At 39.2% G+C, this 288358-nt stretch overlaps 1 protein-coding gene and 2 pseudogenes across 4 annotated transcripts; 2 read left to right on the top strand and 1 right to left on the bottom strand.

The window, feature by feature from the left end:
* The first annotated feature begins 107942 nt into the window (after window positions 1-107942).
* CTTNBP2 (cortactin binding protein 2) lies at window positions 107943-257816 on the top strand. 4 transcript variants are annotated; one of them, XM_043589329.1, is made up of 23 exons: window positions 107944-108135; window positions 120035-120142; window positions 170104-170328; window positions 185281-186925; window positions 192895-193098; window positions 194458-194557; window positions 197053-197203; window positions 201773-202027; window positions 212120-212237; window positions 216620-216895; window positions 219043-219138; window positions 220389-220468; window positions 229938-230024; window positions 230102-230201; window positions 239878-240030; window positions 240206-240393; window positions 243681-243859; window positions 246596-246801; window positions 247150-247335; window positions 249708-249771; window positions 251328-251460; window positions 252730-252825; window positions 256719-257816. In XM_043589329.1, exons 1-23 carry the CDS (start codon window positions 108055-108057, stop codon window positions 256962-256964), a joined length of 4977 nt encoding a protein of 1658 aa, XP_043445264.1. In that variant the 5' UTR covers window positions 107944-108054; the 3' UTR covers window positions 256965-257816. The 4 variants fall into 4 exon arrangements, with proteins under 4 accessions (XP_043445266.1, XP_043445264.1, XP_043445265.1 ...); XM_043589330.1 differs by lacking the exon at window positions 107944-108135 and adding an exon at window positions 147556-147630 and having other exon boundaries at window positions 120041-120142; XM_043589331.1 differs by lacking the exons at window positions 252730-252825; window positions 256719-257816 and adding an exon at window positions 250575-250617 and having other exon boundaries at window positions 107943-108135; window positions 251328-251439.
* On the bottom strand, window positions 242103-242203 carry LOC122488829 (annotated as a pseudogene).
* Window positions 257817-268038: 10222 nt separating the features above from the next.
* Window positions 268039-268269, top strand: LOC122486466 (annotated as a pseudogene).
* Window positions 268270-288358: the final 20089 nt, after the last annotated feature.

Below are 288358 nucleotides of genomic sequence, written 5' to 3'. Positions count from 1 at the left end.
GACAAGGACCAAAGTAATTTTGACAAGAATTCCGCCACCTGTAGAAAACAACTGAATATTCCTAAGAGTCCTGGGAAGTGACATTTGACCTTTCTGAGGACCAGTTTGATATGTGGCCACGCTCTTTTCTCTGGGTTGATGTTAGCTGCCAGTAGAGTTGGAAGGTAATAGAATACAGGAGAAAGGAAACCAGGGGGCACGTTGCATCTGACACTGTCTTATGCGGAACTTCAGGAGAGCATTTCCCTGAAGCATCTGCCATGAAAGGAAGGATGCCTCACCATAGGCGTAGAATGCGGAGGGAGGGTTGAGCCTCTGCCAGTCACTTCCTCAGCAGCTTGAGCCGTGATAGGGAGGTATGTGGGGGTGGGAAACAGACCATGCCAAGCCTCAAAGCCAGCTAAGAGGAAGCAAAGTCAAACCAGGGTGTGTATTTTCTGTTTCCTAGTAATCCCCTGCTTTGTTGAAAGAAAACTGGACTGGGGACCTGGTTCTGGGGATTTGTGACTTACTTAGTAAGGAAGTATCATTAGCGCTGCTGAGGAATGATGCCTCTTTTCAGCTGCCTGCAACATGAGTCAGCAAACCCCAAGAGCTTCCCAGAGTCTAAGGAGCATGAGATGAACTCAAGGCACCTTTTACCTTAAATAACACTTGGGCTGAGCAGGCAGAAATGTGGCGGGTCTCCAGACCAATGGTGACTGTTGCCGGAGACAGAAGAGTTGATCAAAGAAAGAAGAGAGTATGTTAGACAGTCAGGGTCCTTCAACCTAGGAGGCTCCCTGTGTTACTCACTGACCTTTCCTGTCTGACCAGAGGGCCTGGGAACACAGCACAGTCCCTAAGCCCCCTCAGGACCCTGTCTTTGTAATGAGTTGTTGGGAATATCACCCTTGACCAAACCAGGTAGAGTTGCAAAAAAAACTACATCATACAGGTGAGCAATCCCAAGTTATCAGCTGCAAATAGGTCAGCATATTACAGGTTCTTGCTGGGCATTGTTAGACATGAGCATGGTTTATTTTTACCCCATTGTGCTCCTCTGCCCTTGAGTAAGCATTTTTAGCTTGAAGGGTATGAGGAAAGTAAATTTTGTGCCTAGCACGTTCACTCTGGTGACAGGCTAGAATTGTTCTCCACTCTTGCAAGTCTCCTGGTCCCCATGTCCACAAGTCTCTAGATACAGGTTCCTTTCTAGGAACTTAACCCAATTCAACTTCCTAATCTCCTTCCATCCATTCATTTTAATAAATGCTGTACCCTTCTTTCTGCACTCACCAGTCTCCTTCCATCTTTGCTCTTGTCTCCAATCTGTTTCACCTCTGGCCTTTGAAGACCTTTGGAGCTTCACTGCCTTCCCAAAGCCGTCCTCCGTACCCAATAACAAAAAGCGTACACGCCACACGCATGGCCTTCAAAGGGTGTGATGTTCATCACAAGGATGTCAGGGAGGAACAGAACAAACCAGTTCTTCATGGTCAGGTGTAAAGTATTTGTGAAAGAGATATTGACATAGGATCTAAGAACTGTAAAACTGAAGGGACTTGAGGGTTTTTTTGATCATGGTCTAATATTCGAACATTAATTTTTTACCATCTCCTCCCAAAGGTCATTTAGCCTAATCTTAAACACCCTAAGTGATGGGAACTCATTACCTTTAATTAAGCTTCTGTGACATTTTGGGAGTTCTGGTAGAATAGTCTTTTATAGAGAGAGCGAAAGTCTGTCTCCCTGTGGCTTCTATTTTTTATTCTTTGAATGATGAGTGTGGTATCCTAGAGAAGGGGCAAGTCCCTCTCCCTACTAATTTAAAACTTCTTTAGAAAAGAATGAAGAAAGAAAGAACAACTAGTGAGGAAAGGAATGAGGGGTTCTTTGGTAATCTCTAGCCCAGACTTCTTATATAGGACCTATTACGGTAGGTACGTTATTAAAACTGCTGCTGCCACCAATGTTTGTGTGCCACCCCCACACCCCCACCCCCACTCAAATGTTGAAGCTTTGATCCCCAGTGTGACAGTGTTTGAAAATGGATATTGGAGATGGATTTCTCTCATGCGAGAAGTCTGGAGGTAGCGCAGGTATTTGTTTCTGGCATTGGTCCTGAGGCTCATGGATGTCGGGGCGGGTTCTCTGCCACTCTCTTGGCCTTTCCATGAAGGTCCCAAGATGGATGCTGAAGCTACAGCTGCTTCATCTATTTTTCAGGCAGAAAAGAAGCAGAAAGGGGGTGGTGATTATACCAGGGAAGCAAAGCTTACACAGAAGCCCCAGCTGACATCCTTTTGGCTTGAATTACATCCACAGTCATGTTTAATTGCAAAAGAAGCTAGGAAATGTCATTTTTTTTTGCTGGGGACGTTGCTACCCCTTACAAAACAGGGTTCTGTTAATAAGAAAGAGGGGAAATGGCTGTTGGTTAGGCAACTAGCAGTGTTTGCCAAAGCATATCAATAGATTTATGTTAAAACTGGTTTAAACTCCGTATGGTGTTAATTATAAATGTCAGGACTCTTACAGGCAACCGATTTGTCTCTGGATAGTTTGAACAGGGGAGGGTTTATAAATGGACGTTAGGTAGCTCACAGACTTCTCTGGGAGGGCCAGAAAAATGCCCTTGTTTGTCATCAGCCACAGACACAAATATAAAAAATGCCCAATCTCCTCACAGAAGCTGTATTGCTGCAAAGCCACTGCTGCCCCCATCGTCCACTACTTGCCACCCCACATGCCAGGGTCAGACGCCAGAAGCTCTAGTGAAGCTGCCACCGAAGAACCAGGTACCCTGGTACCTGCCTGCTCTGTGAGCCTCTCTCTCCTGACATTGCTCACTTCCACATCCAAGGTTCCTGTACCCACGACTGCGTGGAGGTCTACTTGGTTGCCGGGCTGTGTCCTAGCTGCTGAGCATTTGGCAAACGCAGACCTAAGCTTTCCAGCCATTCTACGTGAGAAGACAAACTAGCTGGGGGTTGGGGTGGGTACTGTGTGAGCCAACCTCTGGTATCATCACTGTGTTTTTGAAATAGGGGCAGCCAGGAGTTCTGCTTGGTTATGTTTTATCAGGACTGACTAATAGTTTCCCATGGCTTTGAAGGGAGATAGGAGAGGGGGCGGGGGGAGAAAAGAAAGGAAAAGAAAAAGACCAAAAAAAAAAAAAAAAGGCATCATCTGGTTCTAGAAAATAATGGCCTACTGTAAAAGAAAGAATGACACAATCTTTTCAAATCTGTTTTTTCTTCTGCGTTACATGGTACATTTTTGTAAAGATAACAGATGGGAAACCTATATTCATTAAGGAGAAGAAAAAAACTTTTCATCTGCTAGTGTTTTAAATAAGGGAAATACATAGTATTTACTGCTACCCTTTGAAGACCCTTTGAAGATTTTAATTAGCACTGAATGTGTTATTCCATCTGCTAAATGAGCAGGCCACATGGTCACAAGGCCTCTCATTGCAGGATGGCTGGCAAATGAATCCACTGGGTCTCCTTGGTTGGACTTAATAGAAAAACCTCAACTAAAAAGACCCCATAAATTACCCCAAAGTTATTTTCATTAAAAAAAAGATTTAAAAGGAGCACCTGGGTGGCTCAGTATGCTGAGCTTGATTTTGGCTCAGGTCATGATCCCAGGGTCGGCCTCTGTGCTGGGCGTGGAGGCTCCTTGGGATTTTCTCTCTCTCCCTCCGCCTCAGCCCCTCCTTGGCTCGTGCACATGCACTCTTTCTCTCTGTCTCATAAATAAATAAATAAGCAAATAAACATATTTAAAAAATAAAAAAGATTTATAAGAATATATGTGGTATATACAATACATATATAGACTCAAAATATTTAAGTGATTCAAATATTTGTCTAAATTCCTGATATGTCCTTTTTTTAAAAAAACATTTTATGCCATTTTATATTTCACAGAATATTTGCACATATTATTATATGATCCTACATACCCTGTGAGTAAAACAGGATAGATAGTATTTTGTCTAATTAAAGATAAGGAAATGAAGGCTCAGGAAGATCCAATGATTTACCTCAGTTCACCAAGTTCAAAAGAGATTCACCTGACCCTGTATCTTAAATCTTTTCATTTCCATCCTGGTACCGTAGCCAGCAATGAAAGCTTAATCATCAAAGGAACAATATTTCTGTCTTTAGGAAGATTATTTTACATCTACTGGGCTTTACTTGGGTTAGATCTGAAAAGCAATGCATGTTAGAAAAGTGGCTTCAATAATAGGGCAATATGCCATAACGACTGTGATTATCAGGAGGAGACAAATACGGGATTGGATCCCACATCAGCTATCTTCTAGCTGAGGATCCTGAGCAAGTAACTACTTAATCTCTACAAAATTCCACTTTCCCATCCATAAATAGAGGATATAAATAAAGCTTATTCTTATAGAGATGCAGCACACACTCTATGTTCCCTGAAAAATCAGATCACTGTATTGCTGGATCATTTTAATAAATTGAGGTCCATTCATTAAAAAAAAAAAAATTAAACACCTACCCTGGGAGTACTACTGTTCTTAACACTGGAGATATGAAGATTAATAAAGCAAATTCCTACCCTTATGGCACCAACAAAGAGGGTGTGGCCAATTTTACTTGGGGTTGAGTGTATTTGTGTGTGTGCATGTGTGTGTTGGTGGTAGGGGAGTGGGAGAAAATCTCTATAGGGGATGTATTCCTTGAGTTAAGTTTTGAATATGCTTCTTTATTATTTCTAGAAGTTTCTAGCAGCAGGATCAGTTTCCATAGTATATTCTCACTGTAGCAGCTGGCTACCCATTCTTTTCTCCCTATCAGAGAGGGAGTGGTGCATTTCAGAACTTGTACAAATTCCATTTTTATGCAGCACAAGGTATCTGTTTTGCCTGATTCACAGAGTAGGGTGAGCAGAGCCCATGTCTGGATCTTTTTTTTTCCCTCAGTATTTTGCATTGATTTATCTATGTTAAGCTAATCCTCAGTAACCTTAAAAAAAAAGATGGAAACTGGGGCACCTGGGTGGCTCAGTCAGTTGAGCATCTGACTTCAGCTGAGGTCATGATCTCAAGGTTCCTGAGTTTGAGCCCCACATCAGGCTCTCTGCTGTCAGGACAGATGCCTGCTTTGGATCCTCTGTCCCCCTCTCTCTATACGCCCCCAAAATAAATAAAACATTAAAAAACAAAAAATATCTGTCAAAAAAAAATTAGAATTAAAAAAAATGGAAACTAAGAAAGCAGAGAAGGAGATAGGGATAAATTTCCCCAAACAGTACCATACTCTTGCCTTTTAAAGAGTAATAACAGCTAAGAATTTCAGCCACCAAAGACTAGTGGGGCGTGGGGGGTGGGAAGGGACGGCATCTTTGTTGAGCAAGTCCTTGAAGTGTCCTTCAAAGCTGCTGCCACTGCTGCCCCTATAGGAAAGTCACTGAAACATGTACCAATGAGGCCCCTGTGAGTTGGAGGAGAGCTCTCCAGGGCACCCCTGGCAGTGGAGGAGGTTGCCGGCACAGCCCTCTTGGCCAATATAGAGCCCTAGTATTATTTCTCCCTAGGGTCTGGGAGAGTGATGCATTATAGAGAATAATGCCAGAAATAAGCCTGAGCTACAGAATTAGCATCCACCTTCAGTAGCAGCTTTTGGTTTATTTGTTAGAGACACAATCCAAGGGGAGATATAATTCACTTCTGAGCAGCTTGAACTAATATCATTGTTTTTCTCCAGCTTATGTTTCAACTTCATACTTGAATTAGAGTAGATAATCTTTTTTTCCTTCTTTCTCTAGCAAGACAATCATGACAGACCTCCCAGTGCCTGCTCATTCTCAGCATGATAAAATGTCTGAGAATGAAGCGGATGCACCTTGCATTCTGAGAATGGTGAGGTTTCCAGATGGTGCCAGGGAGGAGATACAGGTGACAGCAACACTGGGCTTCTAACGGAAGACTGTTCACATAAAGTACAGGGAAGCCTCGTCCAGGAAAAGGAAGGCATCTCCTAATTTGATCGGGCAGGCCATTAGTGACCCACTCACTGGTGTGTGAGAGGAAAATAAGTGTGTGTGCTAATCTGTTACCAATGAAATCTAATAAATAGCCTCTCCACTTTACCACCTCTGAATTAGAGGTGGAAGTCAGAGAAGTGAAAACAGCACACTTGTCAAAACACTCCGTGCTATGATGTCTGGAACAACATAGATGAGGCTGAGAAAGGAAATTGCTGGGCAGCAGTTCAGAAAATCACACTATTGGCTGCTCTTCTCTCTCTAATATAACATACTTTCTTAGTGAGAGCGAGTAGAATAAATTTATCTGTAGGTCCTAGTAAAGGAAAGTATGTTGGCGTCAAATCACCTGCATTCAACTCTGCAAGAGAAAGCCTTTCAGACCTTATATCATTTATCATGTAATTTATTCATTTACTGATTATTATGATGATTATTCATTTGCTGACTCAAATATGTATTATGCCTCCTGGGCCAAAGACACAGCACCAAGGAATAACACTGTGGACGTTATTCTAGAGTAACAGTTCTTAAACTTTAGCATGCATCAGAATCATCTGGACAGATTCTAATTTGGTAAATTCATGCTAGGGCCTATGGATTTGCATTTCTAACAAGTTCACAGGTGATACTGATGCTGTTGACTAGAGTCCAGAGCAGTGGTTCTCAATCTTGGCTGCCCATTAAAATCACCAAGGGAGTTATTAAAAATCTTGACTACAGATTTCACCTCAGATTACACAAACCAAAATATCTTGAATGATCTAGGCATCCAATTTTTATTTTATTTTATTTTAATGCTTTTTCATTTTTGAGAGAGAGAGATAGAGTGTGAGCAGGGGAGGGGCAGAGAGAGAGGGAGACATGGAATCTGAAACAAGCTCCAGGCTCTGAGCTGTCAGCACAGAGCCCAGTGCGGGGCTCGAACTCACGAACTGCGAGATCATGACCTGAGCTGAAGTCGGACACTTAACTGACTGAGCCAGGTGCTCAGGATGCCAGGTGCTCCTAGGCATCCAATTTTAAAGGCTCTACAAACCAATAGTCTCATGGGAAAGACAAATCAGAAAACCAGCTAGAAGTTGTAGAGAAATTGAACAGGAGGCAGTGGTAGTGAATGGGAACAGGAGCCTAAGATGACTAGGAGACAGCATTCAGATGACCTCAAAGAAATGAAAACAAAAATGCAATGAGCCATGGGATGAATATTTCAAGCGGAAGAACCAGCATGTGCAAAGGCCCTAAGACTGGAGAAAATTAGTGTACTTAAGAAGGTAAGAAAGGGCTAGCATGGGGCTGGATCATACTGAGTGAATGGCAGTTAATAAGTTGTAGTTGTAAAAGTAAGTAGTAATGTAGACTTATAGGCCAAGACCAAGCATTGAGAATAAATAGGGAGCCATTGCCTAATCAAATTTGCATTTAAAGGATCACAGGGGTTACTAAAAATAAATTGAAAAGTGATGAGAAGAAAGAGACTAATTAGGACTTTGTGAGATTTCACCAGGCGCCAAGTGATGCTGGCTTGGATGGAGAGGCAGTAGAGATGGATAATGGGTAGATTTTCATTTGTGTTGGAGGTGGAATTCATAAAATTGTGAGATTTCACCAGGTGCCAGGTGATGCTGGCTTGGATGGAGAGGCAGTAGAGATGGATAATGGGTAGATTTTCATTTGTGTTAGAGGTGGAATTCATAAAACATGCTAAGAGACACTTTCTGGAGAATGAGAGACAGACTAATCGGAAATAAATCACAAGTTTCTGTCTTCAGGTAGCTGAGAAGAAGGTGATACCATTTAATTTGTATGGAGACGGGATCGATTTTAGGGTGAAAATCAAAACTTCTCTTTTTAGACATATTAACCAGGCTTCCTGAAAGATACCCAACTGACAGTATTAAATAAGCATTTTACTATTTGAGCCTGGAGCAGGGTGGGGAATTTGGAGATGGAAGAAAGAATTTGGCAATCCTTAATGTTTATAGCCACAGAATTGGGTGATACTATATGGGAAGAGAGTAGAAAAGGGGGCTTAGACTAAGCCCTGGGGAATCTTTTTTTTTTTTAAGAGAATGGACAGAGGAGAAGGAGTCAGTCAAGGAGATTAAAAAAGAGAAAGTTGAGTGCTAACAAGTAAGTCAGGCAAACATGGAGTCAGACCAAGATAAGACATATGTCCAGAAAGAAGGAGTGGTCAACTTGTGAGATGCTGCAAAGTCAGTCAAAGAAGAGGAGGAGAGAAAAGTGTCCACTGGATTTTACAACATGGAAATCATTGATGTCTTTGACACATTTTTTCAGTGGTAGGATAAAGGGGAAAGGTGGGTTGTAATGAGTGGAAGAGTTACTTGAAAATGGGAAATGGAGACAGCATAAATAAGGCTTTTACAAATTTTTGTCTGTAAAAAGGAATAATGAACTGGGGTGGCAGCTGGAGAAGGACACAAGTTAGCTTACAATTTTGTTTAAAATCGGAGATAGTAGGGGCACCTGGGTGGCTCAATCAGTTAAGCGTCCGACTTTGGCTCAGGTCATGATCTCACGGTTTGTGGGTTCCAGCCCCAAGTTGGGCTCTGTGCTGATGGTCAGAGCCTGGAGCCTGCTTCAGATTCTGTCTCCATGTTTCTCTGCCCCTCCCCCACTCACACTCTGTCTCTCTCAAAAATGAATAAATATTAGAAAAAAATTTTTTTTTAATGGGAGATATCAGGGACACCTGGGTGGCTCAGTTGGTTGCGCATTCAGTTCTTGACTTCAGCTCAGGTCATGATCTCATAATTCATGGACTTGAGCCCCACACTGGGCTTTGTGCTAATGGTGTGGAGTCTGCTTGGGATTCTCTCTCTCTCTCCCTCCCACTCCCTCTCCCTCTCCCTCTCCCTCTCCCCCTCTCCTGCCCATGTGCTCTGTCTCTCTCTCAAAATAAACAAATGAAGTTAAAAAAAATAAAAATAAAATGGGAGCCACAAGAAAATGTATATAAGATCCAGTTGACCAAGAAAAATCAGCAATGCTGGAGAAAAGAATAAACATAAAAAAAATCTTAAGAAAGCAAAGGAGGAGGCATGCAGAAAACATGATAAATTTTTAGCTTTTGTGAGCAAAGAGAAACTTCCTAATCATAACAAGAAGAAAGAAGGCAAAGATCAGTGCCAACACAGCTAAACCTGTGAAACTCGTCATTGAAAGATAAGGGAGCCTTTCTGGTGTTGGCTTCTGTTTTTCCCAATGGAAATAAATATGAGAAAAGTGGGGGGTTGGGAAAGATATGAAATAATAAACCCTGAGTGTGGGAAAGAAAGTCACCTGGAGGGTAAATACAACTCCTATCGTAAGGAGGAAAACGTTATCACCAAATTCCTCTTGGAACACTGCATTCAGTAGAAAATGCTTGTGGAAGAGAGTGAAGTCTTCAAAAATTGAGTGCTAGAGTGCTATACATTAGACAAAGGAACAATTTTCTTTGTGATTCCAAAGAAGGAAGAGAGAGAAGGGAGAGATGGAGAGAGAGAATAAAGCCAAGGGAAGGGCAAATGCCTGTTCTCTGGGCTATCTGAACTGCTCCTGTGATTTTTACCCCCCTACCTCAAATGCTTAATAGAGTCTGTTGACCTCACAAAATCCTTCATGTGTGTGGGCTTCTCCTGGAGACAGATGAGACTGAGGCAGCCAATTCCTTAAAAATATGAGCCCCCAGAGATAAACATAAATTGTGGGGAGAATTTAAACATCTCTAGGCATAAAGGTTTTAAACAACCTTTTCTAGATGTCTCTCTCTTGATATCAAGATGACATTTGCATTTCAAACCAAAGATGCAAGAATAAAACATGAGTCAAAGTCATATCTTGGATTAAGGAAGTAAAGTGCATCTCCCACACATGGCCCTGGGGTGCCTTCAATTTTCTCTCCTACTTCTGAACCTGCAAATCCACTCTTATACCTTCACCTTTAATGCCTGGAAGATTTCTGCCACATTCTGAAAGAAGCATTATTGCCTGAAAAACTGCATTCCATTTTTGTGGGATTCTGAACCTCTCATATTAGATTTGTTGGAAAGTCCCAGAGCATAGAAATAATAGTTGTTAGGATGGGAGACTTAAAAGAAGAAAAACAAGGGAACTCAGACTGTCAGCCACCAAAAAGTCACACCCAAATCAATGGTGTGGATGGGTCCAATCCACCAAGCAAAACCAACACATAAATATCCTAAGCAAAATAGACCAAAGGAATTATTCAACATCTGAGTACTTTGCCTTTTTCAGTTTCTTCAAGACAGTGGATCACTTTGTGGATGCAGGGAGTAGGAAAGGGAAATTATTTCAATAATTGCTTGCCCTGTGCTGACAACACAGGGCCTAGAATTTTCTACTGCAGTGAACTCTCCACAATTTTACCCCCTCTGAGCTTTGTCCTACCTTACTCTACTGGTATGATAAATATTCCCTTAAGATTTGGAGTCAAGACCTACATTTGATGCCAGCTGTTTATTGTATTCAGTTGTTTGATCCCCAAGGAATAAAGCTCCACAAACACCTCTAGTACTCACATAGCTTTATCGACATCCTCACACCAACCCCTTGTTCCATCCATACTCAAACACAGGCTGTTTCCTAAACATTAAAGGGAAAGGGAACTCACAGGGATTTCTTCCTAACTCCACCCTGCCCCCACCACCTTCCACCATCCTTCTAATTTATCCTTTGAACATGGCTCATGGCTCAGATTTTCCTGGAAACCTTTCCTTGTCCTCTTAAGCTGCTTCCAGTTAGACGGTTTCATTTTCAGATCTCCTTAATATTTCTATATCTTGTACATATGTCTATGGTAGCGTTTTTTCACTGTAATATAATTTCACTGCAATTGTATTCCTCATATCTGCTACTATACTATGTGCTCTTTGAAAGCAGGTACTATGGATTGTTCATTCTTCATGTACGTACTGCCTGGCAAGTGTCTTCAATATGTTCTTGGCCTAAAATTAAATGCTCAGATACTATGAGTAGTTGGTATGGTTCTCCAAGGAAAGTTGAGGTGCAATTACTTTCATAGAAAATAGATGCCAGGAATGTAAAAGTAACTAATGTACTCTACAGACCCTCACTGCCTTCCAGGTGAAGATTCTCAGTAGGGCAATCAATGACACCCAAAATCTGGTTCTTCGTTCCCTACCATTTTCTTATCCCTCTTTGTTTCCTCTGCCTGGGTACAGGCTCTTCTTTCATTCTTCAGCTAACTCCTACTTGTTCTCCAAGACACCTCATGAAACCTTCCTGGATTGCCTGAGCTAGGTGACTCCCTCTATGCTCTCTGTGCTCTATGAGCATACCTCTACCACCACACTCGCCACACTTGCTTAGGAGTAATATTAAACTCACTCATAACTCCCATAGCCAGTTACAGTCATTGTGCTGGAGCAAACACATAAGCTAAATTTCTGAAGCACAACAGAATATTAGCTACTTTTGTAAGCTTTATTTATTTCCATGGAAACAACCGTTAACATGGCAGGAAGGACTCATTGTGACTGTATTTGATATAGTTCAATAAACTGGTATTTACCTAAAAAGATTCAGGATTCACTGAGAAATCTCCTCCTCACATAGTAATTGATAGAACTATTACTTGACCTTGATGAAACTGAAAACTATTGCTGTCCATGGATACAATAGCTTTCGTTCTCTCCCATGACTTGTAGACACAATTGCTCTTTACTTTATATTAAGAAAAAATAATTCTAATGTTAATATTGAGGAAGCTGATTAGATATTACTTCAGCCCCCTCTGCTTAGAATAGATGAATATTTTCAGTCAGAAAAGGGATGTTCTAGTTCTTGTTTCTGTTTTCTAATACGAATTGATCTGCTTCATGTCAATAAATCTTCCTGACATTTTATAGTCATGGCACTAAATCACTAAAGCATCCATGTCAAATGAAAAAGCTGTTGAAAATAATGGTATTAAATGATGATTTTTAGGTCCTGTCACCAACTTTAAAATATATTCTCGGTAAGACATTGGGTTTATATGTTAATGGCTCTATTCACCAATTCTGCCTACTACAAATTCTGCTAGATCTACTACCGTCTATAGCAGGAAGTTATTAAACCTCCAAGGACCCTTTGACTGGGAGAAATTTTGAAATCAATGAAAATGAGCACAGCCTATTTTCTGAACATGGCACATCATGGCTGTTTGACAGAATGAGTATGTGTTTGCTTGTTTTTAATCCAATAATATCCCTTAATTTTTGCAAGTTGTGGAAAGCAGTTTGATAGACTCCAGGAAATGTATTCACTTACTTCATGTACAGAATGAGGAAGAAAATGCTTAAAGGATATGAGGAACATTTTTATGAGTCCGTTGTCCTCCTTTTCCCAAAATGAGGTTTTCCTTTTATTTTAACAGCAAATCTAGATTTCTCTAAGGAATTTTATATAATACCAGTGCCAATTAGTCTGACTGCTGTGGTTGTCCTTACACATATTTGTTTTATATTGTTATTATTTCACTTATAAACCTATAAAATTTAAATCTCAAGGATGTGAATCAATAGGGAGCTATATTTCATCATGAGAACTCCAAAGTACTTCTAAAGAATGTAGTTCTTTACAAAGCTACTCAGTGCTGGTACCCAAACATGGCTGAAGATAATTCACCTTGTATTGCATGCAGTGTGCTACCTTCTCTTCCGCCCCCAGCCTGGCCTACTTGCTGTAATCAGCTCCTGTTCACATTCTCCTCCGTGCCTCTGCTTCAGGAGAGAACAGCTTGACCAGGCCGCAAATTCTTCAGCCTCTTGATAATTATTTTGATGTCGAAATACTTACTAAAGTCAAAAAGGAAGGCTTTTATGATGCTTTTCTGTGGATACTTCTATGTAGAAGGAAAAAGGGTTATCATATTTACTGTGCAGTTCCTTGCCCAAGGAAGGAAGGATCTAAGCACACATACAAATTTTTTTTTTTCAATTCCCAACACTTTTAGTGGTACACTCGTGAAAACTCAGTAACATTTCATTTAGCCAGAGAAATCCTGCTAGAGACTCACACTCTCATCATCTTTTATAAGCTGTCTCTAAGAGTAGAGAAACACTCCTTTGATGTCAAGAATGAGCTCTTCCTTGGATGAGGGGATTATTTTAAATTCTAGATCAGCATATTCTCACAGATAGTAATTTGATTAAGCTCATTATTCATATTCCTCATACCATGATAGAAAATATACTTGATTCTTGGTTTAGAGTTTACATGTCTAAGTTCAAAGAATTTCAACACAATATGCAGATTTTTAACTCAAAAGTAGTTTAGTCAAGGGTAAGGTTTCCTGGGGTTACAACATAGACACTATTATACAGTGAAAGAAATCAGTTTGGTGCAAACATCATTTGAAGCATAATTTATGGAAGCAGCTTTGTTGGAGAGCTCTGTCTGGTGTGGAGAGAAGCTGAACACCTGTAAACACGTGGCTAGAAGTACCTAGGGATGAGTCGTGTGAACCAGGAAGGAATCACGGTGGGGACTGCCAGTTTGGAAAGAGGGATGAGCAGCCTAGGGAAGGACCGGACTTTTCGAGGGAGTCCCCAAGTCATGGACTCATAAAGCTGTAAGGGAGGTTATTTTAGGAACAAGCAAGACTTGGTTACTTAGAAACAAAAAGAACTCCTTCAGACTGAAAGGATCAGCCCTGGAACACTCCCTGCTGCCCCCAAAAGCATAGCTGCATTCTACAGCCAGGACCCTTTGCCCCACTGGCAGGAGTCAAGGTTTCCAAGAGCAATGGCGGGTTAGACTTGATTAGATTTCTCCCACCTGGAGTTCCACAGTCCTCAAGGTCTGAATTTAAGTACAGGAACTCTAGTTCAGGCAAAGAGCAGAATGTGAGGTGGCAGATAACGTCTGGGGGTTCTGGAGAGGACTGGAATGTTGGGCACTGGGGTGGGGAAGGGCATAGTGCAAAAAGAGCCTAGAAAGGAAGATGGGGTCAGGTCCCATTTATAGGATCAATATATAAAATACAGGAATCCCAGTTAAATTTAAATTTTGGAGAAAGAACAAATAATTTTGAAGTATAAGTATGTCCCAAATATTGTATAGAACATACTTATATTTTTTAAAAAATTCTGTTGCTTAAAATTCAAATGTAACTGGTAGTCGTGGGGTTTCATTTGCTGAATCTGGCAACCCTACCTGTATGCCATACTACAGGAATGGACCTATCCTGCAGGTAGTGGAGAAACATTCATGAATTTTAAACACAGGTATATCATTATCAAATCTGTGTTATATGAAGATTTTCTATCACCAGGGTAGAGGGTGGATGTATGAGACCAACATTAAAGTGGAGGGTCTTGGGACAGGAGGAAAGAAAATGAAGGACTTTGTCACAAAGACAAACCAAAAAGTATGCCATTTTTTAAAGTTTTTATTTTAATCACCAAGTGCTCATCACAACAAGTGCACTCCTTAATCCCCATCACCTATTTCACCTGTCCCCACCTACCTCCCCTCTGGTAACCCTCTGTTTGAAAATATGACATTTTAGATTGAACCAGTTATCTATAAAGTCCAATATTTTGTCTGCTAGTAGCACCAAGCAATGCTTTGTAAAAAAACAAACCAAAAAAAAAAAAAATGACATGGCAAGAGAAACACAGGTCTCCAGTCTGGAGACCAAGCTTTCAACCTTTATGGAGGCCATTTGAACTTGTACAAATCACTTAACCTCCAAACATCTAAGCAGCCTCAACATAAACAGGCTTCTATACACAGGTTTCTATTCTATTCTCAAATATTAGGGACATTTCCCCAAAGCCCTAAACACATTAATGTTTCCTGGTCTAAATGTACAAATGAGATAAGGCTAGAAGAAAGTTATTTATATTCACCTTCAGAATCCTCTTGTCTTCCAAATCAAATTTCTTCCTTGCTTTTTGTTCAGGACTCTGCACCAATTATCTGTTTCTCCTTGTCTCCCTGCTCTGCTTCATAATTGATTCTCTCCTCCTTGCTTCTCGCTAGTGAGTCCATTTACTTTTTCCTTCATGTAACTTTAAGACTCTGTATGCTTCTTCCGTACCCGGAAATGCCACTTTACCCCTCCATCTCCACTAAAGCTGCCTGGTCCCTTTTGTTCTGCTCGTAGCTTACATTTTGCATAAAGTATTTCTTCATCATTCTTACCTGGTTATAATACTAGTCTGTTTACATACTCATCTCAGGATGGAATGTCCCCATACAGCATATAAGTGTAAATCTTTCCATGTGACTGCATTTTCTTCAATAGTTATTCTCATGTCTTTCTGTATCCTTTTCCCTTGAAGGCCAAATGGCATTTCTCTCCCCAGCCACCGGGTAGGGACTGCATTTGCTCCTTCATGTTTATCTGCCTATAATAGGTATTACAAGGTTGTAGACTGTGGGCCCCAAATAAATATTGTTGAGCACCTAAGAACAATGGCTCATTTATTGAATCAAAAGTGTGCCCTGGCTTGAATGAGTTAAACAAAGCCTAACGTAGTCCAAACAGTTTTGCTTTGAGGCTGACTTAGGAAAAGAGGACACGTTGGCAAAATGAGAAGGGGAAGCTCTAACCAAAGGTGAAATGTCCATGAGTGAAAGCATGACAGTGAGTTGAAACACTGGAAAAATGCAATGTCAGCTTTTGTACCTCCTGAAGAATAATAAAAAAGCTGGTATAAAATATCTGTGTTATGGAGTTGGTGATAAGAGACAGCAGTACAGAAACACTAAACCGTGAATGAAAAAGTGGAAATGTTTGGAGATTAAACAAATGTTGTTTGCATTTTTTTAGGTGGTACACTTAGATTTTTCCCCCCTCTGTCCATAAAAGAAATACATCTGGAAGAAACAGGGAGTCATTGCATTATTTGGGTTTTTCTAAATAACCAGGATATGTCTGTTGTGATCCAACCAGGAAGACAGAAACCAACTTGAGTATTTAAAATTAAACACAGGGAATTGGTTACAAAGAAGATAAGACCAAAATGGAGCATGAGGCAACCCAGGAGTTAATCTCAGGAAGCCACTCTCATCCCAGGGCTGAAGCGACAAAGGGAAGCCACAGTGTTAGCAGAGCCCAGGGGCCGGGCTGTCCAGAGGACTCTGGGACTGTGCGGGCCTGTCCAGTGGGAACTGGAGCCATGAAATGAAAGTGTTATCCGTCCAATCTGTACTCAGCAGAGTGGGGAGGGTGGAGAAAGTATACAACTTCTTCCTTCCTCTTGCCCTCCAGCCTCCTGCCAGTGCCTCCCACTGCCCAATACACCTGTAAGCCAGCAGATACAGGAGCCTTAGCTGTCTCCATTTCTGTGACACAGCACTGAGCAGCACAGGGTTTGATCTGAGCACAAATGAGACCTTGAACAGACATACAGGGCTTCTCATGTAGATCCTCTCTTAATTCATAACTTACTTGGTTATTTACTTTATCTCTTATTTCTCCAAAGATGTGAAGCAGAATCATCAACTAACATTTCCCCCTACTTTCATATGGTATCACATTTCCCCATACTTTTCATATGGTATACCTTAAAATTATAAGTGGAAAAAAAACCCAGAAGTGTAGTCATTTATAGGTAAAGCACAGTGACCTTAAAGGTAATTGCTACTTTGCATAAAGGGAGCTTTGGTAGGTATTAGGTTTAGGATATGCAGTTTTTGTTTTTTCCCATTTGGAAGTATATCTTTAGATCTTTTATCCACTATCTGCTTCTATACAAAATGTTTAGAATGTTTCATTTCTCTGCATCTGTGCGTGTGCATGTGTGTCGAGGGGAGAGTGTTGGTGGTAAAGCAAGAGAAATATGAAATTCTAGGGAGATAGGAGCAGTTCGACATAAGGATGCCTTTGTTGATAAGATTATTTTTTATTCCGTTTTCATTAAACATCAATAATACATGAAGTCCTGAAAAGAAAACCTTCTGGCTAAGTACATTTCCATTTTACACTAGAAAGAAGAAGAGCCTATCATAAGTGAGACTCCAGGCTTCACATATCACAGGGGCCTCTGTAATTAGGACATACAAAGGTCTGTTCATATCTTTATGTGGTTTATAATGGTGCCTTTAACTGCTCTAAACTGATTATTAGAAAAACAACATTTGCAAATGAGTGTGTGATGTCAAGCAGGAAACCCTCCCTAAGTGCCACAGAACTGGATTCCCAATGTACAGAGTAGCATACAGGGAAAAACACAGAGCAGAAACTAAAGCCAAATTTTAATAACTTATTGGACCCATTTTCATGAAGAATCTCACATTAAAAATATTAATTTACTCCTAAGATGGTGAAAGTTGACACCTCAGGAGAAAAATATTCTGCAAATGTTCATTAAACTCAGATGTTGTTTAGCACACAATAGCTACTCAACGACTGTTGGCAGTTACTATTGCAGAGATATTAGGAGTAATGAGGACTGATAATATATCACCAAATTTATTGATTAGGACACCAAACACTTCAGCAATATGGATCTGAAAGAGGACCACAATCAAAGGTTTAAAGAATCAATTGGTAGGGGCACCTGGGTGGGTCGGTCAGTTAAGCATCCAACTTTGGCTTAGGTCATGGTCTTATGGTTGGTGAGTTAGATACCCACATGGAGTCCTGTGCTGACAGCTCAGAGCCTGGAGCCTCCTTCGGATTCGTGTCTCCCTGTCTCTATCTGTCCCTCCCCTGCTCATGATCTCTCTCTCTCAAAAATAAATAAAAACATTAAAAAAAATTTAAAAAAAAAGAATTGATTGGTAGCTACTGTAGACCATTTTTTTCTAAAAGTTTATTTAGGTAAAGAAGGGGAAAACAGGAAATAGTCAAGTGCTAGTGGGAGGATCAAGAGACATTATTTTCTCTCAAGCCTGGGAAACCATACATATTTGAAGGCACAGTTGAGAGATTGTATAGAAAAAGTGTAAGTGAGAGAGTGAATAACTGAGAGATCAAAACCATGAATCAGCTAAAAAAGGCAGAACTGGAGAGGATTAAAAGCACAGGTTTTAGGGATTCTAAGAGTTGTCCTTGGAAAGATGTGAAACTACCTTTTCCTCTGATGCATGATGACAAGGAAAAAGAATAAGCTTATAAAATGTAATGTTTCAGAACAGAGCTTAGCACCTTGGTGATACTTGGCCTAATCAAGATATTGGAGATTGGACATAATGATCAGGATATGGCAGGACTGTGGGGTCAGAATCAAGTACAGGTTGAGGGAGGAAGTCTACAGAGGACAGTAGAGCATAGTACCCAGCTTATGGTGACAAGAAAAAGGTGATGGTCTAGCACATGGCCACTAGCAGGGACATAGCAAGGTAGAGAGTGTTCAGGTATCTAGAGAACACTAGTGGAGAGTCTGAGGAAGGTGCTAAATGGCAACCTTCTTGTAGCACTGGGGCATCTATAGGCGAATGACAAAGTTTTAGCAATGGGACAGTGACTTAGAACTTTAGTAATTGAGGCCAGTAGGGAGGAGAAATATCGCCAAGACAATGTCCATTGTGGATCAAAAGAACAAAGCAGAAGCTCAGTAAAACTGTCCATAAAGTCAGAGTGGGATGAACAGCCCATTTTCCTTGGTGCACTGTTGCTGGAGCTACAGCCTGTGACTTAGAGCAGAGATTATTCCAGAGCCTCACGAAGGGTCCTGCTGGGATCCTGCGACCCTTCAAGAGCAGAGAAGGCAAGACAGATGCAGTCAGAAGAAACAGGATGGGAAGAGTTCAGAGCTGATGGCTTTCATCTGGTCAGAAAAGCCAGAGGGGATGCCAGTTGCCAAAACCTGAAGAGGAAGGTGGGACCCAGATTTGAGATGAGAGAAGATGTGGAAAAGCTCTTACCGCTAGTAAGCACAAACGGTCTCCAAGACAGGCCTGAAAGGATGGCCAGGTACCAGAGACAGCCTAGGTGGCACGAGAAACATGAATTCATGGGGAGCCAAATTCATCATCCTTTTACAGAATAAGAGCAATCATTCATCCTCATAAAGCCTCCATTCACAGTCTTTTAAAGGAACTTATCAGCTTCAGTGTAAACCCTTTAGTTAGCTTTGCATCTACTTTGATTCAATTTTTTAAAATGTTCCAGTCCTTAAATGGGTCTTCTAACATTCTTAGTGCATTGCTTCATATCACTAAACAACAAAACCCAAACAGTTTAGATTTTCTTATTGTTAACAGTACAATGGATCCTTCTTTCCTAATATACAGGTTCTCAAGCCAAATTATGGCTTGTTTGTTTTTTTCACTTTCAAAAACTGAATTCTGTCCGGAAGAGGGCAAGAGCACAATGTCTGGAAATAAAGGATAAAGAATAAAGTGCTGACATGGAAATAGAGTGGAAAGAAATCAGATGTTAGAGAAGAATGCTGAGTGCTCACAGCCTCACAGTTTGAGAAACAGTTGGCTAGATCTGAATGTCAAAGGAATGGAATTAAATTATTTGCAGGCTCAATGGCTCATCACTCAGTTGTAGCAAGAAATAAAATTGGTTGGGTATGAATCCTTCACAAAGTTATGCCAATTATTACAGAAGGACATGACCAGATGATCATTCCCTTTCCAGCAAATGGAATTGTGCCCAGCCAGTGTGGTCCACATGGAAATCAAGCCTTGTAATTTGATCTTATTATTTCAGTTAATCGATGACAAAATCTAGTGACTGCTATGTCACTAATGGGCTAATATTTATTAAAAACAAAATCAAATCAGACAGGAAAATAGCTAACTCAGTCATGTTGAATGTTATATACATCCAACCTACATCTTAATTTCCTTGTCATTAAATAAGTGACACTTTGTCAAAACACCAGTGAAGTCCTTTAAAATCTTTTTGTAAAAAGCCTGTGTAAAAGTACCAAAACTTCTTGTTAGGAGAAGCTCACAATTTTGACTTTCTTTTAAAGTTCTCAATAACAACACTTTGTACTTAGGTCAAAGTTTTCTTCTAGGGAATTGAAGAACTAATGAATAACAATTTGCCTATTCGCAAAGAGGAATGTGCATTTGAAATTACTCCTAATTTCCTGTGTCAACCCAATTAACTAAATTTATTGTTTGAGAAATGACCCATGGGAATATTAAGAATAAAGATGAGTATTAAATTGAATGTAAGCTATCATTTTGTGGTAAATGTGAGGTATTCCCTTTTAAGGGATTTCAGCAGATAGATAATGGAAGCCAAAGTATGTCACCAAAGGCTTTTTTGTCCCACTCAATATGTGCTCTAAAAATACATATTTCCCACATGACACGTTTTGGTGATTTGTATGTTTATATTAAAAACAAGCTTTTTTTTAATTAAAAAAATGTTTTTTAATGTTTATGTTTGAGAGAGACAGAGTGCGAGCAGGAGAAAAGCAGAGAGAGAGAGGGAGATACAGAATCTGAAGCAGGCTCTAGGCTTTGAGCTGTCAGCACAGAGCCTTATGTGGGGCTCAAACTCGTTAACTGTGAGATCATGACCTGAGCTGAAGTTGGACCCTTAACTGACTGAGCGACCTAGGTACCCCCAAAACAAGTCTGTTTTGATGTAGAAATGACACATACATCATAGAAAGCCTAAATATGTGAGTAGTAAACACTAACTGGAATGTAGTTCTCATAGTTTCAAATTGTTTTGGTATTGCTCTTATCTCTGGCTTCCCTGAAAGGTGGTTATATATTTTCACATGATGTGAAGATTCTGTTGTATTACTTAAACCCCTCCATGGTTTCTCCTTACATGTCAGACTAAGGCTAAAGTATTTAAGTTCAGATTCTTCATGGTCTGTCCACAACCTACACATCTAACATGGACTCATGTTATTGCCCTCCACAGAGACTTAGTTGCTCCCAATAGCCATTCTCCCTCCTCCCTTAGTAATAGAACCTCGAGTTCTGGCTGGCACATGGTTCTAGCTGACACTACCCAGCAGTCTTCCAATCATAGCACCTAACCTGTATTCTAACTAATACAGATGCTACATTTTTCAGACTGAGAAAAAAAGTGAACTTAGAGCAAAAGTCGCTGGGCTTTTAACCCAAACTTACCTATAGCATCCTTATTACGTTATCCTGGGGTCAGATCATGGTTTTGTTTCTTTCATGTCAAAACTCATGAAGCCCTTAGATGTTTTCTCACTATAAAATACATGGAAAGTATTCAAATTAAGTGAACCATGGGTGCAAGGCAGCTGCAAATTAGTTCACTTCAAACACATGCACGATGTGTGAAGTAACACAAGGAACAGACTAGCTAGAGCTTTGGCCTGTAATCACTGGGGACTGAAATCAGACCCATTACAGACACAGAAAGACTGCAAGTCCTCAGAATAAACTATCCACTAATGTGGATCGGCATTATTAAAAAGGAGAATTAAGTAGGTGCTACAGCATCATCATGACAACGGCAGACTCTTCCAGCTTCTTATGGGTAAGGATTAGCCACTACCACAGCACTGTGGGATTACTCTCTAGCTTTATCTGCACATTTTAAAAATTATTTGTACATATACCTATGTTTAAGCTAAACATTTAGAAAACTCTTTATAGTTCTTAATCAATCTTATATTTATCAAGTCCAGACTTGAAAGACCTCCTTTAGGTACCATTAAGGAAATGTACCTGAGCTTCTATTTTCAACATTAGGATGGACTAGAGGTCTTGAAAACCTGCCAAACACTAACATGCTGCATAAAATATTGTGTAAACATCCTTCACAAGTCTTAGATGAATTTGCAAGAAAGTAAGAACAATCCTCTGAGGCAGGAATGTGAAGAAAGACCGTAAGATGAGAGAGGTAATAAAACCTTGAGGCCATGCAGCCCCGAGGAGGAGCAGAGGACCGCTGGCTCTTCAGATTAATGGTCACACAGGGAACCAGGGCAAGGCCTTATATGCATGCATGCTGGGGTCAAGTTGGAGGTCCACAGTACAGAGCAGAGACCCAGAAAGACTGTATCCTCCAGGAAAGAGTGAGGTAGGAAGGAAAAACCACAAATAAAACCCGCCCATAAGGACTTGTCAGTCTTGGCTCTGGAGAAAGGCACAACTATCTCCCCTGACAATCCATAGCCAAGGGCCAGCACTTGATGGAGATTGAGGCCTGATACCACACTCTTTGTCCTCTACAACCTGAATTTAATAATCATTACAAAGTGTACCAGTGTATGCAGTGTCTCTGTATGCCTAGTAGAAGCAGAAGTAAATCCTTTCTGGAAAAATGCCTCCTTGATCCAGACCTCAGAGTATTCCATATATAATATTCCAGTAACTATAACAATAGTGTAAAACAAAGTTCTAAAACATACCAGGTCGCAAAACAAGGGGCACCTGGGTGGCTCAGTCAGTTAAGCATCCGACTTCAGCTCAGGACATGATCTCACTCGAGCCCTGCATCGGGTTCTGTGCTGACAGCTCAGAGCCTGGAGTCTGTTTCAATTCTGTGTCTCGCTCCCTTTCTGCCCCTCCCCTATTGACTCTCTCTCTCAAAAATAAATGATAAACATTAAAAAATTAAAAAAAAAGAATCACAAAACAAACAAAAGAACAACAAAACCCCAATAGTACTCGATATTTTTAAGGACTCCTGGATAAATTTCTGTTGTTAAAGCCACCCAGGGGGGTGCCTGGGTGGCTCAGTCAGTTATGTGCCTGACTTTGGCTCAGGTCATGATCTCACAGTTCAAGGGTTCAAGCACGGCGTGGGGCTCTGTGCTGACAGCTCAGACCCTGGAACCTGCTTTGGATTCTGTGTCTCCTTTCTCTCTGCCCCTCCCCCACTCACACTCTGTCTCTCTCTCTCTCAAAAATAAACATTAAAAAAATTAAAAAGAACTAGATATTCTTAGACTTCACATATTTAAATTATTGGGCAAAACACATAAAAGCAGCATATTTAATATGCGTAAGACATATACTAGAGAATGAAAACCATCAGGAGCAAGAGATTATTTTTAAAAATAGTCATATTTAAGAAAATCAAATAAAAGTTTTCAAGATGAAATATAAAATCATTGAAATTATAACACTTGATGGATGATTACAGTAAGTCAGACTTAGCTGAAAAGAAAAATCACAGACTAGATGACAGAGCCTAAAAATATTCCCAAATACAGCATAGAGACAAAGAGACAGAAAGTATGAAGAAATTGAAACATGGTGGATAAATGCCTAAAATATATCCTACTGGAACTCCAAAAGGGGAGAATAAAAAAGGAAGAAGAAGAGAAAGTATTTTAAAAGGTAAGTATTGGAGCATTTTCCAGAATTGAAAACACATCTATCTTCAGATTCAGCAAACCTAATGAATTCAAAATGGGACAAATAAAAAGAAATCCCATATCAAAACCTACCCAGGGAAATCCAAAGAGAAAATTAAAGATCGTAAAAGCAGCCAGCAAGAAAAGATAGGCTGGCTAAAAGGGAGAAATCATTAATCTAATGGCTTTTCTTCTCGAGAGCAAAAATGGAAGGTGGGAGACAGGGGAATTAGTAGCAAAACAAAACATTTAAAACAAATACTCAAAAAGGAGAGTGAAAGAAAGACATTTTTAGAAAAACAAAAACTGAGAGCTTACTACCAATAGATTCTCAGCCAAGAAAAATCTAAAGGATGGATTTTAAAAATCCAGTATTTCCCAGAAATAAGCTCAGATGCAAGGACTGGTGAATCAAGAAAATGCTAAAGATGAGAATATATCTAAGAAAACATTGAACAAAGCAAAAATAACTATGTTCAATTTGGAGAATAAAAATCATTGAAAGTGGCAAAGAACTATAAAGAACAAAATAGCATGAAACCTAAAAGGTAGTGTATGTGGTGGATGGAATTAAACATTTATGGGAGCTGGGGCTATTCAGGAGAAGAGTAAATATATGTTTAAGTTAAGTCTTGTTATGGAAGCATGGTAAAATTTCAAGGTTTTTATTAAGAATAAAAATAGAGTCCGGAACATCCAAACCAGTAGAGGGGAAAACACTCAAATGATAATAAAAGTCTTTTAACTTTAAAAGAAGACAAGAAAGGAGAAAAAGGAAAAAAGAAAAAGTAGGACAAAGAGAAAGCCCAAACTGTTGACAGAGATTAGCCAAGATATGTGTAAATAGACTGATTCCTCTCCTGTTAAAATACATACCTTTTCTAACTGGATTAAAAAAAAAATCTAAGTAGATGCTGTGTATAAGAACCATACCTAAAAGTCACATAAACGCACAGGAAAGTTGGAAAGGATAGAAAAAGATATACCTCAAAAATGCTAATTGAAAGAAAGCTGATAAAGCTAATTTATAATACATAAATGTAATTTAAGACAAAAGGCATTAGTAGAAATAAAGAAGTTCACTACCTAATGATCAAACTTTCAGTTCACCAGAAAGATGTAACAGTGCCCAGCTTATAGGCACTAATAATAACTGGAATTACAGTATGTGGTTAATAAAATAATTATACCACTAAGAAAATAAAATGATAAAAAATAACTTGTTACTTGAAAAAAAATCAGTGGATCCATCTTCATAAGTAAGACTGGCATGTAAATGTCTTTTCTCAGATTATCCTTATCTTCTTTGGTCATCAATGTTAGCCTCATAAAATGAATTGTGGAATGTTCTGTTTCTGTGCCACAGTTGGAGTTATCTCCCTTGAATATTTGATAAAATTCGTCTCTAAAACCATCTTTGCCTGGCATCTTCCTTCTGGGAATTTAAAAATGTATGTATTTGTTTCATGACTAATAGTTAGAAAGCTACTCACATTTTCTATTTTGTCTTGGGTCAATTTTGATGAACTGTATTATTCTAGGAAAATTTCTGTTTCTTCAAAGTTTCCAAACCTTTTGGCATCAGAGCCCCATTTTTTTAAATCTCTCTAGTATCTGTAATTTTTCATTTTGAAGTGTTTCTTTGAAACCCATGTCTTATTTTCTTGATGAAACTTTCAGAGAGTTGTCAATTCTTGGGTCTCTTCAAAACCAGTTTTTAGCTCTGATGATCCTCTCATTTTTGTTTTCTAGTTCACTCTGCCTTTATTTCTTTCCTCTTTGACTCTCTTTGAGTTTATTCTACTGTTCTTTACCAGATTTTTAAGATTGATGCTTAGCTCATTAATTTTTAGATTCTCTTTTTCTTTTCTAAGACAGCCTTTCAACCTAAAAATTCCCCACTACATACCACTCACCAACATTTCCAAAACCTTGAGTTAGTGTTTTCTTTATTGTGCAATTCTGAGTTTTTTTGAATTTCCAATTTTTTCTTTTCTTTAAGCCATGAGTTATTGAAAACATATTTTTAAATTCCAAAATTACTTTTGTTTTGTTCCTCATGTGTATGCATAAATGTAACATTTAATTTTTATTTTTTATTTCATTTTTGTTTAATTGTGGTCAGAGATGGAATTCCATGTGAAATCCATTCTCTGGAATTTACTCTAACTTGCTATATGGCCAAAGCATTGTCATGGCAAATGTTTCATACTTTGGTAAATATTCCTTGTAACTTGAAAATAACTGCGTTCGGGAGTTTCTGTGTATTCATTAGATCAGTATTTATCAAACTTCCTGTAAGATAAGAACCATCTAAGGAAAGGTTTTTTTTTCATTTTATTTTTTTAGGTTTTAGAGAAAGCAGGGGAGAGAGGCAGAGGATGAGAGAGAGAGAGAGAGAGAGAGAGAGAGAGAGAGAGAGAGAGAATCCTAGGCAGGCTCCATGTTCAGCTCAGAGCCTGATGTGGGGCTTAATCTCACAACCCTGGGATCAAGACCTAAGCCAAAAATCAAGAGTCAGATGCTCAACGACTGAGCCACCCAGGTGCCCCTGAGGCAATTTTTTAAAATACAGCTTTCTCAGTCTCTCTTCTGGAGATTTTCATTCACTAGGTCTGGTACTAAGCTATCAGGGAAATTTGAGAAATCCTGTGGCAAAACAGTGCTGTTGTTCCCTTCAAATCTTCCTTATTTGTACTGATTTATCTCCATTTGATCTATCACTTATTGAGAGAGTTGTGTTCAAATATTCCACTATACTGGTGGATTTTTATTTTTTCTTTTAATTTTGTCAATTTTAAATATATATGTTAGACACACACACACACGTAGACACACACACATGCTCCTTTGGTAGGTATATTAAACTCTCTCCAGCTTCCATGTCTTCATTTTATAAAATACAGAAGTGGAAATGATAATTATTGTAAAGAATCTTAGGACAAATAAGTGAAAAATGCACAGAAACAAAGCACCTGGTTTATAGTAACTGCTCAATAGGTCATAACTATTAGTTTCTATAGGGTCACTTTCAACACTAGAATTACCTACAGGTATCTTCATGCAGTCCATCTATTTAACTAGAGGCACAGTATGTTTTATCCTTGGACCAAACCCTATTAAAACTCTTTGTGTATCGACTGTATTACCTTCCCTCCCCATGAACATGTCAGGGAGAACTGTTTTCCCTAAATTGAAATGAGACATTATGCTGTTGTCTTTTCTCAGGACACACTACCATGCATGACTTTTCTGTTTGTTCTTGAGGGTATTGTTTATGACTTCCACAAGTGTGCCCAAAGCAAAGACTTATGACAGAATGCCTTAGGAGTTAACTGTTAAGCAGAAGCTGTGATCCTCCTGAAAACCTTCTGTGCCTTGTTTTTGATCTTTATATATAATGAAAACAATTTCATTGTCTCTGTTTACATTATTATATTGTCATTCCTAAAGCTCAGAACTAAGGTCATAGCTCTGCTGTAGCAACTAAATAGAAATTTGTAGCATGTTTAAGCATAAAAGTTCTCCCTAACACTTTCCTCTAGCCAATTTATATCTCTTATGCCAATTTAGATTTTCCCTGTCTTATAGTCTTAATTTTTTATCTTGCAAATTTGTTGCATGTATTTACTGTTAGCACCTAAAGTTTTCATGGGATAAGCTGGGATATAAACACATATATAGATACATAAGTAATAAACATATACCACATATAGATAGATGCATAACCATGAATATATGTGTGAATTTAATTTATAGACCAAATGGAGAAAATGGCTGAATCTGAGACCTTCATGCCAGTATCAAACTCTCTACTGGAAAAGACTAACCAAAGAGCTATTACATAAAACAATTGTATTATTCAAGGAAATAGTAAAAAAGTACTTTTCTTAATTCAGTGATATACTGACATAGTTTTTAGAGCAAGGTTGAAAATTTGCAGGATTTATGGATTTTCTGCTTCTACAGATATTGCATCCAGAGTCATAGACGATTATGTCACCCTTTGTATTGAAGACTTACTTAGGGCTCTGTGTTTAGTTAAAAGGTCATTTTAAAAAGAAATGGCTTATTTTGAGAATGGTATCTTGTTTGTGTAAATTGACCTGCTGGGTAAAGGAAGGAAAGCTTGTGTGTTTTGCTAGAATCTGCATTATTCTGGTAACTTCTCTACACGCATTCTTGGAGGACCATGCAGCCTGCTGGCTTCTCTTAATCCAAGTCTCAGATACTCTCCTCTGAAACATCGTGGTGTGATTTTGTAGGCCCAGCTGTTTAGAATGGTTTACTGGAAATGTTTGTAAAACAATTAAAAGTTTCTTCATGTCTCCTAACTTCCTATCTTCTTAACATTAAGCCACCCTTTGTAATTTCCTTGTTTTTCTCACATTGACTGGATCTGAAGGGAACATTTATTTATGCCATAGCAAACACAGCTTAACTGGTATTTTGGCTGACAGAACAGCTTTGTTTCTGTGCTTGTATAACCTCCTCTTCTGACAGCAGAACTTGGGGAGTTAGCCTCCTTAGCAAACTGCCTATGCAGTGCCAGTGGAAGGCACAGAGATCCTGTTATTGCAAGAACACAGAATTGGCTGAGGGTTACTTCATTTTTCATTTATTGACTTAAGGAAAAATAACCCAATGTTAAAACCCAAATATTACTTCAGAGATCAATAAAGATCATTCTGTAGTCAGCTTTCAAAATAAAGGGCAATTCTTTTATCTGGTGGTGGTAGCTGTAGGGCACTATAAATTTTCTTGCAGGATCTTCACTGGGTCCACAAAGACTAAGAAGGGTAATGATGCATTTCAGTCTTGAGGGAGGCTAGATAAACATGGCTTAAGATTAAATTGTTTCCTAGAAAAACAGGAATTATTAGATCACTGCTTCAACCATTTTTACAAATACATGTATGCAATAAATGAAAGCATCAGGCATTAGACATTCTTCTCCAATTGGAAACAGTGTAGTTTCCAATTTCTGTTGAAAAGCATCTTGATTTTAAAACAAACAAAAAATGAGAACCATAACAACCAAATGAAAACTGTGAAGACTCCTCTCCAATAACATAATTCTGTTTCAGATACTTTTGAAATTTTGTTTATTTATTTATTTATTTATTTATTTATTTATTTATTTATTTTTACTTTGGGGATATTTATGGGAAACAGTATTCTGTTTTGAAAGTCCATTGTTCAGTTACTATTCATCTTGTGTATAACTCCCCTGTGGCACTGCTCAAACTCCTGTCCCAAGAACAAAAGAAAAGATATAATGCCCTTTTAAAAATGACAGTCTCCCTAATTGCCTATTATGCCCTTAACAAGACACATCATTCTGTCTATATTTTGAGCAGAAGGTTATTGAAACAGTCAGTGGTCTTTGTAGCCCCCAATGAGTTCCAGTCTTCCGTGGCATTTGAAGCCACTTAGAACAACTTGGTAACAGTCCTCTTTGTAAGTGGTACGTCCTGCTGAAATGTAAGGGAAAGAAGGAGAGGTAGCCTCTGGGTCCTTCTAGAGGGTGGAGGAGTCCACCTTACAGCCAGAGAGCAGAGCTGTGTGTTCATTTAGTCCCTCTGTTTTCCCATAACCTCACTGCAAGCTTGTTATCACATTTGTCATGTGATTGATGAGTGCCTGTCTTTATACCAGAGGCACTTAATAGGTTTCTATAGGAAGACAAATGATCTGGGAGATAGATTACATTAATTTAGGAGTCTGCAATGGGCCTTGTCCAGACTATCCCTGTGCAGTCTTGAGCCTCACATTTTCCAAAGATAGGGAAACTAATCCTTACCAGATGCTTACAAGGAAGGGAATGTCAAATTTATAAAGTAATGTGAACTTCTCATTAATAAAAATCATCTATCAATGTATATTACTCATTATAAAAAGAATTACCCTGTCCACAATTTGCTTTCATTTTGCTTTTGATTAATCGTATTATGTATTGTCAACCAGGACTCCACAGGAAATAAAATTAGCATTATCAATGTTAATGATGACTGAGGATTGACAGGAAGCCAAACATCTATGCAGAATTCAGGGGGAAAAAAAAACCCACCTCATCAACTCTAATAGTCTTGTGATTTAATTTAAAGAAAGTAACAATTGCTCAATTTCACTGAAGTTTTTAACTTCATAGAGATAATTTATAAAGAAACAAAAATGAGAAGTAAATAATAAAGGAGTAAAAAATTTCTCATGTATACATGAGGAAAAGTCAAAGAAATAAAATTTTTGGCAGGTAAAGTGGAGAACTGAGACCGATCTGGTAACAATGTTTGCAGGCTTATAATGATTCCATGCTTGATGTAAAGTTAAATTCTAGGCTAGTTTTCTCTTGGTTACTCTCATTTCATGATTACTCCTTTGAATGGGCCCAAAGCACTCCTTCTACTTATCCATTTACATGCTCATTTCATATGTTTTTATTATCTTCTGTACATAAAGAACTCTGCTAAGTGTGTGGGTGATAGAAAAATACGTATGACATAGTTACCTGTTCTCAACGAATATATGTCTCAGTAGGAAAGATGAGACACAGACATAAATCACTTCTATTTGAGGAAGCATGATAAAAACTAATACAAGACAGCAGGGAAAACAGAAAGATCCATTTCCAGCTAGTGTGATTAGGAAAGCCTTTTGAAGAGGGTTGTTTTCATTCATCTCATGCTATTTCCTATCAGTATGTAAAAACTCATTACTTCTTATACGGATGAATTGAGTAATGCCGAAATTAAGATAAATAGGTATAACAACAGCAACTCTCAGATTATCTCTACTTTTTCCAAACAGCAAAAGCATTCTGTCCTCTTGGCTGGTCTCTATTTTGTGAAGTTACCCTTCAGATCCCCTAGAGATAGCCTCGTAAACAAGTGTCACTTCTGGCACACTGGGTTAAGTTTGCTAGCCATTGAGACCTGGTTGTTTTAATGACTCCTTGCTTCCTGCTGAATCTTGTTTGGGAATTAGTATAAAAGGTTAATGTTACTGAACATCTGCATTTATTAGTATTCAGAGTTGTGTTGCTAAATACCAAGTCAGATTTTTCCCTGAGACGGTGTGAGAGGCAAAGGAGATTATTTAGCCACTAAGCACCTGGGTGAGGGTAGGACTTGATAAAACGAAGACTCCCAAAGGATGGTGGCTCAGATTACATAACATGTATCTAGTGATTATAATTTTTTTCTCTTAAAAAAAATCTTTCTTACTCCTTTTTACAGGAAGAAATGGCAAGATAAATAATCCAGTACAGTAATCTTTCCAGAATAAGAATAACATGTTTTCTTTGGACCTTGTTCATGTCCTCACTGAACACTCATGCCAATAAACTGAGAAACAAAGACTCTTCTAATGTATATATACACATGCACACACACACACACAATGTGCCCAGAAAGAAGCCCACACATATATAGTCAAACCACACATATACTAATCTTTGACAAGGGTGCCAACAGGGAATGGAGAAAGGATAGTTTCTTCAATAAATGGTGCTGGAAAAACTGGGTATCCACATCCAAAAGAATGAAATTGAACCCTTATTTTGCACCATTCACAAAAGTTAGCTCAAAATGGATTAAACCTCATGTGTAAGATGTGAAACAGTAAAACCCTTAGAAGAAACCATAAGGAAAAAGCTTCTTGACATTGGTGTTGGCAATGATATTTTGGATATAACACCAAAAGCACAGGCAGCAAAAGCAAAAAGTAAACAAGTAGGGCTACATCAAATGAAAAGGCATCTGCATAGCAACAGAAACAACCAACTAAATGAAAAGGCAACCTGTGGAATGGGAGACAATATTTGCATATTTGCATGTATCTGATAAGAGGCTAACATCTAAAACATATAAGGAGCTCAAACAGCTCAACAGCAAAAAAACAAAAACACAAAGAAAAAATGGGCTAAGTACCTGAAGAGATATTTTTCCAAAGAAGATAAACAAATGGCCAATAGATATACAAAAAGGTACTCAACATCACTAGTCATCAAGGAAATGCAAATCTAAATCACAATGAGATATCACCTCAAATCTGTTAAGATGGCTATTAATAGAGGTAACACATGTTGATGAGGATGTGGAGAAAATGGACACGTTACATTCTGTTGGCAGGAATGTAAATTGGTGTAGCCACTGTGGAAAACAGTATGGAAATGCCTCAAAAAATTAAAAGTAGGGCTACCATATTATCCAGAAATCCCACTTCTGGTTGTATATCGGGAAGAAATGAAATCACTATCTTGTGGGGATATTTATGCTTCCATGTTCATTGTAGGGTTATTTACAATAGCCAAGACATGGATGTCTATCGGATGAATGGATAAAGAAAATGTAGTATGTGTATACAATGGAATATAATCCAGCCATAAGAAAGAAGGAAATCCTGCCATTTGTGACAACATGGATGAACCTGGAGGGCATTATACTATGTGAAATAAGCCAGACAGAAAAAGATGATACTGCATGATCTCACTTATATGTAGAATCTAAAAAAGTCGAAATCATAGAACCAGGATTGGGGGTCATAGAAATGGGGAGAAATGAGTCAAAGAGTTCAAACTTATAAACTTAGTTACAAGATAAATAATGAATGCTCTAAAGTGCAACCTGATAACTGTAGTTAATAATACTATATTGTTAACTTGAAATTTGTTGAGAGTAGCTCTTAGGTGTTCCCCACCCCCCAACCACACACACACAGGGTAACTGTGTGAGGTGATGAATATGTTAATTAACTTTATTGTGGTAATCGTTTCACAATGTATATGCCCATTAAATCATCATATGGTACACTTTTTTAAAAAGCATTGTATAATGTAATACATACAATTCTTATTTTCCAATCATACCTCAATAATGCTGAAAAAAATGTTTACTATATGATCTGAAAAATGCTGTAAAAATTCCAGAAAGAGAAAATCATGAAATAAGACCAATTACTGTAACTATTCAAGCAAGATATTTTTCCCATGAAAGAGTCATTACTCTTCTTTCTAAAGTTGCTCTTCCTTCTCTTTGAAGAAAATGAGAAACTTCTGATATCTTGGAGATAAAGAGCCACTATGTATTGTGTGCCTACTTTAAACTAAACATTTTATATATTTCACTTTATCTTTACATCTACTATGCAATATTATCCTCGTTTTACTGGGAGGAAATAGAGGCTCAGGGAACGAGTTTCTTGATCCAGGGTATCTGACTAGTAAGTGCTAGAGTCAGGATTCACACCCAGGATGGTCTCATGTAACGTTTGTACATGTTCCTGTAGGCCATATGCCACAGAAACCCTTCAGGGTAATGCCTACCTGTAAATACTTGGGAGTAAGATGTGATCATAGAAGAGCACAAATTAAAGAATCAAAAAAAGAAATCATCCAGTCTACAAAAAGTGGAAATAAAACCATGAGAATTGCTTGCTAGCATACAATTATATTTTGATGCTTATTAATATATCATACAGCATTTTTCTAAATGCTGTTGAAAATGTTGAAGTTCAGCATTTAGGGTTATGCATGTATTCTGTGGCCTGATTCTGTGGCATGTATTCTGGAGCCCTTCCAGGACCAGCCAAAAAGCTCAGATGTTTATGAAGGCTCTGAGGAGTCTCATGAAGCTAGCATTCATGAGAAGTCTGCTTCAGCTGTCCTTGCCACGCTGACCTGTTCTCACTGGCTTTCCACTTTCCTGCCTCCTGTTCCATTTTCTCTGTGATACATGCTTGACTTTCAACAAATAACTTAACCTTTTCCATTTGTTTCTAAATTGTAAAAGAGAGTGAAACTCATCTTTAAAATTTCTGTTGACTCTAACATTGGGTAAACGATAACTTAAAGTCCTTTTTTATTTTTTTGTGAGACAGACATGTATGTATTAATTTTGGCTGAATAACCAGTTACTTTGAAAATTATTAGTGAAGTTCCAGTGATCACAGAACAAATATGAGGATTCTCAAATTGGTTATTTGTCTAATATAAAAAGGTGGTTATTCAAGAATTTAAACTGTTTAGGGGTGCCTGGGTGGCTCAGTCAGTTAAGCATCCGACTTCAGCTCAGATCATGATCTCAGGGTTCATGGGTTGAAGTCCCACTTCCGGCTCTGTGCTGCCAGCTTAGAGCCTGGAGTCTGCTTCAGATTCTGTGTCTCCTCTCTCTGCACCCCACCCCCCCACCTGACACTCTGTCTTTCTCAAAAATAAACAAAAAAAATAAAAATAAAAATAAAAAAAGAATTTAACCTGTTTAAAAGCTAACTTGCAATAACTATTAAATATTGTGTTAAATTTAACTCACTTTTGCGCAGCTCTTTGTGCCTGAGTCCTGTCCCCATTCTTTAAGAAAATCCCTATTTTTCACTAAAGACTTGTCAAGAATTTGTTCTTGGCCAGCTCCAGACCCCCACTACTCCAAAACCACATCATGGAGAGAGGGAGAGACAGTGTGAGCAGGCAAGAGGGACAGAGAGAGAGAATCCCAAGTAAGTTCCATACTCAGCACAGAGCCTGACAAGGGGCTCTATCTCACAACCTTGGGATCATGACCAGAGCCAAAATCAAGAGTGAGATGTTCAACTGACCGAGCCACCCAGGTGCCCCAAGTGAGGACAAGTTTTTTGACCAGTCGGATCAAAGTTTGGAAACAGGAGTTTCAAACTCCCATATACCTTTTTATGACACAATTTTTATTTGACACTGCAAAGCTATGCTGAATTAGTCTCTCTGTCCTGTGTTTGGGATTCTTTGTAATTGTTTTTCTCACCTGTGAAAGCTGTAATGTTTTTATCTGCAATAAATTTATATTAAGATTAGTTGATGGATATAAAATTAAAAAAAATTTTAACTCAGTTTTGTTAAGTGCATAGATATTTAACTGAATACAAGTATACTTTTTCAGGATTAAAGACGGCATGTTCTAAATTGCAATATTATTTCATCTAGATATAAAACTGGGGCAGTTAAGAAAAATCCTATGAGAAAACTTTCATGTAAGGTGTATGTTTTTCTTCTCTTTCTTTCTTTCTTTCTTTCTTTCTTTCTTTCTTTCATTCTATTGTTGCTGTTGTCGTTGTTGTTGTTGTTGTTGTTGTTGTGTTTGTGTTGTCCCCCTCGGTGGAAACAAAACATTAATAACATCTTATACCTGCATGGTCTTTATGGATTGCAAAACATTTCCATATGCAGTGGAATTACATCTTATGTGGGGGTTGTGTTCTGAAGTCATTTTTATGAGGTGAAAATCACATATGGATAAAATTACCCATGAGAGTCTCTCAGCCCATAAAGAATGGTATGCTTGGTTTTAAATATTTAAAATATACATATGTAGGTAATTTTTAGTATAAAATATACAATACACAATAGTATACAAAATTCATTTCTCAAAGTATTCATTACATAAAAGAGGGCACATAGTAATATATTTTAATTTTGTGGGAGAATGCACATTATTTGCATAACAAACACAACCATGGTGCTGCTCTACTGTATGGATTTCACAACATCCTTTGTGAGCTACAGATTATTGTATCCCTTTAGAGAGGAAAGTGAGACTTGGACTAATTTTAAAACTTGTCTAGAGGTGCCTGGGTGGCTCATTCAGTTGAGCATCTGACTCTTGACTTAGGCCCTGGTTTGTGGGATCAAGCCCTGCATAAGGCTCTGCACTGACAGCGGGGAGCCTACTTGGGACTCTCTCTCTCCCTCTCTCTGTCTCTCTGTTTCTCCCCACTCACGTGCTCTCTCTCTCTCTCTCTCTCAAAATAAATGACTGAAAAATATATTTTAAAAAATTGTCTAAAGCCTCAAAGCTAGTAAGTGACAAAGCTACAATTCAAATCTTTAAAACTCAGAGTCCAGTTGTCTTTCTATTGCCTCATAATTGGCTCTGTGTTTATTCTACTTTCCTGTTGAAGTATATAAACTTTTTTCAACTTCACAGAATTTTGCGATTTTTTTTCACTACGTTTAATTTTCCCAGACAAAATTCTCTTCTTAAAATCAACCATTTTGCTGATAATTCCAAATTAGAAAAAGTCAGGGGTTGGGAGCAAAATGGTATTATGTTTGATATGAAAAATCAGTTCATTAGATTTACTCGGACTCACTCACACATTAGTATTCCAAATTTGCTATTAGGCTACCTTAAATATGTTAGACTTTGTTATGAAGAAGTTTTATTAGTTCTGTCTCCACTTCTGAAGAGAGAGAAGGTAAATTAGATATTTACCTGCAAATAAGGAGGTCATTATTTCCCCTCATTGGCTCTGGCCCAAAATGAATTTTAAAATTTCCAAGAGAATCTGGATCAGTTTAATATTAGCAATAGTGATTAACATGTTTGCTTTTTTTTTTAATTTTTGAAAGAAAGAGCGAGTCAAAGTGGGGGAGGGAAGGTTGCAGAGAGAGAGAGAGAAAGAAAAAGAGAGAGAGAATCCTAAGCAGGCTCTACCCTCAGCATGGAGCCAATCCCATGACTCTGGGATCATGACCTGAGCTGAAATCAAGAACTGGACGCTCAACCAACTAAGCCACCCAGGCACCCCAACATCTTGATTCCTGTCTGTTGATACATGAAGGCTCATTTCAAGGGAAATTTTGTGTTTAAGCTTTATACTGGATCTTATACAATGCTGCTTGTTTTTCTGGTCACTTGCTTGCTTCTATGGCTATTTCTTTTGGAAATAACAGCCGTTTGTATGCTTTGGGAATGCACATTGTACTTAAAGAAGTGGTTCATGAGGACAACCAATTTTAGTCTGCCCAAAGACCAAGACACAGGGTTACAAACCTTGATTTTAATTCTTATCCAATTAATAGTCTGGATAAACAACTAGATATAGTTATTACACCCTAACCTTCTTAGCTATATCTTCTATGTAGGAAATAACATAATAGCAGATTTGAACATGTAGAATAAATAACTGATGCAGCTGTGAATGTATTAATGTGGAAATTATAAGTATATAAGTATATCCATTAATTAGCTATATGTTGGAAATAGAGAAATTGTGTTTATGATTTTTCCTGTTCTAAAAGCTTGCATATTTTCCAAAGCAGATAGAATACCTGCTAGAAGTAAGCCTTACCATCCTCTCAGTTTCTCTTTTTAAACGTTCTATTTCTACACACTCAACCACCTATACAGTGTTAGACTTTATATTTGTCTCAAACTCATTATTTTTTAGAAGAGAAGCTGAGGCCTCTCAGTGGCTTCCTCTGTAACACTCAGAACTGGAACTAGAATGAAATATTTATTAATTCACTGATTCCTGAAGTGGTATTAACAACCTACTGCATGCAGGAATTTGTGCTCTTTACACCGCACTGTTCCTACAACAATCAGGTAGGAAGATAGTTTTACTGAAAATATGAAATAATAAGAAAATGGCATAATTGAGTGTAGCGTATGAGAGACTTCAGGTCTTGGTCAATGTGAGTGATTTGGGTGATTCCCAGGAAGAGAATTTACAGGACCTTCCAAGCTGCCACACTGAAATGAAACAAAGATAGATGGCAAGCAAGGACATCTGGGCCTAGTAAACCTTTATTTTCTCACCATGTATTTTCTTTGGAAGGAAAGATACATTTTTCCCAAAAAGTGTGCAATTAAGGAAAAGAGAGAAAAGTATGCAATGAGGCACAACAATTATGGATTGTGTCCTCTTAGGGCTGGTGTCATAGACATGTGGCCTGTGCAGTTGCAGAGGACCAGCATATGGTGGGGTCCCTGCATGCAGTTTAATAGCTCTTCAGACACCATCTTGGAAATCTTCAAAATTTCTCATCAGGAGATCCCAGATTTTCACTTTTCACTGGGCCAGGTAAATGATGCAGTCTTCTGTGGTCCCACTTTCCTTTGCAGGGTCTGTTTTGCCTCCATCCTTTACAACTTTGCTTCTTCACCCTCTCCCCATCTCTTTCCACATAGACTCCACCTGTTAAGGATGCATCCTTAGGGGTGCCTGGGTGGCTCAGTTGGTTAAGCGTCTGACTTTGGCTCAGGTCATGATCTCGCAGTTTGTGAGTTCGAGCCCCGTGTAGGGCTCTGTGCTGACAGCTCAGAGCCTGGAGCCTGCTTCCGATTCTGTGTCTCCCTCTCTCTCTGCCCCTCCCCTGCTCATGCTCTGTCTCTGTCTCAAAAATAAATAAAACATTAAAAAAAAATTTTTTTAAATGCATCCTTAATGTAGATTTGGTTTGCATAACAAATTTTCCCTCTGAAAATCAACTTCTGGTTGAATTTGGAGCAACAGAGCACAACTTGCTTTTATATAATTTGCTTTTTCTGTTTAATAATATTTTGAAGACCTTTTTTTTTTTTTAACATTTACTCATTTTTGAGAGACAGAGACACAGTGTGAGTGGAGGAGGGGCAGAGAGACAGAGAGAGACACATACAGAATCTGAAGCAGGCTCCAGGCTCTGAACTGTCAGCACAGACCCCGATGCGGGGCTCGACCCCACGAACCATGAGACCATGAGCTGAGCCGAAGCCGGATGCTCAACCGACTGAGCCACCCAGGCTCCCTGAGGACGTTTTTATATCGGTAAGTATGCATGCCCTGTTCTTTTTTATGCCAGTAAAATCTGTATGTAGCCCAGATGATAGCCCCCTCATTGGGAGTTCCCTGACAACTAGAGATATGGTTCAACTTGGTCCAAATACCAATTCCACAGTCCTGTCAGAGAAATCCCATGTTTTTTGCTAGTTCCTGCACTTAACTCTTTAGGATTCTCATCTGCATATTATATCTTTGTGCTGTATTAGTCCAGGATGGAGGGGCTGGCTTCTTCATCAGTTCCACAAGATGACCAGCAATGTACGTTTTGTGATTTGTGTGTGCATTTTACTGAAGATTTGAGGAGACTGGGATTGAGGGCAGAAGTTCATGACAGGGTATGGCAGTTGTCTGCAACCCAGCTGATGCCATTCTCTTTCTCATCTCTCTTTCTCCAAAGTAACAAGCAAAACTTTACTCTTGTTTTACATAAAACTTTCATCAGTACCAAGACCCTGTTAAGGTCTTACATTTTACCTGAAGCACTTTCTCAGTTAAACATAGTTCCCATCCTGAGTGTTATGCTAAGTGAAATAAGCCATACAGAGAAAGACAGATACCATATGTTTTCACTCTTATGTGGATCCTGAGAAACTTAACAGAAGACCATGGGGAGGGGAAGGAGAAAAAAAAAAAAGGTTAGAGAGGGAGGGAGCCAAAACATAAGAGACTCTTAAATACTGAGAACAAACTGAGGGTTGATGGGGGGGTAGGAGGGGAGGGTGGGTGATGGGTATTGAGGAGGGCACCTTTTGGGATGAGCACTGGGTGTTGTATGGAAACCAATTTGACAATAAACTTCATATATTGAAAAATAAATAAATAAAATAAATAAATAAATAAATAAATAAACATAGTTCCCATCCTAAAACAAACACTGGTTAAAAACTTCTTACAATAGTTTAGCAGTGTTTTTCCCAGAAAGGTACAATTGCAGAGACTTTTTCCTGATGATTTACATTTTATGGTTTTTGGAATTTTTATACAAAAGATAAAGTGGCATCACAATGACCTATATTTTTCAAACTGGTCATGAATATGTATTCCAGATATTACTATCTTATTCTGAGGTCCTTTGTTTTCTTTTGATTTTTCTCTCTTCTAAAAATATTTGTTTATTGTTGAAGAATCTCTTTTTTTTCTGGGTCACAGAGAAACATTAATATTTTTTAAATTTATTTTTGTTTTTATTATTGAAGTGTAGTTGGCATACAATGTTATATTAATTTTAGGTATAAAACGTAGTGATTTGACAATTTTATACATTATTTAATGCTCACCACAATAAGTATAGTTACCATCTGTTATCATACAACATTGTTACAATATTATTGGCTATATTCCTTATGCTGTACTTTTCCTCTCTGTGACTTTTTTATTTTATAAACTTATTTATTTTCTCAAGAAAAGTGTGAATGAATTTCTGCATTTTTCCATATTAGAAACTTGGTGAGAAAATATATTAAAGTTCAAAACAATATTAGAAAACCCTTAACCCATCAGTTCCCATCATAACATGGATATTCATTAAATATATTTCATAAATACTATATTTTGAAGAGATGCTTTCATGAACTGACACTGTATTTTCTATTTACTAATCACCTTTGTGCTGATTTATTTACACCCCCTTGATATATACTACCTAATTAAAAATATGCATTTGATAATGTATGGGTTTGATCCCATTATGCAAATAACTTCCCTAGTGTAGTTGTTTAGGAAGTCTGACCGGCTGATGAGAGTCAGGAAAAATGATTTACATACTGTTCTACATTACCCAGTATTTCATGCATGGCCAGTCATTTCCTTATCTTAATTGGAAACTAGCCAATTAGCCTACGTATAATTAGTTTGCATATCAAGCAGATGAACTATTGAATGAAAAGAGTATATAATGTAGAACTAATTAAAGGTCAATCTGCTGGAGTAAACAAGTTCATAACCAGCCTCCCACAACTCCAAATTAAAAAGGATAAATAAGGTATTTTTTAAAATATAGTTTTAAAATGCAGTAACCTTATACCATATCTAAAAATTAAAATAGATCATAGGCCTAAAATTACAAAACTTAAAAAGAGAGAGAGAGAGAGAGAAAATCAAAGATTTCATAGATACAACACCAAAAGCACAATCCACAAAAGAAAAAGTTGAAAAATTGGACTTGGTCAAAATTTCAAATTCCAGTCTTTAAAAGACATTAAGAGAATTAAAAGATAAGCCATCGAGTGGGAGAAAATATTTGCAAATTATGTAGTTGATAATGGACTATCATCTAGAATATATAAAGAACTCTAAAATCCCAAAATTAAGAAAACAACCTAATTTTTTTTTTATTAAAAAATTTTTTTTAACATTTATTTATTTTTGAGACAGAGAGAGAGCATGAACGGGGGAGGGGCAGAGAGAGAGGGAGACACAGAATCGGAAGCAGGCTCCAGGCTCTGACCCATCAGCCCAGAGCCCGATGCGGGGCTCGAACTCATGGACCGCAAGATCGTGACCTGAGCTGAAGTCGGACGCTTAACCGACTGAGCCACCCAGGCGCCCCAAAACAACCTAATTTTTAAATAATGGGCAAAAGATTCAAACCCTTTACCAAAACCCAAAAAGTGTATAGAATGCAAACAAGCATATGAAAAAATGCTCAATATCACTAGTAACAACAAATTACCTCTACGCACCTATAATGATGCCTAAAATTAAAATGCATCACACATCTGTGGCCCAAGCAAACCCCTTCAAGATTATTATAAATAGTGTACTACAAGAAAGCTAAACATCTAGAATTTTTCTACTCATAGGAGACAAAAGAAAAATCTTGAACCCAGAGTCCTTCACCTGAGATCTAAATCCTCCTACAGGATAATTGACTGGTTTTTGAGGGACCTATAAACTTCTTAAAGTCATCAATAAAATGGTTACATGAGTATCTGTATAAATATTTCTTGGGGAAAGGAAACAAGGATGTTGTTAAGTTTTCAATGAAGTCATTTAACAAAAACAGCACTAAGGACAAAAAAGATTAAGAACCTATCCTAACCAATAGCCTAATTAAGCCAACTATGAAACAAGTAGATCAGGAGAGATGTCAATAAAAATAAGGTCCTTTGCAATTGAGAAACTTTTGATAATTGAATTGATAAGTGAACATTATAAAGCACACAAGGAAATCTCTTCCATGTGAGATAATCAAAACATTCATACATAAGAAGAATTCACAAATCATAAAATATAAATAAGAGAGCATTCTGCATTTAAAATAAGTATGTTCATTGGGGTGCTGGGGTGGCTCAGTCAGTTAAGCATCCAACTTCAGCTCAGGTCATGATCTCACAGCTCATGAGTTTGAACCCTGCATTGGGTCTGTGCTGACAGCTCAGAGACTAGAGCCTGCTTTGGATTCTGTGTCTCCTTCTCTCTGTGCCTCTCCCCTGCTTGTGCTCTGTCTCTCTCACTCTCTCTCTCTCTCAAAAATAAATAAAACATTTTAAAAAAATTAAAATAAGTATTTTCAAATTTCTCAAAAATATAGAAGTGAAGAGCATCCTCGAAACAAGAACATAAAGTTATCAAACAAGAGTAGGAATATATGAAAACAGACCAACAGTAAATAATAGAAATGAAAACATGGTTACTGGAAGTAAAAAGGATCTTAATACATGAAACAAAGAGTAAACTAGATGTAGAAAAATAAAAGTGGTCAGTAGAAAGAGAACAGAAGGAAACACCTGGAATAAGAGGGGAAGGAGATGAAAAATGTGAAAAAGACACCCCTACCCCCACATAAAGCAGTTTAACCACTTTGTAATTTATTACTGAAATTCCAAAGCTTACCTGCTATGTGTAGAGCATTGGACTAAATAATTGAGTAGGAGGAAGAAAGGAAAATAATAAAAAGAAATACAACTGTGGCCCTCTGCAGCATGACTTGATTATCACTAACTTCTAAGAAGGAGCAATCATTCTTTGTCTTGGATTTATTACCCATAAAAGAGAGCTATGACTGACAAGAGTCTAGAACTGTCTATCTTTGAGACCCTCCTAACTTTGATATTACATGCTCTATCCCTAGAATTGGTTGGTTGGAGTGAAAAATGCAAAATAAATACTTCATTGAATAGAAGGGGCACCATTCTAGGTATGAAAGAATATAATTTTTTTAATAAACCCAGGGTGATTTTAGCAGTTAAAAAATGAAAACAAAAAACATTATGATAACTTCCTCTGGTTTATTTTGAAATCCACCAAGAAATTGAACATTTCTTCATGTGCAGGCAATAGGAGATAAAGCATTAAGCTGATTGTTGGTTGCCATTCAAAATGCATTTTAGACTCTGTGGGATGACAAAGGAGACTGGTATCCAGGAAGGATTGTTATGTATTTACAAGTACATGGTCAAATGCCTGAAGCCTTTGAAACTAGAAGTGTTTTAGAATGCAGAGTTTGTCATTATTAAGAAGGTAAAATGGGCATATAGCAGACACCTTCTTCCAGATCTGGTGTAGCACCCTCAGATTAAACACATTCATTTTTCTGCTAAGAAATGTGTAAGTAATTCACACTGAGTGGGATAAATAAAGACTCTAAACAGCTTTGTGTCTATTCAGATCTGATTTTGCTGCCAAGAGAGCTCAGATTGGATATTGCCACCAAACGAGTTCAAAAAACTTTTGGTTTTCAAAATTGTCGATAAAGAATTGTGAACCTATATTACCTTTAGGGAACTGGAGTTGGGGGTGAAGAGAGTTCACACATTTTTCAGTTTGAGCAAAATTAGTCACTGACCTTCCTGACGTAGAATATCAATTCCCTTCTTATCCTAAAATAGTCCCTCAGTGTATTCTAGGTAGGCTTTAGTGATAGAAAGTCAACCAATAGTTTAATGATGCTATTTTTTGTCTACTTTATTATTATTGTTATTGTCTAGCCACGAATCATATTAGTTCTCTTCTTACTGTTTTCTAATGAATAAAATAAAACAAAATGTGTGCTGTTTTGTTTGTTTGTTCGTGGCTCTTAGTTTGTAATGTAGTGCGAGTACCCCAGCCAGACTATCCCCAACCCAGTCCTACCTGCAGTGGGAGGATCTCCCATAGCCCAAGCTTTTCTCTCCAAGAAGAGCATAAAGTCAAGTGAGTCCTTCTCACTGGGTAAGTTTTGAGTAATCTTTGTGGCACTCTCTTAAGACCTAAATAAACTTTAACCACCTTGCATTGTGCAATCCTTAAATTCTAAAACCCTTGTAGCAGAGAATGTGCATCTCTTCCAGCCAGGCAGTGTGCTAAAAGGGAAAGACCACTAGGTACTTGACAGTTTGTGACAAATCACATTGAGTTACACATAATAACACAAGCTTATTTTTATTGTGAACTTTTTTCATTGTATTATCTTTATATATACTTTTGCCTTGCTGGTTGAAGGTCTTAGAGTAAGAGGATTATGAACTCGGCTTGGAACGACTCTTCCCTAAAATGAATTGTTAATGTTTTAAATACCAGATACAGTTAAAAGGGTTTTCCTCACATTTAAATTTTTCTTGATAAAACATGTATAAGTTTACTTAGTGTCTTTTTAGTATTAACTCTTATAGGAAATGACACATAAAAGAACAAAACATTGTTATGTCCCTCAGGGGAAGTTCAATCTAGAGGGCAAAGGGCACATAATAATACATTATAATATTTCTACTTACAGGCTAGAATGGTAGGCTAGGAGGATGGAATTTGTCCCTAAAGTATAGAAAGGAAGGAAGGGCATTAGGGGAAGTAGGAAGAGCATAGGCAAAACACAGAGGCATGACAGTACAGTAGGACATCAGGTGTGGCTGCAACATGGAGGCTGGAAGGCTGCAGATAACACTTGAAGCTGAAGATGAAGAATAAATGAATCAACTAAACAGGTACACTGTGTAACCCTAAGCAGTCCAGAGCAGTGCTGTTAGAAACTAGCAATTTCACTGTGTCTGTCTTTCATATTTGTAAATGAGCTAAAAACTAAGATGCTTTGGGTTGAGGGGTGCCTAGGTGGTTCAATCAGTTAAGCTTCTGACTCTTGATTTCAGCTCAGGTCATGATCTCACTGTTTGTGGGAGTTTGAGAGCCCCACATTGGGCTCTGTGTTGACAGCATGGAGCCTGCTTAGGATTCTCCTTCTCCCTCTCTCTCTCTGTGCCCCTCCCCTGCTAGTTCTCTCTCTCTCTCTCTCTGTCCCTCTCTCTCTCCAAATAAATAAATAAACATTAAAAAAATAAAAAGATGCTTTGGGTGGAGCCAAGCGTCTCTAGTGATCTTCATAAACAAAGAAGCACATGGTTAATCAAGTCTGGGAAGTAAGAAGCATGTGCAGCCTATGACTTCACTGATAACTGAATAGCACTGTGATTATGGGTTATAAACTCCTGAGCCAGGCTGCTTGGGTTCAAGCTCTGGCCCCCTACTGTGGGACCAAAGGTGTTTTCTTAACATTTTGTATATCAGTGGGTTCATCTGAAAAATGAGAATAGCAAACTTACCTTCCTCAGGGTTAAAACATGTACTGAGAACTGTGCCTGGTACATAGTAAGCATGAGAGAAGGAGAAAAGTGGGAGGAGGGAAAGGGGAAGGGGAAAAGGCAATGACTTAAGAAAAAAAATTGGGGTGTGGGGGGCGCCTGGGTGGCTCAGTTGGTTAAGCTTCTGACTCTTGATCTCAGCTCAGGTCTTGATCTCAGGGTCGTGAGTTCAAGTGCTTTGTTGTGCTTCACACTGGATATAAAGCCTACTTTAAAAATAAATAAAATTTTAAAATTTAAAAAGAAAAAAATTAAATATTTCTGTGAGTGATCAGATAGATGGGTCTAAAGGGATCACTTATTCTTTTCCCAAGCAAAACCTAAGATATGACCATGCTATAGCAATAGCACCCAGGCTCCATGAACTATGCAAGCAGCCAGCATAAGCCAGCTAATCTGAACCACCACAGGAAAAGCTCAGAGTGCTCAGGGTAACCCACTCCAGTCTCCTGATGCAACTGCACTTCCTGTGTTGGCACTGGGTCGGCATTTCAGTGAGTCTGCCCCTTCCCCATTGGTGTTCCTATTCTTGGAAGTTTTAAAGGTTTGCCTGAAAAAAAATAAAGGAAAAGAAAGAAAAGAACTATGCAGGTATTGGTTGTGCTTTGTTTTGTTCTGTTCTGTTCTGTTTTGTTTTAGAGCTAGAAAGCCCAGGAGTAGATTGCCTTCATTTTACACAGGGAGATACAGGGGTGGAAAGACTTTGGTGCTTCTGCCCCAGGTGGTGGTGTAGAACTTTGGAAATGTGTCTTTCCTGAATGTTTTTGCTCATATTTATGTCAGTGTTTTATTGAGTCAAATGGAAAGTTAAGCTCTTATTAACTTGGGACAAGCCATTGTTCTATCATCTTTGATGTTTTTAGCTCCCATAGTGAAAAGGAAGTGGAAACAGCATATTAAAATGAAAATATGATTTCATTGTTTTTGGCTTCAATGATCTTTAACTGCTTCACTTCTGGAGTCGCTACGGTGCTATTGTATGGATATAATATTCAGGGTCAGAAATCAGGGTTTGATTCCAGGAGCTACTAATTAATTATTAATCTGGCCTTGTACAGGCTACTAAACTTCTTAATTAATAGGTGTAATGATATCTACCTCTTAGGATTTTGTGAAGATTAATCAGTTAATTAGAGGAAATAATGAATATGAAATCCATAGAACATAACAGAAATTCAGTAAATGCAAGTCTCCACCCATGCCTGTTCTTTCCTAAGACTGGAAGTTTTAATGAGGACACCATTCAATTTTAACAGGAATACAATCACTTCTTTCTTAATCATTTCCTCCTAAATCAAAAGCTGACATAGAGCTCATTTTTCTTTTCTAGATCTGTTTGCTAATTTGTATAGTGAGGTGGTTGGATTATATTTCACCTCCAGTGTCCTTCAATATCTGGGCTTTTATGGCTTCTTCCTCGCTTTCCTTTGCAGGGGAAAATCCGATTTAGCCCAGCCATCAAATTCTCTCCTTTGCTGAAAGAGAGAGGAAGTTGGAATGTTGTGGGAGAGTAGAGGAAAAATGTCTCACAATTTCTCCTCTACAAAAGCATATTTTTCCATTTTTGTTAGCTGTGAAGAACTATACAATCATAATTCTTCTTCTTCTTCTTCTTCTTCTTCTTCTTCTTCTTCTTCTTCTTGCTATAGTTTTGCCACCCTTACTATTCTGCTTGCTTCCTCCCTCTCCCACAATCAGATGAGAGAGTAAATACTTCATAGTAGGATAAACATATAGCTAGGTCCTTCAAAAATTAAACATCTGTATATACATCCCTACTAATTATACTGATCATAGTTTGTTTTCCATCACGCCTCTTCTCAGCCCTGTATCCTCAGTCACTTTCTCTCAATTCTGACCAGAGTGGCACTATTGATGGCTCATGCCAATCCTGTGGGCAGAAATTCTGGCTGCTGTTGCTACTACCATCGTAGGTTTGGGAGCCCCCTGTGAACTTCTGACTGAGAAGGAGAACTTGTACTGAGACACTGGATGGATTGCACAAGAGAAGAATCTGGCTTCCCCAATGGTCACTCGGAGTGGCGGAAGGACCCAACATAGAAGTATGGAGGTATTGTCACTCAATGGAGCAGACTTTGACCCACGGGAGAAAGGGAGGAGCCAGGAGATAAAGTGCTCTGTCGTCTTCCCCTCTCTCCATCCCCACAGACAGTTCTGAGATGCAGTTCCTTCATACAGTCTCTCTATATGCCCTATAAAAATTGAGAAACCAGGGGAGCCTAGGTGGCCCAATTGGTAAAGCATCCAACTCTTGATTTTGGCTCAGGTCATGATCTTGCGGTTCATGTGTTTGAGCCCTGCGTTGGGCTTTGCACTGACAATGGTTGAATTGTTTTGTCTACATGATTGTTTAGTGCTTCTTCTGTGATAGATGTGCTCTAGTGGATGTTGCATGTATGTAATATGAAAATATTCATATGTTGTGCCCACTCCTACATGTTCATTCTTACAATCTTTCTCCTTCAGGACTCTTTATCAGCTGACCAAGATGTTTTCCATTGTGCATGTATTTGGATATATTATAGCCTTAGGCAGGTTCCCTTTGCTCATAAATTCAGTTAACCAGGTGCACCAACCAAAGTGCTGCACACTGAATACACTCAAGTTAGGCTGTGAAACAGTCACCATTCACTTTTGAGTTATACCTACATACCAAGCTAAACCATCTATGAACCACACCTGAGGATTTTCCTCTATCAGCTGGACATGAGATTTCCCTCTGCAGTTATAAGAGTGAAATCAATTTGAGGCCCTGGAACAACAGTGACAGATGACACAAGGGATCTGGGCCACCTGTTATGCAGCTTGCTTGTAGACTCTGGTCTTGCTTGGGCTCAGTTTGGGGAGTACCTTTCCCATCTTGAGATGGACTACTGTTGGACCCTCCTGAACCTATGGCTTAGTGTGTTTGACAAAGCCCCATTCATGATGGAAGTTCTGGCCACAAGGTCATTTAATGTCCCATTAGTCAGGTATTCCATCCCTACCTAGTAGTATAATAGAAACTGCATGGCATTTTCTCTGCACGTGGCATGACCTTAGCCATCTGTATTATCATTCCCACTGGGGCTTACCATAAACTCCATATGGTGACTTTCCCACCATTGATGCTTTTAATATTATAGGGTCAGCTAATTTGGGTGGCCCAAATAGCAGGCCTGTTACCTGTACTAGCTGAAGAGCTCTTTCCTACTCTAGGCCCCACTTAGAGCTGGGAGCCTTTCATGTTACCTGGTATTCAGGTCAGAGAAGAATTCCCAACTATGGAATATGCTACCTCAGAATCTCAGAATCTGTCTATTAGCTATAATGATTCTTTTTTTGTAGTGGGAGGTAAAAGGTGCAATAATTTCATTTTTATTTGGAGATGTCTTAGATCACTGAACACCCATAATGCCACTGATGTGATAGGCCCTTGAGTCTTTGTAAGGGTTATCTCCCACCTGCTAGGGCACTTGTGTCTTACCAAAGCCTCCAAAATATTTACCACTTCTCACTCTTATGGTCCAATTGTCATGATGTCCTAATTATAATGAACAGTATAATATTCTTTAGGATGTTCAGATGATCCAGATCTCTTTGGACAATCTTACGACAGAGGGCAAGTGAATTAACGTTGGCCTACTGCAAAATGTTAATGTGTAATTTTACAAGCTGGGCTCCTGAGGAAGCAGACTAAGGGATTAACATGCAAGAAGTTTACTAGAGAATGATCTTGGGAAGGGATGGAAACAGAAGTAGGCAAAGGGAAAAGCTAGGCTGTGATGAGTCCCAACAAAGGCGTCATCTGATTCCATGGGAGAACTCTGGAACTGAGATGAGCCTTCAAAGTTGTCTCAGATTGAGACAAGAGGGCCAGACCTTTATGCTGCTGCATTGACCAGTCATTGGGAAGAGGGTGTTGCTAGGAAGAGACATCTCTCTTCAACTGAGGCAATTCCTGAAGAGGGCTGACAACTAAGGATTGTCCCCTAGCAGCAGTTCCAGCAGCCAGGGGAATAATCCTATCATGCCTGAAGTGAGATCTGGGTGCTGTATCCCAGCATCCACTGAACTTTTCTTCCTTCCCTCCCTCATTTCCTTCTTTCTGTTACTCTTAATTTCCTGGGATACACCCCTAATAAAGTATTAGCATGCAAGCCTTTGCCTCAGGCTCTGTTTAGAAAACAGAACTTGGGCTAAAAGACCAAAAAGCTATATATATTTGTTTTGGCTTCTATTTCATAGCCCTACATGGACCTGCTCCAAAATGGAACTCTCTACTGTAAAAGGAGTGTGTAGAATTAATACCACACACACACACACACACACAGACACACACACACACACACACACACACACACATGCGCGCACACACGCGCACACACACACTTAGAATAAGATGAATTAAGAGGCAGGCCACTTGGGGCACCTGGGTGGCTCAGTTGATTAAGCGTCCGACTTCAGCTCAGGTCATGATCTCACAATCCATGAGTTTGAGCCCCATGTCAGGCTATGTGCTGACAGCTCAGAGCCTGGAGCCTGCTTCAGATTCTGTGTCTCCCTCTCTCTCTCCCCCTCCCCTGCTCATGCTCTGTCGTTCTCTGTCTCAAAAATAAATAAAAACATTAAAATTTTTTTCTTTAAAAAAAAAGAGGCAAGCCACTTGACTTCTAATGGAGCTCAACTGTTCACTTATGAATATTAGGAATGTAGTTTGGTCTCTCAGATTTAGTTTCTAATTTTATATAGTGAACATAATAATGTCTGATATTCCTGGCCCCATAATGATGTCAAAAGTCTGAAAGAATATAATGTATGTTGGAGCACTGCAGATATCACAAGATCTCTAGTAACAAATTCTTATCCTTCTCTATCATATTCCCTAGAAAATGTACTGAACAATGCAGCAGTGATGCTATCCTTCAAGAATCATTGCTAGAGCCATATGATGCACAGTTCCTTACAAATGTGGTGATACTAGAACACTAAGAAGCTATCAGTCCAACTGTCTCTCTTGTCCCTGCCAAATTTCCCGATGTTCCACTACTAGAGAGTGAGGTTCTTCTGCCTCAAAGACTTTTTAATCTTTCAGTGAAAGCAAAAGAGTCATAGTATTACCCAACACCAGGCACCATCTCTAAATGGTGCCTCCTGGGGTTATGCTGTGTCATGGCCTTGTTGATAAGTACCTGAGGGCAAGAGAGGCACCTTCTCTGTGGGAAAAAGAGAAGAACGGAAGGGGAGACATTGAGAGTTAGGCTAATGAAAAGGGGAACTGAAATGTGAAGTGAGGGGGAAAAGACTTCTCATATTTCTTGATTCCAATAAGGGCTAGCCCTTGTTAAATCTATAGTTTACATCTCAAACAAGGATCACAAGAATAATACTACATATCATAGGATAGCTAATACCAGAGTTGTATCACTCTTGCCTATGATCCCTTGCTATTCTACTTTGCCTCCCATCTCCTTCCCTCTGAAATCATCAATGGCTTCCCCAGTGGGATTTGTACAAGTTTCTCTTTTGACCAGTGTATGAGAGTGTGATGTTCACAATTACTAAAATAAAATTTTTAGTCCCTTAACTTAAGCCTTACAATTAAAAAGGCTTTCATTCTGACTAAAAATGGGAAATTAGAACATGACCCACTCTTACTTAATTAGCCCCCTCTTTTTTTTTGCCAAGATTTAATTCTGCAAGTCTTTTGAAATGCAACATGTTAGAAATGAAATAACACAGAATTCTCAAGCACTCTCAGGGGAGGGATGGGTAAAAGTCTTTTCTAAAAAGCAGAAAATAATGAGAAAATAATTAAAGGAAACATCTCTGACATATTAAAACTAAAACGAACCATATGCTGTAGCAGAATATTATTTCCTGTAGCCCTAGATGAAGACTGAGTGGGGAGGTTCCTTCTCCTCTCCCTTTTTGAAGACATTGCTTTGACTAGCCCCTCTTGGAATCATGGGACCTTATTCCCTCTACCCCCAGGGCTTTGGGTGACTGTCCTATCCCTCAGTATCTGCCACTGAGCCTACCCCAGAACTAGCAGCAATTACTGGAATCTTGGGCAATGACCTACTTTCCAGTTTTGTGAACCAGTAAAACTAATTTAGTGCTCTCTTTTCCAAAGCACAGACTTCATTGATTTTTCAACAGATCAATGCCAGCCACCCTAGACCAAGACAGCACTAAACAATCCCTAAGCAATTCTGCTGTGGTGAACTGAATTGCATAGACAACTAAATATGTGCATCTACGGTGTATTCTTTATTGGATATATGCATTCACTCTGAAATAAAATATTTTAGGTAAATCAAAAAAAGTTACAATGGGCCATTTCTAATACATCATCTGAAAGGAAATGGCAAGACATCAAGAAGCCATACTGGGTCTTGTCAGTGCTAGCCTAAAGTTGTCTGCAGATTTGAGGTACTTTGAAGAACACCCAAATATTAATTCTCTGAAAAATAGAGAATCATAAAGTGTCATAGATGGAAGCGTCCATAGAAATGATCTACTTTGGTGATCTTCAACTGGTGGGTAGGCTGTAGGGCTGCGGGTGGACAGAATTACAGGGGAGATTTTTCAAAATATGTACACAGATTGTGTAGAACATCATGACTCAAGCTGAGAGTATATTAAAGACTGGGAGGATTGTGAGGTGTTTTCACATATATTTTAAAATTCTGATAAATGACTCCCCACTTCCATAGAGAACCCACTGTTTTCCAGAAAAAGAAATTGAGTCTTAGATAGGTATGCTTTAGCAAAAACCACATAGCTAATAAAATGTACATCTGGGACTACCTACCCAGATATTCTGATCCCAAAGTCATAACACTATAAATTTACTTCATTCTTGTTAGAATATGATCAATCTGTTGTTAAATTTAGAAATGGCATGCTATAATCTTTTGTAATCTTTCCCCTCAGGGCCTAGCTGAACACCTTACACGTGGTATGTCTATTAATTTGAAAGCATAGATTATAAAGGTTCTTCATTTCTTAAGATTTTATATTATGCATAAATCACCAATGGCTTCCCTTAGTGAGATTGATACAAGTATCTCTTTTGACCTGTTGTGAGAGGGTTATGTATGTGTGAGCGGGTTTCTTAAAAAGAACATACAGTTTGGCTTCTTTTTAGTGCAATCTGATAGTCTTGACCTTGTAATTGGAGTGGTTAGACTGTTTAAATTACATGTAATAATCAGTATGGTTGAGCTTAGGCATTCTATTTGAACTATTTCTTTTTTTTATCTCTTTTTGCCTTTTTTTGGTGGGAGGACAAGGAGATTAATGAAATAATTTATGTATAATTTTATTTTTCTCCATTGTTTCATTACTTGTGTCTCTTTGCTGTTGTTGTCATTGCTTTTTAGTAATTACACTAGGGTTTATTTTTACTTTAGGCAGTCAGTTATCTTTTAAAGCAAAACATTTAGAAAAAAGTATTTTATATTTAACCATATATTTTTAATTTCTAGTGTTTTTCATTTCCTTATGTAGAAACAAATTTCCATCTGGCATCATTTTCCTTCTACCTGAAGGACTTCCTTTAATATTTCTATAGTGCAGGCTGTCGTATGCTGGAGCCAACTCACATAACACTTGCAAGAACAAATTATGTGTATCTCTTCCCTACTCTGTATTCAGAGATGACTGGTTGATAGCTTAAAATCGGCCATTATAGGATTATTTACAACATGGAAATCAGAATATGCAACAAACATAGGCTTGTTTTACTGGAAAGCTGTTTGTTAAACATATGCCATCACACAACTTAGAGCAGACCTGGTTGGCAGTAAACTCTGTTAGCTCTAATATTCCTGAAAATGTCTTTATTTCATCTTAATTGTCCAAAACTCATGAGCACCAAAAGGAAATAACATCACTCTGCATCATATTCAGGTTACTGAAAACTAATGATAAAAGAAACTCTTAAGAGTTCCCAAAGGGAAAAAAAGACTTCATGTAAAGAGGAGCAAATATGAGAACGACAGCAGACTTCTCACCAGAAGCATTGCAACTCAGAAGAAAATGAAGTGACATCTTTAAATTATTGAGAAAAGTACATTATCAATCCAGAATTCTATACTTAGCAAAAATTTCTTTCAAAAAGTGAAATAAAGACTTTTCAGATATATAAGAGCTGAGAAAGCATTCCTAGTGTCTAAGGAGAATTCATAAATATTCTGGTGAGTTTGGAAATTTTAGGGACAAGTCATCCAGAAGTCTATTTGCATGAGGGACTGAGACATCTTTATTTAGAAGAGGCATCTTAAGAAAAACAGGAAGCAGATTGACCCAGAAATAAGGTTCAGTGATAAGGGTGCAGGAATAGTACTATTGTAAGTGCAGTGTACTGTCACAGATTTTGCACAGGGCCAAGTGCCCATGGAATTCATAATGAAGCCGGTGATGAAAACACAACCCTGGCTGTAATTAAAAACTGAAAGATATGTTTTCTTCAAAGTTCTATGAGACTTTGAGGAGTAATCAAGACCATGTTGACACTCTAGTAGACTATAGCATCAGAAATGTTGAGAGACATTTTGTCCAGAATTACCTCCATGTGATAATGATCTAGATTTGTTTATGAGCATGGATGAGATTTATCTGGAAGTCCTACCATATATTAAAGGCATCTCTGCTAGTGGCTGAAATCCCACATTAGCTAAAGGGGAAAGACAAGTGAAAACAATTGTTTAAATAAATGTTTATTCATTTTTGAGAAAGCGAGCATGATCGGGGAAGGGGCAGAGAGAGAAGAGTACGGAAGATCTGAAGTGGGCTCTGCTCCGACAGCAGCAAGTCTGAGGCGGGGCTCAAACTGATAAACCGTGAGATCATGACTTGAGCTAAAGTCAGATGCTCAACCAACTGAGCCACCCAGGTGCCCAGCAAGTAAAACATTTTATTTGTTATGAACCTTTGTCGTGAATGTGACCAGTATCTTTTTAATTCTCTTTCTATTATTTGAAGTATTTCTCATATTGTGTCCCATATCCCTAAGATAGAGAACTCTTTCCCAGCCTTTGTTGAAGATAGGGTAAAAATAGTCAGATGTATTACCTGAGATTTCTATATAGAAAGAAATCAACATGAGGAAGAAAATACCAAAGGGACTCCAATAGAAAGGATAACTGACTTGCAGAGAAGCAGTGACAGAAGTCCTAGAATCAAGTACCAAGCAGCAGTGCGGCAAGTTGTGTGTCTGCACTAAGTAGCAATAGGATAGGGTCTCTGCCGGATTAACCTCAGTGTATGGTTTGGGCATTGTTCTTGGTTCCATTCTGGCCCATTCTCTGACCTCCCAGAGAGTTTAGGAGTTGCCTAATATCCCTTAATACATTCTTTTTCTGTGTAAACTAACATGATAGGGTTCTGTTGTTTTCACCTAAGAACTCCAGCTGATATGTTCTCTATTGTATCCCGATTTTCATAGTCATAATCCCAAATGTACCTCCCCAAACACTCCAGTATCTCTCACTCCTCTAAGTGCTGAATTTTCAGAATTCTGACTCTCCAGACTTACATATAGTCAAATGGTGGATAAAATGCTTTTTCCTAGTGTATTTCTGACAAAGCTTTAAAGAGCCTTGTAAATCCCACAAGACCTTATCTTAGCAAAGATTGAATATTTTTCAAGGAGCACCAGAGGAGTGTTGAATAAAAGGCACAGTCTTAAAAATTAGATAGTACTGTTTCCTCTCCTTAACAGAAAGAACTCTGGTAGTAATTACATCATTCTGTGTACTCTCAGGATGCATGGTCAAAACCACCATGCTCTGACATGAAGACTGCCAAAATCACCTGGAAGAACATTGAATGTTTTGGTCATCTCAACAGCCACTGTCACTTCTATAATGTACACAGAAAGAAGAGAATAATTTGTAAATAAATAAATTATTAATATAAATAATTTATAAAGAAATAAAAACTTGGAGTTCTCACTGCCTGAACAAGAAGTGTCAGATACCACTTAAATAACTCTTCTATTTTTAAAAATAAACAAAATGTCTTAAATGTACAGGTTTTCCCCAGAATGTTTAAACTAAGGTTGTAACTGATCATGAATTAATATATATAGTTGGCACAATACTTGAAATTAACATAATTTCAGCCTTTAACAGACTTTATCTCCTAGTGCCCCCATGATGGTCTTTCTGTGTTCCTTCTCCTCTCCAGGGGCTCCCTTGCTCCATACACACCCCCTCCCTTTCTGACACTCTGTGCACCTTCTGTCCATTACTACCTTAGTCCCATATTAGGAGAGGAGCAAGTGTGATTGATAATGCCTAACAACTAACACTCTGATGGGTGTTTGCATTTCAACTTTAGGCCTAAGAATGGATTGATATGAGAGTCTGCTTCTGGCTTTGTTGTCACATCTAGATTTATATCCCTTGTGAAGCTGCCAACACCATTCATAGCCAGTATCTAAGGCAGTAATATAGATTGGCCCTGCCTGAATTTACCTCAGGGCTACATGTACATTTGGAGATATTCCTCAATAGAGAAAGGCTGATAGCCAGTCTCTGAGAACTTCTTGCTAAGCAATATATTCAAGAAGTAGCAAAGACTTAAAAAATAAAAATATAAAAGCAAGTCTGAGAAGTCATTAGAATGCCTATGCATTTTATTCACCATTTGACTACATGTAAGTCTGGAAAGTCAGAATTTTGAAAATTCAGCACCTTGAGGAATGAGAAAGTGCTGGAATGTTTGGGGAGGTACATTTGGGATTATGACTATGCCATTCTTACATACAGCAGGGATGTACCATCACTGTGATGCTGTCTGCCTCCTGTAGGAACTGAACCTACTGCAAAGAGCATTTGCCCCCATGAGTGGTCTGAGAGCTATCATTGATGAGGTCAGAGGAACACTTAGTGGTCAAGAAGGCTCACCAAACAGCTTCAGGAGCACAGCCATGTTACCCATCCTGACTGTAAACGGGTCTAACAGCTATTTATATTTGTTATATTTCCTGATAGTTTGCAAACACTTTTATATACAGCAGCTTTGGGAAGACAGCAGGAGAGGAACTATTCCTACTGGCATTTGGGTCTCAGAGTTAAGGGACTTACTCAGGTGATACATCTAGAAATGCTAGAAAAGGGATTCAAAATAAATAAATCTAGCGCTCTTTCTACCACATACCACTCCTCGTCATGCAGCTTCCCCGGAGGACACATGTATGTGCTATAAGAGGTTGATAAACACTGAATTAGCCCTTGTACAAAGAATATGCTCATAAGAGCTACAGAAGCGTCATAATGGGCTGGTAACACAGTAAAACTCTTCTACTAGATAGGAAAGGATTCAACCTTTATCCCACAAATATGTATTGAACACCTGCTGTGCTAGCACTGGATTAGGGACTGGGATGCAACAATACATAGGTTGATAGGCTCTCGGCCTAGGAAAATGAGAACATTGATCATTTTAACAGCTAAGGTTTAGGCCCATGATTGTTTACAGTTGGAGCTAAATGTTCCACCCATTACATTCTGCCTTATGCTGTAATTTTCTTATTAAAAGTCTCTTCTCTAACTGGTTATAAATCCTACAGGGAAAAGAACACACATTTTTATAACCACCATGTCACAAACCAAGGGAGGATAAGGGAGGTCAATGTGTGAAAAATTCCAGGGATAGCTCTCTGTAAAGGGAGTTGATGGCCATTGGCTGTACTGTTAGTTTTGACCTCCCTAAATCACTCTGCCTGGCCTCACTAGAGTCATATGTTTTATTTGTGTAAAAAGGTTTGCCCACAAAAATGTAGGGGGTGAGTAGAGCATTCCAAATGTGTTTGGGTCTATTAAAATTGCCTGAACAAAATATTTGAGTTAGTCATCCTATGTAGGCAAAGATAGAGATATCTGACAACTACTACCTAAAGATAGCTGTGTGCTGCACTGAAACTGTACATGGTATAAAACACCTGCGTTTTCTGTGCAGCTTTTATTTCTCTGTAAGCAGGTGAGAGCAAACAGCCTCCAGATGCATAATCGTGAGGGAGGGCTAGCTTGCCTTCTGCAACTTTTTTTCTACTCTATTTCCAGAATCTACTATACCCATATCCTATAATGAAATAGGAAATAACCTGATACAAGTATCTTACACTTGATATTTAAATTCAGCAAACATTTATGCATATTGACTATATGCCAGCCACCATAATACTTATCATGTTTCACAGAGACATACATAGAAAAGTATAGCTTCTAAGTTACTAACAAAGTGGCAAGAGGCACAGAAGAAGTGGCTAAAAAAGATATTAGAGGCAAGTACTTTGTGCAATTAATAGATAAATGGTTAAGTTGTTTATTCAACCAATATATATTTATCCCATGTTTCAAACACTTTGTAGTTGCTGGAGATATAGAAAACAAAACAAGCTAAGTCCTTGCCTTGATGAAATTGAAATTTTAGTGGGAGAGAGAGACAATAAATGCACAAATAATGGAGTAACGTCATACTATACCTCATTTCTCAACCAACCCTCATATGTTCTCCATGTTGTATCCCTCTTGAACTCCCAGCTATTCTATAGATGAGTCGTTTTCATTCATATCCTTATATGTTGTTTCCTTACTTACAAAAATTTCCTCCATTTCTGGTCTGATTTAGAAAGTGCCCTCCCATCTTTCAAGGCTCAAGTCAAAAGTCAGCTCCCCCTCTAAGCCTCTCCTGCTAATCCCAGGACATGTTAACATTCTCTTCTCTGATTTACCATAATGCTTTATACAGTGGGCCTCAATTTCTGCAGGTGTAACAATGAAGTACAATTAAATGTTTACATGCCTTTTCTCCCTATAGACAAGGAGTTTCTCAAAAGAAGGGACTGTGGCTGATTTATTCCTTTCATGCCATATGCCTAGGAGATCATCTGTGCATGGTACTGAACTATAAATAATATTATCAACCACAGTGATATGGGCACCTAGGTAGCTCAGTCAGTTGAGTGTCTGACTCTTGATTTCGGCTCAGGTCATGATCTCACAGTTCATGAGATCAAGCCCCTTGTTGGGGTGTGTGCTGACAGCACAGAGCCTGTTTGGGATTCTCTCTCTCCCCCTCTCTCTCTGCCCCTGCCCTGCTCGTGTTCTTTCTCTGTCTCAAAATAAATAAATAAATGTTAAAAAACATTATCATCCACAATGATAAAAATGATATAATAACATGCCAACAATGTGCCAGGCACTCTGCTAAGTGAGTTATTTCCAAACAGCCCTTTGAGTTATGTATTTTATTATTATCTCTATTTTAGAAATGAGAAAACTGAAACCTCCAGAGTTTACATGATTTATCCAAAGTCAGAAGGCTAGAAAAGGATAAATATCTGATGAATGAATAAATAAATTGCTTTTTATTTTATTATATCAAAAACTTTGTGATATGGACTCATCCTTAAAATTAGATATTCATAAGGCATAAGCATCTGTTCATAACTTTTTTTAAAAATTGAGAGATAGTGATCATTATCATCACAGCCGCAAAATCCAGTTACAAATCAAGTTTCATGGACTTGAATGATGTATATGGTTTCAAAACTAAAGAATAAATGATCTACATGAAGGAAATTTGATACATACAATCCCCAGAGGAACATTTGAAAGCCTTGGCCTTTATTTAATCTTGGACACATATTTTCTCCAATTTCAAAGACAGCTGTTAGAAGGAAATGAGGCAAGGGATTTAGGGGCAGTCATGAGACTTAAAAATAGAAAATTGCATTTTTTTTTCATCATGCAGTGTCTCCTTTCCTTCCATAGCACTTTATACCATGTCTGTGACCACATAACTGACACTCATTGGATCTTGGAAAATCATCATGGACACAGTAGCTCATTTTCGCAGTTAACACAGAAAAATTGGATCAAAAACATTCACATGTTGATAACAGATTCAATTGTCTGTATTATAAAATCTCAGGATTCACCAGCTTCTTGTGCACTCTTCTGCTTGTCGAGCTTGAATGAGGAAAGACAAAATGTGAACATGTCATTCCTGTTGGTCTGAAGTGCTATGATACTAAATTTGTCTATAAGTGCTTTGAGTCTCATATAGTGAAGATAACATGAAAAGGTAGAACACTGCCACATTTCTGTTTAGCAAAGTTTTCCTGGTATTCATTTCTTTGCAGTAAAATTATCTTTCTTGATATAGAGATAGGAACTAAAGAAAATTTTGACCATTCTCTCTAGGGTCATTTTAATCAGCCTACTGCCTTAGCATTCACAATACCAACAGGATTCATTTTGAAAAGTTCCTTTCAGTCATCCTAAATAAATGAACCATTAGAAATACAATCAGTGATGATGAGCTGGGGTATTATAAACAGTTATGCTTTGAGTCTTAATATTTTTTAAAAAAATCACATTGGCTAGAAAAAAATGTTACTTAATGGCAGTATTAAACAAGTTAGAATGTAAAACCCATATAATTTTGCAGGTCGGCTAAAGAATGAGAGATAATAGTCAGGGCCTCTGCCATCTCTCAGCAAGGAAGAGGACTGGCTGCCCAAGACAAAGAGGCAGCCATCACTCTACTTCTGGTCACCTCGATTCATACAAAAGGCCCTAGCAAAAGGAAAGATTAATAGAAGGGGTGTTTAGTGAGCCCCTCCCTCAAATAAATAAAAGCTCTGGAGAATCCTATTTTTTAACATGGTTGTTAACATTTTGCAGTCCAGTGGGAATATTTGTAAAATCTCTGTGTTCGTGGGGTGCCTGAGTGACTAAGTCAGTTGAGCATCTGACTCTTGATTTCAGCCCAGGTCATGATTTCATGGTTGGTGAGTTCGAGCCCCACATTGGGCTTTGCGCTGACAATGGGGAGCCTGCTTGGGGTTCTGTCAGTCTCTCTCTGCCCCTCCCCTGCTCCTGTGTGCGTCTCTCTCAAAATAAATAGGTAAATTTTAATAAACAAATCTCTGTGTTGGTTACATTTGTTATCCCCTGTTTGTTTATTCTGAAACTGTTAAAACTAGGGAGGAGGCATAAAAAAAGATGGAGGGCTTTAAGAGAGAGCAAGTGGTGGCAGCTTTGAGAGAGGGGAAGCAGCAGCGGCTACTATGATGGCAGGGAAGGAACATAAGCCAGAGTCCAAAAGGCAGGCAGATTGGAAAGACTTGAGCAGGGACTGCCATGCTTCTACAGGCAGGATTTCGGTTCTGCTCTTAAGGCAACGGACTGAGTCAGGTTCAGTGAGAATTATTGAGGACAATCTCCTTTATTTAAAGTCAACTGATTATATATGTTAATCACACTGACAAAAACCCACAAAGTTTTTGAAGCCATTGTGTAAGCAGGACCGCTGCCAACATGCACCGAAGCAGAGATACAACAGAGTGAAAGAAGGCAGTTGGACTTCCAAAGTTCTACTTAGGGAATGAGCTGACAGAGCTACTCAGCTGCAAACATGTGCTACCCTTCAGGAAAATGGAAAAAATGACTCTAAGGACAGTAAGTGCAAGGGCCTGAAGCAGGAGCTGCAGGCACACAGGCTACAGAGCTGTGGTGGCCCCAGAGGGCAGAACCTTGAGCCTTAGAAACAAAAGGAATTAGCTCTGCCCATTTGGAAGTTGCTTTGGGCTGGTTGCTCCTTTATTCCCCCACTTTGCTCCCTTTTGGAATGAAAATGTCCTATGCTCCTCCCACCCTTGTATTTTGGAAGCAGATGCCTTAGGTTCTAGTTTCATAGATCTTATAAATGGAGAGGAATTTTGCCTCAGGATCAATAATACCAAGAATCTGCCTGATTTGGTTGATGTAGATGATGAGATTTGGAACTTTTTGACCTGGTGATGATTAGGTGAGGTTTTGAACTTAGACTTGATGCCATGATTCATTGAGACATTTGGCAGCATTGGGATGGGGTGAATATATTTTGCACATGGGACAGATGTGAATTTTGGAGGACCAGAGAGTAGATTATAGTGGGTTGAATGGTGACTCCCCCACCCCCCAAGAGATATGCTTACATACCTGGAAACTGAGCATGACATTATTTGGAAAAAGGGTCTTTGCAGACATAACTGAGGATTCTGAGATGAGATCATTCTGGATTATCCATATGGGTCCTAAATTCATTGACAAGCATCCTTATAAAAGACACACAAATGAGGGACACAGAAAAGAGGAAAAGGGCGTGTGAAGATGGGGACAGAGTTGAATGACACAGTCACAACCCCAGAAATGCCAGCAGCCACCCACCAGTACCATGAAGAGGCAAAGAATGGAATCTTCCCTAAAGCCTCTGGAGGGATCACAGCCTTGCTAACACTTTGGTTTTAAAATTCTCACCTCTACAACTATGAGAGAAGACATTTTTGTTGTCTTAAGCCACCAAGTCTGTGGTAATTTGCTATAGCCAGCCTCAGGAAATTCATATAGTCACCAAGCTATAGAAAATGTGTACGGGGTTCCCTGATGCAATTTTTCAAGAATGTGCCAAAGTATGCACAAAAGAATGATGTCCTCTTTTTAAAAGTCACCTCAGGTCTCAAAAACATTATGCTGAATAAAAGAAGCCAGACTCATCCATGATATATTATATAATTTCACTCATATAACATGCATTTACCCTGGAGAAAGCTGGCTAACTGTAATGCCAGAAAACAGATCAGTAGTTGTCAGGGGCTTGGGAGAAGGGGGTTGGAGAGAGTCTTTTCCAGTAGGGCACAAGGGAACTATTGAGGATATAGTCAATGGACATAAGCCATGTCTTGATTACCGTGATAATTACACGATTGTGTAAGTTGGTGAAAACCTAAACTACACATACACCTAAAAAAGCTAGTACTGAATATAAATTATACCTCAATAACACTTCTTTAAAAAAGTTCTATAGGTTTATGTGCCTCTTGGTTTAAAATGTGTGAAGCAACATATGTGGAATTGAAGAAAGAAAACAGATGAACATAGGGGAAGGGAAGGAAAAATAAGATAAAAACACAGAGGGAGGCAAACCATAAGAGACTCTTAAATGCAGAGAACAAATGGAGGGTTTCTGGAGGGTTGTTGGGTGGGGGGGATGGGCTAAATGGGGGATGAGCATCAAGGAGGACACCTGTTGGGATGAGAACTGGGTGTTATATGTGAATGATGGATCACTAAATTCTACTCCTGAAAGCATTATTATACTATCTATTAACTAACTTGTATTTAAATGTCAAAAAATGTGTGGAACAAATATTTTGGAACCATGTGAATATCAGTTTCACAGTGATATTTAGTGACAGCTGCAGCTGACTTGGTTTTACATGCTTTTTTATTGTTTTCTGATATATATTCATTCCCAAAGGATGACGATTTTTCCATCATTGAAGATACACAAAAACAAAGACACTACAAATTCTGCCCTTAGTTCCTAAAGAAGAGTTGAAAAAGTGTTTTGCTTATTGAAATAAGTGTATAACATCACAAAGTGACTGCTTTGTTTAGCTAACTTGACAATTTTTTTTTTTTTTATGTGGAGGACCCTACGCTAAGTGCAGGGCTGGAACTAGGAGTGGTTACAGAGATGACTGAGAAACAATTCTCCTTTAGTTAGAAAAAAGCATAAGATAAGAAGCAAGGAACTCTAATACAAAACTTATCCAAAACAAATGCTTTGGGGTCTTAGAAGAGGAAGCAGTCATACCCAAGTGGGAGGATCTCTTTCAGATAGATGAGATGTGATTGAAAACAGAAATGGATGATTGTGGGTTTCAACAAAAAGGGAATCCCATGTGAAACTGCCCGGACAAAGGTGCACACTCTAGACTAAATGTCTGTTTGCCTCCCCCCTCCCTCCCCCATTCATATGTTGAAGCCTACCCCTCTGTTATGATGGCATTTGGAGATGGGGCCTTTGGAAGATAATTAGGTCATAAGGGTAGAACCCTCATGAATAGAATTATTGCCCTTATAAAAAGAAAAGGAGGACTTCCCAGCCCCAGAACTGTGAGAAATAAATGTTCATTGTTTAAGCCACCCAGTCGATGGTAATTTGCTATAGCAGCCTGGACTGAGTAAGTGCAGAAATAGAAATAAACTCAGGGAACAATCAATAGTCTCTGAGTAAAATTAGGGCACATGCAGAGGAGTAAGAGAAAAACTAGAAAGGGAATTTAGGATAGTTCTCTGCGTGCCTTACATGCCAAGTTGAGGGATTTGTATTTAATTCAGTGGTCAGTGGGGAGCTGGCCATTAATGCAATGCTTGAGAATTTTGAGAATCTGGTAAAAGTTATGGATGCCTTTCCCCAGAAAAGTGCACATGTGTACAAAATGCCACATACCATCTCAGGAGTTTCACAGACATGTAGAGCTCCTCCAGGGCCTTCCTTTCCTGGGAATCCCTGGATTAAAGAAGGTTTGAGGAGGAGCCTTACACGAGGGGGGTTATTTCATTTTATTTTAGTTCATTCCTCCATACGTGATAAGAATGGAGAATTAGATTAATACAACTTATGAACTAAAGTAGGTTTTTCTTAAAGTGTGATCTGTATTAGAATTACCTGCAGGGCCTATAAAACATCCTTATTCCTAAGTCCCACCCAGATATACTCAGTGTTGTGGGGCCATGAGACACAGTTTTAACCAGCACCTAGCTAATTGTGATGTCCACTTAGGGAACTGCTGATTCTGTGATGAAGAGGGTATAGTGGTGGACATTCTTTGCTTTTGACTTCCCAGCAAAGCATAGAAGAGATAAAAAGAACATAAGAAAAACATAAAAGATACTTTTCTCAACTCTGCCAATTCTCAAGACGTTCTCTGCAATCAGGACCAATTTAAACTAAGCATAGGAACATCTTCGGTTACAGTGTGTTAGACAGGATGGCATTTACCCTGGAGAAAGCTGGCTCCTTTACACTAGCTAGAACATTTAAGAGTAATATTAGCATCATACACTCATAGTATTGAAAGCTACTGATGGGTCCCAATGGATTAAGATAAACAGTCATCCTTAACCTTAACCTTAAAAAATGATCACCTGCTGCAGTAGCCAGAGTAGTTTCTGTTCTATGTCTTGATCTGAAAACATCCAAGATTTCACTTATATATTCTAAGAAGGATTTTGCAAAATGACAGTAATCGGTAAGGTTCTGGAATCAGTAGGGTCTGTTGTTTATCAGAGTTTTATGGGATTCTGCTTTTTTTTTTCTTTTTGTAAAACAATCACCGTGTTGTAAAACATTGACTGTGTTCTCAAAAATGCTATTACCGCCTGAAATTTTGTTTTTTGATTCAGACATTCCACACATTCATTCCTAGTTAGGAACACAACATTGTATGGTTTAATATTAAACTATCAAATCAATGTATTATGCTTCCTGATTATTTTTTAACAAAGGAACAAAAATAAGTGTAATAGGTTGATTGAGAAGTTAGTTGTTAAATGAAGCTATCGTTTTCATTTTTCTTACATTCCAAACCTGTTCATGGGATATTTACATAGTAAGCACATATGCTACTATCTACACTCAAGTGTTCATTTCATCCAAGAATAAAAACTCTTAGTACTGTCATTAAGAGCCATTTTTATTCTTTCATAGGTATGGTAGTATCTATTTATTGTTTTTGCTTCCTAACTGCAGCCACTCTCCTTTCTAAGACCCGTCCCTTACCTACTCTAGTCATAAAGTTTTATTGGGAGCCGTCAATCACAGAACTCCATTCCTATCCCAAGCAGACCAATCACATTACCTCACCTCATCAAGAGGCCACCTGATAGGCCTAGAAATAGGTGCAGTCAGAGTTCTTCCCAAAGATTTCTGGAACTGGAGCTGGAGTAGTTAGGAAAATAGTGATAAGAAGATGAAAAAGAGTTCTCTCCTCTCTGATAATGAAGCTATGGGTGTGTGAGTCCAGAGAGACTGGTAGTCATGTGGCTAGCCATACTAAGAAAGCAAATCAAAAGCAAACAAAAATGAAGCCATCATACAAAAGCAGAGGTGGTGGGGCACCTGGCTGGCTCAGTTGGAATAGCATGTGACTCGATATTGGGGTCATGAGCTCAAGCCCCATATTGGGTGTAGAGATTACTTTAAAAAAAATCAAATAATCTCAAAGGTAGAGGTGGTTTTAAGTGACTTCTTGATTCTAAGAGCCACACTAATGTGCTTTAATGCTATGTTATCTAATATGGTAGCCAATGGCCACTTGTGGCTAGTGAGCACTTGAAATATGGCCAGTCCAAACTGAATTGTTCTATATGGTTTAAAATAACACTGGATTTCTAAGACTTGGTGTTAAAATAAAGAATACAAAATACATCATTAATAATTTCTCATAATGAATAATTTGAAATTATAATATGTTGGATGTATTAGTATAAATAAACTAGATTTTAAGATTAATTTCACCTATTTTTTCAATGTTGCTTCTAGAAATGTTTATATTACATAATGGGTCTCAAATTATATTTCTCTTGAAATAGCACTGCTTACTAATGAGTCTATGTTTTTGGTTTGTTTCTTGTTTAGCTACTTTGGGTGGAGTTTGTGCCATTGGCAACCAAGAGAGCCCTAATTAATGCCAAATTTTGTAACTGGAACAGAGGCATTGAGAGGAACAGATCCAAAATGTGGAAGTGGCTATGTTAAGTGCAGAGGGGGCAAGGAGATTTTCTTCATCATGAATTAGGAAACTCAAGAGCAAAGCAGTTAATCATTACAGGTTATTTGTTGTTATTAGATCATGTGTCTATCCTTACTGAGCTTAGAGCTTTGCTGAACTTGGGAGAAAACAAAATGGGATTTTGGAGGTGTTGGCTATTTCTTGCAACCTTTGATCAGGTGCTGCAAGAAAAAAAAATGGTCTAAGCAGAGCCATCTGAAAGTGGAGCAGGAGTAGTGGCCTGGCACAGGTGTATAGAGATGCTATTCTGCCACAGGGCATGCTCTGGATTTCAAAAGACATCCCACTTCGCCAAAATTCAGCCAATGCACAGGCAGAATAAAGAAACCTGTTCCCCTAAATGGTCACAAAACTCTGCTACCTGGCAAAGGTCATTCTCCTTTCCCTAGATTACAAAAGATATTGAAAGCACCTGGTGCAGAGAGACATTTGGCCCTGCCCCAACACAGCAGCCCATCATACAGACACAGAGAACAAAGTGAGTTGTGCTAAAATGTGATCTAGAAGGGTGGGTGGTGCCCCCTGAGAAGTTAACCAAGAGACTGACTGTGGAGGGGAAGGGGATCCAGATTCAGATGCCTTGACATGGCAAGATTACTGGCCTTAGTTACTAGCCAACTGGAGTTCCTAAACAGGCAACCTCCTAGGGTTTCAAGATGGTTCTTTTGTCACCAACTCCCCAAAACAAAAAAACACAAAAAGAAGCCTGGATTAAAGGAATCCTAGACTACCCAACTGCCTAAGGCAATTCTTCCTGCTCTATATCACCAAAAGCAGGAAATGCACAGCTAAAGAAACCCCAGGACAAAGATAATCTCACTGTCCACCAAGAATTGTTTTCCCTTCTTCAAGCACACATCCAGACTCCCTTCCAGTGCATTGTAGTCCTTTGACTAAGTATTCTCAATGACACATGAGAGGGCATGATATCTTCCTTTCTAGTCTTGGCTTGTGAAAACCTACTACACATGCATCTGCATGTTCTTTCCCCTTCTAGCTGATAGAGGTGGAGAAGACCACCAGAACAACTTTGGAAACTGCATATTGAAGATGGCAAAACTGGAGCTTTCCTGGACTATTATATAAGCAAGATACAAACTTCTACCTTGTTGAGCCTTTCCATGTTTTGTCCTATTTGTTATCACAGGTTAATCTATCTCCCAATGGAAAATTCCTCCCAAATATCCCTGATGATCAAAACCATATAAAACACCAAGTACATTAAATCGTTCTGGTAGATAACAGACCAGCCCAGCTGACTAATCCAGTAGATCATCCAGTGTTGTAAAGAAGAGTGCCCCAGCAGAATTAACCTGCTGCCTTACCCAACAAGGCAAGGATAGTGCCATTCTGTGCTACTTCCCTGCCTACTCCTCACCCTTATGCAATAATCTTTTTTAAGTGGAAGTTTTTTGGTTTTTGGTTTTTTTAATCAACATTTCTTCTACTTGTATATTGGATGTGTTTCTCATTTGGAACATAGTAGCAGGGATCACAAGGAGCCATATCCAGACTTGATTGAGAAGAATAGACCGACATTATACAGACATTAGACTCAGAGTTGGGTGCAATAACTGGAAGAAACGTGGGTTGTGTCCCACTGTGGAGAAGGTGAATATATGTGGAATTGTTGATGAAATCATTTTAATAGGTTAGAAGAGAAAATTTACAAAACTATTTTTAACTGTAGAAGAGTGTATTTGTATTTTAGACACTAAACTATACAAAGTACAAATAGTAGAGTTTGGGTTAAGATCTACATGAAAATATTTAAGCATCATCAAGAAACTAGGTTTAGGGAAACCATGAAAATGGTAATTGAGATTGAAGATGGATATTTTAACTAAATGTTCTTTTTTAATGACTGGAGTACAACATACCAATGGCATTCATTGTCATAGCATTTGATATGCTATGTCAAATGTCATAGCATTTGATAACTTATACCCCACTGTCATAGCATTTGATAACTTATACCAAATAAAACAAAAGGTGGATCTACACTGTTCCTCTCAAGATAGTTTCTTCAAGGTATTAAGACATATTTGATACATATAACGAGGAAAATCACACTATCATTAAACTGCCAAGGGATTATAGGAAGCATCAACCTTTGTTTGTTCAATAACACTGCCTTGTGCCTGGATATTACATTGATTTTTTTAAAAAGGAGAGATGTATATTGTTTCAATTTTAAAAGTTTATTATAGTAGAAATGTCATCATAGATATTAAAAGAAAACATCCATACTATGAAAAATTATTTGACCAAAGACTTACACTTCATATTTTTAATTTGAGTTTCAACAAAAGCGAGACTTTCCTATGCTTGAAGTCAAGTCAGCACCATTCCTTGATTGGTATTTCAGGATCAAAGGCAGTCTCTACATAACTCATTCTACTTTTCTAAGGTTTTTAAAGTCTTGAATATAATTATTAGGACTGCTGAACCAAGAAACTTCTGTTTTTAAGAGTAATTAAATGAAAAGGATAATACTTTTGTGATCAAGCATTTCCAAGACCCCTTACTAAATTAACATTCAATTTGCAGTAGAACAAGGAAGCCAGTGCAGAACTGTAAAGTCCGTGTCAGTGCAGTGCCAATTGTTGCCCCATTCTCCAGCCCCCTCAATTTGACTTCCCCAGATTCTGCTACAGGGTGCGGTTTCTTTTTGACTATCCTTGATGCAACATGGTAGAGAAGAAAAAGGACTGAACAATCATCCTGATTCTACCTTTCAATAAATTAAGTACATCTTTGTGAGCTCATTTATTCCTCTCTAATACAGAGACAATCATTTTAACCTGTATTCCTCATAAAGTTAGTAGGATGAACATGAAAGTTACTTATATAAACTGCAGGTTGCTATACAAATATAAAATCTTTTTATTATATAAAGAAACTTCTAGAGATATTTTACTAGTAGAAACAATAAACAGAAGGCACATAAAAATAAGAAGCAGTATAACATGAAATAAAAAACATGAGCTTTGTTTATAGCAGTTTGATAGACTAGATACCCTGCACAGCCATCCCAGTTGGAATCATAAAATTCTGGATAAAGTATAAAAAAGAAACAACACAGGGACACTTGCTGGTACAGACCATAGAGCGTATGACTCTCAATCTTAGGGTTGTGAGTTCAAGCCCTATATTGAGCACAGAGATAACTTTAAAAATTAAATTTAAAAAGGAGAAGAATTTTTAAAAATCACAAAAAGATACCTGGAAAATCCTAAAATATTCAGAAACTAAACTGTATACTTCTAAATAAGCCATGGGTCAAAAAGGAAGCCTCAGGGCAAGTTAAAAAATATTTTGAACAGAATGAAAATAAAAATACAACACATCAAACTCTGTGGGCTACAGATACTTAAAGGAAATTTTGTGGCAAATCATACATTTAAAAAAAAGGAAACGCTCAAATCAATAATCTAATTTTTCATCTTAATAAACTAGTAACAGAAGAGCCAACTAAACACAAAGTAAGCAAAAGGAAGAAAATAATAGAGCTAAAAGCAGAAATCAATGAAATGTAAAAAGGAGAAACAATAAATATCACTTAAACCAAAGGCTGCTTCTTTGATGAGATAAATTTGATAACTTTCTAGCCAAACTGACCAAGAAAAAAGAGAAACAAATTATGAATAACAGGAATAAATGAAAAAATCTCACTATAAACCCTGAAGCCATTATGAAAAACTAATAATGGAATACAAGAATAATTCTGTGCCTATAATTTGATGACTTACATAAAACATCATTTCCTTGAAAGACATAAATTACCAAAGCTTATTTAAGAAGAAATAGATAGCTCAAATAATCCTATGTATATTAAATAAATTTAATTCACAGCTAATAACCTTCCAAGAAGAAAAATCCAGACACAGAGTATTTTGCTTGTGAATTCCACTAAACTTAAAGAAGAAAAATCACTAACTCCATGTAATCTCTTCCAGAAAACAGAAAAGGAAGAAATAATTCCCAATTCATTTCCTTGAGTTCACTACAACCCAGCAATCCCATTCCTGGATATTTCATTTCAAATGAAATGAAAACCAAGGTTCATTTAAAAGAGTGTACATGAATGTTTACAAATGTTACTACATTTGTAATAATCAGAAACTGGAGACAACACAAATCTACCTCAACTAGGGAATGGATAAACAAACTGTTATATTCACACAGTGGAATTCTATTCAGCAATAAGAAGAAAAGAAGTATAGATACATGTAAGAATGTGAAGGAATCTCAAATGCATTCTACGAAGCAAAAAAAAAAAACAGCAGACTCAATGACTAGATACTGTGTGATTTCATTTATATAACATTTTGGCAAAGGTAAAACTATAGGAACATAGTACAGTCAGTGGTTTCCAGTGGATAAGGGTGAGATTGGATATAACCATACAGGGTCATCACAAAAGAAATGGGGAATGAGGGTTGGGTAAGGTATATAATTGCTGTGTCTTGATCATGATGATGGTTACACAATCCTATGCATTTGTCAAAACTCATACAACTCTATGCTGAAAAACATATAAATCTTACTATATGTAAGCTGGATAATTCACACTAAAAAGTGTGAAGTTTACTATGGTAAATTTAAAGTGCGTGTAGGGGCACCTGGGTGGCTTAGTTGGTTGAGCGTCTGACTCTTGATTTTGCTCAGATCATGATCCCAGAATTAGGGGATTGAGCCCACATCAGGCTCTGCACTGAGCATGGAGCCTGCTTTGGATTCTCTCTCGCTCTCTCTCTGCTCCTCTCCCCCACTTGTGCTGTCTCGTTAAAATAGAAAGAAAGAAGAAAAAAAGAAAGAAAGAGAGAGAGAAAGAAAGAAAGGGAAAGAGAAAGAAAAGAAAGTACATGTAAATGAAAAATTTTAAAACATCACTCACTGTATTTCACCATGTTTATAGTTACAGAAGACAAACCATAGGGTCATCTAAATGGATGCAGAAAAAAATTATTAAAATGCTGGAAACTTTGATAATTTTTCTGTTTTTGCAACTGAAAATAAAATAGGATCTCATTAATCTAAGAAAGGACATCTGCAAAAAGTATATCACAAGAATTATACTTAGTGATGAAGTCAAAATAGTTCCTTTTAAGATCAAGAAAAATACGAAGATGCTCACTAGCAACTCACTTGTCAATATTGTAGTTGAGGCCATGGCCAGAATAGGCAAAGTAAAAAATAATTAAAATGTATAAGAGGGGCACCTGGGTCGCTTAGTCGGTTGTGTGTCCGACTCTGTTTTGGCTCAGGTCATGATCTCACATTTCATGAGTTCAAGCTCCATGTTGGGCTCTGTGTTGATGGTGTGGAGCCTGCTTAGGATTCTGTCTCTCCTTCTCTCTGCCCTGTACCTGCTTGTGCTCTCTCTCTTTCTCTCTCTCTCTCTCTCTCTCTCTCTCTCTCTCTCTCTCTCTCAAAATAAATAAATAAACTTTTTTTAAAAGTTTAAAAAAATAAAAATAAATGTATAGGAAATGAAAGGTGACAATAAAGAAAATCCAAAGGGAACCGTAGCTCTAGTATTAAAATTAATTAAGTTAAACAAGATTTGCTACAGAAATAAAAATGAATGTATAAAATTCAAACGCATTTCTTATACATTAGCAGCAACCGGTAAGAAAGTGCAATTTAAAAATGACATCCTGGGGCACCTGGACGGTTCAGTCAGTTAAGTGTCTGACTCTTGGTTTCACTTCAGGTCACAATCTCAGGGTTCTTGAGATGGAGCCCCATATCGGGCTCTGTGCTGACAGCAGGGAGCCTTCTTGGGATTCTCTGTCTTTCCCTCTCTCTCTCTGCCCCTCCCCTGCTTGTGTACTCGCTTAGGTCTCTCTCTCAAAATAAATAAATAAACTTAAAAAAATAAAAATAAAAACCACATCTTTTACAAAAGGAACAAAACGTGAAGTACCTAGGAGAAAAGATGTAATAAGAATTGTAAGAGAAGGAGAACACTTATTTTAGGAAAAATGAGTCAAACTTTATTGAAAAATATAAAATATCTAAATAGATGGAGAAATAGATACTATTTATTTTAAAAGGAAAACTCAACATAATAAAAATGTCAATTGTTTCCAAATTTAGATTCAGTGCAGTTCCAATCCAAATCTCAATAGGATCAAGCTTTTTATGGAAATTGATAAACTTATTTTAACATGGAGTTGAAAGGCCAAAGAATGAAGAATAGCCAAATACTTCTAAAGAAGAAAATTGGAACAAGGTAGAAGATTTACTCTATAAGATACAAAGACTTGGCATAAAGCTTTAGTATCTCTTAATGTGACATTGCAACATGGTTTGCAAAGAGTAGAGAGGCCAGAATCAGACCAGAAACACGTAAACCCTTGATTTGTGAGAGATCAGGCTTTGCATATCGGTAGGAAGAATTGATTGTTTAATATGATAGTGCAAGAATAAGAGATTATCCAAATGGAAAAAAATGAAATTGGATCCTGATCTCATGCTATACCCCCAAATTATTTCGGGGCATATTAAAAACTTAAATACAAATAAAAATGGTAAGACTTTTAGAAGACTATTAAAAAAAAATTATGACCTTAAGGTAGAGAAAGATTTCTTACATAAGACCAAAAAAAGTGCAAATCAACAGGAAAAGAGTGACAAATTAGACCGCCTCATAATTAAGAACTCATGTCACCAAAGAACAGAAAAAAGAATAAATAGACAAATCACAAACTATAAAAGATATTTGCAATACCTATAATCTGAGGATTGTGATCTAGAATACGTTTTTTTTAAATCTTACAGAATAATAAGTAAAAGACAAGCAATCAACTAGAAAAAAATGAGCAAAAGACTTCATCATACCTCAACAGAAGGAATACAAACAGCTTACAATATCTAGAATCTTTATATTATGTAATACCTAAGACATTTTATTATATTTGTATATAATACACAAGACATATACACTTTGTTAGGAAATTGGGAAAATGCAAATTAAAATTTTAATTAGAACCCATTTCAAACCTACTAGATTGAAAAAAATTGTTTAAAGTTTAACAATCTCAAATGTCAGTAAGGTTTGTAGAACCAAGAATATTCTCACTAACTGCTAATAGTAAAATGATACAACTCATTAGTAAATTTGTGTTCCAGTCCTATATACCACAATTCTACTTCCAAATATCTTTACTGTTATAAATGTGTACTTGAAATACGTAAATACAACATTGTTCATATTAAAAGAAACAACACAGAGGTTTATCAGAATTAGGAAGAATACATAATCTGTGGTATATTCACCATGAAAATATTATTCAACAGTGAAAATGGAAACAACTGCATGCATCAATACAGATGAATCTCAGAAACATAATAGTGAGCAAAAGTAGCAATTCCCTAATGACTGATATCATTTATATAAAGTTCAAACACCGGGAGAACTAAATAATATGTTGTTCTGAGTTGTGCTGGCAACATGCTAGTAATCCTATGTACCTACTGAGAACTTGAAGTCTGCCTCGTCCAAATTGAGAGGTACTCTAAGTGTAAAATACACACCAGATTTTGAGATTTTGAAGTACAAAAAAAGAAAATATTTTGATAATTTTTATGTTGATTATATGTTGAAATAATATTTTGGGTATATTGGGTTACCCAAATATCCCAATTATATCTCTTTCTTTTTTTAATTTTTAAAATGTAGCTATTAGAAATTTTAAAATTACATATATGTGGCTCTCATTATATTTCTAGTGGACCATATGGGTTTTAGAGATATCCACATAGATTTTTAAATTGAAAGCAGAACAAGAGGAAAGATTAAAACAGATTTCAGAATAGTGGTTCAATCTGCAGGGAAGGAGGGGAATGTAATCAGGTAGGGACACATGGGGGCTTCTGAGTTCTGGTCATCTAGTTTCTGTGCAGAGTGTCAGCACTTGTTATATTATTAGTCATTACATTTTTTATAAAGAATACACTTTTATGAAGAATGTATTTTATAGTAAAAATTCAAATAATCAAATTTGAAAATTAAATTAACATGAGCTTTGGGGCCAGATCCACATGGGTTTAAATTCTTTCCCTGCTCTAGCTATTGTTTGATCATAGACAATAAATGAACCCTCTTAGCCTCACTTCCTTGTGGGGTTAATAATAAACTCCTTTACGTACAGACTCACACACATACACACATACTCACAAACACAAACAGGATTGTTGGAAGATTGGTGAGCTAATACAAAATGCCTGGGACATAATAGATGCTCAATAAATACTAACATTACTAAATAGTTAATTTGTACATAGTTACTAGTATATAATATATTGACAATAGTTAATAATTCATAGAGAATTAAAATACTGTGGTGACTATACATTTTCCAAAATGTTTCTGTAATACTAAGAAAACAAAGAAACTGAGTGGATGTGGATGACTTATTATTCAATGACTAAGATATAAAAAGATGGTGTAATGCAGTTCTATGAAAGCCCCAAAGTTAATGAGGCTAGTAACCTAGCATGAGCTTGGAATATTGCATAAAGAAAAATTATGTCTAGGTAGACTGATAGATTAACATTAAATGGTATGGATCTTTGTTTTATTTCTATATTTATTTTAATTTAGACTGTTTCAAAGACTGAACTCTCAAAAACTTTCTTCTCATTTCCAACTTCAATAGAACACACTCTGCCTCAAACTTGTACTCAATTGATCAAGTACCAGAAAATTTAGGCTCTCCTATGCTATGCCTAAAATGCACTTTAAATTTTTACCAGTTTCCTTAAAAATCACTGATAGAAAGTACATATAAAATAAAATACTTCCTATAACATTACCCTACTTTTCATTACCTGTAATTGCTCTTTTAATCTAGTTGTCTATTTAGGTATTATTTGTGTCTCCCTCAATCACATGGAATTTAGAGTTGGGGTATAAGGGTCTAGAAACTTCTGCCCCCAGTTGTGGGGTGGAGATGAAGTGAATGATATGTGCACTGGTTTCTGCTGTACATGGATATTTCCCTTTCCTGAAATATCAGTAAAGTAGGCAAATAGAAGCAAATTCAGCTTCATTCTCCTCTGTGCATCTGCGTTGTGTATGTTACCCAGAGGAAACACATTAGCCCTCTCCCTCTTCCTCTGTCTCTGCCTCTCTGTCTCTCTGTTTCTCTCTCTCTCTCTCTTTCACAGAAACACACACACACACACACACACACACACACACACACAAATACACTAAAGGGCAAACTGTTTCCTTTTAAACAAAGTATCAAATGCATACAATGGGTTTACATACAAATTTATTACTATTATTATTAATTATTATTATTTTAGAGAAAGAGTGTTAGCGAGGGAGAGGGGCAGGAGAGAGAGAATCTTAAGCAGGCTCCATGCTCAGTGTGGATGCCAATGTGGGGCTCAATCCAGTGACCCTGGGATCATGACCTGAACTAAAATCAAAAGTCAGATGCTCAACCAACTAAGCCATCCAGGCACCCTTACAAATTATTTTTTTATTGGTACCAAAAAGCCATAAGAAGAGAATTTCATTTTCTTTTCTATCACTGAAAGGCTGGGGAAATGATTAACTGGTAATAATTATCCTAGAGGTGAGGAAGCTGTTTGGAGACTATGGGATCAAGTACTTGGAATAGCTATAAGCCTTTCACCTTAGTATTTGAGTTATTGTTAGAATCCAACATTCAGATTTAGTTTTCCTTTTCATTTCCACTAAAACAGACCCATACCTTGAGACTGAAGAAATCAAGAAGAGGCACATCATCATTTTTGTGAACACTTGTTGAGAAGTTAGTGTGTGCCAGGCCTATGCTGTGTACTTTATGTGCAGGCTTGAGAGGCTTGAGAACTTGTGCACACAGCTAGGAAGGGCCAGAGTAGAGCTCCCAGCTTAAATACCCTGTCTCCATAGACTTCTCTACCATTCTACATCCATCTGAAAATAACAATAACAGTGACCTTAAATGAGGCCTGCCATTTTTTAAATAAAGCAGAACTTTAAAGAGAGCCATGGAATTGAAATTTGTGTGTAAGGCTCTGGTTTTTCTTCTTTGTAATGTTTTTGGAGGAAAAAAAATTGCCATTTATCACTTTGCACGATAAATCTGCTGTGCCCAGCTTCGCTTGTTGGTTTCACTGCAAAGATTTATAGCACCCTTGTTTGCATTATCTGTATTTGAGTCTGAATCTAAATCCTCCCAGCTAAGATTGCAATTCTAAATTGTATGAACACAGTTCCATCACTGTCAAAGCTTTTCTAAGCCCTCACAGTTTGATGCCACAAATTGCCAGACAGCCTGCTTCTAGAGTTTAAATAGATTACCTCCCTTTGAATTCTTATAACATCCAGTTAAACAGTGTGGCAATAGCTATGGAGCACAAGAACAATCTTGATAGGACTAAAATACTACCAGTCTCCTATTAGTCACCTACATTCTACTGATCATCTAGGTATTTCCAAACATCTGGGTTGCTAACATAGTGTAAGGAATATACCTGGACACTTTAAAGCAAGGGTCCACAAACTATGGCCCATGGGCTAAATCTGGCCCACTGCCTGTTTTTGCAAATAAAGTTTTATTTGAACACAGCCACACGCATTAATTTATGTGTTACCTACGGTTGCTTTGACATTACCACAGCAGAGCTGAATGGTTTGCAACAGAAAGAGCAACATCCGAAATATTTACCATCTCTTCCTTTAAAAACGGGTTTGGCAGTGCCGATTAGCCCATAATATATTTGGGGGGGGTGTTTTATTTTGTTATTTCTCAATAACATGATTAGGAAGTAGGAAACTTTCCCTCCCTACTCCCTTCTCTTGTTTTTGGAGCACTCAGCCCACCTGAACAAGCTATTATAGCTCACAAGCTATAATCAGCACCTCTAGCTGTAAACCTGCCTACTTTATAAAGTACCATGTAAAGAGTAACGTAATAATAATGGGCTATGTGCAATTCTTGCTAGGGAGAGCGTAAGGGGGTTCAAACAGAGCTGGAACAATTTTTAATCTCACAATATTTAATCTCATGCTTTGGATGAGATGGGCCACAAAGAGTTACAAGCAAGCTTTTGGAGTCAGACCTGGGCTCAAGCTCTGGATTTACCAATTAAGAGCTGTATGACTTGTCCTCTGCCTGCATGCAGGCTCCTCCTCTTACGTGGAGGTGATAACAATAGTATCCACTTCATGGGGTTGTTATACGAGGATTACATTTCATTAAAATGATGGCTTCATCCAGTGTTGGCACATACTAAGTCATCACATCCTGCCATCAGCAACCTAAGGGAATGGAAGAGATTTAAGAAGGGAATGAACAAAGAAGGGCAGAAAGACTGAATTAAAAACACCCAAAGAATAGGGACACTTACCTGCTTTATCGCCTTGCACTTCAATTTCTAGAGTTAAGAAATATTTTCCTATTTAGAGACAAGAGCAAATGCTTCAAATATGAGGTGCCTTCGTAACTCAAATTATTGCAAAACTTAAGGGTTTGCTTGTTAATTTGTGCAAATGAAATTTGTGGAACCTACAGATGTCTTACACTCAGGGCTCATTTCAAACCTTACAGATCTGAATGAGATGCGAATTCATCCTCAGTGCATGTGTACACATAAGCAATATCTGATTTCAGGAGCTCAGGAAGCATATTTACTTTCAGCAAGAAATGAGCTCTTGCTTGGAAAATTGGCCTGAAAACCCATTACTGCAGTGGATTCATTTTCATTTATTTCCCAACAGGTAATAGAGTTTATTTGGAGTATTGAGAGATAGTGCTTCTCTGAGGCTGAGTATTGTCTCATTTACATGCAAATATTTTTATCTTCATTTTAGATAGAAATATAATCATGCTCCATAAGGCTTGCCATGCACCCAGAATTTAATTAATGATGTGTCTGCACAGAATCAAGATAAAAAGATGAAATGGAAAAAATTTGGCATCACATAGTTTCAAACCCTTGATTGTTTTAGTAATTTTATTCATGTATTCATTCACTTATTCATTGCTTTAATTAATATTTATTCGGTTCCTACTATGTGTTAGACACCTGTATGTGATACAGATACATAGATGGAAAAACAAAACATTGCCTCCAAGAAGGTTACAATCTAAAGGACAGAGGCAAAGAGAAAGGAGTCTTCCAGCAATGATGAAATAAGGCCTACATACATTGGAAGCATGTGATTCCAGGCAGAAAAAGTTTCTTCACATGACTGTAGTACCTAACTGAGTCTTTAAAAATGGGCAGACAAATGTGGAGGGTAAGCCATGCAAGAAACAGCATCCAAGTCAAGCAATGTGCAGACCATGAGTGTTTGAGGAAACTGAAAATGGCTTAACCTTCCCAGTATGTCAAGTGTTCAGTTGGGAGAGGGGATGAAGGTGTAAGACAGGTGAGAGTGGAGGTGCGACAGGGTCCTGATCATAGAAGACTTTGTCAACCAAAACACTCCCAATTTTATCTGGAGGCAATCAAGCCACTGCAGAATTTTAAGCTGTGGAGTAAGGGATCAGATTTTCACACTAGAAATGTCATGTTAGCAGCTTTGTGAGGGATAGTGAGATAAGCCTAAAAGTGACACAATCAGAAAGTGGCCTCTTATGACAAATGATCAAGTGATGCAAAGTAATGAACTACAAAGATGACCATGGGGGCCTAAAATGAGAATGATTTAGGAGACAGGATCAATGGAATATAGGGATTGACAAAATGTGAGCTTTGAAGGAGAAACAGTAATCTGGGGTGATAACCCTCATCTCTGACTTGGGCAGCTGAGTTAGGAAAGTATCATTTATAAGATAAGAAATTCAGAAAAGGTGCATGGAGGCAGAGTGTAGGATCACTTAGGAGATGATGAATTCTGTCTGGGAGACCATCACTATGAAATATCTAAACAGAGGTGCCTGGTAGGCAAATAGAAATGAAAATGTGGAGCTCAGGAAAGAGGTGTGAACCAGAACTATTCATCTGGGACTCAGGGACTTTTAGGTGATATTTGAAGTTGTGATGATTAATCTTGTGTCACCCTGACTAGGCTAAGGGACATCAAGTAGCTGGCTAAACATTACTTCTGGGTGTGTCTGCAAGGGTGTCCCTGTAAGAGATTAGCATTTGAATTGGTAGACTGCATGAAGAACATCTTCACCAATGTGGGTGGGTATCGTCCAACTGGTTGAGGGCCTATAGAAAGGAAAGATGCAGAAGAGGGGTGAATTCACTCTCTATTGTGCTGACACAGCCTTCTTTTTCTCCCTTTGGACATCAGGCACTCCTGGTTCAGGCTGGGACTTACGCCATTGGGTCCCCTGTTCTCAGGCCTTCAGACGCAGACTGAATGACACTGCTGTCGTTCCTGGTTCTCTACCTTATACGTGATGTTAAGTGATCATACTGAGTACATTCTCACTTTTAACTGGAAGTTTTGCCTCTTCTAAGTACTTTTTAAAAGTTAATTTTGGGGGCGCCTGGGTGGCGCAGTCGGTTAAGCCTCCGACTTCAGCCAGGTCACGATCTCGCGGTCCGTGAGTTCGAGCCCCGCGTAGGGCTCTGGGCTGATGGCTCAGAGCCTGGAGCCTGTTTCCAATTCTGTGTCTCCCTCTCTCTCTGCCCCTACCCCGTTCATGCTCTGTCTCTCTCTGTCCCAAAAATAAAATAAACGTTGAAAAAAAAATTAAAAAAAAAAAAGTTAATTTTGGTGTGATGAAAATGAGAGAGTTGATTTGCCAAACACAAGGAACATTTGAAGGTAGAGTCTGAGCTAAGAAGGAAGCAGATGTGTTCTTTCTGGATCTCATAAACACTTTTTATGTAACACAAGGTTCATCATAACCTTGTCAGTGTATGAAGAATTTGCTTTTGAGTAATGGGTTGCTCTTTAATGAAATGTGTTGCTCTCTGTATGTGGGGTTGCTCAGCTGACGCCGGAGGCGAGGTCTTCGATGAGCAGCTCTACAGGCCACAGTACTTCTACAAGAAAAGACTCTGGGGAACCTGGTTTCTCAGGTATGCTGCTGCTGCTGCTCCTCCCGCCAGCTCAGTGCTTGACCTCACTGCCAAAGCAGAGGTGCTGATGACTCAGAGCCAGACAGAGGACCATGGCTAGGGCCTTCCCTCACGTTCTTGAGGGAAGTTTGAGCCAGCCCTGAATGAGTTGTGGTAGGTGCTAGAAGACAAGGAGGACAATACAGAGGAGTGAGTGTATGATTTCTAGAGATGAGGAAGAGGACAGAGCTGTTGCAAAAGATCAGGGAAGGTGAAACATCAAGCAGAGCCCGTTTCGCCATTCAGCACTTACCAGAAACCAGTTAAGCTAGCTATTTTGCCTCCTACCAAATAAATACAAACACCTAAGACACAGGTCCTAGCCTAGAGGACATAAACAATTTACATTAGGAAAGTGTATTTAAAATGTTAAGTATCAGGGGCATCTGGGTGGCTCAGTCAGTTGAGCATCCGACTTCAGCTCAGGTCATGATCTCACAGTTCGTGAGTTCTAGCCCTGCATCAGGCTCTGTGCTGGCAGCTCTGAGCCTGGAGCCTGCTTTGGAATCTGTGTCCCCCTCTCTCTCTGCCCCTCCCTTGCTCATGCTCACACTCTCTCTCTGTCAAAAATAAATAAACTTAAAGAAAAAAGTTAAGTATCAATCCATTTATTTGCTCAGTATACGATAAAATTCTATGACCAAGCTAACAAAAACAGATTTTCATATTAAATAAAGGACTATACGTATTTTTAAATATTCTTTATGAACTTATTGTTTCTATTAATTCTTGTCTACAGTATCTGATGACTTTTATTAGTCATTTCAAAAATAATTCATCATAAGTAATGGAATCTGCTTTTATTTTAAATCAGGGTGAATAAATAAATATTTTCTAGTAAAACCCCTTTTATTTGTATGTTATTTATGGGAAATTCAGTTAAGATTAAAAAGAGTCCTCAAGTTGCAACCTATTTGATATTATAATTCATGGCAGTATATATATATATATATATATATATATATCAATTTTTTTTTAATTGAATTCAAGGATATGAGGAGAATATGAAAAATCTTTAGATTTAAGACTGGGTTGCAAGTAATACAACAATCAAATTTATACTTTATTTCCGTATTTGTGGAGGGCAGGTGGCATATATTATTTCAGGGCTAGAAATGCAGAAACAAGGGCCCCTGGGTGGCTCAGTCGGTTAAGCGTCGGACTTCAGCTTAGGTCATGATCTCATGGTCCGTGAGTTCGAGCTCCACATCGGGCTCTGTGCTGACAGCTCAGAGCCTGAAGCCTGCTTCGGATTCTGTGTCTCCCTCTCTCTCTCTACCCCTCCTCCACTTATGCTCTGTCTCTGTCTCAAAAATAAATAAACATTAAAAAAAATTTTTTTTTAATCTTTAATAAAAAAAATAAAAAAAGGAAATGCAGAAACAACTAAAATGGCAACTGAGGTTTCCTACTCCTAGGAAAAATAATTTGAATTGTTCACATCTATTTTTTTGAAGCCTAGCCATGAAAACAGAAAAAAGTAAATAAATAAAAATCTTTGCTCTCTACTTTCTGAACATTCTGTGCTGCTGCAATAAATCATATCACTAAGACATTTCCCTTATTCATAGTCTGACAATTTGAGCATGTGGAGAAAATCACTCTAATTAATGGGACAACTCAGAAAATCACAATAATATTAAGGGTAAAGATGTAGGTTACATATGCCTCTGTGTTCTCACAGATTTATCAGACTCAGAAGACAAAATGAAAAATATTCAATTAGAGATATGTGTGGCATTTTCATTCTCATCAAAGGTCACTCAAGCAATTTACAATGCCAGCACGTCCTGCTTGCTAGATTACCTGGGCATGTTTCTAGTGTGTCAAATGCCCTTCCTGTCCTTTCTTGTTTGACTCCAAGTGTGTTGAGTGGATAACCGCACTTGCCTCATGTTTTCCTAATGTAGATATTTGCTCTTCTCCCAAACATGCCGGTATGTACCTCTCCCTCTACAGCACGTGGCTAAATAGTATATTCCAGGTTCCTTGTCGGAGATGGTCCTTAGTGGAGATCAAAGGGTTTCAACAGCAAGGGGTTCAACTGAAGTGTATTAGTTTTATCTGATGCACCAACCAAGACAGTCTCTCTGACTGAGTGTGACCAATGGCAAGTTTTTCTTGGTCTTATAGAGGCAAAGAGCCGAATAAAAGTAAAGGGGGGGGGGGGAGAGGGAGGAATAGCAATCAGAAGAAAGAAAATAAAAGAATGAGAGAAAAAATGAATCAAGACAGAGGAAGACCATTTTCACAGAGCAGCAGTCTAAAACTATTGCAATGGAATAGGTATCATTACGCGGCATAAAACATTTTGAGTTACCATTTTACTTATGCCATGTGCCATATTCTGTGCCACACTTAAATTGTCACTTGTGGAGAATTAGGCAGTTGACTTGGTCTCAGAGAAATTAGCTTCTACATAAAGAAATCAGCCCTTTTACAGACAAAACTGCCTAATGCTGATTGCGATTGGAACACCCCAGCTCAACGTCAGCCAACCCTCTCCTTGGTCAGCTGTCAAAAATAACCATGTAGTTTTGAAATCCTGCAACTACTTCACAAATAGTTTTTTTTTTTTCATTATAACTAATGCAATTCTGCAGTATTACACTATTACTGGCCAGCTGAAAACAATATTAAGAATGAGTTGGTTTCTGATGATACCAATTACTGACAAGATATCAAAACCTCCTTTGAAAAGAGGTTATCACCTTTAAACAGAACAAAATAATCAGCTGAGTATAAGGCCAATGCATTAATTGCGGTTTCTGATTGATAAATAACATTTATTTGGTTATTGATTTGATAACATTTTTGAAGCATTTTATAACTTATCAAGGAATTCCCCATCTATGATCTCATTTGCATCTCACAGCAGCCCAGTAAGAGAAACATTATTAAGCCCATTTTCCTTATGTGGACATTGAGGTTCAGCAGGATAGGCAAGACGTCCAAAGTTCAGACCTATGGCTTCCCAATTTTATTCCCAGTCCTCCCTCCCTCCCAGCAGAGCTAGCTGCACCAAATGCTGAAGCCAGATAACTAGATGAGGCTTGGACATGGGTCACATGAGTCCTTGAAGTCACAGGAGCATGTTCTGTTCACTTCAGGACCCTAAAAATTGAGACATTAGGGCACGTGGGTGACTCAGTCGGTTGAGCGTCCGACTTCAGCCCAGGTCATGATCTTGCGGTTCGTGAGTTGGAGCCCCGCGTCACACTCTGTGCTGACAGCTCAGAGCCTGGAGCCTGCTTCGGATTCTGTGTCTCCCCCCCTCTCTCTGCCCTTTCCCCACTCGAGCACTCACTTTCTCTCTCGCCCCCTCCCTCTCAAAAATAAATAAACATTAAAAAAAATAAAAATTTAAAAAAATAAAAATTGAGACCTTGTACTTATAATAACTGCATCACTGAACATCTTTAAACGTGGAAAGTCTACACCGGGGTATCGTTCCACTGTCACAAAAGGTCATTTGCTTCTGGGTCTCTCACTGTGGTGTTTTCCTACTCCGTTGTGCAAGTTTACCATGGAGGCAGCAAGGCACAGCTTCCCCTAGGGGACGCTTCTCAGACCTCACCTGGATTTGTTCTGCTTGTTCACGTCTATTGGTCTTTATTGGCAGCTCTGTGGTTCAGAAAACATTCACCCGGGACAGTGTGGGGCCGGGTTAGAGAGACACGAGAGGTTGAACGTCACAACGTGGTGATGTGGGCCTCCTTCTACAGAGAACTACACCTGTGTAAAGGAATCTGGGGAGGCAGGGGTGGCAGGAGTGTGTGGGAAGTGCTGCACGGCCAGGCAGGCGGCTGTGGGATGGATAGCGCTACGGGGGATGCTTTATGATTTCTAACCCTGTGTACCATGTATTGTTTCTGCAAGCTCAGGGCTACAGGAACAATGCAGGTCCCCTAGGACTCCTGACTCCGACATGATGACAAAAGCACAAACAGCCATGGGTGGCTTTCTCTCCGAACACATATTATTTAACTTTTGTAGTTTGACTAGTGTAAGTAGATGCCATAAAGCAATTTTAAAAGACATGAGTGGGAGCTGTGAATACTGGAGACTACAGAATCAACTCACATGCTTAACAATTCTATTCTAAACAACCAAGAAGGTGTTTGGAAAGGGACGCACAGCTCTGCTTTTAAATTGCCCAATTTTCTATAAACATATAATTGTATTAATAGTCCACGTGGCTGGACTGTTCTAGCAACAATGCCAACCGCACGGGGCCCGATGCTTCCCTCTAAATGCACTGCACTCGCTGAGCAGGCGACTTAGGGAAGAAGGGAAAAAGACTTCTCTGCGACTAAGAAATCTCCAGAAATCGTTAATCCTTTCCAGGAGCCCCCTGGGGACACAACCTGCAAAATCATTCCAAGACACCTATCTTTTGCCAGGAAGTACGACAAGATCTCTGAGCTAGAGGGAAGGAACTAATGTGTGCTACGCAAAATAAACGCACTTCTGGTAATCAGTGCTTTTCTGAAAAAAGTCGTCAATTGTGTGTGTACCAGAAGACTTGTTATTATGGAGAAAGCTCTGGATGATCTTTTGTTAGTACAGAGGGTCTTTTATGGCACAAAGCCCCATTTTTTTGGTTTGTTTTGAAAATTGACATTAGTCTGAATTTCTCTTTTGTTTTTCAGCAGCAAGATACATTCACAACTCCGTATCCCCACTTACAGATGGTAAAGCTGAAGGACAACGAGGTTAACTGGCTTTATTTTCGTTACATACTTGCTGCCACAGTCCCTAATTGTGTCCTCACTTGGGGAATGTGTAGGAGGGCAGCCATTTGGGCCTTGCCCCTCCACATGGCTTCTGAGTTGTAATTGAAACAGTAAAGCCAAGGACAAGGTATTTTCTCCACATTGGTGGATCTTCTCACTCCCCTAACCAGCTCCAGTTCAACGCTGGCTCTGCTCTTCAGAGTGCAGAACGTTGATAGGGCACTGCGGTAGAGGGGTCACACATGAGAGCTCTGGAATCGGGTGGTCCAGCATGAAACTGTAGAACCTCCAGCTGGTTGTACTTAACTTTTCTAAGCTTTGATTTCTTAACCTTGAAAATGAGGCAGATAATAGCAGCTACTTTATGAGATTGTTATGAGGATTGAATGAGGTTGTTCATGTGGTCTTGATGTGGTCCACTAGGCTCTAGTCACCTGATCTGAACTGCTGCTACCCCTCTGATCTTTTCTCCTACCATACTTTCCCTCTGTCACTCTGCTCCAGGCACACTAGGCTCCTTCCCATTCCTTAAGTAAGCTAAGTCCACTCCCTTCTCAGGGCATATGCATTTGCTGTTCCCAGTGCCAAGAAGCCTCATCCCCGATACTTGCATGGTTCTCCTGAACCTCCTTTGGGGTCTGTTCCTCAAAGGCCATCTTACCAGAGAATCCTACTATGGTAGGTAGAATAACGCCCCTCAAGATGATGATGCCCCAATCCTTGGAACCTGCAAATATGTTACCTTTTGTGGCAAAATAGACTTTGCAGCTGTGATTAAGTTAAGAATGTTGGGATATGGCAATTATCCTGGACTGCCTAAGTGGGCCCACTGTAATCACAGGGCCCTTATAAGAAGGAGGAGTGAGAGGGAGAGGAGGGGGATTTGAAGATGCTGTGTTGCTGGCTTTGAAGATGGAAGAAGGGACTAAGGGCCAAGGAATGATATAGTCTCTAGAAGCTGAAAACAGCAAGGAACTAGATTCTCACCTAAAGCATCTAGAAGGAATGCAGCACTGCCAATCTATTTTTGACTCCAACCTCCAGAACTGTAAGATAATAAATGTGTGTGTTGTATGGAGTGACAGACCCTAAAGGACGTTCAGACCCTAAAGGAGAACCACACAGGTATCAGGGATGAGGGTTCTTGGCATTGGGAACACGAAGTTTGTGGTAACTTGCTACAGCAGCAGTAGGAAACAGACATTCTCTCACTCTCTGCATTAAATTGCTCATGGCTCTGCTCCCACTCCCGTCCCTTGTTCTGCTTACCCTGCTGGATTTATTTTCACAACCTGTGCACCACCTGATACAGGTTTAGTTGTCTTCTTTCTATCTCACCTTACTAGAGTGGGACCTTCTTGAGAGAGGGGTCTGTGTTTTATTCACTTTTTCTCCCTAGATTTGAAAAGTGCCTGGCACATAGTGGGTGCTCAATAAATAGTTCTTGGATGAAAAAAAAATTGCATGAAATAACGCCTCCACAACTTTTGGAAATTGATAACATCTGCCAGTGCAGAACTTCTAAAGAGTGAGTTGCAGCCTCATTGCTACCTCTCAAAACAGTTCCAGTGTGTCTGACATACTGCTTTCCTGGGCCCTTGAGCTGGCAGTTGGAGTAGCCATGTCTATTTATTCAAGTATGCCATGCAAATATTACCATGTTCTTTGTGTGGCATTATGAAAGGGATGTTGTAGGGCATATTTGAGGGCACTGACAATGACTACCCGGCAAAATTCAGGGCTCTTTTTCTGAGAGCCAAGAATTCCAGAACACAGTTGTATACGGAGCATGAAGCAGGTTTTAAAGTCAATGTCAACAGATAGCCCTCTTTTAATGTGAAATCCATTTTTAGGTTGGGAGTGACTTCTTAGAGTAGAATGCCTACTGCTAACAGTAAATATGAACTCAAGGGATAAAACTTCATCTATGGCTTCCATCGGGTTTTTTGGGCTAATGCTATACCTTTAGACTAGGCTCTCCTACCTCTGATGTTTCCTCATTGGAGATGCCCATATTTCTTGGCTTGCAAGGCTCTCTGTTTCATGTATATTGACCAGCTCTTTCAAACAGATTCCCTGTCACCAATGTATGGATTTTTCCTCTTTGACTTTTTTCTTATTACCTCAAGTGTTGCAGGATTATTGCTCATTAGCCATTTCATTTGTTCCAGTCTTGCTACTGTCACAGGAAGAGCTGACTGCTCTAATAATCAGAGCTCTTCATTCCTGGAATTTGCTGAGCCAGATGTCTATGCTGAGGGTGAGTGTGCTATTGGAGAAATGGGGCTCATGGGATGAAAGCCATTTGGTGCCATTTAGTGCCTTCTATTTTGATTTGCTTATTCATTCATTGATCCATTCAATCAATAGTTATTGAGAATCTCCTACGTGTTGGACCAGGAGATAAATAGAAAACAGAATAGACACTATCCCTGCCATAATTAATGTAATAGCCCAGAGAAAGTGTTAGACATTGACAAGGAATGACAAACATGTTACGTCTACATAGGAGAAAACCAAGATTCCAGATGAACTTAGAACCTACTCAGTATTCCACAGTTGTTTAATGAGTGGCTACTATGTATAAAGAACGTTTTTTAGGTACTGAGGATTCAACAGTGAATAAGATTACCAGAGTGCCTGATCTGGTGGGACGTACAATCTCGGAGAAGAAAGAGAAACAACAAATAAAAAAATAATATAATGTCAGTGAATGATAAATACTATGGAATGATAAATACTATGGATAAATACTACGATGAAGGAAATGGTGAGTGGGTAGTACTTGAAAGCCAGTCTGAGATTACATTGAAGTTTGTTTCCTACTTATGTAATGAGCTAACCTTATCAGCCTTCCTGGAAAGTAGCCTTTGGAGCAGGAGGGACATTTAGAGATGTCCCCAGATCTTCAGGTAGGCTTGCAATGCCGGTTTAGGATAGGTCTTCTGTGCAACCTGGAAAGACTATTGTTTCCCTTAATACTTTCTAGGAGCTTGTTGAGTCCTTTTCTGCCCACACAGTAATATATAATAAACAGTAATTCACCTTCTACAAAGAGCTATAGGAGAAATTTTCAAAAATCAACAGTTACCATATCGCTGACAGGAAAGCTAATTCTGAGGGTAAAAAGAATTAAATCTGTATATATCACGGGCTTAAATGAAATGCAAAGTGTTGATTTATTGGCAACCTTCTAGTCTAGGCAAATTTTTCTCGTGCCCATTTGAGGATAAGACTCAGTGTGTGGAGTCATTGGCAAGAGAGCACTATGATGAATGAGCAGTGGGTTTAAGGTTGGCCAAAGAATATATATTCAGTGAGCATCTACTATGTGAATGGCTGTAGGTTATAAAACTAGAAACTGGAGCCAGGAGGCCTTTGTTCTTATTGCTCTTCTCCACCTGGAACATACTTTTATGCCTAGTTCTATTTATGCTTCAAAATCCAAGACAGATATCATCTTACATATGCCCTTGTCAGAGCAATGCCTCCCCCACCAAAATAAGATTCATTACTCCCCCCTTGTTCCATTCTAGGCTTCTAAATACTGTATTTTTGCTCTTGTGATCATAATTATTTGATTTATATCTCCTTGAGAGGAAGACTGTGTCTTCTCTGTATCTACCATGCCCTACCCAGTTTTTCCCAAAGTTCTCTAATGATAAGAGGCACTTGGTAAATTATCTGGATCATCTGGTCTCTCTCTGGAAATTCTGATCCAGTAATTCTGGGTTAGGGCCTAGGAATCTGTTGTTCTAGCAAGCATTCCAGGTGATTCTTATCATCAGGCAAGATTGAGAAATACTGGCCTAGCATGTAGTTAACACTAGGAAAATATAATTGAGTGAATTTAAATAACTACCAATGAACAGAACTTTCTCTCTCCTTTAGATCAGATAATCGTTACATAAATACAGTATTCCAAAATGATTTGTCATTTGGTTCCTAATTTTGATGAAATTGGGAAAGGCAAATACCATGGATCGTTCCAACTCCTTAGACATGAGTGTAGTAAATGATGAACAAATAAATTGAAAGTTGCTGCTGGTAAGGAAGCTATTGATCAGTCATTTATTCACAACTTCATAATTAAGCAGTGCTTCTCAAATGATCTTGCCCCCCTGGGAATATTTGCCCATGCCTGGAGGTATTTGCTTGCCACAGCTGGATTGTTACTTCTAGCATCTAGAGGAGAGGACAGGGATGCTGCTAACCATCAGACAAAGCATGGCAAAACTCTGCTCAACAAATAATGATCTGTTCTCAAATATCAATTGTGTTGAGGTTGAGGAACCCGGCATTAAACTCACTTAAAAGCTTTGGGAAAAAAAAAAAATCCTGTTGCCCAGGCCACTCCCCTAGACCAGTTACTGAATGTCTCAGGGTGGGAGCCAAGCATTAGCATTTTTTCAGCTCTCCATATGCAACCAAGGCTGAGAACCACTGAGAGCTTATAGGATGCCAGAAAGAGGAGTGGACTCAAAAACCTGGTTTTAAGCCCAAAGTTTATCACCCATGATCTGGGAAATTAGGCATGGCACCTCCCAGTTTCTGTTTCTTCATCTGTAAAATAAGAATAACACCTACATCAGAGGGTTATTATAGGGATTAAAGAGATAATGCATGCGACAGTGCCCTGTAACTAAATCTACAAAAGTAAGGTATCATTATTGTTCCCTGTTTGGGCATCAGTCCAAGTGGCAGAATTGGGTAATTTACTTGCTTAATGCCACAAACATTCTTGCATGCAAATCCATGCTTGCCTTTTTGCCTAAAATGTTCTACATATGCAAAGAGTTGGAAAACTCATATGCTTAGGTGAATTTTTTTAATATAATAAAGTCTCCTTTATTCTTTACTTGTTATATTTGATACGTTTGAATTCATATAAGGTGTTAATAAAGCAATTCCTATGATGTTTGAAAATAATACAGAGACCCCACATGTTTAAGGGGAATGAAGCTTACATTGCTTTGAAGCGTGGTTTAAGACTGATGAGTTAAGGCTAATGAGTTAAGGCTCTCTCGTATCATGTTACTTCCAAGTGCAGTGCATAGACCAGCAGCAGCCACATCAACTGGGTGATTGTTAGACATGCAGAATCTCAGGACCCATATAGATGTCTTATATCAACATCAATATTTTAATAGCTCCTGGGTGATTTGTAGGCACATTAAGATTACAAAAGCATTACTCTAGAAAATCCTACGTGGGAAATTAGACAACTCAGTTCTCCCAAACATCAGGCATACAATAGTCCTCTGTGAACCCATGTCTATCTGGGTTTCTGGCATCTCATATGGATTCAGACTGCTGCCAACTGCATGCATAGGGACACTCTCCATCTGTCACTTCTCTTTTCCTTGCCACCTCTGGGTTTTTGGCAGCCATTCTATGTTAGTAGGTAGTGATCTTAGAGTTTTCAGCGTAAGCGTAGGCAGAAGATAGTCAGTGTTTATTTCTGCCAACCAATCATTTGAAACATTTCTTTGTTTTCATTATCCTGAAAAATAATTTACCTGGCAATAGCAGGGTTAATTCATGAGCTGCAAAACTGGTTTCTTTTGTGCTGAGAAAGCTAGCTGGTTCATCCTTCTTGCTGAGAGAGGCAGTTAATCAGTATATAAAGACCTGTGATTGATGTGGCATAACTTCAAAAGGTACTTGGTTTACTTCTCCATGCAAGAGCCTACTCCCTAAGAAGCAGGCCAAAAGCTTCTCCTGCTTTAGATTCTTAGTATCTTCTCAAGAACTTGTCCATGTTGGCGGGACAGCGTGTTCTCAGCTGACATGGGTACCCAACACTTAAGACTCACTTCAAATCATCTAGGAATTTCTTTCAGTAATTCCTATCTCACCTTTCTTTCAAAAGTGTCCCTACATTTGCGATGCCATGAGTTATTATAAATTATATGCATTCAAATCTCCACCTAGGACATTAAAACAATTTTCATGTTATTTGGTAGCCTATGTGGAGAAGAATTTATTCTGATGTGAGAGAAAGGCCTGTATTTCACCTGAGAAAGCATATCTGAAAGTATTTAGTTCAGAAAGGAAAACACAAAGCCCTATAGGAGAGTGGGGAGAAAAATAAGATTTACTTTGTGAAGAATTAAGGACTAAAAATGCAGACTAGAGCTTTTTAAAGGTCGGTTAGGGGGCCTGGAGAAGAGTTAAAAAAAAAAAAAAAGTTCCAACCTCATGAATTACTTAAGAACCCAAACCCCTGCTTAAATTCTTGGCTAATGCACATTTGTAGAAACAATCATAAGGTGACTACCTGTGCAATATACATGAATTAGAGTCTTACAGTCCAGTAAGCAAAGTAATCAACCTTGAAATAGTAAAAAAAAAAAATAATTTTTATGTTGTAAAAACACATTGCATTTAAAAGTCACTCTCTTTCATTTTATTAATAATGTGAAATGTACCAATATGTATAAGATATAAGCATAAAGTTATACTTGTGTTTGATTGAAGGGCCCAGTTGCATTATTGTAAACTCACAACTCATGTAATAGTATTTAAAAATAAGTATTAATAAATCCTATTAGGTCCTTTGATACATAAGGAGTTAAATAGAAAGTGTTATCTTTTGAAGACACTTTTACCTAAAAGAGACTGTCTTTGGGAGAAGATACTGAAGAGAAGATACTGCAGACAAGCTTGCCATCAAGAACTAAGTGTTCCATCGGGAGGACAACAATGAATGCATTTGACCTAAGTAGAACATAATTTGGTCTTTGAAAAACTGAGAGATTTTTATATATTTATGTGTGCAAAAAAATGTTTTCAGAGAAAGGAGGGATCATGGTGGCTGGAAGCTACCGGGTATGCTTAGTGAAAGAGATGGAATATAACGTTGGGCACTGGAAAAATAAGAAGTAGGGTTTGGCATAAGCAGAGACGGCGGGAGCATTTTACACAGGGGAAGAACATGTGTGAGAACATAGAGACAGGCAGGAGCTTAATGTGTATATGGTAGACCCCAACATGCTTTTCTTGGCACTTTTTCCCTGTCTGCCTCTACTTAGGTTTCAAAAAAACAAAATACTAGCCTCTTTTGTGGCTAAGGGAAGTCATGTGGCCATGAGACAGTTCTGGATAGTAAGTCATATGAATAGAACTCTGCTTGGGGTTCCAGGCAAAATTTTTGTTTTCTTGATAAAAGGGACAACTATGGTTTACACTAACCTCTCCCCTTTCTGTTTTCTTTCTGCCTTGAATATTAAATATGATGGCTGGTGCTGCAGTAGCATCTTGTGACTATGAGGGAAAAGTCTAGAGAGTTCAAGAAATATAGGCCCCAAATTGTTGGATTGCTAAGTCGACACCAGTAGCCAATTTCTTATTGTTTGGGAGGAGAAAATTAATCTTTATTTGCTTAAGCCATTGTGGTCAAGTTTTCGGTCACTTATAGACAAAAGCAATTCTCTCTGATACCATATATGATGAAAAAGTGAAAATTTTTATGTGATTGACACAAAGAATGTTATGGAATGATAGAAAATATTTTCTTGGAGGGTCTGGTTAGATTATGGAGAGCAGAGAGACTGTTTGATACTGTGGGCATTGAGAAGCTATTAAATATTATCAAGGCAGAGAAAATGTAGAAGAGCTACTAATTGGAGATTTCACAAATATTGAAAGATTATTCTGATAATAATGTGCAAGATAATTTAAAAAGAAACATTAGAAGCAACAGAGCCATGTGTTGAAGATGAATCCCAGATATGGTGAAAATTTAAAGTACTTTTCACTCCTCTCATTCAGAATTTGGGATAATTAGACAAGGTGTTGTGATTTCACAGGCTATGCATGTGTGTTAGTTCAGGTGCAAAGTACCATAGACTGGGTGACTTAGCAATAACATAAGTTTATTTCTCACAGGTCAAGAGCCTGGAAATCTGAGCTCAGGGAGCCAGCATGATCAGGTTCTTGGTGAGTGGCCTTTTCCTCATTTACAGATGGCTGTCTTTGCTCTGTGTCTTCATGGGACAGAAAGAGAGGAAAGTGAGTTAGCTAACTCTTTGGTCTTTTAAGAGCACTAATACCATTTGTGAGGGCTCCACCCTCATGACCTAGTTACTTCCCTAAAGCCCCACCTCCTAATAGCTTCACAGTGGGATAAGGGTTTTAACACATGGATGGGAGTGGGGAAGGACAAAGCAGAATAAATATTCAGTCCATCACAGCATGGTGTAGGTGAAGTCAGTGTACTAAGGTAAAAGTTGCATATAATTAAAAACACCATGGAGAAACCTAGGATTCAAAGGATAAAACTTTTTGTGTTTATTTTTACATTTTTACTGTGGTCTTCCATTCTTTAGTGTAGCGCTCAGAAATCTTTTCCTATGAAGGGCCAGAGAGCAAAGGTTTTAACGTTTACAGACTGTACTGTCTCCACTGCAGCTACTCAGTTCAGCTGTTGAGAGCAAAAGCAGCTGTAGACAGTACACAAATTAGAGATCATGACTATCTATGCTCCAGGAAAAGTCTATTTACAAAAACAGGTAGTAGGTTGGATTTAGGCTGCAACCTGGAGAAGGGCCAGAATGTAAATTAAGGGTGGAGTCCATATAGTTTAATTTGTATAATATAGATATACATGAAAATAAACTGTACTGTTTATAATGTAAATAGTTTTATGGATTTGCTATAATGGTTAGGGTCTTACTGATGAATAAAATAGTTCTATCTAGGATAAGTAACAAAAGGTCTTTCTTTTTTTTTTTTATTGAGAGAGAGAGAGATAGTGCAAGTGAGCGAGGGTGGAGAGAGGGAGAATCCCATGAGGGGCAGAGAGAGAGAGAGAGAGAGAGAGGAGGAGGAGGGCTCACCTGAAGTGGGGCTTGTGCTCACCTGATGGAACTCAGGAACCATGAGATCATGATCTGCACTGAAGTCAGATGCTTAACTGACTGAGCCACTCAGGCACCCAGTACCAAAAGGTCTTAAATCTTAAAGAATCACTGAATTCACCTTTCACTTCTCAAAATCATTGTGTAATTTTTTTATGCAATCCAAGATTGTGATTTTCCTCATTAACATAGTTCCTTATCCCCAGGTAATGAATATCACACAACGTCACAAAACTGCATTCCTTTTAAAATATTTTCTAATTCTGGGTGCCTGGATGGCTCCGTTGGCTAAGCGTCCAACTCTTGATCTCGGCTCAGGTCATGATGTCAAGGTTTGTGAAATCAAGCCTGGGGCGAAGGGCTCTGCACTGACAATGGGGAGCCTGCTTGGGATTCTCCCCCCCCCCCCCCAATAAATAAATAAACTTTTAAAAAATAGCAAAAGATTATTTTCTAATTCAAATTTTTAATTGTATTTTGTTTTTGTGATTTTCCCTGGTAATTTAAATATCAAATTTGTTCTTTCTCTTTCTTTTCTTTCCCTCTTCATTTTTTTTTTTTTTTTTTTTTTTTTTTTTTTTTTTTTTTTGTCAGCATAGGTTAAGGGATGCTGTGGTAATAAATTACTGGCCACATTTCACTGCTCCCAGCAGCTCTCTGAGGCACCTCACTTTTAGGTGGAGACTCAAGGATATACCTTGTGGCTATGCCATGTGGAGTTGTTGACTTCTAGATCCTTGGACAAGGGAAAAGAGATCACAGCTGTTCTCTATACTATGGCCTGGATGTTGTGTGTGTCAATTCTATTTATAGCCAAGTTATCAGAACTAGTAGTCACTTGACCCCAAACTACCTGGCAGGTTGAAAAATACCATCTTTCTGTGTGATCAAATGGGACTTAGCACATAGCATTGTCTCTGACACACATTTATTCTATTGTGTAAAAGGTCATAACAGAACCAGTTTGTAGTAACTTGGTTGAGGTTTAAAATTTATCTAGGCTAAATATCCAACATAACATATAGTGACACATAGAGACATAATATAAGCCCTATAAAAGGTCAAGGTTATTGCCCAGTTTTGTTCCTCAGTTTAGGTAGCTACTGTATAATATCTTGAAGAATCACCAAAAGGGTTGGTTGAGAATTAGAGAACCTGCAGTGTAGAATGAGAATTCTATTCAGATGTTATGTTACTGGACCACCACAAAATGATATATATTCTAGTTCATTCCCTATAAGGATTTAAATATTATCCTTAGCCAGGCATAGTTAAGAGAATACCCTTTGTTCTGGGTCATCTTTTGTTTTATCCCTCAATTCCATTAATCTGGTCGAGAGTCTCCCACCATTACTACACAGTTAGCATTGTGGTGCTTTTTCTTTAAATGAGAGGCTTTATATTGCTATTTTCTATTTACATATGAACTGTGTAAAATTGGCTGCCTGCTTTGTATATGACTCCAGAAGTAACAGAATGTTACCATCATCTGTCTGGTCTCTAAAATCTGAGCTTTGGCACTCTGTAAATTTACCCTGGGTTTGCTCCCAAGGTTGAAGGTATATTTTGTTCCTTTAGGCACATGATTCTCACCAGGGAAGCCTGGATTTCTGGGTTTGTAGGTGGGAATTAGAATCTCTGAAGGTATGGGCAGTGTGTGTAGTAAGAAAAAACATATTTAGCATAACAATGCAATTTTATATGTTGAAAAATAAAACTGTTTTAATGATTGAAGCTCCTACAAGTAAAATTCAACCACCTTCTTGGCTGCTGGGAATATGCAGGATTGGGAGGATACACTTCTGAATCAGCAGGGAATTGGATTTTTACATTTATTAAAAAGCACATTGGGTTTAAATGTGGAGAATTTTTTTATGATGGGAAAAGCTAAAAATAGATCCTCCACTGTGCAGAAAAAAGAAACCAACGGCATGATTGGGAGATCTGAGGGCAAGCAGGTCAAAAGGTAAGAACTCAGAGCAGTGGGTAAAGGAATGACATTAGGAGACTGAAAATATCTCTAGGAAATCCTTAGGAATATAAAAAAGGGTCCTGGATACACCTGGTAGTATGGGATGAGAGCTCGCATTATTTAATTTGGATATTAAAGGAAGGTGGATAAAGTTGTGATCACTAGAATTGCATTTGTTTGAAGCGTAACATGTGACCTTTGCATGGCTAAAATCACAAGCCCATATGGACTTTGGTTTCTTTTCTTCAAAAATTCTGTCATTTTCTGAGATTTCCCCTGCAAACACTCACGCATAAAATCAGACAATTAGCCAACAGTCAATGACCAAATATTTATCAATCCCATATAACGATCAAAACATTACAAGCCAAAGTCCTATAGGTGTTGCAAAACAGGCTATAAGCTTTCCTGTCTGCAAGGAACTTACAGTCTATTTGGGAAAACAAGATATAATTGTAAATAATGCAAAAAGTACATCATTTTCTATTAGAACAAGGATAAGCAAAATATTGGCTTGTTGTGGGACAAATCTGGCCCAACATCTATAGCAATTCTCACACTGCATAGGACAGAGTTGAGTGATTGCTACAATGCATGCCCACAAACCTAAAATATTTGCCACCCTGCACTTTATAGAAAAAGTTTGCCAACACTTGTATTAGAATAATAAAAAATGTCACGTTGCAAAATGGGATAGATTCCAAGCAGATAACAGAGAGGACAGAGCTACTGGACTTAAGAAGCCCAGCCTGGGAAAGCTTCAAGGGGTCCCAGCAGCCCAATTTATTGAGACAAAGAGGAGGGCAAGGAAACTCCAGTTTCCACAGAAAAAAGGTGAAGAATGAAGGATTCTTATGATTAGTAAGAAAATGCTAAATGTAACTGCATACTGTTTTTATTATATCTTTTCTTAACATTTCTTCTATGCTGACCCACAAAATAATTAATTTGGGGAAAATCGAATCCTTTTAAATGTTCTTCAGTGTTATTATAAAATCAACACTGATTAAAAATTCACTACCCTCTCTTGAGAAGCAGGAAATATTGCTGCATAGATACATTTATTTATTTATTTATTTGTTTATTTATATAACTTATTTATTTATTTTGAGAGTGGGAGAGAGAGAGAGAGAGAGAAGGGGATGGGGCAGAGAGAGAGAATCCCAAGCAGACTCTGCACTGACAGGGTGGAGCCCAACGTGGGGATTGAATCGACAAACTAGGAGATCATGACCAGAGCAGAAATTGAGTCCCACACTGACCGACTGAGCCACCCAGATGCCCCACTGCATAGATGCTTTTAATAAACGAAAATTTGTGATTCACTCTAAAGATAGAGGAGTACATAAATGAATTTCAAGGGAAATTTCCACAAGAAAATGTGGAAATAAAGTATCAATATTTATTGTATTTTGATTGAGAGATTTCTATTACCACCTGTCCTTAATTCATAGATGTATTTTATTAACCGCTGCCATTTTGACAAATGAAAATACCTGAAGATAAATGGCAACTGATACATACTCAGGACCTAATTATTTTCCATTGTGTTGAATTATTTTGACCCCTTCACACCTTTCTCAGTGCCTCTGAGTCCTTTGGATGCCGTGGGGTCATACTCTCACCCGGATCTGCTTTACCCAGAAAATGCCCCATGTTCCACACTCTTCCTTGCTCTTATCTTCTCCCCCAATTTGAAATTATTTTCTTAGTATCTTGTATCTTGGGGGTCTTACTAGCTACTTAAAGACAATTAGATGAAAATGAGTTAATATGGCTTTTAGTAAACATCTGCTGGTGTTATGATACAGCACTAGGATAATGAAGAATTCATTCACTCCTAAAACTTCCTTGGTAATGTGCTAGGCTCACAGGACACAAAGATGGATATTTGCTTTTGAGTAGTTTGCTGTCTTCAGCAATGTGCGCCAAAAGGTGGTCCCTGGGTGATCTCCAGATGAATCTCCTGGGCTGCTGATTAAAATATGCAGCTGTTTAGCCTCAAAAAGGGCTTATTCAGTAGAGACACATGTGGAGGCCACTCAGCATGCACATTTTTAGCTTGCTTCCATTTTTCTGTACTTTAAGGCCAGAAGGAGATGATTCTTGGATTCAGGGCATCAATCAACCAGAACCTTGCAGTCATAGCCAGTTTTGCCTTGCAGATATGTTTTTAAAATTGGAAAATTTCACATAAACATTTGATTTCTTCCATCTCCTGAAAAATGAGAAGCTCTGGCATTGCTGGGTTTGTGTTTCTTGACTCAGTTCAAGGAGAAATTCCCCTTTAGTTGGACAGAGCCTGTGCCTTCCTGTTGGCTCAAGTCCCCATCATTCTCCATTGTCTGAAACCCATGTCCACCCTTATTCAGATATCCTTCATACCTGGCTCTTTGTAATCATTTGACATAATGGCCTGTGATCTGGATTCCAATGGATAATTACATATTCAAAAAAAGTGGTATTTTTGTTAATGTTAGCCCAGTATATATGTGTTCCAGGTAATGTTAGGCTAGAACTTAATTCTATGCATACCTTCTGAAAGGCCTTAGGAAGCGGGAGTTTTAGGTTCTAGAGCAAGAGAGCGGGCAAGATATTTGGGACAGGTGTTCCCTTTGTCATCTGGCCAGCACAGGTTTAGTTTAGGCTGTTGAACATAGGTAGCAGGAAATAGAATTAAAGTCACCTTGTTTCTTTCTAAATCTAGCATTTCTATAGCAATTGTCACCATGGTATCTTGATGTATTCTGACAGGGGAAATTTCACTGATTAAAAAATGTGGTAATAAGGGAAAGAGAAACTCCTTCCATGCTTTAGCCCCAGAGACACTTCCTTAAAGAAGAGCTCAGAAATGTATATATACAGGACAGGAGTTCCACCATGGTCTGACCCAGCCAAGGGTAGGTGGAATTTCTTAATGATAATGCAGCAGACGTCCAGCTGAAAGAGCCTTGAACCTGAAGGCTGGAAGATACCTCTAAGTCATAACACTCCTGGTGTAGCTCTTTTCAGCATCCTGGTACTTGTGCATGTTAATCTCATTCAGTCCTCACAACAACCCTGTGAAGTAACTATTGAGATGCTCATTCCCAGTTTATAGTGATGAGAAACAGTCACTGAAGATCCGTCATTTGCTTCAGCTCTAACAAGTCTTCTAGTACCAATGTCCTTCCTTTTAAATTACAACCAGTGTTTTAAATTCTTATTCAGCCTTCACAGCTTTTGCCATTTACCTAGACCACTGGAGAAGTGGAGCCCCCTGGAGTTTTGTGGTATGGGCAGTTCTGAGCTCTGGCACATTGACAGAAAAGGTTTGCATACGGGGTACACTGCAGGCATAAATAAGACAAGCTTTGTGCAATTCCTGGTGGGCTGGCTATAAATCCTCTTTTTGTCAAACTCATTAAAGCACATTCAGAATCCAGTGAATGAGATGATATAATGACCTTGAATCTGATCTCATTCTCAGTATCCTGCCCCTCCCTTAAAAAAAAAAAGAAAGAAAAAGAAAAAACTTTTTTTTTTTTTTATTGGAACATTTGCACTGAAAAGCACCAAGGCACACTGCACTGGTTCAAGTCTGTCCATGACTTGTTACACTAGAGATGTGAGCTAACTCCAGAGATGACCTGGCTGAAATAAAGTCACTTGTGGGAGAGCACGGGAAGAATGAGTTCATTCAGAATAGATGCTATATTAGTTTTCTAGGGCTACCAGAACAAAGTACCATAGACTGGGTGGCTTTATTTATTTATTTAAAAAAATTTTTAATGTTTATTTATTTTTGAGGTACAGAGAGAGCATGAGCAGGGGAGGGGCAGAGAGAAAGGGAAACACAGAATCTGAAGCAGGCTCCAAGGCTCTGAGCTGGCAGCATAGAGCCCAACGCAGGGATCAAACTCATGAGCTGTGAGATCATGACTTGAGCTGAAGTCCAATGCTGGACACTTAACCGACTGAGCCGCCCGCCCAGGTGCCCATATCTTCTTACTGTTTTGGAGGCTGGAATTTCAAGACCAAGTTGGCAGCAGTGCTGGTTTCTCCTGAGGCCTCTCTCCTTGGTTTGCAGATGTCCATCTTCTCTTACAGATGGTTTTCCCCGTGTGTGTCTGTGTCCTAATCTCTTTTATAAGGAAAGCAGGCACATTGGATTAGACACCCCCCTTCTGCCCCAATAACCTCATTTTACCTTAATTACTTCTGTAAAGATTCTATCTCCAAATACAGTCACATTCTGAGGTACTAGGGGTTAGGACTTCAACATGTGAATTTTGAGGGGGATATAATTTAGCTCATGACAGATGCTTATGTCAACCTTTTTCAAAGGATTTATGAATTGTTAGTATGCATGTTGATGGTGGATGGCAAGATACTTGCACCACTAGGTCTTAGACATATTTTTAAGTCTAAGTTTCCTCCACTGTTATGATTAAAATAAATAAATACATAAAATCTTACTGGAATCACATAAACTACATTGTTTTGCCTTAGGGATCATGAAGTTAAAACTCTATGGAAAACAAGAAAGTAATGTAATTATGGGAAACAAGGAAGTAAAGTAAAATAAAACAGGGCAGTGGAGATTTTAGACAGCTGGAGAGCACAAGCCCTAGTCTCAAAGGGACTCAGTGTGAGCACAAGTGGTTTCAGATACTCTGAATTTTTGAGAAGTTGAAAGGCTGAATTTTTATATGAAATTCCTCAATTTTAAAATGTGGGCAATTATTCCCTTAAAAAAAATAACATTGTATGAGTCAAACAAAATATGTCTGCTCATTGGAATTAGCCCATTGGCTTGGATTAGGCTGAATTTAGATCTAATGGCCTGGACAAGTTCTACCTAATCCCTAGTGATAGTTTTGGACCAACACTATGTAGTATTTAATTAAAACATGTCCTTATTGAGTAAAAAGAGGTATGCTTCAAATGTAGCAATAATCAATTTGGCCAGAACCGTCTTGTAGGATCCATCCCACATTTTTCTCTTATGACTTTTGCAAGCACTTACGGAGAGTTTTTACTATTTAATCTAAAATCTTGGAATGCTTAGTTTAAAATTTTCAACATTATACAAAATAGCCTGGTTAGGACTGTTGCATAGCTGTAGGATCATTTTTTAAATTCATAAAATATTTCTGCAATGTCATGTATATATGGGTGACTGTTTATTCTTTAATAAGTGTATGCGGAGCATGAAAATAGTAATGAGTCAAAATGCTAGGAGTTTAGTGGGGGCCACTGTTCCAAGTGCTTTAAATGAATCAATCAATTTCATACTCCCAACAACCCCGTAGAGGCAGGAGCCATTATGATGGCTCTTAACTGATGAAGTCACCGAGAACAGCACTTGCCCAAAGTCACACAGCTAGAAAGAGGCTCTTAATTATGGAACCCTGCACTTAACAACTGCACTACAGTATGTGTTCTGAGTTGTTTTATTTTATTTGGCAGATAGGAGGGAGTACCATTTGGGATCTTTAACCTCGGTCCTCAGCATACCCTACTTAGCCTAATACATCTATATTTCCATCCTTCTCCACCTCCTATATATATATATATATAGATAGATAGATAGGTAGATAGATATGCACATTTATATATTTATGCATATATAAAAATATGTATAATATATATTATATAATATATAATATATATATGCACATATATATTTTATATGCACATAAATATATATTTTTATATGCACATTTTATATAAATATATCTTATATATTTATATATATTACTTACTAAATGTCTCAATTGGGCAGAAATTTTTATTTTAACAAGTATGAACTCTCCTTAAAATCTATAGAGTGAACTTCTTAAATGATGGGGTTCATGAGTAGAATTCCATGGGAAGTACATGAAAAATTTTTTAAAAATTATATTTTCATGTTTGTTCACTTCTCACTGATAGTTAACATTTACTTCAATTATCAATCTAGGCAATGGACCATAGTAGATCTGGCAGTACCTATGACTTTGTCACAGTAGCCATTACAGATATTTTTAAGTCTCAATACAATTGTTACCGAGATCTCAAAATATCATTTACATTCATGGAAACTTCAAAATTACCTTAATTATGGGTCCACTACTATATCATCTTATTTCGTTATGGAAGAGAGAGGCACATCTATTCCTCCGTTATAAATTTTTCTTTTTTTATATGCAGAATTTTGATCATTGGGTTTGAATATAACTCATTTTCTTTATGATGCCATGTTTTGTTTTATGCATTTACATTTTTTTCTGAGAAGAAATCCGTAAGTTTCACCATAATGCCAAAGGGGCCAATGTAGCTAATCAGTAGTATTTACTCTATCCGTCTATTCACCTATCTACCCACTCATCAGTTACACGGAATTAATTTGACTAAATATTTATTGACTACTTGTCATGTACTGGGTTCAGTGTTAACACTGCAGCCTTGGAGTTAATGTTCTTCTATGCCCACCAATCTTCATTTGACCTTGAAGTCCAGAAAATCTGCCAAAGTTTCCTAGAATGTACCAGAATCACATTTGAGATGTGTTTGTTCTTTGAAAGACATCCATTTAACCACCAGTCCCTTAACTAAGGAAAACCTAGGGCCATCCTCACTCTATTCTTCCTCTTTTCCTCTTTTCAATCTCTCATTTTTCTTTTATTTTCTGAAAGCCATCAGGCACACTACTCCCTAGAATAGAAGGCACATTGCTACATTTTTAAGACTGATAATAGAATTTATACATCATGGTATTATATTCTACTGCTGCAATGTCATCCTTTATTGCCAACATGGTTTTTTCATGTCTGTTTCTGGATGACTTAGCAGATCGGTGCCTGGATTCTGTTTGTCAATGGCAACTGGAGAGTCTCAGCTGGGTTCCCCCCAACCCCAGGATAAGAAAATAAATAACACGGTCCTGGATACAATCCAATTAGGCAAGGGAACATTAGGAAGTTTTGTTAGTTATAAACACTCCTTCTAAAAGTAAGTACATGTGGTTTTCAGTTCCAGTCATGACAGAGTGCTTAGTATTAGGTCAACCCTCCTATTAAAAACAACAAAAAGAAGTGAAACACCATATATATGAAATGACTGGTAGAAGGTGTTGGCAGGTCACACATGCAGGCAGGACTTGAGGGGCTATGACTTTTGAGAGGAGGGCTGGGATGGGGGTAGGGGCCAGTTGGGGAAAAATGAGTTTTACTGGGCTAAGGAGACAAAGGTCAGTATTTGAAGGTTGCCAAAGTATGTGGGACTTGAAGGAAAAAGTCCCAGAGAGGAAGAAACTTAAGAGAAAGAGTCCAAAAAATCTGTACATGATTTCCTCTCAAATTTTAGGCTAAATTCTAAGCTGAGCATGTACAGGATGAGGTTCCAAGAGAGCCAACACAAAACAGCATGTGGGAGGCCAAGGAGCTGAGCAAAGATTTCATAAACAGGACACAAAACACTAACCACACTAGAAAAAGATTGATCAATTGGATTAAATAAAAAAGTCAGAACTTATGTGCTGATATACAAGCTCATGAAAATATTCTCCTGTTAGAGGTTTTATTGCTTTTGCCTTTCACGTTTGAATCTGACTCCATTTTTGTGTGTTTCTCTAGCTCTCAAAATGATTTTTTATAGGAAATAGAGCTATATAATGTGGTATTTGTAAGCAGGGTGCCTTTATCCACTACTCAAGCTCAGAGGGTCAGGAGAAGCTTCCAGTCAACTTCTCCCTTGCTCCTTCCTCAAATCTTAAATTCTGGGAATGGGAGTTCACCACCACCATTCCAGTTGGTATCTGTGGCCACATAGGGTGGGGTTGAGGGCTGATCCAAGCAGAGTATGTCAAGCAAAGTTGTCTCATGACCAACTGGCATCATCCCTTTTGGATGGTCAATAGTCAGGAGGTGGAGACTGAAACTGACAAAGTAAGGTCCTTAGCAGATCTGAAGGAAGCAAAAAGTAGCAGTAAGACACTTTCCAACTGAATTTATTCTTAACAAAGTTGTTAATGCTGAAAGGGCTAAATCATGAACATTAAAAGATGGTATAATGATAAAGGGATGTTGATTATGAGTAATGGTCAGTATGTGGTTATTTCTGTTTCTCCATAAGGAAAAAATACTATATTGCTAGCATAAAAGTACTTCAGTGGTTGAATATTTCTTTTACTGCAAGAATAAAACATTCTAGACTACTTAAATGTTGATTTGCCAGAAGTATTTTTCTTTATTCTGTAAGTGACTTCACCTTCCCTACGAAGAAAATAGTAACACTAATGCTTTTTTCTTTCAGTTCTTGAATCATATATATAATTAAAACTCCAAGTCTAGCCATGACATTGTTCTATAAATATTATGAATTAAATTTTATTTTATATTCATTGGTTAGTTGAAGAACTTCTGGTATTTATATTTATGTTATTATTATTATTTCTTTTCAAACAATGGCATCACATTTTCAGGCAATTTTAAATGAGCTAAATTGATTTTAATCAAAAAAATGTCTTGGTGGACAAAAAAAACTGTTGTCATCAAGTGAGATTTGGGGCAATGTAAGATGGAATTTATGTCTCAAAAATTCCAAAGGTATTTGAAACTCCATTAACTTAGTGTACAGCTAATTAATTATGATTTCCTGGAAAATGTTGATGTATTTTGGGCTATTTCACATTTTTACATGGGAGAACTATATAATAGATTCATGGCTTTTCTATATTTTTTATCATAAGTAAATATCACTGAATCAATCATAAATATTATCTACATATTTATTAAAATTTAAGGGCATTAATCTTTAGTTCTTAGTAATTCTTCAAACACTGCATTTCCTTTTGAATTGAACAATATATACCCCATGAAAAGAAAATGTCTAGCTCTATACTCCTAATCAGATGAGAAAAGGGTCTGATCTCACAACTTATTTATATAGTTTTTAAACTTTCTAAGAAAAATAAAGCTTGTTATAATTGATGCCTAATGGTATAAACACCCCATGCGTTATGGTTGCCTAGTAACTACATACTGCAGGCTTGTGGGATTGCTAATGAGGCTGAATAAACGGAAATATTCAGATCCATTTCCAATTCAGGTGGATGAGGGGCAGCAGTGGTCCAGATTTCTTTGTTAAAATTGTTTTTCCATAATGGTTTTGCACTAAAACACCTTTTGCCCTAGAACTTACTCTAGTTAATGACTTCTGCAGATAAGAGATCAAACCAACAAGTAATGGCTTAAGATTTTAAAAACATTCAATGGAACTGAATCAACATTGATTCATTGTTCTCCGGGAGCCCCAGTTTCTGTTCTGAGTGACAGGACGGGGGAATAATGTTCTTACTTTACCTTTAACCCTTTAATAAAATCTTTTTGGACATCACTTTAGCACTGAATAACCAAATGCAATTTCCAGCTAGAGGTGGTGTTAAAAGGGGCTGGAAATGATTATAATGATATATTTAGGTTGGCTTTGGCTTGTATCCTACCTAGCAGATTTAATTTCCTAATTACGTTTCGCTTTAGCTTAGGTAAAATTAGCTTGCATTCCCTTGGCACACACCAACTGCAGTTGGTGAAGGAGACCTTCCAAAACCATAGGTTGTTGACAAGAGTGGCTAACTAGATTAGGATTAAATTTACTGAGTAAAATCCACAAAGAGCCTAAGCACATGTAGATAATGACAAGTTGACTATGAGGGAATGTAGTCAGGTCATGTGAAAATGCATTTCTGGCAATGTCTTAGTTTCAAAACCATGTGATAGATACAGGACACTCAAGCTCATCTTGCCCTCTTTTGTTAGAGTTCAGAGTGTCAAGGCCTGGGGCTTTGTAGGTGGGTCACCAAGGTGTAGACAGGGATAAACATAAACATGGTCTAGAATATTTAAATTGTATAACGATAGCCTTGCGGATACAGTCAGCAATGGTTTGCTACTCAGTAATTTTGTCATTTGGCAATACTAAGACATGATAACATATGGTTTGCTCTTTGGAGTTCACATAAATGTTGTCATTTAGCTGAAATAAAGAATTCTCTTGCTCTATCAAGGCAACTGTTTTAGGATATGTGTATGTTCCTTTATCTTTTCACATGGAAGGAAGAATCCCTTTGCATCATTATATATAACTCTCTGAGTTTTTGGTTTAGTGGGTTGGAGGATGTGGTTGGTGAGGCCAAGGCCATGGTTTAATCAGAACACCACTTGGCTCCCCCGGCCCCCCCCCCCAGTCTGCACTCCTAGCTGGAGGACCCATTTCATTGGTCTTAAAACAGAATCTTGGAGTATGGCTCAGCACAAGCACCTCCGTTCCAGGGTTCAGAAAATAATTTGTTTTAATTTGACAATAAATTCATTTGTCAGTGGGTCAAATTTTAAGTTCATAAAATTTTAAGTTCAGGCACATCATTATGTTCAAAGGAGAAGACAATGAAACTAATAGTGTTCTGTTTGCAGTGTATTCAGTATCTCTCCTTCCATTTTAAAGCTGAAAGAAATTTACCAATTAAAAAATCATGATTTGTTTTTGTTTAGGGATTTCTTTTCTTCCTGCTTATACTCCTGTATCTTTTCCTTTCCCTTGCCTTTTAGAAATTTTCACTCTAGCCCCGGGATGTCTTTTTTTCTTTTTTTTTTTTTAAGCTATTTAATGAAGCTTGAAAAGATTTAATTTCTGGAGCCATCAGGTCACTACTCTTTCAGATCTATTCGATCTGACTCTAGTAGAGCCTGTCTTTGTGCAAAGAAAGTCTTTCAGAAAGAGTTAATTTGCAGTCTCAATAGAGGTTAATTCTCAGGAGAGAATTTAAACCAGCAAGTGTCCTCCTGGTAGAGAAGCAGCCCTGGGCCAGGCCACTGGTGAGGGAATTAACTCCTAATGTGCTAGTTACCTCTGTGCAGTAGGGTGGGATATTCTGTCAATCCTTGGCAGTAGGCAGTGGCAGCTTTAAGGTAGGGACAAAACACTGTTTATTTTTCTTCCTAGGTCTTGGATTTTGGCCCTTAGAAAACGTGCTGTTGTGTGATTTTTTTTTTTCAACTGTTTCTTATTTTACAATAAATAAATAAATAAATAAATAAATAAAAAATAAAAAAAGAGGGGGTAGGTGAGAGGGAAGAAATTAGGGTTTGAATCTTTTGTGATGATTCTGCTTCAGTTGTATTTAGACTCATAGAAGCTATTTCTTCCCAATAATGATTTTTTTAAATTGAGCTGCATGTATAAAATAAATGAGAGTTGCTTCTCAGAGATATTGTCATGTCATATTCCTAGTTCTTAACACCTAAGTGAAGTTTATTATTTTATTTTTTTCCCCCTATAAGGGAGCCAGTTAATTTCTCTGGTAGTAATTGAACATCAGTACCAAGTGTCAGTGTCAAGAAGATTCATTGTCTTTTGATGTGTGAAAATGCATTTTGAAAAGAAGGGATGTTTTGGGTTCAAACTTCAAGTTTCAACTATCAGTTCAGCATTGAAGTTTTACTGTCAAATGCTTTCCTTTCATCGTATAGGGAGTCTATTTATTCTAATATTGAACAATTTCAGAGAGAATATTTGATAAAAGATAGTGGTATAACAAACAGGGATGGAAATCAGGGGACTCAGAGAGGGAGTAGCTATCAGAGTAAAGTCAAAGACAGTAAATAAATGATCACCTCTGCTTACAGGATAACCTTGAGGTGATTTCTAAGACTGTGACCCTTACCCCAGGGTTCCAGGTGCAAGTTCTTTCTTGATGTAGACCCCTTCTGGGATGGAACTTTTTAAAAAATGTTTATTTATTTTTGAGAGAGAGAGAGAGAGAGAGAGAGAGAGCGAGCATGAGTGAGTGGAGGAGGGGCAGTGAGAGAAGAGGACAGAGGATCTGAAGAGGGCTCTTTGCTGCCAGCAGTGAGCCCGATGTGGGGCTTGAACTCACGAACCATGAGATCATGCATGACCTGAGCTGAAGTCAGATGCTTAGCTGAGCCACCCAGGAGCCCCTGGAACTTTTAACAATTATATTGATCCATCCTTTTCAGGTCCTTTGCAGATGATATTCTCTGCCCTGGTTTGGATCATATTTAGATCTAATGTGGAAAGTGAAGCAATTAAAGTGCCAAAACCTTTCATTAGGAATCAGCCATTTTAAAAAACGGGCTTTGATCTGTTAACCCTTGGACTGAACATTCCAGTCATTCATCTTCCAAAATTTTAAGTCCAGGATTTGGTTGTGGTTTGAATTTACTTTTTTTTCAGACACAGCTTGAATGCCTCCATTTGATTTTGTGCTTTCAACACATTTTTTTGAGATCTGGTGATTTGGGAAGGCCTGTACCATATGGTCTTGATAAGGTGATAGATTTTCACATCCTGGGGATTGGCAGGAAAGGGTAGGAACTGAATCAGATGTGGGAAGAGAAAATTAAGAGTTTGGGCCTAACTCATCTCATGATATATCTTCTGAGATGTATAATTCCCAAAAAAGTCAATTTTTAGGAAAAAGTCATGTGTTGTGTGCCTCTGTGTGGGTGTGTTGTCCTATCTCATGGGGGTCTCTTAGATTCTCTTAAAAGTAGAGAGCTTCCTTTTACAAGAATGGCACTTAATATTTCTTGATTAGTCTTTCAGAAATACCCCGGAGTTGGGGTCAAAAACAACAAAAACAGGCCCTGCTACACCTTTCTTGAAAAAGAGATTGTATTAGAAAGGAATAGGCCAAGGGGCTGGATGCAACCGAATAAAAGGTGGCAGGACACATTTTGATCTGGGAGTTGACGGTTTTTGGAGAACGACGAAAGGCAGTGATAGAATAAAACAAAGCCAGATATGTACGCCAGGAGGGTAAAAACGCCCTGATGGCAGTCTTGCAAAAAACCAAAATCAAAACAACAACAACAACAAACAAATCCAAGAAAGAAGAAAAGGGTGCCTTCTGTGATTCCTAGCGGTGGCATAGAGGGGGTTGAGGTGAAGGCTTTTCTTGACCGTATAGAGAATTCAGAATCGGGAGGCCTGGCATTTATCCGGTCTGTTCACCGCCGGCTCGGTGGGGACCGTGCCGGGAGAATCACCTACCGGGCTTTTGATTTCACCTCGTCGGGGGCTTTGGTTGCCCCTTCTGCGCCTTGGGTCCCCTTTCTGCGCCTCGGGTCCTACCCGGGGCTGGGCGCGCGTGCCCATTCTCCGTACCTCCACGAGCTGATTGCGGGCAGCCGGGCGCGGGGCCGCGGGGCGGGGACCAGACGGCGGCGGGCGGCGCTCCGGCGCGCAGCGGGTTAAGGCGGCGGGGGCGGTGGCGAGGGGAGGAGGGAGCGCGCCGGCGGCGGCGGCCCGGCTGCGAGCGCCCGCGTCCCCGGACCGCAGCGGGTTAAGCGCCGCCCGCGCGGAGAGGGCTGAACCCGCAGCCGCCGCTCCGAGCTCGCATTCGGATCCGCTAGAGCAGGAAGATGGCGACGGACGGCGCGAGCTGCGAGCCCGATTTTTCCCGCGCCCCAGAGGACGCGGCGGGGGCCACGGCGGAGGCGGCGGTAACCGAGGTCCCCGGGTGGGCGCGGGGAGGGTGTAGACGCGGGCCAGGGCTCCGGCTGCACCGGGCTTGCCCCCCTGGGGCGCTCCGCAAGCCCCGGCTCCCCGGGGTGCCCCCTCCCCACGGTGCTTCACGGCCGGAGCCCGGGTCGAGGCGGGTGAGGCGGCTGCCTGGGCTCAGGATCCCTTCTTGTCCTTTCCCTGCCCTGCGGGAAGCAGTCCCAGTCCGCTCGGTTCTCGGGGCTCCCTGCGTGCGTCCTGAGCGACCCCTACGCCCACTCCCTCGGCTGCGGCGGGGTTTGGCCAGGGGCGGGGGCTGGGGTGTGTTTGTAAGCGAACTTGACCCCCATTGTTCGCCTCCCGCTGTGCGCGTGATTGAGGGCTAGTGTCTCGGGGCTGCCTGGCATCTCTCAGCGGACCCCGGAAGGCGGCTAGGGGGAGACGGGTCATCGCCAGGCAGGTGTGGGGATGCCCATTGTGTGTGTGTGTTCCTGTGCCTGAGGCCCCTTGAGAGAGGTCCGGTGCCCGGCTGTGGGCGCTGCTGCCCGCCGCTGCTCGTCGGAGCTTTGGGTTCTAGCTGCCTGCTGCCCCGCCACTTGGTGAGGGGTGGGAAGGTGTCCTCGTTCTTCCCAAGAAGATGTCCGGGCAAGGTGGAGATTTAGCACCTAAGTGGCAACACATTGTTCTTCGCTGGGCTCTGGAAGCCGAATGAGCTTCCATCCATCGCCGGCCCCACTTTCGGCCCCAGAATATCCCCGTGCACAGACCGAATGGTGGTTTCCAGCCCGTACCTTGGGGGAGGGCTGGACCCACGTTTCCTGGGTGGAAACGTTTTGGGCGTTGAGAAGCAGCTGCAGGAGCTGCAGGGAGCTGCAAAGAAAGGCAGCCCTTGGGAGCGCCTCCCACCCTTGGCGCGATCCCGCTGCCCTAGCCGGAGATTTCGGGTGGGATAGAGCGAGAGGAGAGCATGGAGGCCCCTCAGTTTTTTCCTAAGCAGAGTCGGTGCACGAGCAGCAGAGGGCAGGGCCAGGTGTGAAAAATCTGGGTTGCTTTAACTTCTTCCCTGTTTGGACGTGGGGTTTTCTGGAGGGAGAGAGAGGTGGAAGAAGCTACTTGAGCTGAGCCTGGGGAGGAAAAGAGAAACAGAGGGAGAGGAGGAAAAACGGAGGAGGAGGAGGAGGGCTCCTGATTTCCACTTGTGAAACTTGGAAGTTTTAATTTGAAACTTTTAGGAAAATTGGTTTTTCATTATTTGCTTGGAAAACGTGAATTTAAGATTTCAAACGAAACCTGCTCTCTTGTGATGCAGTGTATTAGTTACCCTAAGGAAGCCAGCTCTTAAGACAACACCAGCCTCTCTGGGAAGTTGAAATGATTGGGTACCTTCTACCCCAGGAGATGCTATGGGGAGAGGAGTAGGAGGGAAAAGAAAGAGGTAGGGGTGTGTGTGTTTGTTTCCCAGGAAGGTTGAATTTGTTTAATCGACTTAGAACAGGCTTCTTTCTGTTACTCTCAGTATTTATTCACCTGATGATTAAACCAAACACAAACATCTGATTTATGGTCTGTAGCTGTTCTGTAGTTTTATTGGGTTAGATTGCAAACAGAATCTTGGACACCAGACAGATTTTTGTGTTAAGGTCAGTGTTCCCTTTCTGCTGTTTAAAATTTTCAGGAGTCTGATTTTTCATTGTGGATAGGTGGGGATTTTATAATTTCACCGTGTTTAATGGTAATAGCCATGAAAAATCTGTGAAAGTAAAACTTGTTATTTTTATAGAATCCTTTAGAAAATGCAACAAGGATGCTTAATCTAATAGTGTTTTTTTTTTTTTTAAATAACTTAAGACTTAGTAGTAAAATTCTGATGATGGCTTATTGTATAGTAAACTGGGCATTTTACTTTTAATTTAATGAGGTGTGGTCCTCCCAAAGCAGCCACTTGACTTAGACTGATTTTTAAATTAAAGCTAGGTTGAGGAATGATAATTATCATTTTAACTGCTTCTTATCTAATGGTTAAAAATCAAAGGCATATTTATGCATTTAGGGTTAATGGCAACTGAGAACTTAAATTTTTTTTTTTTCATTTTGGGGAACTTTTTTTTTTTCATTTTAGAGATTTATTTCATTTCAAATTAGTTTACATATTATGCATTTTTATATGTACATTTGGCAGTCATGAGCCAATGGAGACTCCAAAGCAGTAGGCTATTTTTGAAAGTGAGTGTTTTCACTAAGTTTTGACTATTTAGATTGTTGCTTAGAGACAAGTTTAATTTATAGTTTTCAGCTTAATGTGATTTTCAGTGGAGTGTTTTAAATTTAGTTTGTGATCCTTGTTCTTAGCTGTTTAAATCCTGAAAGCATCCCAAGTGTAAAGCTGGGTAACAGCTACATTATTCAATAGGATCATATTAATAGTCTTTGCTGTGAACCATGCGAGAGACCTGGGTTATTTTCAGTGCTTTAGCCAAATGTGATGACTTTTATAGGCTATATTGCTATTTCTACTCTGAAAATAACTCCTAATGGATAAGGCAGTATGGAAAACAGAAATCTTCCTGCTTTTTTATTGTCACCAAAGAATTTAAGAGTGAAAGGAAAATGGAGGTCTTTTTAATGCTATGTTTGGAAAACTGACCAACATTCTTGTCATTCTGGACTTTTCTGGAGCAGCTAATATGCAAAAAGTAGATATAAATTTTTGTTGTCATGGTGATAGTAACAAGAAAAAAACTTGGACAGTGGTTTTATTAAATGCAAAATAGTAATGTTAAACATATTAACCAGCTAGTACCATGGAAATTTTTGTTTTCCAGGTGACAGTATTGAATGTAAACGCAAAGAAAGCACTTTCTTAGCCAATTTTGCCAACCTGCTTTTGAAAAAATCTATAGTTATATGGCAGCTATAGAAATTGAAAGTTTCACACATAATTTTTAAGTAGGGAATAATTCAGATTTAACACATTACTGACCACTCACCAAGATGGTGGCATCATGAGTAACATCTTTGCTGCCTTGAAGTAACACATTCCCATGGTGGAAACTGATAAATACCAAGGAATCAAATCAGACATGATGGTGTCATGAAAGGCACGAATAATTTATATTAAGAGTCTGGGGAAGAATTGTCCTGGAGATGATCCCTAGTGGAAGGACCTGGAAACATTCCACAGAAGGATGGCATTTGAGCTGGGTCTTGAGATGGAAGGAGGACTTGGAAGTGGAGACTGCAGGAAGCTGTATGCCATGTGGCTGGTTCTTAGGATTCTTTGAAAGGTGGCTTGGGGCACATGTGAGGGGCTTTCCAACGCGAGCCTACAGGGCTCAACTTAAGTCTCAACAGTGTGCTTTAGAAAGATAGGTTAGAAGTTGAGGAAATAGATTAAAATATTCCCCCACGATTAGAATATAACTGATGTTTTCAACATGCTGCTTTTCACTTTTTTTTCTTTGTAAATGTGTATTTCTGTTTGTGCCTGTTTTTTGACTTTATTGTTGTTGGTATTGTTGTTACATTTCTCGCAGGAGCAGTTTTGTTTAGAGCAAAGCATTTGTCTTCTCTGTGATTGAATCCATGCCTCAGCCTGATTGCCAGTTGGTTCTATCCTCTTGTGTTTCATGTAACTTTATGAGGTGAGAAAATGTTTCACAGACTGAGTACTTACTCAGCCATTTACAAATATCTGCTGTTGATCTTATGGACAGCAAGGCTGTGGCTAGGACAAGCAGCCTCCTTCAAGAAAAGCAGTATGGATTTTGTTTCTAAAAGAAAGCAAAGGTTAAGCACTGTGCCGGGCACATACTTGGCAGGTGTTCACTAATCTTTACTGAAGAAAGAAAATGAACACTCAACAGGAAGCTGTGTTATAATACTTAATTTTGATTGGCTAATTAGGAAATTTACTTTGTGTGTTACTGGATGTCATGAAACTGGTCTGAGATTTGTAGTAATTAACATTATAGCTGTTACAGAGCTTTTCTTGTTTCTGAAAGATGACCCTGATTCTCTGAGTTTTTTTTGTTGTTGTTGTTCTTTCTGATTTTTATTTGTATATTGTCTCTTTCCAAACTGCTTTTCTCAGTGACATTTCAGATATTTCACAGGTATATATTTTTTAAAATTTAATATCCAACACTGTTAGTTTTCCCTTTAGATTCTGTCTTCAGAATAATGGTTGAGATGGTAACTGCATCCCTCCCATCCTGAATTCTTTCTATAAATAGAGTCAAGGTCAAATCACCCACTGGGGTTTTGGAGGGAGCTGATGATTGAGGGGGGGTCAAGGCAGAAATGGAAGGAAGTTTGGAAACAGGAAAAGGGGAATAAAGGGAAGATTGGGCAGCAAGACAGTTAGGCAAGGCTTTGGAATAGTCTGCAAATGCCTAGAAATCTGGGACTAGAATTCAACTGTAAATGTGCCTGGGAAAGATGGAATAGTTTCTCTTCTTTCTGCCCCCATAAGCACATCTGCATGTTGCTTTAGAAAAGACTTTATTTATTTTTTTAATGTTTATTTTTGAGAGAGAGAGAGAGAGAGAGAGAGAGAGAGGAGTGGGGGAAGGAAAGAGAGAGAAAGGGAGACACAGAATCTGAGCTGTCAACACAGAGCCCGATGTGGGTCTCAAACTCATGCAAGATCATGACATGATACAAAATAGGAAGCTTAACTGACAGAGCCACCCAGGCACCCCTATTTGTTTATTTAAAAAAAACATTTTTTTAAATGTTTGTTTATTTTTGAGAGAGAGAGTGCATGCATGCAAGTGGGGGAGGAGCAGAGAGAGAGGGGACACAGAATGTGAAGCAGCCTCCAGGCTCTGAGCTGTCAGCACAGAGCTTGACGTGGGCTGGGACCGACAGACTTTGAGATCATGATCTGAGCTGAAGTTGGAGGCTTAATGGACTGAGCCACCCAAATGCCCCTATTTATTTTTTAAAGTTTATTTTGAGAGAGAGAGAGAATGAGAGCGAGAGCAGAGGAGAGGGAGAGAGAGGGGGAGTGAGAGAATCCCAAGCAGTCTCCACACTGTCAGCACAGAGCCCAAGGCGAGGTTCAATCTCATGAACTGAACCCTGAGATCATAATCTGAGCTGCAATCAAGAGTGGGATGCTAATTGACTAATAAACCACCCAGGTTCCCCTAGATAGGACTTTATTTGAATGTATTTGAATGTATTCAATCTCTATTGGCACTCCTTTGCCAGATTTGTTATAACATGAAAAAGGAAGCTTGTCTTTTTTCTTAGATGTCAGGTAAAGAAAAAAAAAATGGAGAACAAGTACAAGAAAGGTGATAATGACATTAAGGTCAAAGAATTTTTAAAAAATTGTTAATCTTTTGTAAGTAACTTGTACAAAAATAAATCATATTAATGCTGTGTACAATATGATGCAATATGCAATGTAGAATATACATGATTTGGTTTTGACATTTTTGTATTTCATTGAAGAGGCAGAAAGATGATTCCAAAGGCCTGTGTTCTTCCACAGAAGGGCTCTGTAACTGTAAGAATGTCATTTAGCAGTCTGTGTCTCAGCCTCTTCATTTGAAAATCAGCATGCTGCCATTTGCCACCTACAGATAATCAAGATGATATTCTTCAATGCATTATCAGCTTCTTAAGGGACAGTTATTGGATCCGGATGCTGGTTCGCATGTGGGGAAGTGCTATGTAGGGCTGATGGAACATTGAAAAGCTGAGTTAGAATGGAAATAGACACTTGTTTTATCTGAGATGTGGTTGGTTCCTTCCTTCCTTCCTTCCTTCCCCCCAAAGAGGAAATGGAGACTGAGAGATCTGAAAGGAGGGAAAGGGAGGTGGCTGCGCTTAATTATTAGAGGTTGTCACCCCTGACCCAGCCACTTTTCTGCTTTTCATTCCAGTTTTCTTCTACTTCAAATTGGTTATATCCATTGCCAGGTTTCCTTCCTGTCATTCTATTTACTTGTCAGTTTTACCTCCTTCCAGTATACTCAGATGTTTGTCTTGCAGGAAAGACCTCAGGCAGTGTGGTTGATTTGAGGTGCAAGGCCATGGAGAGCTGGCCCCAAGTTGCTTTAAAGCCACACAGCCAAGTTGCCCTAGTTTAGATTACTCGAATTGATTTTTGAAACAATGAATGAAAACGATTGACCAGTTACTTAGTTGGCCTTAGAGTAGGCCATAACATTGTATCTTATTATTTACATGTGATTTACCTGCTTTGTGTTTGTATACTGAGTGAAATAGGCATTTTCTACCAAAAGTGGGTGGGCATACACGTTAGGTAACGTCATGTGAGGATGCAATATATTCTTGCTGTTTTGACATTTCTAGTAGGGGTGAGAAAATAGAGCATCAAGATAGATGAGTAAGTTTAATATGAGGAAATGCACAAGGCAGGATGTGATTACTTGACTGGTGAAGTTATAGTGCAAACTGTAAGACTGTAGGGAAGGAGAGGTTTCTGGAGTCTGTAGAGTCTGTAAAGACCTATGGAAGTGGGATTTGAGCTAGGTCCTCAAGAAAGATAGGATTCCGATGAATTAGAAGACAAAGGATTGGGAAAAACAAAATTAAAGGTATGCAAATTTTATCAGTAACATTCTTTCCTCCCTATAGAGGGAAACCAGGAGAAATAATCTCAAAGCAAGATGTAATGTCAGAGACTTGAAATAATTTTAGAGCAGGAAAATGTACTTCTCATCATGAAAATCCATATAATTAGCTGAATTCACATTTACTTAATATTGTAAATGTTCTGTGTACCTGGAAAAAGTTGGATTTTTTTTCATGTAACTGATCTAGTCTTCAGATTTTTATTTTCTCCTTGAAATTTCAATATGAATTTCATGGTTTTCCCCTTATTTATGCCTCTTATTCATCCCCAACCCATAAATCTTGCTTACATAAAAAGTTCTAAATGCACCTTATTAATTAATTAGCATTCTGTATTAGACTGGGAAGGAAATTACAATTACATTGTAACTTCAGAGCAAAGTGGAAAAATCAGTTGACCTCAAATTGTTTCTTAAAGTCTTCGTGGAATGACCTAAAAATTTCCTCAGTCTAGTAATCCAGTTACCCTGATGGTCTGTCAAATCAGGACATTTGGAACCTGGGGGAGACTCTAGAGATCACTTAGTACAACATTCTTATTTTACCACTGAGAAAACAGATCCAAACAGATGAAATTAAGTCCTTCTAACCCATTGGCTTTCTGAGGCATCTCACCTCCTTCCCATGTGGTAATTTCATTGATCCACATCCACATGTAGGGTAGGTGGCCCACTAGATTTGAAACTGGAGGAGATGCTCTTGATGTTTGTGGGAAGTGCCAGAGAACATGTCTGGTTTTGTGTTTGGTCACTACATATTCACCGTAACTGGTAAGTTTGGGCAAAGATCTGAAGGGCACATTAAGCCACTGTTGCCTAAAGTCTCTTTTAAATGCTTTTTGGCAACCATCAATGTTCTGGCTCCATTAATTCTGAAAGGATATGGGTAAGGATCTTCTGGCCCTAATTGGCTGTGACTGTTGAAATTCCCTACATAAACCCCAGTATTTTAGAGGTGAGGGTGTGGAGTGGTAGTGAGGGAAACTGGTATTGGCCTATGTTCAGTTCTGGCAATTGAAGAAGACCTTACTCAGCCAGGTTCTATTTTGTCTACTCCCTCCCACTCTCTCTCGGCCTGTATAAGAAAATCTGGAAGAATGCCCTCCCCACGCCCACCCCAGACCTTGTTGAATACTGCTGTGTTGAACAGTAAGAGTTTGGGGTTTTGTCTTCTCTTTTAGCTTATGTATTTATGTCCCAAAGAAGGCCCTCTCTTTGTTCGATGACCAGACTTTGAATTAGTTGAAGCTGCCTATGCCAGATTTTTAAAACTAGGTGTTAAGAAGCACTTTTCCTGGAGTCCTTTTCCTGGCAAACATCAAACATGACAGACAGGGGTGGCCTGTAGAATTGAAATCTAGCTTTTTTTTTTTTTTTTCTTTCTTTCTTTTGAATGCCTTGCTATCACTTAAAAATGAGATCTGGATTTTTCTTTAATTAGGAAAGCAAGTACAGTAATAAAAAAGCTTAGTGTGTGAACATGTCTGCTGTGATTTTTTTTTTTTTTTGGTGGGAGCGTGGGGCTGTCATGTTTTCATGGATTCCCTGATAGAGATTCTAATTTTTTATGTAAGTGGTGGCATTTATGTCTACTCTGTCTTCTATCTTTTTTTGGAAAATTAGGTTATCAAGTTAGTTTGTCTTTTAAATTTTTTTTTTTCAACGTTTATTTATTTTTGGGACAGAGAGAGACCGAGCATGAACGGGGGAGGGGCAGAGAGAGAGGGAGACACAGAATCGGAAACAGGCTCCAGGCTCTGAGCCATCAGCCCAGAGCCCGACGCGGGGCTCGAACTCACGGACCGCGAGATCGTGACCTGGGTGAAGTCGGACGCTTAACCGACTGCGCCACCCAGGCGCCCCAGTTTGTCTTTTAAAATATAAAATCTGTCCAAAAAATGGGAAGCTTGGAGGTGTTCCTGTATCTCCAAACTTATCCAGTTGTACATATTATATATGTACAGCATTTTGTATGTCAATCATGGATCAAAGTGGTTTAAGAAATAAAAGATTCAGAATAATTATTTTGTTCTTAAGCCAAAAAACATTAACAATTTTTCTATATCTAATTACTACGGTACCACACATGCATCAAGTCCGGTAGATGCTACTTCATGTGAAACTTAACAGACTTCTTTCTTGGGATTTTTGCTTTGGGGCTTCTTAAATTTCTAACAGTACTAAGGTGCTTTGAATTTATTTGTAAAATAAAGGACTTCTAATATGATTTCATATACTTTTTTTTTTATTATGCTGTTATACCAGAATAGTGGATGAAAATGTTAAGCCCTGGAGAATGACGATTTGAAAATATTATTAGAATATTCTTGAAGGCCAGGAAGTAATAGCATCTTTAGTGAGGACCCAAGGGTGAGAGGTATGGGGAGAGAGTAGCAGGCAGGCAGACAAACTATGTATTTAAAATAGTGCATCACTTAATACATTGTGATGGGAAACAGATTTTTTTTAACATTCTGTGTAACCTAATCAATGGTTTAGCGAGACCCCTATAGCAGTGATTTTTTACCTTAACGAATTTCTCTTTTAATTGATGGTGACATATTAAAAAAACAGAAGTGTTGGTTGCAGGTCACATGTAATGTTGATGATGATGGAACCAGAGCAAGCTCTCCTGACTCTAATATGAATCAGAATCTTGGCAATGTCTTTCATAATTTATTAGTATTTAAAGTGGAGTGCTTTGCTTGTGAAGCTTCGGGGAAACAAGGACAATAAAATATACAATTAATTAAAATCTTTAGAACAACCAGCAGAAGCATTAATAAAACATTACCCTCTAAAGCACATAAGAATTGCAGCTCACCCTTCCATCTCAGTGGGAAAAGAGTCTTTCATCATAGTCAATAAACTGAGTTTATCGGACTTAGGCTGGTTTAGGATGGTAGATTTTCAAAGCAGTGAGGTTGTTGCCAACAGCCTACTCCTCTCTACATAAAATATCTGGGTGCCCTCAGCCTGGATAGTAACAATTACCACTTTTATTTAGCACTTACTCTGTTTATGTGTTCTTGTTTCATGCTCACAAGAACGTCATAGGGTAGATGTTAGGATTTCTATTCCGTAGATGAGAAGAGATCAGGTAAGATACAGAAATGCCTCACCAAGTGTGGTCCATGGACCGGCAGCCATGGGAACTTGTTACAAAGGCACATTCAAGGCCCTGCTGCAGACCTGTATCAGTCTGTTAACAAGGTCTCCAGGTGATTCTTAGGCACGCTTGCCTTTGAGAACAACTGTGTTTTAAGACCTATGTGACGCCACATGTAGTGGGAGCAGAAATTGAGCCCTAGTATATTAGATTTTACCGTTGACAGGGAATGTCTCTTAAGCTAACTTTCTAAGCAAGGGCGTCCTAGAAATAACACATCCTTTAGGCTTACTGTAGTCTTCTTTTCTCTTCTTCCATCCTGAGCCCCTGCCTTTCCAAATAACTGCTCTAATATATGTGCAAAAAGAAACCATTTTAAGAGAAAGACCCTTTTAAAATCTTTCTTTAGACAACCAGCTAGCTCTGGTCTCTTTGACCTTTATACTATTATTATCTCCTTCTAGAAGGTTTCTTTGAAACTGAGAAGTAGCCAGTTCTGGTTATGCCTGTTCGAAAGCCCGTGGAATCATTTATGGGCTTGCCATGTTTACTTCCGTGTCATCACAAGGATAATGAGGGTGTTAAACTGGTTCCTATTAGTTGATTGATAGAATGGCACTACTTTTCATCTTTAGAGTGTTGTCACCGTGCTGGTAAAGTGTGCAGACAGGCACTTAGTTGTAGTTTTGTCATTTCCTGGTTGAATGATCTAACTTCTCTGACTTGTGGTTTTCTTAACTGAAAAATAGAGATGCTATCTCACAGATTAGATTTGGTTTTTTTGAGAATACTTTGGAAACCTTTGGGTTCTGTGCAAATGTGAAATAATGTTCTGGAATGTTCTGAAGAATGGCTTCTGAGGTTGGGTATTCTGAGGCATTTGGGGATGAACATATGTTCCCCTCCCGCTGATGGTGAGTGGGTTTATCAAATGAGTCCCTGCACAGAAGGGCGCAGTGGACTGTGTGTAGAGGAGCTTGGGCTGTGGATTTGCCCAGACTGGGCTGTGAGCACGCTAGTTGATCCTAAGGCGGCTGCCCTAAGACCTGCCCATGAAACTTGTTGTGAGGAAAGGGGGCAGAGTTGGAGACAAAAGCATTGGGCGTCTGTGGTATAGTAATGGGATTTTAAGAGGTGAGGTTGGATGCAGTTACCAGGGAAGGAACGGAGAAGAGACTGTGGAGCTGAAAGGGTGATGGGTGAGGATGTGTCCCCTGGGCCGTGGTGCTGTTACCTTGTGGTGTAGCTGAATCTGTGGAAGGCTCACGTACTCCAGCCCCACCCTGCCTTTGGAATGGCAAAAAGCTACAAGGTGTTGCTTAACAAAGCGTTTGGTATTCATGCAGCAGGTTCCAGACTCATCTGACCACAGACCCGGTTGACTAAATGTGGGTGGTGGACCAGGCCTCTTCAAAGTACATATGCCTGCCCTGTGAGTGTCTGTAGGTGTTTGGTGGGGAGAGTGGGGTAGCAAAGCCAAGAGCATATTTCTTCTAAAGGGGCTGCTGCAGATTATTGCTCTGTGGGAATGTGGATCCGGGGTTAACTGATCATCTGAATTTTGAAGAGAAGCCAGAGATCTGGATTTTTTGGTGACATCCTCAGGTTTTTGTTTGTTTGTTTGTTTGTTTAGTGCTGGCTGAGTTAAAAACAAAACCCTTTGTGCCCCAAGTTACACACATCTGTAGGCCAGATTTGGCTGTAGGCTGCCAGCTGGTTACCTCTGCTGCAGAGTGTTCTATAAACATGACCTGTTATTATTGGATGTCCCGGAATTTATAATAACCTCCCAGGAGCCTTTACATTGGGGCCCTTCTAGGAATACATTCTCGTGCTTTCTTTGCTACCCCTGCAACTTCTCCTGGACATACACCAGGCCTGTTTTAATAGAAACTCCAGAGACTTTCAGTTGGTGTTACAGTTTGAAGAGGTTTTGAATCCAGGTATGCAGGCAGGCTGGGAAAATAGATTTCCTTCATGAAGAGATTGGGGCCAGTGGCCTTACAGTTTTTACCTTTCCTCCTAAAAGGCCCAAGCATAGATGAGCTGCTACTGAACAGGGCCCCTTGTGCTTCTGGGATTTGCTGAGCCTCTGCGATAAAAACAGTCCATTGCAAACCTTTAAGATGTGTGTATTGTCCTACTAATAGTTTTTTCATTGCTTTTTAAATATTTGTGTTACAGAAAAAAGAGTTTGATGTGGACACCCTCAGTAAATCAGAGCTTCGGATGCTTCTCAGCGTGATGGAGGGGGAGCTGGAGGCCAGAGACCTGGTCATCGAGGCCCTGCGGGTAAGAAGCTCCTAGGGCCGAGTCCCGTTGTTCTATCCTTTTGTTTTTTCAAAGGGCCAGTGGCAAAGCTGCTTCTTCCAGGTTTTGAATCCTGTAGATTTAAAATGTTTCATCTGGTTAAATATGCCCCTCAACCTAAATGCCAACCCCATAATCTTTATAAATCCAAACAATGAAGTCAGATAGTCATTCTAATGGTGGGGACTGAAATTATACTGTTTAGTATGGGGAAGTTGAGACCTAAGCTGTATTGTTTCCTGTGGTTATTTGGTGGTAAGTTTTCAGAAAATTGGAAATTTGATATCTTACGTGTATGTGAGGTGAGGAGGAAAAATTGTGAGAGTCATTTACAAAAGATATTGCTGTTAATTGAGATTTTCCTTTCTTTGTAAATTATAAGTGATTTATTTTCAGAAACTCATGAGTTAAAACTAATATATATCCCTTAAAAACTACATATACCTTCAAATAGTTTTATTACTTGTTCATCTGATCTAGTAATTTCGAAATTTTCAAAACTCATGAAGAGTTATCTTCTGATATGTTACTTAAATACCTCAATAACATTTTGTTGCTTTATAAATAATGTTAAACTTTCTTGATGGACAATTTTATAATTGGTTGTTCTTTATCTTATGCTTGTTTTGGTATGTTAGTCAAACCTAATTTTTATTCTTTTTTCTTTCATATTGAAAAGTAAGTATGTAATCAGGTGTTTCCTGGCTCTTGGTCATTTGGCCAGGATGGCTATATTTATTATACAGGAAGTATGGGTTGGTTTTTTTTTTTTTTTTTCACCAAGGAGTATGTCCTCCAACTTTGTCTTAGGGGTTATTTTAATGTATGGAAGTCTATGGAAAGTTGAATTGTTGCCCCCCTATGGGCATTAATATAGTCGGGTAAAGAAGTAATAATGGTGGATGGTCAGATATAGTGAAGGTGGGAGTGTTAAGGATCCAGTTGTGTGGGGAAGGGGTGACTATAGTTTATTTTCGCAAACTGGAAACCAGTACAGTGAGGATCATCATTATCCCTCAGTCTGATGACAGAGAATGATTACCCCAGAAAAAAATGGGAGTATATTTATACCATCTGCAAGCCAGTAATGAGTTGAAGGTGTTGCTTTTTGAATGACAAGCTTTGCTAAGTAGACTTGTGTGCAGCTTGGCTGTGAGAGGTATTCATCCTGTTCCACGTTGGAAACATTTGCATTGCTTGCCAATGTATATTTTCTTTATAAATGAACTTCGTGGGAGAAATGCTAAGAAATGCTAAGGCAGCACATCGCTAACATGTATTACATTCAGCCCAAGGAGAGAACAAAGGTTACCTGTGAGGGCACTAGTGTAGTCTTTTGAGACCAAATACATAGGAAGGCTCCAGTTCTCCCTTAGGTTATTTTTCTGTCGCTCTCTATTAACCTGTGAAAGACATCAGCTACCGTGGTATTTCTCACTGCTCGCACAAATGTTGAGAGTTTAGCAGAGTCTGTGTTTTTATGTATCACCTTAGCAGCCATATTTACTTCTCTTTTTAACTTAATTGCAATACTTTTAAACATAAGAGTAGAAGTAAAGGCTTGCTAATGATCAGGGCTTGCCAAACAAAGTTTCTCATAGAATCAAGGAATGTTGGAGTTGCAAGGAGCCTTTTGTTACATATTCTAGGTTAGTGGTTTGCATCCCTCCAAACCTAGAGATGTTTTTTTGTTTTGTTTTGTTTTAATTTTTTTAAATGTTTATTTTTGAGAGACAGAGTGTGAGCAGGGGAGGAGCAGAGAGAGAGGGAGACACAGAATAGAAGGAGACTCCAGGCTCCCAACTGTCAGCCCAGAGCCCAACGTGAGGCTCAAACTTAGTGACCGAGAGATCATGACTTTAGCCAAGGTTGGACGCTTAACTGACTGAGCCATCCAGGCACCCCTACCTTTTTAAAATTTTTTTTTTTCAACGTTTATTTATTTTTGGGACAGAGAGAGACAGAGCATGAACGGGGGAGGGGCAGAGAGAGAGGGAGACACAGAATCGGAAACAGGCTCCAGGCTCTGAGCCATCAGCCCAGAGCCCGACGCGGGGCTCGAACTCACAGACCGCGAGACCGTGACCTGGGTGAAGTCGGACGCTTAACCGACTGCGCCACCCAGGCGCCCCCCCCCTACCTTTTTTAAATAAAATGTTTTGTATTACTCTTTCACTATCCTGCAATGAAATACATGGATAAGTGCATATGTAAGTAGGTTATGTTAAAAATAGCCAATACACTCCTCTAATTGTGATATAAAGTAACAGGGACGTAATTTATAACAAATTACAAATTTCAGTCTATAAATACTGAGGCACATGAGTGGCAGGTTAGTACCTACTCACAGCATTGCAATCACTGCAAAAGAATCCTGGCCTAGGTACGCTGCATTGGGATCGGATACAGTAAGTGGATGTGCCATGCATGAGGCGATGTTTTTCTGAAATGGTGAACGACTTGGTAAAGTTCCAAACAAAAGTGCACATTTAAATGGGAGTTGAGTCCCTGGAAAATTCAGTGTTTGTTAAAATGAAATTAAGACAACTTGTTTATACGTAAAAAGGAGTTACTCTTTAGCTCAGGTCGTCCTACTGAACTGAAGGTTCTAATGAAAGGAATGGTTAGAGCGACACGTGAAAGTTCAAGGGGACCCTGGAGACAGTTGTGGGATGTGTGGCGGACCCCTAGCCCTGCCCCCTAAGTGCCTGTCCCTGTGAAAACAAAATGTTCTGCCTATTTCCAAATCATCTCCTAGGGTGCTGCCCCCGTGGAGAAGCCCTAACTGACACAGGTCTCCTTTGTTCATAGATCAAACAAAAAGGAAGCGCAGAGAGATTGCCATTTACCTCAGGTAGAAAACGTGGCATCTGTGAACTTGGTGTGTTTGGAGATTCTGAAAGCTTTTTGTCATTTTTTTAAATTTGAGAATTGTGATTGATTTTAAATAATTATGTTTTTAAGAGTAGATGATCCCATTTTCATATAACTGTCATAGACTCACTGTGGTCATATACTGATTGTTCCGTTAGGCGCATTCACGGGCACTAGTGAAACTGGGGAAATATTTACTTGGGTCCAGATGTGTCATTTAGTTGTCTTTTGCTTTTGGTAGATTATAAATTAGCAACTCACTGAGAAATTGGGAAGGAGAGAGATTGTGAAACTTCTAAATTTCATATTATGAGGTAAACTTATTCCTGAATTAAAACTCAAAAATCTACTCTGTCAGTAATCAGTATGTTCCTATTCAATTGGGAGAGAAGTAAACCTTCTTTTAAAAAATGTCAAAAGTAATAGGGGCACCTGAGTGGCTCAGTCAGTTAAGCATCCAACTTCAGCTCAGGTCATGATCTCGCAGTTCGTGAGTTCAAACCCTGCGTCAGGCTCTGTGCTAACAGCTCAGAGCCTGGAGCCTGCCTCAGATTCTGTGTCTCCCTCTCTCTTTGCCCTTCCCCCACTCACACTCTGTCTGTCTGTCTCTCTCTCAAAGATTAAAAAATTTTTTTTAAATGTCAAAAGTAATAATTCTCTGAAAGTAGGAAATATTTTTAACTTAATATGTAAATTGTGATTTTTTTCAGATATAAAGATTCATACCATGAAATTTGTACCATGAAAAAATTTAGAAATGATTCTGTTTTGAGGCATTCAAATTCTTTAGAATTTTAGAATCTTTCAAAAGATATTTCAGACCCAGCTTTTTTACTTTTTTAATCATGCTCTCCTCATGTTTTTGATTTTCAAGTTATCATAAAAAATTGCATAGATCATCAGATTAATGGCCATAGACTTCTCAGAACAATGCACAAATATGATTTTGGGGAGAAGTTGTTAAAAAATTACAATATATATCTTGGTATTTTTACTGATTTCCTCTTTAAGGTAAAAATATTTCCCAGTAAAAGTCCATGGCTTTATAGCAGATGTGATATTCAAGACATTAATTTTTATTATGGGGGTTATATTTTAAAAAGTGAAATATTGATGGAAAATATGAACTGCTTAACATATATATATGTTGCAGTTGCATAAGAAATATTTTATCAATGATCCCCCCTCATCCACACAAAGTAGGAATAAATCGTTGACTAAATACATATGCCAAATGAAGTCTAGAGGAAAATACCGTGAGGTTTGAGAATGTACTCAAGGAGAAGCAGGTACATATTTCCTGAAACCACGATAGATACAGAGGCTTTTGAATTAAATTTAATTGAATATTAACAATTTGAATCTATAACCTATTAAGAAATCATCTATTTGATGCTAATTGTTTAGTTTGTGGAATCTTCTGGCCTTCACTTATTTTCCCTCTCACTACTAGAATTTTTATCAGTACCTTAATCAAAGGGGAACAAGGGCGAGAAGATGAAAATGCTATAATTTTAATGTTTTTGGAGTCAAAATTGTCTTTTAGCCTACATTTTACAGAGTCCAGCTTGCTGCCATTAGCGTGAGTTTACATGAACAGTACCTCACTGAAACAATGATTTCCTTGGGCAATCAGATCTAGGTTTCTTGTGTGCCTTCTTTTTCCTTTTAGATTGTATAAATGAGAATTAACAGTATTATAGACATGGCATTTCTTCCTGGTAAGCTATAATCACTATAAAGTGACTATATAATACAGATTTTTGAGTATTATTTGCACTGAAACTTTAAAAAATTACCATCTTAACATTTCTTCAGATAAAATGTATTTATAGTGGTTGTATCATAGAGGATATCAAATTGTAGAATTTCCACGTATCAGTGGCTGTAACAAAGTATGGTAGATTGAACACTATTTAATGCCATTCTGGAGGTGAGTAATGTGTGCAGGAGAGGTAGTTCTAAGCCAAGTGATTATTCAACAGCCTGGATCATATCTATCCTACTGCTCCCGTTAGGGAATTAGTCTCATTGGCATGGTTGAAACTGTCAGTGCCATGTGCACATCCCAAAGGGGCAGGAGAGGAAGTTAAGGAAAAACAGCATCATGTGCATTGGTGAGAACTTTTGTGGACACAGCTAGCAGAGTGGGAGACTAGGGAATGGCTCTGGCTGGCTGGCTGGCTCCCTTCTAGTAATATGGAGGAAGGGAGAACTTTGGAAGAAATATTAATAACCTAATGTAGTCCATTGTCTTGGCTTAATGTTATAAAATACCCTGAAGTGTGGTGCAAGAAGATAGATCCTTCCCTTCCTCCTCACTTCAAATATTTGTTGACTACCTATTGTGTACCAGACAGAAAAATGAAAGTTTGAAGTGAATATAAGTGGAGATCTATTATTATGCCAAAGCTGTGTCCATTTAGAAAATTGTATATACTTTTATATACTTAACATTAATTGTTCTGAGTAGTGTCATTTGGGGCCATGTTTTAGTTTCTCCAGACTATGACTATACATGTTCAGATTTTGTCTAGAATGATCCTCCTTTTAAAAACCTGACCTGTTCAGTGCATTCAAAGCTCAATGAAAGAAAAAAAAAAAAAAGAAAAGAAAACGTTTTGAATGGTTTTGCTTTCAAGCAGTTTATCTCACCTGAGCACTAATGACATTTGGAACTGGGTGTTTGTTGTGGTTGTTATAGAGAGAGACTATCTTGTACATTGTGTGCTTTGCTTGCAGCAGCTCTGGTCTGTCTACTCAATAGATGCCAGTAGCACCTCCGCAGGGTGACAGCCAAAAAGGTCCTCCCCTTGGGGTACACAACCACCCCCATTTGGGAAACACTGCTGTAAAGTAATACTGGTCAAGGAAATGCTATTCAAATACATTTCATTATAAGTACAACATCCGTTCATGATAAAAACTCTCAACAAAGTAGGCTTAGAAGGAACATACCTCAAAATACCTTCTATGAAAAACCCATAGCTAAAATTTTATTCAATTATGAAAAAATTGAGAACTTTCCCCCTAAGATTTGCAATAAGACGAGGATGACCACTCCCACCACTTTCATTCAATACAGTACTAGAAGTCCTGGCCACAGCAATCAGATAAGAAAAAGAAAATGTATCCAAATTGGTAAGGAAGAAGTAAAACTTTCACTATTTGCAGATGACATGTTACTACATATAGAAAACCCTAAGATTCCACCAAAAAACTACTAGAACTGATCAATGAATTCAGTAAGGTCACAGGATATAAAATCAGTGTACAGAAATCTGTTGGATTTCTATTCACTAATAATGAAATGGCAGAAAGAGAAATTAAGAAAACAATCCCATTTATAATTGCACTAAAAATAATAAAATGCCCAGGAATACACTTAACTAAGGAGATGAAATACCTGTGCTCTGAAAACTGTAAACCATTGATGAAAACAAATTGAAGACAACACAAAGAAATGGCAAGATGTTTCATGCTCATAGGTTGGAAGAACAAATATTGTTAAAATGTTCGTACTACCCAAGCGATCTACAGATGTAATGCAATACCTAACAATATCAACAGCAGTTTTCACAGAACTAGAAAAAAATAATCCTAAAATTTGTGTGGAACCTCAAAAGATCCTGAATAGCCACAGCAATCTTGAAAAGGAAGAACAAAACTGATGGTATCACAATCCCATATTTCAAGATAGACCACAAAGCTGTAGTAATCAAAACAGTATGGTACTGGGGCACCTCCCTGGCTCAGTCAGAAGAGCATGTGACTCTTGATCTCCAGGTTGTGAGTTTGAGCCCCATGTTGACTATAGAGATTGTTAAAAAAAAAAAAAAAAAAAAAAGGTACTGGCATAAAAATAGAAACATAGATCAATGGAACAGAATAGAAAACCCAGAAATAAACTCACAATTATATGGTCAATTAATCTTCAACAAAAGAGGCAAGAATATACAATGGTAAAAAAGTCTCTTCAAGAAGAGGTATTGGGAAAATTGGACCACTTCCTCACACCATACATAAAAATAAACTCAAAATGGATTAAAGACATGTGAGCCCTGAAACCAAAAAAGAAAAAAAAAATTCCGAGAAGAGAGTATAGGCAGTAATTCCTCTGACATAGGCCATAGCAGCATTTTTCTCTATAGGTCTCCTGAGGCAAGGGAAATAAAAGCAAAAATAAACTATTAGGACTACATAAAAATAAAAAACTTCTGCACAGCAAATTAAACCATTCACAAAACTGAAAGACAACTGGGACGCCTGGATAGTTCTGTCGGTTAAGTGTCTGACTTTGGCTCAGGTCATGATCTCATGGTTTGTGAGTTCAAGCCCTGTGTCAGGCTCGGAGCCTGGAGCCTGCTTCGGATTCTGTGTCTCTGTCTCTCTGTTCCTCCTCCACTTGCTGTCTGTCTGTCCGTTGTCTCTTTCTCCCAAAAATAAACATTAAAAAAAATTTTAAAAACCCTGAAAGACAACCTGTGGAAGATATTTGCAAATAACATATCCAAAAAGAGTATCCAAAATATAGAAAGAACTTCTACAACTCCACACCAAAAAAAACAAAACAAAACAAAAACTATTTAAAAATGGATAGAAGACGTGAATAGACATTTCTCCAATGAAGACACACAGATGGCTAACAGACTCATGAAAAGATGTTCAACATCACTCATCAGGGAAATGCATATCAAAACCACAGTGAGGTATCACCTAATACCTGTGAGAATGACTAAAATCAAAGACACAGGTTTGGTGAGGATATGGAAAAAAAAGCCCTTGTTCACTGTTCAGGGAATACAGACTAGTGCACCCACTATGGAAAACAGTATATAGGTTCCTCGAAAAGTACAGAATAGAACTGTGTTATCCATTAATTTTACTGGGTATTTACCCAAAGAATACAAAAACATTTATTTGAAAATATATATACATATATGTTTATTGCAGTATAATTTACAATAGGCAAATTATAGAAGCAGCCTAAGTGTCTATTGGTAGATGAATGATGTGTGTGTGTGTATACATATATGTATACAATGGAATATTAGTCATAAAAGATGAAATGTTGCCATTTGCAACAACATGAATGAATCTAGAGGATATAATGCTAAGTGAAACCACATGATTTAACTCAGATGTGGAATTAAAAAAAAAAAGAGAGACAAAAAACAAACTTTTAACTATGGAGACCAAACTGACGGTTACCAGAGGAGAGGTGGGTGGGAGGGATGAGTGAAATAGGTTATGGGGATTAAGGAGTGCACTTGTCCTGATGAGGACTGGGCGATGTATGGAAGTATTGAATCACTATATTGTACATCTGCAACTAATGTAACACTATATGTTAGCTATACTGGAATTAAAAAAAAACATACGAATACATGTCATTATGATAACAATGATTTTTCTCTGAACTATTCTCCTTCAAAACTAAAAATTTGAAATGCCCATTTAAAAAATTTCATGAGTCTGAAAACACATCACATTTTATTTAAAATTCCATTATTAGTTTTATATGCAGAAATTAACTGCTTTCCTTCTTAAACGAAAAAACCTAAGTAGTTGTATGGCTCAGTGATGGAATCTTCACATAGAACAAAGGCAATCGCTTTAAATAAAATAAAATCATTAGAATAATGCTACCTGTCTAGTTTTGAAAGCAGCTGCTGGTGTGCTACAGAGTACTGTGAGGCTTTTCCTCATATAACATGTCTGCTAAATTGTGATAAAAGAGTAACATTCTGGTTTCAGCTAAGTAAAACATGCAGCCTTTTGTATTTCAAAATTCTCCTATGATTGCAGGCAATTGATTGACCAAAACATACCCTTTTTGTGCTGTTCATTTTAATTAATGAATGAATTAATTTGCTGAGCAGAGCTGAATTCATGAAAACATAAATTGTTTCCCTTTCTGTCTGCTGAGATAAGGCCTTTGTTCCATATCTAGAGTAAAGGAAGAGGAGTTGACCAGATGTTGTGTTGTTTTTGCATGCAAATCGGTTTTCTTAAAATACAAATAGCTGATGATTGTTGAACAGCATTGTATTTTGTCCAGTAGGACAGACACAGGAGGCATCAATTTTGATTCTTTCAAGAAATTTTATTTTCCCTGATGAATTTACTATTAGTGAAGGAAAAAAAAAGAATGCTAGGCAAAATGGTGCTTTTTTACATATTAAGAAATGAAGGTTGATGGTGCCATGAAAGCAAAGTGTTTATCACTATCGTTTAATAAGTTACTGAAATCACTCAAGCAACATTTTCTTGCTGTTGTTATTAATAAATCATTAGGACATCTATGAGAACAAACTAAAGATAAAGCTTGTCCAGCTCAGCAATGTACCATTTGTTTTATGCTGGGTTTGGGATAGATTCAGAGTTATAAATGGGATGAAAACAGGAATATATATTTATACACTTCAAAGATCATAATTTGGGGGACTGTTCAATTACAATTCCTCTTAAGAATTACTTCCTTGTTATCTGAGAATACAGGGTGTTCCTTTGAGGCATTCTGATAATATTTTAACCCCCTCATCTTAATACTCAGTATAGGCGAAGGTACAGGTCATGTGTTCTTATAATTTCATTTGCCGTGTTTGATTAACTCCATGTCTTGATTAGAAGAGGGAGCGAGGATGTAAAGCAGGACTCAAAATTCTACCTTCTCTATGGTTGTGATTTTTTGGGGAAGAAAGATAAGAGGTTTCAGCCTTCATCTTTCAGTTTTTGGAGTCAAAATGTAAATAGGTATTGAACAAATGGAATAAGAAAGGAAAATCTGTATTGTATAATTGAAATGATAATTTGAGCAGGGTGGGGATCTTTGAGAAGAAGGCAAAGGGGATCCCTGAATCCATTCATTCAAAAGATGTTTATGTCTTTAGACATGTCCTGGGTTTCAAGTGTGGTGAACAAGGAGCATGAATTCTTTCTCTTAGAGTCCAGTGGCAGAGAGTGACATTAAAACAATAAACCAAAACATCTAAGTACAAATTATGATTACTGAAGAAAAGAATGCCATGAGAAGAGAGATTGCACTAGATTGAGTCAGGAAAGTTCTCTCTGAGGAAGTGACACCTCTCTGAGTCTCGGAGGGGTATTACAAATCTGGCTGGAAGAAGACTCTTCTTACAAAGGGAGCAGCACAAAGACCCCAAGAGAGGAAGGAGCTTGGCAATTCATAGGAGCTGCAGGAAGTCAGAGAGCAAGAGAGAGAATTGCACAAGATCAGATACAGAGCTAGGCTGGGGCCAGACCATGCTGAAGGGTGAAGGCCATGATAAGGCCATTGAATCTTAACATGAGGGTAGCCACTGAAGTGTTTAAGCTTGAGAATGCCAGTGATTTGATAGGATTTTCTAAAAGATCATTCTAATAGCACAATTATATTGCATTTTATTTTTTGTATTAAAATTTTAATTTATTAAATGTAAATATTTATTGTAAGTATTTAAAATTTATCACCATTGTCAAGGGAAAGAATTTCAAAGGTCACCCGAGCTGCTAGGCAGGTGAATGTTTGCAGGAGAGCCAGAGTCAAGGCAGACTATCATAGTGGTTGTCTAAGAAATGTATCTCAGATGCTTATAATTATTGCCCTTTAAGAAGGCATGGAAAATGTGCTTGCTCATCACTTTTGTCACTTAGCAGTGAACAGTGTTTTTTTTTTTTCCAAACTGTTAAGATAAGTTGATTATGGTTTTTAATTAAGGTGTTGGGCACCTCAATTGATAGGTAAGTTATGCATGTGAAACTTTTTGAAAGGCAAAATTCTATCTTCAGTTTTACTTTTTCCAATCCAGTTCATCCCAGTTCAGTTTAGATTTGCACGTAAAATGAATTTTATAGTTAAAAGCCCTCTTCTGGCAGACCTTAAGATTTCTATATATTTCTAAAAACATTCTGTTATAAAATCAAATTCTTTTTTAACTTTTTCAAATAGGATTGGGTGGAGAAGCAGAAGATTGCTTCACATAGTGCTAAAAGTGACCTAGCAACAATAGAAAATGTTTTAACAGTGTCTGAATTTGATCTCGAATGCGTCCATTTTGACTTGTCTTTAATTTTTTTTTTTTAAACGTTTATTTTTGAGACAGAGACAGAGTGCAAGCTGGGGAGGGACAGAGAGAGAGAGAGGGAGACACTGAATCCAAAGCAGGCTTCAGGCTCTAAGCTGTCGGCACAGGGCTTGACGTGGGACTTGAACTCACTAACTGCGAGATCATGACCTGAGCAGAAGTTGGCCACTTAACCAGCTGAGCCACCCAAGTGCCCCCATTTTGGCCTGTCTTAAGTGGACCATTGCAGGGCCTATGTTCACATGATTGCCTCCTACAAAAATAAAATACTAGATATGACAGTCTCTTCAACAGCCCTTAATACTTCTCGTGAAACTCTTCTAAGGAAAGCAAACCATGGATCCAGTTCTCTCTTAGTGTCAAGCACTGTACTGTGCACCTCACTCTTAGCAAAGTGGAGTTGCAGCTCCTACGGTCATTTGGTTTTAACGGGTTAAAATATTGCAGAGAGTAAACCCTGGGGAAGCTCCAAACTTATTCATAAAGTTCACAAAACATGATTTTGTATATTGAAGCCTGAGCAGTAATTTTTATGTACAGTAGAGAAGTTCAGATTCCAGGAGTTAGGGGGAAAGGACCAGGCTTGTGCTGACATCTGGGCATTACAGCCATTCTTCCTGTAAGTTGGTTTTTAAATTCCTAGGTAAATGGGTCTGGGTGGATGCTTTAATACCACATCTCTCTGGCCTCAATGCACAGTCATGGATTTGTTTAAATTGTAAGAATTAAATAAGATAGTAGGCTGCAGCACCTAGCCCAGGTCTGGCACAGAGAGTCTTGAAAAACTATTTCTAGTTGAATTTCCATCTTAGTGGAAAGACTTGTCCTTAAACTTTCTCCATCTCTTCACACTTTGAAAGTTATAGGACAGATCTTGGTCACCTGCTTTGTGTCTCATAAAATGGGTGGTGCCTCTTATTCCCCAGGATGGAGCTCTCCTCAAGCGGGAGGGTACCTGATGGAAACTAAGGCAGATCTCTCTGTTACTTTCTCTGGAGAGCAAGCCTAAAGCAGGTAGGAAAGTAAGTGGGTGCTGTGAGTCCTGAGTGCTTGTGAGAGCAACTTGGAGATAGAGAAGTGATTTGTCAGGTTTGGCAAGAGAATGTTTTCTAAAGCAGAACTACTCCCACCCCCCAGGAGGGCTTAGGAATTTGGAAAGCTTCTAAAATGTATTGGGAATTGGATAATAAGTATTATTTTTTAAAGTGACTTTTTAAGTGTGTAGGAATGGCATGATAAACGTATTAGACCTATGAATTATAAATCCTTACTCTTTGGCTTCCTGGTCTATTCCCCCATCTTCTTATTTAGGCGTCATATTCTTGATTATGTTAAATCTTTGATTTTTAGTGGCGTTATTAATTTTGCAGGAATAATTCTGTTTGTAACCACCTCTGTTTGCAGCCACATAAAAGTGAAAAGAGGGAGGTGGTTCCATCTTCATAAACTAAAACAGTTTCTTTTATACGACTGCCTTCCTCCACTTTGTAGAGGGTTAGGCAGTAGACAAACTGAAATCACGAAAAGGGGCAGTTTCATTTGGTGTATGTTGCTCAGGACTGGTGAGGTTTGCTGCTGTTTCCAGTAGGCTGAAGTTGGAGTGGGACACATGGAGATGAAATGAGGCGTAACATTGTGAGGTTTTTATTATGTGCCACTTCACATGTTCTATCTCCTCTCATCTCCGTGAAATCCCGAGATCCGTGATCGTACCCCACTTTACGAATGGACAGACAGACTCAGAATAAGCCATTTTCTGTCTGACTCCTAACCTTGACTCACCATTCCTCTGCTTCAAAGGCAACATTAATGTAACTAGAGCTGGTCGACATTCATGGATTCTTTACTTTAAATGCTGTGAATTCCCAGAACATTCCCCACACACCTGTAATCAATTGCAAATATTAAAAGCTGCACAGAAATTGAAGCTGCAGAGAAATTGTTAGACAGTCTTCAATGTTTAATCATTCATTTGCTGTTCCCTCCCTATTGACTGAAGGTAATTACAAACAGAAGGAAATCCTGCAAGACTTCTCAGATCATATTGAATGGCAATTACGATAATGCAGAAGAGCATCATTGATTTTTTTAATGTTTTCCTCTTGCTAGTTGTCATACCAAGTACAGAAAAATTTGTACTTCTCTGTAATTAGGATATTCTTATCTTCTGGAAGAGGACACACTGGGACATTTGAATGCTGAATGCCCCAAATTTACTCTAAGGAAATGAAGATTTTGGGGTGTCTGGGTGGCTCAGTTCGTTGAGTGTCCAACTCTTGATTTCAGCTCAGGTCATCATCCCAGGGTTGTGGGATCGATCCCCATGTTGGGCTCCGTGCTGGGAGTGGAGCCTGCTTGGGATTCTCTCTCCCTCCCTCCCCCACTTGCTTTCTCTTTCTCTCTCTGTTCCTCTACCCCTCTCCCCTGCTTTCTCTCTCTCTCTCAAAAAAAAAAAAAAAAAAGAAAAAAGGTGAAGATTTATAAAATGGACGAAGATGCAATAGTCAAGGAACTGCCCTTTCTGTCTTTATTTTCCCACATTTTATTCATTATTAAATCTGTCTCTTGTTAAATTTTTTTGACTTTTTTTGATATTTGATCTTTGTTTTCATTTGCATCTGAATATGGCAAGTGGTAAAATGAGTCAGAGAAATTTAGTTTGGTTTTCATGAAAGGCTGTTGTACTGATTTCCTTGAGTTATTTTATTTATTTTATTTTAATTTATTTTATTTTATTTTCAGCAAGAGTTGCATGCTCTACGCACTGAGCCAGCAAGGCACCCCTAAAAAGATTATTTTAAAAATTAAAAAAAAATTTTTTTTAAGCGTTTATTTATTTTTGAGAGAGAGAGGGACAGGGTGTGAGTGGAGGAGGGGCAGAGAGAGATGGGCACAGAATCTGAAGCAGGCTCCAAGCTCTGAGCTGTCAGCACAGAGCCCAACACAGGGCTCAAACTCACAGACTGTGAGATAATGACCTGAACTAAAGTCAGATGCTTAACCAACTGAGCCATTCACGCTGCCCTTTAAAAAGATTATTTTAAGTAGACCTCTAAATAATCCCTAAAAATTAATTTGGAGTTGACAATGATTTTCTATGGATGAGACTCTTTCCATGAATGACTGGAGATAAATCTTTCAAAGACCCTCTGGACGGTGCATTAGACTTCCTCCCGTAGTGTCTTGACAGAATAAGAAGACCACACTGGTGTATTCAGGAGAAACTTTCCATCATCTCTGATTGGCTGTATCAGAGGTTGCACGCATTTTTGTGCCTGTTTGGGGGATGGCAATAAGATGTGTTTGGTGTGGAGAGATGATAGGTAGCACAGTTAACCAGAGAACTTTAGAAACCCTTAATGGGAATTGTTAATCAGTTAAATTCTTAATGAGTTTAAATTTCAAACAGTTGAGGATTGAAATTCACCGTAGGCTCTGAGGTAGGAAAGGATGTGACAAAAACAGTGTTTAAGGGAGATTATGTTAACCACTTTTGAAAGTAGATTGATGGGAAAAGGGAGAGAAGGGATCTGAGGAGGCAATTATAGATGACATTTATTAAAGTACAGGTTCTGTAAAAGTCTGAGTTCTGGGTGATGGCTCTGAATGGAGGTGATCTGCTATTGGGGAGTATTATAAGGACTTGAATAGATGGAGAGGAGATTGTGAACAAAAATAACTCCTCCAGGGTAAGAGCACATTATTTTCTAACTCGTGACAGCAACTGGTAATTTCTAAAGCAATTTCAGTGTCAGGGTATAAACTCTTTTTATTTTGAAAGGATATTGTGTTTAGGCCCCATGTGAATTCATACTTAAATAAGTCAGCATCAGCTGCAGTTCTCCCAATAGCTTTTTAGTGCTAGTCCTTCAACATTCACCCAACAGATATTTATTGAGTACATTCTGTCATGCCGGGTGCTGGTCACCGGGAAGAGACTGTAAGCTAGACAGTCCCTGCACTCATGGGACTTATTCTGTAGGAAAGGGGCTAGCCATGACTAATAAGTCCCATTCGTGATAAGTGTAGCAAAGGACACTAAGAATATGTACCATAACCGATATTTTTCTAAGACCCACCAGGGAGGGCCATGTAAACATAGGACCAAAGTAGGAATACTAATAACTTAGCAAATATTAGCATTTTTAATGTGTTTAATAAAAGGACAATAACTGTGTTTCTCTGGTTTACTCCTTACCTACGGTGTGTCCCTAGATTTTGTGCAGCTACCCCTCCAAAAGTTGTTTCTTTTTGTGTATCTGCTGCTATGCTTTGTCTCCTGCTCTTTCCTTCCATACAGAAGGTGGCCTCATGCATTTCTTGCTTTTCAAAGTGATTGTTAGTCTCCACTATTTACCATTATTGGTTTATTCGAGATTACAAAGCAGTGCTGCTATGTGTACGACTGACTTTATAGAGTTTTTTAAAGCCCCATTTATTACTTATATATATTCTATTTATTAATTACCAACTCTGTAGTGTTCTGCCACAACCTTGATAGGGGTTAGGCAAGTTGAAAACAAAGGTTGTGTTTTTCTTTAACATGAATTCTTTCCCAGGGAGTTCTGTGTTTACTCACAAAAAGAGTGCCCCTGGGAGTATTTTCCCTCTAGGAATATTTGAGTCTTGTGATGAATACTCTAAGGTTCTAACCTGTGGTCCTCTCTTCTAGAGAGGAGAAAAAGGATGCAAAGGTAATGGCGTGCTCCTGCTTTGTCATCTGTTGCTATGCTACTAACCCAGTCCAAGGCTTAATGACTTTAAACAACATCATTCATTTATTTTGCTCACAGATCTGCAATTTAGGCTGGGCTTGGTGGGGACAGCTCACTGCGTGCACTTCATGTGGCAGTGGGGGTTCTACTTCCAAGATGGCTGCTCATGCTGGCTGTCTGCAAGGAGGTCTGCGGGGACTGTGGCCTGGGGCCTTGAGTTCCTCTCCACTTCTTCCACTTGGGCTTCCTTGTCACAAAGTGGCTGGGATCCAGCAGTGAGCATCCTCAGAGACAGGAAATAGAATCTGCCCATTCCTTAAATCTGGATCACAAAGTTACTTGGCATCGTATTCAATCCATCAGCGGTCATAGGGCGAAGATTCAAGGGGAAGAGATAGAGACTTGACCACGTGGAAGGAGTGTCAGAGAATGTGGTGATAATGTTTTTAAAACTCCAGAAAACTGCTACTTGTCATTTACGGAGGCTTATCTGCCAGGAGTGCTGTTTAGCACTGGACATGATCTCATTTAATCCCCACCAGCCTCCCTTGAAGGAGATAGTATTGTTCTCTCACTTTCAGACTCATGGCTAAGTAACGTGTTCTGTGTCACCCAGCTGACAAGCGGGGAGCCAGAACTTGGACCCAGGCCTTGCTGACTCCAAATGCATCTTCTTAACCACTCTGCTATATAATCTCGTGGAAGAGAGCTCTGTAATTGCTACCAAGTCTGATGCAAGACAGGCTTGTGTGTAAGGGTAAATCACAGATGAAAGGGTTGTAGCGAAGATGAATTATGGATGCCTTCTGGGAAGAGGTGGCATTCCAGGAGTCTTTTAAAGGATGAGTGCATTAATAACCGGACGGTGAGAAGTGGATATGCGTCCGAAGGGCAGCATGAGCACAGGATCCGTGTGTGCTCTGGGCACAGTGAGAAAGTAAGAGGGCCTGGAGCACCCTGTGGAGCAGGAGATAGGCCAGGCTTCACCAGGGGGTTTTTGAAAGCCAGGCTGAAACATCTGTGTACCTAGTATGATGGGGCAGAGTCCTTCAAGATTTTTTTTTTTTAACATTTATTTATTTTTGAGACAGAGAGAGACAGAGCATGAACGGGGAGGGTCACAGAGAGAGGGAGACATAGAATCTGAAACGGGCTCCAGGCTCTGAGCTGTCAGCACAGAGCCCGACGCGGGGCTCGAACCCACGGACCGTGAGATCATGACCTGAGCCGAAGTCGGACGCTTAACCAACCGAGCCACCCAGGCACCCCTAGTCCTTCAAGATTTTTAAACAGGAGAATGGACTAACCTGAGGCATTGGTTCTTAAAGTGTTTTCCAGACAAGGTGTATCAGCATCACCTAGGAACTTGCTAGAAATGTAAATTCTTAGACTGCCCCCCCCCCCCCCCGACAGACTGACTCAGAAACTCCGAGGGTAGGGCAGAGTAGTCTGTGGTTTCACACACCCTCCAGGTGATTCTGATACGTGCCTCAGTTTAAGAACCACTGATCTGAGGGATGGTCACTTGTAAAAAAGCAGGTGTGTTTATGTAACAGCATCAGGTTACCCTTAAAATCCCTATTGCTGATGAAAATCCCTGAAAGCTGGAAAGGCTTTCTGCTCAGTAAGCAGAATGGCCAGCAAATGGGTGGCTGATGGTGGTTCTAGTTGTAAAGAGATTTTGATGAGGAAAAGGCAGCCAATGGCTGATCTCAGAACAGCTTCTCCAGAAGCCATCATTAAGTGCCTCAAAGTGACTCAGTCCAGACATGTTCTCAAAGAAGCCTATGGAAATAGTGCCATAAAGGAGCTTGCTTGAATTTTTGGATTAAAATAAAATGTCAATTATTAAGACATTTAAAACCGTGTGCAATATTCTATTACAGTTGATGTAATTTTTATTTACTTCTTACACCCCTGATTGTTCCACAGAGGATTTGAGGTGGCTTACAAGGATAAAAACAGCAAAATGGAAAAATAGGAGTGTGTGAAAATCAAGATGTAGGAACGAGAACAGTGGTTTACAAACCTTGTAGTCGTAAGATCCTTTCTTCTAATGAAATCTTGAGGCCCAGTGCATAAAACTGAGACTGACCCACTGAGTTGAAGCAAAATTTGGGGCTGTAGGCTTCCTGATAGGGAAAATAAAACAGGACCAGATGCGAGATACCGGATTTGTGTTGTTAAGGGAAACAGCATGGCAATTACTTCCTCAGGGAAGGCAAACTCCTGGTACCGAGGTCTAAAATTTTTGTTGTGCTTCTTCAAATTGGAGGTGTTGCAGAATGTGTTGGGTTTTTTTTTTTTTTAAACAATATCCACATACAGTGTGATAGCTGGGTGTGTATTATCCAAGGACATAAGTGGGAGGCAGAACAGAGTAGCTGGGGTGAAGGCGAAGTGTGTAGGGTGGTGGTGAGGGGTGGGCAGGACAGCGTGGTTTTAAATGCACAGCTTTCTGGGGTGCCTGGGTGGCTCAGTCGGTTGAGCGCCCGACTTCGGTTCAGGTCAGGATCTTGCAGTTTGTGAGTTCGAGCCCCGTGTAGGGCTCTGTGCTGACAGCTCAGAGCTTGGAGCCTGCTTCAGGTTCTGTGTCTCCGTCTCTCTGACCTTCCCCCATTCATGCTTTGTCTCTCTCTGTCTCAAAAATAAATAAACGTTAAAACAATTTAAAAAAAAATAAATGCACAGCTTTCTGATGCTCTGCTGTGAACTAGGCAATCATCAGGTCCTCTAAATAAACAGATGGGCTGTGTGACCTTCAAACCATTTGCCAGTGTGATCTATCATTTCCTGTGTTCCTTGTTTAATTAGTTTATGTGCTCGTTTTTTTAGACTGAACAAGTATATCACTTATATCCAGATATGGTTAGGCCAAGCAGTAGCTATAAAAACTTGAACGTGGGACCAAAACACACTTGTGTACAAAATGAGAGTTGATGTTAAATAATTTTGGCTTTTAACACTTTTTCTAAGAATGTACAATGGCTGCCTGTGACAAACATTTTTTATGAATTTGTGAATATACTCTGCAGTTTAAGTACTGTTAGTTGACATTAAACATTTTCCTATAGCCCTCTAATAGTTCTGCGAAACATCTCGTCCAATCAAGATACTTCAGTTTGCAAGTTCATCAGTTTGAAAGTTTAACAGTTTTCCACATGCTTGACTTGGTACTTTCCAGCTCCTTTTATTGCCCTACTCCTCATGCTTTGCAAACCAGTTTGTGCCACATTTTTTTCTGGTGCACCTCAAATGGTTTAAAATGTTACAAGCGTTTTGATAGCCCTGTAATACAAAATGTTGTTATTCATTTGTTTCTTCCTGCCGGTGAATTGTATGTTGATTTTTTATATGGCCTTGTTGCTACTTTCTGTGGTGTCTCTAAGTGGATAGTGTGTTTTTAAAATGTAACTAACCAAGTATAACTTATGATAAACACTCACTGCCATTTTTACTTCATTGCAAGTTACGCTAGCCTTTTACAATGAGAGTATTCTTAATCCTGAGACAATATTAAATTATATAGGTATCTGTTCAAGAAAAAAAATGTCACTATACAAGAAGCTAGCTTTTATATCTTGATACATTTAACCAAGGAGTGAACATTATCAGATAGCAATAATAATGGAGAAGCTTTTTAAGTTTTATTAGTAAAAAAATTGTTTATGGCAATTGAAAATTTAAACTTTGTAAAATGTAACAATTTTCCTCTATGGGCTATTCAAATGTCTCATTAGTCTTTGCCTTAACTTTGCAGATAGCATTGTGTGATGCTTTAAAGTCACAGCTTTTTAGACATTTTTTACATGGTTTATAAGACCCATGGGGATTGCTATTTCTCTGTGGCTCTGTTTTCCTTACTAATAACTAAGTTCTAATCCTTCCTGTACCAGAAAATTATACTACTTTTTCCTAATGGATACATATATTACTGTATTGTAAAATTTTGACTTAAAAGTTGACCCATAATATTACCACCGTAACAGAGTTGTAACTAGGTTATTTCAATATCATTTTCTATTCTCCATTTTTTAATCAAGCATTTTAAGTATTTTTAGTGTTTTGAGTGTTCATAAATTGTAGCCTTGTTGACTGGCTGTATTTCATATGGTTGAATAACTACAACCTAATTACTTTTCTATATTCTGTCATCTGCTGTTTTTCTGTTAGCTATGTAAAGGGATGGTTTTCAAAATATTAAACAGCAGAAACCACAGAGGTACCAGTGAATCAAAAAGGATGCCTAACTAACCGGGATAGATGACATCTGTTACACCACCTTGATGCATACTGTCTGACCAACAGTTTTTCCTATGGGTATCTTTTAGAGATGTTTTAGCTTAGAAAGCCTTCTAGGGAGATGCACAGCACATTCAAATACATTTGCTTGTAAAAATCTATGTCATGTTAATGCATATTGATAACACCTGCTAATGATTTTAGGCTGACCTATTCATATAGCATGAAACCTGTAATTTAAGTGGGAATGGTTTTAAACGACATAATTTATGAAGAATTTTAACAGTTATGTTATTTAACATGTATAATTTCCCCTAATTATTAAAGCAATAAATGTTCTTTGTAGAGTATCTTAAAAAGGCACAAAAAGATATTCCCATCGTTCAGAAGTCACCATTTTTCTCTGCATAAAAGGGAATCTCTCAAAAGAGGTTCATGCTCTACATAGTAATTTGGGCAACCTGTTTTCACAATACATTGTGAACATATTGCCAGATGCTCTTAAGCATTGTGGTTTTTAATCACTGCACATTATGGATTTAACATGAAATGTCAGTGGTCGGAAATGCCACCATCTTAGACCTCATGAGGTACCATTGCAGTTCCTTCTTTGAATCCCCCCCAATTCCCTGGGTCTCTCAGTTTGCCCAGTTCACTTGGCAAAAACCGGATACGTGTTAAATTCAACTCTCTGCCTATTTCATGCCCACACAAGTAGGGCTCTACAGGCTGGAGAGGCTCAACCTGGCTGGCTGGGCTCACTTTAAATTCACAGGTGTATCCTCTTATGGGCCCTTTGTGCTGGGTGGCAGTTATATCACATTTCTTAACACTTGACTCACCTGTTCCCCTGGATTGTTTCACGTTTCTTCTGTTTTCTGAGACCTTCCTTCACCTCCTCCCTTTGCTTCATTCTCAGCTGCTTTCAATTTCACTGAGAGCCAGAAGCAATCCAGACTTCCATATTCTGTCACGGTCATCTCCGTTCACTGATACCTGTACCACATACTCATATCTCCTCTCACTGAGGGCAGACTTCTGGGCTCAGGTTCCCCTGGCCACTGTACACCTGATTCTGTACCTTCTCGAATATTCAGGGACCTCTTCAGCAGTTATCCCCCCTTTTGTGTCACCCCCCCCCCCCCACAGCAAACCTTCTTGAATAGTTGTCTACTAGCTGATGCCATCCCTTGTTCTTCCATTCTCCCTTGGTATTAATCTCATCAGCTTTTTTTCTAACACTATCCCAACTGAAAGTCAATCCATTCTTGTAGTTGCCAGGAGAAGAAAACAAAACAACTTGGAGTAAGACTTAGTTCCTCTTTTTTTCCTATACCTACATCCAACCTCTCTGCAAATCTGGTTGGCTCTGTAAGATGGAGTCTGACTGCTTCTGTCCATCTCCACTGACAGTAATCTGTTTTGGTTCCTGTTGTTTGTCTACGTCCATTTGGGCAGCTATCACAAGAATGCCATAGGTTGGGGGACTTTAACAACAAACATTTCTCACGTTTGTGAAAGCTGGGAAGTCGAAGATCAAGATGTTGGGTGAGAGCCCACTTCTTGGTTTATGACCCTACATGGTAGAAAGGGGCTAAGGAGCCCTCCCATTCATGACGATTCCACCATCTTCACCCAGTCACCTCCTGAAGGCTCTGCCTCCAGATGTCATCACCTTGGGGATTAGGTTTCAACATATGAATTTTAGGGGGACACAGTTAATAGCACTACTGTAACAAAATTATCACAAACTTAGTGGCTTAAAAGCAACACAAATTTATTAGCTTACACTTCTGGAGGTCGGAGTGTTAAATGGGTCGTCAGGGCTCAGTTCCTTCCAGAGGGTTTGTTGGAGAGAATGTTCCTTGTCCTCTCTAGCTTCCAGAGGCTGCCTGTGTTCCTTGGCTTGTGGTCCCTTCCTCTGTCTTCAAAGCCAACTGCATAGTAAGTAGTTTCTCCTCCCTCCTCTCCTTCCATAATCACATCTGCTTCTGACACTTCTGCTTCTCTCTTTCAAGGATCCACATGACTATATTCAGCTCACCCACATGATCTTGGATAAGCTTCCTATCTCAATATCCTTAACTTAACCCTATCTCCAAAGTCCCTTTTGCCAGGTAGGGTAATCACAGTTTCCAGAGATTAGGACCTCCTTGGGCATAATTATTCTATCGGCTGAAACCCTCTTGCCTGGGTTGTTTCAGCAGCTTCCTAGCTCGTCCCTCACTTCTGCAGTGGCCACACCATAGTCTGTATTCTCCAGAGCAGCTAGAGTGCTCCTGTTACGACTGGGTATGTCATCCTTAGGCTCACAGTCTTAGTGGTCATCATCTCTGAGGCAGTGGCCTTTCAGTGGCCTGAGGGCTACATGGTACCCCTGACTCCTATCTCTGCTGTTCTCTCCAAGTCCCCCCCTGCTTGTTCCTCTGTAGCCCTGCTGGCCCCCTTGCCTGTTCCAGTTTTGGGGCTCTTGCATTTGTTTTCCCTGCCTATAAAGCTCTTCTGAATGGACCTGTGGCTCTCTCCCTCCCCTTTGTAGGTCTTTGCTGCAATGTCATCTTCATGAGGCTTTCCCTGACTGTCCTATTTTAAATTCTCACCACTGTCCATATCACATGCAGCCCTGTCCTCCTTTCTTGCTTTCTTTAGTTCCATTGAATTTATTACCATTTCATATGCTATGTATTTTTATATGCTTAACATATTTTCACGTTTGTTTTTATTTTCCCACGAGGATATAAACTCTGTGAGGGCAGGGATTTTGTTTTGTTCACTGTTATTGAATGAATGGATTTAGATTGACTCCAAATTGTCCCCTGTGAAATACAGATGCATTTTTTTTAAGTGCTTAATTATTTTTGAGAGAGAGAGTGAGAGAGACAGACAGAGGATCCGAAGTGGGCTCTGCGCTGATAGAGAGCCCATTGCGGGGTGAATCCATGAACCATGAGATGATGACCTGAGCCCAAGTCAGATGCATGTGATTTCTGGTGGGGAAAAAGTTCTACCAAAATGCCTTAGCTTTGTATTTGAGATTTACTTTATCCTTGGAGAGATGTCTATCCTTTTAGGGTCCTGAGGCTACCACTACTGTGACATTTGATATTTGAGGGTTGCTATTCTCTCATTAACTTTCTGGCACAAGTGGGTGTAGAGGGCTCTTCATTCTCTGTAGCAAAACTGGTACAAGGCGGAAATGTTCTGGAAGACTTAAGGAAAGAGTGAAGATGAAAGGAAACTGAAGACCTTCTAAGTCCAAGAGATCAAAACAGTTTTTGTAATAACAGTAGACATTATTATCTTTTTCCACTCTCATCCTGTCCTGAGTATAGATGGGAGTATTCCAGAGCTGATGTGACATATGATATTGCAACAGATGAAATGAAGAAGCAGATAGGATAATCTGGCCATTTTCTATTAAGAAGGATATTAGAGCAATTTGCAGAAATATAAAATAATGCCATTTTCTCACTTTGGTTTGGAAACTGTAGTGATTTTTTCCATAAGACATGTTTATGTTAACATGCAGTGGATTTACTATTTTGAAATAAGTTAATAGATTTAAATTTTCTCAGTTTTAATTAAAAAAATTTTTTTAGTCTTTATTTTTGAGAGAGAGAGAGAAAGACAGGAGAGCAGAGAGAGAGAGAGAAAGAGAGAGAGAGAGAGAAAATCCGAAGCAGGCTCCAGGCTCCACGCTGTCAGCATAGAACCTGATGCAAGGCTCAAACTCATGAACTGCAAGATCATGACCTGAGCCGAAGTCGGATGCTTAACTGACTGAGCCACCCAGGCACCCCTCTCGGTTTTAATTTCTAATAAGATAAATGGCAACAGCTATAATCCACATAAACAAGTTATTTGGCTCTTTAATAATTTTTAAGAGTAATCCTGAGACCAAAAAGTTGGAGAACTGCTGGTTAGATAATTGGCTTTTGAAAAATAGCTTGCTCATGTTCAGCTGTGTCCTGCCTACACCCATTGTTCCTCTGGACCCCACACTGAGCAGTCTCAATTACTTAGCATTCATCCTCATAATTCACATTTCCTGCTGGAAAACACAGCTTTCCCCAGTGGCAATGGAAATAATTGCCCACAGGAGAATTCCAGACTGCTTTCCAAAGAGCTAGAACCATACTCTGCCACCGAAGCAAGCGATAACCATGTAAGATGACCCTGCACCGTCCCAGGGATGTGCTTATAGATTATGCACCTGTGTGATAATAGTTTACATGTATGAGGAGGTCATTGTTCGGGGGGTGGAAAGGACTTATTTATTCATTTTTGATCTCGTGATGTGCCTGACCCCACTGTGGTGCTGGAGGATGCTGATGGGAATCAGAAATAGCCCTTCTCCCTTGATTCGTTGACACAGGAGTTGGTTGTGACCCAGGGTTCTACTCTTCACAAAAGGTAGTTTTTCCCATCTAGGCTATTTCTGGAACTAGAAATGTTTCAAAAGCCTATGGGTTCAATAAACTTGTGTTGCTTAGTTATGGTATTGTGCTTCTCAGTCTTCAAAACCTTTAAAATATGCCCTGTTTATGAAATGTATGAACAGGTGTTCATGTATGTATGTGTGTATATTTGTGTGTACATATATACACATACACGTGTATAATGTGTGTGTTAATTTTTATACTCTACATAACTTAGAGTGAAACTTTCGGAATCAGGAGAATAGGTTGAGTTGTAACTTTAGAAGTTGAGATTAATTAAATTTGATGATTTGGTCAATGTAATTTGTTATTGGAGTTAATTATCATAAAAATATTTGATGGGTAAAGGCTGTTTTTAAAACCATCTTCGGGTGATTTCGTAGAAGTAAAGATGTGTTACTCGGTGGGACCTGAGGTATTGTGCTGTGGATGACAAACTGAGGTATGGTAGGGTGGGGCTGTGTGGCTGGGGTCCAGTCACTAACAGGACTGGAGTGGAAGGTAGAACCAGGACCAGGCTCTGCTCTGCCATGTGACTCCTGAAGCCAGAGGTTTGACCTTATTTCTTCTCGAGATAGAAGTAGCATTTTTATTACACTAACTGTGTGGCTAGAATGCTCATAAGAGCACTTTAGTAAGAGTAAAGTGGGGGGACCTACGTAGCTCAGTTGGTTAAGCATCTTAGTCCAGCTCAGGTCATGATCTCGTGGTTTGTGGGTTCAAGCCCCACATCAGGCTCAGAGCCTGGAGCCTACTTCAGATTCTGTGTCTCCCTCTCTCTGTCTGCTCCTCCCCTGCTTACGCTCTCTCTCTTTCCTCCTCCCTTCCTCTCCCTCTCCTTCTCTTCCTCTCCCTCCTTCTCTCTCCCTCTCCCTCTCCCTCTTCCTCTCTTTCTCACCCTCTCAAAAGTGAATAAACATTAAAAAAAATAAAAACAAGACTAAAGTGTTTGGATCCCCTTAAAACGAATAACCTACTAGCACATTAAACATAGTGATTTGTCACGTTATAAGTGTGTTGAAGTATTTCATTTATTGTGATCCCTTTAGCTGTTATTAGAGGATTTTACTAACCTACAAGATGCTCTATTAAGGCAGTTCTGTGATATTAATACAGAGCTTTGGAACTAAGTCCAGACTTTGCCTTTATTAGCTGTGAGACTTTAGGAAATGTCTTCCTATTCCTTAAATCTCATTTACCACTTTGACAAGTGGGGTATAAATAACCATCTTAATATGGTTGCCAGGATTTAATGAGGCTGCATATGTAAATTCTAATAGTAATAGCTAATGGTTACCTGGCTCTCATGATGTAGACAGGGTGAGGGGTTGGGGGAACATATTGTGGGAAAAAATTACTAATCGTGATGAGATTTTGTACCAAGAGAATAATAGGTAGGTTCTTAGTTTAGGTAGGTGTTTAGAGAAGGCCTTAAAATGAATTTTAATGTTTCTCTGGGAAATGACCATGAACCTGTGGAAATTGCATTTTGGAGGATTTTTTTTAAAGCTCCCATTTGGAATGTTCATATACATTATTAAGCAAAAACGTAGAAAACTCTTTAAAGAAGTGAAGAAATTCTGAATAATAAAATGATACAATGCTTCCCAGCTGCTACATAAATGCATATTATTAAAAAGGCTTATAAGAACAAGTCTAGAGAAGTAAGTCCTGAAATCTTTATCCTAATTCAGGTTTCTCTCAGAATCTTATATGCCACTGTTTTCATTAATATTTTTGTAAGGACAAAATCAAAGGCGATATATAATAGTTGAACCCCTGAAATGAATGAAATAGTACATTTTTCAAGCTAGATCACTTGTTAAATAGCTGATCATTTTTTGAGGGGGAAAAAAAAGATTGAATTCAGATCTATAAATCCTTTTAATAAGTAGGAGAGTTTTCAAATATTGGGCCTGTGATTAATGCAGAATTAATATATGTGAATGAATTTTTAAAATTCTTCCTGTTCCTTCTGTAATGATTGAATAGTGTATAAGGAAAAGGATTGCCTGTGGTCCAAGGTATGTCCTCAAACAAGACATCAGATATCACATACAGCTATTTTAATAATAACGTTAACTTTACACACCATACTCATGTTTTGTGCTATGTATTCTTTATAACATGCTCCGTTTTACTAAATGGGAAACTGGAGCCACTGTTAACTCTCCAGTTGTCTTAGTGGCTGAACTCTGGTCTTTAGGCTCAGAGTCTAGCCTTTTCCCATTTCACCATGATTGTTGCTAACACCAAGAATGGACTGTGATGCTTGGAGGATTTGTAGAAAGCATTAAACCGTTCAGTGCTACTGAGCAACTTGTTAATGTGGTACTTACCTCTAGGTTGAATCTGTGTATCTCCCCTCAGGAAATTGTATCTCTTAGGCCAATATTCCAGTTATCTATTGCCACATCACAAACTACACCCAAATTTCCTGATTTTAAATAATGATTTGTTCCTGTCATCGTCTTCGTAGGTTGGCTGGCCTCAACTAGGGTATAGAGTGGTAGGGTGGGGCTGAGAAGGCAAAGGTCAGATGAAAGGGGACCTTGTTGGCCACAGCCTTAGGTGGATGGCCACCTTTCTGGTGCCTCTAGACCATCCTTTGTATAGAGGTAGTTGGTAGAGAGATTGGTCAGGGAAAATGACAGGAAGAGTATAAGAGCAAAGAAGGTAGCCAGGGTGTACCACGAGAGGAGAAGCAGAAATCAGAATCTGGAAAGATCTGTCAGTGAGGGTTAGTGGTTGTGACATTAAAGTTTATTAGGCTTACAGATGTTAACAAGTGACCATTTTGTTGTAATTGTTGGTATTGTCATTACAAAAGTCTGGAGTTTAGTGCTTTGTTATTGGCAAATTTGGGGGTTGCAAGGAACAGAAACCAAATAGCTCCCAAGAATATATTGGCTCATGTAATTGAAAAGTTACAGGAGTAAGTCTAGCTTTTAGGAATGGCTAGCTAGACTCAAGGACTCAAATGATGTCGGTCAGCACTTAGTCTCACTCTCTCCATTTCTCAACTCTGATTTCTTCAGGTTAACTCTTCTCAGGCAAAAGAGTGGCCCTGGTTTCTCTGAAAAGTACAGCGCTGGTAGAACTGGAGGATTAAGGTACCTTCTACAAGAATTACATTTATTAACCCTCTCAGTATTCTTAAAGATCACTCAGTTTTATAAAGAGAAATATGTGAAGGAAAAAAAAACCCATGAAATGATAAAAATTTCAGCTCTACACATAGTGATGGGAATGACCAAAGTCCAAACAATGAGAACACTAAATGCTGGTGAAGATGTGCAGCAACAGCGGGAGCTGTCTTTCCTTGCTGGTGGGAATGCAAAATGGTGCAGCCAATTAGGAAGACAGTTTGGAGGTTTCTTATAAAACTAAACATACTCTTACCATACAATCCAGCAATCCATTTCTTGGTAGTTAGCCAGAAGGGTTGAAAACTTATGTCTACGCAAAAACATGCACAGGGATTTATAGGAGCTTTATTCGTAACTGCCAAAATATGGACACAACCAAGACGTCCTTCAGTAGTGAATGGATAGGCTGTGGTACATGCAGACAATGGCATATTATTTAGTGCTAAAAAGAAATGAGCTACCAGGCTATGAGAAGATGTGGAGAAACCTTAAATGCATCTTACTAAGTGAACAAAGCTAATGTGAAAAGGCTACATACTGCACGATTCGAAGTATATGACGTTATGGAAAAGGCAACAGAGTCAAAAGATCAGTGATGTGGCAGGAGTGAGAAGGGGAAGAGGGATGATTAGGTGGAGCCCAGAGGACTTTCAGAGCAGCAAAACTGCTCTGTATGACCCTATAATGACGGATGTATGTTATACAGTTGTCCAAACCCATAGAATGTACAAGACCAAGAGAACTCTGAGGTAAACTATGGACTTTGGGTGATGATGTGTCGGTGTAGGTTCATCAGTTGTAACAGATGTACCACTCTGGTGGGGGGGAGGTGTTGGTAATGGGAGAGGCTATGTATGTGTAGGGGCAGAGGTGGGTGGGAAATCTCTGTACCATCCTCTCAGTTTTGCTGTGAATCTTTAAAGAGTGCTTTAAAAAATAGTCTTTAAAAAGTTTTTAGCAGTAGTTCTTAGCTTGCTAATTCAAGGATGTGACCTGAACTTAAAACTTGAAGTAACAGGAAGAAGTAGGAACATCAGTCTTAGTAATGAAGCCTCCTTTAACCAATGCTGCAGCCTAGACTTAGCCTGGGTAATTTATAAGTGGTATATAATTTATCCTCTCTTACTGAGTGTGTAAGTGTGACACACTGAGTGTGTAAGTGTGACAGTGTTTCAGTGTACTGAACACTGGTCATTGTGTCAGTCAACATGCTGTGCACTGTACATTAAGTATCTCCTTAAGCTTTTCAACAAGGCTATGACCTAGGTATTATAATCTCGGTTTTACACATGAGAGACTGAGGCTTAGGGTGTTTAGCAACTTCGCAGAGGCCACCGAGCTAGGAAATTCTACCGCCAAAATTCAAATCCAGGCAGTTGGAAACCAGAGTGTCCATTCGGGACTGAATTAGGTGGCTTTGCATCTCTAGAATCTCCAGTTTCTTTCCAAAAGCTCGACCAGACCCTTTAGCCTTAAGCAAGGTGAGCCTTGTGAGTTGGTGTACCTGTCTTTCATGTGGACAAGACACACTGATAACTTACTGTGCTGACCTTGGGGCTGAGAGGGAAGGTGGCTCTTGCAGCTACTTTTTGACGCCACTTTAGCTGCCCCTCTGTGGGGAGGCTTGTTGGTTAGAGCGTCCGTCCACGCATGACAGCTGGCCTGCTTAGGTTCGCAGTTCCACCTAAGGAAGTAAGGACGGTAAGCCGTTTTTCCTTTTATTGATGCTGGCAATTATCTGAGGAGAGTAGGAAAATTGGAACGCGGTTACATAACTTGAGGCCTTTCCAAGAGGCACCTCTAAATAAACAAAGCCTCAACCTTTTTTGCTTGTTTAGCTTTTGAAGGGCCAGAATTATTTTATTTTGAGGACATAAGTAAACCCAACCTAGCACCTTCCCTGTGGACCAAGGAATTAGTCTGTGTATTTGTGCTCAAAATAAAATAGAACATGTTATGGCAACTCATCACGTGCTGAAAGCAGTAGAGTCGAATGGTCTGAGTGAGATTTCTCCAGATGCCAAGATATTTATGATCAACACTTGAAAAAGTAATGTTTGTTCATTTTTAAATGTTAATTTTACTATAGTTCTTTTATAAATTGACATAAATACTCTGCCTCAGACTAGGTACTTACCTTGAATTCTAAGCAACCAATTCAACCAATTTTAAATTGTCTTTCATAAGGAAGAGAAGAGAAATCAGTTTGTTTAGATCTGTGCTTTGTATCATTTCCTAACTGGAGTGAATTATAAAAGAATCTTAAGGAGGAAGATAAAAAGGAAATTAGCATAATTTCCTGGTTCAGAATCAGACTGTCTTCTCATTTTTTTTTTTTAAATTTTTTTTCAACGTTTATTTATTTTTGGGACAGAGAGAGACAGAGCATGAACGGGGGAGGGGCAGAGAGAGAGGGAGACACAGAATCAGAAACAGGCTCCAGGCTCTGAGCCATCAGCCCAGAGCCCGACGCGGGGCTCGAACTCACGGACCGCGAGATCGTGACCTGGCTGAAGTCGGACGCTTAACCGACTGCGCCACCCAGGCGCCCCTCATTTTTTTTTTTAAAGGTACCGTATTGTTTATTCTAAGCTTATATCACACACCCCTAGCCAAATATATTTAGGAAAATAAATTCCAAGGTCAGTCCGTTTGGTTGGGCCATCATTAAGATGTTATTTGTATTTTTTTTTTTTTTTGGGGACAGGGTATAGTTTAAATGAGAATAAATTGTGTCTAAAGATATTACTGATTAACTTTTTTCCTTCTAGCTGGAAATTCTTAATTAGAGTGCTTGATTTCAAAGCAGCAAAGCTGGTCTATTCAGTACTGATACTACTGATGTACATTTAAATTCATAAAGAATTGATTGTCTATTGTATACAAGGTCAGTGCTCATGATAAACATAAGTATGGCCCAGTCTCCTTGTAGTTGACTTCCTGGCTTTGGAGGGGAGAGGGAAGGGGGAGAGTTTGAAGCAAATAACTCAGTTGTGGTGATGCAGAAATGTTTGGGTAGGAGCCACACACATTGTACAGTGGGGGCACAAAGGGGGGTTCGGCACTGAGGGGGGGTGGTCAGAAAAGGCTTCACGTAGAAAGACACACTAGAAACTGGCTCTCATAGGAAGAATACAACTTACCGGCTATATGCACAGAGACCTGCAACAGCACAGCAAAGTCAGGGCCTTGTAAATAGTTTTGTAGTTGAAACTTGTTTTAAAAATTAACCCAGGATTTGTTTTAATCACATATGGTAAGACACAAACATGGAAATGACTGTCGTAGGGGGAGAATTTTTTATACTCTGGTCCCTAGAAGTAGGCCCAGCATTGCCAGACAGGGCCACATGGGGAAGCACCGGGATCGGTCTGGAGGCAGGAGTGAGGGAAAGCATGGACAAGAAGTCTTCATTGTGGTTTCCATGGGAAGGAATGGGTAAGGCAAGGTAAGCAGACTTATGAATACTTTCAGGAGGCTCCAGGGTGGAGAGACTGCCCCTCTTTGTTGAGTACCTGGCTGTACCTGGCCGGGGGGGTGATGGTTAGGGCAGGGGAGAGTGGCTGCATGTGTGAGAGTCTGCTAAAGGAGGCAGACAGAGGGGCCATGGGCCCTGCATTGGTTGGTTTGCATCTAGAGGTCACAGTCACAGGAGAGTCATGGGCTGTCTTTAACAACTGGCTAGCTCTGGGAGGAATCTCTCTCCCTAGATGCCAGAATATGAAGAATACAGAAAATAAGGAAGTGCAGTTATTAGAAATCTTAGGAGGTAAAGAGGAGGAGGGTGGGTGCTGGCATGTAAAAAAGGAGAGTAGAGGGTTGCCTGGGTGGCTTAGTCAGTTAAGCATCTGACTCTTGGTTTTGGATCAGGACCTGAACTCACAATTCGTGGGACTGAGTCCTGCATTGGGCTCTGCACTGGTGGTGCGGAGCCTGTTTGGGAGTCTCTCCCTCTCTCTCTGTCCCTCCTCTGCTTGCTTTCTCTCTCTCTCTCTCTCTCTCTCTCTCTCTCTCTTTCTCTCTCTCTCTCTTTTTCCTTCTCAAAATAAATAAACATTGAAAAAATAAGAGAGAGAATAAGAGGTCAGATCATGGAGGACCTTCATGAAAGTTTGGGCCTTATTGTTAAGTAATAAGAACTCTGGACAGATTTTGATCAGTTCCTTACACCTGCATTTTGGAGTAATCCTTCTTAGGAGCAAAGAGTAAGATTGATTGGAGAGACAGAGGTGTGGAGACCAAGCAGGAGATTGTTGCAAGTGTTAGTATGAAGGTGACAAGGGGCCAGAGGAAGGCAGTGATGGCTGGGATAGTTGGGAGGGGACACATATGAGGAATTCTTGCAAGGCAGCAATGATGAGCCTGGACTGACTGGCTGTGGGTACGAGAGGAGTGAAGGTGGTTTCTCTGTTGACACTCAGGTGAGTTTGTAGTGTGGTGGTACCACAGCCCAGACAGGGAATGTGTAAGGTAAAGGTGTCCAGGGGAGAAGATGAAGTGTTCAGTTTGGTACTTGATGAATTTTCTGGCCTTACTGGAACACCCAGGGTAACCTATTTGGCAGGCAGTTGGATGTAAGGTTCTGGAAGAGGTAGTTTTGGTCAGGGAGGATCATTTGTAGTGCTTGGAGATAAAAGGAAGTAGTAAGGGAAGGTGAGGCATAGATGGGATTAACAACCTTAGAGGGTCAAAGAAACAGTTTCCTTTGAGAAAGGTAATAATGGAGAACTTTGAGATTACTGGGAAGAGATCACAATACGAAGAGGAAAGCAAAGATGAATGTCACAAGGAGGAGAACGGTGAGTTAGGATCCTAGAGAAGGTTTGGCATGTCCACCATGAAACCAGGGACATGTTGGAGGATAGGCCTCCTTCTTACCACTGTGACTCACTGAACCCATAGTGATCTTGGCTCCTTGGACCCAGGTGAGCTTGGAGGCTTGAAATGTGTACTGGCTTCAGAGTGAGCTATTCATGTGCTTTAGCATTGCTCAGCATTCCGAGAGAGCACAGATGGCAGATGCTGAATGGACCCAAGCTTATTACTGTGTAGAGAAGTAACTGAAGAAGCATCTGAAGAAACATGAGCTTTCCACTGGATTGAGAGAAACAGTGCTTGGGGAGTGGAAGATGAACTAGGGGAGAATGCGGTCTCTTTGTAGTTGTGATAAAGTCTGAGGACATGAGGATGTTGAGGGAGCGATCTGGTAATGGCTGTTCGAGCCAAGGATATTAAGAAATTGTGAGCTCTTTTCTTTCTTGCTTGCTTTTTTTTTTTTTTTTTTTTGAAGCTTATTTATTTTTGTAGAGAGAGAGACAGGGGGAGGGGCAGAGAGAGAGGGAAAGAGACAATCCCAAACAGGCTCCTTACTCTCAGTGGAGACCCTGATGTGGGGCTCAGACTCACGAACTGTGAGATCATGACCTGAGCTGAAGTTGGACGCTTAACTGACTGAGCCACCCAGACGCCCCAAGAAATGGTGAGTTCTGATCCCATTGCTTATCCACATGATTCAGGTGCTCTGGGATACTGACAATGTTCTGATTGAATATAGAGGACTAAAGTCTTAAATAAGCCACTTTTATGTTTTCTCTTTTTCTAAGTGTTTGAATTAAAAGTGAAAGTGTAATAACCAATAAATATTTCATCCATGGCTAGAATTATATCTTACCAAAAAACCCAAAAAACTTAAATGTGGAAACATCATTAGCCTTTTTCTAACCAGTAGGATTCTTTGACCATTTAGTAATCCAGACTCTTTATCCCCAAAGAGTAGTTCAAATGTAAGTTCTTATTACTACTTCGTGAAACAAAAACATTTTTCAATTAATTCAGACTGAGAAGTGTTTATTTCCTGTGAGGAATAGGCAGCCTTCTAGGCCATAAAGCCAAAGAAGAGTGGTGTTTGTTCTGTGACAAGCTTTTGTGATGAAGGAAGAACAGTCCAATGCTTTGCAAAACTCTTAGCTGTTTAGTGGCTCTAATGCCTTCCTGGGTCTCTTCTCCCTCCAAATAATGCATCAGCTCTGAGGACAGTATTTCTTCCAGTGGCTATATGTTTGATTTCTAATTCTTTGCTCTTATTTCCAAATCTAGTTCTTGACAAAGAGAGGAAAGGAATAGGAATACTTCATGCATAGTGTGTTCCAGTATGTTTTGGGTCTTCCACTCACATAGGGGCTGATGGGCTTATGAATCCTAAGGTAGATTGTTAGTCTGTCATGGTGCTGATGAATTTCTTGACCTTAGAAGATACCCATGGAGCACTTGCTCTTGGCCTCCTAGCATGATTTTGTGACTCAACGTAACCATGGCAAAAATACTATAACCTAGGTCACCTTTACAGGTACATTTATTTGATTATCTTCCTTGAAAGAAAAATAATTTGGTTGCATGTTGTGTACATCATATGTGTTGTGTGTGAAATCTTTTAAAGTCATTTTAACATAGGGAAATAATAAAATTAGGACTGTTCATACTAAATCAGCTTCAAAAAGTATTATTTTGGAAATGGGCTATTAAGATATTTATCTTACAAAGGTTGATTTTGCTTTTGTCATTTTGGTGGACTCTTTGTTGATACTGTTATTTATATGTGATAGAGTAGAAATTGTTTCTGTGGATGACAGGCTTAATCTCAAGTACATGTTATCCTTTACTTTTCAAACACAGCTGCAAGTGCCTTGTACCAATATTTAAAAATAGACTTCGCAGGCAAAACAGTCTGTACATTCACAGGCAAGTACAATATGATTTTAGAGCGATCTGCTAAATGCATGGCTATACTAAGTCCACTCGGACATTATCATGATGCCTCATATGTATCTGACAGCTTCTCTTTTATGAATATTGGTGTGTAGTGAGGTCACTTGGTTTGAGCATGAAGCTCTTGTAACCAGGTCTGTGGTTGCAATTCCTATTTGGAACATTTATTGTAGCATAGAGGAGGTTAAATTATACCCGAGGCCTTTCCTTCTGGCCAGCCAGATGAGGGGAGACAGGCACTCCCAGGAATGGGTAAAAGAGTGTGTGTGGATGCCCCATTCCTAGTCCAGTTGCTTGTAGGGATGTATGTCTTCTGGGAAGTTTAATGGCATCGTCATCTTGTATATAAGGGACAGACATTCGGATGAAAGGTCATGATTGCCTTTAGTGTGAATGGTAATGTTGTCTACTCTGGCTGAGGGACTGTGACCACAGGCTTTAGTTCTGTCTGATCAATGTTTCTGTGTAACTGATCAGTGTTTTAAGAACTGACATGTTTTGGCAGAGAGTGATGACCTCAGTCCCATCCTAACTGTTATTTTTACTATCCTTGTGTTCTCCATGAATATTAATGGGAGACTGAAGATATTAAAGGACAGAAACAGATGCCTTCAGTAGCTGTTCCAGGATAGAGGGGGTGGGAATGGCAGGGTCCCAATCTCCTTCCTGCAGCAAGTTCCAGTGAGCCCTGTAATGTGCCACCTACACAGATGAGTGGTGTCATCTGCTCTGAGGCCACAGAGGCTTTCAGACTCATGCTCCACTTTCAGTGAGAAAGTGGGTGGCATAGCTTAGAGAAGAGAAAATGGATTCTTACAAGAATAGACTTTAAACATATAGTTCATATCTACTCTTTTCAGAAATTGATCATAGCCAGTCATAAATTGTGTTGGAGACTCAGGAAATGATTGTCATTCATCTTGGTCTAAACTCCTTTGGAAGAGATGCCACAGTTCACTGTTTCATAATGTGTCGCATATATTTACATTATTCTATAATTTATTCTCTATTAGAGACTATTTAAGGTATACTACCCCCTTCCCTTTCTGCTCACAAATGCCCTGTGGAATAGGACTAGGGAAGCTGGTTGCTGGAGAAAAATGGCTCTTGCATAGACATAACTTGAGCTCTCATTGAATAAATGGTGTAATGTAAACAGAAAAGGTCTAGCAGAAACAAATAGTTGAGCATTTTCACCAATGTGATTTGAGATGGTTAGGCCTGTGATGGATGATTGTATGTTAATACCAACCAACCTATGCATTACAGTTGATGGTTTATAAAGCATTTCACAGCCGTTTTTGTGTCAAGTGCAATGAAGACAACGTTGTGTGATCTAAAATGGATTCTCACCCCATTCCTACAAATGACACTTGTCCTGCTGAGATCTGTTCCTTGAACAAGATCATGTCTTCCCCTCACCTTTGCATAGGTCCCTTGTACTCTGACTTAAGAGTAGCTAGAGGTGTCTGACCTACAGTTTGTGCATCTGCCACCTGTCTGATGGGCTCACGTTTATTGCAGGCGTATGAGGAAGTCTGCCTCCCGGGACTCTGCTTCCTCCCAGGGCTGCCCCAAGATCTATGTGGTGGTCCTTTTCTGGCAACTGCAGTGGATTTCTGGTTTGCTGTGGGAAGTAGCAGTAGGTATACATTCTTGCAAGGACTGGGGAACGTTTAATGGTGGTAAAATTACTGGCAGGGTTTGAATAGACTGCTTTCAAACCCTTGACATTCCTTTTCCCGTGATTGTTGTTGATATGGAATGAGTCATCTTCAGCTGGTAGATGGTGAGAATATTAAGAGCTTTCTGTTTAAGTTTTCCAGATGCTCAGCAGTTCTTGCGTTTGGTGAGTTACTCTACGGTGACCAAGGCTGGTTCCGTTGGGAGTTGGGGAGGTGGCTCAGCACTAAGAGCTCTCTCTCCCGTCTTCTCTCCCTATGTCCTGGGGAATTGTATTTATAACCAAGCCAACTAATGTTTCTTAGGTTATGAAAAGGACTGTGTTTAAAATTTTTAATCACAACCTCTGCCACAGACATTATGTGTTATATTCTCCCCAGCAGATAAGACACTGCCTTTATTTCGTTGTTTTTCACTTTAAAAATTTTTGGATGGGGTTGGTTATGTTAACAGTGTTCCCACACCCACCCACTGCTGTTTCCACATTTCATTTCTCTAGGCACAAAAAAAATAGGCCTTTCCGGAATTATCATATTGGCAAACTACATTATTCCCGAAATAATTGAAACATTTCAAGGAAGTTACCTTGCATCCCCCTGAGGTTGGCTGGTTTGTTTGGATAATTCTTTATGGGTTCATTTTAGGCAAGATGTTTCATGCTGGGTTTTTTTTTTTTTTCCCCTTGTTATGAGTCAAAAGTCCTAGATGATTAAAGCCTAATAAGAAAATGCTTCTGTGCAGTCATGATGATGTGAATAATACAAAAGTGGGGGGGAATACCTGTTTGGGAATTCTCAGAAACAGGAATGTGATCCAGTATACATGAAGTGAGGTTGGTGGGGGGGGGGGTGGCGGGTAACTGCAGAATTCCTGCTGGTATCCTTGGTACAGCAATATTCAGTCCCCATGAGTGGTTAGTTGCTTCTCTTGACAATATCAGACTACAGAAGCCTTATTTTTTCAAACACTTACTTTCAATGGTCAAATAAAATTATACTCTTTTTTTTTTTAATTTTTTTTTCAACGTTTATTTATTTTTGGGACAGAGAGAGACAGAGCATGAATGAGGGAGGGGCAGAGAGAGAGGGAGACACAGAATCGGAAACAGACTCCAGGCTCTGAGCCATCAGCCCAGAGCCTGACGCGGGGCTCGAACTCACGGACCGCGAGATCGTGACCTGGCTGAAGTCGGACGCTTAACCGACTGCGCCACCCAGGCGCCCCAAAATTATACTCTTTTTAATCATTGGGAGCATATTTTCTTACGGGTGTTCTAAGTCATCTCTTTACCAGGTGACTATTTTGCTAGTTCCCCAGAATATCACAAACTATGATACGTTTTCTGGTGGGATTACTTACTTTGTTGGAAAATTTTGCCAATTTATTCATTATCTAGAAGCTTTAGAAAACGTAAAGAATATGAGTTGGAACCTCAGCAAATGAATGGCTTGTGCAGATTTGTTTATTTTAAGGCTGCATGGTGGTATCTAAATTTACCCTGAAAGTTGAAAAACACATCCATTAATAAGGGCAGAGCTTATAAAGTTAATGGCATAACAGTATCTCCATTCTCTAAATGTGGTGCTTCAGAACACATCATTTGACTTACATTATTAGAACTGATTTTTTTACGTTAAAGGGTGATGCTGAAATAGGATTCCATTGTATTTTGTTCTGTCTTTGCTTTCTGCTCTGTAATCCTTTAAAACACATCTCTTAAAAGAATTCATTATTATTTTCTCTGCCAGCAGAGTGTTGTATTTATGTGTGTTTCTGTGCATGTTGGAGGACGATTTCATTTCCATCCATAGCGTGTTGATTCTGTTTTACTTCATATACTGTATTTCATGAGTGCACCCTCAGTGCTTGACCTTCCACATCCATGAAGGGGGCTCTAGCATAATGCACAATTAGGCGCACAGGGCTTTTTCCTTAAGGGGTGTGATGCAGTAGAAGAGACAGAAGAGTTGTAAATGTGTGCCTGCACGCCTGAAAACAATCCCCCAGCTCTAAAATGGAAACTTCAGCACTTGACATCTGACTCACAACTTCCCATTTCTCCAGTGAGATAGCCTAAATGATGTAAAAACAGACAAAAACAAGAGAGAACTAGTGGTCATCATTAAAATGATAGCTATTAATTATTATATGTTTGCTCTTGTTCGGGTACCCAGCTAAGTGCCTTACGTGCATTATTTCATTAATCCTTCAAAATAACAAAACCAGAACCCCCGATTGGGTCCTCTGTTATCCTCTCGTTACTGGTAAAGACCGAGGGGAGTAAAATAAACAGCCCAAGGTTACATAGAAGTAGCAGAGTCTATCAAACCCATTTTGTGTGATCTCTCAGCTCACCGTCTCCACTGCTGCACTACCCATGTCCTAAAGGAATACCTGCTATATGCAATGATCATATGACCAGACTGAGGCATAAATGAGCGTTGACTCACTTCCTGGACCCTGTGATGCTCTTCGGGAGGCGGACCTGTAACTTGGTAAGAGCCGGCCAACTGGTACCTACCTGGATCTGGAGAGGCGAGGGCAGACTATGCGATAGGTGAGGGAGTTGCCGCCAGAAATCTCTTCGACAAGTGTGAAGGAGAAGCACTAGAAAGCAGCATTGCCAGGAAAGCTGTCTTGGGCATCAGTGCCACCCCCCGATACTCTGCCAGCACAGACATTGGCACAGACATGCTCTCGTCCCTCCTGGGCAGGTGCAGCCAGAGAGACTCCTTGTCCTTGACACGCAAGGCCGCTGGGAGGAGCCCAACAGAGGAACCTGTTTCATGGGGCTGTGGCTCTGACTTCTCCTCTCCTCTCTGAGCTGAGAGGAGCAGTGCCATGTAAGTTAGCACCAGTCTGCCCACTGCCCTCTATTAGAGGAACATTTTAATGGCAACCAGCTGGAGACTAAAGGTGCTCAGAGATTCTACCTGCCCTGCTTACAGATAAACACCAGATCTGGGTTAACTCCTACTGGTCCAAAGATGGAGTAAAAAGAAAAAAACCTAAGGCTTATGAAAGATTTTGTAGCAAAGAAGAGGGAAGATAACCTAACATTTAAAATGCAAAGAAACGACCTACATTTGACAAAATTATTATGAGAAGCAAGTAAATTTTAGAAAGTAATTTTTAGACACCATCTGCTTTGCGTCTTAAAATTCAAGGAAACATAGACTTTGGAGTGAGACTGAATGGTGGATGAGCTAGACTGTGATGGAGGGTGAACTGGCTGCAGAGTTGGGGAACAGAGAGCGTAGCCGTCGGAGGCAGATCGCTGGAGTGGGTACTGCCTCCACAGCTCCTGGCTCTACAACCTGTCTCAGGCCCTTTCAGGTTTCTCCTCTGTAAAGTGAGGATGACAGTTCTGACAGTGGTTAGAATTTAAAATGCACTAGGAGAATTGAAGCATGTTTTAGCACTAATAGTGAAAAATCAACATTATAAAAAATGAAATCCATAACAAATTTAAGAAGTTCTCCCAGAACCCAGAGGAAAGGATTAAAGTGATAAAGTAGAAACAAAGATACGTATGTTTAGAAGGTGGCGAATGGAGATCCACCAGGAGAAAAATGGATGTTCCTGAAAAACACCAGAACAAATCGATTGGTTGCTGCAAGAGAGATGTAGCAGAATCTTTGTTAAAAAATCTGTAGGGCAGGAAAATACCAGCCAACACTGGGAATAATCTTAAATGTTACTTACTAATTTTAAAGTTCGAAAAGGAATTAATTGGGCAGAAAAGCGGAAGGTTTACCTAAAAAGGGAGAAAAATCTATCTGGCCTTGGACTTGCTCCTGCGCACTATTGAATGCAGGAGGCAAAGAAACAATATCTAGTGTTGAGAGTTATCACCTAAGAATGTTTTCACCCAGACCAGGTGGTGGTCGTGGAAGAAGGAAATAGAAATCATACTCAGATTGACAGAGAAACAGAACATTCTCATCCAAAAGCTGCTTTGAAAAATAAATACCCTAAAGATTTACCTAGTTTGAAATAAGCATTAAGATATTAAGCATGGAAATAATGGTATAACAGTGTAAAGAGAAGCAAGAAGTTGGTTCTTCTTCTCCTTGGTGGGGGCACTGAAGTACTTAGGGGAATCTTCATAGAGTCATCATTGAATGTTGGGCGAAAACTGTTTGCAGAGTTACTCGTGGTTCTGATGAGCAGCCTCTATTGAGAACTGCTTTAACAGTTTTAATCAAGATAAAATATGTACAGAGATAATTAGGAAAGTGGGGATATTGCCAAAATTTTCTTGTTCTCAGATTTATGCTAATTGATTTTAAAATAGAAAACTTTTGGAAGATACAACAGCAAGATTATTTTCCAGTGGCAAGTCTTAGTTTTATGAAAAAGGCCTCTTTCTTCAAATGTTTGTCTAATTTGCACATGATACCAATCAAAATTATAATTGCTTTTTTTGAGACTTATTTTATCAACTTCTAAATTTCATCTAGAAGAATAAGCTGGTAGTATAACAGGAATTTTTAGAAACTGATATTGCGAAAGAGGCTTGTCCTACTGGTTGGTAGGATTTAATAGTACAAATTAAACATTTATACTGGCAAATTCTGAATAGGAAGATAAAGGAAACAGTGGAAGGTTCAAAAACAGAGCCAGTATTGTAGAGATAATACAGTTCATAATGATAAAAGGGACAGTTTATCACAAAGACATAAATGTTTATGTGACGAGTAATAGAGCCTCAAAATACATGAAGCAAAAATTGGTAAATTTAAAGGGAAAAATAGACAATTTCATAATTACAGATTTTAATACCTATTTTGGTAGTTGATAGAACAACAAGTAGTTATTAGGGGAAAAACAGTAAAAACATAGAAAATATGAATAACACACTCTATCAACCATCTTGATTAATTGACATTTGTAGAATGTATTCAGTAACCTCAACAGAGTTAAATGAGAAACCAGTAAGGATAAGGCATTAAAAAAAGACATCCAAATATCTGGAAACTTCTGAGAAAAACATCTCTATAATTCATGTGTCAAAGACAAAATCACAGTAAAATTAGAAAATAGTTTGAACTGAATGACAGCAAAAATGCATCAAAATATTTGAGATACACCTCAAACAGTACTTAGGGAAAAACTTATTGCTTTAAATGCTTACATTTATTTTTATTATTTTTTTTGAAAGTTCATTTATTTATTTCGAGAGAGATCGCAAGCAGGGGTGGGGCAGAGAGGGAGGGAGAGAGAATCCTAAGCAGACTCCGCGCTGTCAGCATGGAGCCAGATGTGGGGTTTGAACTCACGAACCAAGGTCATTACCTGAGCCGAAACCAAGAGTCAATGCTTAACTGACTGAGCCACCCCGATGCCCCTAAATGCTTGCATTTAAAAGGAGAAAGATCCGGGGCGCCTGGGTGGCTCAGTTGGTTGAGTGTCCGACTTCAGCTCAGGTCATGATCTCACTGCTCATGGGTTCGAGCCCCACAGTGGCCTCTATGCTGACAGCTTGGAGTCTGGAGCCTGCTTCAGTTTCTGTCTTCCTCTCTCTCTGCCCCTTGCCCACTCATGCTCTGTCTGTCTGTCTCTCTCTCAAAAATAAATAAACATTAAAAAAATAAAATAAAAATAAAAGGAGGAAGATATAAAAATGACCTAAGGTTCTGTTTTAAGAAACTATAAAGAGGGGGGAATAAAGTAAACCCAAAGTAAGTAGAAGGAAAAAAAAAATTGTTAAAGAGCAGCAATCAGTGAAATACAAAATAGATAGTAGAGAATATAAATGAAGCCCAAATCTGGATAATTAAAAAAATCATCAAAATTGACATATTCCTGGGGCGCCTGGCTGGCTCAGTTGGTAGAGCATGGTCTTGATCTCAAGATTGTCAGTACAGGACCCACATTGGGCATAGAACTTACTTAAAAGGAAGGAAGGAAGGAAGGAAGGAAGGAAGGAAGGAAGGAAGGAAGGAAGGAAAGAGAGAGAGAGAGAGAGAGAGAGAGAGAGAGAGAGAGAGAGAGAAAGAAAGAAAGAAAGAAAGAAAGAAAGAAAGAAAGAAAGAAAGAAAGAAAATAAATTGAGATTTTCCTAACATGAGCAAGAACACAAAAGAACCCAAATCACCGATACTGGGCATGAAAACAAGGGATTATCACTACAGAGCCTATAGATTTCACAGAGATAGTAAGTGAATACTATAAACAACTTGGACATCCTAGATGAAATGGGCAAATATCTTGAAAACTATGACTTACAAAATTGCTAAAAGAAATAAAAAATCTAAATAGTATCATATCTATTTTAAAAATTCATTAGGTGGGACGCCTGGGTGGCGCAGTCGGTTAAGCATCCGACTTCAGCCAGGTCACGATCTCGCGGTCCGTGAGTTCGAGCCTCGTGTCGGGCTCTGGGCTGATGGCTCAGAGCCTGGAGCCTGTTTCTGATTCTGTGTCTCCCTCTCTCTCTGCCCCTCCCCCGTTCATGCTCTGTCTCTCTCTGTCCCAAAAATAAATAAACGTTGAAAAAAAAATTAAAAAAAAAAAAAATTCATTAGGAAAAACCTTTTTCAAAGGAAGACTCCAGGCCTGGATGACTTCACTGGTAAAAGCTATCAAACGTTCAAAAAATAAATATTGTTAATATGCACAAACCTTTTCAGAAAATACAAGCAGGGCCATCACGGCCCATTTCATTTTATGGGGTTAGCAGTCCTCTACTCCCCAAACTGGCAAAGGTAGATAAAAGATAAAGAAGAAAATATAGACCATTATCTCTCATAACCACAGATGCAAAAAACAAAAAAAAAAAAAACAAAAAAAAAACCACTGCTGGTGGTGAGAATATAAATTGGCAAACTCTCTGAAGAGGAATTTGGTAATTTCAGAAATCATCAAAATATTTTTATTCTTTAATCCAGTAAAGAATAATGGATATAATACCACAATGGATTTCTCTAATGTTCCCAGGGGGTTACCTCCACATATGTTAGAACAAACAAAAACTAAGTGATAAACAGTGAGATTTTCTTAAATATGTTAGATTTGTGCAATACTATTAAAAATATTGATATAAATTATTGAAATGGGAAATAGCAAATTAAATGGGAAAGGCTACTTAAACGTATTTGCTTAGGTCCTTGATAACTATTTTTAATACATGCTTAAAATAATTTGTAGAATGTAAGGCAAGCTTAATAGTGACTGTCTTCTGACAATTGAATTATGGGTGGTAGTTTTCTCTTCTTAACAGTATTTTCCTACACTGCATAGTGAACATGTATTATTTTATATAAAAATATAAAATAGTTCAAATATTAATAAATTTTTGGATAGTTTTTTTATTGTTGAATAATGTGTCTTTCGTGAAATTTAATAGTGCCTCTTTCATGAAGGCTTTAAAATTATTTTGTTTTGCAGTGCTGGGGTGGCTTAGTTGATTAAGCGTCCAGCTTCAGCTCAGCTCATGATCTCACAGTCCATGAGTTTGAGCACCACATCGGGCTCTGTGCTGACAGCACAGAGCCTGGAGCCTGCTTCGGATTCTGTGTCTACCTCTGTGTCTCTGCTCTGCCCCCACTCACGTCTGTCCTCTCTCTCTCTCTCTCTCTCTCTCTCTCTCTCTCTCTCTCTCAGAAATAAACATTAAAAAATTTTTAAATTAAAACATAAAATGATTCTGGTTTCTTATATGAAAAGCTCATTTATAATTACCAGTCCCCAGTTATAGAAACGATTACTTCTTTTAACCTTAAGTAACTAACTGGTATGTGTGGAGTATTCTGCTCGTGGGTAAGTTAGAGAGGCATAAAAGGCATGGTTTTAACTGTCTAGTATAGTTAAAGATACAGCTAACTGTAGCAATTAAATGCGTATGGCAGAGTTGGCAGGTAGGTTCATCTGTGTCCCCCTTCTGATTGATGGGTGGCGGCTGCCTGGAGGTATGAATTAGGACAAATTGTGAGTCTTTTCCTGGATTCAGCTTCCAGTGTATCGGTAACTTAATAATGTCTACTCCGAGCAGGAGAACAGGACAGTGTGGCACTGTGTGCCTTTCTTGAGCCAGTTAGGGAATAAAGGTAATCTTATTTTTACAGGTGTGCATGGGCCACGTATCTGGCCGAGATGAGCACTGATGGATGTGTGCTAGATGGAAAGTGGCATATGTGGTCAAAGTAAAGAGTTGGAAGGCTACTTCTGAGAGATTTGTGTGAAACCAAGCCATTTCATGGATTTTGTTCAACTGGTCTATGTTTCTTGAGAGAAAGCTGGTAGTTTATTGAAGTATCACTTGTAAATTTTAGCCTTAGGAATCAAATCTAAGTCTGTCTTGATATATGATTCATAATACACATTATGTATATTCCTGGCATGACAGTTTCCACACATTCAGGTTATTCTGTTTATGAGCAGGTACAACACTAGTTGGCAGAAAGGTTGAGGAAAGAGGGCCGGAGGAGAAAGAGCAGGAAAAAAATAGGCCTCTTTGACTTGCTACTCCAGTGTGGTGTGGCAGATCATGTGACACCCTGGCACGCCTTCATTTCTGTGCGCTGTGTGTGTCTTGCCACATATAGTGAAATGAACGTTTCAGACTTTTTGGCATTTAATAAATAATCCATGGGGTTATATTTTGTTCCTGGCTGGTGAATTTCTAAGACTTTGCAATCAGTGAAGGGCAGGGACTGGGTTGCAAAACATTGCTGGTTTACCCTCTGCCATCCATCTGCCTGCTCTGTGTGTGTGCGTGTGCATTGTATATGAAGGCATAAACAAACTCCTACGTTTTCTGCCCCTCTTAGAGTGAGAGTGAGCTCTGAGGACATGGCTTATCTCTGGCTTCCCATTCCCTTTTAGTTACAAGTGGGATTTTTTTTTTTCCCTTTCTTAGAAGAGTGCTTCATTTTTTTTTTTTTTTTTTTTTTTTTTTGGTCTAGGTGTACTTGAAATCTTTTCCAATAAGATAAATTAAGCGTAAGATAGGTAAATTTTTATGTTGGCTGTTTGGAAGAATCTCAATGTATTTTCCATCCCTCTTGAATTGGAATAATAGTATTTCGGGGTTTGAGAGGAGTGTGACAGTGTGGAAGTCATTGATCTTCTCGATCTTTGAGACCCCTGGACCCCATTTCTACCACATGTTTTTTTCAGCCTACATTTAAAACACAGCCAGAGACACAGATTTCACTCCAGTCCAATGCAGCTTATTGTATCTCTAGAACAGCTTTGGCCCTTGAAAATTTTTTTTATTATCGTGGCTATCATTGTATTGTTTGGGAGTAAATACCTCTTTAAACCCAGATGCCTTCAGATACTGAAAGAATGCAGTCATGCCTCTGTAAATCCTTTTAAGCATTCCTGTTTTCCTTCTACTCTTCCAACTCAGTTCTGTTCTCAGGTCCTTTTTGTATTGATGGTTATTTAAATATTTCACCCAGAAGTGAGCCCAGTAGTCCAGGAATTGTCTAGTTCTGATCTCTTTTTTCTATTAATTAACGAAGCTTGGAAATGAGTTGCTGGCTTGACATGTGGGGGAGGAACAGTTTCCATTTTATTGTTCACTCCTTGAGATAGTGTTGGTCGCAACCCCTAAGGTTTTCATACTTCTGTGTTTGACCTCAAGAACTGACTCCTATTTATTCCTGAGAAAGTCCATCTTGTCAGATTGGGCTCATTATTTCAACCATCCTTTGTGGTTTTATGCGATTGGCACCCAAGATAGTGGCAGCTGTGTTGAGTAGGCTCAAGCTGAGGACAGAATTTCTTAGTCTTACAGTTAGATCTGTATTAATGCTTTAAAACATTTTTAAAAATGTGGATTAAAATAGTGGCTGTCTGTTGGACTTAATTTTAAGAGAAAATGAATATAAAACACATAGCAATAAATAATGTCTCAATAAAAGTTATCTTTTATTAGTATTTTTTAAATGTTACAAAATCATTTTGACTTTTCATAAGATAAAATAATTTTAGCTATATATTTTTTTTAGTGTTTATTTATTTTGAGAGAGGGTGGCAGAGTGCAAGCAGGGGAGGGGCAGAGAGAACAGGAGACACAGAATCTGCAGCAGGCTCCAGACTCTGAGCTATCAGCACAGAGCCTGCCTGATGTGGGGCTCAAACTCACGGACCATGAGATCATGCCCTGAGCTGAAGTTGGACACTCAGCCAACTAAGCCACCCAGGTGCCTCCCCAGCCATATGTTTTTAAATGTTTTTTAAAATTAATTGGTGTTCTGTTTTAATTGTGCCCCACAATACATGTTTTAGATTTTTTTCCTAAGGAAGTTACATGCTCTGGGACAAGTTGAATATTTAAGTTTTTTTCCTTGTATTATTACTAATCAGGTGTAATCTAGTTCATTTGGTCTCGTCGAACAATGAAAGCCAAAAGTAAGAACACTTTGTCAAATCTTCTTCTAATAATGGCCATGTTTTTCTTTATTTCTTGACAAGATCTTATAAAACCTCAGATTATGATTGAAATTATATTTTTATCAAGGTAGCTACGTTTAAGGGTTCCTTTAAAAGCCTGTTTTCATAATTATAGTCTGTGTCTTTATAATGACTCATTTTCCTGAAATGCATTTCATTCTCAAGTAATTCTGATGCATAAACCAAGAAGTTATCTGCACATTCAGCTTTTCCTTTTTTTAGGGAAAGGCCTCTTCATACCCAGTATTAGAAACATCAAGCCATTTTTTGTTACATGATCTCCTTAAATATTAAAACTTGTATGTATTGTTGACCTGCCCTTACCAAAAGTAACTTAGTAAAGTAACTTAGTACGTTAAGAATTAAATAGTGTGTTATAAACTAACATGTCCTGAAAAAGGTAAGCATGTTTTCAAGAATGTTAAAGGAATAAGCATTTAATAGTTGAAAAAATGGGTAAAATTAAGCAATTTCAATTGGCTTGGGCATGTGTTCAGTTATAGATGCTTGCCTAAATCCAAATTAAGCTAAACTCTAAAACTTGAGATAGGCAAAAGAGGAGGAGGTGGCAGGGAGGGTTAGTGGTTAGTGGGAAGTTACCTGGGCTAAGGAGGGGAAGGTGTCCCAACCTGCCAGCATCACATGGACAAAGGCATGAGGTGTGTGTGTGTGTGGCGGGGGGGGGGGGGGGGGGGGGGGGGGGGGTTGCTTAACAGTGGATATGGAAGCACTGAGGGCTGTAAGCAGAAAAGTGACTGAGGTTTCCTTAGAAAGGTATCTGACAGTTCTGTGGTAAGCAGAATGCCTCTATTAGATACAATCCAGATTTGGGGTGTAGTTAGTACAAAGAATCATGAACCATAGAAAACCAGCTGCTACCCGCTGTGGTTTTCCTGAAACTGCTCTTGCCTTGTTTTAGATTGGAGAGTTAATTGAGTCCTTCCTGGGATCCCCCAATTCTGCCTCAGGCATTGGGTAAACTACTACTTGGTCATCATTTTCTTAGGAATTAGTTCTGCATAGAGGAGTCTGACATTGGCCTGACTTACTCCCCAGGTTCCTAGTAAGATTATCCCTTTGGGAAGAAACTTGACTCCCTCGAACAGGGAAAATGGCATGAGCTCTTTCCTTAGAGGGCTCTGGGTTGCAAATTACATTTTCCTAAGTCTGTTGGATGCTACATTTATCTGCGCAGCAAGAATACATTACATACCCATTGTCTGTTCTATGGTGGGTTGAAAGCATGTCAGCTGAATAAAAATGCCCCTACTTGAAAGGAGCTCAAAGCAAAAGGTTTAAGAGAAGACAGCCCTACTAGGCTCAGAGTGACTAGACTCTTCCCATAATAGAGATTACCAGCTGGGTGTCCTGTCATCTTGCACTCCCACATTTTGTTTAGATGAAAATGTATGAGTGTTTCCTATAGACTGGGTTGGGCCATGAGCACCAAAGAGTGGGAATGAGATTGATTCAGGTCCTGTTCAGTAGACAAGTCTGGAGAACATGGCACCTCAGTTGGCAAAACTAGATTCTAGATGCTGCATAAGGAGTGTATGCAAGGCTGGCTTCCTGAGTGTACGACTCGTGCAGTTGCAGAGGGCCATGCACTTAGGAAGGCCTCCTGCTTGCTTAAATGGTATGCTGTTACCATCTTGAAATTTGTAATTTTTGAACAAAGAGCTCTATGTTTCATTGTATAGTGGGCCTTGCAGATTATGTAGTCAGTCCTAAATTTATGACCCGCATTGAGGGAAACTATGACTGAAGAGACCCAGCAGTGAGAGAGAAGACGGTGGCCTCTAAAGTCACCGAGTACTTCTTAGGGAAAAGCAGGCTTTAATTATTCACCATACTCGGTAAGGCTAGTCTTCCAACTGAACCAGTCACATAGAATGCTCCTGCTCCCTTCACCTCCATCTTTATCGTCTACCTCCTGTCCCTTCCAACGCAGAGAGAACTACTTATTGGAGAACCACTTATTAGAAAGAGGGGGAGCAGATGTGTGTAAAGGGAGAGAGGTTTTCATAAGCCCTCCTTTCCCACGTGGTACATGTTAACTTGCAGCAGATCCTAGCTGGGGAAGGGAAGAGGTCATACCACTCAGGTTGGATATTCTAATCAAATTGAGACTGGTTTATGTCTTAAAATGACAATAGGACTTGTATTAGAGAAAAGTAAGAGGGAAAAAAAAAGTAGGAGAAAAACCATAGGGGCATCTCAAGTTTTCATCCAGGGGTGGGGGGTGCATTACTATGTTGAATGAAAATTAAGAGACAAGTGAAGGCAGAATGAAATCGCTTTTGAAATTACATCTTGGAAGTGATACTCAGTGTATTGATCACATAATTAAATTTGAAGAATCTAGAAATATCAAATGCTTTTGGACTCCTAAATCGTGTTGACTTTAAGTTTAAAATGATCCTCTGAAGGTAGCTTAATTTTAACCGTGAAATTGGGCTTTTTGTAAACTGTATTTCTTAATCTAATTTGGTAATAGGGAAAGAAACGTTAGATTTTCCCATTTGTCATTTGCACTGGTGTTTATCTAGTTGTTGGCTTGCTGACAGTGGTCTAAAAATGGAAAAGTCTAGTTGTTCAATGCAGTTACTTTTAAAGTGAGTAAATTTATGTAATATTTCTTTAGAAAACACATTTAACATTTTGGATAATTAGCTTGATTTATTGGAAAGTAATTTAGTTTTCTCACTGACCGTGACATAGAATAATTGTTTTCTAGTGGCTATTCCCCATGACCCGAGTTAGGAAAATGTTGCTAGTTTTAATATATTTCCACTGCTATTTTCCATTTTATGCAAAGACTGTTGTAGGCTAATTATAGAAAATTGCATTTAGTGCCATGTGGATGCGAAATTAACTTTGACACTGATGGACTAACATTGAGAGTAAAATGAGGTTATGTTCTTTTCTGGGACTCTGTGAACTATATTTTAATGCCTTTCAACAATGAGAGATATTTGCATTTTCTTGAATCTTCTGGAGGTTTGTGGTAATTTAGTCAAACTTCACGAAATATGAATGTTGTGACTTTTTGACATAAAGATTTCATGAAGTATTTTCTTCTCTAGCAAATATCCTTATAAATTCTTTCTGGCTATACAAAACTTGGAGGAGATTTATATTTTGTGAGTTAACTTGATGAGTATCATGTGAAACAAGTTCTATCAGGATAGAGATGATTTTATTTTTGAACTTCTGCTAAAAGTTATTTTAATTGTTGGTATTTCTCATTTTACTTTAAATTAGGAAAGACTGCACCTAAAATACAGATCCCTGAAGGAGTGAGCATCATGGGAAAAAGCTGTATTTGCATCATTTGTAATTTAAAAGACATTCTTAAAGGAAGAAAGCTTGAAAGTAGGCTGAATGGCATGCCAAGCTAGTCAGGGATTGGGGTCACATTCTCCTCACTTCTCTCTCACTGCCTGACATCTTACGTAAGCCATTACTCAAAAACAGCTCTATTGAATACCATTTGGAAAAGTAATCACAAAACCTTCTTATAAATATCTTTCTGTATATTTTTATTTCTTTCTTCAATATGTCCCTCTGATTTTGTTCTAGGCTCGCAGGAAAGAAGTATTTATCCAGGAACGGTATGGGAGATTTAATTTAAATGACCCATTCTTGGCACTACAGAGAGACTATGAAGCAGGTGCTGGCGATAAAGAGAAGAAGCCAGTTTGCACCAACCCCCTCTCCATCCTTGAAGCAGTCATGGCCCACTGCAGAAAGATGCAAGAAAGGATGTCCACACAGCTGGCTGCTGCTGAGAGCAGACAAAAGAAGGTATTGAGACTTTCAAACAGTCATGTTTCTTACAATACAGCGCAGAATAAAGAAACCATCTCCAAAGTTGTTGTTTGCTCTTAAATGTTATTTTCAAGAAGGGTTGGGATAAATGCTTAGAAATACAAAATGCCGACAGATTCTGGTGGCCCTTTTCAAATATAACTCAAAAATAACACTAAGCTATAAATAAGTATAACAAAGAACGTATGTTTCCCATAATGGTTACTTTGATGCTTTCTTTAAAATATGCTTTTTTTTTTTTTTTTCCTGGACTGTTCTAGTGCCATAAGATACGTTTAACTGCTAGGTGGGATATCCAGGATTGCAACCAGAACCCTGATCAAATGGTGGTGTCCCCAACTTATTCATCCAGCTTCTGTCTCAAATATTTCTTTGCAACTAGAAATTACTTTTTTAAATGATGATTTTGGAAAATGAAATTAGCATGAGGAGAATAGGATGAAATTTGTGTGGTGTATGCAATCTCACAACATATCATCTTGAAGTCCTGGTTAGTCTCAAACTTGCCCCTGGGGTCTGATGGCTGTGTCCGCTGCAGACCTCCAGGCTCCTGCTCACATGTGTTTCATTTAAACCAACCTCCTCCTCCCTTCTCACCTCCCCCACCAACATACACATGTATTTATTGTACTTGAGTGCATGCTTCAAAGAGTTCTAAGTGATAAAAACTTACTGCGATCAGCCATAAGGAAATAAAGGTTGAAATTCTGCCCTTCTAATAGGCTGCCAAGACTACTGATACCATTTATTAGGAGAGAGTAAGGAAGTCAGAGAAGCTAATGAAGTCTAGTATGATTAGAATTTAAAGTAATCTGTTCTTCCAGCCATTATTAAAGCATGCATTTAAGTGTTTCTTCTATTTGTCCTTTTCAGAGAACCTGGTGTAGTTCACATGTAACACCTGGTTGGTGATTAAACTGAATGTGGCATACTGTAAATATTTATGATATACTGTAATTTAATGTGTGTGGTTTTTTCCAGGTGATTATATATTTGCATTGACATATGTGTGCTAATGTTCTGGTAGAAGTGTTGAATGAAAGCAAACCTCTTCCTCAGGATGTCACATAGTAGAAAACTAAAGTACTGAGTAAAATAGCACGGAAGAATAAGAAGGCTTTCCATGGATGTGAGGCAAAATCAGTTTTACTCTGGACTTTGCAAACCCTCTACAAAGCCCTGCAGACAACCACTGAGGTCTCTGGAGATTTTCAGAAATCCCTAGGAACCGCATAAGCAGGAGCCAGTATATTTCAGCTGACGTCACTGAAGCTCATTTGTATTTCTTGGATGAGACACATTTCAATTATGTTCTTAACGTGTCAAATGAACTATTTCATAATAAAGTATTTCTGCTGGGTTTTATGCTGCGTTATCAAAAATCAAGAAAATATTTTGTTTTGCCTATAATATGCATTTAATGTATAAAAATGGATGCTCTCCTAAATTTTACTTCAGTTTTGCATTTTATCTATCATTTCTCTTATAAGAGAAAAAGGAAGAAACTCATTTTGAGTTGAATCAAAGATTTTATTATCTAGCTGATTTTTTTTTTTTTTTAATCAACTTACATCCTGTTTGTTTCTGAATGACTGGGTCATTTCCAACCTGGCTGGGAGTGAAAGGAAATTGTTTCTGTCCTATGGGTCCTACGAGGCTAATACGAAATGAGCCAGTGATCTGTCTCCCACGTATAACGGGGATACAGGCGTCCTTTATGGCCGAATTCATTGGCCTGTGTAGGCTCAGTGAAGGGTTGCTCTGATAGGCAGTGCTACTCTTTATCCATAAAGGATATTCTATTCTGGTAGACTGTAGCATGTGAGAAGAGTTATATTTTGTACTCTTATCCTGAATATTTACTTAGAAAGAAAATAAAATATCACATGAATTGATAAGAGCAGAAACACCAAAGTCATCTTTTTAGCAACAAAATTACCTATCACCTTTACCCCTGGAAGGAAATATTTTAACAAAACATCTTCACTTCTCTTGCAGATAGAATAAATTGCAGCTTTAGAAATCTAAAAGCAGTAAGACAAAAAATCCATTATTTTAAATGAATCCAGTTCTTTAAACTGCTGCCAGAGCAGAGGTTGGGGAAAGCAAAGGTCCCATTATCTACAATTCAAGTATTTATTATCAGACACTGGACATAGCTCTTTGGTAATTCGAAGACATTTGGCCTGAACACTGTTCTGGTTGGCCTTTCGAGGCGGGAGAAGAGGCTCCATGCTCATTCATGCATTGATTCCTGCTGAGACTACTAATAGGAGGGTTAACTGTTTGACAATTTGTGTGCCAGGAAAATTTGGGCAAGAGTCAATTTGGCAAATGGACTGAGCCCGTAAAGCCACTTTGAATAAGCTAATGAGTGATCATCGTGGGGAACTTTGCCTCCAGTAATCTACTTTCTGTTTAGAGCCAGTAACCTAGGGTGCAATGATATTTTGGTTTTTATTACTTATGTGCATCACCTGTTAATGGAATTTCTATCCTAATTTATTTTCAATCATTTGTTCATACTTAAATATTTCTAGGCCTGGAATAGGAAAGACTTTTTAATTTGAGCAGAGCGTTTAAAAGTCAGAAGCCTGGGAATATTCAGAAGGGAGTAATTTTTGTTTTTAACGAGTGAAAAAACTAATAGTAGCTCTGTGTATCAGCTATAGATTGTTTTGGTGGCAGCTTAGTATGATGAGGTAGGTTGCAAGGCACTAAATGTTCCAGGCAGGATTCTTAGTTGTGAGCAAGTGAAGCCAGCATTCACAGAGTTAAGCACGTGTTTAGGTTGGCTTAAGCATGGTAGAGTGCAGCTGGGAAAGCTAGGGGACCAGGTCTTAATCACCCAGCATCACTGACAACTGCTCACTGTCAGTCACGTCCGCAGTGGGTGAAGCTTCTGGTGGTGAGAGGTGAATACTGTAGCCTGCTGATGCCAGCATGACTGCCATCATGCTCTAGGCCTTGAATGTTGCCTCCCCTGGCCCTGCTTCTTCACATCACTCACCTCCAAGTTAGAGCCTAAGAGCAGATGCATCTGATTGGCCAAGCTTAGGCCCCACGCCCTCTCCCTGGTGATGAGGAAGACTGGGAAGGCAGCTATGGGGCATATTTAGCTTCTACAGAGAACCATAAGGTGGAGAATTCTCCTGACATAGGAAGGAGTTGCAGGTGCTAGACGACCAAGGAAATGACAAACGAGCCAGAAAAGAACAATCAATTTATTTGTTTTAATTTATTTCATATGCCTTTTTCTTCCTCTGATTGATAATTGTACTTGGTTCCATCACTTGTATTCAGTACTCTCTACTTCATTATAAAATGGTCACTTTTTTTTCAATATATGAAAATTATTGTCAAATTGGTTTCCATACAACACTCAGTGCTCATCCCAAAAGGTGCCCTCCTCAATACCCATCACCCACCCTCCCCTCCCTCCCACCCCCCATCAACCCTCAGTTTGTTCGGTTTTTAAGAGTCTCTTATGCTTGGGCTCTCTCCCACTCTAACCTCTTTTTTTTTTTTTCTTCCCCTCCCCCATAGGTTTCTGTTAAATTTCTCAGGATCCATATAAGAGTGAAACCATATGGTATCTGTCTTTCTCTGTATGGCTTATTTCACTTAGCATCACACTCTCCAGTTCCAACCATGTTGCTACAAAGGGCCATATTTCATTCTTTCTCATTTCCACGTAGTACTCCATTGTGTATATAAACCACAATTTCTTTATCCATTCATCAGTTGATGGACATTTAGGCTCTTTCCATAATTTGGCTATTGTTGAGAGTGCTGCTATAAACATTGGGGTACAAGTGCCCCTATGCATCAGCACTCCTGTATCCCTTGGGTAAATTCCTAGCAGTGCTATTGCTGGGTCATAGGGTAGATCTATTTTTAATTTTTTGAGGAACCTTCACACTGTTTTCCAGAGGGGCTGCACCAATTTGCATTCCCACCAACAGTGCAAGAGGGTTCCCGTTTGGCCACTCTGACTGGCGTGAGGTGATATCTGAGTGTGGTTTTGATTTGTATTTCCCTGATGAGGAGCGACGTTGAACATCTTTTCATGTGCCTGTTGGCCATCCGAATGTCTTCTTTAGAGAAGTGTCTATTCATGTTTTCTGCCCATTTCTTCACTGGGTTATTTGTTTTTCGGGTGTGGAGTTTGTTGAGCTCTTTATAGATTTTGGATACTAGCCCTTTGTCTGATATGTCATTTGCAAATATTTCTTCCCTAAAATGGTCACTTTTTACAATGGAAATACAATTTAATTTCAAGGTGCTTTCTAGACTTTCAAGAATAACATGATAATCTAAATAATATTTTTTAGGAAGAATATTTAGCATGTTTTATACATGAATTTTTAGTTCATTCATGAGTTTTTAAAACAAAAAATTTTTTTTAATATTTATTTATTTTTGAGAGCAAGAGACAGAGTTTGAGCATGGGAGGGGCCGAAAGAGGGAGACACAGAATCTGAAGCAGGCTCCCGGTTCTGCGCTGTCAGCACAGAGCCTGACATGGAGCTTGAACTCACGAACCATGAGGTCATGACTTGAGCCAAAGTTGGACACTTAACCAATTGAGTCACCCAGGTGCCTCATAAATCTTTTTTTGTATAATTGATTTTGACTCCCCAGGAGCATTGCAGAGTGAGTATTAAGCAGGGGTGGGGGCAGTGGGGGAACTGGAGACTGAGGCCTGTGGTTCTGAGCAGAGATTTAGAAGAGAAGGTAATTAACTTGATCCATGTCTTACCCTCCCTCTCTTGAGACTCTAGATCAAAAGGAGTGGGCAGATGAGAACTGCAGAGCCCAAACTGCTGACTGGTAACTACAGCTCCTATGAAGAAAAACAATCTTGTAATGTATCTTATTGTTACGTATTTGTTGACCAGGATTGGGCAGATGGGTGGAGGTGACCAGGTGGAGAAGGGGACAAGGATGCAGTGAACGTTGAATGGTTTGGGGGCCCAATGAGGAATATAGTTAAATGTCGTAAGAGTATTTTGTGGTTGTAACAAACATGCACTCTACTTTCTTATTTTACAAATGACCATAATTGCTTTCCTCTCTGTTTTCTACTTGGAATTAGAACAAATTGACTTTACATTACTGCTCTGCTCCCACCTACATAGTTTTCCCTTTCATTCTGTAAAAACAGTTGTTTGGTGCTTCTTCATTCATGACTTCCAGTCTGGGTGCTATTCCTGGAGCAACCACCCACTTCCTCACTACCAGTGAAGCTGTCTTAGCTCTTCTAAGCTCTTCCACACAATCCACTGCGTTTTGCAAAAGGGGTTGGTGTGCTCATGCAGACGTTGGCCACTACTTGAAAGTGGTTGTGAATAGATTCAACTCAGACAATAATATGACAAAATCAGCTAGAACTCTATAACCTGTGTATATAGGAGGCTCTGGTTCCTTTACAATTATAGTAGTATGTGGTTGAGTTGGGTAGAGACAGCTACCCAACTCATTAAGTCCACAGCCCCTCAATCACTGCTCAGAACTGTCCCAGATTGAGCCAGTGAGAGCCCTTTTAAGCTGGCTTCTTTTGATATGTTTCCCTCATTCTTTGAGTACTTCCTTACTTTCTTGCAGCAAGATATTACAGGCTCATATTTTTCCTCTCCCAACCCCTGGAATCGGCTTTTAGCCTCAGGAGCACTAGTTTCCTTGGTGTTTACAAAACAAATCTAGAGCTAGGAAATTATATATATTTATCATAATCATATATGTTTTTATAAACACATATTTATATTTTATTTATATGTCTATTGTTATCAAGCCATGAATTCACAGTGATATTGACACCTCTGGTTCTAATCCAAAACCATAAGGATGTTCTTTTCCTTTCTCTATTTAAAATTAACTCTCTGGGGATGCCTAGGGGGCTCAGTCAATTGAGCATCAGATTCTTGATTTCAGCTCAGATCATGATCCTCAGGGTCATGGGATCAAGCCCCTTGTCAGGCTCCATGCTGAGCGTGGAGTCTTCTTGGGATTCTCTCTCTCTTCCTCTGCGCCTCTCCCCTGCTCACATGCCCTCTCTTTCTCTCTCTTAAAAGAACTAAAACTAACTTCTCTTCAGTGGCTCCCATTATGCTTCAATTTATTTACTTGTTTACTTGAACCTAGAACACACAGAGTAGTATCAGAATTGCTAAACCATAATACAATAAAAAGCAAACATACAAACCTGGAATTCACTATTGTTTACAGTTCTTTAAGGAAACATTTACATGAAGTAAAACACTTACATGAACATCGTAAGTGTACAAATTGATGAGTTTTAAAAATGCATACACTTGTGGAATCTGACCCCTTATAGGATAGAAAATATTTCCATCACCAGAGAAAGTTTCCTGGAGTACCTTCCCCTAAGTTCCTTCCCCAATTCAAGCAACCACTGAATATTATTCTGATCTTTTTCATCATCAACTAATCTTATCTGTTTACTAGACCTTCAGGTAAATGATGACTGTAGTTAAATATTAAGCCTCAAATGCAAGAACTCAAAGCATCTCAATTTTTTTTTTAATTTTTAAAAAATGTTTTATTTTTGAGAGAGAGCACACAAGTGTGGGAGGGACAGAGAGGGTGGGACAGAGGATCCAAAGCGTGCTCCACGCTGACAGCAGTGAGCCCGACGTGGGGCTTGAACTCACAAACCGTGAGATCATGACTTGAGCTGAAGTCGGACACTCAACCGACTGAGCCACCCAGGTGCTTCTTTAATTTTTAACATTAAAGTATAGTTGACATACAATGTCATATTAGTTTCAGGCATACAACATAGTGATTGGGCAATTCTATACATCATGCAGTGCTTACCATGAGAAATGTAGCTACCATCTGTCACCATACAATATTATTACAGTCTTATCGACTGTTTCCCTATGCTGTACTTTCATTCCTGTGACTTATTTAACTGGAAGTTTGTACTTCTTAATCCTCTTCACCTCATCCCTTTACCACCCTTCTCTTCCCCTCCCAGGCGACCATAGTTTGTTCTTCATATTTATGTATTTGTTTGTTTTTTGTTTGTTCACTTGTTTTTTTTAGATCCTACATGTAGCGAAACCATATGGCATACATGGAAGGATCTAGAAGGTATTCTGCTAAGTGAAATAAGTCAGGCAAAGAAATACCAACTTTGTTTTTCTTTATCAAAATTGTTTTGGTTATTTTCATACAAACTTAAAATCAGTTTGTTGGTTTTTCCAAAAGTTTGCAGGAATTGAATTTTTTTTAAATTTTTTAAATTTATATTTATTTTTTGAGAGAGAGAGAGAGAGCATGCAAGCAGGGGAGGGAGAGAATCTTAAGCAGGCTCCACACACAGTGCAGAGCCCGACATGGGGCTTGATCTCATAACCATGATACCGTGACCTGAACTGAAATCAAGAATTGGATGCTTAACTGACTGAACCACCCAGGCACCCCAGAATTTTATTGAATCTGTAGACTAATTTATTGAGAGTGGACATGAAGAAGATTGAGTGTTCCAACCCATTATCATAGCATATTTCTGCATTTTTAAAGTTTTTTTATAGTTTCTTTAAGCAATGTTTAGCTTTCAGTGTAGTGGTCTTAAACGTCTTTTGCTGAGATTATTCCTAAGTATTTTATGTTTTTGATGCCATTGTAAATCACCCTTTTTAAAACATTTTTTTTCCAAATATTTATCACTAGGATACAGGTATTGACTGATTTTTGCATGTTGACAGTATATCTTGTCATCTTATTAAACTTGCTTATTAGTTTTCACAGTTGCTATGTATATTATATCTGATTTTATAGGTAAACAACCGCATCATCTGCGAATAGAGCCCATTTTACTACTTCCTTTCTAACTTGCCTATCTTCCGGCCTGCCTTCCTTGTTCTTCCCGCACCCGCATCACTGCACTGACTAGAACCCCCCATGGTACAGTGTTGAATAGAAGTAGTGAGAAGAGACTTCAGTGCTTTCTCTGTTTCTCAGGGAGGATACAGTCTGTGTTTCACCATTAAGTATGATGTTAGATGTGCTTCTTTACAGATGCCCTTTATGTCATTGAGGTTTTATTCTATGTAGAGAGGTTTTTATCATGAATAGGTTTTGCATTTTGTAGAATGGTTTATCTGCACCTGTTGGTGTGGTCATGGTTTTTCTCTTATCTTTTTAAGGTGATGAATTACACTAATTTTCAAATACTGGAACAACTTGCATTCCTGAGGTAAACTTCAGAGAGTCACCTCTTACTAATCTTATTTATATATTGCTAGATTCAATTTGCCTGTATTTTGCTAGGGAGTTTTGCATCTGTATTCATGAATGATCATTTTTCTGTAAATTGGAAAAAAATGCTTGACTGGTTTTGATTTTAAGGTAATTCTGGAATCAATATGAATTAGAATATTTTCCTTTCTCTAAAGGATATGTAGAAGTTTGACACTATTTCTGTCTTTAATATTTAGTAGACATCACTAGTAAAGCCGTATGAGCTAGGACTTTTCTTTAGGGGAAACTTTTATTTGTGGATTAATTTTCTTTTCTTCATTTTTTAATTTTATTATTGTTTTTATTTTTTGAGTGTGAATGCATATATATGTGCATGCCAGTGGAGGAGGGGCAAAGGGAGAGGGAGGAAGCCAATCTTAAGCAGGCTCCATGCTCAGTGCTGAGCCTGACTTGGGGCTCGATCTCACCACCGTGAGATCATGACCTGAACTGAAATCTAGAATCAGACATTTAACTGACAGAGCACCCAGGCACCCCAATTTGTGGATTCAATTTCTTTAAAAGATAAAAAGCCATTACAATTTTCTATGCCATTTTATGTCCTGAAAGTTGTGTGTTTCAGAGGAATTTGATTTGTTGAATTTATTGACACATAGTTATTCATTATTTTTAATATTCTTTCTGTAGTGATATTTCTTCTTTTATTCCTATTATTTATAATTTGTGTTTTCTGTGTAGTCCAATCTGTTTTTTTAAATGTTTCACAATATTATTGATATTTTAGATGAAAAATGTTTGGCTTTGTTAATTTCTCCATCATTTGTGTCCTGTTTAATTGATTTATTACCTTTGTCATTCCTTTCCTTTTACTTTATATTGGCTTAACTTCTTTGAGTTTCTTAAGGTGAAACGTAGGTGAATTATTTGAGATGACCCTTCTAATATGTGCAGTTAAAGATAAAATTTCGATATCCTCTGCTTTAAATGTTTTAAATTCTCTCCTTTCACTGCATTCCATAGATTTTGATATGTTGTGTTTTTATTTTCATTCAGCCCAAAGTCTGATCTGACTTCCTTTGTTTTCTTCTTAAAGCTTTATACTGCTTAGAAGTATGTTTTATTTTTGAATTTTGGGGTGTTCTTAATCTTATTGTGATTTATATACAGTTCTGTTGTCAGAGGACATATTCTATAAGATTTTAGCCTTTTGTAAATTGTTGGTGGTTTTTAGTAGCTCAGCAAGTGAATCTGAAAAGACTGTATCTTCTGTAGTATTGGGGTATTGTGTTCCAATGCAAGTCAGCCAAGGGTGTGTTTGTGGTGTTATTCAGATCTGTAGTGTTGCAGATTTTTCTTAATCTAGATTTTTTTATGAGAGAAGATTGTCATTATTATAGGTTTATCTATTTTTCCTTTTATTTCTGTCAGGTTTTGCCTCAAATATTTTAGAGATAATTTAGCCATCATTTGTATTATAGTTTCTGTGTTTGTAATGTGTCTTTTTTTTCTTTGGCTGCTTTCAAGATTATTTCTTATCCTTGTTTTCAGCAATTTTACTATGATATGCCTAGGTATGATTGCTGAGCTTCCTAGATACTTCCCCTCCACCCCAAACTTGTGATTTTTTTTGTCCATTATTTCTTTTACTATAGTTTTCCTCATTCTCTCTCTCCATTTTCGATTCCAGTTATGTAGAATTTAGACCACATTATATTGTCCTACAGGTCCCTGAGGTGCTGTTCATTTAACGAATTTTTTTCTGTATTTCTTAAATTGGATACTTCCTTTTGTTCTGTTTTCAAATTCACTGTCCTTTTTATTCTACTCAAGTCTGCTATTAAGCCTATTCAGTGAACATTTTTCATTTTAGATTAATATCTTTTCTAAGGTTTCCATTTGGTTCTTTTTTTCTTTTCTTTTCTTTTTTTTTCCCCCTAGTTTCCATTTCTATGCCAGGATCCTCCTTTGTTCAATCATCGTGATGATATTTTCTTTGAAAATGGCTCCTTTAAGTTCCCAGTCTACTAATTCCAATATGGATCATCTTTGGCCCAGTTTTTCGAATATGTTTCTCTTGACAGTGGATCACTTAAAAAAAAATTACTTTGCATGTCTAAGTAATTTTTTTTATATATTAGACATCCTGATTAACATGATGCAGACCTTCAGGATTCTGTTATCTTCTGAAGAGTGTATTTTGTTCTAGTAAGCACTTAACCTGGTTATATTCAGACTCCAAACTGTCCCCTTACAGCTGGCAATAGCTGAAATATTTGTTCAGTTCTCTCAGACATTAAGCAGCCACCTCTGTCGTTCAGTGTGGAGTCTCCCCCATGAATGTATAAATCAAGAGTCAACCTAGGATTCGGCTGGGGCTAATTGTGGCAGCCCTAGTTTCAATTTTGACTCCTTGAGCCACTATAGGGAGTACTTGTGCTTGAGCTCCTGCTGCCAGTGCTGTCAGGACAGGGAACTGCCCTCACTTGCAAAGCTATGCAAGGGCAAACCTCATCCAGTTCTGTTGGCTCCTTTCAGATGGGAGAATGTACTCCTCTTCTGTTTTTACCACTTACTACGCTCCAAAGCTTTCAAATAGTTACTTTTTTAAAATATTTTTTCCAAATATTTTAATTGTTATCTGCCAAAGAGATAGTCTAATAAAAACTATTTCACCATTATTGGTAGTGAAACTTTCTCTGATGTACTTTGTAATTGTTGAATGGTAACTGCTATCTAAGTTACTAAAAAATCCATCCATATGCTGAATATGGTCTATTCTCTAGATCATTGTTTGCCTGAAAATGTGTTTTCAGAGGAAAAACACTGCAAAAATGGCATACTTTTAAATAGCTCAAATAATTATTATATTATTAATTGAAAACATAACATTTTTTAATGCCAGGCACAATGGCATATGTTTTATATGCATTGCCTCATTTAATCCAATAAGGTAATTCGTATTATTGCTCTGTTGTGCAGATAAAGGAACCAAATAGAAATGATCTGGTGAGAGAATTTACCAAAGTGACACAGCTAAGGTGTTTGGGATCAGACCTTAGTACATCATCACTTACTCTTGCAAGCACAAAGACTTTGTCTCTGGGCCAAAATGACCAAGGAACTTTTTTTGTAATATAAAAAAAATTTTTTTGTATATGGAATATACATACATTTTATGTATGGTTTATAAACCAATTGGGGCCAGTAGAGAGGAAGATGTTTAATATTTATAGAGTGTGATAACTGATAGAGCAAGGCTCAGGTGACAGGAGAGAATGAAGTTAATTGTTGAAGAAAGTCTGTCCTTGGACAGATGGAAATCCTCCCTTAGAGTGAAGGGAAGGAAATATATTGGTGTGGTTTTAAAAAACAAACAAAAACATGCTTAAGAGAGGAGACAGAATGTAAAGTGAGTGATTTTTTTTGATAAGAGAGTCTGTTAAGGTAGACTGAGAGTTTGTTGAGTGGCTGTTGGGTGAAGTTTTAGGGAGAGTGGCGGAAGTTTAAATAATTCCCTGAAGTAAATGGTAGAGGAGGCTAAACAGTTAGTAAGAGTGATTGACTGGAGCTCAGAACTCATCTGGAGCCCTATGTTTGCAGGTGCATTGATTATGTGGCTTCCTCTGCTGTCTATGGTGACATTAAAAAAGACTTGTGTTCATCTGAGATAGGATTTACAAGGTCTGAGTGGTGGAAGGACAAAGATACAAAAAATTATGGGTGCTTTTTTCTTTTAAGATTTTATTTTTAAGTAATCTCTACACCCAATGTGGGGATTGAACTCATGACCGCAAGATCAAGAGTTGCACACTCCACTGACTAAGCCAGCCAAGCACCCCATGGGCGCTTTTGTAGTAGTATAGTTTTCTGTATAAATATGTGAGATTTGCTGAGTTGATCTGTTAGAAGTCTTTCTTGAATTTGATTCCCAAGTGTGAGGTGTAAGTTATTTCAAAAATAAAATGTGATGATCCCTAGTGAAGAAATAGTGTGGGCAAGATGTATGATGTGGTGAGAAAAGCTTGGAACAGTGGCTCTGAGTGCCATGATCCTGACACTGATTGATTAGATGACATCAGAGAAATCACTAATTTAGCCCCCAGTTAGTTGTTGTGCAAAATGAAGGTAGCCCTTAAAGTTCTACATCTTTTTTTTTTCCAGCTTCCAAGATAAATGATGGAACTCATTTTTAAAATAAGCTGAAAATTGACCACTAGGTTTTGCTTTTTCAACATTGCCATAAAAATTTAGGGCAGTGGTTAATATAAAATTTAAAACCTTCTTAATAGTTCTAACTTTGTGTATGCCTTCCGCAGAAACTTACTATTTGACGTATTTAGAAGGATTAAATATGCTTTGACTATAAGTCACATTTTCTGTGAGGCACCTAGATGAATAAAACTATGTATATAAATATAGTAAATGACAGCATTATTTTCCCCACGTCTTACCTTACCTATTTAGGAAATCACCCCGTAAATTTCGTGTAGTAGAATAGAGTGTATGCATATAAACAATCTTCATTTATTATTCTGGGGGAATTCTCTGTATTCCTGATCACCTACTTATAGGACCCATGCAATGCTATTCAATTTCTTCAAGGCAGGAATCATCCTAAAGTGAATGAATAATCTTTGACTCTAATGAGCCATTCTCTCCTTTTGGTTCCCTGACTGTGAAAGTAATGGATTTATTTTCTCAGCAGGGTGAGAAACAGGAGCACATTCTCACAACTGCTGGATCATGTGAGCATCTCCTTCTGTTACTGATGACTAAAAACTGACTTAAACAATTACTGGATCTCATGAAAGTATATTTATATTTAACATCTGGGGTTGGTAGTCAGTGGGGGGAGTCCTTTCTGTGTCTTTATCAGTTAGATCTGTAACTTTTATGAATCTGAGGGCCCTTTAATGGACTACCAATGGAATGCTTCTCTGGCTGGGAAGGTGAGGCATGTGGACCTGCCTGACTGCTGCAACCCAGCTCGGGGATTTGTCCTTTATGAGCACCTCATGGCAGATGCTATTCTGGAAAGAAGTGAGAAACTTATGCAGACATGTTACAGTAGTGCTTCTCTGAGGTTGTAAGGCCTGTATACCCAGAAAGGCCATCAGGGTGCAGAACTTTTCTTGTTTCTGTGAACTACGTTAATTTCGTGCATCCAATCAACAATTTATTAAGCACCACTGTGTGCCAGGTCTTGGGAACACAGCAGCAAAGAAGACATAGTCCCGCCCTCATGGATTCACATTCTAGTGGGGGCAGGTAGGTGCTAAACAAAGAGTGATGAGTACAAGGGTGGAAGAGACCATTGTTTTCTGTGGGGCAGTGAGAAGGAGGCCTCACTGTAAAGGTGATAGTTGAGCAGAAGCCTGGAGGAAATAAAGAAGTCAGACTTCTGTGCTCTTGCATGCTTTTGTGCATATTAAAAAACCACACGTGGAGATACAAAAGTATTTAAAAGCTCCTTCTCTTTTTTTTTTTTTTTTTTTCAACGCTTATTTATTTTTGGGACAGAGAGAGACAGAGCATGAACGGGGGAGGGGCAGAGAGAGAGGGAGACACAGAATCAGAAACAGGCTCCAGGCTCCGAGCCATCAGCCCAGAGCCCGACGTGGGGCTCGAACTCACGGACCGCGAGATCGTGACCTGGCTGAAGTCGGACGCTTAACCGACTGCGCCACCCAGGCGCCCCTAAAAGCTCCTTCTCTACAATGAAACTAGAAGAATGTTCTTTTTGGGAAAGCATGAATCCTAGGGGCCTGTGGCTTGGTGGGCAGACGGGGTCTTTTTGTGAAGGAAAAGATGCCCCTTCTTTCCAGGCAGATGCCTGGACAGATATTGGGGGAGTAGACAAGGGCTGGTTTTTGGCTCCGGCTCACCTCTCCATCACCTCTCCAGCTGGTCATCGTTGTGTGGTGCACAAACTCCTTAGCCCAGGAGCCCTGCATGAAGGTGTGTGGTGGCATTCTGGGTAGGAGAACCACAAGGTCAAAGATCCTGAGGCAGGATGGTGTTTAAGAACCAGGGAGGCCAATGTAGTGGAAGCTAAGGGAGCAAGAGGGATTGGAGGAGACGGGGTCAGACTTTGGGTTTATTGATAGTGATTATAATTTTAGTAAGATATTTCTTTAGTTCTTGCAGGTTTTCAAAGAACTTTCATATATGATTTTGTATGATTTCTAGAGCAGCCCATCATAAGCATGCAGTTAAAAAAAGTAATACACTTAGCAAGTACGGAAGCATAGAATTTAACTACAGTTCTGTTTTCAGCACTTTTCTTTATACTGCACCTTAAAGGTTCATTAGTAATCTTAAGGCATTTAAACTTAAAAAAAAAGCGACACCAGTTCCCTTACAGAGTTCTATTTTTTACAAAAACAGAACTTTCTGAGCTCTGTTGTGATTTGAAGTATCAGATTACTGTTCTTTTTCTGTAGTTCAATAGATTTTTAAAACTTCTCTATTGCTGTGACTTAGATGTACTCATTAAGTCATTTGCATCTATTTTCTCATTTAATGAGTATCTAAAATATTATCTTTCATATCACAACACATCTTAGAACTGTGGCATTTTAGCTAACCCAAACCATACAGTTGTTACACAATTAATAAAACTCTCACACGAAGCACTTCTTTGGCTGAAAGAATTCTCTGCATATTAATCGGGGCTGTCCTATGAATGTCTTTCAGCTGGAGATGGAAAAGCTTCAGCTACAAGCCGTTGAGCAAGAGCACCAGAAGCTGGCGGCCCGCCTGGAGGAGGAGCGGGGCAAGAACAAGCACGTGGTCCTGATGCTGGTCAAGGAGTGCAAACAGCTCTCAGGCAAAGTAATAGAGGAGGCCCAGAAGTTAGAAGAGGTGATGGCCAAACTGGAAGAGGAAAAGACAAAGACAAGTGCTTTAGAAGAGGAACTGTCTGCTGAGAAACGAAGAAGCACAGAGATGGAAGCTCAGATGGAAAAACAGCTCTCCGAGTTTGACACGGAACGGGAACAGCTTCGTGCTAAGCTGCACCGAGAAGAAGCACACACCACTGACCTCAAAGAGGAGATAGACAAGATGAAAAAAATGATTGAGCAACTGAAAAGGGGAAATGACAGCAAGCCAAGCCTCTCTCTGCCCCGTAAGACAAAAGATAGGCGCGTGGTCTCCATATCTGTGGGAACAGAAGGACCTGTGACAAGGTCTGTTGCTTGCCAGACAGACCTGGTGATAGAAAGCACTGACCACGTGAAGAAGTTGCCTTTGACTGTGCCCATAAAGCCTTCCGCAGGTAGCCCCCTAGTTCCTGCCAACACGAAAGGAAATGTGTGCACCGGTGCCGCTCTGGGCAGACCAGGTATTGACAGGCAGGCTTCCCATGGTGACTTGATTGGCTCCTCTCCGCCTACTGTCCCACCTCCAAGTGCAAACAGAATTGAGGAAAATGGACCCAGCGCTGGCTCAGCCAGTAGCACACCCCCACTTCCCAATAGCACTGCCCCTCCCACCGTGCAAACGCCAGGCATAGCTCCCCAGAGCTACTCACAAGCACCGCCTGTGCACAGTTTACATTCACCGTGTGCCAATGCGTCTTTGCATCCAGGTCTCAATCCACGAATCCAAGCAGCTAGATTCCGATTTCAGGGCAATGCTAATGACCCAGACCAAAATGGAAACACTACCCAAAGTCCTCCATCAAGAGATGTCTCTCCTACAAGTCGTGACAACCTAGTGGCCAAACAGCTAGCTCGGAATACCGTGACCCAAGCACTGTCGAGATTTACAAGCCCTCAAGCAGGAGCACCCCCAAGGCCTGGAACAGCCCCCACAGGGGACGGTGGCACCTGTCCTCCAGTCGGTCGGACCAGTTTAAAGACTCCTGGTGTAGCACGAGTTGACAGAGGAAACCCTCCTCCTATCCCTCCAAAAAAGCCAGGGCTCTCCCAAACTCCTTCTCCACCACACCCCCAACTCAAGGTTATTATGGATAGCAGCAGGGCCTCCAATGCAGGGGCCAAAGTTGATAACAAAACTATGGCTTCGCCTCCTTCCAGTTTGCCACAAGGGAACAGGGTAATAAATGAGGAGAATCTCCCTAAATCATCTTCCCCTCAGCTGCCACCAAAACCATCCATAGATTTAACTGTGGCACCGGCAGGCTGTGCCGTTTCAGCCTTGGCCACGTCTCAGGTGGGTGCCTGGCCTGCTGAAACCCCTGGACTGAACCAACCTGCATGTTCAGAAAGTTCCCTTGTCATTCCCACCACCATTGCCTTTTGCTCTTCCATAAACACTGTTAGTGCCTCATCCTGTAGAACAGGTGCCTCAGACAGCCTCCTGGTAACAGCATCAGGTAAAGGGATTGCAATATTATACCCTTTTTTAAGAATGTGGCCTGTCTTCTCACTTGCTTTAATTTCCTTCACATTGCCTTGAAACTTTTTTTTTTATTTGATAGTTTTTTCTATTGCTTTCTATTCTCTTTTCTTTTCTTTTTCTTTTTTCTTTTTTTTGGTTGTTGTTGTTGTATTTTTCTTTAAAGGCTCCAGGGTATGGTGATTCATCTTGCTATATGAATTACGGTTCCTTTATGCTAAGTGCTTTCTTTTTTTAAAATAATCTGAAAGTAATGGTTTGGAGCACATGGAGACCATTAATTTAGAGATACTAAAACATTTTCCATGGGAAGAAAGACACGCTGTTGCTTCTTTTCAAATATTTATCTCACAAGACTTTAATATTAGAGGGTCATCACTAGACAATCTGTGTTCCATTCTATCCCTTGTGAGATAACGTTAAAAAATCCTTTCAAGTGGTTATTAACACTACAGTCTATCTTGGGGATTATCCAGTTGATTAGATTCACTCTGTAACTGGTGTGTTCTAAGTTTTAATATCGGTTTGATACTTTTTAACATCAAAAATAGAATATATATGTTTTAAGTCTCTGTTCTAAGTTTAGTTTATTTCAAGCTGTTTACTCTGTTCCAAGCTGTTGTCTTCCAACCCTTGAACACAGATGGATAACTTAGCATGTGGGCCATATTAGAAAAGGTTTTCATTGCAGATGTGGTTTATGAAGTCACTGAATCAGGGACTCTTACACAAAGAAGCTGATAAAAAACTGGATTTTCCCCTTTTGTTATATGGTGCTAGAGGAAGCATTGCTTTTTATTGACGTGACTGGATTAGTTCTTCACTGAGGAAATGCGGCTCTAAAATAACGTTGTAGTGTCAAAGTTCTGTTGAAACTTGAGAGAAGTCTCTTACTGTGGGATCTTAGTGGCTACCAGAGAACACTGGTTCTAATGAGTGGGAACTTTAAGCATTGAAGGAAGGTTTGGGTAGTGTTGCATTTAAAACTCAGGGTAGGAGGAGTGGGAATGAGAAAAATAGGTACCACTGTTCCTGCTAGTTGTTAGGTAATGAGAGCAATATACCAGGACTCACTTATCCAATTATAAGCTGTCTCCTTGAAAGTATGCTGCTTGAGAGGCTGTTTGTATTTTGGTGCATAATTGGGAATTGGAAACCGCATGGCCTTTGATGTCAGTCAGATCTGCATTAGAATCTAGACTCTGCAATTTATGGCTGTGTGTTTAGGTGATTTTCTTGGACTGAGCAAGTTTTCTCATTCCTAATATGGAGCTTATGCTACTCATATGGGGTAGGGTGGCTATTAGGATTAACTATCATAACGTGCAAAGAGCTTGGTATTTTAGCAGCATGAGTGATGAATAAATAGAAGTGATATTGCTTCATTGATACTGTTGCTTAAAATATTTTTGAAAATTTGCTTTAGAATTGATGTCACTATTATTGCTTTGTGATGTCTTTATAGATGTTCAACATTCCATACTTTTTATTCAAAATGGTATACCCGAGCTGGACAGCCCTTCTCATGGCCTAAAATGATGTTAGCTTCTTCCATAGCTAAATCCATGCTCAAAGGAAGAATTTTTGCCACCATTCAGGAGAATCAGAGAATGTACTGTAAGGTCTTAAGGCAGTGACAAAGCACAGGTTCCAAAAATGTTTGCAGCAGTGGTGGTGCTGTTGACATAAACTCACAAACTGTAAAACAGAAAATACTTCCTGGGATACAGATAAATTTTGTCAGTTTGTAAGAACTACAAACCCATCTTCACTTTGTACCTTGATGCTTTGCCATTTATTGCCTCAGTGGTTACTGTGTTCCAAGGTTCAGCTTCAATGTCTTTTGGTTTCAGTAGAAAAGCTTTAAAATCGGGATCCATAACCAAAGAACATTTTGTCAGCAGGATCTTTAGTTAAACTTTAAAGACTCAAGAATTCCAAGTTTTTTATACATTGGCCAGAATGACCTAACTAGGACAGAGTGGAATTGTGGATAAAGGAGCTATAATCCCTCTGAAAAATGCCCTTTGCTTATATCTAGAGAGCAAAGGAGAAGAAACAGTGGCAGCAAAAGAAGTAGCTGCCACTGAGGATACGTGAAACTGATTCCTCATTTTCTATTCCCTGATTTTGCAATTTGGCCAAAATCTCAGAATTTCAGGATTATGCTTGGTGGGATAAGTTTCTGTGTTATTTGATTACAAGGAGTTTCGTAGTCATTCGGCAAGCTTTTGGGAGCATGTAGTCTGGGGAATAGTAAAGTTATTACAGTTACATAAGAAGGGTGATTAAATCAGCCATGGGTGTAGGTCAGCCTAAATTTTCCAAATGAGATCTAGGATTTCAACTGCTTTCCGTTTGGATTGCCCCTATTTTTGCTGCCATGCCATTGCAACTAGGAAGCACCAGAGCTCCCTCCATCCTGCTTCTTAACCTATCTGTGCCTGGGTGAGCTTGTGCCTCTCCAGATCATAAGCTCATTGAAGGTGATTAATCTTCTTAACAGCCACTAATGCCATTGTGGTTGGTAAGAGAAGGGCATGAGGACAGAGCTCCTCTGCCAAATCCTTGGTAGATAGATCTCTGTTCCAAATTCAGTGAGAAAAAATGCTCTGGGCTGAGTCTAAGAAGGAGGGTTAGTCCATTTCTGCCTCTCTCTAGTATCACCCTAAGAGCACATTCGCTCTGAGTCATTAGCTTTCTCCTTTAAAAATGAAAACATTGACCCAAAAGAAAAATAATAGTTCCAGACCAGAAAGACTTACTAAACTTGCCTGTTGAATTTTTCAAACAGCAGTACACTACCTCTCCTTTCTTGGAGAACCACTAGATCCCATAATCTTTAAAACTGTAAAGTTCTGAGTTTCTGTATCAGCTTACATCTGTGACAGACAAACAGGATTAAGCTAAAGTACTGGGGAGAATTGCAATGACAAAAAGATACCATTTTAATTACTCTGTTAGCAATTTTTATGGCCAAATGTTAAATTTTTAAATGGCATTTTGAATTCTATAAGTGACCTAAAATGTCTTGTTCCTCCTGAACTTGTCCAATGAACACGTTTTAACTGTTAGATGAGCAGAGGCCTAAAACCAGAAATCATCCCAGGCAACTGAGTTTTCATACCCTTGGAAATTTGTTTTTGTTTTTGTTTGGTACATTTTGTTTAATTTGGTTCAGACAGTTTTTCTTAGTTAAACATACACTTAAAAAATTATCACCCATGTATGATTGGCTTAAAGTCTAAATCCAAAAATGAGATTGATCTGAGCCATGACATTAACCTTCTCTACACTCTGAAGCTGATGCCAGAAGCTGTTCTCAATTCCTCTTCCCTCTTGCATTGCATGGTCTCCGTTCCCTTCGTCCACCGCATGTTACTAATGTTTGCAGACTGCAAAGCTGAATGACCTTTTTCTAACATCATTAAAGTAGCCGTATGACGCAGGTCTGTTCTCCCATTACTTAACCAGTTAATGAATATTACCGTTTCTTATCTTTGTTGGGAGTTTCGAATGAACAATAAAGTCTCATGGTGAAGTTTTTTTTTTTTCCAGTATTTATAGCAGGATTCATTAAAACAAGCAATTGGAAATGACAGTGGGGATAAAAAAAATTATTTAAACTTTAAGAATACTTGGTATTTATGGAGCATTTTTATTTTGTAGAATATTTTTAAAATATATTGCACACCTCTAAGCTAAGGAAATAAAAATTCATATATATTCCTCTGTTGCTTTGTCTGACAGAAAACTATGATTCTTGGGTGGTCTAAAGATTGAGAAAATTTTTGAATAAGATATTTTCTCTTTCAGATAGCCTGGCATTAAAAATAGGGCTTTCCAGGGTACTGTATCCCAAGTTTCCACATAAGGCAGTTAAAAATATATCTATATTTAATATTCCTCTAAAGCATAGAATTGCATTGGAAAGAAAGAAAGAAAGAAAGAAAGAAAAAGAAAGAAAGAAAGAAAGAAAGAAAGAAAGAAAGAAAACCCAAAAGAATAACAAACCACTTGATATATACCTGTTGATATTCTTTACAGGGTATCAATAACCCAGACGCTTTGAATGAGATAGAGGAGGTGGGGGTAGAGGGGCTCAGAGGGAGAGAGAGGGAAGGAGAGGGGTGGGGAGAGAGGGCCACACAAGCTCCAGGAAACTCACTGTGTGTGAGCCACATTCCCTCCTGTTCCACCGAGGACCTCCGTGCAATGCCTTCATGTTACCTTTGTGTTTGCTATGCAGTCAAGGCATCATACCTTGGTGTTTATAATTTCTCTGTTTATCATCCATTTCTAATAAGTACTGATTTAATTTTTGTGGGCTTGTTTTTTTGTTTGTTTTTAAGAAAATACAAAAGGTAAAATGTACCAGAGAGGAGCCTTCTTGTAAGTATGAAGTAAAAATACTACTTTTGTAAGAAGAGCTAATGAATATCAATGGGAAAATATCATAAAGTTTAGATAAATATTTAATTTTATGAGCATTTGAATTTTGTATGTCATTGCAGCCTAATAGGGTAAAACAATAAATTATTCATGGACCCAAAGAATTAATTATGAAGATGTAATATCCAGCTTTTAATAAGCTGTCTAGTTTTATTTTTATAACTTGCTTTTTTCACAAAGAATTTTTAAAATACTAAGGAATCCTTTGATTTTAATATTTATTACTTTAATGTTAATTCTCAATTATCTGAATCTATTGCTTACTAATGTAACACCCATATACTTAGAATATTATCCTGATAACCAAGGTGGACAGGACATAAAACATCCATCTATTGTGTCCTACTACAGAGAATGTTACTGGATTTATGTAGAAAATGTACCCTGAGGAGTGAATATGTGCCCATAGGCCCCTGCATCTACACTGACGTTACTCTGAGGTATTTGGGGCTTCATAAGGAAGAAAGTAAATAACTTATTTTGAAAGTTAATTGTATCTAAAACACACAAAATACCTATATATCACATTGAATAAACATTTTTACTTTACTGTTTTTACAGCCTTTTGACCAAGGAAGAATTCAGAAAATTTTCCATGCTATATGCAGCCGACTTCACACACTTAACAGATTCTCTTCTAAAGCTGCTAAATACTGATGAGAAATATCTAACTATGATAACTCTTATGATTCTTGTTAAAACTATATGGTAGACTGTCCTGTTTTGTTGGCTGGCTAAAAGTTTCTGGTACACAATTTGTAAAGATGGCCACAATTTGTAAAGATAAAGTCTTCAGAATTGTGTATTGAATATTTGTGCCTGAACACAGTATTCTGGATATAATTATATGTGTTGTGCTTCTATAGCTCTGGATACTAAATAGCACTTGGCCCCCTCCATTATTTTTATTCCCAAATAAGGGAATTCAAGGAATATAGATTTCCTGGCAGTATTTGGTCCATCTTAATGGTCTGTATATGATTTTTAGTTATGTACCTTGCAAACATTGCAAAAGGAAAATCTGTATTTCCTACAGTTATTTCTATCCTATACCTAAAGATGTCCATTCAGTTTTTCAGACTGATATTGAAATTGAGGAAATCCATACATGATTTCAAAATTCAAATTGTTTTGAAACCCTGAAGAGGAATTTGAACTTTCAAATGAGACAGCCATCTAAGTTTCCTAAAACCAGTCACCACTTTAACATTTATCTGTGTAAGATTGACAACTAAAAGTAATTTGTCACCATGGATGTTGATTTAATTAGCAGATGCAAGATTGAAATAACAGTACAGATTTGTGCTAAGTAAATATTAACAGATTGATAATGTTAGAAACCACATAATCCTCTAAGGGTATGTGTTCGTGTCTGTGTGTGTGTGTGTGTGTGTGTGTGTGTGTGTGTGTGTGTGTGTAATTCAGAAACAAGTGGGTAATACCTGTCTCTTGTCCTTGCTCCTACTCTCTAACTAGGGTCACTTTAACCCACAGGCTGGTCACCCTCCCTAACCCCTTTGCTAATGAGTGGTGGTCCTGCCCCCCTGGCTGGCAGGCCCACCCTTCTTCAGCAAGCTGCTACCCAGGGAAATGTCACTTTATTATCAATGCTGCTTAATGAAGAAGGACTGGACATTAATTACTCCTGTGAAGATGGCCATTCTGCCTTGTATTCTGCTGCTAAGAATGGACATACAGGTAAAGATGGCGAGATCTTACCTCATTGTACCACCCTCTTGCAAAAGGATGGAGAGCCAGAAGCACTGGTAACCATTGTTAGGAGCAAAATGTTCTTTTGGTTTTGATTTTTTTCTTACAGGTAGTAGTGGGTAATTTTTTTTTTTAACATGATTCAAAGACCTTGTAGATATTGAAAAAAAAATCCCAATTGTAGTTCTGTAAAAATGTAAGATTTTATTGCAGCTAGCAAAAAGTAATCTTTGATATTATGTACAATGAAATGTATTGTGTATGTGGAAATTTTGGGTCTACTATGATAAAGCACATTTTAGAATAAAGCCTTCCATCTGTGATCACTTTAGTCAGCACAAAATAGCTCCAGTTTGTCTGTTAGAAATACTTGTGTGTGAACGTCAAAGTGACAGGGCTTTCGCACATACTATAGTGAGGGCAAATTTTAGTAGTTAGGGAAGGTCATGGGTCTGAAACTGTTCTGTAGTGGGAACAATTTATAGTTATTTGGATTTTTTAAGAGAACTGAGAAGTTCCACAGCTACAAATGACATATTGACAAAGTCTGGGAATTATTCTTGTTTCTTGTGGTCTAATTTACTAAAACGTATGGTAGTGCAGAAAAAGATGATTTGACTGCAAATCCAAAATCAAATAAGCTGCATGATTGTCGAGTAATTCATAGAAGTTTTCAGAGCTTCGCTGTGTTCAAGTGCACTAAATGGAAGAATCTAAAAGTTTTACAAGTACTTTGAAGTTCTTCTTTACTTCAGAAGCATTGTGGGAATTTTCCTTAATGTAGAGAAATTAAGTCTAGTAAATGCCATGAGGAAAATGAGGCCTAGATGATATTTATGCCGGAGTCAGGTAACTTTGTGTGGGATCTCCTCACCCATGAAATTAAGTGTAGGATGACCACCACACAGAAGCATTTTAAAGGTTAAATATCACAAAGTGAGAATTTAACTATTTAAATACAAAGAATGGTATTTCAGTTTGGTAAGTAGATTTCATTCTATCCAATAACATTCTTTCCTGGGATAGGCTCGTAGAAAAACATGGTGAAACATTTTCTGACACATAACAGTCCTTTAACTCATCAGCAACTCCTCCCAAAGCAACACACGTACACACACGAATATCATGTCTTAGGTGGTGAGTCTGGGCATTAAAATCCTCAGGAAAAGAGTCTACTTTCTCTGTAAAATAGTCTGTGGAGTCTCATATCCACCACGATGGAGTTGTCAGATGGACTGTGCATGGGAGAGGTCCTTTGAGTTTAGCATCTATATAGAGCTCCTTTAGAATTTGGCTCACCATAACTCTAAATGGGGAATGTAAATGGCTTTCTATTAAAATCCATAGACTGTGTGAGATTGCTGCTGAATGCAGGAGCCCAAGTCAATGCTGCTGATACAAATGGCTTCACACCCTTGTGTGCCGCAGCTGCTCAGGGACATTTCAAGTAAGTGATGCTCTTAATTCTCCCCCCCCCCCCCAATGGAAAGAGTCTTTTTATAATTTGCACACATATTTTAGTTCTGGTTGCATGTGTAAACTAGTGCTTCAAATCCATTGGCAAATAAATTCACTAAGTATATTTGAGGATTTAAATGCAATGTAGGATCCTAAATTTACTTTTTCTTTTCTTTTTTTTTTTTTTTAATTTTTTTTTCAACGTTTATTTATTTTTGGGACAGAGAGAGACAGAGCATGAACGGGGGAGGGGCAGAGAGAGAGGGAGACACAGAATCAGAAACAGGCTCCAGGCTCTGAGCCATCAGCCCAGAGCCTGACGCGGGGCTCGAACTCATGGACCGCGAGATCGTGACCTGGCTGAAGTCGGACGCTTATCCGACTGCGCCACCCAGGCGCCCCTACTCTTTTTCTTAAAAGGTAAATAGCTGTATATGAGGGCAGTAAAGAAGAGAAATAAGTTATGTTTCAACCTCACATGAATGAACTTGCTTCTAAAGAAGATAATCTATAGTCTATCAACATATATGTGGTGATAAAATACACTGTTTTAAAGACTGTTACTCACTGTTTTCCATTACCCCAACACCAAAAAAAGCTTTTTTTTTTTTTTAACTTATGATGGCATTAAAAACAAATCCTAGGGGCGCCTGAGTGGCTCAGTTGGTGAAGCAACCGACTTTGGCTCAGGTCATGATCTCAAGGTTCCTGGGTTCAAGCCCTGCTTTGGGCTCTGTGCTGACAGCTCAGAGCCTGGAGCCTGCCTTGGATCCTGTGTCTCCCTCTCTCTGCTCCTCCCCCACTCATGCTCTGTCTGTCTCTCAAAAGTAAATAAACATTTTTAAAAAATCCTAGAATTATATTAATTAAAATAACCTTAACTTCTTATTGGCAGTTGATTCAGTGTTAAATCTCAATATATTCACCTTGTCTTATCGTTTAAAAAAAATTGAAGCAGTAACTTTTCATACTAAAAGTAATTAGAGCAGAAGCCTAAAAGAACCTATCAATGGAAATACATTTAAGTTTAGCAGGTTTCTTCAGTAGCTTACCAAGTCAGTTGAATATAGACAGGCCTTTTTAAAATTAAGAGTCATAGTTTAATCAAGTAGAATGTCACTAAGTTGCTTTCTCTTCCTGTGCTGAACTGTTGTGTAGGGAATGTAAAGCTGTTTTCAACTTTTTATCTAACCATCCTGATAGAAATGTTCTTTAACGTATTTCTTGATTCCTATAATATGGGTTGTAAGGTTCACACTGTTATTATAAATGTAATTCTTAAATATTCAAAATGCATCCTTAAATTATAATATTTTTTCTGTATGTCTAATGCATACCTCATGAGCTTATTGTTGAGGACCATAGATACTGGTTTTGCCATTACGTTTTGCATGTATCCTGAGTCCTCCGGAAGGGATTTTTTCTTCAGGGCTACGCTTTTACGTTTACTGTCACTGGGCAATATGTAGTGCAGCTTACTTGGAAATTATAGAGTCCTAGGAAGGCAGGCATGGTTGGCTTTGCAAAAACGAAGACCTCTAGGGGTTGATTAGTTTAAATGTGTATGAGATACAAACAAACGTCAATATGTAACTTAAGTTTTAAATATATATGAATAAACCAAATATTTTCAAGAAAAGCCCAGGGAGAAAAGCATATATCTGAAGTAAATAAATGAATATGGTGTAAATTGCCTTTTTTTTTTTTTTTTGTAAATTACTTCTTAATTTGATTATGATTTAGCCCTCTTTACTCCGTTTATTCTCATCTGATTTTACAAATACAAGCTCTGGGTGTTTAGCCAGTTACTAAGTGCTACGAAGTCTTGAATTTACCTCATTTCTTTCCTCCTTGATTCTCAAGAGCAGTGAGTTTCTGCTTAGATGTCTTTTTCCTTGTAAACTAGTCCCCCTTCAGAAGACAGGATAGCCTCTGCTGTCTCTTCTCCCCAAGGCAGCCCTTTTCTCTGCCTCCCTGCTGCCTTTTATAGTGGAGGCACATGGTGCCCTGCTGTCTGAGCTATTTATAATTATTTTCTCAAGTGAAAATCTCAGAATGACTAAGCAGTCTTTTTTCAAGGTTTAAGTGATTTTGAACCACAAATAATATATATGTCAACCACAGTTCCACCATTCATCCAAATTAGTTAAACATACTGCAAGCACTTTTTTTTTTTACAAGTTGTTTACAGAGAAGTGTCAAAACCAAGTTTTAGCACTTGACCAATGCTGCTATTTAAAATTTTCATGGGGGTAAATTTGTGGCTAAAATATAGCTTCTAGCCTTGCTATAAAACAGTATCCATCAAATAAGACCCACAGTAATTGATACACATCTATATATCTATAATATATTATATATATAAACAATTGATGTAGAAAGATACAGAATTGCTTTAGCATTATTTTCTATAATTAACATCTTGGTCAGATGCTTCAGAAATCCAGCCAGTTTTAGTGTAATTAATCATGATCTTGTGTTTAGGTGTGTAGAATTATTAATTTCATATGATGCTAACATTAATCATGCTGCTGATGAAGGACAGACACCTCTATATTTGGCCTGTAAAAATGGAAGTAAGGAGTGTATTCAACTCTTATTGGAAGCTGGAACTGATCGAAGTGTAAAAACCAGAGTGAGTACCAGTTCTTTGGGTTTTGTACTATAATTTACCCTGTCGGCCAACTCTATAGCTAGAAAAACAAAATACACCAAAACCTTGGATTGCGAGTAACTTGTTCTGTAAGTGTTCTGCAAGATGAGCAAACATTTCTGATAAATTTTAACTTGACAAACGAGCGGTGTCTTGCAATAAGAGTAGTACACGATACCAAACATCACATGATCACAACTGAGCCAATGGTTCTTGAAATTCGCTTTGATATAAGAGTGCTTTGGATAACAAGCATGTTTCCGGAATAAATTATGCTCGCAAACCAAAGTTTTACTAAAATAGAGGCTGCTTGGTGTTGCTTTTAGGATAACAGATATGGACAGTGTCTGACCTCTGACTTCTGTTTGAGCATCTGCTAATGAAAAGCCTTGTCTGGTAGCTTAACTGGTCCTTTATACTCTGAACCTCAGATTATTCACTGTAAAATAGGAAACTGAATACCTGCATCCTGGCTGTTTTCAGAATCAGGGGATATAATGGAGGTGTACTTTTTACTCACTCAACAAATACTTCCTGAGCACTAGCTATGCTAGGGACAGAAGAGACAGCAGGATGTGAAACAGTCCTGCCATCATGGATCTTATATCCTCATGGGGCAGGAGGGGTGACAGTAAACAAGTAAGTAAATAGTTAGTAGCTGGATGTTTAGAAGATGGAAATGCCTGGGGTCGGCACTACGTCAGAGGAGTTGGTGGGAAAAGTCTTCATTGAAAATGTGACAGTTGAGCCAAGACCTGAAGGAAGCATGGGTGTGCGCCATGAAGAGATGGGAGCAGCGTACCAGGACTGAGGCAGGAGAGCAGTGCAGGCAGATCTTTGTGGCCAGAGGCCCACCCCAAAGGGCCTTGTGGGTCATTGGCAAGGACTTGGAATAAGGGCGTCGGATGGATAGCTTTGAAGAGAGCAAGGACGTGAACTGACTCATTTTTATGAGTCACTCTGGCTGCAGGTTTAAGAATAAACTGTAGGAGTGGCAGAGCAGCTGCGAAGAGAGAGCCGCAGGAATCTTGTTTTACTCCAGGGAAAAAGTAATGGTGGTTTGGATCAAGGTTGAGGGGTAGAAACAGTGGGGATTGGTCCAATTCTAGATATATTTTCAGGATGCATCGTATAAAGAGCCACAGAAGTATCAATTGTTGCAGTAGTGACAATGGTGGCGATATAAAACTGCATATTGCCTGAGAGATCAGGCTGTGAAATCAAACCTTTTTGGGCTTGGACCATGCCTACACACAGCTGTGTGAGCTTAGGCAAGGTATGTTACTTCTCTGTGCCTTGGGTGACCCCTCTACAAAATGAGTCTAAGGGTATTAAAGTGAAATTAGCTTATCTACATAAGGTAGTTGGTATAAGTGCCCTGGGAATTGTGAGCAGTAAACAAATGTCAGCTGTCCCCATGGTCACCATCACCATCAATTACAACGTAGGAGTCAGTTGTAACACGTACAAACAAAAGGGAGTTTTGTCACAAGACAGTGCCCATTGTCAGTACTTAGAGGAGGGTTATTTGTGCTCACTGTTCTTCCTCTGACTGATGTTTGTTATTGCTAAGATCATGCAGCACCTCACAGAGTTCAGGGTCATTGTCTAATTTGCCTGAGAACTAGAAGCACTGTGTGTAGAAATCCACTAGACCCCAAGTCGCTCTTGACTCCATCCCACACAGTTCTGTTATCTCCTATACAAGGTGCACAGATAAAGTCCAAGAGATTTAGAAACTGCAGACTTTTGGAGTCTGATGCATGGAAGAGTCCTTGGATGATACTTTTGGCTCAGAAAATGTACACAGAAATGCATTCGAAACAAACTTTTCAGTCAGCCCTCCCGAATTTGTCTTCATCAACTCATTGTGAACCACTTGAAGACCAAGGAATCTGCCCTGTGCACACTGACATCCATTTCTCTGATGGGACCCTCTGTGAGCTTTAGGAGTTATGGAACTTCCATCATGATCCATTCTTCATTGGGCTCAGGAATTACTTTAGTTTTGTTTTTGCAGCTTCCTAGAATATTTAAGGTATAATAATCACCATCCTACCCTATGTTCCTAATGAAAGACAAGTATAGACATTCAATTTCCAAAGGTTATCTGAACCTTGGATTACTTCTGTTAATAGAGAATTGGTTATGTTGTGTATTCCTCTCATAGGAAACATCCTTAAGATTTCCTAGAATAAAAAGCTGCATTATCTAATTTATAGATCACCCTTAAATCCTGTGGGTTTTGTTTGTTTTTGTTTTAATGGCAAGTGCACTCCTTACTTAATCTCCATCATCTATTTAACCCACCCCCCACCCACCTCCCTCTGGCTTGTTCTCTGTAGTTAAGACTGTTTCTTGATTTGTCTCTGTCTTCTATTTTTCCCTTTGCTTATTTGTTTTGTTTCTTAAATTCCACATTTGAGTGAAATCAAATGGTATTTGTCTTTCTCTGACTTATTTCACTTAACATTATACTCAAGCTCCATCCATGTCATTGCAAATGGCAATATTTCATTTTTTATGGCTAACTAATATTCCATATATATATCTCACTTCTTTATCCATTCATCAGTCAATGGACACTTGGGCTGCTTCCATATCTTGGCTATTGTAAATAATGCTGCTATAAACATAGAGGTGCATGTATCCCTTTGAATTAATGATCATTAGAAGTATAGAGGCTCCAAAATACAGAGATAAACAGTAATGATAGAGGATCTTAAGGGAATAATTATTTCTTTTTTTTTTTTTTTTTTTTTAATTTTTTTTTTCAACGTTTATTTATTTTGGGGACAGAGAGAGACAGAGCATGAACAGGGGAGGGGCAGAGAGAGAGGGAGACACAGAATCAGAAACAGGCTCCAGGCTCCGAGCCATCAGCCCAGAGCCTGACGCGGGGCTCGAACTCACGGAGTGCGAGATCGTGACCTGGTTGAAGTCGGACGCTTAACCGACTGCGCCACCCAGGCGCCCCGGGAATAATTATTTCTTATGACTTTCAATAAGAAATCAAAGGAGAATGGTAAATTGAAAGTTTTTCAGAAATGATTACATAGCCTTTGTAATGTAAAAATTAGGAAAAAGTCAAGAGATTTGAATAGGGAAGGTCAAGAGCACTTACACTCTGGTGCCTAATTAAGGCTGAAAACCAAATAAAGGTGTCTGTAGCCCAACAAAGAACAAGCCATGAAATGCTTTACCTAGCTCTGGTGTATGCTTAAGGACTATAAGGTATTCCATTTACTGCACAGCCGTGATCTTGTCTTAGCCAAGTCAACTTCATGGGTATGAAGTACATAACCAGAGAAAAATCTACTTTATCAAGGGAAGCTTTAGCAAATGATCAGATGACTCACTATAAACATACCTTGTTACCGCTTACTGTTTTTCTCCTGCCTTCTACCCCATTATTTAAAAAAAGTGTGCTTTAGCTCACTGAGAGATTTTTAACATAGCAATATGAAATACCACATGAAAAAAAAATAGGCCAAAAGGAAAATAAAGCCCAAACAACAAATCACCAAAATAATTCTGTTCTTTTATGAAAGTCTTAAAAATGTAATGAAAACAGGTACTTGAGTGAAAGGAAGACCCTATATAAAAATGAGAGATTGAAAGAGAACCAAGATTTTCACTTGAAAAGTGCTTGTCAAGCTTCAGGGAGTCCGAATAACCCAGGGGGCTGGTTAAAGCACAAATTGCTGGGCCTTACCTCCAGAGTTTCTCATTCATTAGGTCTGGGTTGAGGCTTAACAACTTTCATTTTCAACAAATTCCCAGGTGATGCTGATGCTGGCTGGTCTGGTGACTACACTTGAGAACCACTGCCTTAGGAAAGAGCTCTGAGTTAACAACTCTAGCAACCTGCTAAGTCAATGCTAAAGGCTTCACAGTAATGTATTCTAGATAATGGGCCTAATAATTTTACTTGAAACATTTCCTAAGCTTGCGTTTATCAGTTTCTAGCTGCAATCCCAGAACTCTCAATAGGGGCACATAGACACCTCATGAGGTTATTTGGCTTTGTTTTTCCTATATGTCTACCTTTTCCTTATTATCTAGAATTTTTCCTTCAGGAATCATTGACATAAAACTTTAAGATCACCAGTTAGGACTCTGCCCTATAAGTAAAACTGGATTATGGCAGCATTCATTTAGTACATTACTAATAATACCCTACTTGGATATAAATTTTTAAAAATCTTTATGCTAAAGTTCATTCTCTTTTGTATTCTATATAGAGATTTTGTTTTGCCATATGTAGTCCATAGTTACCAGCCTGGACAGTATCTGTTCACTCCAAATAGTTAACTGTTAAGTGGAAAGTCTTACAAAACAGCAAACATGAGTCATAGCATTGAGAAATATGGTAATTGACAGAGGTCAATGAACTTGACTCAGCTCATCAATGATACTCAGGATTGGAATGCCTGCTTTTCCCAGCTCAGTGGTTCATGCCCAAGAACATTTAGAGGTGAACTTTAAATAACACTGTTCTCAACATTAACGTTGTAATCAATCCTTTCCTCCTGGTCATTTTATCTTCAGGATGGCTGGACACCAGTTCACGCAGCTGTAGACACTGGTAATGTGGACAGCCTCAAGCTTCTTATGTACCATAGAGCACCAGCTTGCAGAAACTCTTTGCATGAGGAAGAGTCTGAGTCAGTTGTCTTTGACTTGGATCAAGGAGAAGAGAGTCCTGAAGGCACATCCAAGCCTGTTGTTCCTGCAGAACTTATTAACCACGCTGACAGAGAAGGCTGGACCGCTGCCCATATTGCTGCTTCAAAAGGTTTTAAGGTGTGTCTCATGGCCACTGGCCTCATTGCATAGTTGTAACTTGATAAGTGACAACATTGTCTGCTATTGACTGAATGCATTTCAATGGAATGATTGGAAACTGAGTGAAAACCCTTGCAAGAGATGATCAGCTACCAATATGAACTGAATTTTTTTCTGTCCAGTAGTATTTACAGTCAACCATATGTGAGACTTTTTCAAAAAATCGTACTTGGAGTTTTTTAACAAATGTGGGAGTAATTTCAGAAATTTATTTAATTTTTTTTTATGTCTTGTAAAATTAGGAGAAAGAGTTTGGTGTTGATTTAGTGTACTGGATTGTTTGATTCAAAGGCCAAGGGCTTGGTACTAGTTAGAGTGAGGGCCAAGAATGAAATGCATGCCCTTGACTCTGAACTGCCTCATTTACATCCTTCCAGTGCTGTTTTACTGGTAGGTAAGAGGGAGCTCGAGATTTCACTCATCAGAGTAGAAAGTGATACTGATTATTAAGAAAACAATATAGTATGCCATTCACTCATGTTTCTTTTTTTTCTGTTTTGATCAGTTTAGCGATAATATAGTTTAGCAATAGAAAGCTATTAGGAAACTCCTGAGTGCAAGGCACTGTGTAAGCTAATATTTGCAGGGATATTTATACCATTAGCTAACTGCTAGTTCAGTGGCAAGAGTATAGGATACAAGACAAGTGTAGGATAAGAGAACACAAAAAATTAAAACAATGGTAATGGACATGTGCTTGGAACACTATAAAAATGCAAATTTTATTTTGTTTTTTGAAAAAAGACAATGCACGTATTTCAAGAAGCAGAGTTTCAGGGATGTTAGGCTCAGAAATGGCTGTTTCTGGAGGCAATGGAAGTGATTTGGGCCTTGCAAGGGGGGGTTAACTTTGCCACTCATCACTGAGATTGGAGAGTAGTTGAGATCTGGGAGCAGCGGGAACAGAGACGGGGAGCAGGGAAGTGGGCTGAACACTGGCTGAGCTGATGAGGGGTAGTGAGAAGTAAGATGGGACTGGGAGCTTCCTGGGATGGCATGGGCTTCAGTGACATTTTAAGGAGTTTTGGGGCTTTATTGAAAGGTCTTGTACGAAGGAGCAAAACAATCAGCTCTATAGTTTGAATGATTACTTTAGCAACAACTTAAAGAAGATTATGTTATGAAACAATTGGCGGCAGGGAGAGAGACTAGGTGAAAGATGGAGTGGTAGAAATAATGAAACACGTTACAGACCAGAAATGTCCATGGATTTAAGACAGATGAGATGCAGGAAAAGAGGGAGCTGACACGAAGGGGAACAATGACATTCCTGGAAAGAGAAGAGGCGTCATTGTGATTAACAAGATAGAACGTGGGTTTAGACATGCTGGATTTAAGTGCTGTGAGAGGTTCATCCAGATGGAGATCTCTGGGAATAGCTAGAAATTGCATTTGGAGCTCCTGGTTGGGTAACTTCCTGTTATTATGATCTAGAACAGAAGCTGTTCACTTTGGGCCTCTTTTTTTTTTTTTTTTAAGTGAGAAAAAGGCATGATTTAGTTCATTGTGGAGGTATTGCTTGTTAGTTTTGTTCCATTTCACGCTTTAACAAAAAGTACAAAAATTTTGTGAACTTGATAGACGTGTCTTGATGTGAATGGGATGCAGTACATATGACATCAAAGTTTTTAAGAGACAAAGATGTGAAATGTGAAAAGTTTTCATTTGAAAATGCACCGTTAATCTAAGACCATGAATCTCATTTGATGGTGGAAGGGTGCATTGAAGGAGTTTTCAACCTCTTTCCACCCCCTCAAGGAAATCGAAGATAATGCAAGGTGCTACTGATAGTGGGGTTGTGCACACACACAACCTGGAGGCAGAAAAAAAAAAAAAGCCAACAAAAGAAAACCTGAGCATCACTGATCCAGAATGTTCAGCTGCTGAACCTCTCAAGCTAGGCAGAGAGAGAAAAACCACTCCCTAGGGTGAGTTACCCTGCAGGGTAGGGCACTTGTGTTGCTGCTCAACTCCTTTATTATGAACTCCTTATTAGTCCTGCTGCTTTTTGTGATCAAGGATGGTATCTTCATGGATCCCCAGGCCCCTGGTGCATGTAGATACTTGGTCATTGTTGAGCAAAGGGGAAGAGGACACTTTCTCTCATAGACTCTTCCTGTATTCTCTTTAAGAGGCATAAGATAAATTTTTAAAGAGAGGTTTTTAAAAGTGATCATGATTGACAACATTCACACACTGCTAAGTAAAATCATAGATTAAAATGATTTTTTTTTTTTTTTAGCCCTGGAATGGATATTTCATCTTCCAGTCTAGCCTCTTCATTTTATGATTAGGACATTTAAACCCTGGAGGGAGTAGTAGAGAGAAGTTGGGAATGAAGCCCAGATTGCCTGATTTCATTATCTTCACACTGTACCATGCTGCCTTCCTTCCTAATGAAAGGTATTAGAAAGTACTTTTGCATCGTTGGCCTGATACAGTGTTCATATCCTGACTGAGATAGTTCACCAGAGAGGTAATTCATTTACAACTAGTTGCTAAGACTAATTTTCTGAAAAAATTAATTACAATTCTGAGTTAATCATCATGTAGGTGAAAGATTCTATCATGACCACAGTAGATTAAAAAATGAATATTTTTCCTCTGTAGAGCAGCATATATGTGTCCGAGCTACGTAAGGTAATAGTATGTCATTACCCAAGAAGATGACTTCAGTTTTCTTGTGCCATTCAGTAAAGAACTGTGGGATTTCACAGCTCAAAGGGACATACCTCACCCAGGCCAACCCCTTCATTTTGCAGATGAAAAAATCAAGTCTCAGAAGATAGTATACCTAATTTCCTAAGATCAGTTCACGGAAGATCAGATTCCCCAATCAGTGCTTTTCCCACTTTAGTCCTTGGTCTTTCTCCCAGTGGTTAAGCAATTTACACAGATCACTATCTAGTGTTTGGTAATAGGAGTACCTCTCTCTAAAGCTGGCCTGTGACTAATCACTGAGCACAAACCTTTGTTTTCATCTCAGGGCGAATAGAAAGAAGAGTTCTTAGTGAAACTGTCTGGTGTCATGAGCCCTTTACATGTCAAGTAAAACCTATTAGGAACATTTTATGAATTTGGTATCTCTGTTGTTGAGGTTCCCATACAATGAGATTATTTGGGAGGACTGTATGTGTCCTCCCAATTAGAATTCTAGTTTATGTGTATTACCAAAGCTGGTGGCTTCCTGTCACTCAGGCTCTTAGTCTCTCTGGGTTAACATGTTTACTATTAATGCAGACTCTGCTTCCAGAACACTGCCCCTTCCTCACTTCCACTCCAACTCGATGACCAGGTTTTCTCTTTTGTTTAACCATAAGCAATTCCCACACTCCATTTACAATTGGCTGGTCCTATATATTTTTTTTAATTTTTTAAATAATTATTTTTGAGAGAGACAGAGACAGAGACAGAGCCTGAGTGGGGGGAGGGGCAGAGAGAGAGGAAGACACAGAATCTGAAACAGGCTCCAGGCTCCGACCTGTCAGCAAAGAACCTATCGCACGGCTTGAACTCATGAATCTCCACACCTGTTTTTTTGGGTTTTTTTTTTTTTTTTTTTTTTTTTTTGCCTGTCTTCCAGACATTTATTTCCGGCATCTTGTAGGATGAACAAGCCTGCTGTCCTCTGGTCAGGCAGTGGACCTTGTGTTACCATCTTTAGGCCATTCATATATTGTATTAGGATTCTGTTGTGCCTGATACATTTAGCCAGAGAGCATCAGGCATTTCCTCTCACACAGTAGTGTCCATCCCGTCTGGGTGGTCTGGATGAGGTGTGTGTCTCAAGTATAGAGGCCCACATGGGGCCCCAAGATTTAGATTCCCTCTCCTTGGGTCATGGCTGCAGAGAAAAAGATGATAGGAGTCACTAATTTCTTCTTTGTCACATGTGGTTGAGTAGATGGCTAGGAAAGGAGAAAGATAAGATATCTATGAAGTTGGACCAACTCTTTGGAGCTAGAATGTTGTTCATGATAAGTAGAAATCTATTCTTTGGAATTTGTTTTTGTGTTTTTAATTCTCCATGATTATTTCCTTTTTTCCCCTTAACTTTTATAAAAACATTTTTGGAAAAGCCAGACTGACTCAGCTGTTGGTAAACAAAGGGAACACTGTTATTTTTTGACATTTATTCCAGAATGTTCAGTGCAGAGTATTGCGTCCTTGCTTAATTTGAGCAGGACGGATTAACTGATAGGATCCTAAAGAATTATTTTATTTTCATTTTTTTAAGTTTGTTTATTTTTAGAGACAGATAGGGGGAGCACAAGTAAAGGAGGAGCAGAGAGAGAATCCTAAGCAGGCTCTACCCTATCAGCACAGAGCCTAATGTGGAGCTGGATCTGATGAACCGAGAGATCGTTACCTGAGCCCAGATCAAGAGTTGGACCCTTAACCGACTGAGCCACCCAGGCGCCCCAAAAGGATTCTAATCTAAATTAGCCAACCAGAGTCCTGCTCCACCCCTCACCTGAGACATGGACTCTTCTGTGTTTTCCACTAACATCTTTCATGGATCTGGGTTTTGACCCTTTTGTTCCTCACACTTTGTACCTTTTATATATATGTATATATAAAATATATATATATATACACATACATATACATATAAAAAATACATATATATTTATATATATGTATAACTTTGTCCCAGTTATAATCTATAGAGATTCCAAAATGTTATCTTTAGCCCTACCTACTCATTTTCTGATTTTATCCAATAAGGTCTTATTCAGGAGGGACACAGTTTACAGGGCTGATAAGTAGAGCAGCAAAGTTCCTTCACCCAGTACAGTCACCATTTATGCCTGTCATCCTAGTGTAATTATTAATAGTGCCCCCTTTTTACTCTTGCAGGTGCACCAGTTTGGGCAGTTGTATGGTAACCCTACTGACCATCATATTCATGTTTGCTCCCATCACACAGCTCCACGTGGCTGCATCACCGGGTTCCCATGTTTGTCCTCCTCCAGTCTGCTACATCCCTTCTTTCTTAATGCAGCACCATCACCTGGCATTTGTGTTTACTTGCTCCATCTTTTTACTAACTTAATGAACTTAGATGATTGGTACAACTCCAGATTTTTTTCCTTCACAAGTGAATTTTGAATATGTCGCCTCCTCCGTATCTTGTGGGCACTACCCTGGGGGAGCCCTCCTCGTCCACTGTCCGAGTTTGTGCAGACTCCGCCAGTCTCCTCATCTGCCGTCTCTCTACTCCGTTAGCCTGCCATGAGAGGGGCCTTTCAGACAGGGGAACTTGCTCATGTAATTTCCCTGCTCAGCATCTTTCCAAGGCTCTATCACCTCCAGGATAAGTGCTAGGTTTTTATGATGACAGACAAGTCCCTTCCTGATCTGGACTCAGTTCACTCCACAGAGACACTTCCTGTCTCCTCCCCTAATGTGTTCTGTGCTCTAAGCAGGCACTGCTGGGCTGCTGTGCAAACATCGTGTGCTCTTTCTTCTCTCCCTGTCTTTGTGTCTGCTGTTCCCTTTACCTCAAATGGCCTCTTCTCCTGTCCTGACCCTTCCCTGCCTGGAAAACCTCTCAGCTTAAATCTAGGCTTCCAGAAGCTAGGTGTTCCCAGGGCACCTTTCCACACTTCATTTAGAGTGCTTGTACGTTAATTATTTGCATGCCTGTCTCTCTTTCCACCTCCTCCCAAAAAAATCACTTTTCCATCTTTGTATGCACTGTGTCCAGCAGAGTCTCTGGCCTGCAAGTACTGAGTATTTGCTGAATTGATGAGTGAATGGACTGTTATTACAGTTCTTTCTTACCGATCTTGCTATCACCCTCCTTTCCAGTTTATCTTCCAAATGCACCAGTTGCTTTTCAGAATCAAGCTTGTCATGGCACTTTGCTACCTGAGCATATCCTTATGCCTACAGAAAACATACCTTCATGCCACCTCAGCCCTTCACAGCTAACTCTGATTGTCTTCATCTTTGGGCACTCTCCCCTAAATTTACCTTCTTGCTTATTTCCCATTTTAACAGCCTCCCACTCCCCTGCCTGGTAAGGCAGTGGGCACACCCACAGCCCAAAGGTGTTCCCAGCACCCCCACTGGCCCACCTGTGCATTTGCAGATTGCTTGTGCTCTCCCTCCCTCTGCCCAATGTCAGATTCCCAGCTCCCTTCCTTGACTTTGGTAGTATATCAAGCTCTTTGGACTTGGGGTTTCTACTTAGTCTCCCTGGCACTTCTACCTTGCTTCTCCACTCTCCTTCAAGGATCATGACAGAGATGGGTCATTGACCCTCAACATCACCTTTCCCCTTCCCCTATGATGATCCTGCAGAGTTCTGGACCCATGACCACCCAAAATAAAGACCACATTCTCCAGCCTCCATTGCAGGTAATGAGTCCACCTACCTATGTTCTGGCAAGTGGGATGTGAGTGGAAAGATTAAGCTTAAACCACTGCTTTTTAAAGTCTCTTTTATAACAGATGTATCTCTATCATAATTAGTAGAACTTTAGCTTAAATCCATTCATCCAGATCTCTTGCTCAACATCACTTGGGTAGAACCTCTTGCCTGGTTTAGGCCCCTGGGACTCCCTCTGCGACTTTCCAGTAGCAGTGACTGGCATCATAGCATTTATCCTCTTCAGAAATGGTGTCCATCACGGAGAGAGCTTAGATTCCTTTCTCCACTTTTCCCTCCTTTTCCACATAGTACAACTTGGGACATCACCTCAGTGCCATTCTCCCCATGACTGTATTACACCCTGTGGTCCTCCATGAGAAGCAGAACTGTTACCTTACTCATAGTTCCCACCCTCAATTCTAACAGAGCACCTGGTAGAGTGCTTAGTTCCTCTTCCTTAAAGTTGTGGGGATTAGTGAGCACTAGGTACTTGCAAAGTGTTGGAACTGTGCCTGGAACTTACTATGCACTCAAGTAATTGCTGTGGTGGTGCTTGTAAAGTGTCATTTGGGCGGAGGCTTTCAACCTCTTCGTGTTCCCCATGGAGCCAGCATGGCATAGAATTCACACTTGTAATGGGTTTGGATATGCATCTCCTGCTATCCTCATGGGGACCGACATCTTCCTCATAGAGAAAGTCACTGCTTATATTCTTGCCCACTGACCTACCTGAGTAGAATAAAAACTATACACAACCCACTTTGAAGGTCTGAGGTAAAAGAATCTTCAAGATTTTGGTTGAGGAGAGCCTGGGTGGCTCAGCTGGTTAACATCTGACTCTTGATTTAGGCTCAGGTCATGATCTCATGGTTCGTGAGTTTGAGCCCCACATCAGGTTCTGTGCTGACAGTGTGGAGCCTGATTGAGATTCTCTCTCCCTCTCTCTCTCTGCCCCTCCCCTGCTCCCTCTCTCTCTCAAAAAATAAATTAACTAACAAAGGAATTTTGGTTGAATCCTTTATTATTTCCCTTTATAATTTGAAGTAGCATCACCTAGAATTATATTGATATCAGTGACATTTGTTGATGTGCTGTAATTCCTCACCATTTAATTGAATATTTCTAACTGGTGATTATTACATTGATTATAATAATAACAGCAGCTAATAAATATTGAGAGCTTAGTGCATGCCAAGAATGTGAGCTTTTTATGCATCTTTTCCATTAAGTCACATAACAGCTATATGAAATCTAGATATTTAAATAAAGATAAGGAAACTGAAACAGAAAAATGTTAAATGATTTAGCAAAAGCATAGATAAAATCATTTATATTGGCAGAATTAGGATCCAGGTCTGTTTTGACTCTTACCTGCTTTTGTTGCAAGTACTAACTTGCATAATAAATGTATCATTTTTATCTCTTATCTGGGAATTCACAAAGATTAGTGCTCAGATTGCATCCTACTTAATTTCTCATTAAAATTAATTTCTAAATCAACATTTCTGAATTTCTCATTTACTATCAGATGCATTTGCTGGTATTATACATATTAGTCATAACAGTTTGATAAGAACTGTTGTTTATATATTTGACTTTGTTTTGAGCTCATTTCTTGTCTTAGGGAGTTTTTGAACTTGAACCCCAGACCCACCTATGAAAAACAGACTTCGATTACAATTTTTAGACGAGATCCCTCCAACCTAAGCAGGGGCAGTGAGAAACCAATGTTCTTGTCCACTCCCTTTGCAGGCATACCTCTGGTTCAACTCCTCCATTTTAGAGGTCCAAAGACCTACTCTCCCATCTCCCCAGCATCTGAAAAGATTGCCTACATTAGCTTTGCCCTCAGACCAGCACTGGCTTCCTATTCAAATTTCACTTAATTTGTGGTTTAGTTTCCCCTCTCTCTCTCTCTCTCTCTCTCTCTCTCTCTCTCTCTCTTTGACCTTTAGGGGATTTTCTGTACTTCTTTATGAATTCATATATAAAGTGTGTTTGGGGGGCAATATGAAGCACCTGGAACTCACACATACTCCTGGTGGGAGTGGAGTTTAGTATAGCCACTTATTAAAAGCTCTTTGCAGTATATACTGACCTAGAGCAACATATGCATATCCTGTGACCCAACAGTCTAACTATGTACATAGATCCAACAGAAATGTGTACATATGTCTATAAAGGATGTGTACTAGAATGTCCATAGTGGAGCCCAGATGTCCATTAACAAGTAAATTGTGGTACATTCATATATCCCATAGTAATTTTTTAAAAGAAGGATAAACTATGCTTAGTCCCAGCATATGGATGAATTTTATAGACATTATGTTGAATGAAAAGCCAAATATAAAAGTGAAACTGCAGTATGATTCCAATTATATTAAGTTTATAAACTGGATAAACCAGTCTCTGATATTAGAAATCATCCTAGGAGTTACCCGAGGGGGAGAAGGGTGGGGCTAGTGATTTAGATGAAACATACAGAAGGCTTCCAGAGTGCTCCTTACATAGTTATATTCATTTTGTGATACTTCTTCAAGCTTTTGTACTTTTCTATGAGGATAGTGTATGCCAATAAAAATATTTACATAAAGGAAGGGAAAAGTGTGTTTTGTGTTTTATAAAATAGAAAAGTGATGTTTTACAGCAAAATCCGTAGACTTTCAGACTACCTGGTTTACTGTTGTCAGAAGTGAAATCAGCCCAAAGTGTGTGTGTGTGTGTGTGTGTGTGTGTGCGCGCGCGTGCGAACGCATGTTTGCAGGGGAGAGATGAGAAGGATATTGCTTATTTTGTTGTTTGTTTCCTTTTATGGTTTCTGTTCTATTCAGTTCTGTGCTTATTCTGGTGGGAAATAAGTAAACAAATCATCAAGTAGTAAAAGTTGATATAGCAGAGGTCCTTAATAAATATCTTGATGTTATTTCTTGCCGTGCATTTATTTACTTGAAAATGTTTGTACATATATTGTCTTTACTTTGTTTTGAAAAATTTTGGAGAACTAAGAGTTTTCAGTTCATAGGTTACTGATACTTTTTGATGGGGACTTCCTGAAGCAACATAGAAGAAAGAGCTGAAAAAGAGAGAGCACATAACTTCAATATATTGGGAATGTTTTTCTAAAAACTCAATGAACATGGTGTTCATATTTTTCATATAAAAAAAATAAGAGTGTAAGATCTCAGTTATAAATGTGCTTGTGAGGACCGTGAGACAAGAGTTGTTACAATGGGAACCCTGCACTTACATGACTAGGGAAACAGTTCATTGTCTAGAATACAGCATGGAGCACCCACCTATAGCAAAGTCTTTTGGCTTTATATTGCCAAATTACCATAAAAGGATACTGTCTGCTGAAGCCAATTTCTTTCTTAATTTCATTCTGCAGCATGAATGATTAGTAATCTGTTCTTTTTCTCTTGAAACCTAAGAGGCTGTTCTGTGGAGCAGTGTTTTGGTCCTGTGATTCACATTTGAATGAAGCACACTCTTTGCTTTCCATTTTGAGCCAGTGTGTAGATTAATGTGTGTATTTGGATTGCTGGAATTGAAATACGATGTCTGGCAGAGAATTTCTGATTTGCTCATTACAAACAAATGACTTTTCCCTTGGATTTTTCATTTGAGTGTATTCATTTGGACATGATGTAATAGAGCTCTTGCCTTTCTAGAACTGCCTGGAAATCTTGTGTATGCACGGAGGGCTTGAGCCAGAAAGAAAAGATAAGTGCCATCGGACCGCGCATGATGTCGCCACTGATGACTGCAAGCATCTGCTGGAGAATCTGAGTGAGTGCCATTTGCAGCTTGGTGCCTTCTTCACCCACACTGCTGGCACCTCTGGCATGATGGGAAAAGATTAATCCAGCTACAGTTTTCTTACTCTCTGCTCAGCCTTCTTTGAACCCTAGTAACTACAAAAACATTTTTATCGGTTATAAATGTGGTAATTATTTTTTTCCATGTAGAATGGCTTTTTACAGAATTAGTTGCTATTAAAATAATGCTAGATCTTTGGGGCACCTGTGTGGCTCAGTCAGTTAAGCCTCCAGCTCTTGGTTTCAGCTCAGGTCATGATTTCATGGTTTGTGAGTTTGAGCCCCACATTGGGCTCTGCTCTCACAGTGTGAACCTGCTTGGGATTCATTCTCTCTCTCTCCCTCCCACCCTCCCTCTCTCCCCTCTCTCTCCCTCCATCCCTCTCTCCCCCTCCATCCCTCTCTCCCCCACTCTCTCCCCCCTCATCCCTCCCCTGCTCCTGCTTGCTCACTCTTTCTGTCTCTCAAAGTAAATAAAAAACATTTTAAAAAATCTTAAATAGAGTAATGCTAGATCCTCATTGTATTTTAATGACCTTGGACAGTATTTAAATAATTATTGCTCTTCTGACTTAGATTGTGTCTCTAAGACATGAGACTAATAGGGTATGAAGAGTCATGGCTGGGTACTTTGCCATCAGCTGATCAGATGAATGTAGGCAAGTTGGTTATCTCTCAACCCCTGGTTGCCTACCTGTCTGTGAAGGTAATGGATGATCTTTTGGGTCTCTTCCAGCTCTAAGAATGTATACTCCTCAGGACATGTTCTGAAAGGTTCACATGTGGGTTTATGGAATATGGAGTTTCAGATTGTACAAAATATTATGACTTCTTATATCAAGATTATCAATCCATCCAATCAGCCAACTGTATCAATAATTTGTTTTTACCTTACATTCTGACACTGAGACAGAAAATGAACAATAAACATAAGTAGTAATTCATTATATGGTATGTGAGACAGGGATATGTGCTACAGAAAAGACTAAGGGAGGATTGGGCATATGAGGATGGGTTTCAGCTTGGGTTTTGTGTGTTTTTTTTTTAAGTTTATTTATTTATTTTGAGGGAGTGTGTGAGTTGGGGAGGGGCAGGGAGAGAGAAAATCCGAAGCAGGCTCCACACTACCAGCACAGAGCCTGATGTGGGGCTTGAACCCATGAAACCGTGAGATTATGACCTGAGCTGAAACTAAGTGTCAGCCACTCAGGAGCCCCTGGGTTTCAGTTTTTAAAATAATGGTCAGAAGAGCCCCCTTGTAAGACATTGAAGCAAACACTTGAAGGGGGTGAGCAGAGCAACGATGTCGATACCTCAGGTAAGAGATTTCCAGGGAGAACATCATCACGTGGACAGAGGTCCTCAAGCAGGAGCATACCTGCTATGTCTGAGGAACTGTGAGGAGGTCAGAGTGCTGGTTTTGAATGGGCGAGGAGAGAGAAGTTACAAGAAGGGATGGGGGTGGAGGTCTGTCTGGCTGAAATTTGTAGGTCATTGTAAGGTAACCATCTCAGTGCTCGAGCTTCAGAGTGATGGGATCTGATGTACATTTCCATAGTATCTGTGGCTGCTTTGTTGAGAGTAAACGTAGGAAGTCACAGGCGGAGGCAGGGAGACGTGTTAGGCCCTTGGCGTCGTCTTCCAGTGAGAGAGGACAGTGACGGCTCAATCCAGGATTGTCGCAGATGAGGTGGTGGAAAGTGGTTGGGTTCTGGATACAGCTGAAGGTGGAGCCAGTGGAACTTCCTGATGGATTGAACCTGCAGTATGAGAGAGAGAGAAGGGATTTGTGGATAACCCCAAGGTATTCAGCCTGAATAGTTGGCAGGATGGAGTGGCCATCACCTGTCAAAGGGGGGTGGGGGGAAGCTGTGGGTGAAGCAGATTTTGCTACTGAAGATCAGGAGTTCCGTTTTGGAATTATGAATTGGAGATGTCTGTTAGGATATCTGTGTCGAGATGCCAAGTCAGCAGGAATTCCAGAGATGAGTATGAGCTGGATACATAAATCTGAGAGTCAGCAGTTTATAGATGATATTTAAAGTCATGGGACTGGATGAGATCACTAAGGAAGTGAACACAGACAGAAAAAGTAAGAGAAAGGAGCGTTGCAACACTCTATCATTAAGAAAATGGAAAATGTGAAGGGACCAGCAAAGGAACAACATAAAAGAGTGACCAGGGAGGCATGAGGGAATCTTGCAGGAGCATATCAGAGAACAGAGAGAGATCAGTTGTGTCATATGCTATTGATGAGAACTGATAATTAAATTTTTTAACATTTATTTTAACGTATTAAATTTATTAACATTATTTTGGGAGAGAGGTAGAGAGCAAGTGGAGGAGGGGCAGAGAGAGGGAGACAGAATCCCAAGCAGGCTCCATACATACAGTCAGCACAGAGCCCAGTGCAGGGCTCGAACTCTCAAACTGTGACCTGAGCCGAAACCAAGAACTGAACGCTCAATCAACTGATAGGTGCCCTGAGAATTATTGATAATTGGAAAATAAACTAATCTAGTAGTTGGTTAATAGAAAAAGCCAGTTGAAGAAGGGAATCCTAAAAATATACATTTTAAACATTTTGTGTTAACTTTGACATATAGGGATTTCTTCCATCAATTTTTAGGTACAGGTTTTTACTTTACTATGGTTTTGCTAATAGAAATTGCACATATTCTTATTTGAACAAACCACACATTTATGCTTCATCTGTGATTTCTAGTGTTTGAGGACTTAAGATCTTTTTTTTCAGGGCACCTGGGTGGTCAGTTGGTTAAGTGTCCAACTCTTCCTTTCTGCTCAGGTTATGATCTTGCGTGTGATTCATGAGTTTGAGCTCCTCGTGGGACTCTGCACTGACAGTGCAGAGCCTGCTTGGGATTCTCTCTCTCTTCCTCTCTCTCTCTGCTCCTCCCCTGCTCAATCTCTACCCAAAATAAATAAACTTTTAAAAAAAATTAAGTAAGGTAATTTCTTTCTTTCTTTTTTTTTTTAAGTTTATTTATTTAGTTTGAGAGAGCAAAAGTGAGTAAGAGGGGCAGAGAGCGAGGGAGAGAGAGAGAATCCCAGGCAGGCTCTGCACTGTTCAGAGCCCGATGGGACTCAAACTCAAACCAAGAACCACCCAGGCACCCCAAAGATAATCTTTTCTAGCTTTATGTAGTTGTCTAATCCATACCTCCTTAGGTGACTTTTTTTTTTAATTTTATTTTTTTTAAATGTTTGCTTATTTTTGAGACAGAGGGAGACAGAGCAGGAATGGGGGTGGAGCAGAGAGAGAGGGAGACACAGAATCTAAAACAGGCTCGAGGCTCTGAGCTGTCAGCACAGAGCCCGATGGAGGGCTCGAACCCACAAACCATGAGATCATGACCTGAGCCGAAGTCGGACGCTTAACCGACTGAGCCACCCAGGCGCCCCAACTTTTTTTTTTTTAGCACCTCCTTTGTTCAGTGTCTCTAAAGTGTCCAACTTCAATTTTATAGGAAGAGTAAGTCATTTCATCAGTTTATGGAATATTTAATTTAGTAATTACAGTGATGAGTTCGACAGACATAAAAGACTAGGGAATAAACACAAGTGACTCTTGGTGAGCACGTAATTCATTTCGTGAGAACTGGAGTGCATGGGGTGCTGCATAGCTCGGTGGGGCCTCAGTCAGTTGGTGTCACAGAGATTGGAAAGATCATTTAAAAAGCTTCGACTGCACTGTTTACTATTTACTAAATACTCACCAGTATTTACCACATAACCGTTAGTGTGTTAAATTCATTTCAAACATGTGTTCACTGGGTCTTCATAATAATTTAATAGCACATTCCTAACATTTTGTAGAAGGAATTGGGGTATAGAGAGATCAGTTTACCAAGTACACAGGGCTAGGAGGAGGCTGACCCTGAGGCTTAGACCAAGGTCTGTAGGAGTCCAAAGCCACTATCCTAAGCACAGTGACTTCTACAACTGGAACCTGCCTTATTTATGATGTTATCAATGTAGGTGAGGAGAAAGGGCAATATGGAGAATTTAGGGTCAAGAGAGGGCTCTCATTTTCTCAGATTTTTTTTTAAAGAACTTGAGAGTCTTGCTGAAGGGAAGAGTCAATGAAGTACAAAAGGCCAAAGATACAAGGAAAGACAAATATTTCAAGCAACATGGTTCCAAAGAAGCTGTGAAGAGTTTGGGAGACCAGTTTACTCCAGTAGGAGAACATTCGGTTGATAGTATCTAAAGAAACATGAGAGCTGCCCTTTGCTTTGTTTTTAAAATGTTCATATCTGCTTGTTTTATATAAGTTTTGCTGCTTTTTCCTATCAAGAATTTTTCCCCTTAATTCTTTTATTCTTCCAACAGATGCTCTTAAAATACCCTTAAGGATTTCAGTGGGTGAGATTGAACCAGGCAGCTATGGTTCCGATGACTTTGAATGCGAAAACACAATATGTGCTTTAAATATCCGCAAACAGACATCATGGGATGATTTTTCAAAAGCAGTGAGTCAAGCTCTGACAAATCATTTCCAAGCAATCTCATCTGATGGATGGTGGAGTCTGGAAGATGTGACATTTAATAACACCACTGACTCCAGTATTGGCCTCGGGACAAGCAGTGTACGATCCATCATGCTAGGTATCAGCAATCCTGTGATGGAGAGAAAGTTAAATTTCTGGGTTTATTTATGTTTATGAGCTCCATAACCTGATCCTTGGTTCACTGATTAAATACAATGAGAGCTCACTTGTGGCAGCTGCTGGTGCTAAAAAACTTGATTATTCACAATGAGGCCATTACATAATGTTGCCTGTTAGTATAAAAAATGCTTTCATACCTCAGATAATACTCAGAGAGTAAAGAACAAGAAAGCCCTTGATGAGGTTTGTGATTCCACTTGCTGTTTTGATAAATGCAAGAAACAAACCACTTTGTAGCTGCTTGCTGGTGCACAGGTTCTGAACACAGCTCCAGATTTGTACCTGGGCTGGGCCAGGGCTTGTACTATATGAACACCTTACTTCCAGGACAGGAGTCCTAGTGAAGTCTAGAGTTGGAAGAAGCCCTATTCATTGAAGATCTGATCAAAGCTCCCACATGGGATCAGTGAGGGTGATAACTGCTTGTTTCTGTTTGATAGGCACTATGAAACAGACTCCGAAGAACTTGTAAGATTTACTTTCTGGTGAGCATAGTAAGTGCTCTACAAATGTCTCTGGTTAGTTTGTTTCCTCTTGAACCAGGAGAACTAACATCTTTGGGGAACCTGCCATTATTTCAGAACTGTGCTGGACCCTTTATACACAGCACCTCATCAAGTCCTTACAACAGACTCATTCTACAAATAACTAGTTACAAGGTGAGGTCACCTTGTAGGCCTGAGGTCACACAGCAAAGGAGCAAAGCAGATAAGATTCAAATCCCAGTCTGTGTGATAGGAAAGCCTGCATATTTTCAACAGCACTTGTTGCATAAGAATAATCAGGGTTGAGGAAACGGTGAGTTTCCTTTTAAATATGCTTTTAATATATCAACTTTTAATATATCAGCTTATTATAGCAGAAAGGGTTTTATTCTGTTAATTTATAGATGCTAAATCACTTCCCAAAAATGTATTTTACTAGTTTTTAAGGCTGATAATTCATGACAATTTAATTTTATTGATCTTTGGCAAGATCATTAATATAATTACAATTCTTACAGAAGAATTATTGTATAGTTAAATAATTACATTAAGATAATATGTCATAAATGATTCTCAGGAACACATTTTGCCCATACAACAAACTGTTATTCAAGGTGTGGTTGTGCCCAAGAGTCTAATAAATGAAATCAGCACAGACTTGTTCAGAAGAAAATGACACTGCATCATCAGCCTTCATCCAGCTGATCTGGAAACAAGCATAGGCAAATGGATATTTACCACCCTCAGAGAGATTTACCTCTGTAAGCCATGGATGCTAAGGCCTGATGGTGCCAGTGTTCATATTTGTGTAGGGCACCTAGTGGCATTTCAGATGTAAAGATCATTGGCTTCTGTGGGTAAAGGGCTTAGTTTAGTGCCTAATTGTATCCACTTGATAACAGGCAACCATGACATTATTTATTAATGTATGTATATAAGTGACTTTACTATATCACCTAACTAGATTAAAGGGACCCAGGCCAACAGATAAGCAGTGAGTTACAGGTGGGGAGTGTGTGTGTGTGGTGGGAATATTTAAGAATTTAAGATCTGTGGATGGGAAGGGACGGAACAAGTACTTCCTACTAATCCGTCCCTAGAGTAGACCCCAAGGAAGTGGCACCCTTTCTGAGCAGGCATGAGCAGAGGGCCCAGACTGTGAGAAGGCTTCCTTTATACTGAGCCCCTGAAGTAGCCTGTGTTTTCTGGAATCTAAAAATTTGTTGGAAAGGGAGCAGATCATAAAGGACCTGTTACTTCACCTCATTCAAAGTGCTTAGACTTTGTGAAGCAGGCACTGGAAGAACCATGGAAAGTTATCATCAGCTTTGTTCCTAGAAATATTTAGTATATTTTTGCTCTCCAGATTTCTCTCTTACTCCTAAAAACAGCTTTGGAGAAACCTCTTCTTTGAAGGCTTGCCTTTTGACCTTTAACGGACATTGTATTAGGGAGTTAACCCCTATGTGATGCTTTACATGTTCTGTGTGTGCTTTTGACAGTCTAAACCCTGGATTCCACAGGAGATTGTATATTGTCCCTTATAAGAAAAATTACTTTGAAGCTTCTTTGACATTTTATTTCGTTTTCTTGAACTTAGGAAATGTGCCATGGTCAGCAGGTCAGAGCTTCACCCAGTCCCCGTGGGACTTTATGAAGAAGAATAAAGCAGAGCGAGTCACTGTGCTTTTATCAGGTAAGAGTAGTCCACACTGAGGTGCTGTTGACAGAGTGTTGGCTTCATGAGGTGTCGTGGTGCCGGGTCTTAAATCTGCATGTTTCTGTCCTGTGTTCTCCAGCAATGCATGTGTGACCCCCTCTATTAAGTAATTAGATGTTTTTTGAAAAGTCTCACTAAGAAGAGGCAAAATCAAAAGCCATGTTTCTGACACCTGGTGATATCCGTCCTGACCATTGATTGCTGCGATTCTGATCACCTCTCCCATTAGGAACAAACCAGAAGCTAAACTTAATGTACTGAGAGAGTGACAAGAGACCATGTTAAAAGAAATGCCTTCTGTTACTGTCAAGTCCAGTGTATGATGAATAAGATTATTATAATGGTACGGGTAATGTTTAGTGAACACCTACTATGTGGAATGCCCTATCATTTATAGCACATTACAAGTATAAATTCACTTAATCCATATAACAACCCATTGAGATAAGTATTTCTGTTTACCCTCATTTTACGTACAAGGAAATTAAGGCTTAGAAAGATTGATTTTCTTGTCTAGGGTTACATAGCTAGTAGGTGTTACAGGAATACTCCATTTCTCAGCCCTTAACTCTAAAAGGGATTTTATCATGCACTTCCCATATTTGGGAATGGATTCTTTAAAAGTTCAACTAATAAAAGTTGTATTCTATTGTTTGAACTACTTACTGAAGTTAGGAAAAAAAAAAAAAAGTATGCGGTTATCCCAGAAAATACCTTCAGGTTCAAGCAGTGTATTAAGAGAATAGCAGAACTTGGGAGGCAAGTGAGGGAGATAGAGTTTGGGAAAGAACATAAAGGGTGACCCCCAGAACTGTGCACGAATGCTGTCCCAGGCTAGAACTTTCAGAGGGTTGGGATTATCTCTGATAACAGTTGTTTATAAATAGTAAAATTGAATCCAGGGATCGGAGCAGATACTAGCAGTAGTATTCCAGCTGGAATCTGAAGGCCCTGGCTGTGATGGACAGGAGAGATGGGTGGGCTTCCCAGGGGAAGGAAGGGCAGCTGGAGAGGTCTGGGGAGCAGCGGTGGTTTACCAGCCAGTTCAGAGTGTTGAAATATTTTCACGATGGTGAGACAAAAGGTACCTCTTGGTCACATGTCAGCTCTGGCTACGTAAGTCAACAAACATTACTGTATCTTTTATGAGAAGTTTTGTTGTGTCTTGATCATTTACATTTAATAAGGAAGAACCAATTTTGCTTCTGTGTGTCGCTTTCTTACAGGTCCCCAAGAAGGCTGCCTCAGTAGTGTGACTTATGCATCAATGATCCCTCTTCAGATGCTACAGAACTACCTCAGGCTGGTAGGTGGATGCTGCCAAGGGGAGTCTTAGGCTCCCATCCCTGACCCTGGAGTATTGGGTGGCCCATTTCCATGTCTGTAGGAGCGGGAGCCCCACTCACCCTGCGCCCCAACCCCATGATCTTCCCCAACAGCCCCTTCCCTAGAAGGCTGCTGGTCACTTAGTTCTGGATTTCTATCACAGTCATCCAGCTGTTCCCACCTGTCACCTGTGAAGTGTTGTGACTGGAGCAGGAGAGGGTTGTCTTTCCCCAACTTGGACTTGACATCAAGTAACTGATCATCAATATGAAAGAGAATGGCTATAAATATCAAGATTCTTTGCTGTAAACTTTATAATTTAGAATTAAGTTAAATATGCTAGAATCAGTTAAAAGTATTGATTTGGCCATTTTAACAGAAACCAAACAACTGTAGTTTGAACAGCATAGAAGTTTATTTTTCTCAAACGTAGAAATCCCAGCAGATGAGAGAGCCAGTAGGGGGAAATGGGGCGGGGTGACCCCGACCCCTGCAGATGTGTCAGCATCTTGGCACGTGCTCTCTCTCTCTCTCTCTCTCTCTCTCTCTCTCTCTCTCTCTCTCGCGCACGCGCGCGCGCTCTCTCTCTCTCTCTCTCTCTCGGTGGGCCACTGTGACCTGGGGTATTGTTGATGTGGGTTTGGTCGAAGAGAGTCCCCACTCCCACCCTCAGGTTCTAGCCTGAGGGAGGAGAGCCTGGAGGGCAAGCCCCTTCCTTTCTGGGGCGTTGCACACATTGTTTCCACCCATAACCACTGACCAGCATGTGGCCACACGTTCACCTAGCTGGGATATGTGGTCGCTTTCCGGGCAACCATGCACCCAGGGAAAACTGATTCTGTTACTGAAGGGAACAAGAATATGATTATCAAGAGAAAGTAGCAAATTCTAGACAAATGGTGAACAAATGTAATGTTTTACCTTTGTCCAGTACTTATTACATGCCAGGCGATATGCCAAAGGCACATACATGTCTTATTTATTCCTCAGAACATCCCTGTGAGGTAGATAGCGTCATCCACTTTATTTTTTTTTTTTAATTTTTTTTTCAACGTTTATTTATTTTTGGGACAGAGAGAGACAGAGCATGAACGGGGGAGGGGCAGAGAGAGAGGGAGACACAGAATGCAAAACAGGCTCCAGGCTCTGAGCCATCAGCCCAGAGCCCGACGCGGGGCTCGAACTCACGGACCATGAGATCGTGACCTGGCTGAAGTCGGACGCTTAACTGACTGCGCCACCCAGGCGCCCCCGTCATCCACTTTATAGATAAGGAAACTGAAGCAGAGAAGGGAAATAATGTGCTCAAGGCCACGTGGCTAGTGAGTGATTAAGCTAAGTTTGTGCACTCTTGGGTCTCTGTGAGATCCATCTAAAACTAATATTGAAGGTGTAAAACTTTAAACAAACGTTCATTTTGCCTGCTGCCTTAATTTGGAAAACCTTTTTTAAAAAATGAATGAGTTTGCCAGGGGCCCTTTACAAAAATTGTTTCCATTAACTATGAATTGATGTCTTTGTTCCCCCTGAAGAGAAGTGCAAATTCCAAACCATTCTGTTGATCTGGCTAGACCCAAAGTTGGGAATGACCTTTGTAAAATAGCCACAGTAGCACCAAAACATTAAAAAGCTTTCTAGTTTAGAAGAGATGGTGTCCTGTAACTTTGAGACTGTAACTTGTTTTCTTTGTTATGTGTTCCTCCCTGCCGCTTCAGAGTAAGCCTGGGGGCAACACAAATGGGAGGGAGGGCTGCCTTTCTCCTTTGTGTGAGTTAAAGCTGTTGTTGAGTGACCAGCTGGTTTTCAGGAATGTGAGCCTGGGCGCCCAGTAAAATGAGCTTGTAGAACCGCTTCTCTCCCTTCTGCCTCCTCAGCTTCTCTGCACCAGGCAACTTTCTGCTCAGGGCTTTTCATTCACCCAGATGACAAAGTGAACAGAAGGGTGATACAGCAGATTACAACTGCACAGGGGCCTTGGCTGAGCAGGTCTGTCAAGTGAAATGCTGGCTAGCACATTATATACAGAACATCCCAAGTACATTTGTATGTTTGCCTCTGAATGCCTAAGCCATGGTTTAGCTACCAATGACCAACAAACCAGAGACTAACTAGTTGTTAGTTCTATTCTCAATTTAGGAGTGTTTCGTTTTTTTTAGTTTGGGGGTTTTTTCGTGAGAGAGTGTCAGAGCATGTGCACTCAGGGTGGAGGACAGAGATTCTTGGGCAGGATCCGTGCCCTGTGTGGAGCCCAGCGTGGGGCTCAGTCTCACAACCATGATATCTGAGTGGAAATCAACAAGAGTCAGACGTTCAACCGACTGAGCTACCCAGGTGCCCCGTTTCTTTTTGTTTTTTAAATGGTGTTATTTTGGGGGCTCCTGGGTGGCTCAGTCGGTTAGGCGTCCGACTTTGGCTCAGGTCACGATCTCATGGCTTGTGAGTTCGAGCCCTGCATCAGGCTCTGGGCTGATAGCTCAGAGCCTGGAGCCTGTTTTGCATTCTGTGTCTCCCTCTCTCTGCCCCTCCCCTGTTCACACTCTGTCTCTGTCTCTCTCAAAAATAAATAAACATTAAAAAAATAATAATAAAAATAAAAAAATAAATGGTGTTATTTTTAAATACTTTCATTGAATATTTAAAATAATACAGATCTTAAATCTCCATTCTAAGAGTTAATAAGGAAACATTTAACTTGATTGAGTTTTGAATCACTAATAATTTATTATAATAGTTGAACTTTGTATATTAACTCAGACTTTTCTTAGCCCGTTGCAATTTTTATTAACTTATTTGCAATCTTGTATTATAATACTTCAGTGATTATAAATAATTATTATATTAGAAAAATACTTAAATAGATCATCCTAATCTGAGCATGACTTTAAAATGTAGGATTCTGGGGGCGCCTGGGTAGCTCAGTCAGTTAAGTGTCAGGCTCTTGATTTAGGCTCAGGTCCTGGGATCAAGCCCCACATAGGGCTCTGTTGCCAAGTGTGGAGCCTGCTTGCGTTTCTCTTTCTCCTCTCTCTCTCTTTCCCCCTGCCCCTCCTCTGCTCGCACTCTTTCTGTTTTTCAAAATAAATAAATAAACATTAAGAAAAGGCGGGACTCTGAATCCCCTAGGACATAATTCTTGAGATTCCACTGCCTGTTAGCCATCTACTCCAATATGTGCCATGCTAACCATCAAGAATCACAATTAGGAAATTCTACCTTCTCTTCCTATGTTCCCAGAATAAATTTGCTCTGTTCTCATAAAAATAATGTTGTGAACAATGGCGGTTATGTATCTGAGGCCACAAATCTTGATTAACGCTGTTAGCAGGTGGCCAGTTCTAGCCTGATCTCTTTCAGGGCATGGAGGAGTAAATGTGGGTAAGGGCCTAGCAGAAGGAGGAAGCCAGTTCCCCCGTATGAGGAAGAGGGGCTCCAACACCAACGAATCCTTTGGCCATCACGGCAATAGTGGAAGAAGATCCTGGGCAGCAGGGCAAGTGTCGACCCAGAGGAGGTCTGGAGCAGGAAGAGTTTATAAGTGCTAGAGGCTGGGTGACAAGGGAGCAGTTAGGTCCAAAGTTATAGCTTATGGGTGGTTTTTTGTTGTTGTTGTTGTTGTTTTTTTTTTTTTTTTAATAGCTACAATTCCCAAAGTATTATGTTTGTGTTCCTATATGGGGGCCTAGCTTTATTTGAATTTAATAACCAAGTCTCACCTTGGCTTTTCAAGTTTCAGTAAGCTAATTTTTAAAAACCTATGATGTATTTCTCTCCGTGAACTGTAATTTCTCTTGAATTCTCATTTCTCTTTTATATCTATTCTATAAAGAGGGACCTCAGCATATGGCTAAAAACCCTTTCGCTCTACCATGGGCTCCAGCTTTTTTGTAGCCCGGATGGATGCTGGATGCACCAGTACTGTTGGGGGGATTTTATATGAATAGGTTGACAGTAGTTGTGTTGTTTGTGGCTTTAAAGTGCTACATAAATTCTTTAAAATCAGTGTCAGAAGAGGTCAGAATGAAACGCCTAGCTACAAAGCCATGACATGGCTAGAGCCATCTAGCTCTAGCTTATTGGCTCAGTAAAAACCTTTTTGATTCTTTTTTGAGTTCAGCATCTCAGCACAACCTGGCCTAAAACCATCTCTAGATGGTAGAAACTTTCCCTTAGACTCTGACAAGTGAAACTCCAAATGGAGGCTGAGGTTTATTGCTTTAAAATAATGCCACAAGGGGCGCCTGGGTGGCGCAGTCGGTTGAGTGTCTGACTTAAGCCAGGTCACAATCTCGCGGTCCGTGAGTTCGAGCCCCGCGTCAGGCTCTGGGCTGATGGCTCAGAGCCTGGAGCCTGTTTCCGATTCTGTGTCTCCCTCTCTCTCTGCCCCTCCCCCGTTCATGCTCTGTCTCTCTCTGTCCCAAAAATAAATAAAAGCGTTGAAAAAAAAATAGAAAAAAAAATAAAATAATGCCACAAGTCGGAAAACATCACAGGCGCCACATTGACCCTGTTCCTCTGGACAGCAGCTCCTCTGGTAAACTCCATTCCGCAGAAAAACAGCCTGGAGGGCAGGGGAAAACAATCAATGGATGGATGGGCCTTTGTTGAGGTCATTGTTTCCATTTAATCCAGAATTCATTTGCGTCACAAAGCACTAATTGACATGTGATAAGAGCTTCCTGAATAAGCTGTGAAGACACAAGAATAAAGGGGATTGGTACCAATTGTGATAAAGGCCAGTGTCCCTTTACTAATAAGCAAAAATACTCCACTGTCAACACACACTTAGGGGTAATTCTGGGGACTCTAATTCACCTTTAAGAAGTTTGATTTTTCTCGAAGAGGAGAGAGATATCCTATCAAAACAGTTAAAATGTTTACCTTCCTCCCCCCACTATCTTGTCTGCCTGCCTGTCTACTTATCTATCTGTAGAGCCCTCTGCTGGAGGCATGAAGCATGTGTATTGATAATACCTCAGATCCTGCTGTTGGGAGAAATGTCATTTTTAGCTAGAGCAGATAAATGTGTTTTCTTGGCATAGCTTCACATGTTTGCAGTACAGCAACAGGCTCCTGGTAATTTTTTGTTGTTCAGATCTGAAATGGTAACCAGCACATCCTTTAATGAGATAGAACAAATACCATTAACAAAAAAATTGGTAATATCTGAAATGAGGAAAAACCTACGGAATGTATGCACAGAATGTATGAATGAGGGGCGCCTGGATGGCTCAGTTGGGTAAGTGGCTGACTTCAGCTCAGGTCATGATATCAGAGTTCATAATTCCAAGCCCCCAAGTCAGGCTTTGCACTGACACTGCAGAGCCTGCCTGGAATTCTCTCTCCCCCTGTCTCTCTGCTCCTCCCCTACTTGTGCTCTGTCTCTCAAAATAAAATCTAATAAAGTTTAAACAAACAAAAGAATGTATGAATGATCTGGAAGTCTGTACATTTGTTTTTGCATTTATTTATTTCTATTTTACCTTATTCCAGAAAGCATATTAGACTATGTGAAGACAGAATGCTTGCTGCTAGTGAATGGCCTTTTCAATGAAAATTTTAAATAGAATATTTCCTGTCTGTATTTTATAAGAACCTACAATCCGAGAACAAATGAGTTGTTGAAATTGAAGACAGCGTATCTATGAAATCGGGTTTCTTGCTGTTACGTGATTTCGAAATCAATCTTAAGACAGTGTAGGCAGTTTGACAGATGACTGTAATGAATAGAGCGCTCTTGTTTTCAGAAGTGAGACAAGATTAAATAGCAATCCTTGTTGAAAATCTCAGGGGTAGAATACTCAGTAAATCTTGAAAATCTGTATCCTGTTTCACTGGTATGAAACAATCCATTCCTTGTGAAAGAAGTTCTACCCGAGAAGTAGCATGGCAGTTTGGGATTAATTTGGAGAGTGCAAGACTTCGGGCTTAAAATTGGACCTGTCTCGTGGTACCCAACACAATTTCCCAATAAAGTGCTTATGAAAAGTGATAAAACTTCACAAAAACAGAGGAAAATAGAACTGAGGTCTCCCTTGGGCAAGAATCTGGAAGAATTTTCCCGTACCTTTAGGGATAAGAGAGTGTTAAACCCACTGATTTGAGGCCTACCTGAAATGAGGTAGGAAAACACTTCATTATTTCCTATGACCATCTTACTAATGATTCAAAAAAGCAAACTTGATACCAGTTAGGAAATTGGGTGTATGTCCTTACCGCAATCTCTGCTTTTGGTAGTGCCATCCTCCTCCACCTCCTATCAAGATGCGCCCTTCCACATCCATTCAGAGATTAAAGCTAGAAATACCTGAGCAGGAAGTTGGTGGGCGGGCGTTGGTGAGGCTGCTTTATCTGGGGAGCATATTATATAAGCACCCTCAGCAGGATGGATGTTGGAGCATCCTGCTTCCTTTAGTTCACACATTTGTCTGCCCTGGTGGACAGCCCAGGCCCAGCCCACTGCAGCTATTCCCGGATCCCAAAGCCACAAGCAGAGGCAGCAGCCCACCGTCCAGCGGATGACCTAAGACGGGAGTCAACTGAACAATTAAGTCGAAAGCAAGTGAAGCCAGTGATGGTCCACACATCCTGCTTTACTGCAGATTCTTCCTGTGGTTTCACAGAACGAAAAAAAGTACTAATAACAAGTTAACGTTTTACCTGGGGAAGAACCCTGCAGAACAGAACAGAGTTATTCTGAGAACTCAAAATGACACACCTTAGAAATTATGAGAAAAAATGAAAAATTGAGAAGATTATCATTCTCTGGAGAGTAAAAGATCGACTGAAAGCAGGGCAAGAAAGCCAGGGTAGAGAGAAGGCTAAGATTAAAAGCAAAAGTGTTGGCAAGGACCTGGGTGAGGTAAGGAACTCTGAGAGCAACTAAAAGTGCAGTAGCATCATTAAACTTGTACCTGAGACAGTTCAGAGCGGGAGGGAGACGGTGAACATTCTTTTCAGTGTCGTGAAGACTAACTTGAGGAGCTCTCCCCAAAGGAGAAGCAAAAGACAAGAGTTAGGATACTGATGAGCTAGGAGGACAGATGCACTTGCAGAGGACAGAGAGGGAACTTAAGCACTATTAGTTTTCCTTCCAAATAAAAGAGAATTAGAAGAGGAGAAATTACCAGAAACATAATGGAAGAAAAATCTTCTCAGCCAAAAATAGGTCTGGCTTCCAATATATTGGAAGAACTTACCGTGTTCCATGTAAGATGGGTGGAAAAGAGGTCACAACCAGACAAATCTGGGTAACTTTTTGAAATTTTAAGTACATCCCACTTCCCCATCTCTTAGGTACAAATGAGAACAGATTATTCTTTAACAATAATTCCTTAATGAGTATCCATACCCTCACTGCCTAGAAGCAGAATCTCATTTGAATTTTCTAGGATATTCTCTCATGTCTCTGGGGGAGTCCCTGTCCCAGTCTTGGTCCTTGCTGGCCCTTCTACTATTGTTCGTGTCACAGACCCCCAGCACCATAGAGAACAGCCCTGGCCAGCTACGGCTGTGTTCATGCTGTGGCTTCCGGATGCTGGTGTTCCTTGGGCAACTGTAGCCATTGTCCTGTTTCTCTCAAGTATATCATTCTCCCTGATGCTGCCCTAGCCCCAGTGTGCATCTAGCTGCTTCCTTTTTTATTGAAGGCTTAACAATAGAGGAATAATATTTGGATTCAGAGAAAATCACTGGTGGCTACCAAACATGTTGTCTTTCAGAGCCTAAAACCCAGTCCCTAGTCCTTCATTAGTGGTCCCCTTAAAGGACCACATTCCTTTTTAAGCTCATGGTCTGACACCCAGTGGTCAATCCCCGTTTTCCTCCACTTTCCAAGAGTTACTCCAAGCATGGTTTGGTCTCTTTGGAGGCCAAAAGCACAAATCCTAAAGGCCCCAGGCAAGGAAGGAGTCCTTCTTCCTTCCATGCTAACAGCTTTCCCTCAAGCCTTCCTTTCACATCCCCAAGTCTGCCTCTTTCTTGTAGTGATGGACCAGTGGCATATTTTGTTTTACCAGGCCTACCCCTAGCCACCCTCAAAGATATGGCCTTCCCTGTGTCTTTAAAAGGACAAACTTATCAGAGCACAATAAGGCAACCATGAACAGACCGTTTCAGGTTTAACATTTCTCCAAGTCTGGGTGACTCAGTCTTGACACATGAGCTACATCAACCATATTCATTAGGTTTGCCACTTCACCTATACAGATCCTTTTCTGTGAGATCTTTCCAAGAAGAAAGCTGCTCTCAAATGGAGACTAGGGGAGTGAGAGCTCAGTCCTAGGGGTGACCAAGGTGGAAGGGATGACTCCTCTCCACATCTCACTCCAGACGTCACTGCCCTTGTCCCGTGTAAATGGCCACTGGCTTTCCATCCCAGTGTGTGCTACATGTTCTCAGGCAAGGTATCCTCACATGTGAGGAAAAAGGTTTAAAAAAATCCTATAGGCATCCAGGCAGGAGATTTTCTCTTTTACAGAGTAAAAGTGGTCAATCTCTACCCAGGTTTCTTTGAAACACCTGAGTTCCAGAATGGAAAAATCTAGATCAGGAGTTGATCTAATAATCTTAGAGTCATGAAGATGTCTTTTATGTAAGATGCCAGCACAAAGATAGTCTCCTGACAGCCGTAAAAAGATTATACTTCTACATCCCTCTTAAAAAATACACAAATATGCATACACATATCAACTATGCAAAGAAACATAACTTAGAGTGGTTGCTTTTCAGTGCTCACACTATCAGTGGTTTGTAGTCTGCTGCTTTATGTTTCTTTGTATTTCCCAGAATTTCCTTAGTGGAATTCATTGCTGTTTTACATACCCCTAAAAAGTAAAAGAAGCACTGGGAAAATTCAAACTAAGGAGCATGTGTAAGAGATAATAATGAAACATTACAAAACATTTGCAAAGGACAAAATACACTAGGCACTGTGTTCCTAGCTTACCTACTGAACCTCATTGTAGAAATTACAGGGAAGAGGGGAGCCGGGGTGGCTCAGCCCGTTAAGCATCCGGCTTCGGCTCAGGTCATGATCTCGCAGTTGGTGAGTTTGAGCCCCACGTCAGGCTCTTTGATGACAGCTCAGAGTCTGGAGCCTGCTTCAGATTCTGTGTCTCCCTCTTTCTGTGCCCCTTCTCTGCTCACACTCTGTCTCTCTCTCTCAAAAATACATAAACATTAAACAACAAAAATTATAGGGAAGAAAGAGTATGCTTTTTAATAAAGTGTCAGCTCTTTTACCCAGTGTAGTAAATAAATACTAAATTTGCCAGTATTTCACATGAAAGTGAAAGACTTCGAGTGCCCAGTGCATACAGTTAATCCTGAAAATAATATTTTTAATATTTTCAAAAGCTGAGGACAATCAGAAAATTTCCTGCTTGGGTACCACTTTTTTTTTCCCTCTTCTTAGCATTTTCACTGAAGATTTCTTCTTGGTTTGTTAATAGGTCGAGCAGTACCATAATGTCATCTTCCACGGCCCCGAAGGAAGTTTGCAAGACTACATAGCACATCAGCTTGCACTCTGCATGAAGGTAAGTACCCATTACACCTATCCCCCCCCCACCCTTTTCCTTGAAAGCAGGAACTAATTGCTCCTTTCTTATCACAGCACAGACAAATGGCTGCAGGATTCACCTGTGAAATAGTGAGAGCCGAAGTGGATGCTGGTTTCTCCAAGGAACAGCTAATAGACCTGTTCATCAATAGTGGTAAGACCCTTCCAGCAGACTGAGTTGTGGTAACCGAAGGGCATGATCTTCAGTGATGCTGTTAAAAGGAAATAAGCTTTCTTTCTTGGGGGTAAATTTAAGTTGACTTCTCGATTATCCAACAGCTATGGGATGAAAAGGAACACTTGCAAAAGAATTTATTTTTGTGCATCTGGCATTGCATTGATTGCTTATCCCACATTTTCTCCCCCCCCCCCATCTTTTGTTTGTAAATCATTATCCGTTGTGAGCATTCTATGTAACTGGCACCAGAGGTATACTAAGGGAGGAGGTGTTGGGAGCCGTCCATCCTAGCAGGACTAAGTATTGTGCCACTGATGCTGTTTAGAATTGTATGGTGATGATAAAAAGTAGATAGATTTTTAGTATTATTCATAAGTTCTCTACAACCAAAGCACCCATATTGAAGCACCTGAGGTAAACTGCTTTCTCCACCTAACCCTCGGCATGTCATTGACTGGCATTTTGCTAAACATATTACACACGGTAACTAATTCATTTAGTCTCTACAACAGCCCTGTGCCAGTAAGTAACTTATCTGTTTCAAACATGAAGAAACTGGCACGGAAGAGGTTTGGTATCTTGCCACAAGTACAGAGTGGCAGAACCAGGATTAAACACGTTTATTAATATAACTTTTTCATGAACTTTCTGTCTCAGCCTCCAGAGTTTAACACACAAAGCTTGATCACAGGTGGCTTAGCATACCCTGCAGAGCACAGCATGGCTAGCAACCCCGACATGGAACTGAAATGGACCAGACTCCAGTCTTCAAAGGCTCAAAGCCACAGAGACCCCTGAGGACAGGGTGCAGGGACTTGGTGGGGGTGGGGTGGGGGGGAGGGGAGACAGTTGCAAGATCAGTGGTGGATGCGTTGAAATGCAAATTCAAATCTTTTAGGTGTGTCTGTCTCACCTTTGGAGCTATGATCAAGGACTAGGTCAACCTTAGGAAGAAGGAAATAACAGCAGCTTTTAAGTCAAGAAATAAAGTTAAGAGGCAGGTTTGAGGAAGAACTGAGATCCCACAGACCTAGAAGCACATTTTAAGGACAGGAAAATCCCACTAGAATCTGAATGTTACTATAGCTCATGAGGTCAGTCTTTGATCAGAAACTAGTGAAAATTGGCTGCAGAAAGCTGTTTTCTCTGCTGCTGTTACTAATAATCACTAGCTTTTATTAAGCTCTGACTCTGGTCGGCCCTATTCTAAATACCCTGATTTAAAAACATGAAAACATTTGAAACAGGAGGTTTGAGTACCTTGCCCGAACAAGCCACAGCTAGGACACAGCCAAGCAGGACTGAAACCGTTACTGAGCCTGCCCTTAATCACTGCCAGCCACTGCTCCTTACAAACTCTTCTGTGCCAAAATTTCTATTTCCCCCACTTAGTCCTATAACAAAAGCCCACTACATTTTTTCCCATTTTCAGTCTTGTTTCATCTCAAAGTAAGAAGCTAAAATATTTTATTCTCACTCTGTCAGGGCAGATAGCAAGTACAGACTGAATTCTCTCTGCTCTAAGCTTAGAGAGCTTAAAAAAAAAAAGTGGAGAGCAGTGAATCGGGTCATAAAGGATGGCAGAGGTGACGAGCACACCATTTCTAAACCTATGTGCGTGGGGCAGCATCTTAGGACCTCCTCTTCCTAATTCCCGGTCTCTCGGCCCCTCCCACTTGAAATCCGGTCTTGGCTTGACAACCTGAATGTCCACAGGCGCCAAGAGGCCACGTTCAAGGGTGAAGCACTCTGGGGGGGGCTGCGGGGGGCGGGGAGGCATGTCTCCATCTACAGGAGGGCAGCGGCTCTCAGCTGCAGCAGCTAGTTGCTTTCTGCAGTGCAGATCCAGCGTCGTGTGGTCTTGTGACTCTTAAGAGATCCATTTTTAGTGAAAATGTAGGATTTTCTTCTTTCAATGTTGTCAGTTATTTCAATTTTCAAAGCAACATGAGGACCGTGTGGAACTCCCAGGTCCTCTCATTCATAGACTCCTCGTCCTTCTCCCAGGTCACGTCCTGCCAGGGGAGTCCTGGCATAACTTTTCATCCATCCCTTTGGCACCATCCTACCGTTTGCCCCCTTTTCCTGTATTTCCTCTACTTTCCTGTAAGTGGCTGCTCTGTCTACAGCTTCTCCTCCTCGAACTTCCTTCACAGGCAGTCATACCTTTGGTTAAGCTGTCTTTGATTCCTGCCCCGCACATCCCTCCAGCGCCCACTGAACTAAGGTAACGGCATTCAAGGCCTTCCATTCGTAGACATTGATTCACCTGACTGGCTTGTCTGACCCTTCTTTTTTGTTTTTTAAATTGAGATATAATCGAGATATATAGCATTGTGTAAGTTTAAGGTGTTGACTTGATACACTTAGATGTTGGGAAATAATTACTGTAACGTTAGCTCTACCTCTGTTACCTCACATAATTACAATTTTTTTGTGTGTGATAAGAGGACTTTCTTAGTAACTTTCAAGTATGTGATACAATATTGTTAATTATAGTCACCATACAGTACATTAGATCTCCAGAAGTACTCATTTTCTAACTGAAATTTTATATCCTTTGATCTCTAGTTCCCTCACCCTCACCCCAAGCCCTTGCCAACCACCATTTTACTCTGCATACGTTTGGCTTTTTTAGATTCCCCATGTAAGTGATATCATACACTACTTGTCTTTCTCTAACTCTGTTAGCATAATACCCTCAAGGTCCACCATGTTGTTCAAAACGGCAAGATTTTCTTTCTCACTGAGTAATATTCCACTGTATGGATATACCACATTTTCTTTATCTGTTCATCTCTTGGCACTTAGGTTCTTTTCATATCTTGGCTATTGTGAATAATGATGCAATGAACATGAGGGTGCAGATAACTCTCCGAGATCCTGATTTCATTTCCTCTGGGTATATATACCCAGAAGTGGGATTGCTGGACAGCGTGGTATTTTGCATTTTTTGAGGCACCTCCATGGTGTTTAACATAATGGCTGCACCAGTTTATATCCCCACTACCAGTGCTCCAGAGGTTCCCTTTCCTCCACATTCTTGCCAAAACTTGTTATCTACTGTCTTTCTGATGACATCCATTTTGACTGGTGTGAGGTGATGTCTCATCGTGGTTTGGTTTTGCATTTCCCTGATCATTAGTGATCTAATACATCTTTTCATGGACTTGTGGGCCATTTGTATGTCTCTTTTAGAATATCTGACCCTTTTAAAATAACATCAGTGCTCCAAGAATATGCTGTTTCTTTTTTTTACAAAGTGTCCTTTGCTTTTCTACTCTCCGTGTCTTAGTTCATGCTGCAGCTTTCATCTGAATGATAAACACACAACCCCCTGCCCCCGCCCAAAACGCACACTGTGACTACCACATTGCAGGTGCTATGCACACTATTATTGTGCAGTACTGATTAAAACAGACATGACTTTTGCCTTTCCAGAAACCACAGAAAAAGCCCCTATTAAAATGCTCTAAGGACACTTCAAATGAAAGCTTCTCTGATCCCTCCAGATACTTTCCCTCTAATGAACATCATTATATTTGGTTTATACCTGTGTCCCACCTAACTGTAGGTCAAGGCATTGAGGGGTATTATTTGAACTCTTGCCGTGGTCCATTCACGCATATTGTGAAGGCTAGTACTATACCCAGTTCTTCTATTTCACCTTGTACACTGATGGCTAACGAATACTTGCTGATGAGTGGGTGAATCTGATAGAGGAAATAGCATGGGCAAAGACCAAGGGAATGCTAGTCATATGTCATCTTCAGGTACCAGCAAGTGCAAGCTGCTTACAGTAGATTTAGAAAGAGTTAGGTGAAAGAGTGCAGAAGTTGATAATGGAGCAGGTGATGATAGGGCATAAAGATAGAGTGAACTGGAGTTTCAAAATGAAGTTTTTGGACAGCTGACTGAGGCAAAAAAAATCCCCATTTTAGCTATCCGTTTGTGTAGGAAATGGTGTATCATCTTTAAATAGGACAGGAGTTTATTCTTTATGTGGCTTAGCAATTTGTAATTATCAACTATCTTTTTTTTTTCTCTTTTTAATAACAAAGACACAAATACAGGTTCATCTGCTAAGACCTTGAATGCAGTTGTCCAGGTTAAGCACCGGAGCATTATCATTGCCTCCGAGCCCAGTCAGCTGAATCTGGTTCTGTGTCTCATCTCCACTTCCCGCTCTCTTCCCTCCACCTGTCATTTCTTGTTCAAGGGACTGTGGGGGCCCATCATTAACCCTTCTTATTTCTGCTGGTCACTCCCTCACAAGCCTCTGCAGCTCCCAGAGGGTTCACTCCACAGGCCAAGCTACTCTTGTCATCGCCCTGCTGTTATTAGACTCCATCGACTGCAGGATAAACACTGCCCTTCTCTGAATGTGTGTCAAAAACATTGGGGTTTGGCCTCTGATCTTCCTTGCTGCTGTCCACCTTTATCTCCTAAGAACTCGGTCCACTGTGCCCATCATTTTCTCCCCAGGAACCACTGCTGTTGACTGGTGACCAATGGAGAGGTCACAGAGAAAGTGCACTTTAAGTAGAGTGGATGGGGAAACGTTTGGGGCTTTTGAGTGGGGCAAGGGAATCTAACAGGAGCCAAAGGGAAGGAGCCGTCGGCTGGGTGTGGTGTCACCTCTTTTGTAGTGCAGAAAGCACGTACGGAATGTCCTTTTGGTCAAGAGGTGATGGGAAAAGGCAGAGAGTAGAGAAGGCAGAGGTCTGGATGAGGGAAGAAGGGGTTCCTGGGCTGTTCAGCTGCAGCTTTTAGAATAGGGGATAGGAATTATCTGTCAGTTATTCTTTTTCACCAAGAAATTAAACTGATCAAATTATGACTGCAAGTAAGGGCTATACTGATTTGCAAAGAATATGTTTATTCCTGTCGTTTAACCTTATCTTCTCTACAGGAAGAGATTTAAACTACTTGGATGAGGCTGGGCCAGCACGTTGAACTTTAATCTTCCATTATACACAGCACATATATTACCTCATTTGCTCCTCTACAACCGCAGGAGCAAGCCAGCAAAGAGAGTCACAGACAATGAATAAAAGAAATGTATGAGCAAAAGATACAAGAAGGAAGAGTAGCAAACGTATGTTAAATAATTAGCTTTAAGAAGCTAAAACTTATATGGAGATTAAAATGGTTCCCATGAACAGAAGAAGGTAGAACAGAAGAACACATTTTAAAAAAAGACCTCATACAGTTGCCACCAATGGTTATATTGTGTTTATTTTAAAATAACCTCTTCCTTTTCATATTGCCTTTCATGGGAGACAGTCATGGCACATAGCTTTTATTTGGTAAAAAGGGTGTGAATGTGTATTCGAATTGGGTCATTTTGCCACAGTGTAAGGTATGTAGTTAGATCAGTAAGACAGATACAACTTCCTGTCACATAAGATTTTAAAAAGTAAGAAAAAAATGTTTTCAACGCTAGACTGGTGTTTTAAAGTAACACTTAGAATTCTTGAGAGAACTTTCCTTTTCAGAAGTAATGAAGATAGAATTACCGTAGTCCTAGTGGGAGAATATGGTCATTGGAGTCCACATAACTGAGTTTACGTCCTTGGACGCTGTGTTACTTGAGGCTCTTTGAAGGTTTGCCCCTTGCTTCTCATCTGGACTCAGAGCATCACCCCTGCAGAGCCTTCTCTTAAGTGGACTGTGAAAGATGGGCTGTTCTCCATCCCGAGGGGGAGATTATGGACTTGTGGTCACTTGAGATGCACTTTAGAGCTTGGATTTAACTATAAATGTGATAGGTTAATTGTTTTTAAGCCAACAAGTATTGCTCTAGAACTAACTCTCTAGAACTTTTAATGCAAGGGCATGCAAACCTGGATTTAGCCCTGAGCCCTGTGGCCATGGGGGGTGTCTGATTGAGATGCCAACCTGCAGGAGAGGATTAGGGCTGACACAGCCTGTAAAGTTGGAAGGAAAAAAGGACAAAAGGAATAGATTCATTTCAGAAATAGAACTTTGAAGTAGCATAAGGCAAGGGAATCTGAATGGCTGGCTTTCCGGCAACAGGTTAAAAGAAATCTCCAGCTATAATATGGGGTGGGTGGCTTCCTTTCATCTCTGTAGACCCTGATCAGAGGCTGGTTAATCCTTCAAACTGGAAACTTCCTGCCCCTGGGGTTGGTTAATACATTAGGCCCGAAACTCTGTCAAATGACCTGAAATAGACACGTACTATTCCGCAAATTAAATTTACCTTTGGACCAACTTATTTAAGGATGTTGAACTTAAGTAGTTAGAGAAGTAGGTGTTACTGAAAAAATGAGGTAATGAGACTGGCAGTGTTGAAGACAGAGCTTTCCACCAAAGAAACCCAGTCTATTTGACCCTTGGTCAGTACCTCACGGGACACCAGGATAAACAAAGATGAGGTGCAACCCAGCTGAACTGCTGTGAACAGCAGCCTACCCCCTTTTTGTCTAGGGCACAAGCTGTCCATTTAATGTGCGACTAATTGACGAGCAATACAGCCCTCGCTTGTGGACCCAAGAGAATGTTAAGCCTCTCTCCAAAGACCTCCAGCACTCCCATAAACTCATTCGCTTTTTTCTCCAGCCTGAATTCTCCCTGGTTGCTCTCATGCTTGTGTCCCACCACCTGCTAGACATCTCTGAAAGGATGCCTAACTCATCAGATACGTCAGACCTGAAACATCACCCCCACCCACACCCCAAGTACGCTCTTGACTCATGTGCTGTCTGCCTCCATGATCTGTGCAACCTCTTCTCTGCTGGGACTTCAGCGGGGTCCTGCCCTTCTCTCAAGACAGTCAGCCCCTGGGTCTTACTGACTCCATCTCAAACACCGTTTTGTTCAGTGCCTCGGCCCTGAACAAATGCTCAGTCCAATGCCCTGGTTGAGGCTCCCATTACTTCATCAATCAGAACCTGTGTGTTTTTCTGTTTCTTTCCTCTCCAGGTGTTCTTTGCACCGGAGTGAGATTTCAAAGCACAAATCAAGTCCTGTTTATCCCCCTCCTTAGACACTTCCATGGCTTCCCAGAGCTGGTGGCTTCTCCCTCCCAACACGACATTCTAGGTCTTCCACTTGTCATTTGTGACCGGGTTCTGAGGCTTCATATCAAGTCTCACCCCAGGCCGCACACAAAATACTGATGGCCCAGCCCAGACTATGTGAGTCAGAACATCTGCGGATGGGTTCCAGGGGATGTTTCCCGGCAGCCCAGTCTGCCACACTGCTGCTGTCCACAGCTGTGGCTACTTGATCCCATTCCATAGATGTGACTCCACCCCCACTCCCAGCCCATCATGGTAGGAGGTACGTATCAGCCTCGAGTTCACCATGATGCCCTCTTGCAGCTGTTCTCACCTCGACTTGATGCCTTGGTCCCTTCTAGGACTGAGCCCTGTCCTGCCTCCTTCTGTGCCAGTGTCATTTCTTACAACTAGTAAGCTTACCCGTCTCCTAAGCTATTAAGATGCTATTCCTTGTAATGGTTGCATTTTAAAGTGCCACATCCCCCGGTTAGAATCAGTCACCTCTGGTATGCCATAGCACTTAGCAAGAGAGATACGGCAGTGGGGGCAGTGGGGGCAGTGGATGAGCATCTGTTAAAATGCAGGTACATGTTGCTACAGATAGATTTTGACTGGATGCCAGCTTCAGAGCCACTGGAGGTAGCTGTACATTCAGTATAGATCAAGGAAAAGCTGGAGGTCTTCAGTCCTTGGTGGAAAGGAGGTAAACCTACTATTCAACTTGGTCTGTTCTTTATCACTAGGTAGAAGAGGTTTATTTATCACTGTTGTTTTAATGAACTATAGATAGATCACACTTGCACAGTGAATGTATTTCTAAAGGACATTTGAATGCTGGGAAGCACAGATTTTTAGCACTTTTTTACTAAATAGCTGTGTTGAAGGGGATCAGACACACACACACACATCAGACACTAGTGTTAACAGCCCCCACAAAGCAACTAAATTGAGAGGTGGCTGTTACTGTTTCTAGTTTTCTAGTTTTAAAGCTTCATAGCATGCAGAAGAGCTATTTCAGTCTCAGAAGAGATTCATTTACAGTGTTCTAGGAGTTCTCTTGAAAGTGAAAATGCATTGTGTCTGTAGTAACGAGGGGGAATCGAGTATAACCCGTTATGAGTATTTGTGAAAAGTGGGATACTTGGTAAAATTACTCTCAAGTATTTTAAAGTGATCTCTTTTTCTCAAGGTTAATTTGGCTAAGACTGAGGCATCTTAGAATCTTAAAAATTAAAAAGTGATCTTAATTTCAGTTAATTCACTGGTGTATCCGAAGTAGTGTATACATTGTAAATACAGTATTAACATTTGAGTGCTTAGGTTCTAGGCATATGTCAAGTACATTCTGTCTACAGACGTACTCGTTTCCTACATATAATCGTAATCTTCCATTTACTTTCCAGCTTTCATTTTGGGTCAGTATACAGTTTAGTCCCCCCATTATAGTAGGAGGTCCACTGAGATTAGATTCAGGAGCCCTAGTCCTTCTTTACAACTGTTGGCTGAAACCCCAGTCAAACCACTTGAACCTCTCTGAGGTCTGTTAAATGAGAGAGAATTAATCTGCTTACCTTTGAGGTCCTGTCTCCATAATTTGATGAATATTCCTCATATGTGTAATTTAAAAGGTCATTTAAGGGCTTCTGACTTTCTGTATTATGAAATATACATCCATAAAATACATACTTATGTATTTATATTTATAGATAAGTGAATATTTTTTGAAGTTTATTTATTTTGAGAGAGGCAGAGACAGCACAAGTAGGGAAGGGGCAGAGAGAGAGAAGGAGAGAGAGAATCCCAAGCAGAATCCGTGTCGTCAGTGCAAAGCCTGATGCAGGGCTTGAACCCACGAGCCGTGAGATCATGACCTGTGCTGAAACCAAGAGTCAGAAACTTAACTGACTGAGCCACCCAGCACCCCTAATGAATAATTTTAAATAAAATAACCGTTTAGCCACTGACCAGGCCAAGAAATAGATTATTCCCAGCTTCCAGAAAGTGACTGTGTGCCCCATTCCTGTTCACAAGTTTTTCCTTCTATAGGTAACCACTAGTCCATCTTTTCAGACTTTATTTTTTTAAGTTAATTTATTTATTTTGAGAGAGAGAGAGAGAGAGAGAAAGTGAGCATGAACAGGGGAGGGACAGAAAGAGAGAGAGGGAGACAGAGGGAATCACAAGTAGGCTGCATGCTCAGTGCTGAGCCTAATGTGGGGCTTAGTCTCAGGGCAGTGAGATCATGACCTGAGCCGAAACCAAGAGTTGGATGTTTAACAGACTGAGCCCCCCAGACGCCCCCCAGACTTTCATTTTTAAAAATTTTGTCTTAAAATTTATTTTTGAGTGAGGGAGTGAGAGAGGCAGAGCCCGAGTGGGGGAGGGGCAGAGAGAGAGAGAGAGAGAGAGAGGGAGACACAGAATCCCAAGCAGGATCGAGTCTCTGAGTGTCAGCCCAGAGCCCGATGCGGAGCTCGAACTCAAGAACTGTGAGATGATGATCTGAGTTGAAGCCAGATGCTTAACCTACTGAGCCACCCAGACACCCCAGACTTTCATTTTTAACACAGTTCATACAGGTTTTTGTAAAAACTTTAATCACTAAATTTTGTTTCTGCCCACAGCTTGTCTGATCCCAGTGAAACAGTCTCCTGTTAACAAGAAAATCATCATCATCTTAGAGAATTTGGAAAAATCTTCATTGTCTGAGTTACTAGGGGACTTTCTGGCACCTCTGGAAAATCGCAGCACTGAAAGCCCCTGGACTTTTCAAAAAGGTAATAAATGGCAAGACCATGCCCAGAAAGAAGCAAGCTTCTGTGAGATTATTCTAATCATTCTCTTGCTCAGAGTTTGAGTTACACCTCTTGTTCTTTCTTAGACTTACTTTACTCTGCATGGTCCCATCGTATGGCTTACCGAGGTTGGGCCATTGCTTTTGGTTTGTTTTAGGAAACGGAACGTCTGAATGTTACTACTTTCATGAAAACTGCTTTCTGATGGGAACCATTGCCAAGGCCTGTCTGCAGGGCTCCGACTTACTGGTACAGCAGCATTTCCGCTGGGTTCAGCTGCGGTGGGACGGTGAGCCCATGCAGGGGCTGCTGCAGAGGTTCCTACGGAGGAAAGTAGTGAATAAGGTAACAACCTGAGCTGCAGCATGCCTCCTGGAGAAGGGGTGTTAGTGTCTGGGGGCCTGGGTGGGAGTTCTACCGCTAAGTGACTGTGCAGCCTTGGTCAAGGAAGAATTTCAGATATTCAAGGATTAAATAAGATAACACATAAAACAGAACAGTTTCTGGACTGTGTTAAGTAAAAAAAAAAGAGAAAAAAAAAAGAAGGAAAGAAAACAAAAAGCAAATAGGTTTTACTGTTGTTGTTAACTGTTCTCAAGGAGTCTCTCCACGTTCTAAATGCTATAGATGGCTAGATTAGGAAATTGACCACTGGTTTTAAGAATAGCTGCCACTTCCTTGGAGTCTTCAACATTATCCATCCACTGAAGCCAGTTTCAATATGTTACTGCTATACCGTGCTATAAGAAATATAAGAAAAAGTCACATGAAACATTAAAATTCTCTAGCTTTAGACACATTTTCAAGAGTGAGTAGAACTAGTTCAGTGATTGTTTTGGAACAAAATATTCTGTAGCCCCCAAATAACAAAATCAACTTAGTGCCGACCAAATTTAGGACATTACTATTTAATTACTATACTTAAATCGAGCCAGTATGAGTGTCAGCTTTGATCTGATGGTAGAGCTTGATTACTAAGACTTTATCCCCTAATCTAGCCCAACAGGCCACATTTGGAAGACAGTATCTTCTATCACAATATTTTAAGCTGCAGATAACACAATACCCGCCGCTACCTACCTCACAAAAAGACGCTTTTTTCCCCTCATATAACCAGGTGTCTTGTGGCAGGTATCGGTGACTTCTGTTCACCTCTGTGATGTCAGGTCCTGGGTCTGGGGGAGTCTCTTGACCTCCCTTCAAGATGGCAGGATGTCAGCCAGGCTTAGGCACCACACAAAATCAGAGGCAGGAATCTGGATGCTACTTCAGATAAGAGAGCTTTGGCCTTCTCAGTTTCTTTCTCACGGAGCAAAGGATCTTTTTCTGAAACCCCCAGAAACAGAAGGCTTTCCCTACACGTGTCATTAATCAGAACTGGTTTTTTGCCCACCCCCTTGCCCCAGACCATGGCAAGACTTCTACCTTCTCTACCAAGTACCTGAACACAATTCTGTGTCTGTTGTGTTAGAGTGTGTGAATGTGCACACATTTGTGGGTGCAGGATTGGGAGGAGAGTGAGGAGAAACACAGAGTGGGAGCGGTTCTGGTAATTCAGTGAGCTGTGCTTACTTGCCAGTAGTGGTTTGAGTTAGTATTTGAAATTTCTAATTTAATCAGAGAAATTTTCTACCCCAACTATGTTGAAGACTGTTGGCTGGTAATAAATACATGCTTTTGACCAAAGCCAGGCCATCGTATGATGACCACCAGTAGGAAGAAAGATGAGGTAACAGCCATCATAGTTGTGTAGCTTTTCATATTATTGATGCTTCTATTAATTTTATGAATAATATTTAAATCTCTTTGCCAAAAAATTCACATAAATAATCACAAAAGATACTCATTCTTTTTAAAGCCTTTATTTTTTTATAAGAGCAGTTTTAGATTGCAATAAAATTGAGAGGAAGATACCCAGATTTGCCAATACTCCCTGCTCCCATACATGTATCGTCTCCCCTCGTCATCAACATCACTCACCAGAATGGTACATTTCTACCAAGAACGAATCTATATTGAATCTTGATCACCCAAAGTCAATAATTTACCTCAGGGAAAAACACGCAAGCTTCACAAATTTGCACGTCATCCTTGCCCAGGGGTCATGCTGGTCTCTGAAAAGTACCAGTTTTATTCTGTAGATGTGGAACTATTTCAGGTAAAGTGTACCCCCCACCCACACACACACCCAGTTCTCTGATACACGTAGTTTGTGAAGGATTTATTTTAGTTATTTTGAAAAGTAAGTTCCAAGCTTTAAGCTGTGCTTTTTTCTCCACTGTGTTTGAGAATGGAAACAAGGGGTGTGCCGTGAAGAACAGGAAGGCAGAAGGGTAATGCCTTTCACTTACCAAGAATCACTACAAACAGGTTAATAAAACAGATTCCTTGGGTACATGTATGATGGGCATGAGAGGCTCCTGCCAACATCAGAAATCTCCTAACCACAGAACAGGACCCAAGCTTTGGGGGCACTTACACATTTGCTGGCACTTGATCACAGTTTCTTCGTACAATTCCTTCAAGGAATAGAAGTCAAGAGGTCTTTCAGGACAATACCAGGCATCCTACTAGCATTTAATAAACAATAATTATACCTTTATTAATAAGTAAATATTCAATTGTCATTAATTGTAGTACATGATCTCATTCTTGCTGGAAGAATATCAGAAAAAGAGAGATACGATTGTTCTTTTGAACAGAAGGGAAATTATGAGATCCCAAAGCCTCATGTAACATACTAATATCATTTTAACAGAGCTGTGGGGATCACTGAACCACTCTTTCATTTTGGCCAAATTATATCCCTTCAAGTAGGACCTACCCATATTCATAGACTGTCCCCTGTCTTAATATCATAATTACTTGATAAAACAGATTTATATGAATCTTATAAAATACTGAGTTAACAGCCATATCTGACTTTTTAAATAATTGAAGGATATTTTGCCTAATACTTTGTCCTTTTGTGAACCCTCTGTACTACAAATTTTGATTCTGTAAAATATAAATCTAAAAAGAACCTCTGCCATCAAAGCCTGTATGTTCTATACTAGTGTTTAAAATTTGCATGTTTAAAAAATTTGGAAACAAATTTTTTTTATGCCAGCAGAGCTGTGTGCATTTTGATGAAGTTTGCATTTTATCTGAGACCTTTTTTCTAGGGAAATTAAAATTAATACGAGGCGAACATGCCACAGATCCAGATGTACCATCTTGTCACTTACCCAAATATTGCAATAGCTAATGTCATTTTCTGCTTTATGAAATCAAAATCCTTTTGAACACTATGTGCAAGTCCCTGTGAGGTACTTTGTATGCATGTGAATAATAATTTCTTCCAAAATTGATATTTAAGAATTTGTGTAAGGTTTCTTGGTCGTCTTACTGCTCTTTTGTGTCTGAACCCTTTCATTTTGCATCATCAGCTGCAGGTCTGAACCTCATGCTAACACACTTGATATTGTGGATTAGCTGTCCCTCCCCCAGCCCCTCAGGCAGATCAGATCCAGCTTCATTTTTGTTTTATAGTTTTAAATGTTTGTATTTTTAATTTGTGAACTGTTAAAAACAGAAGGAAAGGAATCACTGTTCTAAGCCAAGCCCCATGTTCGGCCTCTCTGTCTCCGTAGTTCAGAGGTCAGGTGCCCTCTCCCTGTGATCCTGTGTGCAAGACTGTCGACTGGGCCCTGGCTGTCTGGCGCCAGCTCAACTCCTGCCTGGCCCGCTTGGGCACACCTGAAGCACTTCTGGGGCCGAAGTATTTCCTGTCTTGTCCCGTAGTCCCAGGACATGCCCAAGTGACAGTGAAGTAAGTGTCATTTCTCCTTATTTACCTGTGTATTTATTTACCTATTTATTTATTTATTTATTTATTTATTTATTTATTTATTTTTGAGACAGAGAGAGAGAGAGAGAGAGCATGAACGGGGGAGGATCAGAAAGAGAGGGAGACACAGAATCTGAAACAGGCTCCAGGCTCTTAGCTGTCAGCACAGAGCCCGACGCGGGGCTCCAACTCATGGACTGTGTGATCATGACCTGAGCTGAAGTTGGACACTTAACCGACTGAACCACCCAGGCGCCCCCTTATTTACCTATTTAAAATAGAGCCTTAGCGGGGCACCTAGGTGGCTCAGTCCATTAAGCGTCCGACTCTTGGTTTCGGCTCAGGTCATGATCTTACAGTTTGTGGGTTCGAGCCCTGCAGCGGGCTCTGTGCTGTCAGCACATATCCTTTCTTTCCCTTTCTCTTTGCCCCTCCCTTGCTGACTCGTGTGCGCTCTTGCACCCTTGTCTCTCAGATAAATAAACTACATTAAATTAAAATTAAATTAAAATAAAGCCATGGTCATGTTTGGGACCTGTGAGAGCCAGCATGCTGAAGGGCCACCTTGTATCACCTCCTGTCATCAACATGGAGTGGCAGAGCTCTGTGCTTCCTGTCAGAGGATGACCAAGACTTACCTGTTGGGTAGCTCCTAAGGAAACTGTTTTTACTAAGACCTAGTAAGTAGCAGTTTCCATCTGTCAGAGAAGGCTCCTTGGAATCCTGTTCAACATGTAGTGCTGTGTCTCCTGGTAAAGGCCTACCTGAGATATTCATCAAGGATCCTGTAACCAAGAACAAAAGCGTGCATTCTATTGATGAATTAAAAAGCTTCCTCCTCTATTAATGAGTATTTAAACTCACCATGTTTTCCTTTGTAACAGCTCACGAGAATAGACATATTAATAATAAGGTTAATGAAATAGAAAATCAGGAGGAAAAAATTCATCACAGTCCAGCTTAGTAAGGTTCTGTGATTGGCTGTTAGCATCGAGTCTGTCTTTCTGGCATCCCGGGCAGAAATCCATTTCGGAAAGCAGAGGATACAGACAATCTATCTTTTCTACGGTAACAAACTGTCAATTTCAAAACAGCTAATTGGGGAAAGGAAGAATTACAATATTAAAATATATACAGCATTTTCTTGGTAAAGAACAGAGATACATTTATTCATATAATCGCCTCTTTTGTCATCAGTGTTAAATTTAAGCATTTTTCACATCCAGAGTCTCAGGATTCTTAGGAGCTAATTTTGGCCTTTCCTATCTGAAGCACAGTCTTCGCCGGCAACTGTAGAGGTTCTGAGATGTTCACCCTACTTGCAGGCCAACGGGTCAGGCTGCCGCAAGTGCACAGTGCTGGATCGGGGCCAAGGACTTCATTACTCACAGTGTGGCCCCAGTCAGCACTCCATATTTGCATTGGTTTTCCTAGGTCCAGAGGTCCCAGGGGATGATGCATGGTGGCCCATGGATGCTGGCTTTGCCTCACCACTGCCCAACAATGGGCTTAGGAATGCCCCCATCCCCTGAAGGGGGGGGGGGGTGCTAGCAAATCCACCCACCCTTTGCCCTGGAAGGAAACATCACTTTTCTTATCCTAGTAAGGAAATAAATCTTCCTCCTGCTCCAGATGGAGACACCATCTCTATCTTCCAAGGCTGTTTGCCATACTAACGTCCTTGAAAAGATAGTCCAGAACTAAAGTGGACACTAAATGTGCAAAAATGCCATGGAGGATTATCTCCCAACAACCCTCTTAAGGAAGTGTGTTTTGTTTTGTTTTTTTTTAAATCAAAGCCTGCTATCTTTACCCCGTTAGCACCTGTAGGAGTACCTGTGCAAGTTTGACTCATGCTACAGAACACCAGACTTTTGTCTGTATTCCCTTATTACAGTTTTTTTCCTCTTGAATTACATATCATTAGACATTAACAGAGAGCTTAACATAGAGAGATGCTTGATACCTGGGTAAAAATTTTAACAGTCTTGAAAAGCGTGTGCTGATACCTAATGGTTTTGAAAACTTTGCTGTACGAGGAGTTGTAGTTTAGTTTCTACAGCCTTTAATCAAGTGTCTTTTATTTTTAATGTTGCAACAAAGTGTAATCTTTTTTGAAGGAATTTTAATTGCTATTGGATGCCCGAAACTTGGGTAAAGTCCTGCTACTACAGCTGTTACTGCAAAGAGTCCATCTTAGGAGACAGCTGGTTGACCCCATCCCTGCTCTGCAGGGCTAAGCCCACCTACATGCAGACACTGAGACTTTGCCTTGGGGTAGACAGATTTAATTTGCCACTGATGATAAGATATACCCCAGTTTCAGAAATATTAGAACATATGTGTCTTATTAAGAAAATATGGCAAGTAAGCTTAAGCTATTTAGACATACACTTCCAAGAAATATTTTTTGTAAACTTCTGCCTATAAATTTACCTTCCTTTCCATGTATTTTATTCATGCATTCATTCAACCCACACGTAAGCACTGATAACTGCTCTCAGTGATTTTATAAAACTGTTTTTCAATACACATTGTATTTCTGAGGTAAAATGTCACTTATTCAAATGTCACTTATTTCAAAACTACCTATGAAAGGTAGCATATCTGTAGAAACATTTAGTGTTTTCTCCATGATCTTCAAACTTGTCCTTTGTAGTATGGTGTGTGATTTGAGAGAGGCCGGGTCCTAACTGTGAACCGCCCTTCTCTTGCAAGGTGGATGGCTAAGCTGTGGAATGCTATCATTGCACCCAGAGTTCAAGAAGCAATATTGTCAAGAGCCTCTGTGAAAAGACAACCTGGCTTGGGGCTGGCAACTGCTAAAAAACACCCCAGCCAAGGACAGCAGGCTGTGGTTAAAGCTGCTCTCAGCATCTTGCTCAATAAAGCCGTGCTGCATGGCTGTCCCCTCCCAAGAGCAGGTACAGGGTTGGTGCTGGGAGGGGAGGGAAGGGGAGGAAACTCCCTCTTTTTGCATTTGTTATTAGGGAGCGATTTTTTCCTTCTTTGTAAGTAAAGAAATTATGTCGACTCAATGTATATTTCATACCATTGTTTCAGAACTCACTCTCTCTAAATTATTGGCTCATGTTTAAATTCCAGATCTCCAAGTGAATTTTGTTGGTTCACAGCATCCCTGCTTGGGTATTAAGCACAGCCATGATTCTGAAGAGTAATTTCTTGGAGAATTGCAATTGTTCTGTTTTGCTTGACTGAAACTGCATTATCACTGCCTTCCTTTTGGCAAAACGTGATTTGTGTTGTTTCAGAGCTGGACCAGCATGCAGCTGATTTCAGAGGAGGAAGTTTCCCTCTCTCTATAGTTTCAAGTTACCACAGTTACAGCAAGAAGAAAGGAGAGAGCGGTGCCTGGAGAAAAGTGAGCACCAGTCCTCGCAAGAAGTCTGGCCGCTTCTCTCCACCCTCCTGGAATAAGCCAGGCCTGAGTGAGGAAGGTGAGGGAGGCGTCTGTGCTGCCTGGAGGAGCGTGGGCACTAGTGATCGGGTTTCTGATTGCAAATGTGCTTTTGAGTTTTTCAATGCATATTTTCATAGAATGAACAGGGAGTAGTAGGTACATTTCCAAAACTATTTGGGAGAAATACTCGTTTGTTTTTTGTGGCATCCACAACTAAATCTATGTAGTTTTCTTCTTTTATGTGTCTAAAAGCCACATATATTTCTTGAAGTATGTGAATAGACATATTTGATACCAGTTTAAGGCCTTTGTGAGTGAATCAGTTTTAACTGTTTCTTTTTCATATATTGTACCATGTGCCAGGTTCTATTCTATACACTGGACATAGAGCAGAGAAAACACAAAAATCCCTACCCTCTTAGAGTTTACATTCTAACAAATCATCAAAGAGATTCAATATAATGGAAGATCATCTATAAAAAAGATATAAGTTCTCAATCTGACAAGATATAACGCATTTACTTCTGGTGTTAGACCTATTCATTTTGGCTTTGATAATAGGGTAGTCAACAATTATACAAATTATAAATGTCTTCTCTAAAGGAAATCCTTACTTAAGATAGAAAGATGTTCCAACCTCTATGCACTGTGGATTTCTGATATATGTAATTAACTGTAGGTCTTCAGGAGCCCCACCCCTACCCCCAACATATCCTGTTGTGTATAATTTAATGGCAATGTTATAGCAGTAGAGTTGCTACAAAAGAGAATATTATGCCTAACATCTTGAAACAAGAAAAATTGCTTTTGTTCTTTAATGTATTTTCATACTTAAGCTCGTATTTTGTTGATTTTTAATATTAATACATGAGGTAATTATAGACTCCAGCAAGTTGTGTGTCCATAAACGTGAGGAATTTTTTTTTAATGATTGAATAGAAACTCAGTGAATAAATTGAGAGTATACTTATACTTTTTTAAGGTAAATGTTGCCATTATTTCCCAAAGTTACAGTGTTTGATTCAGGGAGTAAAGTCATTAGACTCCAACCCCTAATATGGCCTAGAGACTCCCGAGGCGACCTTCTGCAGTAAGGACTATACCTCCCTCTTATTTATCCCTATGTATATTGCAAAAGAGCTCTAAAGTGAGTATTATCCTCTCCATTTCCAGGTAACAAAACTGAGGTTCAGAAACCCTTGGCTATGTGTCCACATCACCTCTTCTGGAAACATGGGGATCTGCAGTCCATGTTTTTGTTTCTTGCAAGTCCAGTGCTGTTTTCCTCCATCCATGTCACTTTAATCCCATGGTACATGGAATAATTCATAAACACTCCAGATAGGAGTCATCCAGGCTCTTCACTATTATTTCCAAGTTTGTTACAGTTTCTATAGGGTTTAAAACCAGCTTCTTGCTTGAGCCAAATAATTATCTAAATAATAAGCATTGTCAACATATACTTTATAGAGCTGACAAAATCAATAAAATGAATATGAATATAGAGCAACATTAAGGAAATAAACTCAGAAAACTTACATAAAATGTTTAAAAGTTAAAAAAATTATAAATGATTTGATGTTTATATTCAATAATTATACTCTTTGGAACATGAAACCTTACCTGAAAGATTAATAAAATTGTGTGCAACCACAGCATACACGGACATCAACAGAGATTTATAGAATCCAAGAACTAATTCTACAAAGTAAAATTCATGGGTCAGTGGTTAGGAGAATAAACCACTAACTGGTTAAGTACCAAACATACCTCTCTGGTTATTTCATTTTTTATAATGGTAAAGTTTTTTCCCAATAACTCCATTTGATAAAGGATTATTGCAGTCTTTGGGTTGATAGTTTTTTTGATGCCGTTGTTTATCAAAATAGAAACCCCTTTGCATTCTGTACAGATAAGTAGGGATGACCATAACGTTTGATAAAGACACAACCTTTTTTTCTCCAGACCTAAAATAGGTCACCAGCTTCCGGAGGCAGGAGCCAAGCCCAGGTACCTATATGGTAATAAGGGAAAGCCGCTAGTCCACCTCTCTGACAATGACAACAAAAGTATGGGGGAAAAACTAGTATGGAGATTATCTCTGATGATCTGCTCTTCATGAGGATATATTCAATTCAACTTCTCAAATCATTCTTTAAAGATCATTTGTGCTGGCAGCATTCGTACAATTTTGGAAGAGGGACCATTCATTTGTAACAGCAGTGCCTGGGCAGGAAGCTACATCCAGAGCCACTGCCCTGAGGAAAAACGCCTCAAGAGATAGATTCAATCCAAAAACCGTACCAAAGTGCAGAATCCATAGTCTGTTTCTTTTTAATACAGAGTTCAAGATGCACAGGGACAATGATTCATTCTCTTGGTAATTTTACTGTATTTTTCTTTGAACAGGTATCAGAATTAAAGCTGTGTCTCAGCAGAATTGTAACAGGAATGCTTCCCTGTCAAAACAAAAGTAAGTTTCCCTTTAACTTGGAGCAAATGATACGTGTTCCCATTATTTGTGCAGCTATAATAGCATTAAAATAATTTTTTTAAAAAATGGAGGTCATTCATTAAACTGAAATCTAAATGAATGTGTAATGGTAGGACAATTTTCCCTTGTAAGTTCTTTGGCCTAATAATCAAATTGACATAAAACAGATTACCAGAAGAAAAATTAATTTCCTATGTAGGGGAGCCCCAAAGACAGGAGACTCGGCAAGTCGGGCTGTTGAGGCTTATATGCCATCCTTAGCTAAGGAATGGGATAGGGGCCTGGGGTGCTTCACAGGACGCCAAGAGCAGATGCTTGCCTGCCGGACAGATAGGTATTTCAGATAAAAGTTATCTCTGGTAATAGCTCTTTCTGGACCAGCCCCCGATCTAAATTCTTTTAGGTACTTAAGGGAGAGGTAAAAGTTTTTCTTGAGTCAGCTGGGTCTTGATTGACTTCACATCAAAATAACCCACATGCCAGAGTGACACATTTTGGGATGGCATATTCTCCCCTTCAGATGAAATTAAAAAAAACATGTTCTTTAAGCTCAACATAAACCCTTTTTTGCTTTTAGTTTGTTGAAAAGGTCAGAATCATTATTGGCTTCATTTTTCATCTAACTTGATCATCATTAATGCATTTGACATAAAGATCTGATAAAACCCTACATTTGTGAACTTTTAAACAGGCTTTAGAAGAGTGATTTTTTTAAAATACTAGATTTATAGAAACTTGCTTTTAGGTGCTAAATGTTTAAAGTGATCATTTTATTTTCTTAGGTTGCTTGTACGGAATTGATTGGTTCAGCTTACAGATTTTGAGGTACAAACGCTTGGTTAATCATAGAATAGAAATGTTAGGGCAGTCTGTAAATAGCTCTCCATTGTAACCCAATAAATTGTGTGCCCTGTCACTTGACAGGTAACATTTAGAACGCTGGTTCACAGAATTACAGAAATGGGGTGTAAAGAGAGAGAAGATTGGTAAGGGAAACCATACCAGATGCTTCTTTCTGCCAGACACACTGCTAACTCCATTATATATAGCAGCCCATGTGAGTTCCCCAGTAACTCTATAATACAGATACAAGGAATCCATTACAGCAAAGGGAACCCAGAAACTAAACTGTTCAGGAGGCAGAAAAAAAATGTGACCCATGGCCATGCTGCTAGTAAGCGGTAGAGCCAAGTTTGAAATTCAGATTTGTTTGAGTGTATCACACTGCCCCCTTCTTCCACAGTATTTAGTGTCTTGGTTTCATTTAGGCTTGGAGAAAGGGAAGAAAAGGGAACAGTAAGGAGACCGGAATGATGTAAACCAAGTGGATTTCTCAGTGAATAAAATTTTATCTTATTGAGAAGTATTTTGAGTGGGAGTTACCAAAATTGTAGGAGAGTGAGTTGTGCCATCAAATGACATTTTAAAATCCTTTTAAGAGGATATTTAAAAACTCTTTTCTTACCCCACACCAAACCCCCAAAACTGGATTGTGGTTCCCACTTTGAAAAACTCTTTTCTGAACTTTGTATTAGGTCTTTAGAGAATGATCTATCATTGACATTGAATTTGGATCAGAGACTCTCTCTGGGTTCAGATGATGAAGCAGACCTTGTCAAGGAACTTCAGAGTATGTGCTCCAGCAGATCTGAATCTGATATAAGCAAGGTAAGCAGTACAAATGGGGGAGGACATTAAATGGCTTGCCCAACAGAAGAGAGATTGCTTTTTTTTTTTTTTTAGTGTTTATTTATTATTGAGAGAAAGAGAGAAAGAATGCTAGTGGGGGAGGGGCAGAGAAGCGAGACAGAATTCGAAGCAGGCTTTAGGCTCTGAGCCCGTCAGCACACAACCTGACGCAGGGCTTGAACTCACAAGCAGTGAGATCATGACCTGAACCAAAGTTGGACGCTTAAGCGACTGAGCCACCCAGGCCACCCCAGAAGAGAGAATTCTTAGAGCCACATCCCAACACTCATTCTCTGAAAGAAATTCCTTATTGAATAGTATGGTTAATGCTCCAAATCAAACCATCCTTACCTGGCTTCAAAAGCTTTTTCTTCCAAAATATCTTTTCTAAAATAATGGAGTTCTCTTTAGTACAGCCTGTTTTCCAAACTCTTCTGAAACACCTGAGGTTAAAATTGCAGCACATTCAGGCAGCATTAGGTTACCCAGGCTTTTTTTTTCCCTTTTTCCTAAGGTTGGCATATAAGTCATCTGTCCGTAAGAGAGCATCACAGCAGACTCATGTTATAGACACAGGAACATCCACAACTTTCCTTACAAATAAGAAAAATGGGCCTGTATAATCCATGTAGTCATAGTCTTTAAGGTGTGAAAATTGAGATCTAAATATAGAAATCAGTGACCCAGATTCACAAAGGTGATTTCACCAGCATCAAGCTCAACCTGTTTTGGGACTCTTCGAGCTGCAGCAAATCTAACCAGACTTCCATTATGAATGCCCCTTATGTGAAAGGGAGGATAAGTAGGTGGTTATAATGTGCAGGTTCCACTGAAAGACTCAGCTCTTACATCTGCACAGTCCTAGTCTCTAGGGCAGAGTAGAATTGGCTGTCTTATTTAACCTAGCTGGAAAGGAGATGAAATACTTATCTACTGGAAAATTAAGGTAATGACTGAAATCTTACAATTTTAGCCTTTCTTGCCAAGAAAGATTTTTTTTTTCTATAGGGCTCATTTGGCCATCTTCTTTTGATTAATAAAAACAAAAACAGACTCTCTTCCCATAGAGATTATTTCTCATGCATTTTCTGGTAGTTTCACTTAAAGACTTCAAGTCTTTGTTGTAAATAGTACAGTCCTTGAGGGCGTGTTCATAGAGCTCCTAAGGGTCAGAGAAAAATGGTAACACTTCTGTGGGTTTCCTGTAGTGACTTTAAGTTGTGCTTTGATAACTTATGTATTTTCCAGATTGCTGATTCCAGGGATGATTTAAGGAGGTTTGATGGTTCAAGAAACAACCCTGCATTTTCAACTGTTAATCCAAGAATGCCAGTGTCACCAAAGGTAAGTGCCCATTTCCCTGCAAAATGTTAGAAAGAAATGCTGTGGAAGACTCCAAAATTTTGAAGGTCTTTTGAGAAGGTCTCATTTGTTTTCATTCACATATGCTAAAATTAAATATACTGTAACTTCTGTCTTGTTGGTTCCATTTTAAAATATATTCGAGAACCTTTAAGATTTCCTGCATTTTGGAATTCCAAAGGGCTAAATAATGTAAATATCTATTACATGTGGAAAAAAAAATCTCCTTTTTAGTTTTGCCATGACACACGTTGGTTTCCGTGAGATACTTTCCTTTAAAAAACACGTCAGAATGGTAAGTAGAAGAGCCAGGATTCCAATAGATTTCATTAACCTCTCAAAATAACTTCTATGGTTGGTTAATAAATGCCAGATGGCCCAGCAGGGTACTGTGGGTGAATAGAAACAATAAAACTACTTCTTACCCAGTAGTTACTCTGTGAGGATGTAGGTTTCACAGAGACATTGAGTAATAGTTGGTTTGTTCACCAAGCCATGTCGAGTGTGGGTCACATCCTGTTCCCATCCGTTCCCAGGGTGGCTTACCAAGACCTGTGGGGGGTTTGCACAGTGCAGGATTATAAAGTAAGCATGCTGAGAGTATTGAATTATTAATCCTTATCTGCTCACCACAGCCCCTGCTCTCCCACTGTTCTATTAGGTCTCAGTCCCAATTAGTTATATGGGAGCTGTGTGTTTTGGGGGAAGAAGGTGGGAGTTATTGGCAAGGCTGAGGTCCTAAGTAAAAAAATATATAACATGATGATCTATAAAGGAAAAGCATGACCTTCTGTCTCACTCCTATCATAATGTCTGCCTCTCCTCCCCAATAGGGAACAGTTTCAAAAGCCCAGCAAAAGCATAATTTGGAGAGCATGTAAGGGACATTGCCCTAAGGAGGTGACTTGGAGTCTCTGTTGCGAATTTAGGCTGGAAGATATTTTGTTCAGGAGCTGTCCTTCAGCTTTTGGTTCAAAGCACATTTCTTGGGCCTCTTGGGACCACTCTTTATAAGGTTCCTTGTGGAACAGTCCATGGAAAGGCCATGAAGTCTGTGAGGAAGAACAGTGAACCATTATTTCTCCACAGGGTGAAGTCACTTTCCTCTGTAAAAATATATGCTGGTAGTAACCAACTGCCACTGTTTAATGATGACTGACTGGTTGCTACAGTAAGGTACTGTCCACAAAAACTAGTACTGAAAGAAGGATATGCTCAGGGCAGATTTTTTTTAAAAGAATAAGTTTCCTTTTATACCTTCTGGGCTCTTATAAAAGAACCATGGGGTTGTTTGAATATGTGATTTGAGGTGGGTATTAGGACAACTGCCTAATGAACAGATGGGAAGGGCCTGGTCTGCCATGGCTAGGAGGTGTTTTTCTCAGAACCTGCCAGCAGAGGGCAAAGTAACACATTTGACAGCTTTCTGAAAGCTTGGCAGGCTCATTGCTTTTCTGGATTTCTGATGAACTCAGCTAGCATTTCTTGGTTAGATGCCCAGTTTCTTCTGTTATCAGGAAGTAATTCTTAAAGGAAGAGCTCTCTGGGTTAGTTGAAATCACTTTCAACAATCATCATTTGCCATAACAGAACTCCTTACTGCTCCAACAGTAAGGGAATGTAGTGGGATTAATAAAAACAAATGCATATATTTAAATCACTGATAGAAAGATATTGTCTTCTCCTGAAAATCAATCTCAGACAAATAAAAGTTCTCATCTTTGCATAATGAAATCCACTTGATTATTTCTTTTTAAACCCCCCAGGGCCCAGATCACATTCCCCAGAGGTCCTGATGTAATCGGTCTGAGGTGCAACCTGGACTTTGGGGTTTTTGAATTGCAGCCAGTGCTTAGACCCACTGGTCTAAGACAGCTTTGGTCTGTGGTCCTCTTTCTTGTCCACCCCACTTCTTGTTTTTAACTGTATCTTTATGTAACTTACTTTTACATGTAATCCACCATTTCTGTACCACACTCTACACCTTCCTGTCTTCACCGTATGTCTCCTCTTCACCTTTCACAGCCCTATACATCCTTAAAGATCCATCTCCAATAGGGGTGCCGGGGTGGCTCAGTCAGTTAAGTGTCCGACTTCAGCTCAGGTCATGATCTCATGGTTTGTGAATTCAAGCCCCACATCGGTCTCTGTGGTGACAGCTCAGAGCCTGCTTCGGATCTGTGTCTCCCTCTCTCTCAAAAATACACCAAATATTAAAAAAAAAAAAAAAGATGGATCTCTAGTGGAAAACACTGTTTTCCTTTACTTTCTCCTCCCCACAGGGATTACTAGTACTCTCCTAGCTGGCAGCAGCCAGTCAATATGAATTGCTCTGATTTAATAATATTTTTTTTAAAAAATTGAAACTTTATATGCAGCACCTTTCTGTACAAACTCACAAGGTCTTTTTTTGAGCCTAATATCAATGTTGAGCATCAGTAAACTTAATATGGTTAACAGAACTTTGGAGTCTTAGCCCAGAAAGCACTAAACACCCTGAACTCTCCCAGTCCCAGGCTCTTGTACCTCTTAGCTTTAGGGAAAACACCTCGAAACCTGTGCTTAGTGGCCAGGGTGTCAGGAACATCACAGTGTATATCAGTCACTTGTCCTGTTCTCACACTCCCAGCCTTGAAGGTCTGTGGTCCTCACTAACACACCTCCTGTTCCATCCTCACACCTTAACACTCCAAGCACATGGTTAGCTGTGGAGGCTTCTTGTTACTTCATTTCACATTAGCATTTCCCATCTCAGACCACAAAGACGCACACACACCATTCCCCCTGCCCCCCAGCCTCCTTGCCATCATGATGCAGATGACTGCACAGAGGAGCAAAGAACACCACATATCACCTTTCCTCTCTCTGGGACCTGGCACTAATCAAGGCAAAATTATTTACAGGTTTCCTTCCCCTCACTCAGAGACTCTACTAACCAGCTGTTACCTTTATTACAACATGCCATTTCTTCAGATCAAATCACAAATTGGGATTGGTCTTTACTAGGCCCATGGCTAAGTCCCATTTTACAGATTTACAAAGATTCCCAAGAGAATTCAACTGCCAGCTAAGGCCACACAGTTTTCCTTTAGAAGCCACATTAAGTATTTTGCCTGTTACATTCTAGTTTTACATTTTAAGTCTTTTAATGGCTACATTATTTGGCTGCATTAAAAGAGAGAAAGTAATCAATGTCAACTGCTTGAGAGGCATTTGGAAATGCCTTAGGAACTCCCTTAGGGGGCTCCATGTTCATTGGTTGTGGAATTTTAGACGCTCTAGGGGAAAACACCTTGAGTGAGAGTTGAGAGCCTGACATCTTGTTCTTAATCACTGAGACTGGGGGCAAATCATTTTACCTGTCCCATTCTTCCACTAGGTTTAAACCACTATACTCTCTGCTTTAGGACAAGCACCTAGAATAGTGCCTATGCTTTGTAGTTAAACTATTAATCAATGCAGTTTTTTGAGCATTTACTTTTTAGTTTACAGGAAAGCAGAAAAGTTAGGGGACTTACCCAAGGTTGATATAGTTGATTTTTGTAGAGCTGCCTACAAATAGTTGCTTTGACCACTCCAATTTGATGATTCCTTTGGGGCCAGGACTTCAAGAAGCTCCCATTGGTGAGGAGATCCCAGACTTGTGATTCACGGAGTCTTGTGACACACGAAGGGCCTGAAGGAAAATCAGGCGGTGGGTCTTTAGGAAGTTAGTCACTCAGTCTGCTATTTGGTTTTTCAAGAGAACCATATTTAGGGGGAAACTCCTACATACTTGCGCAGACACACGGAGGAGGAAGAGTGAGGACCACTGTTAGCAGTTGGTAACCATGTCAGAAATGTGACAAACTTGTTCTGTTTCTCTTGTCTTACAGGAGGTCAGTCCTCTCAGCAGCCATGAAACTACGGAATGCAGCAACAGTCAATCAAAGATTGAGTTGGGTGTTTCAAGAGTTAAATCTTTCCTTCCTGTTCCTCGAAGTAAAGTCACCCAGTGTTCCCAGAACACCAAAAGAAGCAGCAGCAGCAGTAATACAAGGCAAATAGAAATAAACAACAACACAAAAGAAGAGATTTGGAACTTCCACCAAAATGAACAAGTAGAAAAACCTAACCAATAGGCCTGCCTACAATTGTCTCATTCTTAACTTCTGTATATTTCACACAGAAACCAAGGACAACAAGATGTAAATACCTTTAAATGGAGGAAATGTTTTCACTGTAATATAAAGTATGAGTGCGGGACCACTATTCAATTCTTTTGTAAAGAATGTATTTATAACCAACATTTTGTCACTTTTTTTTTTTTTCCAATTCTGTAGGATTGAACTTCAATACCAGGAAGTGATACCAACTTTTCAAGTAGTTTTATAATAGAAATATTGTAATAGTTTTAATCAACATGTTCAGGGGTATTAGAACTGTCAGTGTACTGTATATCTATATATATGTATATATGTATATTTTAAAAAGTCCATGAACCATATTGCATACACGTTACAAAATGTACAACATTGGCTTTTAAATAGCGATCATAATTTTATGTTGACTAGAAAGGGGCAATAACAAACCATTTCTAAACAGTTAATTTCCATTAAAAGCCATATTAAGTATTTTGCCTGTTAAATTCTAGTTTTACATTTTAAATCTTTTCATGGTTAAATTGCTGATTGGTTGCATTATGTATATTTATGCATATAAGTTTGCATTATGACTCCTGCAAAATATGAAATTATATAATGCAATAAAAGTGTTATCTTTCTTACAAAAGTTTTGTACCTAAGTGGATATAACTGCAAATGCTTCAATAAATTAATTTAGAGTTAACTCCCTCTTCTATTTAATTCTAGTAGCACAACTGATAAAGTTGACAATATTTTCTGGAAGTGTTTCTTTGAAAATTACTAATGAAATTACATATACAATTCAGAGTTAAAATGCTTTGACACCAATAAAATACTGAATTGGTGAAATGCTTTTGCAGTAGAGTTTCTATCTATATAGCTCTTTGTGTTCACTTACCAAATGTGTTCTCCACACTGGCTTTTCAGTAGCTGTTCACAGAAAGGCCCACTCTTGTCAGAAAGTGTTAAATAAAAACAAAACATTTAAGTGGAGCTCTAAGAATAAGATGTTCACTGAACATCTTTTTCTCTCATAAATACCCCCCAAAAGGTATGATTTTATACCAAAAATTAATAGTTGTCTAAGAGTATTGTAAGCCCTCTCTTGGCCAGAATGGTTATTTACATTGAAGTATACACATGTGCATTGATACTATATTAAACTCTACAAAAATGTCTGCAAGGAACTTAAAGTGTGATTAAGATTACTCCACAAGGGATGAATTAGAGATCTTTCTAGCAGGGAAGAACTCGATTCCAACATGTGTCAGCCTTCTACCTGAGCTTCATCTTTGCAAGGCAAATCCCAGGGGTATAGAGCTGGGCCCTTATGCACAGCAAAGTGTGCACTGAAGTTGGGATGGGGGGGACCGGGGAGGACAAGGGACAGAGTGTGGGTGGAAGGAAGAGGCCAGGGGAAAGGCTTAGTCTTCAACACAATAACTCCTTTGAGTTGGACTCAAATTCTTGTTGCCCTGGTGGCATTTGCTACTTCTCTCAAGTGTTCTAACAAAGCCACTAAATAATCTCAAAATCAGAAACCAGATTTAGGTGGCTCTGATTTGTTTCCTCCTGCTTGCTTAAACCTGCTCAGATTATATCCATTTGTAATTCTTAGGCATTGTGATTAGGCACCATGTTTTATATTAGCTGCTTTTCTGAAGATAAAGATCCCATTATAGTCAAGCACCAGAGAAAACAAAAGCAAATTTGAAATACATTATTAAGATGACTTATAGTACCTGATCTTGCAGCTTTGTCAGTAAAACTCAACATGTACACTTTTTATAATTGGATGGCAGACTGCAAGATGTCTAAAGAGGGCATTTAGATCAGGGGCTCAAAATACAGAGATCCACTAATGGATCTTTATCTCAATTTAGTGAGTCACAACTAGCCATTTAAAAAAAAATTTTTTTAATGTTTATTTTTGAGAGACAGACATGGCACAAGTCAGGAGCAGAGAGAGGGAGACACAGAATTGGAAGCATGCTCCAGGCTCTGAGCTGTCAGCACAGAACCCGACACGGGGCTCGAACTCACGAGTTACGAGATCATGACCTGAACCAAAGTCGTCGGATGCTCAGCCGACTGAGCCACCCAGGTGCCCCACAACTAGCCATTTTTAAAAGTAGAATAGAAAGTATCACAGTACATCATATTGTCAAGGTAAAAATGGTTTGTTTCTGTTATGTAGATGTATGCATGTATGTACTGGGCTGTGATGTGAAGCATAGCTTTCTGTGGACATAACCAAAAATCTTTCAGAGTCGATATGGTGTAAGGGAGCCTAGTGGTGGGGATGGCATGGAGTGAAAAGATCTTTGATGATAAACTGCCTTAGGGCTGGATGAAGCACTGTCATTTATTTGCTGTAAGGTCTAAGACAAGTTTATTTCTTTAATGCAGTTTTCTCAGCAGTAAAGTAGGGTCCTTACAACCCATAAGTTGTCTGTGAGCATTAAAGAGGTTATACAATAAAGTGTTCCTAGCTAATAACTCCCTCATTCCTAATAAATCTTACAACTCTTTGAGGCATTCCAACATGTTTTCAAAGTATAATCAATTCACAAATGCACCTATATTATAAGCATCAGATTTTAAATAAGAACATGAAACAAGTGATAGAAATATAATTGAAAATAAACTATAAAATACATGAGCAATTTCCACTTTCAGGTTGAGTTTCTCAAAAAGAAAAAACTAATATATCTCACATTTGCTTATATAAAAGAGAAAACAAGTATAGACTTCATAAAATCTATTGAGGAAACTAGCCAATTTTGATCAATAAGGTTGAATTTTCAAAAACGCAGTATTTTTTTTCTGTGCAGTTAATAATAAATTATAATTGAAAATTAAGTTTAATTGGCTAGCCATAGCCATCACCTGATTGAGGTGCCTATTAGGAACAATTATGACCCATTAAAGAAAAGTCAATCTCTGAAGTTATTTGACGTTTTCTGAATTCTATGCCACCTCTTTGCAAGATCATCCTTCTCACAGAACTTCCCACAAATATTAAAGGAGTAAATTAGTGAATAGATATCCTTTGTTTAGTTTTTATGATAAATAAATGTTTAGTTGTGGACAAAGATGTCTGTTGAGTATTAATTAGAGGGGACTATAGAAATAGAGAAGAGATATGCAGTTACACAGTATGTCTATTCTGTCTTTAATGGTGATGATAACAATATCAGGAGTCATGACCTCACATTCTGGCCACAAAGCTGACACTTTCTATCTCTACGCTTCAGTAGCCTCAGTTAAAAAAAAAAAAAAGAGAGAGAGAGAGAGAGAGAATTAGAGCTTCTTCTTATTCCCATAAAGGAAAGCACAACAGAAAATCAGAAATCCTGTTAGTTCTCATATATTCTGATATGTTACGAGGGAGTCAGCTAACCAAACCATAAAAGTTATTTGGCTAATATTTTAAGAAAATCAAGAATATACTTTTCTTTAGCTAATTCAGAAGTTTACATTTGTTCAGACATTTGTTTCATTTGTCTTCAGCCATTCATTATTCATTAAAGTAATGTGTACTAGGGATAGGGTGTTAGGAGGTTCCAGGTGCCTCTCAACTTGGAGCTTACAGTTTATTGGGGTGAGACAGTGAGTAAAGAAACAAAACAAAGTAACTTTATATCCTGTATGTTCTGTAAAAGAAATCAGTAGAACGATGTGATAGAGCATGCTTGGAAAAGGTCATGGATGAAGGGTTACTTTAGGGCAGACTAGTTCAAGGAAAGGTCCCCAAGGACCTAACATTTACTCTGGTATGTGAGGATGAAAGGGATGAAGGGATGCAGGAGCCAGAAGTTACAGAACTGGTAACTGCCCTAAAGAAGTACCAGGAAGGAGCCCGAAGCTTGAAGCACATTTAGCTAGGAGAAGAATTAACAGAGATGAAGGTGGGTGGTGTGGCAAAGGTTGGATTCTGATATAGGCTCTGGTAAGAATCTGTAGCACGAGAAGTCACTGGAGAGTTTTAAGCAACTATCAGGCATTCATTTATATTTTTAAAAGCCTGTTTAGAGAGATCAGTGCTGTCCAAAAGGAATGTAATATTAGCCAAAAATGTGAGCCACATACATACTTTTGAGCTTTCTAGTAGCCACACCTTTTAAGGGGGCTTAAAATAATACATGGGAAGCCTGGGTGGCTCAGTTGGTTAAGTGTCCAACTTTGGCTCAGGTTATGATCTCACAGCTTGTGGGTTCGAGCCCCACATCAGGCTGGGCTGACAACTCAGAGCCTGGAGCCTGCTTTGGATTCTGTGTCTCCCTCTCTCTCTCTGCCCCTCCCTCTCTCCCTCTCTCTCTCTCTCTCAAAAAGAAACATTAAAAAACTTTTTTTTAAATAAAAAGAAAAATTATTGCAAAGTTTATTTAATCCACTATATCCAAACATTATTTCAAAAATGATTTTTATAATCAATATAAAAAAGCATTGAGATATCTTACATTATTATTTCACATTCTAAGTTCTTGACATACACTAAATTTTATAGTAAAAATGAAGACAAAATATTTTTAGATAGAAAAAAAGCTTGCTGTCATCAGATCTCTATTCCAAAAAATACCAAAGGAAGTTCTTCAAATGAATGATTCCTGATCAAACCATGTATCTTACCCCCCAAAATGAGCAATGCCAGAAATAATACGTATGTGGGAAATAAACTTTGTATTTTTAAATTATCTAAGAGATAATTGCTTAAAGGGAAAAATTAACAATGAATGGATGTAGTTTATGACATAAATAGAAGTAAATGTATGACAAAAGCACAAGAGATGGGACAGGATGAGAGAAATGGAGGAAACAATGGTAAGTTCTTACATTTTACCTGAAGTATTACAGTATTATTTGAAGGTACAAGGTCATAAGTTAAATATGCACCTTCCAACTAGAAAAACTAAAATTAAAACAAAATGTGTAACTAGCAAGTCAAAAGTGGAGATGAAATTGGAATAAAAAATAACCAATTAATCAAAAACAGGAAGCAAACACATTACAACAAAACAAAACCCTATAGACCAATAATCCTTGTGCACAGAGAAGCAAAAATCATTAATAATATTAGAAAATAGAATCCAGCAACATATGAAAAAGATACATTACATCCAAGTGAGATTTGTACCAGGAACGTGAGGTTTGATAAACTTTCAAATATCAATCATTACATTAAAAGGATCATATACCATGATCAAGTGGAATTCATTTCTGGAATGCAAGGATGGTTCAACATATGCAAATTGATAGTTATACATCACATCAATACAATAAAAGATAAAAATTATATGATCGTTTCAATAGATGCAGAAAAAGCATCTGACAAAAATTCAACATCTATTCATGATACAAAAAAACCTCTCAACAAATTGAATCTAGAAGGAACGTATCTCAACATAAAGGACAAGCCTAGAGCTAACATCATACTCAATGGTGAGAAGTTGAAAGCTTTTCCTCTAAGATCATGAATAAGACATGGGTGCCAACTCTCACCACTACTATTCAACATAGTATTAGAAGTCCTAGCCAGAGTAATCAGGCAATAAAAAAAGGTAAAAAAGGCATCAAATATCAAAAATGAAGAAGTAAAATTGTCTCTGTTTGCAGATGACATAATCTAATATATAGAAAATCCTAATGACTCCACAAAAATAACTGATCAATGAATTCAGTAAAGTTATAGAATAAAAAGTCAACATGTGAAAATCAACACCATTTCTATACACTAACAACAAATTATCTGAAAAATAAATGAAATAATCCTATTAACAATAGCATCAAAAACAATAATATACTTAGGAATAAATTTAGCCAAAAAGGTAAAGGTCTGTACACTTAAAACTATCGGACATTGATGAAAGAAATTGAAGAAGACATAAATGGAAAGATAATCAGTGGTTTATGGATTGGAAGAATTAATGTTGCAATGTCTATATTATCCAAAGTCATCTACAGATTTAGTACAATCCCTAATAAGACTCTAATGGCATGTTTTACAGAAATATAAAAAAACAAGCCTAAAATTTGCATGGTACTACAAAGACCATAGCCAAAGAACAGCCAAAGAAATCCTGAGAGAAAAAAAAAGCTGAGGCATCATACTAATTTCAAATTATATTACAAAGTTATATTAATCAAAATAGTATGGGAGTCTGGTTCAAGATGTCAATAGGAAGATCCTGCACTCACATCCTTACATGGACATACTGCATCTATAGCTTTATATGGAACAATTTCCCCTTATTAAAATAAAACAAACAAACAGGGGCGCCTGGGTGGCTCAGTCTGTTAAGGGTCTGACCCTTGATTTCGGCTCAGGTCATGATCTTACAATTTATGACAATGAGCCCCATGTTGGGCTGTGCTGCCAGTGTGGAGCTTGCTTGGGATTCTCTCTCCCTCTCTCTCTGCCCCTCCCTTGCTCACATACGATCTCCCTCTCTCAAAAATAAATAAACTTAAAAAGAATAAGAAAAAAGACCCAGAAACTGGTGGTGCAACCCATTCACACCGAGCAAACAAGGGAGAAACCACATCAGAGAAGGCAGGAAAGTCTGAGACACAATCTCATCATAAACTCCACCCCTGGTATAGTGAACAAAAGTTGAAAGGGAACTCAAAACCCAGAGCTTCTCCCAGCAGAGTGAAGGGAACAGAGGAGGCTGGTGGATGCAATCTCCGTGGTCTCTGCCTGGCTCTAGCTTGCCAGCATCTTACAGAAAGGAACTTATACCATTCTCTGGTGCTTTGATTTTTATAGCTATTGCCAAGGAACACTTTTATATTGCCTGGCCCTCGGTGGCCCCGGGAGGTTTATGCTTGTGGGTCCAGCAGGACTGCAGCTACCACCCCAGGGCACAACAAGAAGAAGCAGACCCAGGAGCTCAATATTTCTGGGAAGAGGCCAATTACTTTATCATCACAGCTACAGTTTTATGGGCAAGCTTCTAACTGAAAACACATCCAATGGCTAACTGTAAACCTTTCTTAAGACCTTGGAGGGTGCGTGATATCTTCACACTCTCCCTCTGCCACACTCCAGAACACCAGCATCACACATTTTGCATTTGGTGCACTGCTGTCAGTGGCTGCGGCCCAGGAGATACACCTTGATCACCAGAGTCTGGTGGCCAGGGGTCTGGTATTCCTGGGTTCTCCAGGACCGTAACAATTGGAGACACAGTTCTTGGCAGGCTACTACTCCCAAGGCACTGCATGGAGAGCAGAGGGAAATGCATCCCCAGTTTTTCTGAGAAAAAGTCTACTTGCTAGTCCTAGAACTTTGGCCTTAGGGGAAGGTTTCAAAATTGGCACACACCTGGAGACTACATAGGCACTCTCAGGGAATGCAGATCAGGGGACACCATCTCTGCATTCTTCCTCTGCCTCTCTACATCTCATCAGTTCCTCCCAGAAAGAAGCTTGACACTTACCTGAAGCCCAGCTTTTTTGCAACTGCTTCCCAGGGGCTCCTCCAGATCACCTGGCTCTGGGAACCTGCAGGGCTCCTTTGTGGTCCCAAGGGACTATATATATATATATATATATATATATATACTTTAACAGCTGTTGCCTGAGGGTCTGGCTTCCAGTCGGCCTAAATCTAGGTGCTGACTGAAATCCTACCCCCCACTTTGGAACATTGACTGGTCTTAGTACATTTTCAACTACTGGGAGCTATTAATAATTAAATAGGCTGTTTGTACACTCAGAAAGTTTTAAGAGTCAACCAAGAGCTAGGGCAGAGTTGAACAATATGGTTTATCTTCTACATAAGGACAACCCTCTAAGACTGGGAGATGTGGATATTTCATCTAATACACAGAAACCAATACAGATAGCCAAGAAAAATAAAGAAACAGAGGGATTTTCCAAACAAAAGAATAAGACAACACCTCAGTAAGCTAAAGGAGCCTAGCACCATTAGACCAGCCTTACAAGAAATGTGAAAGTGTTCTTTAAGCTGGAACAAAATGATGCTAATTAATAACAGGAAAACACATGAAAGAATAATTCTCACTGGTAAAGGAAAATATATAGTAAAAACAGTATATTAATCATTTATAAAGCTGAAGTTAAAAGGTAAAAGTAATAGGGGCACCTGGGTGGTTCAGTCGGTAAGCATCTGACTTCAGCCTAGGTCATGGTCTCACGATTCGTGAGTTCAAGCCCCACGTCAGGCTCTGTGCTTGCAGCTGAGAACCTGGAGCCTGCTTCAGATTCTGTGTCTCCCTCTCTCTCTGCCCCTCCCCTGCTCATGCTCTCTGTCTCTCAAAAATAAATAAATGTTAAACAACAAAAAAAAGTAAAAGTAACACCTGGGTGTCTCAGTTGGTTAAGTGGCTGACTTCAGCTCAGGTCATGATCTCACATTTCGTGAGTTCAGGCCCCACATTGGGCTCTGTGATGACAGCTTCAGATTCTGTTTCTCCCTCTCTCTCTGCCCTTCCCTCGCTTGTGCTCTCTCTCTCAAAAATAAACATAATTTTTAAAAAATAGTTAGTGAAGGGCTACACAAGATTAAAAGATGTAAAATGTGACATCAGAAATAAAATGTGGGTGAAAGAGTAAAAATACAGAGCATTAGAATATGTTCAAACTTCAGTTTTTATCAACTTAAATTAGTTATAAAAATAAGTTATATAAGTTTCATGGTAGTCACCAAGCAAAAGCCCATAGTAGATATGCAAAAGATAATAAGAAATGAATCTAAGCATACCGCTGAAGAAAGTCATTAAATAACAGAGGAGAAGAACAGGAGAAGAAAAAAGAAACAAGGGAACTACAAAACAGCTGGAAAACGATTAACAAAATGGCAATAGGTATATACCTATCAATAATTACTTAAAATGTAAGTACACTAAATTCTCCACTCAAAAGCCAAAGAATGAATTGATTAAAAAAAGAGCCCATCTATAGGCTGCCCACAAGAAACCCAATTTAGAAATCAGGCCACACACAGACTGAAAGTAAAGGAATGGAAAAAGATATTCCATGAAAATGGGAGCCAAAAGAAAGCTGATGGTAGCTATATTTATATCAGGCAAAACACTTTGAAACAAAAACTAATAATAAAGAAGGACATTACATATTGATAAAGGGGTCAATCCAACAAGAGGATACATTTATAAATAATTATGCATCCAACATAGAAGCACCTAAATATATAAAGCAATTATTAACAGACCTAGAGGGAGAAATAGACAGCAATACAATAATAGTAGGGGACTTTAATGTACTACTTAAATTCCTGGATAGATCATCCAAACAGAAAATCAATAAGGAAACATTGGCCTTAAGCAACACTTTAAACCAAATGAACTTAACAGATATATAAATAATATTCTATCCAAAAGCACTATAATACATATTCTTCTAAAGTGCACATGGAACAGTTTCCAAGGTAGATCATATATCGGGCCACAAAACAAGTCTTAACAAATTTAAGAAGACTCAAGTCACATTAAGCACTTTTTCTGACCACAATGATATGAAACTAGAAGTCAATTACTAGGAGAAAACTGGAAAAGTTCACAAATATCTGGAGACTAAGCATGCTACTGAACAACCAGTGGGTCAATAAAGAAATCAAAAGCAAAATAAAAAAATACCTTGAGGCAAAAGAAAAGAGAAATGCAGCACACATCAAATGGGATTCAGCAAAAGCAGTTCTAAAAGGGAAGTTCATAGCAATAAATGCCTAAGTCAAGAAACTAGAAAAAGAAGATCAAAGCCCAAAGTTAGTAGGAGGAAGGAAATAACAAAGATAAAAGCATAAATTAATGTAAGAGAAACTAAAAAGTCATTCTGTGCTCATGGATGGAAGAACTGATAATGTTAAAATGTCCATACTACCCAAAGCAATTCAGATTCAATGTAATTCCACTAAAAATTCCTATGGCATTTCTTACAACCCAAAATTTGTATGGAACCACAAAAGATAGTGAATAGCCAAAGCAATTTTGAGGGGAAAAAAAAAAGATGGAGGCATCATGTTCCCTGATTTCAAACTATGTTATAAAGCTACAGTAATCAAAACAGTATGGTCCTGGCATAGAAACACACACAGAGATCGATGGAACAGAGAGACCAGAAGTAAATCCATACATTTATGGTCAATTAATTGATGACAAAGGAGCCAAGAACATACAATTAGGAAAGGATAGACTTCAATAAATGGTGTTAGGAACACTGGACAGTCACATGCAAAAGAACGAAAACTGGACCCCTGTCTTAAACCATTTACAAAAACTAACTCAAATGGATTAAACACTTCAATGTAAAACATGAAACCATAAAACAGGTGGTAAGTCCCCTGGCACTGGTGTTGACGATTTTTTGGATTTGACACCAAAAGCAAGAAAAGCAAAAATAAGCAGGTGGGACTGCATCAAACTAAAAAGCTTCTGCACAGCAAAGGTAACCATCAACAAAATGAAAAGCCAGCCTGTTGAATGGGAAAAAATATTTACAAAGTATATATCTGATAAGGGGATTAATATCCAAAATATGTAAAGAATTCATGTGACTTACTAAAACAATCTGATTAAAAAATAGGTAGAAAATCTGAATAGATACTTTTCTAAAGAAGACACACAGATGTCCAACAAATACATGAAAAGGTACTCGGCATCACTAATCATCAAGGAAATGCAAATCAAAACCACAGTGAGGTATCATCTCACACCAGTTATAAGGCCTATTAGCAAAAGGAAATAATAAGCATTGGCAAGGATGTAGAGAAAAGGGAACTCTTGTGCACTATTGGTGGAACTGTAAACTAGTAGAGCCACTATGTGCCAGTTTGGTACGATATGGAGGTTCTTTTTTAAAAAATTCAAAATAGAACAATCATACAACCCAGCAATCCCACTTCTGATGATTTAGCCAAAGAAAATAAAAACATTAACTCAAAAAGATACCGGTACCTCCATGTTAATTGCAGCATTATTTATGTTAACTAAGATATGGATCTGTCACCTCCACCTTCTGCCCCACACCAGCTGTGCTCACCAGGGTCCCGCATTTCATTGTTAGGAGGCTCTGGCCCTGTGAGCCCACAATGTCAGGCCCCAGTGGGGACTTGGGCATGCCAGTGGAGGCAGGTGAGGATGTCAGCTTTGGTGCTGCCATCAACTCCATGTTGGACCAGATCAACTCCTGTCTGGACCACCTGGAGGAGAAGAACGACCACCTCCAAGCCTGCCTCCAGAAGCTGCTTGAGTCCAACTGGTAGAGACACCTTGAGTTCCAGCAGAAGCCTGGGGAGGCCTCTAGTGATGCCAGTCCTTAGGCTCTGAGAGCCCCCAACCAGCCCCAACCTTGCCTCCCTGGATTAGGCTCTGGCCTGGGCACTCACCAGCTGGCTTAGATACCTTCTCAAGGTCTGGCTGACAGGTCCCCTGGTGGACCTGCCCACCTGGGTCCTCCCCTTGGCATGCCTAGGCCAGCCCCAAACACCTGGGGCTGCCTGCCTGGCCTGCCTGCCCAATTGCAGGGCACTCCCCACACTGCCCAGGCCTGGAGTGCCCACATTAAATGGTTCTCACAACAACAACAACAACAAACCAACAAAAAACAATAGCTATGACATGGAAACAGCTTAAGCATTCATCGACGGATGAATGGATAGAGAAAATATGGTAAATATGTACAATAGGAATTATTAAGTTATAAAAAAAAAGAAGGAAATACTGCTATCTGTGACAAGATGGATAAAACTTGAGGGCACTAAGCTAAGTGAAATAAGTCAGGGAAAGACGAATACTGTGTGATCTCATGTATATGTGGAATGTAAAAAAACCAAACTCATATAAACAAATTTTTGGTTGACAGAGGCAAGATTTAGGGGCTGGTGGAAAAGGGTGAAAGTGGTTAAAAGGTACAAACTTCCAGTAAGATAAAAAAGTTCTTGGGATGTAATGCATAATAGCATGGTGACTATACTTAATAATACTATATTGTATACTTCAAAGTTACTGACAGTGGATAATAAAAGTTCTTATCACACACACAGAAATTGTAATAATATGAGGTGATGGATGTGCTAATTAAACTTATTGTGGTAATCATTGTGCGATATATGTATACTAAATTATCATGCTGTATACTTTAAACTTACACAATGTTATATGTCAATTACATCTCAATAAAACTGGGGGAAAATTAATCAATACAATTCAACATATTTACCACATAAAGAAGAAAATCACAGGATCATCTCAATAGATGCAGAAAAGGTATTGATAAAATTGAATTCTCATTCATGACAAATACTCTCAGCAAACTAGGAATAGAAGGGTACTACCTGAACCTGATGAAGGACATTTAGGAAAAACCTATACACAGCATCATATTTAGTGGTGAAAGACTTAATGTATTCTCCTAAAATCAGGAGAAGGCAAAGATGTATACTCTCACCATTTTTACCTAAAAAAGGCCCACATACATAAAATAAAGGTCTACATATTGGGATGGAAAAAGTTAAACTGTCATTATTTGCATATGACAGATCATATACACAGAAAATCCTAAGGAATCTACAAAAGAGTTACTAGAACTAATAAGTGAATTTAGTAGGTTCCAGCATATAAGATCAGTATATAAAAATCAATCGTATTTTTATATTCTGCCAATAAACAATTGGAAAACAATGGCATTTGTGATAGCATCAAATATAAGAAATATTTAGGAATATATATAACCAGCATAATACCTATACAGTGAATAATACAAAATATTGCTGACAAATTAAATAAGACCTAAATAAACACAGAGATACAGCATATAAATTTACAGCACTAAATATGATGCTGTGTATACGGCAGGAAGATCTAATATTGACCATCTATTGAGTCAATTTTTGCTAAATTTGCAGATTTAAAGCAACCCTAACAAAAATCCCAGCAGGATTTTTGTTTTGTTTTGTTTTTAAAGAGATCAATATACTCTTTTAAACATATGACTTCATTTTTAATCCAGAAAATTCTGGTGTATCTCCTTGGCTCTGAACTGTAAACAGCCCACAGATATTCAAGTAAGCCTGGTTTACAACTGAATTCTTTCCGTGATGACCACACATCGATTTGGGGCATTTTTTTTTCTCTTTAGAAGGAGAAAACAAACTGATCAATTTCATTTGGTTTCTGGACCTCTGTGTCTTCAAGGGGCCTAAACAATCAATGTTCTATTTCCTTCTTGACAAATCCTCCAAGGGGTATTTAAGTCCAAATATAATAATATTTTCACTAAAATATTTTTTTTAAAGCAAACTCAGCATGAGTTGGTTTTGTCAAACCAGTTTATTGTTCAGACATTTCCGACAATTTACCCTGGAATTTTCAAAACTGTCCTTGTTAGTAATGAAATAGGAACTAGTGACATATGTAGCACCTGTGTGGTGTAATTTGAGAAGTGAGGCAGGATGTTCCTGCCCCTGTCTTCCTTGTTTCTCAACAGTCTTATTAAAACATGATATATTGTGGTATTTTGTGCTATGGTAAATAGAGCACAGAAACTGAAAACTCCCTGTTCTGCCCTTGAGTGACCCGTGTCACTGGCCTCATGACACTTAACTTTTCTGGGCCTAGGTTTTTTATTTGAAACAAAAGTACCTTCCTTTTTTTTTTTTTTAAAGTTTATTTATTTATTTTAAGAGAGAGAGAGTGTGTATGCAAGTGGGGCAGGGGCAGGGGTCGGGGGAGAGAATCTGAAGCAGGATCTGTGCTGAAAGCATAGAGTCCGATGTGGGGCTTGAACTCGTGAACCGGGAGCTCATGACCTGAGCCAAAGGCAGACGCTTAACCAACTGAGCCACCCAGGTGCTCCCAAAACAAAAGTACCATCTAACTTCTGAAATCTTTTCCTTCTATAATCATCAAGTACCTCAAATAATCTCGGAATAGCTCTCCCCCCCACCCCCCCGCTGCCTTTCAGCTGAACACTGAGGGCTGGAATCAGAATCCCTACGTTTAGTCAGAAGGAAATCATCAGATACTGTAAAGGAAATGGGGTCCTTAACATCGAGTGACACCCCCGGTGCATGGAGCGAGGATGGGAGCAGTGAAAAACATGCTGGAACAGAAAGTGAATAAGGAGTGACAAAGCCAAAGACAATGGACCCAAAGTTAGAAAACTGCATAAAACAACTAGGAAATACAGGCTGAAGAGACATTTCATCCAGCTAATCCTAGCGGAGACCATACCTGTAAGGGGTAGGGGGCAACTATGTTGTTCTAAATATTTAACACCAAACAGACAGAAAGTACTCTGTTACTTGAAGGCAAAGGCAATTCATACCTTATTAACTTATTTTTACCTCCAATATCTAATAATACTATATAGTAGTTCTTAAAATCAAGGACAGACAGAGACCAGTCTTGAAGGTTCCTTCAGCAGACAAACCAGTTTAGTCAGGTAGGCAAAGCTTAATTTAGCTTTTTTTGCAAGGCTAACTTAACCTGGATCATTCCTTGCTGGTGCTTCTGGAAATGCTAAGCAAAACTTGAACTGTTTCCCATGGTTGATATGAGGTAACCACTGAAAATTTTAATATTGTAACCAATCACTATGAAGAATAAACAGTCACTGCTTTCTCCCTATGTAAGCTGTTTTATAACAATATACCACTCAGCTTTCATTCCATGTTCTGGTCCAAATGCTCCTGGTTTGCAAATTGTCCTGTTTGGTGTGTGCATAATAAATTTGTGCTAATTATTACTACAGTGATTCTTTGGTTTTACTTTGACTATTTTGAACCTTTGAGAGAGTACTATAATAGATATGTAGATTTTGGCAAGTATTGGTAAAAATATGATGATGATGATGATGATATGATGGTGGTGTCCTTGCCTAACCAGAAACCCCAGTTCAGTTCAAGTTCCTCTCAAGAAGAACTGTAAGAGGTTCGCATGCTTACCACCACCACCGCCACTGCCACCACTGTGACTGCCACCCTCACCACCACCAAAATACGTATCTACATTTCTTTCATTTAAGATTTTAGAACTGCTAGAGTCACTGAATGGAATACGTTGATAATATCAGGACAAAAAACAAAGAAAAGGAACTGGTACTGTGGAAAATATATGTAATCAGCTTGCAAACACTGTCCATCCAGGTTCCTGATCATCCAAATAAGGCCCCTTTCAATGGCCTTTCTCTCTGACCACGGGCCAGTACCCACATAACAGTTTCTCTCTTGAACCATGCTTCCTAATGATCCCCTAGTTTTTTGGACTTTGGAGTTCCTCAAGCCTTTTTTTGGTCTTTATTTCCTTCTTCCATCATTTTCTGCCCACCCAAGTCCTTTTTCCTTGCAGAAGAGTTTTTAGTTTATTTCACAGAAACTTTTTGGCCAGTTAGTCAAAATTTCAAAAGCTTAAAGTTCCCATCAAACCGGGGGGGGGGGGTGGTGGAAGAAAAAAAGATTAGTTATCTACTAAATTAATGTTTATCAATACAAATATTTTTATGCTAGGTCCTGTGTTAAGTGTTATCTCATAAATTATCACACTTAATATATTGAGAAATAGTATCATATATTGTTGAGTTTGGGCTCTGTACATGGACTTGGGTTTGAGTAATGGTTACTCCATTTACTAGTTGAGAATGACCTTTGGGAAACTACTGAAGTCTCTGATTCCAAGTTCTTTATCTGAATAATGGAGATAATATTAGTACCTACTTCAGAGGGTTTTTACAAAGATTAAATAAATCAATGAAAAATAAGTACTACTGAGAACCTATTATATGGCCAACACAGAGAAAGTGTAATCTTTAAAATCTAGACAAATGCAGATGAGCAAACAAAAGCCTGTGGTCGAACAGATAAGATTTTCATTAAATAAATAAAATATTATTAAACTTTAAAGTTCATTAGGTAGAACAAGGGATTCATGAGGACCTGAGTTTTCATGAAGGACCTCGATTAATCCTTTGAACAATTAATCAAATCTCTACAAAAGTTACTGAAAAATTAAAGGGCCATATTAGATGATTTTGAAGGTTTCTTCCAATTTGGATCTACCTAACTCTGACTCAAGGTTGTGATTTAAGTTTTTTTGGTGTCCTTGAGGATGGATGTGGAGAACAGAAAAAAAAGCTCTTGTTGTAACTTTATATTTTTTAATCTTATTTTTCTATTTACAAACCTAGTACATTTTAATAATCATTTTTATAAGGACCTTTAAAAAATTTAGCCTGTTATAAATTGGCCATGCACAACTCTTAGGTTCCTTTTGGTAAATAATGATAGCCATCAATGATTAGAGGTAGGTGAGGGATAACTACTTTCCCTCAACCTCAATACTGGGTTATTATAAAAGCAAGAATCTTAGATGAAATTTTGTTTTACATTCAAATATTTGTTTTTTATTTTTAATTAAAAATTTTTATTTATTTATTCTATTTTTTAATATGAAAATTATTGTCAAATTGGTTTCCATACAACACCCAGTGCTCCTCCCAACAGGTGCCCTCCTGCTTGCCCATCACCCACACTCCCCTCCCTCCCACTTGCCATCAACCCTCAGTTTATTCTCAGTTTTTATTTATTTATTTATTTTTTTAAATTTTTTTTTCAACGTTTATTTATTTTTGGGACAGAGAGAGACAGAGCATGAACGGGGGAGGGGCAAAGAGAGAGGGAGACACAGAATTGGAAACAGGCTCCAGGCTCCGAGCCATCAGCCCAGAGCCTGACGCGGGGCTCGAACTCACGGACCACGAGATCGTGACCTGGCTGAAGTCGGACGCTTAACTGACTGCGCCACCCAGGCGCCCCTATTCTCAGTTTTTAAGAGTCTTTTATGGTTTGGCTCTCTCCCTAACTTTTTTTTTTCTTCCCCTCCCCCATGGAGAGTGTTATGCTAGGTGAAATAAGTCATACAGAGAAAGACAGATACCACATGTTTTCACTCTTATGTGGATCCTGAGAAACTTATCAAATATTTGTTTTAAAAAACATTCATTAGAAAGCAGATACTGGGGCACCTGGGTGGCTCAGTCAGTTAAGCTTACAACTTGGGCTCAGCTCATGATTTCACAGTTAGTTTGAGCCCCACTTCAAGTTCTGTGCTGACAGCTCAGAGCGGGGAGCATGCTTTGGATTCTGTGTCTCCCTTTCTCTCTGCCCCTCCCCTGCTCGCACTGTGTCTCACTCTCTCAAAAATAAATAAAAACATTAAAAAGTTTAAAAATGGGGCACCTTGGTGGCTCAGTCAGTTGAGCGTCTGACTTTGGCTCAGGTCATGATTTCATGGTTTGTGGGTTCGAGCCCCACATTGGGCTCTGTGCTGACAGCTCAGAGCCTGGAGCCTGCTTGGATTATGTGTGTGTGTCTGTCTCTCTACTCCTCCCCCGCTCATGCTCTGTCTCTCTCTGTCAAAAATAAATAAACATTAAAAGTTTTTTTCTTAAAAATTAAAAAAAAAGAGAAAGCAGATACCAAGTAGTTCATATAACTTTGTTTTATAAATTTGACAAAGTCTCAGTTTTTTTTTTCCAACTTTTTTTTTGGGGGGGGGCACAGAGGAGACAGAGCATGAATGGGGGAGGGGCAGAGAGAGGGAGACACAGAATCGGAAACAGGCTCCAGGCTCCGAGCCATCAGCCCAGAGCCTGATGTAGGGCTCGAACTCAGGGACCGCAAGATCGTGACCTGGCTGAAGTCGGACGCTTAACCGACTGCGCCACCCAGGCGCCCCCAAAGTCTCAGTTTTCTATCTTATTAGATGATATAACAACATCCTGCATGAAAAGTTCACTTGAGGCAGACATAACAGTATTCTAAAGGTAGATCATTTAATTTATCACCAGAATTAGTCAACCAGAAATCTTTCTTACCAAGGCTGGATTAGAAGACACTTAAGAGATCAAGCACCATCCTTGAGGTGCTTGGGTTCTCAAAGATGCTTATACTTTATTCTCTGTCAAAATCATTTCCAAAATAGTTCAGCCAGATCATACAATTTGAATATTTATTTAACCAAAAAGATATTTCTAACATTCATTTAGCTAATTAACAAGTCACTAATTTCACCCACTAAAACTCACTTCTGGCATTTATTACACTAATTAACCAAGGCAAGGCTCTAATGATGATCAATGATAAAATTAGAAAAGTGCTGGTAGCAGCTGCCTCTATTGTCTGAACTTCCTCTTTAGAATTCAAGCTGACCACCGTTAAGACATGGATTTCAGGGGCGCCTGGGTGGCGCAGTCGGTTAAGCGTCCGACTTCAGCCAGGTCACGATCCCGCGGTCCGGGAGTTCGAGCCCCGCGTCAGGCTCTGGGCTGATGGCTCAGAGCCTGGAGCCTGTTTCCGATTCTGTGTCTTCCTCTCTCTCTGCCCCTCCCCCGTTCATGCTCTGTCTCTCTCTGTCCCAAAAATAAATAAACGTTGAAAAAAAAAAAAAAAAAGACATGGATTTCAGATTAGGATAACTGCCTAACTAGGGAGTAATAAGTGATAAAGAGAAAATCTTAAAAGCATCCAGAGAAAAAGACACATTGCAAAGATAATGACTATACATATTTATCAGAAAGGATATATGCCAGAAAAAAAAAAGAGATTTCTAAAGTGCTAAAAGAAGAACAATGTCAACCTAAGGTTTCTATATTTGGTGAAAAATATTTTCTAAAAATAGTAAAAAAAAATAAAACAGGAGAAAAAAACATATCATCATTCAATACAGGCAGAAAAATATTAGGCAAAACTCAATACCTATTCATGATAAAAACTTTGAGTTGATCAGGACAAGAGGAGACATCTTGTCTCCTGTTATAGACATCTATAAAATGTCCTATTATAGGACATCCAGATGTCCTGTTATAGACATCTATAAAAACAAAACAAGAAACCTCAAAAACACAGGGGAGGTCTTTAAAGATAGTGACACAAGAGACTCCTGAATTTCCCTCCTCCCATGACACATGGAATGAACAGCTACACAGGAGCATCACACATCCCCACCCCAGCTATACATCTGGGACCCATACAGAGAAAAGAACCAAAAACACTTAACTCCCAGTTTCTCCCTGGAAAGGGCCTAATCCTATACTTTCCAAAACACTGCCTGGAGTTCTGGCTTCCAACTAGCCTAATTACAATTTTTCTCTTTGGGACACTGATGGATCTTGGTTCACCCTCAACTACTAGGAGCCACTAAGAACTAAGAAGTCAACTTGAACAATCACAAAAGTTTGAGAAACAACCAGGAGCCCGGGCCAGGATGGTTGACAAGGCGTATCTCCTATAAGACCACTCTCTCAAGACTAAAGAGAAAGGACTCTAAGAATACCACTACAGAAAATCACCAAATCACAAAGGAAGGGAACAAAAGAAGAAAGTAACAAAGGATTTACATAAAACAAATGGCAATAAGTCCAAACCTATAAATAATTACTTTAAACGTAAATGGACTAAATTATCCAATCAAAAGACGCAGGGTGCCTGCATGTATAAGAAAAATAAGACCCAACTATATGCTGCATATATACTCATAAAAGGGCCAATACAACAAGAGAATATAATATTTGTAAATAATTATGAATCCAACATAAGAGCATCTAAATATACTAAGCAAATACTAACAGACCCAGAAGGAGAAACAGCAAAACAAAAAGAGTAGGAAACTTTAATACTCCACTTATATCAATGGATAGATCATCCAGACAAGAAATCAATAAGAAAACATTGGACTTAAGTAACATGTCAGACCAGATGAACTAATAGACATTTATAGAACATTTCAACCAAAAGCAGAATTCCATCTTCTCAAGTACACAAGGGACATTCTCCAGAATAGATCACATGTTTATGATCTACAACATCTTAATAAATTTAAGTAGTCAATAAATTTAAGATTTAACAAAAAACAAGTCTTAGTAAATTTGAAAAGATGAAAATCATATCAAGCATCTTTTCTGACCACTGACCACAATGTTATAAAACTAGAGATCAAATACTAGAAAACTGGAAAATCCACAAATACATTTAGATCAAACAATATAGTATTGAAAAACAATGGGTTAAAGAAAATAGCAAAAGAAGAGCTAGTAAAATCTTGAGACAAATGAAAATGGAAATGAAACATACCAAAATTTATGGGATGCAGCAAAAGCAATTCTAAAAGGGGAGTTCATAGCAATAAAAGCCTGCTTTGAGAAATAAGAAAGATCACAAATGAAGTCTCTACCTGTATACCTCAAAGAACTAGAAAAATAATAATAATAAAAGCTGAAAGACAGAAGGAAGGAAAATAGCAAAGATCAGAGAGTAAATTAATGAAATAGAGACTAAAAAGACAATAAGAAAGATCACTAAAACTAAGAGCTGGTTTTTTGAAAAGATAAAACAGACAAACTTTTAGCTAGACTCAACAAAAAGAGAGGATTCATATAAATAGATTCAGAAATGAAAAATGAGACATTACAATTGATGTCACAAAAATACAAAGGATCATGAGACTACTATGAACAATTATATGTCAGTGAACACGAAAATCTAGAAGGAATGGATACATTTTTAGAAGCATAAACCTGCCAAGATTGAATCATGCAGGAAAATAAAATCTAAACAGATTTATTATCAGTAAGGAGATTGAATCAGTAATTAGAAACCTGTCAACACACAAAAGTCCATGACCAGTTTCACTGGTGAATTCTACCACACATTTAAAGAATTAATACCAATCCTTCTCAAACTTTTCCAAAAAATAGAAGACGAAAGAAAACTTCCAAACTCATTTTACAAGGCAATCATTACTCTGATATCAAAATCATACAAGGACACTACAAGAAAAGAAAAATACAGTCCAATATCCCTCATAAACACAGATGCAAAGTCCTCAACAAAATATTAGCAAGTCAAATTCAATAATACATTAAAAGGATCACATACTGTGACCAAGTGGATTTTTACTCTAGAGACTCCAGGATGGCTCACCACATGCAAAATCAATGTAATATATCAAATTAACAAAATAAAGGGGAAAGGTACAATCTTCCAATTAGAAGATAAATAAGTAGTAGGGATGTAATGTAGAACATGAGGAGTATGGCTAACCTTGCTGTATGATATATAAGAACGTTTCAAGAGAGTAAGTCTGGAGAGTTCTCATCACAAAAAAGAAAAAATTTTCCCTTTTTTCTTTCTTTTCTATTTATTGTGTCTATATAAGAAAATAGATGTTAGCTGAACCTATTATGGTAAACATTTCACAATACATGTAACTCAAACTATCACACTATGCTTTAAACTGGTACAGTGATGTATATCAATTATTTCTGAATAAAACTTGAAAAATCATATGATAATCTCAGTAGATGCAGAAAAAGTATTTGATAAATTTAACATTGATTCATGAAAAAACCTCACAACAATCTGGAAACATACCCCATATAGAGGAAACATACCCCAACATTAATAAAGGACATAAATGACAAGTCCACAGCCAACATCATCTCAAGGTGAAAAGCTGAAAGCTTTTCCTCTAAGATCAGAAACAAGGCAGGGATGTCCATTATCTCCACTTTTATTGAACATCGAAGTCCTAGCCAGAACAATTAGTCAAGAAAAAGAAATAAAAAGCATCCAAACTGTAAAGTAAAAATTAAAACTGTCACTATTCAGATAATATGATATTATATAAAACACTCTAAGGACACCACCAAAAAATTGATAGAACTAAACAACGCATTCAGTAAAGTTGAAGGATACGAAATGAATATACAAAATTCAGTTGTGTTCCTATACATGAATAACAAACTATCAGAAAGAGCAACTAAGAAATCAATCTCATTTATAACTGCATCAAAGGTATAAAATACCTAGGAATAGGGGCGCCTGGGTGACTCACTCAGTTAAGCGTCCAACTTTGGCTCAGGTCATGATCTCACTGCTTGTGAGTTCGAACCCCACGTTGGGCTCTATGCTGACAGCTCAGAGCCTGGAGCCTGCTTCAGATTCTGTCTCCCTCACTCTCTGCCCTCCCCCGCCCCCAAAAAATAAATATTAAAAAAGTTTTTTAAAGAAATAAAATCATAAAAATAAATTCTTAAAAAAATACCTAGGAATAAATTTAACCAGGAGGTGAAAGACCTTGGTAAACTTGGTACACTGAAAACTGTAAGACACTGATGAAAGAAATTAAAGATGATAAAAATAAATGGAAAAATATTCTGTGCTCCAAGGATCGGAAAAACTTACATTGTTAAAATGTCCATAGTATCCAAAGCAATCTGCATTCAATGCAATTCCTATGAAAATTCTAATGGCATTTTTTTTACAGTAATAGAACAATCTAAAATTTGTCTGAAGCCACAAAAGACTACCAATAGCACAATCTTGAGGAATAATAAAATAAAAACAACAAAAACAAAGCTGGAGGCAGCATGTTCCCAGATTTCAAACTATATTACAAAGCCATAGTAATCAAAATAATTTGGTATTGGGATAGAAACAGACCCATAGATCAATGGAACAGAACAGAGCCCAGAAATAAACCCATACATACATGGTCAATTAATTTATGACAAAGGAACCAATGGAGACCAATGGAGAAACAATAGTCTTTTCAATAGATGGTTCTGGGAAAACTGAACGGCCACATGCAAAAGAATGAAATTGGACCACTGTCTTATACCACTCACAAAAATTAACTTAAATGGATTAAAGAATTAAAAATAAGGACTGAAATCACAAAACATCTAGAACAAAACATAGGAGGTAAGCTCCTTGACATAGGTCTTGGGAATGCGTTTTTGGATTTGACCCCAAAAGCAACAAAAGCAAAAAAAAAAAAACAAACAAGTGGGACTACATCAAATCAAAAAGCTTCTGTACAGCAAAGGTTAACTATGAAAAAAAGGAAAAGACAACCTATGGAATGGGAGAAAATATTTGCAAATCATATATCTAATAATGGGTTAATATTTAAACTACATGAAGAACTCATGCAACTCAATTGCAAAAAAAAAACCCATCTTTTTTTTTAAGTTTATTTATTTATTTTGAGAGAAAGAGACAGACAGACAGACAGTATGAGTGGGAAAGGGGCAGAGAGAGAGGGAGGCAGAAAATCCCAAGTAGGATCTGCACTGTCAGCCCTGAGCCTGATGAGGGGTTCAAACCCACAAAACCGTGAGATCATGACCTGAGCCAAAATCAAAAGTCAGATGCTTAACCGACTAAACCACCCAGGCATCCCAAAACAATATGATTTTAAAAATGGGCAGAGGATGTGAAAAGACATTTTCCTAAAGAAGACATACAGATGTCCAACAGGTATATGAAAAGGATGCTCAACATCACTAATTCTCAGGGAAATGCAAATCAAAACCATAATGACAGGGACGCCAATAGAATGGCTATTATCAAAAAGACAAAAAATAACAAGTATTCTCAAAGATGTGGAAGAAGGGAACCCTTGTGTACTGCTGGTGGGAATATAAATTGGTACAGACACTGAAAAAAACATCTGGAGTTTTCTCAAAAAATTCAAAATAGAATTATATTATCTACCAATCCCACCTGTGGGTATTTATTCAAAGGAAAATCAATCACCATCTCAGAAAGATATCTGCACCTCTATGTTCATTGCAGCATTATTTCCAATATCCAAGAGACTGAAACAATCTAAGAGTTCATTAATGGATGAATTAATGAATAAAATCTGTATATACATACAATGGAATATTATGAGAATATTAGTTTTTCAGATATCCATTCTTCTAAAAAGGATCCATAGATTCAGAACAATACCTATCAAAATATCTGTAGTTTTCTTTACAAGTTGACAAACTGAATCTAAAATTTATATGAAAATAGAAAGGACATGAAATAGCAAAATTCACTCTGGAAAGAATAATAAATAGGATTTTCACTAACAGAATTTAAGACTTACTAAAAAGCTATAGTAATTGAGGTAAGTAGTTCTGGTATAAGGTTAGATACACAGATCCTGGGAACAGCAAGTCCGGAACAGACCTACCCATAATGGGGAAATGAGGAAAGGTTAATCTTTACAACAAATGGTGTGGAAACAATTACCTATCCATATGTAAAAGAACAAACAAACAGACAAACAACAACAAACTTCAACTCTAACATTATATATAAACATCAACTCAAATGAATTACAGACCTAAATGCAAGAGCTGAAAGTATACAACTTCTAAAAAAATCATAGTGGGGGATGGGAATTTACCTTAGATTAGCCACAAGTTTCTTAGGACACAATAAGCACTAACCACTGAATTTGATGGCTGGCAGCTTTCAAACTCCATAACTTTCCTTCCCTCTTACTCACTTCTGGGCAAGATATTAAAAAACTATGAATACTCTTTTTTCACTGGTTAGATGTTCCAGTCACGCAAGCCCCCACTAACACGAAGGAATCCTCACCCCAATTCTACCACCTAATAACTGTGAAATCCCAAATCCTCCCTGCCTCCAGTCTACTTTTGGACTTGCTCTTGTGCCTGGCTTTCTTTCCCCAGAATACACGTAAGTAATAAACTTTTTCACACCGTCTTGGCGTGTGTGTGGGGAGGGGGTATGGGTGTGTATATGTATACCCATGCAAGATCTTCAGTTTTGATATCTGAACCAAATTTTGGGTGAAGGGTTACAATTCTTTCTGTGGAATAATGACAACACCATCTTCTTTCTCTTCTTTTGAGGTGCTAAATATTAACTTACAACTTACTTAATTCTATAAATACTTATACATTAAATACCTTTACCTTTAACCTAATATTTACCCCAAGATACTTAAAGACAACCCTGTGACTACCACTGTACCAACTAATCTTTTATACAGTGTCCACAACTGGGCAGTCATGTCAGTCATGGAAATCTTGCACTATATATGTGTGTATTATGTGTGTGTGTGTGTGTGTGTGTGTGTGTGTGTGTGTGTGTATTTCAGTTTAAGCTTATATCCTGTTAAGCAAACATCTTCCTTATTCATTGGAGCATTTGCATTGCCCAAATGGATTATAATTTTGTTCTTTCTCATGCCTTCCTTGACAGATCTACTTCATAACCACTTTAAACTTTTAAAAAATGAGGTCCAGATTCATGGAGGAATATAGTACTCTAGGATAGACCTGAGACCAAATGCCTGCTTTTTTATTTCAAATCAAACCACGTTCCCTCTTGCAAATAGGTAACCTGTATATTATAGTGTCTAACCAGTGTAGGGTCTTTAAGAACCCATCAATAGACTTGTGCTTCAGAGGACACTGTTCATATTGAATTTCATGTGAATGGTACCTCCTTTGGATCCTAAAAGATGTCCACTTGCCATAGTAACTGCCATTCATGTCCAAGCTGATAAAGAGCCTACTATAAATTAAAGAGGTATTGCTTTTTAAAAAAATGTTTGTTTATTTATTTATTTATTTATTTATTTATTTATTTATTTAATATGAAATTTATTGTCAAATTGGTTTCCATACAACACCCAGTGCTCATCCCAACAGGTGCCCTCCTCAATGCCCATCACCCATTTTCCCCTCCCTCCTACCCCCCATCAACACTGTTTATTCTCAGTTTTTAAGAGTCTCTTATGATTTGGCTGCCTCCCTCTCTAACTTTCTTTTTCCTTCCCCTCTCCCATGGTCTTCTGTGAAGTTTCTCAGGATCCACATAAGAGTGAAAACATATGGTATCTGTCTTTCTCTGTTTGACTTATTTCACTTAGCACAACACTCTCCAGTTCCATCCACATTGCTACAAAAGGCCAGATTTCATTCTTTCTCATTGCCAAGTAGTATTCTATTGTGTATAGAAACCACAATTTCTTTATCCATTCATAAGTTGATGGACATTTAGGCACAAAAACAGACACATAGACCAATGGAATAGAATAGAGACTCCAGAATTGGACCCACAAAAGTATGACCAACTAATCTTTGAAAAAGCAAGAAAGAATATCCAATGGAAAAAAGACAGTCTCTTTAACAAATGGCACTGGGAGAACTGGATAGCAACATGCAGAAGATTGAAACTAGACCACTTTCTTACACCATTCACAAAAATAAACTCAAAATGGATAAAGGACCTGAATGTGAGACAGGAAACCATCAAAACCCTAGAGGAGAAAGCAGGAAAACACCTCTCTGACCTCAGCCGCAGCAAGTTCTTACTTGACACATCTCCAAAGGCAAGGGAATTAAAAGCAAAAATAAACTACTGGGACCTTATGAAGATAAAAAGCTTCTGCACAGCAAAGGAAACAATCAACAAAACTAAAAGGCAACCAATGGAATGGGAAAAGATATTTGCAAATGACATATCAGACAAAGGGCTAGTATCCAAAATCTATAAAGAACTCACCAAACTCCACACCTGAAAAACAAATAACCCAGTGAAGAAATGGGCAGAAAACATGAAAAGACACTTCTCTAAAGAAGACATCCGGATGGCCAACAGGCACATGAAAAGGTGCTCAACGTCACTCCTTATTAGGGAAATACAAATCAAAACCACACTCAGATACCTCCTCACGCAAGTCAGAGTGGCTAAAATAAACAAATCAGGAGACTATAGATGCTGGTGAGGATGTGGAGAAATGGGAACTCTCTTGCACTGTTGGTGGGAATGCAAACTGATGCAGTCACTCTGGAAAACAGTGTGGAGGTTCCTCAAAAAATTAAAAATAGATCTACCCTATGACCCAGCGATAGCACTGCTAGGAATTTACCCAAGGGATACAGGAGTGCTGATGCATAGGGGCACTTGTACCCCAAAGTTTATAGCAGCACTTTAAACAATAGCCAGCCCTGCATCCCAAAAATGAATCCCACTTGATCATGGTGAATAATTCTTTTTATAAGCTGTTGAATTCGATTTGCTAGTATCTTATTGAGAATTTTTGCATCCATATTCATCAGGGATATTAGCCTGTCGCAAATCAATCAAGTGACACATCACATTAATAAAAGAAAAGATAAGAACCATATGATCCTGTCAATCGATACAGAAAAGGCATTTGACAACATTCAGCATCCTTTCTTAATAAAAACCCTCGGGAAAGTCGGGATAGAAGGAACATACTTAAACATCATAAAAGCCATTTATGAAAAGCCCACAGCTAACATCATCCTCAATGGGGAAAAACTGAGAGCTTTTTCCCTGAGATCAGGAACACGACAGGGATGTCCACTCTCACCGCTGTTGTTTAGCATAGTGTTGGAAGTGCTAGCATCAGCAATCAGAGAAAAGGAAATCAAAGGCATCAAAATTGGCAAAGATGAAGTTAAGCTTTCACTTCTTGCAGATGACATGATATTATACATGGAAAATCCGATAGACTCCACCAAAAGTCTGCTAGAACTGATACATGAATTTAGCAAAGTTGCAGGATACACAATCAATGTACAGAAATCAGTTGCATTCTTATACACTAATAAGGAAGCAACAGAAAGACAAATAAAGAAACTGATCCCATTCACGATTGCACCAAGAAGCATAAAATACGTAGGGATAAATCTAACCAAACATGTAAAAGATCTGTATGCTGAAAACTATAGAAAGCTGATGAAGGAAATTGAAGAAGATTTAAAGAAATGGAAAACCATTCCGTGCTCATGGATTGGAAGAATGAATATTGTCAAAATGTCAATATTATCCAAAACTATCTACACATTCAATGCGATCCCAATCAAAATTGCACAACATTCTTCTCGAAGCTAGAACAAGCAATCCTAAAATTCATATGGAACCACAAAAGGCCCTGAATAGCCAAAGTAATTTTGAAGAAGAAGACCAAAGCAGGAGGCATCACAATCCCAGACTTTAGCCTCTACTACAAAGCTGTCATCATCAAGACAGCATGGTATTGGCACAAAAACAGACACATAGACCAATGGAATAGAATAGAAACCCCAGAACTAGACCCACAAACGTATGGCCAACTAATCTTAGAAAAAGCAGGAAAGAATATCCAATGGAAAAAAGACAGTCTCTTTAACAAATGGTGCTGGGAGAACTGGACAGCAACATGCAGAAGATTGAAACTAGACCACTTTCTTACACCATTCACAAAAATAAACTCAAAATGGATAAAGGACCTCAGTGTGAGACAGGAAACCATCAAAACCCTAGAGGAGAAAGCAGGAAAACACCTCTCTGACCTCAGCCGCAGCAAGTTCTTACTTGACACATCTCCAAAGGCAAGGGAATTAAAAGCAAAAATAAACTACTGGGACCTTATGAAGATAAAAAGCTTCTGCACAGCAAAGGAAACAATCAACAAAACTAAAAGGCAACCAATGGAATGGGAAAAGATATTTGCAAATGACATATCAGACAAAGGGCTAGTATCCAAAATCTATAAAGAGCTTACGAAACTCCGCACCCGAAAAACAAATAACCCAGTGAAGAAATGGGCACAAAACATGAAAAGACACTTCTCTAAAGAAGACATCTGGATGGCCAACAGGCACATGAAAAGATGCTCAACGTCGCTCCTTATCAGGGAAATACAAATCAAAACCACACTCAGATACCACCTCACGCCAGTCAGAGTGGCCAAAATGAACAAATCAGGAGACTATAGATGCTGGAGAGGATGTGGAGAAATGGGAACCCTCTTGCACTGTTGGTGGGAATGCAAATTGGGTAGCCGCTCTGGAAACAGTGTGGAGGTTCCTCAAAAAATTAAAAATAGACCTACCCTATGACCCAGCAGTAGCACTAATAGGAATTTACCCAAGTGATACAAGAGTACTGATGCATAGGGGCATTTGTACCCCAATGTTTATAGCAGCAGTCTCAACAATAGCCAAATTATGGAAAGAGCCTAAATGTCCATCCACTGATGAATGGATAAAGAAATTGTGCTTTATATACACAATGGAGTACTAAGTGGCAATGAGAAAGAATGAAGTATGGCCCTTTGTAGCAACGTGGATGCAACTGGAGAGTGTTATGCTAAGTGAAATAAGCCATACAGAGAAAGACAGATACCATATGGTTTCACTCTTATATGGATCCTGAGAAACTTAACAGAAACCCATGGGGGAGGGGAAGGAAAAAAAAAGAGGTTAGAGTGGGAGAGAGCCAAAGCATAAGAGACTATTAAAAACTGAGAACAAACTGAGGGTTGATGGGGGATGGGATGGAGGGGAGGGTGGGTGATGGGTATTGAGGAGGGCAACTTTTGGGATGAGCACTGGGTGTTGTATGGTATGGAAACCAATTTGACAATAAATTTAATATATTGGAAAAAAATAAAAAATAAAAAAATAAATAATAGCCAAACTATGGAAAGACATATTTCTTTGAAACCCCAGATAAGTGACTCATCTATACCAAAGTCAGAAGCCAATATCTATGTTGCCAATGTTATAGACAGATGAAGCATCCACGTTTTGATGGAAGTGCTAAAACAGTCACGATTGATTTTTTCAGTCTTGATTTTTAATTTATATTTAAGTCTCAACAATCAGGGGGGGTATTCATGTATTCACATTTAGATTGAAAACTTGTAACAATAAAAGACTTTTAACACCCAAAGCAAGAAAATCTAGTTGAGAAAATTCATGTACCATACTCAAACATAAAGAATTTTTCCCTTCTAACTGAGATCTTTCCTATCTCCTCTTAATAATGCCACGGGCTAGGCCAGCTGTCTACAGACTACTAGTCATGGCACCAAGTATCTTAGGTCTTACTTTTGGATTCCCTCTTTCCTCCAATTCAATTCTGTGATTCTTAAGCTATGATGATAACTCCCCCCGCCCCCAACTTTTTTAAGCAGCATATTAGAAGGCTCAATCATGCTAGCAACCTGATCTTATCTCAGCTTTTAAAATAATTTTTTTTGTTTAATTATTTTAGACAGAGAGAGAGAGAGAGAGAGAGAGAGAGTGAGCAAGCATGAATGAAGGAGGCGCAGAGAGACAGAGGGAGAAAGAGAAAGCAGGCTCCACACTGTCAGCACAGATCCTGATAATGGGCTTGATCTCATGAACCATGAGATCATGACCTGAGCCAAAACCAAGAGTTGGACACTTAAGGGACTGAGCCACCCAGGCGCCCCCTATCTCCTTTTTTTCTAACTGACCCCTGATACTTCCAAGACTTCCCTGGTTCTCTAAGTAACACCACAAGAATAGATATAAAAATAAAGAAGTACTGGAAGCAACCTAATATCCAGCATGGCTGTTTCTAAAAAATAAGGGTTTAAACTTCTCTGAACAGACTGGAGAGTTCAAAAATGAATTAGAAACCTTGTACACTTCTAGTCAACACTGAGTTTCAAAGACAACACACAACCTCATGATTCCAGACAAACTATATTTGCTCTAAGATCTATTGCTATCCCATGGAAGTCGTAGTATCTATTTTATCAAAGAAAATCAGGTTTAGTCATGCCTTTTTAATACCAAAATATCTGTCAAATTCATCGCTAGTAGAGTTTTAGATTAACAGAGAACTTTGAGGACTTTTTATGCAAGTCTGTCATTTTACAGAACTGGGAACCAAGGCCTACAGAGATTAAGTGATTTGCTAAGGTAATAAAACTACTTAGTGGCCAAATCGACTACATCCCAGATTTATGGCTCATGCTGTAGCACTCTTTAATTAAGATCCTTTGTTTTTACCTGCTCTGAATCCATCACCATAACCACTTTTCTGGTAATGAACCCTGATTTTTCTTGGGAAATGATTCCTTTCCTTCTCAGTCAACTGAACCAGGCAAAGCTGACTCCCTTTCCAGATTTAAGGGCTGGCTTGTGATCCAGTTCAGGCCAATCAGGGCCAAAGAACTCAATTCTAGGACTATGTTTCAGGTTCAAATGGTCATTCACCCCACTACCAAGTTGTTGAGAGAATAGATTGTAAGCTTAGAGCTGCTGGAGGCTACCTTGCTACCTCAAGGAGCAAGCCTGCCTTAAAACGAAGTCAACCCAAAGAAAAGCATAAGTAGAGAATAAGACTAAGTGATGACAGAATTTGAGCACCTCGATTTGGCAGTACCTAAGGAATCCTGAGCTCACATGAGTAAATAAATAAGTTAAACATGAGTTAAGCCAACTTAAGCCAGTATAAGTCAAATTTCTGTCTCTTGTGATTGGAATTCCTGAGTAATACAACTTAATACTATGCCACATATGATCACGTTTTCAAAAAGGAAAGCATATATAATGCAAACATATAGGGCAATATATAATGCAAACATCTTTTCCTTTTCCATGGTATGCTTTGATATAATGATATAAAGTCTTAGAAAACTGTGCTTTGTTCTGTCTTAATTCTGAAGGGAACGGTGTGATTAGTTATGGGTGCTAGGCCAACTGAAGTGCAGAGAACAGGACCCAGCGTCTGTTTACCCACATCAAGGAACTGAAATAGGGGAAATTCAAGC

The sequence above is a fragment of the Prionailurus bengalensis genome, chromosome A2 (assembly GCF_016509475.1).
Source record: "Prionailurus bengalensis isolate Pbe53 chromosome A2, Fcat_Pben_1.1_paternal_pri, whole genome shotgun sequence".
NCBI lineage: Eukaryota > Metazoa > Chordata > Mammalia > Carnivora > Felidae > Prionailurus > Prionailurus bengalensis.
Note: the sequence above shows the minus strand (reverse complement) of the source record. Positions and strands in the feature narration are given on the sequence as shown.

Coding starts and splice junctions, on each gene's coding strand:
- CTTNBP2 (XM_043589329.1), top strand. CDS start 108,055: ATGGCGACGGACGGCGCGAGCTGCGAGCCCGATTTTTCCCGCGCCCCA. Junction 216,896..219,042: donor TGTACGATCCATCATGCTAG/GTATCAGCAATC, acceptor TCTTGAACTTAG/GAAATGTGCCATGGTCAGCA. Junction 251,461..252,729: donor CTGAATCTGATATAAGCAAG/GTAAGCAGTACA, acceptor TGTATTTTCCAG/ATTGCTGATTCCAGGGATGA.